Source organism: Pleurodeles waltl, chromosome 3_1 (assembly GCF_031143425.1).
Source record: "Pleurodeles waltl isolate 20211129_DDA chromosome 3_1, aPleWal1.hap1.20221129, whole genome shotgun sequence".
NCBI classification, from domain to species: Eukaryota; Metazoa; Chordata; class Amphibia; order Caudata; family Salamandridae; genus Pleurodeles; species Pleurodeles waltl.
Genome location: NC_090440.1, coordinates 1,247,435,024 through 1,247,723,381, shown reverse-complemented (window position 1 = coordinate 1,247,723,381; position 288,358 = coordinate 1,247,435,024).

Here is a 288,358-nt window from a genome sequence, read left to right as displayed (position 1 = left end):
CTCAGTGGGTTCCACAGGTATGCCCCTCGTTGTAGCAATGTTGTGCAATATAGCACATGTAGCCACGATTTTGCAGGTTGTTTCAGGGCTGTATTGTAGTGCACCACCACTCTTGTGGAAGCATCTGAAGGGGCTCTTCAGTAGTCCGAAGGTCCTCTCCACAACACCCGGTTGTCCTGTGAGCAGCATTAAATCTCCTTTCGGCTGGCATTGCGGGACTCAGGTAGGATGTCAGTATGAAGGACCACATAGCGTAGGCACTGTCTCCTGGAATGACATGTGAGAATAATGAGTACTTGTTATACATTACGTCTTATTTACATCAATGCAACATTGTCAACTATTACATTACCCAGTAGATATCCTTCGCCAAACTCCCCAGCTAGAAGCCTTGTGTAAATTCCACTGTGGCAAAAGATGTAGGAGTCATGTGTGCTACCTGGATATCTGGCCACGCGGACGCGCCTTTACGTTGCCTGGGGCCGCGGGGAGACAGCAACAGCGTCATCAGGGCAGGAGCCCTTTAAATTCCCTGCTTGCGCTCCCGTCTCACGGGACGCGCCTTTACGTTGCCTGGGGCCGCGGGGAGACAGCAACAGCGTCAACAGGGCAGGAGCCCTTTAAATTCCCTGCTCGCGCTCCCGCCTCACGGGACGCGCCTTTACGTTGCCTGGGGCCGCGGGGTGTCAGCAACAGTGTCATCAGGGCAGGAGCCCTTTAAATTCCCCGCTCGCGCTCCCGCCTCGCGGGATGCGTGCGGGCGGTGCCCGGGCAAAGCCCGGGCCAAGGGCGGGCCCGTCCTGTGCCCGTTGGAGACCGGAGGAGGCTGGGCTGGGCCCCCCTCTTTCGTCCGCAGTAAAGAGCTTAGGGCCAGATGTAGCAACCAGTTTGCGACTCGCAAACGGCAAAAATTGCCGTTTGTGAGTCGCAAACCGGAGTTTAATATGCAGAAATGCATTTTGCGAGTTGGGACCGCCTCGAAAAATGCATTTCCGACTCGCAAATAGGAAGGGGTGTTCCCTTCCTATTTGCGACTCGCAGTGGTATGCAATTCCATTTGTGACCGCGTACGCGGTCGCAAATGGAGTCGCAGTTACCATCCACTTGAAGTGGATGGTAACCCACTCGCAAATTGGAAGGGGTCCCCATGGGACCCCTTCCACTTTGTGAATGGACCCCAAAATAGTTTTTTCAGGGCAGGTAGTGGTCCAAGGGACCACTACCTGCCCTGAAAAAATTCCGAAACAAAAGGTTTTGGATTTTTTTTTAAGTGCAGCTCGTTTTCCTTTAAGGAAAACGGGCTACACTTGAAAAAAAAAAACTGCTTTACTAACAAGCAGTCACGGACATGGAGGTCTGCTGACTACAGCAGGCGTCCATGTCAGTGAGTGCACATAGTCGCTATGGGGCCGCAATTTATTAATGAGGTGGGTCTTTGCGACCCCATAGCCGGTACAAGGTGGCCCGAAATCACTTGACGAGATTGATTTATTATTTGAGGAGGTGGAGGCCATACTTAATAGTGAACTAGGTACTCACGAAACCTTGCCCCAGAGGAAGCCTTCGCTCCAACCTAAAAGGATTCAGGAGTTTTTTAACAAGAAGAAGAAGGGCCAAATAGTTGTCTCTGGGGAACCAACCGATGGTGCAGGAAAACTGCCCATTGTTAATGCCACTATTCCCTATATTCAGCAGGCTTTTGTGGCTTTTAGTAGTACCTCCAATTCTTTACACACCCAGGGGTAATCTCATGCAGAGGAAATAGAATGTATTCCCCCACCATTGAGTCCCAAGATAAGGATTGTCCCTAATATACCATGTAGAAATCGCTTTGAGCTCTTGACCGAGGAGGGCGACTTGATCGAGACTCATGATCTCTTTTGGGCCGAGACAGCTATCGAAGCTGCCATCTACCCCCCTATTACTGCTACGTGATCTGAACCATCTGCTAGTAAAGTTAACTTGCCTTTAATTCTTCATAGAGTAGATGAAGTTAGGAATTTAGTATTGCAGTTAACTAAACTCCTACAGAGGAAAATGGTCCAGCAACCGAGATGTAAGTGCCAAAAGTCAGAGGTAGTTGAGGAAGGTGGAATTTTGGCGGCCGAACTAGTTTCATCCAATATTAATGTATGCAAGGGCCCTACCGACTATTCTCAAAGTTCTGGGTTTCATTTGGGTGCAACAGAGGCTAATTTAATTCCCCATACAGCGAACCCTAAAAGTAAATATATAGGGTGCAATAGTTCCATTTCAGGTGGAACTATGGCGGTGAGTGGTGTTGACACTGTCGGTAGTCCCCTTGCCCCATCGAATCGCCATCTTACTACGAGGCATAATATCACTACCAATATTTTAAATAAAATGGACTGCCCTCCTCCTAATATCAATAGATATCTTGTCACTCCTCTGATTAAGGATTCAACCTGCATCATTCCTCCCCAAAGAGCTCATAGCGTCTTAGGCATGCCTCCAACAAGCATAGGCTCTAGGTATGGAGGCAATACTCTTTTCTTAATTAATGTACCAAAGCTGTCATACAGATCTGCTGAGGACCATGAGTCTAGGCTTAATAAGGTTATCCATTGGTTGCGTCATCAACAGGAGTGCCTTTCAGTTATACGCTCGGACATCCTAAAAACCGAAAGATGGAGTCCCTCTGGGACAAACTTTGATGTAATTGCAATTGTGTTTTTGGACAAAACTATGGCAGACCACCTCATTGACTTTGTTGCACGTACGTGCCAGTTCAAGGGGCTAAAAGGAGAAGGCATTATGTTAGTCTCCAAACTAGTTGATTTAAAACAGGCCCCTGTGTCTGGTCATATTGCCCATGCTAATAGGAGAGACTCCAGGGAGAAAGGCGAACTTATGCATCATGGTTCTGTATGACTGTCTTCTGCCCAGGAAGCTCTTAACAAGGACATTTTATAGGAATCTCAAATAAAAAGTTTTGACAAGACCACTGCTAATAAGTTGAACTATAAGGATGTTTCTCCCTCAACCTATGATATTAAAACAGACACTTTTGGTTTATCCTTAATGACTTGAAATCTTGCTGACCTTGCTAGGAAACTGGACGATATTGATTGGGTTACTTACATAAAGTCCCAAGATGTGTGTCTTTTCCAAGAAACATGGGTTGAGGGTCGAATTAGTATAGATGGGTTCCTTTCCTTTAATATCCGTGCACAGCCATCTGAGAAAGCAACAGGTCGAGCAAAAGGGGGACTTTTAATTATTTTAAATTTAAAACTTCAATGTGATTATAAGGTTTTAAAATTTTATTGTCCTGATCTGATGGGTTTACAAATTTCTTTCCAGCAGAACTTTAACATAATTCTTATTAATGTATACGCATGATCAGTCTCAAGTGGATCAGAATCACATATTTTAACTCTACTTACAGATTTTTTGAGACACTATACAAACTAATTCTTATTTAATTATTGCTGGGGATGTAAATTGTACCTTCGAACCCTCTGAGTTTTTTAGCGATTTAACCGTGGAGGAGGCCGAATTATGGGGGATTGCACAACTGAATGGTGATAGCCCTTGCCCACGTTCTCGTGTTGCAGTTCAGCTAGCTTCACTATGTCTAAAATTTGGCCTCAGGGCTTGTAATGGGTGTACTCCTTCAGACTTAAACCTTGCACCAACATTTCAACAAGGTTCTCTGTCTAGTGTTATCGTTTATTTTCTAGTGGATGTGCGACTCTGGCCGCTATTGCGGGATATGAGGGTGGATTCCAGGTGTGAGAGCGATCATTTTCCCTCACAAGTGAGGTATCATTTTTATCAGGAGACTTGGGAGATCGCTGGGTGGAAGGAAATGTGTGGCTCCTCTCAGATTCCAGAACTTTCTGTCACCAAAATGTGAGGAAAACATGTTTTTTTAGCCAAATTTTGAGGTTTGCAAAGGATTCTGGGTAACAGAACCTGGTCAGAGCCCCACAAGTCACCCCATCTTGGATTCCCCTAGGTCTCTAGTTTTTAAAAATGCACAGGTTTGGTAAGTTTCCCTAGGTGCCGGCTGAGCTAGAGGCCAAAACCTACAGGCAGGCACTTTGCAAAAAACACCTCTGTTTTCTTTCAAAAAATGTGATGTGTCCACATTGTGTTTTGTGGCACTTCCTGTTGCGGGCGCTAAGCCTACCCACACAAGTGAGGTATCATTTTTATTGGGAGACTTGGGGGAACGCTGAGTGGAAGGAAATTTGTGGCTCCTCTCAGATTCCAGAACTTTCTGTCACCAAAATGTGAGGAAAACATGTTTTTTTAGCCAAATATTGAGGTTTGCAAAGGATTCTGGGTAACAGAACCTGGTCAGAGCCCCACAAGTCACCCCATCTTGGATTCCCCTAGTTCTCTAGTTTAAAAAAATGCACAGGATTGGTAGGTTTCCCTAGGTACCGGCTGAGCTAGAGGCCAAACTCTAAAGGTAGGCACTTTGCAAAAAACACCTCTGTTTTCTTTCAAAAAATGTGATGTGTCCACGTTGCGTTTTGGGGCATTTCCTGTTGCGGGCGCTAGGCCTACCCACACAAGTGAGGTATCATTTTTATTGGGAGACTTGGGGGAACACTGAGTGGAAGGAAATTTGTGGCTCCTCTCAGATTCCAGAACTTTCTGTCACCAAAATGTGAGGAAAACATGTTTTTTTTGGCCAAATATTGAGGTTTGCAAAGGATTCTGGGTAACAGAACCTGGTCAGAGCCCCACAAGTCACCCCATCTTGGATTCCCCTAGTTCTCTAGTTTTCAAAAATGCACAGGATTGGTAGGTTTCCCTAGGTGCCGGCTGAGCTAGAGGCCAAACTCTAAAGGTAGGCACTTTGCAAAAAACACCTCTGTTTTCTTTCAAAAAATGTGATGTGTCCACGTTGCGTTTTGGGGCATTTCCTGTTGCGGGCGCTAGGCCTACCCACACAAGTGAGGTATCATTTTTATCGGGAGACTTGGGAGATCGCTGGGTGGATGGAAATTTGTGGCTCTTCTCAGATTCCAGAACTTTCTGTCACCAAAATGTGAGGAAAACATGTTTTTTTAGCCAAATATTGAGGTTTGCAAAGGATTCTGGGTAACAGAACCTGGTCAGAGCCCCACAAGTCACCCCATCTTGGATTCCCCTAGTTCTCTAGTTTAAAAAAATGCACAGGATTGGTAGGTTTCCCTAGGTACCGGCTGAGCTAGAGGCCAAACTCTAAAGGTAGGCACTTTGCAAAAAACACCTCTGTTTTCTTTCAAAAAATGTGATGTGTCCACGTTGCGTTTTGGGGCATTTCCTGTTGCGGGCGCTAGGCCTACCCACACAAGTGAGGTATCATTTTTATTGGGAGACTTGGGGGAACGCTGAGTGGAAGGAAATTTGTGGCTCCTCTCAGATTCCAGAACTTTCTGTCACCAAAATGTGAGGAAAACATGTTTTTTTTGGCCAAATATTGAGGTTTGCAAAGGATTCTGGGTAACAGAACCTGGTCAGAGCCCCACAAGTCACCCCATCTTGGATTCCCCTAGTTCTCTAGTTTTCAAAAATGCACAGGATTGGTAGGTTTCCCTAGGTGCCGGCTGAGCTAGAGGCCAAACTCTAAAGGTAGGCACTTTGCAAAAAACACCTCTGTTTTCTTTCAAAAAATGTGATGTGTCCACGTTGCGTTTTGGGGCATTTCCTGTTGCGGGCGCTAGGCCTACCCACACAAGTGAGGTATCATTTTTATCGGGAGACTTGGGAGATCGCTGGGTGGATGGAAATTTGTGGCTCTTCTCAGATTCCAGAACTTTCTGTCACCAAAATGTGAGGAAAACATGTTTTTTTAGCCAAATTTTGAGGTTTGCAAAGGTTTCTTGGTAACAGAACCTGGTCAGAGCCCTACAAGTCACCCCATCTTGGATTCCCCTAGGTCTCTAGTTTAAAACAATGCACAGGTTTGGTAGGTTTCCCTAGGTGCCAGCTGAGCTAGAGGCCAAATCCTACAGGCAGGCACTTTGCAAAAAACACCTCTGTTTTCTTTAAAAAAATGTGATGTGTCCACATTGTGTTTTGTGGCATTTCCTGTCGCGGGCGCTAGGCCTACCCACACAAGTGAGGTATCATTTTTATTGGGAGACTTGGGGGAACGCTTAGTGGAAGGAAATTTGTGGCTCCTCTCAGATTCCAGAACTTTCTGTCACCAAAATGTGAGAAAAACATATTTTTTTAGCCAAATTTTGAGGTTTGCAAAGGTTTCTTGGTAACAGAACCTGGTCAGAGCCCTACAAGTCACCCCATCTTGGATTCCCCTAGGTCTCTAGTTTAAAACAATGCACAGGTTTGGTACGTTTCCCTAGGTGCCAGCTGAGCTAGAGGCCAAATCCTACAGGCAGGCACTTTGCAAAAAACACCTCTGTTTTCTTTAAAAAAATGTGATGTGTCCACATTGTGTTTTGTGGCATTTCCTGTCGCGGGCGCTAGGCCTACCCACACAAGTGAGGTATCCTTTTTTTTGGGAGACTTGGGAGATCGCTGGGTGGATGGAAATTTGTGGCTCCTCTCAGATTCCAGAACTTTCTGTCACCAAAATGTGAGGAAAACATGTTTTTTTAGCCAACTTTTGAGGTTTGCAAAGGATTCTGGGTAACAGAACCTGGTCAGAGCCCCACAAGTCACCCCTTCTTGGATTCCCCTAGTTCTCTAGTTTTCAACAATGTAAGGTTTGGAAGGTTTCCCTAGGTGCCGGCTGAGGTATCGGCCAAAATCTACAGGTAGGCACTTTGTAAAAAACACCTCTGTTTTCTTTAAAAAAATGTGATGTGTCCACATTGTGTTTTGTGGCATTTCCTGTTGCGGGCGCTAGGCCTACCCACACAAGTGAGGTATCATTTTTATCGGAAGACTTGGGAGATCGCTGGGTGGAAGGAAATTTGTGGCTCTTCTCAGATTCCAGAACTTTCTGTCACCAAAATATGAGGAAAACATGTTTTTTTAGCCAAATTTTGAGGTTTGCAAAGGTTTCTTGGTAACTTAACCTGGTCAGAGCCCCACAAGTCACCCCATCTTGGATTCCCCTAGGTCTCTAGTTTAAAACAATGCACAGGTTTGGTAGGTTTCCCTAGGTGCCAGCTGAGCTAGAGGCCAAAACCTACAGGCAGGCACTTTGCAAAAAACACCTCTGTTTTCTGTCAAAAAATGTGATGTGTCCACATTGTGTTTTGTGGCATTTCCTGTCGCGGGCGCTAGGCCTACCCACACAAGTGAGGTATCATTTTTATTGGGAGACTTGGGGGAACGCTGAGTGGAAGGAAATTTGTGGCTCTTCTCAGATTCCAGAACTTTCTGTCACCAAAATATGAGGAAAACATGTTTTTTTAGCCAAATTTTGAGGTTTGCAAAGGTTTCTTGGTAACAGAACCTGGTCAGAGCCCCACAAGTCACCCCATCTTGGATTCCCCTAGGTCTCTAGTTTAAAACAATGCACAGGTTTGGTAGGTTTCCCTAGGTGCCAGCTGAGCTAGAGGCCAAAACCTACAGGCAGGCACTTTGCAAAAAACACCTCTGTTTTCTGTCAAAAAATGTGATGTGTCCACATTGTGTTTTGTGGCATTTCCTGTCGCGGGCGCTAGGCCTACCCACACAAGTGAGGTATCATTTTTATTGGGAGACTTGGGGGAACGCTGAGTGGAAGGAAATTTGTGGCTCCTCTCAGATTCCAGAACTTTCTGTCACCAAAATGTGAGGAAAACATATTTTTTTAGCCAAATTTTGAGGTTTGCAATGGATTCTGGGTAACAGAACCTGGTCAGAGCCCCAAAAGTCACCCCATCTTGGATTCCCCTAGTTCTCTAGTTTTACAAAATGCACAGGTTTGGTAGGTTTCCCTCGGTGCCGGCTGTGCTAGAGGCTAAAAGCTACAGGTAGGCACTTTGCAAAAAACACCTCTGTTTTCTTTCAAAAAATGTGATGTGCCCATGTTGCGTTTTGGGGCATTTCCTGTCACGGGCACTAGGCCTACCCACACAAGTGAGGTATAATTTTAACGGGAGACTTGGGGGAACGGTGGGTGGAAGGAAATTTGTGGCTCCTCTCAGATTTCAGAACTTACTGTCACAAAAATGTGAGGAAAACATGTTTTTTTAGCCAAATTTTGAGGTTTGCATAGGATTCTGGGTAACAGAACCTGGTCAGAGCCCCACAAGTCACCCCATCTTGGATTCCCCTAGGTCTCTAGTTTTAAAAAATGCACAGGATTGTTAGGTTTCCCTAGGGGCCGTCTGAGCTAGAGGCCAAACTCTACAGGTAGGCACTTTGCAAAAAACACCTCTGTTTTCTTTAAAAAAATGTGATGTGTCCATTTTGCGTTTTGGGGCATTTCCTGTCGGGGGCGCTAGGCCTACCCACACAAGTGAGGTATCCTTTTTTTTGGGAGACTTGGGAGATCGCTGGGTGGATGGAAATTTGTGGCTCCTCTCAGATTCCAGAACTTTCTGTCACCAAAATGTGAGGAAAACATGTTTTTTTAGCCAACTTTTGAGGTTTGCAAAGGATTCTGGGTAACAGAACCTGGTCAGAGCCCCACAAGTCACACTTCTTGAATTCCCCTAGTTCTCTAGTTTTCAACAATGCAGAGGTTTGGTAGGTTTCCCTAGGTGCCGGCTGAGGTATCGGCCAAAATCTACAGGTAGGCACTTTGTAAAAAACACCTCTGTTTTCTTTCAAGAAATGTGATGTGTCCACATTGTGTTTTGTGGCATTTCCTGTTGCGGGCGCTAGGCCTACCCACACAAGTGAGGTATCATTTTTATTGGGAGACTTGGGGGAACGCTGAGTGGAAGGAAATTTGTGGCTCCTCTCAGAATACAGAACTTTCTGTCACCAAAATGTGAGGAAAACATATTTTTTTAGCCAAATTTTGAGGTTTGCAAAGGATTCCTGGTAAAAGAACCTGGTCAGAACCCCACAAGTCACCCCATCTTGGATTCCCCTAGGTCTCTAGTTTTGAAAAATGCACAGGTTTGGTAGGTTTCCCTAGGTGCCGGCTGAGGTATTGGCCAAAATCTACAGGTAGGCACTTTGCAAAAAACACCTCTGTTTTCTTTCAAAAAATTTGATGTGTCCACATTGTGTTTTGTGGCATTTCCTGTCACGGGCGCTAGGCCTACCCACACAAATGAGGTATCATTTTTATTGGGAGACTTGGGGGAACGCTGAGTGGAAGGAAATTTGTGGCTCCTCTCAGAATACAGAACTTTCTGTCACCAAAATGTGAGGAAAACATGTTTTTTTAGCCAAATTTTGAGGTTTGCAATGGATTCTGGGTAACAGAACCTGGTCAGAGCCCCACAAGTCACCCCATCTTGGATTGCCCTAGGTCTCTAGTTTTCAAAAATGCACAGGTTTGGTAGGTTTCCCTAGGTGCCGGCTGAGCTAGATGCCAAAACCTACAGGCAGGCACTTTGCAAAAAACACCTCTGTTTTCTTTCAAAAAATGTGATTTGTCCACATTGTGTTTTGTTGCACTTCCTGTCGCAGGCGCTAGGCCGACCCACACAAGTGAGGTATCATTTTTATTGGGAGACTTGGGGGAACGCTGAGTGGAAGGAAATTTGTGGCTCCTCTCAGAATCCAGAACTTTCTGTCACCAAAATGTGAGGAAAACATGTTTTTTTAGCCAAATTTTGAGGTTTACAAAGGATTCTGGGTAACAGAACCTGGTCAGAGCCCCACAAGTCACCCCATCTTGGATTCCCCTAGTTCTCTAGTTTAAAACAATGCACAGGTTTGGTAGGTTTCCCTAGGTGCCAGCTGAGCTAGAGGCCAAAACCTACAGGCAGGAACTTTGCAAAAAACACCTCTGTTTTCTTTCAAAAAATGTGATGTGTCCACATTGTTTTTTGTGGCATTTCCAGTCGCGGGCGCTAGGCCTACCCACACAAGTGAGGTATCATTTTTATGGGGAGACTTGGGGGAACGCTGAGTGGAAGGAAATTTGTGGCTCCTCTCAGATTCCAGAACTTACTGTCACAAAAATGTGAGGAAAACGTGTTTTTTTAGCCAAATTTTGAGGTTTGCAAAGGATTCTGGGTAACAGAACCTGGTCAGAGCCCCACAAGTCACCCCATCTTGGATTCCCCTAGGTCTCTAGTTTTCAAAAATGCACAGGATTGGTAGATTTCCCTAGGTGCCGTCTGAGCTAGAGGCCAAACTCTACAGGTAGACACTTTGCAAAAAACACCTCTGTTTTCTTTCAAAAAATGTGATGTGTCCACGTTGCGTTTTGGGGCATTTCCTGTCGCGGGCGCTAGGCCTACCCACACAAGTGAGGTATCAGTTTTATCGAGAGACTTGGGAGATCGCTGGGTGGATGGAAATTTGTGGCTCCTCTCAGATTCCAGAACTTTCTGTCACCAAAATGTGAGGAAAACATGTTTTTTTAGTCACATTTTGAGGTTTGCAAAGGATTCCTGGTAACAGAACCTGGTCAGAACCCCACAAGTCACCCCATCTTGGATTCCCCTAGGTATCTAGTTTTAAAAAATGCACAGGTTTGGTAGGTTTCCCTAGGTTCCGGCTGAGCTAGAGGCCAAAACCTACAGGCAGGCACTTTGCAAAAAACACCTCTGTTTTCTTTCAAAAAATGTGATGTGTTCACATTGTGTTTTGTGGCATTTCCTGTCGCGGGCGCTAGGGCTACCCACACAAGTGAGGTATCATTTTTATTGGGAGACTTGGGGGAACGCTGAGTGGAAGGAAATTTGTGGCTCCTCTCAGATTCCAGAACTTTCTGTCACCAAAATGTGAGGAAAACATGTTTTTTTAGCCAAATTTTGAGATTTGCAAAGGATTCTGGGTAACAGAACCTGGACAGAGCCCGACAAGTCACCCCTTCTTGGATTCCCCTAGTTCTCTAGTTTTCAACAATGCACAGGGTTGGTAGGTTTCCCTAGGTGCCGGCTGAGGTATCGACCAAAATCTACAGGTAGGCACTTTGCAAAAAACACCTCTGTTTTCTTTCAAAAAATGTGATGTGTCCACATTATGTTTTGTGGCATTTCCTGTCGCGGGCGCTAGGCCTACACACACCCAATGAGGTATCATTTTTATTGGGAGACTTGTGGGAAAGCTGAGTGGAAGGTAATTTGTGGCTCCTCTCAGATTCCAGAACTTTCTGTCACCAAAATGTGAGGAAAACATGTTTTTTTAGCCAAATTTTGAGGTTTGCAAAGGATTCTGGGTAACAGAACCTGGTCAGAGCCCCACAAGTCACCCCATCTTGGATTCCCCTAGTTCTCTATTTTAAAAAAATGCACAGGTTTGGTAGGTTTGCCTAGGTGCCGGCTGAGCTAGAGGCCAAAATCTACAGGTTGGCACTTTGCAAAAAAAAAACCTGTTTTCTTTAAAAAAAATGTGATGTGCCCACGTTGCGTTTTGGGGCATTTCCTGTTGCGGGCACTAGGCCTACCCACACAAGTGAGGTATCATTTTTATTGGGAGACTTGAGGGAACGCTGGGTGGAAGGAAATTTGTGGCTCCTCTCAGATTCCAGAACTTTCTGTCACCAAAATGTGAGGAAAACGTGTTTTTTTTAGCCACATATTGAAGTTTGCAAAGGATTCTGGGTAACAGAACCTGGTCAGAGCCCCACAAGTCACAACATCTTGGATTCCCCTAGGTGTCTAGTTTTCAAAAATGCACAGATTTGGTAGGTTTTGCCTAGGTACCGGTTGAGCTAGAGGCCAAACTCTTCAGGTAGGCACTTTACAAAAAACACCTCTGTTTTCTTTAAAAAAATGTGATGTGTCCACGTTGCATTAAGGGGCATTTCCTGTCGCGGGCGCTAGGCCTACCCACACAAGTGAGGTATCATTTTTATTGGGAGACTTGGGGGAAGGCTGGGTGGAAGGAAATTTGTGGCTCCTCTCAGATTCCAGAACTTTCTGTCACCAAAATGTGAGGAAAACGTGTTTTTTTAGCCAAATTTTGAGGTTTGCAAAGGATTCTGGGTAACAGAACCTGGTCAGAGCCCAACAAGTCACCCCATCTTGGATTCCCCCTGGTCTCTAGTTTTCAAAAATGCACAGGATTGGTAGGTTTCCCTAGGTCCCGGCTGAGCTAGACGCCAAAATCTACAGGTAGGCACTTTGCAACAAACACCTCTGTTTTCTTTAAAAAAATGTGATGTGTCCACGTTGTGTTTTGGGGCATTTCCTCTCGCGGGCGCTAGGCCTACCCACACAAGTGAGGTATCATTTTTATTGGGAGACTTAGGCGAACGCTGGGTGGTAGGAAATTTGTGGCTCCTCTCTGATTCCAGAACTTTCTATCACCAAAATGTGAGGAAAATGTGTGTTTTTAGCCGAATTTTGAGGTTTGCAAAGGTTTCTGGGTAACAGAACCTGGTCAGAGCCCCACAAGTCACCCCATCTTAGATTACCCTAGGTCTCTAGTTTTAAAAAATGCACAGGTTTGGTAGGTTTCCCTAGGTGCCGGCTGAGCTAGAGGCCAAAATCTACAGGTAGGCACTTTGCAAAAAAAAACCTCTGTTTTCATTCAATAAATATGATGTGTCCACGTTGCGTTTTGGGGCGTTTCCTGTCGCGGGCGCTAGGCCTTCCCACACAAGTGAGGTATCATTTTTATCGGGAGACGTGGGGGAACGCTGGGTGGAAGGAAATTTGTGGCTCCTCTCTGATTCCAGAACTTTCTGTCACCATAATGTGAGGATAATGTGTTTTTTTAGGCAAAGTTTGAGGTTTGCAAAGGATTCTGGGTAACAGAACCTGGTCGGAGCCCCACAAGTCACCCCATCTTGGATTCCCCTAGGTCTCTAGTTTTAAAAAATGCACAGGTTTGGTAGGTTTCCCTAGGTGCCGGCTGAGCTAGAGGCCAAAATCTACAGGTAGTCACTTTGCAAAAAACATCTCTGTTTTCTTTAAAAAAATGTGATGTGTTCATGTTGAGTTTTGGGGCATTTCCTGTTGCGGGCACTAGATACCGAGATAGATACTAGATGCTGATACCCACACAAGTGAGGTATAATTTTTATCGGGAGTCTTGGGGGAACGCTGGGTGGAAGGAAATTTGTGGCTCCTCTCTGATTCCAAAACTTTCTGTCACCAAAATGTGAGGATAATGTGTTTTTTTAGCCAAAGTTTGAGGTTTGCAAAGGATTCTGGGTAACAGAACCTGGTCGGAGCCCCACAAGTCACCCCATCTTGGATTCTCCTAGGTCTCTAGTTTTCAAAAATGCACAGGTTTGGTAGGTTTCCCTAGGTGCCGGCTGAGCTAGAGGCCAAAATCTACAGTTAGGCACTTTGCAAAAAACCCCTCTGTTTTCTTTTAAAAAATGTGATGTGTCCACGGTGCGTTTTGGGGCATTTCCTGTTGCGGGCGCTAGGCCTACCCACACAAGTGAGGTATCCTTTTTATCTGGGGTCTTGGGGGAACGATTGGTGGAAGGAAATTTGTGGCTCCTCTCTGATTCCAGAACTTTCTGTCACCAAAATGTGAGGATAATGTGTTTTTTTAGGCAAAGTTTGAGGTTTGCAAAGGATTCTGGGTAACACAACCTGGTCGGAGCCCCACAAGTCACCCCATCTTGGATTCCCCTAGGTCTCTAGTTTTCAAAAATGCACAGGTTTGGTAGGTTTCCCAAGGTGCCGTCTGAGCTAGAGGCCAAAATCTACAGTTAGGCACTTTGCAAAAAACACCTCTGTTTTCTTTTAAAAAATGTGATGTGTCCACGGTGCGTTTTGGGGCATTTCCTGTTGCGGGCGCTAGGCCTACCCACACAAGTGAGGTATCATTTTTATCGGGAGTCTTGGGGGAACGCTGGGTAGAAGGAAATTTGTGGCTTCTCTCTGATTCCAGAACTTTCTGTCACCAAAATGTGAGAAAAAATTGTTTTTTTAGCCAAATTTTGAGCTTTGCAAAGGATTCTGGGTAACAGAACCTGGTCAGACGCCCACAAGTCACCCCATCTTAGATTACCCTAGGTATCTAGTTTTAAAAAATGCACAGGTTTGGTAGGTTTCCCTAGGTGCCGGCTGAGCTAGAGGCCAAAATCTACAGGTAGGCACTTTGCAAAAAACATCTCTGTTTTCTTTAAAAAAATGTGATGTGTCCATGTTGAGTTTTGGGGCATTTCCTGTTGTGGGCACTAGATACCGAGATAGATACTAGATGCTGATACCCACACAAGTGAGGTATCATTTTTATCGGGAGTCTTGGGGGAACGCTGGGTGGAAGGAAATTTGTGTCTTCTCTCTGATTCCAGAACTTTCTGTCACCAAAATGTGAGGCTAATGTGTTTTTTTAGCCAACGTTTGAGGTTTGCAAAGGATTCTGGGTAACAGAACATGGTCGGAGCCCCAAAAGTCACCCCATCTTGGATTCCCCTAGGTCTCTAGTTTTCAAAAATGCACAGGTTTGGTAGATTTCCCTAGGTGCCGGCTGAGCTAGAGGCCAAAATCTACAGTTAGGCACTTTGCAAAAAACACCTCTGTTTTCTTTTAAAAAATTTGATGTGTCCACAGTGCGTTTTGGGGCATCTCCTGTTGCGGGCGCTAGGCCTACCCACACAAATGAGGTATCATTTTTATCGGGAGTCTTGGGGGAATGCTGGGTAGAAGGAAATTTGTGGCTCCTCTCTGATTCCAGAACTTTCTGTCACCAAAATGTGTGAAAAAATTGTTTTTTTTAACCAAATTTTGAGGTTTGCAAAGGATTCTGGGTAACAGAACCTGGTCAGACTCCCACAAGTCACCCCATCTTAGATTACCCTAGGTCTCTAATTTTAAAAAATGCACAGGTTTGGTAGGTTTCCCTAGGTGCCGGCTGAGCTAGAGGCCAAAATCTACAGGTAGGCACTTTGCAAGAAACATCCCTGTTTTCTTTCAAAAAATGTGATGTGTCCATGTTGAGTTTTGGGGCATTTCCTGTTGCGGGCACTAGATACCGAGATAGATACTAGATACTGATACCCACACAAGTGAGGTATCATTTTTATCGGGAGTCTTGGGGGAACGCTGGGTGGAAGGAAATTTGTGGCTTCTCTCTGAGTCCAGAACTTTCTGTCACCAAAATGTGAGGATAATGTGTTTTTTAGCCAAAGTTTGAGGTTTGCAAAGGATTCTGGGTAACAGAACCTGGTCGGAGCTGCAAAAGTCACACCATCTTCGATTCCTCTAGGTCTCAAGTTTTAAAAAATGCACAGGTTTTGTAGGTTTCCCTAGGTGCCGGCTGAGCTAGAGGCCAAAATCTACAGTTAGGCACTTTGCAAAAAACACCTCTGTTTTCTTTTAAAAAATGTGATGTGTCCACGGTGCGTTTTGGGGCATTTCCTGTTGCGGGCGCTAGGCCTACCCACACAAGTGAGGTATCCTTTTTATCGGGGGTCTTGGGGGAACGCTTGGTGGAAGGAAATTTGTGGCTCCTCTCTGATTCCAGAACTTTCTGTCACCAAAATGTGAGGATAATGTGTTTTTTTAGGCAAAGTTTGAGGTTTGCAAAGGATTCTGGGTAACACAACCTGGTCGGAGCCCCACAAGTCACCCCATCTTGGATTCCCCTAGGTCTCTAGTTTTCAAAAATGCACAGGTTTGGTAGGTTTCCCAAGGTGCCGTCTGAGCTAGAGGCCAAAATCTACAGTTAGGCACTTTGCAAAAAACACCTCTGTTTTCTTTTAAAAAATGTGATGTGTCCACGGTGCGTTTTGGGGTATTTCCTGTTGCGGGCGCTAGGCCTACCCACACAAGTGAGGTATCATTTTTATCGGGAGTCTTGGGGGAACGCTGGGTAGAAGGAAATTTGTGGCTTCTCTCTGATTCCAGAACTTTCTGTCACCAAAATGTGAGAAAAAAGTGTTTTTTTAGCCAAATTTTGAGCTTTGCAAAGGATTCTGGGTAACAGAACCTGGTCAGACGCCCACAAGTCACCCCATCTTAGATTACCCTAGGTATCTAGTTTTAAAAAATGCACAGGTTTGGTAGGTTTCCCTAGGTGCCGGCTGAGCTAGAGGCCAAAATCTACAGGTAGGCACTTTGCAAAAAACATCTATGTTTTCTTTAAAAAAATGTGATGTGTCCATGTTGAGTTTTGGGGCATTTCCTGTTGCGGGCACTAGATACCGAGATAGATACTAGATGCTGATACCCACACAAGTGAGGTATCATTTTTATCGGGAGTCTTGGGGGAACGCTGGGTGGAAGGAAATATGTGTCTTCTCTCTGATTCCAGAACTTTCTGTCACCAAAATGTGAGGCTAATGTGTTTTTTTAGCCAACGTTTGAGGTTTGCAAAGGATTCTGGGTAACAGAACATGGTCGGAGCCCCAAAAGTCACCCCATCTTGGATTCCCCTAGGTCTCTAGTTTTCAAAAATGCACATGTTTGGTAGATTTCCCTAGGTGCCGGCTGAGCTAGAGGCCAAAATCTACAGTTAGGCACTTTGCAAAAAACACCTCTGTTTTCTTTTAAAAAATTTGATGTGTCCACAGTGCGTTTTGGGGCATTTCCTGTTGCGGGCGCTAGGCCTACCCACACAAATGAGGTATCATTTTTATCGGGAGTCTTGGGGGAACGCTGGGTAGAAGGAAATTTGTGGCTCCTCTCTGATTCCAGAACTTTCTGTCACCAAAATGTGTGAATTTTTTTTTTTTTTAACCAAATTTTGAGGTTTGCAAAGGATTCTGGGTAACAGAACCTGGTCAGACTCCCACAAGTCACCCCATCTTGGATTCCCCTAGGTCTCTAGTTTTCAAAAATGCACAGGTTTGGTAGGTTTCCCTAGGTGCCGGCTGAGCTAGAGGCCAAAATCTACAGGTAGGCACTATGCAAAAAACACTTCTGTTTTCTTTTAAAACATGTGATGTGTCCACGGTGCGTTTTGGGGGCATTTCCTGTTGCGGGCGCTAGGCCTACCCACACAAGTGAAGTATCATTTTTATCGGGAGTCTTGGGGGAACGCTGAGTGGAAGGAAATTTGTGGCTCCTCTCTGATTCCAGAACTTTCTGTCACCAAAATGTGAGAAAAATGTGTTTTTTTAGCCAAATTTTGAGGTTTGCAATGGATTCTGGGTAACAGAACCTGGTCAGAGCCCCACAAATCACCCCATCTTGGATTCCCCTAGGTCTCTAGTTTTAAAAAATGCACAGGTTTGGTAGGTTTCCCTGAGTGCCGGCTGAGCTAGAGGCCAAAATCTACAGGTAGGCACTTTGCAAAAAACACCTCTGTTTTCTTTAAATAAATGTGATGTGTCCACGTTGCGTTTCGGGGCATTTCCTGTCGCGGGCGCTAGGCCTACCCACACAAGTGAGGTATAATTTTTAACGGAAGACTTGGCGGAACGCTGGGTGGAAGGAAATTCGTGCCTCCTCTCTGATTCCAGAAATTTCTGTCACAAAAATGTGAGGAAAATGTGTTTTTTTAGCCACATTTTGAGGTTTGCAAAGGATTCTGGGTAACAGAACCTGGTCAGAGCCCCATAAGTCACCCCATCTTGGATTCCCCTAGGTCTCTAGTTTTCACAAATGCACAGGTTTGGTAGGTTTCCCTAAGTGCCGGCTGAGCTAGATGCCAAAATCTACAGGTAGGCACTTTGCAAAAAACACCTGTTTTCTTTCAAAAAATGTGTTGTGTCCACATTGCGTTTTGGGGCATTTCCTGATGCGGCAGCTAGTCCTACCCACACAAGTGAGGTATTATTTTTATCGGGAGTCTTGGGGGAACGCTGGGTGGAAGGAAATTTGTGGCTTCTCTCTGATTCCAGAACTTTCTGTCACCAAAATGTGAGGATAATGTGTTTTTTTAGCCAAAGTTTGAGGTTTGCAAAGGATTCTGGGTAACAGAACCTGGTCGGAGCCCTACAAGTCACCCCATCTTGGATTCCCCTAGATCTCTAGTTTTCAAAAATGCACAGGTTTGGTAGGTTTCCCAAGGTGCCGGCTGAGCTAGAGGCCAAAATCTACAGTTAGGCACTTTGCAAAAAACACCTCTGTTTTCTTTTAAAAAATGTGATGTGTCCACGGTGCGTTTTGGGGCATTTCCTGTTGCGGGCGCTAGGCCTACCCACACAAGTGAGGTATCATTTTTATCGGGAGTCTTGGGGGAACGCTGGGTAGAAGGAAATTCGTGGCTCCTCTCTGATTCCAGAACTTTCTGTCACCAAAATGTGAGAAAAAATTGTTTTTCTTAGCCAAATTTTGAGGTTTGCAAAGGATTCTGGGTAACAGAACCTGGTCAGACGCCCACAAGTCACCCCATCTTAGATTACCCTAGGTATCTAGTTTTAAAAAATGCACAGGTTTGGTAGGTTTCCCTAGGTGCCGGCTGAGCTAGAGGCCAAAATCTACAGGTAGGCACTTTGCAAAAAACATCTCTGTTTTCTTTAAAAAAATGTGATGTGTCCATGTTGAGTTTTGGGGCATTTCCTGTTGCGGGCACTAGATACCGAGATAGATACTAGATACTGATACCCACACAAGTGAGGTATAATTTTTATCGGGAGTCTTGGGGGAACGCTGGGTGGAAGGAAATTTGTGTCTTCTCTCTGATTCCAGAACTTTCTGTCACCAAAATGTGAGGATAATGTGTTTTTTTAGCCAAAGTTTGAGGTTTGCAAAGGATTCTGGGTAACAGAACCTGGTCGGAGCCCTACAAGTCACCCCATCTTGGATTCCCCTAGATCTCTAGTTTTAAAAAATGCACAGGTTTGGTAGGTTTCCCAAGGTGCCGGCTGAGCTAGAGGCCAAAATCTACAGTTAGGCACTTTGCAAAAAAAACCTCTGTTTTCTTTTAAAAAATGTGATGTGTCCACGGTGCGTTTTGGGGCATTTCCTGTTGCGGGCGCTAGGCCTACCCACACAAGTGTGGTATCATTTTTATCGGGAGTCTTGGGGGAACGCTGGGTAGAAGGAAATTTGTGGCTCCCCTCTGATTCCAGAACTTTCTGTCACCAAAATGTGAGAAAAAATTGTTTTTTTTAGCCAAATTTTGAGGTTTGCAAAGGATTCTGGGTAACAGAACCTGGTCAGACTCCCACAAGTTACCCCATTTTAGAGTACCCTAGGTCTCTAGTTTTAAAAAATGCACAGGTTTGGTAGGTTTCCCTAGGTGCCGGCTGAGCTAGAGGCCAAAATCTACAGGTAGGCACTTTGCAAAAAACATCTCTGTTTTCTTTCAAAAAATGTGATGTGTCCATGTTTAGTTTTGGGGCATTTCCTGTTGCGGGCACTAGATACCGAGATAGATACTAGATACTGATACCCACACAAGTGAGGTATCATTTTTATCGGGAGTCTTGGGGGAACGCTGGGTGGAAGGAAATTTGTGGCTCCTCTCTGATTCCAGAACTTTCTATCACCAAAATGTGAGGAAAATGTGTGTTTTTAGCCAAATTTTGAGGTTTGCAAAGGTTTCTGGGTAACAGAACCTGGTCAGAGCCCCACAAGTCACCCCATCTTAGATTACCCTAGGTCTCTAGTTTCAAAAAATGCACAGGTTTGGTAGGTTTCCCTAGGTGCCGGCTGAGCTAGAGGCCAAAATCTACAGGTAGGCACTTTGCAAAAAACACCTCTGTTTTCATTCAATAAATATGATGTGTCCACGTTGCGTTTTGGGGCGTTTCCTGTCGCGGGCGCTAGGCCTTCCCACACAAGTGAGGTATCATTTTTATCGGGAGACGTGGGGGAACGCTGCGTGGAAGGAAATTTGTGGCTCCTCTCTGATTCCAGAACTTTCTGTCACCAAAATGTGAGGATAATGTGTTTTTTTAGGCAAAGTTTGAGGTTTGCAAAGGATTCTGGGTAACAGAACCTGGTCGGAGCCCCACAATTCACCCCATCTTGGATTCCCCTAGGTCTCTAGTTTTCAAAAATGCACAGGTTTGGTAGGTTTCCCAAGGTGCCATCTGAGCTAGAGGACAAAATCTACAGTTAGGCACTTTGCAAAAAACACCTCTGTTTTCTTTTAAAAAATGTGATGTGTCCACGGTGCGTTTTGGGGCATTTCCTGTTGCGGGCGCTAGGCCTACCCACACAAGTGAGGTATCATTTTTATCGGGAGTCTTGGGGGAACGCTGGGTAGAAGGAAATTTGTGGCTTCTCTCTGATTCCAGAACTTTCTGTCACAAAAATGTGAGAAAAAATTGGTTTTTTAGCCAAATTTTGAGCTTTGCAAAGGATTCTGGGTAACAGAACCTGGTCAGACGCCCACAAGTCACCCCATCTTAGATTACCCTAGGTATCTAGTTTTAAAAAATGCACAGGTTTGGTAGGTTTCCCTAGGTGCCGGCTGAGCTAGAGGCTAAAATCTACAGGTAGGCACTTTGCAAAAAACATCTCTGTTTTCTTTAAAAAAATGTGATGTGTCCATGTTGAGTTTTGGGGCATTTCCTGTTGTGGGCACTAGATACCGAGATAGATACTAGATGCTGATACCCACACAAGTGAGGTATAATTTTTATCGGGAGTCTTGGGGGAACGCTGGGTGGAAGGAAATTTGTGGCTCCTCCCTGATTCCAAAACTTTCTGTCACCAAAATGTGAGGATAATGTGTTTTTTTAGCCAAAGTTTGAGGTTTGCAAAGGATTCTGGGTAACAGAACCTGGTCGGAGCCCCCACAAGTCACCCCATCTTGGATTCTCCTAGGTCTCTAGTTTTCAAAAATGCACAGGTTTGGTAGGTTTCCCTAGGTGCCGGCTGAGCTGGAGGCCAAAAACTACAGTTAGGCACTTTGCAAAAAACACCTCTGTTTTCTTTTAAAAAATTTGATGTGTCCACGGTGCGTTTTGGGGCATTTCCTGTTGCGGGCGCTAGGCCTACCCACACAAGTGAGGTATCCTTTTTATCGGGGGTCTTGGGGGAACACTTGGTGGAAGGAAATTTGTGGCTCCTCTCTGATTCCAGAACTTTCTCTCACCAAAATGTGAGGATAATGTGTTTTTTTAGGCAAAGTTTTTGGTTTGCAAAGGATTCTGGGTAACACAACCTGGTCGGAGCCCCACAAGTCACCCCATCTTGGATTCCCCTAGGTCTCTAGTTTTCAAAAATGCACAGGTTTCGTAGGTTTCCCAAGGTGCCGTCTGAGCTAGAGGCCAAAATCTACAGTTAGGCACTTTGCAAAAAACACCTCTGTTTTCTTTAAAAAAATGTGATGTGTCCACGTTGCGTTTCGGGGCATTTCCTGTCGCGGGCGCTAGGCCTACCCACACAAGTGAGGTATCATTTTTAACGGAAGACTTGGCGGAACGCTGGGTGGAAGGAAATTCGTGCTTCCTCTCTGATTCCAGAAATTTCTGTCACAAAAATGTGAGGAAAATGTGTTTTTTTAGCCACATTTTGAGGTTTGCAAAGGATTCTGGGTAACAGAACCTGGTCAGAGCCCCATAAGTCACCACATCTTGGATTCCCCTAGGTCTCTAGTTTTCACAAATGCACAGGTTTGGTAGGTTTCCCTAAGTGCCGGCTGAGCTAGAGGCCAAAATCTACAGGTAGGCACTTTGCAAAAAACACCTGTTTTCTTTCAAAAAATGTGATGTGTCCACGTTGCGTTTTGGGGCATTTCCTGACGCGGCCGCTAGTCCTACCCACACAAGTGAGGTATTATTTTTATCGGGAGTCTTGGGGGAACGCTGGGTGGAAGGAAATTTGTGGCTTCTCTCTGATTCCAGAACTTTCTGTCACCAAAATGTAAGGATAATGTGTTTTTTTAGCCAAAGTTTGAGGTTTGCAAAGGATTCTGGGTAACAGAACCTGGTCGGAGCCCTACAAGTCACCCCATCTTGGATTCCCCTAGATCTCTAGTTTTAAAAAATGCACAGGTTTGGTAGGTTTCCCAAGGTGCCGGCTGAGCTAGAGGCCAAAATCTACAGTTAGGCACTTTGCAAAAAACACCTCTGTTTTCTTTTAAAAAATGTGATGTGTCCACGGTGCGTTTTGGGGCATTTCCTGTTGCGGGCGCTAGGCCTACCCACACAAGTGAGGTATCATTTTTATCGGGAGTCTTGGGGGAACGCTGGGTAGAAGGAAATTTGTGGCTCCTCTCTGATTCCAGAACTTTCTGTCACCAAAATGTGAGAAAAAATTGTTTTTTTTTAGCCAAATTTTGAGGTTTGCAAAGGATTCTGGGTAACAGAACCTGGTCAGACGCCCACAAGTCACCCCATCTTAGATTACCCTAGGCATCTAGTTTTAAAAAATGCACAGGTTTGGTAGGTTTCCCTAGGTGCCGGCTGAGCTAGAGGCCAAAACCTAAAGTAGGCACTTTGCAAAAAACATCTCTGTTTTCTTTCAAAAAATGTGATGTGTCCATGTTGAGTTTTGGGGCATTTCCTGTTGCGGGAACTAGATACCGAGATAGATACTAGATACTGATACCCACACAAGTGAGGTATCATTTTTATCGGGAGTCTTGGGGGAACGCTGGGTGGAAGGAAATTTGTGTCTTCTCTCTGACTCCAGAACTTTCTGTCACCAAAATGTGAGGATAATGTGTTTTTTTAGCCAAAGTTTGAGGTTTGCAAAGGATTCTGGGTAACAGAACCTGGTCTGAGCCCCAAAAGTCACCCCATCCTGGATTCCCCTAGGTCTCTAGTTTTCAAAAATGCACAGGTTTGGTAGGTTTCCCTAGGTGCCGGCTGAGCTAGAGGCCAAAATCTACAGTTAGGCACTTTGCAAAAAACACCTCTGTTTTCCTTAAAAAAATGTGATGTGTCCACAGTGCGTTTTGGGGCATTTCCTGTTGCGGGCGCTAGGCCTACCCACACAAGTGTGGTATCATTTTTATCGGAAGTCTTGGGGGAACGCTGGGTAGAAGGAAATTTGTGGCTCCCCTCTGATTCCAGAACTTTCTGTCACCAAAATGTGAGAAAAAATTGTTTTTTTTAGCCAAATTTTGAGGTTTGCAAAGGATTCTGGGTAACAGAACCTGGTCAGACTCCCACAAGTTACCCCATTTTAGAGTACCCTAGGTCTCTAGTTTTAAAAAATGCACAGGTTTGGTAGGTTTCCCTAGGTGCCGGCTGAGCTAGAGGCCAAAATCTACAATTAGGCACTTTGCAAAAAACATCTCTGTTTTCTTTCAAAAAATGTGATGTGTCCATGTTGAGTTTTGGGGCATTTCCTGTTGCGGGCACTAGATACCGAGATAGATACTAGATACTGATACCCACACAAGTGAGGTATCATTTTTATCGGGAGTCTTGGGGGAAAGCTGGGTGGAAGGAAATTTGTGTCTTCTCTCTGATTCCAGAACTTTCTGTTACCAAAATGTGAGGATAATGTGTTTTTTTAGCCAAAGTTTGAGGTTTGCAAAGGATTCTGGGTAACAGAACCTGGTCGGAGCCCCAAAAGTCACCCCATCTTGGATTCCCCTAGGTCTCTAGCTTTAAAAAATGCATAGGTTTGGTAGGTTTCCCTAGGTGCCGGCTGAGCTAGAGGCCAAAATTTACAGGTAGGCACTTTGCAAAAAACACCTCTGTTTTCTTTTAAAACATGTGATGTGTCCACGGTGCGTTTTGGGGCATTTCTTGTTGCTGGCGCTAGGCCTACCCACACAAGTGAGGTATCATTTTTATCGGGAGTCTGGGGGGAACGCTGAGTGGAAGGAAATTTGTGACTCCTCCCTGATTCCAGAACTTTCTGTCACCAAAATGTGAGAAAAATGTGTTTTTTTAGCCAAATTTTGAGGTTTGCAAAGGAGTCTGGGTAACAGAACCTGGTCAGAGCCCCACAAATCACCCCATCTTGGATTCCCCTAGGTCTCTAGTTTCAAAAATGCACAGGTTTGGTAGGTTTCCCTTAGTGCCGGCTGAGCTAGAGGCCAAAATCGACAGGTTGGCACTTTGCAAAAAACACCTCTGTTTTCTTTCAAAAAATGTGATGTGTCCATGTTGAGTTTTGGGGCATTTCCTGTTGCGGGCACTAGATACCGAGATAGATACTAGATACTGATACCCACATAAGTGAGGTATCATTTTTATCGGGAGACTTGGGGGAACGCTGGGTGGAAGGAAATTTGTGGCTTCTCTCTGATTCCAGAACTTTCTGTCACCAAAATGTGAGGATAATGTGTTGTTTTAGCCAAAGTTTGAGGTTTGCAAAGGATTCTGCGTAACAGAACCGGGTCGGAGCCCCAAAAGTCACCCCATCTTGGATTCCCCTAGGTCTCTAGTTTTAAAAAAAGCACAGGTTTGGTAGGTTTCCCTAGGTGCCGGCTGAGCTAGAGGCCAAAATCTACAGGTAGGCACTTTGCAAAACACACTTCTGTTTTCTTTTAAAACATGTGATGTGTCCAGGGTGCGTTTTGGGGCATTTCCTGTTGCGGGCGCTAGGCCTACCCACACAAGTGAGCTATCATTTTTATCGGGAGTCTTGGGGGAACAATGAGTGGAAGGAAATTTGTGGCTCCTCTCTGATTCCAGAACTTTCTGTCACCAAAATGTGAGAAAAATTTGTTTTGTAGCCAAATTTTGAGGTTTGCAAAGGATTCTGTGTAACAGGACCTGGTCAGAGCCCCACAAGTCACCCCATCCTGGATTCCCCTAGGTCTTTAGTTTTCAAAAATGCACAGGTTTGGTAGGTTTCCCTAGGTGCCGGCTGAGCTAGAGGCTAAAATCTACAGGTAGGCACTTTGCAAAAAACACCTCTATTTTCTTTCAAAAAATTTGATGTGTCCATGTTGCATTTTGGAGCAGTTCCTGTCGCGAGTGCTAGGCCTACCCGCACGTGAGGTATCATTTTTATTGGGAGACTTGGGGGAACGCTGGGTGCAAGGAAATTTGTGGCTTCTCTCTGATTCCAGAACTTTCTGTCACCAAAATGTGAGGATAATGTGTTGTTTTAGCCAAAGTTTGAGGTTTGCAAAGGATTCTGCGTAACAGAACCGGGTCGGAGCCCCAAAAGTCACCCCATCTTGGATTCCCCTAGGTCTCTAGTTTTAAAAAATGCACAGGTTTGGTAGGTTTCCCTAGGTGCCGGCTGAGCTAGAGGCCAAAATCTACAGGTAGGCACTTTGCAAAACACACTTCTGTTTTCTTTTAAAACATGTGATGTGTCCAGGGTGCGTTTTGGGGCATTTCCTGTTGCGGGCGCTAGGCCTACCCACACAAGTGAGCTATCATTTTTATCGGGAGTCTTGGGGGAACAATGAGTGGAAGGAAATTTGTGGCTCCTCTCTGATTCCAGAACTTTCTGTCACCAAAATGTGAGAAAAATTTGTTTTTTTAGCCAAATTTTGAGGTTTGCAAAGGATTCTGGGTAACAGAACCTGGTCAGAGCCCCACAAGTCACCCCATCCTGGATTCCCCTAGGTCTTTAGTTTTCAAAAATGCACAGGTTTGGTAGGTTTCCCTAGGTGCCGGCTGAGCTAGAGGCCAAAATCTTCCGGTAGGCACTTTGCAAAAAACATCTCTGTTTTCTTTCAAAAAATGTGATGTGTCCATGTTGAGTTTTGGGGCATTTCCTGTTGCGGGCACTAGATACCGAGATAGATACTAGATACTGATACCCACACAAGTGAGGTATTATTTTTATCGGGAGTCTTGGGGGAACGCTGGGTGGAAGGAAATTTGTGGCTTCTCTCTGATTCCAGAACATTCTGTCACCAAAATGTGAGGATAATGTGTTGTTTTAGCCAAAGTTTGAGGTTTGCAAAGGATTCTGCGTAACAGAACCGGGTCGGAGCCCCACAAGTCACCCCATCTTGGATTCCCCTAGGTCTCTAGTTTTAAAAAATGCACAGGTTTGGTAGGTTTCCCTAGGTGCCGGCTGAGCTAGAGGCCAAAATCTACAGGTAGGCACTTTGCAAAAAACACTTCTGTTTTCTTTTAAAACATGTGATGTGTCCACGGTGCGTTTTGGGGCATTTCCTGTTGCGGGCGGTAGGCCTACCCACACAAGTGAGGTATCATTTTTATCGGGAGTCTTGGGGGAACGCTGAGTGGAAGGAAATTTGTGGCTCCTCTCTGATTCCAGAACTTTCTGTCACCAAAATGTGAGAAAAATGTGTTTTTTTAGCCAAATTTAGAGGTTTGCAAAGGATTCTGGGTAACAGAACCTGTTCAGAGCCCCACAAATCACCCCATCTTGGATTCCCCTAGGTCTCTAGTTTTCAAAAATGCACAGGTTTGGTAGGTTTCCCTTAGTGCCGACTGAGCTAGAGGCCAAAATCTACAGGTAGGCACTTTGCAAAAAACACCTCTGTTTTCTTTAAAAAAATGTGATGTGTCCACGTTGCTTTTCGGGGCATTTCCTGTCGCGGGCGCTAGGCCTACCCACACAAGTGAGGTATCATTTTTATCGGGAGACTTGGCGGAACGCTGGGTGGAAGGAAATTCGTGCCTCCTCTCTGATTCCAGAACTTTCTGTCACAAAAATGTGAGGAAAACGTGTTTTTTTAGCCATATTTTGAGGTTTGCAAAGAATTCTGGTTAACAGAACCTGGTCAGAGCCCCATAAGTCACCCCATCTTGGATTCCCCTAGGTCTCTAGTTTCCACAAATGCACAGGTTTGGTAGGTTTCCCTAAGTGCCGGCTGATCTAGAGGCCAAAATCTACAGGTAGGCACTTTGCAAAAAACACCTGTTTTCTTTAAAAAAATGTGATGTGTCCACGTTGCGTTTTGGGGCATTTCCTGTCACGGCCGCTAGTCCTACCCACACAAGTGAGGTATTATTTTTATCGGGAGAGTTGTGGGAATGCTGGGTGGAAGGAAATTTGTGGCTCATCTCTGATTCCAGAACTTTCTGTCACAAAAATGTGAGGAAAACGTGTTTTTTTAGCCACATTTTGAGGTTTGCAAAGGATTCTGGGTAACAGAACCTGGTCAGAGCCCCACAAGTCACCCCATCTTGGATTCCCCTAGCTCTCTAGTTTTCCGAAATGCACAGGTTTGGTAGGTTTCCCTAGGTGCCGGCTGAGCTGGGTCCAAAATCTACAGATAGGCAATTTGCAAAAAACACCTCCGTTTTCTTTAAAAAAATGTGATGTGTCCATGTTGAGGTTTGGGGCATTTCCTGTTGTGGGCGCTAGGCCTACCCACACAAGTGAGGTATCATTTGCATCGGGAGACTTGGGGGAACGCTGGGTGGAAGGAAATTTGTGGCTCCTCTCTGATTCCACAACTTTCTGTCACCAAAATGTGAGAAATATGTGTTTTTTTAGCCAAATTTTGAGGTTTGCAAAGGATTCTGGGTAACAGAACCTGGTCAGAGCCCCACAAGTCACCCCATACTGGATTCCCCTAGGTCTCTAGTTTTCAAAAATGCACAGGTTTGGTAGGTTTCCCTAGGTGCCGGCTGAGCTAAAGGCTAAAATCTACAGGTAGGCACTTTGCAAAAAACACCTCTGTTTTCTTTCAAAAAATTTGAAGTGTCCATGTTCCGTTTTGGGGCAGTTCCTGTCACGAGTGCTAGGCCTACCCGCACGTGAAGTATCATTTTTATTGGGAGACTAGGGGGATTGCTGGGTGGTAGGAACTTTGTCGCTCCTCTCTGGTTCCAGAACTTTCTATCACCAAAATGTGAGGAAAATGTGTTTTTTTTAGCCAAATTTTGAGGTTTGCAAAGGATTCTGGGTAACAGAACATGGTCAGAGCCCAACAAGTCACCCCATCTTGGATTCCCCTAGGTCTCTAGTTTTCACAAATGCACAGGTTTGGTAGGTTTCCCTAAGTGCCGGCTGAGCTAGAGGCCAAAATCTACAGGTAGGCACTTTACAAAAAACACCTCTATTTTCTTTCAAAAAATGTGATGTGTCCACGTTGCGTTTTGGGGCATTTCCTGTCGCGGCCGCTAGTCCTACCCACACAAGTGAGGTATTATTTTTATCGGGAGACTTGTGGGAATGCTGGGTGGAAGGAAATTTGTGGCTCCTCTCTGATTCCAGAACTTTCTGTCACCAAAATGTGAGAAAAATGTGTTTTTTTTAGCCAAATTTTGAGGTTTGCAAAGGTTTCTGGGTAACAGAACCTGGTCAGAGCCCCACAAGTCACCCCATCTTAGATTACCCTAGGTCTCTAGTTTTAAAAAATGCACAGGTTTGGTAGGTTTCCCTAGGTGCCGGCTGAGCTAGAGGCCAAAATCTACAGGTAGGCACTTTGCAAAAAACATCTCTGTTTTCTTTCAAAATATGTGATGTGTCCATGTTGAGTTTTGGGGCATTTCCTGTTGCGGGCACTAGATACGAGATAGAGACTAGATACTGATACCCACACAAGTGAGGTATCATTTTTATCGGGATTCTTGGGGGAACGCTGGGTGGAAGGAAATTTGTGGCTTCTCTCTGATTCCAGATCTTTGTGTCACCAAAATGTGAGGATAATGTGTTTTTTTAGCCAAAGTTTGAGGTTTGCAAAGGATTCTGGGTAACAGAACCTGGTCGGAGCCCCAAAAGTCAACCCATCTTGGATTCCCCTAGGTCTCTAGTTTTAAAAAATGCACAGGTTTGGTAGGTTTCCCTAGGTGCCGGCTGAGCTAGAGGCCAAAATCTACAGGTAGGCACTTTGCAAAAAACACCTCTGTTTTCATTCAATAAATGTGATGTGTCCACGTTGCGTTTTGGGGCGTTTCCTGTCACGGGCTCTAGGCCTTCCCACACAAGTGAGGTATCATTTTTATCGGGAGACGTGGGGGAACGCTGGGTGGAAGGAAATTTGTGGCTCCTCTCTGATTCCAGAACTTTCTGTCACCAAAATGTGAGGATAATGTGTTTTTTTAGGCAAGGTTTGAGGTTTGCAAAGGATTCTGGGTAACAGAACCTGGTCAGAGCCCCACAAGTCACCCCATCTTGGATTCCCCTAGGTCTCTAGTTTTCAAAAATGCACAGGTTTGGTAGTATTCCAAGGTGCCGGCTGAGCTAGAGGCCAAAATCTACAGTTAGGCACTTTGCAAAAAACACCTCTGTTTTCTTTTAAAAAATGTGATGTGTCCACGGTGCGTTTTGGGGTATTTCCTGTTGCGGGCGCTAGGCCTACCCACACAAGTGAGGTATCATTTTTATCGGGAGACTTGTGGGAATGCTGGGTGGAAGGAAATTTGTGGCTCCTCTCTGATTCCAGAACTTTCTGTCACCAAAATGTGAGAAAAATGTGTTTTTTTTAGCCAAATTTTGAGGTTTGCAAAGGTTTCTGGGTAACAGAACCTGGTCAGAGCCCCACAAGTCACCCCATCTTAGATTACCCTAGGTCTCTAGTTTTAAAAAATGCACAGGTTTGGTAGGTTTCCCTAGGTGCCGGCTGAGCTAGAGGCCAAAATCTACAGGTAGGCACTTTGCAAAAAACATCTCTGTTTTCTTTCAAAATATGTGATGTGTCCATGTTGAGTTTTGGGGCATTTCCTGTTGCGGGCACTAGATACGAGATAGAGACTAGATACTGATACCCACACAAGTGAGGTATCATTTTTATCGGGATTCTTGGGGGAACGCTGGGTGGAAGGAAATTTGTGGCTTCTCTCTGATTCCAGATCTTTGTGTCACCAAAATGTGAGGATAATGTGTTTTTTTAGCCAAAGTTTGAGGTTTGCAAAGGATTCTGGGTAACAGAACCTGGTCGGAGCCCCAAAAGTCACCCCATCTTGGATTCCCCTAGGTCTCTAGTTTTAAAAAATGCACAGGTTTGGTAGGTTTCCCTAGGTGCCGGCTGAGCTAGAGGCCAAAATCTACAGGTAGGCACTTTGCAAAAAACACCTCTGTTTTCATTCAATAAATGTGATGTGTCCACGTTGCGTTTTGGGGCGTTTCCTGTCACGGGATCTAGGCCTTCCCACACAAGTGAGGTATCATTTTTATCGGGAGACGTGGGGGAACGCTGGGTGGAAGGAAATTTGTGGCTCCTCTCTGATTCCAGAACTTTCTGTCACCAAAATGTGAGGATAATGTGTTTTTTTAGGCAAGGTTTGAGGTTTGCAAAGGATTCTGGGTAACAGAACCTGGTCAGAGCCCCACAAGTCACCCCATCTTGGATTCCCCTAGGTCTCTAGTTTTCAAAAATGCACAGGTTTGGTAGGATTCCAAGGTGCCGGCTGAGCTAGAGGCCAAAATCTACAGTTAGGCACTTTGCAAAAAACACCTCTGTTTTCTTTTAAAAAATGTGATGTGTCCACGGTGCGTTTTGGGGTATTTCCTGTTGCGGGCGCTAGGCCTACCCACACAAGTGAGGTATCATTTTTATCGGGAGTCTTGGGGGAACGCTGGGTAGAAGGAAATTTGTGGCTCCTCTCTGATTCCAGAACTTTCTGTCACCAAAATGTGAGAAAAAATTGTTTTTTTTAGCCAAATTTTGAGGTTTACAAAGGATTCTGTGTAACAGAACCTGGTCAGACGCCCACAAGTCACCCCATCTTAGATTACCCTAGGTATCTAGTTTTAAAAAATGCACAGGTTTGGTAGGTTTCCCTAGGTGCCGGCTGAGCTAGAGGCCAAAATCTACAGGTAGGCACTTTGCAAAAAACATCTCTGTTTTCTTTCAAAATATGTGATGTGTCCATGTTGAGTTTTGGGGCATTTCCTGTTGCGGGCACTAGATACGAGATAGAGACTAGATACTGATACCCACACAAGTGAGGTATCATTTTTATCGGGATTCTTGGGGGAACGCTGGGTGGAAGGAAATTTGTGGCTTCTCTCTGATTCCAGATCTTTGTGTCACCAAAATGTGAGGATAATGTGTTTTTTTAGCCAAAGTTTGAGGTTTGCAAAGGATTCTGGGTAACAGAACCTGGTCGGAGCCCCAAAAGTCACCCCATCTTGGATTCCCCTAGGTCTCCAGTTTTCAATAATGCACAGGTTTGGTAGGTTTCCATAGGTGCTGGCTGAGCTAGAGGCCAAAATCTACAGTTAGGCACTTTACAAAAAACACCTCTGTTTTCTTTTGAAAAATGTGATGTGTCCACAGTGCATTTTGGGGCATTTCCTGTTGCGGGCGCTAGGCCTACCCACACAAGTGAGGTATCATTTTTATCGGGAGTCTTGGGGGAATGCTGGGTAGAAGGAAATTTGTGGCTCCTCTCTGATTCCAGAACTTTCTGTCACCAAAATGTGAGAAAAAATTGTTTTTTTAGCCAAATTTTGAGGTTTGCAAAGGATTCTGGGTAACAGAACCTGGTCAGAGCCCCACAAGTCACCCCATACTGGATTCCCCTAGGTCTCTAGTTTTCAAAAATGCACAGGTTTGGTAGGTTTCCCTAGGTGCCGGCTGAGCTAGAGGCTAAAATCTACAGGTAGGCACTTTGTAAAAAACACCTCTGTTTTCTTTCAAAAAATTTGATGTGTCCATGTTGCGTTTTGGGGCAGTTCCTGTCGCGAGTGCTAGGCCTACCCGCACGTGAGGTATCATTTTTATTGGGAGACTAGGAGGAATGCTGGGTGGTATGAAATTTGTGGCTCCTCTCTGGTTCCAGAACTTTCTATCACCAAAATGTGAGGAAAATGTGTTTTTTTTAGCCAAATTTTGAGGTTTGCAAAGGATTCTGGGTAACAGAACATGGTCAGAGCCCCACAAGTCACCCCATCTTGGATTCCCCTAGGTCTCTAGTTTTCAAAAATGCACAGGTTTGGTAGGTTTCCCAATGTGCCGGCTGAGCTAGAGGCCAAAATCTACAGGTAGGCACTTTGCAAAAAACATCTCTGTTTTCTTTCAAAATATGTGATGTGTCCATGTTGAGTTTTGGGGCATTTCCTGTTGCGGGCACTAGATACGAGATAGATACTAGATACTGATACCCACACAAGTGAGGTATCATTTTTATCGGGAGTCTTGGGGGAACGCTGGGTGGAAGGAAATTTGTGGCTTCTCTCTGATTCCAGATATTTCTGTCACCAAAATGTGAGGATAATGTGTTTTTTTAGCCAAAGTTTGAGGTTTGCAAAGGATTCTGGGTAACAGAACCTGGTCGGAGCCCCAAAAGTCACCCCATCTTGGATTCCCCTAGGTCTCTAGTTTTCAATAATGCACAGGTTTGGTAGGTTTCCATAGGTGCTGGCTGAGCTAGAGTCCAAAATCTACAGTTAGGCACTTTACAAAAAACACCTCTGTTTTCTTTTGAAAAATGTGATGTGTCCACAGTGCGTTTTGGGGCATTTCCTGTTGCGGGCGCTAGGCCTACCCACACAAGTGAGGTATCATTTTTATCGGGAGTCTTGGGGGAATGCTGGGTAGAAGGAAATTTGTGGCTCCTCTCTGATTCCAGAACTTTCTGTCACCAAAATGTGAGAAAAAATTGTTTTTTTTAAGCCAAATTTTGAGGTTTGCAAAGGATTCTGGGTAACAGAACCTGGTCAGACGCCCACAAGTCACCCCATCTTAGATTACCCTAGGTCTCTAGTTTAAAGAAATGCACAGGTTTGGTAGGTTTCCCTAGGTGCCGGCTGAGCTTGAGGCCAAAATCTACAGGTAGGCACTTTGCAAAAAACATCTCTGTTTTCTTTCAAAAAATGTGATGTGTCCATGTTGAGTTTTGTGGCATTTCCTGTTGCGGGCACTAGATACCGAGATAGATACTAGATACTGATACCCACACAAGTGAGGTATCATTTTTATCGGGAGTCTTGGGGGAACGCTGGGTGGAAGGAAATTTGTGGCTTCTCTCTGATTCCAGAACTTTCTGTCACCAAAATGTGAGGATAATGTGTTTTTTTAGCCAAAGTTTGAGGTTTGCAAAGGATTCTGGGTAACAGAACCTGGTCGAAGCCCCAAAAGTCACCCCATCTTGGATTCCCCTATGTCTCTAGTTTTAAAAAATGCACAGGTTTGGTAGGTTTCCCTAGGTGCCGGCTGAGCTAGAGGCCAAAATCTACAGGTAGGCACTTTGCATAAAACACTTCTTTTTTCTTTTAAAACATGTGATGTGTCCACTGTGCGTTTTGGGGCATTTCCTGTTGCGGGCGCTAGGCCTACCCACACAAGTGAGGTATCATGTTTATCGGGAGGCTTGGCGGAACGCTGGGTGGAAGGAAATTCGTGCCTCCTCTCTGATTCCAGAACTTTCTGTCACCAAAATGTGAGGATAATGTGTTTTTTTAGCCAAAGTTTGAGGTTTGCAAAGGATTCTGGGTAACAGAACCTGGTCGGAGCCCCACAAGTCACCCCATCTTGGATTCCCCTAGGTCTCTAGTTTAAAAAAATGCACAGGTTTGGTAGGTTTCCCTAGGTGCCGGCTGAACTAGAGCCCAAAATCTACAGTTAGGCACTTTGCAAAAAACACCTCTGTTTTCTTTTTAAAAATGTGATCTGTCCACGGTGCGTTTTGGGGCATTTCCTGTTGCGGGCGCTAGGCCTACCCACACAAGTGGGGTATCATTTTTATCGGGAGACTTGGGGGAACGCTGAGTGGAAGGAAATGTGTGGCTCCTCTCTGATTCCAGAACTTTCTGTCACCAAAATGTGAGAAAAAATTGTTTTTTTTAGCCAAATTTTGAGGTTTGCAAAGGATTCTGGGTAACAGAACCTGGTCAGAGGCCCACAAGTCACCCCATCTTAGATTACCCTAGGTCTATAGTTTTAAAAAATGCACAGGTTTGGTAGGTTTCCCTAGGTGCCGGCTGAGCTTGAGGCCAAAATCTACAGGTAGGCACTTTGCAAAAAACATCTCTGTTTTCTTTCAAAAAATGTGATGTGTCCATGTTGATTTTTTGGGCATTTCCTGTTGCGGGCACTAGATACCGAGATAGATACTAGATACTGATACCCACATAAGTGAGGTATCATTTTTATCGGGAGACTTAGGGGAACGCTGGGTGGAAGGAAATTTGTGGCTTCTCTCTGATTCCAGAACTTTCTGTCACCAAAATGTGAGGATAATGTGTTTTTTTAGCCAAAGTTTGAGGTTTGCAAAGGATTCTGCATAACAGAACCGGGTCGGAGCCCCAAAAGTCACCCCATCTTGGATTCCCCTAGGTCTCTAGTTTTAAAAAATGCACAGGTTTGGTAGGTTTCCCTAGGTGCCGGCTGAGCTAGAGGCCAAAATCTACAGGTATGCACTTTGCAAAAAACACTTCTGTTTTCTTTTAAAACATGTGATGTGTCCAGGGTGCGTTTTGGGGCATTTCCTGTTGCGTGCGCTAGGCCTACCCACACAAGTGAGCTATCATTTTTATCGGGAGTCTTGGGGGAACAAAGAGTGGATGGAAATTTGTGGCTCCTCTCTGATTCCAGATCTTTCTGTCACCAAGATGTGAGAAAAATTTGTTTTTTTAGCCAAATTTTGAGGTTTGCAAAGGATTCTGGGTAACAGAACCTGGTCAGAGCCCCACAAGTCACCCCATCCTGGATTCCCCTAGGTCTCTAGTTTTAAAAAATGCACAGGTTTGGTAGGTTTCCCTAGGTGTCGGCTGAGCTAGAGGCTAATATCTACAGGTAGGCACTTTCCAAAAAACACCTCTGTTTTCTTTCAAAAAATTGGATGTGTCCATGTTGCATTTTGGAGCAGTTCATGTCGCGAGTGCTAGGCCTACCCGCACGTGAGAAATCATTTTTATTGGGAGACTTGGGGAAATGCTGGGTGGTAGGATATTTGTGGCTCCTCTCTGATTCCAGAACTTTCTATCACCAAAATGTGAGGAAAATGTGTGTTTTTAGCAACATTTTGAGGTTTGCAAAGGATTCTGGGTAACAGAACCTGGTCAGAGCCCCACAAATCACCCCATCTTGGATTCCCCTAGGTCTCTAGTTTTCAAAAATGCACAGGTTTGGTAGGTTTCCCTTAGTGCCGGCTAAGCTAGAGGCCAAAATCTACAGGTAGGCACTTTGCAAAAAACACCTCTGTTTTCTTTCAAAAAATGTGATGTGTCCACGTTGCGTTTTGGGGCATTTCCTGTCGCGGCCGCTAGTCCTACCCACACAAGTGAGGTATTATTTTTATCGGGAGACTTGTGGGAATGCTGGGTGGAAGGAAATTTGTGGCTCCTCTCTGTTTCCAGAACTTTCTGTCACCAAAATTTTAGAAAAATGTGTTTTTTTAGCCAAATTTTGAGGTTTGCAAAGGATTCTGGGTAACAGAACCTGGTCAGAGCCCCACAAGTCACCCCATCTTAGATTACCCTAGGTCTCTAGTTTTAAAAAATGCACAGGTTTGGTAGGTTTCCCTAGGTGCCAGCTGAGCTAGAGGCCAAAATCTACAGGTAGGCACTTTGCAAAAAACACCTCTGTTTTCTTTAAAAAAATGTGATGTGTCCACGTTGCGTTTTGGGGCGTTTCCTGTCGTGGACGCTAGGCCTACCCACACAAGTCAAGTATCATTTTTATCGGGAGACGTGGGGGAACGCTGGGTGGAAGGACATTTTTGGCTCCTCTCTGATTCCAGAACTTTCTGTCACCAAAATGTGAGGAAAATGTGTTTTTTTAAGCCAAATTTTGAGGTTTGCAAAGGATTCTGGGTAACAGAACCTGGTCAGAGCCCCACAAGTCACCCCATCTTGGATTCCCCTAGGTCTCTAGTTTTCAAAAATGCACAGGTTTGGTAGGTTTCCCTAGGTGCCGGCTGAGCTAGAGGCCAAAATCTACAGGTAGGCACTTTGCAAAAAACACTTCTGTTTTCTTTTAAAACATGTGATGTGTCCAGGGTGCGTTTTGGGGCATTTCCTGTTGCGGGCGCTAGGCCTACCCACACAAGCGAGCTATCATTTTTATCGGGAGTCTTGGGGGAACAAAGAGTGGATGGAAATTTGTGGCTCCTCACTGATTCCAGAACTTTCTGTCACCAAGATGTGAGAAAAATTTGTTTTTTTAGCCAAATGTTGAGGTTTGCAAAGGATTCTGGGTAACAGAACCTGGTCAGAGCCCCACAAGTCACCCCATCATGGATTCCCCTAGGTCTCTAGTTTTAAAAAATGCACAGGTTTGGTAGGTTTCCCTAGGTGCCGGCTGAGCTAGAGGCTAAAATCTACAGGTAGGCACTTTGCAAAAAACACCTCTGTTTTCTTTCAAAAAATTGGATGTGTCCATGTTGCATTTTGGAGCAGTTCCTGTCGCGAGTGCTAGGCCTACCCGCACGTGAGATATCATTTTTATTGGGAGACTTGGGGGAATGCTGGGTGGTAGGATATTTGTGGCTCCTCTCTGATTCCAGAACTTTCTATCACCAAAATGTGAGGAAAATGTGTGTTTTTAGCAAAATTTTAAGGTTTGCAAAGGATTCTGGGTAACAGAACCTGGTCAGAGCCCCACAAATCACCCCATCTTGGATTCCCCTAGGTCTCTAGTTTTCAAAAATGCACAGGTTTGGTAGGTTTCCCTTAGTGCCGGCTGAGCTAGAGGCCAAAATCTACAGGTAGGCACTTTGCAAAAAACACCTCTGTTTTCTTTCAAAAAATGTGATGTGTCCACGTTGCGTTTTGGGGCATTTCCTGTCGCGGCCGCTAGTCCTACCCACACAAGTGAGGTATTATTTTTACCGGGAGACTTGTGGGAATGCTGGGTGGAAGGAAATTAGTGGCTCCTCTCTGTTTCCAGAACTTTCTGTCACCAAATTTTGAGAAAAATGTGTTTTTTTAGCCAAATTTTGAGGTTTGCAAAGGATTCTGGGTAACAGAACCTGGTCAGAGCCCCACAAGTTACCCCATCTTAGATTACCCTAGGTCTCTAGTTTTAAAAAATGCACAGGTTTGGTAGGTTTCCCTAGGTGCCGGCTGAGCTAGAGGCCAAAATCTACAGGTAGGCACTTTGCAAAAAACACCTCTGTTTTCTTTAAAAAAATGTGATGTGTCCACGTTGCGTTTTGGGGCGTTTCCTGTCGCGGGCGCTAGGCCTACCCACACAAGTGAGGAATCATTTTTATCAGGAGACGTGGGGGAACGCTGGGTGGAAGGGCATTTTTGGCTCCTCTCTGATTCCAGAACTTTCTGTCACCAAAATGTGAGGAAAATGTGTTTTTTTAAGCCAAATTTTGAGGTTTGCAAAGGATTCTGGGTAACAGAACCTGATCGGAGCCCCACAAGTCACCCCATCTTGGATTCCACTAGGTCTCTAGTTTTCAAAAATGCACATGTTTGGTAGGTTTCCCTAGGTGACGGCTGAGCTAGAGGCCAAAATCTACAGTTAGGCACTTTGCAAAAAACACCTCTGTTTTCTTTAAAAAAATGTGATGTGTCCACGGTGTGTTTTGGGGCATTTCCTGTTGGGGGCGCTAGGCCTACCCACACAAGTGAGGTATCATTTTTATCGGGAGTCTTGGGGGAACGCTGGGTGGAAGGAAATTTGTGGCTCCTCTCTGATTCCAGAACTTTATGTCACCAAAATGTGAGAAAAATGTGGTTTTTTTAGCCAGATTTTGAGGTTTGCAAAGGATTCTGGGTAACAGAACCTGGTCAGAGGCCCACAAGTCACCCCATATTAGATTACCCTAGGTCTCTAGTTTTAAAAAATGCACAGGTTTGGTAGGTTTCCCTAGGTGCCGGCTGAGTAGAGGCCAAAATCTACAGGTAGGCACTTTGCAAAAAAATCTCTGTTTTCTTTCAAAAAATGTGATGTGTCCATGTTGAGTTTTGGGGCATTTCCTGTTGCGGGCACTAGATACCGAGATAGATACTAGATACTGATACCCACACAAGTGAGGTATCATTTTTATCGGGAGTCTTGGGGGAACGCTGAGTGGAAGGAAATTTGTGGCTCCTCTCTGATTCCAGAACTTTCTGTCACCAAAATGTGAGAAAAATGTGTTTTTTTAGCCAAATTTTGAGGTTTGCAAAGGATTCTGCGTAACAGAACCTGGTCGGAGCCCCAAAAGTCACCCCATCTTGGATTCCCCTAGGTCTCTAGTTTTAAAAAATGCACAGGTTTGGTAGGTTTCCCTAGGTGCCGGCTGAGCTAGAGGCCAAAATCTACAGGTAGGCACTTTGCAAAAAACACTTCTGTTTTCTTTTAAAACATGTGATGTGTCCAGGGTGCGTTTTGGGGCATTTCCTGTTGCGGGCGCTAGGCCTACCCACACAAGCGAGCTATCATTTTTATCGGGAGTCTTGGGGGAACAAAGAGTGGATGGAAATTTGTGGCTCCTCACTGATTCCAGAACTTTCTGTCACCAAGATGTGAGAATTTTTTTTTTTTTTAGCCAAATTTTGAGGTTTGCAAAGGATTCTGGGTAACAGAACCTGGTCAGAGCCCCACAAGTCACCCCATCATGGATTCCCCTAGGTCTCTAGTTTTAAAAAATGCACAGGTTTGGTAGGTTTCCCTAGGTGCCGGCTGAGCTAGAGGCTAAAATCTACAGGTAGGCACTTTACAAAAAACACCTCTGTTTTCTTTCAAAAAATTGGATGTGTCCATGTTGCATTTTGGAGCAGTTCCTGTCGCGAGTGCTAGGCCTACCCGCACGTGAGATATCATTTTTATTGGGAGACTTGGGGGAATGCTGGGTGGTAGGATATTTGTGGCTCCTCTCTGATTCCAGAACTTTCTATCACCAAAATGTGAGGAAAATGTGTGTTTTTAGCAAAATTTTAAGGTTTGCAAAGGATTCTGGGTAACACAACCTGGTCAGAGCCCCACAAATCACCCCATCTTGGATTCCCCTAGGTCTCTAGTTTTCAAAAATGCACAGGTTTGGTAGGTTTCCCTTAGTGCCGGCTGAGCTAGAGGCCAAAATCTACAGGTAGGCACTTTGCAAAAAACACCTCTGTTTTCTTTCAAAAAATGTGATGTGTCCACGTTGCGTTTTGGGGCATTTCCTGTCGCGGCCGCTAGTCCTACCCACACAAGTGAGGTATTATTTTTACCGGGAGACTTGTGGGAATGCTGGGTGGAAGGAAATTAGTGGCTCCTCTCTGTTTCCAGAACTTTCTGTCACCAAAATTTGAGAAAAATGTGTTTTTTTAGCCAAATTTTGAGGTTTGCAAAGGATTCTGGGTAACAGAACCTGGTCAGAGCCCCACAAGTTACCCCATCTTAGATTACCCTAGGTCTCTAGTTTTAAAAAATGCACAGGTTTGGTAGGTTTCCCTAGGTGCCGGCTGAGCTAGAGGCCAAAATCTACAGGTAGGCACTTTGCAAAAAACACCTCTGTTTTCTTTAAAAAAATGTGATGTGTCCACGTTGCGTTTTGGGGCGTTTCCTGTCGCGGGCGCTAGGCCTACCCACACAAGTGAGGTATCATTTTTATCAGGAGACGTGGGGGAACGCTGGGTGGAAGGACATTTTTGGCTCCTCTCTGATTCCAGAACTTTCTGTCACCAAAATGTGAGGAAAATGTGTTTTTTTAAGCCAAATTTTGAGGTTTGCAAAGGATTCTGGGTAACAGAACCTGGTCAGAGCCCCACAAGTCACCCCATGTTCGATTCCCCTAGGTCTCTAGTTTTCAGAAATGCACAGGTTTGGTAGGTTCCTCTATGTGCCGGCTGAGTTAGAGGCCAAAATCTACAGGTAGGCACTTTGCAAAAAACACCTGTTTTCTTTCAAAAAATGTGATGAGTCCACGTTGCGTTTTGGGGCATTTCCTGTTGCGGGTGCTATGCCTACCCACTCAGGTGAGGTATCATTTTTATCGGGAGACTTGGGGGAACGCTGGGTGGAAGGAAATTTGTGTGGCTCCTCTCAGATTCCAGAACTTTCTGTCACCAAAATGTGAGGAAAACGTGTTTTTTTAGCCTTATTTTGAGGTTTGCAAAGGATTCTTGGTAACAGAACCTGGTCAGAGCCCCACAAGTCACCCCATCTTGGATTCCCCTAGGTCTCTAGTTTTCAGAAATGCACAGGTTTGGTAGATTCCCCTAGGTGCCGGCTGAGCTAGAGGCCAAAATCTACAGGTAGGCACTTTGCAAAAAACACCTCTGTTTTCTTTAAAAAAAATTGATGTGTCTACGTTGCGTTTTGGTGCATTTCCTGTCGCGGGTGCTAGGCCTACCCACACAAGTGAGGTATCATTTTTATCGGGAGACTTGGGGGAAGGCTGGGTGGAAGGACATTTGTGGCTCCTCTCAGATTCCAGAGCTTTCTGTCACCAAAATGTGAGGAAAACATGTTTTTTTAGCCAAATTTTGAGGTTTGCAAAGGATTCTGGGTAACAGAACCTGATCGGAGCCCCACAAGTCGCCCCATCTTGGATTCCACTAGGTCTCTAGTTTTCAAAAATGCACATGTTTGGTAGGTTTCCCTAGGTGACGGCTGAGCTAGAGGCCAAAATCTACAGTTAGGCACTTTGCAAAAAACACCTCTGTTTTCTTTAAAAAAATGTGATGTGTCCACGGTGTGTTTTGGGGCATTTCCTGTTGGGGGCGCTAGGCCTACCCACACAAGTGAGGTATCATTTTTATCGGGAGTCTTGGGGGAACGCTGGGTGGAAGGAAATTTGTGGCTCCTCTCTGATTCCAGAACTTTCTGTCACCAAAATGTGAGAAAAATGTGTTTTTTTTAGCCAGATTTTGAGGTTTGCAAAGGATTCTGGGTAACAGAACCTGGTCAGAGGCCCACAAGTCACCCCATATTAGATTACCCTAGGTCTCTAGTTTTAAAAAATGCACAGGTTTGGTAGGTTTCCCTAGGTGCCGGCTGAGTAGAGGCCAAAATCTACAGGTAGGCACTTTGCAAAAAAATCTCTGTTTTCTTTCAAAAAATGTGATGTGTCCATGTTGAGTTTTGGGGCATTTCCTGTTGCGGGCACTAGATACCGAGATAGATACTAGATACTGATACCCACACAAGTGAGGTATCATTTTTATCGGGAGACTTGGGGGAACGCTGGGTGGAAGGAAATTTGTGGCTTCTCTCTGATTCCAGAACCTTCTGTCACCAAAATGTGAGGATAATGTGTTTTTTTAGCCAAAGTTTGAGGTTTGCAAAGGATTCTGGGTAACAGAACCTGGTCAGAGAACAACAAGTCACCCCATCTTGGATTCCCCTAGGTCTCTAGTTTTCAAAAATGCACAGGTTTGGTAGGTTTCCCTAGGTGCCGGCTGAGCTAGAGGCCAAAATCTACAGGTAGACACTTTGCAAAAAACACCTCTGTTTTCTTTCAAAAAATTTGATGTGTCCATGTTGCATTTTGGAGCAGTTCCTGTCGCGAGGGCTAGGCCTACCCGCACGTGAGATATCATTTGTATTGGGAGACTTGGGGGAATGCTGAGTGGTAGGAAATTTGTGGCTCCTCTCTGATTCCAGAACTTTCTATCACCAAAATGTGAGGAAAATGTGTGTTTTTAGCCAAATTTTGAGGTTTGCAAAGGATTCTGGGCAACAGAACCTGGTCAGAGCCCCACAAATCACCCCATCTTGGATTCCCCTAGGTCTCTAGTTTTCAAAAATGCCCAGGTTTGGTAGGTTTCCCTTAGTGCCGGCTGAGCTAGAGGCCAAAATCTACAGGTATGCACTTTGCAAAAAACACCTCTGTTTTCTTTCAAAAAATTTGATGTTTCCACGTTGCGTTTTGCGGCATTTCCTGTCGCGGCCGCTAGTCCTACCCACACAAGTGAGGTATTATTTTTATCAGGAGACTTGTGGGAATGCTGGGTGGAAGGAAATGTGTGGCTCCTCTCTGTTTCCAGAACTTTCTGTCACCAAAATTTTAGAAAAATTTGTTTTTTTAGCCAAATTTTGAGGTTTGCAAAGGATTCTGGGTAACAGAACCTGGTCAGAGGCCCACAAGTCACCCCATCTTAGATTACCCTAGGTCTCTAGTTTTAAAAAATGCACAGGTTTGGCAGGTTTCCCTAGGTGCCGGCTGAGCTAGAGGCCAAAATCTACAGGTAGGCACTTTGCAAAAAACACCTCTGTTTTCTTTAAAAAAATGTGATGTGTCCACGTTGTGTTTTGGGGCGTTTTCTGTCGCGGGCGCTAGGCCTACCCACACAAGTGAGGTATAATTTTTATCGGGAGACGTGGGGGAACGCTGTGTGGAAGGAAATTTGTGGCTCCTCACTGATTCCAGAACTTTCTGTCACCAAGATGTGAGAAAAATTTGTTTTTTTAGCCAAATTTTGAGGTTTGCAAAGGATTCTGGGTAACAGAACCTGGTCAGAGCCCCACAAGTCACCCCATCATGGATTCCCCTAGGTCTCTAGTTTTAAAAAATGCACAGGTTTGATAGGTTTCCCTAGGTGCCGGCTGAGCTAGAGGCTAAAATCTACAGGTAGGCACTTTGCAAAAAACACCTCTGTTTTCTTTCAAAAAATTGGATGTGTCCATGTTGCATTTTGGAGCAGTTCCTGTCGCGAGTGCTAGGCCTACCCGCACGTGAGATATCATTTTTATTGGGAGACTTGGGGGAATGCTGGGTGGTAGGATATTTGTGGCTCCTCTCTGATTCCAGAACTTTCTATCACCAAAATGTGAGGAAAATGTGTGTTTTTAGCAATATTTTAAGGTTTGCAAAGGATTCTGGGTAACAGAACCTGGTCAGAGCCCCACAAATCACCCCATCTTGGATTCCCCTAGGTCTCTAGTTTTCAAAAATGCACAGGTTTGGTAGGTTTCCCTTAGTGCCGGCTGAGCTAGATGCCAAAATCTACAGGTAGGCACTTTGCAAAAAACACCTCTGTTTTCTTTCAAAAAATGTGATGTGTCCACGTTGCGTTTTGGGGCATTTCCTGTCGCGGCCGCTAGTCCTACCCACACAAGTGAGGTATTATTTTTACCGGGAGACTTGTGGGAATGCTGGGTGGAAGGAAATTAGTGGCTCCTCTCTGTTTCCAGAACTTTCTGTCACCAAAATTTGAGAAAAATATGTTTTTTTAGCCAAATTTTGAGGTTTGCAAAGGATTCTGGGTAACAGAACCTGGTCAGAGCCCCACAAGTTACCCCATCTTAGATTACCCTAGGTCTCTAGTTTTAAAAAATGCACAGGTTTGGTAGGTTTCCCTAGGTGCCGGCTGAGCTAGAGGCCAAAATCTACAGGTAGGCACTTTGCAAAAAACACCTCTGTTTTCTTTAAAAAAATGTGATGTGTCCACGTTGCGTTTTGGGGCGTTTCCTGTCGCGGGCGCTAGGCCTACCCACACAAGTGAGGTATCATTTTTATCAGGAGACGTGGGGGAACGCTGGGTGGAAGGACATTTTTGGCTCCTCTCTGATTCCAGAACTTTCTGTCACCAAAATGTGAGGAAAATGTGTTTTTTTAAGCCAAATTTTGAGGTTTGCAAAGGATTCTGGGTAACAGAACCTGGTCAGAGCCCCACAAGTCACCCCATGTTCGATTCCCCTAGGTCTCTAGTTTTCAGAAATGCACAGGTTTGGTAGGTTCCTCTAGGTGCCGGCTGAGTTAGAGGCCAAAATCTACAGGTAGGCACTTTGCAAAAAACACCTGTTTTCTTTAAAAAAATTTGATGTGTCCACGTTGTGTTTTGGGGCGTTTTCTGTCGCGGGCGCTAGGCCTACCCACACAAGTGAGGTATAATTTTTATCGGGAGACGTGGGGGAACGCTGTGTGGAAGGAAATTTGTGGCTCCTCACTGATTCCAGAACTTTCTGTCACCAAGATGTGAGAAAAATTTGTTTTTTTAGCCAAATTTTGAGGTTTGCAAAGGATTCTGGGTAACAGAACCTGGTCAGAGCCCCACAAGTCACCCCATCATGGATTCCCCTAGGTCTCTAGTTTTAAAAAATGCACAGGTTTGATAGGTTTCCCTAGGTGCCGGCTGAGCTAGAGGCTAAAATCTACAGGTAGGCACTTTGCAAAAAACACCTCTGTTTTCTTTCAAAAAATTGGATGTGTCCATGTTGCATTTTGGAGCAGTTCCTGTCGCGAGTGCTAGGCCTACCCGCACGTGAGATATCATTTTTATTGGGAGACTTGGGGGAATGCTGGGTGGTAGGATATTTGTGGCTCCTCTCTGATTCCAGAACTTTCTATCACCAAAATGTGAGGAAAATGTGTGTTTTTAGCAATATTTTAAGGTTTGCAAAGGATTCTGGGTAACAGAACCTGGTCAGAGCCCCACAAATCACCCCATCTTGGATTCCCCTAGGTCTCTAGTTTTCAAAAATGCACAGGTTTGGTAGGTTTCCCTTAGTGCCGGCTGAGCTAGATGCCAAAATCTACAGGTAGGCACTTTGCAAAAAACACCTCTGTTTTCTTTCAAAAAATGTGATGTGTCCACGTTGCGTTTTGGGGCATTTCCTGTCGCGGCCGCTAGTCCTACCCACACAAGTGAGGTATTATTTTTACCGGGAGACTTGTGGGAATGCTGGGTGGAAGGAAATTAGTGGCTCCTCTCTGTTTCCAGAACTTTCTGTCACCAAAATTTGAGAAAAATATGTTTTTTTAGCCAAATTTTGAGGTTTGCAAAGGATTCTGGGTAACAGAACCTGGTCAGAGCCCCACAAGTTACCCCATCTTAGATTACCCTAGGTCTCTAGTTTTAAAAAATGCACAGGTTTGGTAGGTTTCCCTAGGTGCCGGCTGAGCTAGAGGCCAAAATCTACAGGTAGGCACTTTGCAAAAAACACCTCTGTTTTCTTTAAAAAAATGTGATGTGTCCACGTTGCGTTTTGGGGCGTTTCCTGTCGCGGGCGCTAGGCCTACCCACACAAGTGAGGTATCATTTTTATCAGGAGACGTGGGGGAACGCTGGGTGGAAGGACATTTTTGGCTCCTCTCTGATTCCAGAACTTTCTGTCACCAAAATGTGAGGAAAATGTGTTTTTTTAAGCCAAATTTTGAGGTTTGCAAAGGATTCTGGGTAACAGAACCTGGTCAGAGCCCCACAAGTCACCCCATGTTCGATTCCCCTAGGTCTCTAGTTTTCAGAAATGCACAGGTTTGGTAGGTTCCTCTAGGTGCCGGCTGAGTTAGAGGCCAAAATCTACAGGTAGGCACTTTGCAAAAAACACCTGTTTTCTTTAAAAAAATGTGATGTGTCCACGTTGTGTTTTGGGGCGTTTTCTGTCGCGGGCGCTAGGCCTACCCACACAAGTGAGGTATAATTTTTATCGGGAGACGTGGGGGAACGCTGTGTGGAAGGAAATTTGTGGCTCCTCACTGATTCCAGAACTTTCTGTCACCAAGATGTGAGAAAAATTTGTTTTTTTAGCCAAATTTTGAGGTTTGCAAAGGATTCTGGGTAACAGAACCTGGTCAGAGCCCCACAAGTCACCCCATCATGGATTCCCCTAGGTCTCTAGTTTTAAAAAATGCACAGGTTTGATAGGTTTCCCTAGGTGCCGGCTGAGCTAGAGGCTAAAATCTACAGGTAGGCACTTTGCAAAAAACACCTCTGTTTTCTTTCAAAAAATTGGATGTGTCCATGTTGCATTTTGGAGCAGTTCCTGTCGCGAGTGCTAGGCCTACCCGCACGTGAGATATCATTTTTATTGGGAGACTTGGGGGAATGCTGGGTGGTAGGATATTTGTGGCTCCTCTCTGATTCCAGAACTTTCTATCACCAAAATGTGAGGAAAATGTGTGTTTTTAGCAATATTTTAAGGTTTGCAAAGGATTCTGGGTAACAGAACCTGGTCAGAGCCCCACAAATCACCCCATCTTGGATTCCCCTAGGTCTCTAGTTTTCAAAAATGCACAGGTTTGGTAGGTTTCCCTTAGTGCCGGCTGAGCTAGATGCCAAAATCTACAGGTAGGCACTTTGCAAAAAACACCTCTGTTTTCTTTCAAAAAATGTGATGTGTCCACGTTGCGTTTTGGGGCATTTCCTGTCGCGGCCGCTAGTCCTACCCACACAAGTGAGGTATTATTTTTACCGGGAGACTTGTGGGAATGCTGGGTGGAAGGAAATTAGTGGCTCCTCTCTGTTTCCAGAACTTTCTGTCACCAAAATTTGAGAAAAATATGTTTTTTTAGCCAAATTTTGAGGTTTGCAAAGGATTCTGGGTAACAGAACCTGGTCAGAGCCCCACAAGTTACCCCATCTTAGATTACCCTAGGTCTCTAGTTTTAAAAAATGCACAGGTTTGGTAGGTTTCCCTAGGTGCCGGCTGAGCTAGAGGCCAAAATCTACAGGTAGGCACTTTGCAAAAAACACCTCTGTTTTCTTTAAAAAAATGTGATGTGTCCACGTTGCGTTTTGGGGCGTTTCCTGTCGCGGGCGCTAGGCCTACCCACACAAGTGAGGTATCATTTTTATCAGGAGACGTGGGGGAACGCTGGGTGGAAGGACATTTTTGGCTCCTCTCTGATTCCAGAACTTTCTGTCACCAAAATGTGAGGAAAATGTGTTTTTTTAAGCCAAATTTTGAGGTTTGCAAAGGATTCTGGGTAACAGAACCTGGTCAGAGCCCCACAAGTCACCCCATGTTCGATTCCCCTAGGTCTCTAGTTTTCAGAAATGCACAGGTTTGGTAGGTTCCTCTAGGTGCCGGCTGAGTTAGAGGCCAAAATCTACAGGTAGGCACTTTGCAAAAAACACCTGTTTTCTTTCAAAAAATGTGATGAGTCCACGTTGCGTTTTGGGGCATTTCCTGTTGCGGGCGCTATGCCTACCCACACAGGTGAGGTATCATTTTTATCGGGAGACTTGGGGGAACGCTGGGTGGAAGGAAATTTGTGTGGCTCCTCTCAGATTCCAGAACTTTCTGTCACCAAAATGTGAGGAAAACGTGTTTTTTTAGCCATATTTTGAGGTTTGCAAAGGATTCTTGGTAACAGAACCTGGTCAGAGCCCCACAAGTCACCCCATATTGGATTCCCCTAGGTCTCTAGTTTTCAGAAATGCACAGGTTTGGTAGATTCCCCTAGGTGCCGGCTGAGCTAGAGGCCAAAATCTACAGGTAGGCACTTTGCAAAAAACACCTCTGTTTTCTTTAAAAAAAATTGATGTGTCTACGTTGCGTTTTGGTGCATTTCCTGTCGCGGGTGCTAGGCCTACCCACACAAGTGAGGTATCATTTTTATCGGGAGACTTGGGGGAAGGCTGGGTGGAAGGACATTTGTGGCTCCTCTCAGATTCCAGAGCTTTCTGTCACCAAAATGAGAGGAAAACATGTTTTTTTAGCCAAATTTTGAGGTCTGCAAAGGATTCTGGGTAACAGAACCTGATCGGAGCCCCACAAGTCACCCCATCTTGGATTCCACTAGGTCTCTAGTTTTCAAAAATGCACATGTTTGGTAGGTTTCCCTAGGTGACGACTGAGCTAGAGGCCAAAATCTACAGTTAGGCACTTTGCAAAAAACACCTCTGTTTTCTTTAAAAAAATGTGATGTGTCCACGGTGTGTTTTGGGGCATTTCCTGTTGGGGGCGCTAGGCGTACCCACACAAGTGAGGTATCATTTTTATCGGGAGTCTTGGGGGAACGCTGGGTGGAAGGAAATTTGTGGCTCCTCTCTGATTCCAGAACTTTCTGTCACCAAAATGTGAGAAAAATGTGGTTTTTTTAGCCAGATTTTGAGGTTTGCAAAGGATTCTGGGTAACAGAACCTGGTCAGAGGCCCACAAGTCACCCCATATTAGATTACCCTAGGTCTCTAGTTTTAAAAAATGCACAGGTTTGGTAGGTTTCCCTAGGTGCCGGCTGAGTAGAGGCCAAAATCTACAGGTAGGCAGTATGCAAAAAAATCTCTTTTTTCTTTCAAAAAATGTGATGTGTCCATGTTGAGTTTTGGGGCATTTCCTGTTGCGGGCACTAGATACCGAGATAGATACTAGATACTGATACCCACACAAGTGAGGTATCATTTTTATCGGGAGACTTGGGGGAACGCTGGGTGGAAGGAAATTTGTGGCTTCTCTCTGATTCCAGAACCTTCTGTCACCAAAATGTGAGGATAATGTGTTTTTTTAGCCAAAGTTTGAGGTTTGCAAAGGATTCTGGGTAACAGAACCTGGTCAGAGAACAACAAGTCACCCCATCTTGGATTCCCCTAGGTCTCTAGTTTTCAAAAATGCACAGGTTTGGTAGGTTTCCCTAGGTGCCGGCTGAGCTAGAGGCCAAAATCTACAGGTAGACACTTTGCAAAAAACACCTCTGTTTTCTTTAAAAAAATTTGATGTGTCCATGTTGCATTTTGGAGCAGTTCCTGTCGCGAGGGCTAGGCCTACCCGCACGTGAGATATCATTTGTATTGGGAGACTTGGGGGAATGCTGAGTGGTAGGAAATTTGTGGCTCCTCTCTGATTCCAGAACTTTCTATCACCAAAATGTGAGGAAAATGTGTGTTTTTAGCCAAATTTTGAGGTTTGCAAAGGATTCTGGGTAACAGAACCTGGTCAGAGCCCCACAAATCACCCCATCTTGGATTCCCCTAGGTCTCTAGTTTTCAAAAATGCCCAGGTTTGGTAGGTTTCCCTTAGTGCCGGCTGAGCTAGAGGCCAAAATCTACAGGTATGCACTTAGCAAAAAACACCTCTGTTTTCTTTCCAAAAATTTGATGTTTCCACGTTGCGTTTTGCGGCATTTCCTGTCGCGGCCGCTAGTCCTACCCACACAAGTGAGGTATTATTTTTATCAGGAGACTTGTGGGAATGCTGGGTGGAAGGAAATGTGTGGCTCCTCTCTGTTTCCAGAACTTTCTGTCACCAAAATTTTAGAAAAATTTGTTTTTTTAGCCAAATTGTGAGGTTTGCAAAGGATTCTGGGTAACAGAACCTGGTCAGAGGCCCACAAGTCACCCCATCTTAGATTACCCTAGGTCTCTAGTATTAAAAAATGCACAGGTTTGGCAGGTTTCCCTAGGTGCCGGCTGAGCTAGAGGCCAAAATCTACAGGTAGGCACTTTGCAAAAAACACCTCTGTTTTCTTTAAAAAAATGTGATGTGTCCACGTTGTGTTTTGGGGCGTTTCCTGTCGCGGGCGCTAGGCCTACCCACACAAGTGAGGTATCATTTTTATCGGGAGACGTGGGGGAACGCTGGGTGGAAGGAAATGTGTGTGGCTCCTCTCAGATTCCAGAACTTTCTGTCACCAAAATGTGAGGAAAACGTGTTTTTTTAGCCAAATTTTGAGGTTTGCAGAGGATTCTTGGTAACAGAACCTGGTCAGAGCCCCACAAGTCACCCCATCTTGGATTCCCCTAGGTCTCTTGTTTTCAGAAATGCACAGGTTTGGTAGATTCCCTTAGGTGCCGGCTGAGCTAGAGGCCAAAATCTACAGGTAGGCACTTTGCAAAAAACACCTCTGTTTTCTTTAAAAAAATGTGATGTGTCTACGTTGCGTTTTGGTGCATTTCCTGTCGCGGGTGCTAAGCCTACCCACACAAGTGAGGTATCATTTTTATCGGGAGACTTGGGGGAAGGCTGGGTGGAAAGACATTTGTGGCTCCTCTCAGATTCCAGAGCTTTCTGTCACCAAAATGTGAGGAAAACATGTTTTTTTAGCCAAATTTTGAGGTTTGCAAAGGATTCTGGGTAACAGAACCTGATCGGAGCCCCACAAGTCACCCCATCTTGGATTCCACTAGGTCTCTAGTTTTTAAAAATGCACAGGTTTGGTAGGTTTCCCTAGGTGACGGCTGAGCTAGAGGCCAAAATCTACAGTTAGGCACTTTGCAAAAAACACCTCTGTTTTCTTTAAAAAAATGTGATGTGTCCACGGTGCGTTTTGGGGCATTTCCTGTTGCGGGCGCTAGGCCTACCCACACAAGTGAGGTATCATTTTTATCGGGAGTCTTGGGGGAATGCTGGGTGGAAGGAAATTTGTGACTCCTCTCTGATTCCAGAACTTTCTGTCACCAAAATGTGAGAAAAATGTGGTTTTTTTAGCCAGATTTTGAGGTTTGCAAAGGATTCTGGGTAACAGAACCTGGTCAGAGGCCCACAAGTCACCCCATCTTAGATTACCCTAGGTCTCTAGTTTTAAAAAATGCACAGGTTTGGTAGGTTTCCCTAGGTGCCGGCTGAGCTAGAGGCCAAAATCTACAGGTAGGCACTTTGCAAAAAAAATCTCTGTTTTCTTTCAAAAAATGTGATGTGTCCATGTTGAGTTTTGGGGCATTTCCTGTTGCGGGCACTAGATCCCGAGATAGATACTAGATACTGATACCCACACAAGTGAGGTATCATTTTTATCAGGAGACTTGGGGGAACGCTGGGTGGAAGGAAATTTGTGGCTTCTCTCTGATTCCAGAACCTTCTGTCACCAAAATGTGAGGATAATGTGTTTTTTTAGCCAAAGTTTGAGGTTTGCAAAGGATTCTGGGTAACAGAACCTGGTCTGAGCCCCACAAGTCACCCCATCTTGGATTCCCCTAGGTCTCTAGTTTTCAAAAATGCACAGGTTTGGTAGGTTTCCCTAGGTGCCGGCTGAGCTAGAGGCCAACATCTACTGGTAGGCACTTTGCAAAAAACACCTCTGTTTTCTTTCAAAAAATTTGATGTGTCCATGTTGCATTTTGGAGCAGTTCCTGTCGCGAGGGCTAGGCCTACCCGCACGTGAGATATCATTTGTATTGGGAGACTTGGGGGAATGCTGTGGGGTAGGAAATTTGTAGCTCCTCTCTGATTCCAGAACTTTCTATCACCAAAATGTGAGGAAAATGTGTGTTTTTAGCCAAATTTTGAGGTTTGCAAAGGATTCTGGGTAACAGAACCTGGTCAGAGCCCCACAAATCACCCCATCTTGGATTCCCCTAGGTTGCTAGTTTTCAAAAATGCCCAGGTTTGGTAGGTTTCCCTTAGTGCCAACTGAGCTAGAGGCCAAAATCTACAGGTATGCACTTTGCAAAAAACACCTCTGTTTTCTTTAAAAAAATATGATGTTTCCACGTTGTGTTTTGGGGCATTTCCTGTCGCGGCCGCTAGTCCTACCCACACAAGTGAGGTATTATTTTTATCAGGAGACTTGTGGGAATGCTGGGTGGAAGGAAATTTGTGGCTCCTCTCTGTTTCCAGAACTTTCTGTCACCAAAATTTGAGAAAAAAATTTTTTTTAGCCAAATTTTGAGGTTTGCAAAGGATTCTGGGTAACAGAACCTGGTCAGAGCCCCACAAGTCACCCCATCTTAAATTACCCTAGGTCTCTAGTTTTAAAAAATGCACAGGTTTGGTAGGTTTCCCTAGGTGCCGGCTGAGCTAGAGGCCAAAATCTACAGGTAGGCACTTTGCAAAAAACACCTCTGTTTTCTTTAAAAAAATGTGATGTGTCCACATTGCGTTTTGAGGCGTTTCCTGTCGCGGGCGCTAGGCCTACCCACACAAGTGAGGTATCATTTTTATCGGGAGACATGGGGGAACGCTGGGTGGAAGGACATTTTTGGCTCCTCTCTGATTCCAGAACTTTCTGTCACCAAAATGTGAGGAAAATGTGTTTTTTTAATCCAAATTTTGAGGTTTGCAAAGGATTCTGGGTAACAGAACCTGGTCAGAGCCCCACAAGTCACCCCATCTTCGATTCCCCTAGGTCTCTAGTTTTCAGAAATGCACAGGTTTGGTAGATTCCCCTAGGTGCCGGCTGAGCTAGAGGCCAAAATCTACAGGTAGGCACTTTGCAAAAAACACCTCTGTTTTCTTTAAAAAAATGTGATGTGTCTACGTTGCGTTTTGGTGCATTTCCTGTCGCGGGTGCTAGGCCTACCCACACAAGTGAGGTATCATTTTTATCAGGAGACTTGGGGGAAGGCTGGGTGGAAAGACATTTGTGGCTCCTCTCAGATTCCAGAGCTTTCTGTCACCAAAATGTGAGGAAAACATGGTTTTTTAGCCAAATCTTGAGGTTTGCAAAGGATTCTGGGTAACAGAACCTGATCGGAGCCCCACAAGTCACCCCATCTTGGATACCCCTAGGTCTCTAGTTTTCAAAAATGCACAGGTTTGGTAGGTTTCCATAGGTGACGGCTGAGCTAGAGGCCAAAATCTACAGTTAGGCACTTTGCAAAAAACACCTCTGTTTTCTTTAAAAAAATGTGATGTGTCCACGGTACGTTTTGGGGCATTTCCTGTTGCGGGCGCTAGGCCTACCCACACAAGTCAGGTATCATTTTTATCTGGAGTCTTGGGGGAACGCTGGGTGGAAGGAAATTTGTGACTCCTCTCTGATTCCAGAACTTTCTGTCACCAAAATGTGAGAAAAATGTGTTTTTTTTAGCCAGATTTTGAGGTTTGCAAAGGATTCTGGGTAACAGAACCTGGTCAGAGGCCCACAAGTCACCCCATCTTAGATTACCCTAGGTCTCTTGTTTTCAAAAATGCACAGGTTTGGTAGGTTTCCCTAGGTGCCGGCTGAGCTAGAGGCCAAAATCTACAGGTAGGCACTTTGCAAAAAACACTTCTGTTTTCTTTTAAAACATATGATGTGTCCAGGGTGCGTTTTGGGGCATTTCCTGTTGTGGGCGCTAGGCCTACCCACACAAGTGAGCTATCATTTTTATCGGGAGTCTTGGGGGAACAAAGAGTGGATGGAAATTTGTGGCTCCTCTCTGATTCCAGAACTTTCTGTCACCAAGATGTGAGAAAAATTTGTTTTTTTAGCCAAATTTTGAGTTTTGCAAAGGATTCTGGGTAACAGAACCTGGTCAGAGCCCCACAAGTCACCCCATCCTGGATTCCCCTAGGTCTCTAGTTTTAAAAAATGCACAGGTTTGGTAGGTTTCCCTAGGTGCCGGCTGAGCTAGAGGCTATAATCTACAGGTAGGCACTTTGGAAAAAACACCTCTGTTTTCTTTCAAAAAATTGGATGTGTCCATGTTGCATTTTGGAGCAGTTCCTGACGCGAGTGCTAGGCCTACCCGCACGTGAGATATCATTTTTATTGGGAGACTTGGGGGAATGCTGGGTGGTAGGATATTTGTGGCTCCTCTCTGATTCCAGAACTTTCTATCACCAAAATGTGAGGAAAATGTGTGTTTTTAGCAAAATTTTGAGGTTTGCAAAGGATTCTGGGTAACAGAACCTGGTCACAGCCCCACAAATCACCCCATCTTGGATTCCTCTAGGTGTCTAGTTTTCAAAAATGCACAGGTTTGGTAGGTTTCCCTTAGTGCCGGCTGAGCTAGAGGCCAAAATCTACAGGTAGGCACTTTGCAAAAAAACACAACTGTTTTCTTTCAAAAAATGTGATGTGTCCACGTTGCGTTTTGGGGCATTTCCTGTCGCGGCCGCTAGTCCTACCCACACAAGTGAGGTATTATTTTTATCGGGACACTTGTGGGAATGCTGGGTGGAAGGAAATTTGTGGCTCCTCTCTGTTTCCAGAACTTTCTGTCACCAAAATTTTAGAAAAAAGTGTTTTTTTAGCCAAATTTTGAGGTTTGCAAAGGATTCTGGGTAACAGAACCTGGTCAGAGCCCCACAAGTCACCCCATCTTAGATTACCCTAGGTCTCTAGTTTTCAAAAATGCCCAGGTTTGGTAGGTTTCCCTTAGTGCCGGCTGAGCTAGAGGCCAAAATCTACAGGTATGCACTTTGCAAAAAACACCTCTGTTTTCTTTCAAAAAATGTGATGTTTCCACGTTGCGTTTTGGGGCATTTCCTGTCGCGGCCGCTAGTCCTACCCACACAAGTGAGGTATTATTTTTATCAGGAGACTTGTGGGAATGCTGGGTGGAAGGAAATTTGTGGCTCCTCTCTGTTTCCATAACTTTCTGTCACCAAAATTTGAGAAAAATTTGTTTTTTTAGCCAAATTTTGAGGTTTGCAAAGGATTCTGGGTAACAGAACCTGGTCAGAGCCCCACAAGTCACCCCATCTTAGATTACCCTAGGTCTCTAGTTTTAAAAAATGCACAGGTTTGGTAGGTTTCCCTAGGTGCCGGCTGAGCTAGAGGCCAAAATCTACAGGTAGGCACTTTGCAAAAAACACCTCTGTTTTCTTTAAAAAAATGTGATGTGTCCACGTTGCGTTTTGGGGCGTTTCCTGTCGCGGGCGCTAGGCCTACCCACACAAATGAGGTATCATTTTTATCGGGAGTCTTGGGGGAACGCTGGGCGGAAGGAAATTTGTGGCTCCTCTCTGACTCCAGAACTTTCTGTCACCAAAATGTGCGAAAAATGTGTTTTTTTAGCCAAATTTTGAGGTTTGCAAAGGATTCTGGGTAACAGAACCTGATCAGAGGCCCACAAGTCACCCCATCTTAGATTACCCTAGGTCTCTAGTTTTAAAAAATGCACAGGTTTGGTACGTTTCCCTAGGTGCCGGCTGAGCTAGAGGCCAAAATCTACAGGTAGGCACTTTGCAAAAAAAATCTCTGTTTTCTTTAAAAAAATGTGATGTGTCCATGTTGAGTTTTGGGGCATTTCCTGTTGCGGGCACTAGATACCGAGATAGATACTAGATACTGATACCCACACAAGTGAGGTATCATTTTTATCGGGAGACTTGGGGGAACGCTGGGCGGAAGGACATTTGTGGCTTCTCTCTGATTCCAGAACTTTCTGTCACCAAAATGTGAGGATAATGTGTTTTTTTAGCCAAAGTTTGAGGTTTGCAAAGGATTCTGGGTAACAGAACCTGGTCAGAGCCCCACAAGTCACCCCATCTTGGATTCCCCTAGGTCTCTAGTTTTCAAAAATGCACAGGTTTGGTAGGTTTCCCTAGGTGCCGGCTGAGCTAGAGGCCAAAATCTACAGGTAGGCACTTTGCAAAAAACACTTCTGTTTTCTTTTAAAACATGTGATGTGTCCACGGTGCATTTTGGGGCATTTCCTGTTGCGGGCGCTAGGCCTACCCACACAAGTGAGGTATCATTTTTATCGGGAGTCTTGGGGGAATGCTGAGTGGAAGGAAATTTGTGGCTCCTCTCTGATTCCAGTACTTTCTGTCACCAAAATGTGAGAAATATGTGCTTTTTTAGCCAAATTATGAGGTTTGCAAAGGATTCTGGGTAACAGAACCTGGTCAGAGCCCCACAAGTCACCCCATACTGGATTCCCCTAGGTCTCTAGTTTTCATAAATGCACAGATTTGGTAGGTTTCCCTAGGTGCCTGCTGAGCTAGAGGCTAAAATCTACAGGTAGGCACTTTGCAAAAAACACCTCTGTTTTCTTTCAAAAAATTTGATGTGTCCATGTTGCATTTTGGAGCAGTTCCTGTCGCGATTGCTAGGCCTACCCGTACGTGAGGTATCATTTTTATTGGGAGACTTGGGGGAATGCTGGGTGGTAGGAAATTTGTGGCTCCTCTCTGATTCCAGAACTTTCTATCACCAAAATGTGAGGAAAATATGTGTTTTTAGCCAAATGTTGAGGTTTGCAAAGGATTCTGGGTAACAGAACCTGGTCAGAGCCCCACAAATCACCACATCTTGGATTCCCCTAGGTCTCTAGTTTTCAAAAATGCACAGGTTTGGTAGGTTTCCCTAGGTGCTGGCTGAGCTAGAGGCCAAAATCTACAGGTAGGCACTTTGCAAAAAACACCTCTGTTTTCTTTCAAAAAATTTGATGTGTCCATGTTGCATTTTGGAGCAGTTCCTGTCGCGAGGGCTAGGCCTACCCGCACGTGAGATATCATTTGTATTGGGAGACTTGGGGGAATGCTGAGTGGTAGGAAATTTGTGGCTCCTCTCTGATTCCAGAACTTTCTATCACCAAAATGTGAGGAAAATGTGTGTTTTTAGCCAAATTTTGAGGTTTGCAAAGGATTCTGGGTAACAGAACCTGGTCAGAGCCCCACAAATCACTTCATCTTGGATTCCCCTAGGTCTCTAGTTTTCAAAAATGCTCAGGTTTGGTAGGTTTCCCTTAGTGCCGGCTGAGCTAGAGGCCAAAATCTACAGGTAGGCACTTTGCAAAAAACACCTCTGTTTTCTTTAAAAAAATGTGATGTGTCCACGTTGCGTTTTGGGGCGTTTCCTGTCGCGGGCGCTAGGCCTACCAACACAAGTGAGGTATCATTTTTATCGGGAGACGTGGGGGAACGCTGGGTGGAAGGACATTTTTGGCTCCTCTCTGATTCCAGAACTTTCTGTCACAAAAATGTGAGGAAAATGTGTTTTTTTAAGCCAAATTTTGAGGTTTGCAAAGGATTCTGGGTAACAGAACCTGGTCAGAGACCCACAAGTCACCCCATCTTCGATTCCCCTAGGTCTCTAGTTTTCAGAAATGCACAGGTTTGGTAGATTCGCCTGGGTGCCGGCTGAGCTAGAGGCCAAAATCTACAGGTAGGCACTTTGCAAAAAACACCTCTGTTTTCTTTAAAAAAATGTGATGTGTCTACGTTGCGTTTTGGTGCATTTCCTGTCGCAGGTGCTAGGCCTACCCACACAAGTGAGGTATCATTTTTATCGGGAGACTTGGGGGAAGGCTGGGTGGAAAGACATTTGTGGCTCCTCTCAGATTCCAGAGCTTTCTGTCACCAAAATGTGAGGAAAACATGTTTTTTTAACCAAATTTTGAGGTTTGCAAAGGATTCTGGGTAACAGAACCTGATCGGAGCCCCACAAGTCACCCCATCTTGGATTCCCCTAGGTCTCTAGTTTTCAAAAATGCACAGGTTTGGTAGGTTTCCCTAGGTGACGGCTGAGCTAGAGGCCAAAATCTACAGTTAGGCACTTTGCAAAAAACACCTCTGTTTTCTTTAAAAAAATGTGATGTGTCCACAGTGCGTTTTGGGGCATTTCCTGTTGCGGGCGCTAGGCCTACCCACACAAGTGAGGTATCATTTTTATCGGGAGACTTGTGGGAACGCTGGGTGGAAGGAAATTTGTGGCTTCTCTCTGATTCCAGAACCTTCTGTCACCAAAATGTGAGGATAATGTGTTTTTTTAGCCAAAGTTTGAGGTTTGCAAAGGATTCTGGGTAACAGAACCTGGTCAAAGCCCCACAAGTCACCCCATCTTGGATTCCCCTTGGTCTCTAGTTTTAAAAAATGCACAGGTTTGGTAGGTTTCCCTAGGTGCCGGCTGAGCTAGAGGCCAAAATCTACAGGTAGGCACTTTGCAAAAAACACCTCTGTTTTCTTTAAAAAAATTTGATGTGTCCATGTTGCATTTTGGAGCAGTTCCTGTCGCGAGGGCTAGGCCTACCCGCACGTGAGATATCATTTGTATTGGGAGACTTGGGGGAATGCTGAGTGGTAGGAAATTTGTGGCTCCTCTCTGATTCCAGAACTTTCTATCACCAAAATGTGAGGAAAATGTGTGTTTTTAGCCAAATTGTGAGGTTTGCAAAGGATTCTGGGTAACAGAACCTGGTCAGAGCCCCACAAATCACCCCATCTTGGATTCCCCTAGGTCTCTAGTTTTCAAAAATGCCCAGGTTTGGTAGGTTTCCCTTAGTGCCGGCTGAGCTAGAGGCCAAAATCTACAGGTAGGCACTTTGCAAAAAACACCTCTGTTTTCTTTCAAAAAATGTGATGTTTCCACGTTGCGCTTTGGGGCATTTCCTGTCGCGGCCGCTAGTCCTACCCACACAAGTGAGGTATTATTTTTATCAGGAGACTTGTGGGAATGCTGGGTGGAAGGAAATTTGTGGCTCCTCTCTGTTTCCAGAACTTTCTGTGACCAAAATTTGAGAAAAATTTGATTTTTTAGCCAAATTTTGAGGTTTGCAAAGGATTCTGGGTAACAGAACCTGGTCAGAGCCCCACAAGTCACCCCATCTTAGATTACCCTAGGTCTCTAGTTTTAAAAAATGCACAGGTTTGGTAGGTTTCCCTAGGTGCCGGCTGAGCTAGAGGCCAAAATCTACAGGTAGGCACTTTGCAAAAAACACCTCTGTTTTCTTTAAAAAAATGTGATGTGTCCACGTTGCGTTTTGGGGCGTTTCCTGTCACGGGCGCTAGGACTACCCACACAAGTGAGGTATCATTTTTATCGGGAGACGTGGGGGAACGCAGGGTGGAAGGACATTTTTGGCTCCTCTCTGATTCCAGAACTTTCTGTCACCAAAATGTGAGGAAAATGTGTTTTTTTAAGCCAAATTTTGAGGTTTGCAAAGGATTCTGGGTAACAGAACCTGGTCAGAGCCCCACAAGTCACCCCATCTTCGATTCCCCTAGGTCTCTAGTTTTCAGAAATGCACAGGTTTGGTAGATTCCCCTGGGTGCCGGCTGAGCTAGAGGCCAAAATCTACAGGTAGGCACTTTGCAAAAAACACCTCTGTTTTCTTTAAAAAAATGTGATGTGTCTAGTTTGTGTTTTGGTGCATTTCCTGTCGCGGGTGCTCGGCCTACCCACACAAGTGAGGTATCATTTTTATCGGGAGACTTGGGGGAAGGCTGGGTGGAAGAACATTTGTGGCTCCTCTCAGATTCCAGAGCTTTCTGTCACCAAAATGTGAGGAAATGTGTTTTTTTAGCCAAATTTTGATGTTTGCAAAGGATTCTTGGTAACAGAACCTGTTCAGAGCCCCACAAGTCACCCCATCTTGGATTCCCCTAGGTCTCTAGTTTTCAGAAATGCACAGGTTTGGTAGATTCCCGTAGGTGCCGGCTGAGCTAGAGGCCAAAATCTACAGGTAGGCACTTTGCAAAAAACACCTCTGTTTTCTTTAAAACAATTTGATGTGTCTACGTTGCGTTTTGGTGCATTTCCTGTCACGGGTGCTAGGCCTACCCACACAAGTGAGGTATCATTTTTATCGGGAGACTTGGGGGAAGGCTGGGTGGAAGGACATTGGTGGCTCCTCTCAGATTCCAGAGCTTTCTGTCACCAAAATTTGAGGAAAACATGTTTTTTTACCCAAATTTTGAGGTTTGCAAAGGATTCTGGGTAACAAAACCTGATCGGAGCCCCACAAGTCACCCCATCTTGGATTCCCCTAGGTCTCTAGTTTTCAAAAATGCACAGGTTTGGTAGGTTTCCGTAGGGGACGGCTGAGCTAGAGGCCAAAATCTACAGTTAGGCACTTGGCAAAAAACACCTCTGTTTTCTTTTAAAAAATGTGATGTGTCCACGGTGCGTTTTGGGGCATTTCCTGTTGCGGGCGCTAGGCCTACCCACACAAGTGAGGTATCATTTTTATCAGGAGTCTTGGGGGAACGCTGGGCGGAAGGAAATTTGTGGCTCCTCTCTGATTCCAGAACTTTCTGTCACCAAAATGTGAGAAAAATGTGTTTTTTTAGCCAAATTTTGAGGTTTGCAAAGGATTCTGGGTAACAGAACCTGATCAGAGGCCCACAAGTCACCCCATCTTATATTACCCTAGGTCTCTAGTTTTAAAAAATGCACAGGTTTGGTAGGTTTCCCTAGGTGCCGGCTGAGCTAGAGGCCAAAATCTACAGGTAGGCACTTTGCAAAAAAAATCTCTGTTTTCTTTCAAAAAATGTGATGTGTCCATGTTGAGTTTTGGGGCATTTCCTGTTGCGGGCACTAGATACCGAGATAGATACTAGATACTGATACCCACACAAGTGAGGTATCATTTTTATCGGGAGACTTGGGGGAACGCTGGGCGGAAGGAAATTTGTGGCTCCTCTCTGATTCCAGAACTTTCTGTCACCAAAATGTGAGGATAATGTGTTTTTTTAGCCAAAGTTTGAAGTTTGCAAAGGATTCTGGTAACAGAACCTGGTCAGAGCCCCACAAGTCACCCCATCTTGGATTCCCCTAGGTCTCTAGTTTTCAAAAATGCACAGGTTTGGTAGGTTTCCCTAGGTGCCGGCTGAGCTAGAGGCCAAAATCTACAGGTAGGCACTTTGCAAAAAACACTTCTGTTTTCTTTTAAAACATGTGATGTGTCCACGGTGCGTTTTGGGGCATTTCCTGTTGCGGACGCTAGGCCTACCCACACAAGTGAGGTATCCTTTTTATCGGGATTCTTGGTGGAATGCTGAGTGGAAGGAAATTTGTGGCTCCTCTCTGATTCCAGAACTTTCTGTCACCAAAATGTGAGAAATATGTGTTTTTTTAGCCAAATTATGAGGTTTGCAAAGGATTCTGGGTAACAGAACCTGGTCAGAGCCCCACAAGTCACCCCATACTGGATTCCCCTAGGTCTCTAGTTTTCAAAAATGCACAGGTTTGGTAGGTTTCCCTAGGTGCCGGCTGAGCTAGAGGCTAAAATCTACAGGTAGGCACTTGGCAAAAAACACCTCTGTTTTCTTTTAAAAAATGTGATGTGTCCACGGTGCGTTTTGGGGCATTTCCTGTTGCGGGCGCTAGGCCTACCCACACAAGTGAGGTATCATTTTTATCGGGAGTCTTGGGGGAACGCTGGGCGGAAGGAAATTTGTGGCTCCTCTCTGATTCCAGAACTTTCTGTCACCAAAATGTGAGAAAAATGTGTTTTTTTAGCCAAATTTTGAGGTTTGCAAAGGATTCTGGGTAACAGAACCTGATCAGAGGCCCACAAGTCACCCCATCTTAGATTACCCTGGGTCTCTAGTTTTAAAAAATGCACAGGTTTGGTAGGTTTCCCTAGGTGCCGGCTGAGCTAGAGGCCAAAATCTACAGGTAGGCACTTTGCAAAAAAAATCTCTGTTTTCTTTCAAAAAATGTGATGTGTCCATGTTGAGTTTTGGGGCATTTCCTGTTGCGGGCACTAGATACCGAGATAGATACTAGATACTGATACCCACACAAGTGAGGTATCATTTTTATCGGGAGACTTGGGGGAACGCTGGGCGGAAGGAAATTTGTGGCTCCTCTCTGATTCCAGAACTTTCTGTCACCAAAATGTGAGGATAATGTGTTTTTTTAGCCAAAGTTTGAAGTTTGCAAAGGATTCTGGTAACAGAACCTGGTCAGAGCCCCACAAGTCACCCCATCTTGGATTCCCCTAGGTCTCTAGTTTTCAAAAATGCACAGGTTTGGTAGGTTTCCCTAGGTGCCGGCTGAGCTAGAGGCCAAAATCTACAGGTAGGCACTTTGCAAAAAACACTTCTGTTTTCTTTTAAAACATGTGATGTGTCCACGGTGCGTTTTGGGGCATTTCCTGTTGCGGACGCTAGGCCTACCCACACAAGTGAGGTATCCTTTTTATCGGGAGTCTTGGTGGAATGCTGAGTGGAAGGAAATTTGTGGCTCCTCTCTGATTCCAGAACTTTCTGTCACCAAAATGTGAGAAATATGTGTTTTTTTAGCCAAATTATGAGGTTTGCAAAGGATTCTGGGTAACAGAACCTGGTCAGAGCCCCACAAGTCACCCCATACTGGATTCCCCTAGGTCTCTAGTTTTCAAAAATGCACAGGTTTGGTAGGTTTCCCAGGTGCCGGCTGAGCTAGAGGCTAAAATCTACAGGTAGGCACTTGGCAAAAAACACCTCTGTTTTCTTTTAAAAAATGTGATGTGTCCACGGTGCGTTTTGGGGCATTTCCTGTTGCGGGCGCTAGGCCTACCCACACAAGTGAGGTATCATTTTTATCGGGAGTCTTGGGGGAACGCTGGGCGGAAGGAAATTTGTGGCTCCTCTCTGATTCCAGAACCTTCTGTCTCCAAAATGTGAGAAAAATGTGTTTTTTTAGCCAAATTTTGAGGTTTGCAAAGGATTCTGGGTAACAGAACCTGATCAGAGGCCCACAAGTCACCCCATCTTAGATTACCCTGGGTCTCTAGTTTTAAAAAATGCACAGGTTTGGTAGGTTTCCCTAGGTGCCGGCTGAGCTAGAGGCCAAAATCTACAGGTAGGCACTTTGCAAAAAAAATCTCTGTTTTCTTTCAAAAAATGTGATGTGTCCATGTTGAGTTTTGGGGCATTTCCTGTTGCGGGCACTAGATACCGAGATAGATACTAGATACTGATACCCACACAAGTGAGGTATCATTTTTATCGGGAGACTTGGGGGAACGCTGGGCGGAAGGAAATTTGTGGCTCCTCTCTGATTCCAGAACTTTCTGTCACCAAAATGTGAGGATAATGTGTTTTTTTAGCCAAAGTTTGAAGTTTGCAAAGGATTCTGGTAACAGAACCTGGTCAGAGCCCCACAAGTCACCCCATCTTGGATTCCCCTAGGTCTCTAGTTTTCAAAAATGCAAAGGTTTGGTAGGTTTCCCTAGGTGCCGGCTGAGCTAGAGGCCAAAATCTACAGGTAGGCACTTTGCAAAAAACACTTCTGTTTTCTTTTAAAACATGTGATGTGTCCACGGTACGTTTTGGGGCATTTCCTGTTGCGGGCGCTAGGCCTACCCACACAAGTCAGGTATCATTTTTATCGGGAGTCTTGGGGGAACGCTGGGTGGAAGGAAATTTGTGACTCCTCTCTGATTCCAGAACTTTCTGTCACCAAAATGTGAGAAAAATGTGTTTTTTTTAGCCAGATTTTGAGGTTTGCAAAGGATTCTGGGTAACAGAACCTGGTCAGAGGCCCACAAGTCACCCCATCTTAGATTACCCTAGGTCTCTTGTTTTCAAAAATGCACAGGTTTGGTAGGTTTCCCTAGGTGCCGGCTGAGCTAGAGGCCAAAATCTACAGGTAGGCACTTTGCAAAAAACACTTCTGTTTTCTTTTAAAACATATGATGTGTCCAGGGTGCGTTTTGGGGCATTTCCTGTTGTGGGCGCTAGGCCTACCCACACAAGTGAGCTATCATTTTTATCGGGAGTCTTGGGGGAACAAAGAGTGGATGGAAATTTGTGGCTCCTCTCTGATTCCAGAACTTTCTGTCACCAAGATGTGAGAAAAATTTGTTTTTTTAGCCAAATTTTGAGTTTTGCAAAGGATTCTGGGTAACAGAACCTGGTCAGAGCCCCACAAGTCACCCCATCCTGGATTCCCCTAGGTCTCTAGTTTTAAAAAATGCACAGGTTTGGTAGGTTTCCCTAGGTGCCGGCTGAGCTAGAGGCTATAATCTACAGGTAGGCACTTTGGAAAAAACACCTCTGTTTTCTTTCAAAAAATTGGATGTGTCCATGTTGCATTTTGGAGCAGTTCCTGACGCGAGTGCTAGGCCTACCCGCACGTGAGATATCATTTTTATTGGGAGACTTGGGGGAATGCTGGGTGGTAGGATATTTGTGGCTCCTCTCTGATTCCAGAACTTTCTATCACCAAAATGTGAGGAAAATGTGTGTTTTTAGCAAAATTTTGAGGTTTGCAAAGGATTCTGGGTAACAGAACCTGGTCACAGCCCCACAAATCACCCCATCTTGGATTCCCCTAGGTGTCTAGTTTTCAAAAATGCACAGGTTTGGTAGGTTTCCCTTAGTGCCGGCTGAGCTAGAGGCCAAAATCTACAGGTAGGCACTTTGCAAAAAAACACAACTGTTTTCTTTCAAAAAATGTGATGTGTCCACGTTGCGTTTTGGGGCATTTCCTGTCGCGGCCGCTAGTCCTACCCACACAAGTGAGGTATTATTTTTATCGGGACACTTGTGGGAATGCTGGGTGGAAGGAAATTTGTGGCTCCTCTCTGTTTCCAGAACTTTCTGTCACCAAAATTTTAGAAAAAAGTGTTTTTTTAGCCAAATTTTGAGGTTTGCAAAGGATTCTGGGTAACAGAACCTGGTCAGAGCCCCACAAGTCACCCCATCTTAGATTACCCTAGGTCTCTAGTTTTCAAAAATGCCCAGGTTTGGTAGGTTTCCCTTAGTGCCGGCTGAGCTAGAGGCCAAAATCTACAGGTATGCACTTTGCAAAAAACACCTCTGTTTTCTTTCAAAAAATGTGATGTTTCCACGTTGCGTTTTGGGGCATTTCCTGTCGCGGCCGCTAGTCCTACCCACACAAGTGAGGTATTATTTTTATCAGGAGACTTGTGGGAATGCTGGGTGGAAGGAAATTTGTGGCTCCTCTCTGTTTCCATAACTTTCTGTCACCAAAATTTGAGAAAAATTTGTTTTTTTAGCCAAATTTTGAGGTTTGCAAAGGATTCTGGGTAACAGAACCTGGTCAGAGCCCCACAAGTCACCCCATCTTAGATTACCCTAGGTCTCTAGTTTTAAAAAATGCACAGGTTTGGTAGGTTTCCCTAGGTGCCGGCTGAGCTAGAGGCCAAAATCTACAGGTAGGCACTTTGCAAAAAACACCTCTGTTTTCTTTAAAAAAATGTGATGTGTCCACGTTGCGTTTTGGGGCGTTTCCTGTCGCGGGCGCTAGGCCTACCCACACAAATGAGGTATCATTTTTATCGGGAGTCTTGGGGGAACGCTGGGCGGAAGGAAATTTGTGGCTCCTCTCTGATTCCAGAACTTTCTGTCACCAAAATGTGAGAAAAATGTGTTTTTTTAGCCAAATTTTGAGGTTTGCAAAGGATTCTGGGTAACAGAACCTGATCAGAGGCCCACAAGTCACCCCATCTTAGATTACCCTAGGTCTCTAGTTTTAAAAAATGCACAGGTTTGGTACGTTTCCCTAGGTGCCGGCTGAGCTAGAGGCCAAAATCTACAGGTAGGCTCTTTGCAAAAAAAATCTCTGTTTTCTTTAAAAAAATGTGATGTGTCCATGTTGAGTTTTGGGGCATTTCCTGTTGCGGGCACTAGATACCGAGATAGATACTAGATACTGATACCCACACAAGTGAGGTATCATTTTTATCGGGAGACTTGGGGGAACGCTGGGCGGAAGGACATTTGTGGCTTCTCTCTGATTCCAGAACTTTCTGTCACCAAAATGTGAGGATAATGTGTTTTTTTAGCCAAAGTTTGAGGTTTGCAAAGGATTCTGGGTAACAGAACCTGGTCAGAGCCCCACAAGTCACCCCATCTTGGATTCCCCTAGGTCTCTAGTTTTCAAAAATGCACAGGTTTGGTAGGTTTCCCTAGGTGCCGGCTGAGCTAGAGGCCAAAATCTACAGGTAGGCACTTTGCAAAAAACACTTCTGTTTTCTTTTAAAACATGTGATGTGTCCACGGTGCATTTTGGGGCATTTCCTGTTGCGGGCGCTAGGCCTACCCACACAAGTGAGGTATCATTTTTATCGGGAGTCTTGGGGGAATGCTGAGTGGAAGGAAATTTGTGGCTCCTCTCTGATTCCAGAACTTTCTGTCACCAAAATGTGAGAAATATGTGCTTTTTTAGCCAAATTATGAGGTTTGCAAAGGACTCTGGGTAACAGAACCTGGTCAGAGCCCCACAAGTCACCCCATACTGGATTCCCCTAGGTCTCTAGTTTTCATAAATGCACAGGTTTGGTAGGTTTCCCTAGGTGCCTGCTGAGCTAGAGGCTAAAATCTACAGGTAGGCACTTTGCAAAAAACACCTCTGTTTTCTTTCAAAAAATTTGATGTGTCCATGTTGCATTTTGGAGCAGTTCCTGTCGCGATTGCTAGGCCTACCCGTACGTGAGGTATCATTTTTATTGGGAGACTTGGGGGAATGCTGGGTGGTAGGAAATTTGTGGCTCCTCTCTGATTCCAGAACTTTCTATCACCAAAATGTGAGGAAAATATGTGTTTTTAGCCAAATGTTGAGGTTTGCAAAGGATTCTGGGTAACAGAACCTGGTCAGAGCCCCACAAATCACCACATCTTGGATTCCCCTAGGTCTCTAGTTTTCAAAAATGCACAGGTTTGGTAGGTTTCCCTAGGTGCTGGCTGAGCTAGAGGCCAAAATCTACAGGTAGGCACTTTGCAAAAAACACCTCTGTTTTCTTTCAAAAAATTTGATGTGTCCATGTTGCATTTTGGAGCAGTTCCTGTCGGGAGGGCTAGGCCTACCCGCACGTGAGATATCATTTGTATTGGGAGACTTGGGGGAATGCTGAGTGGTAGGAAATTTGTGGCTCCTCTCTGATTCCAGAGCTTTCTGTCACCAAAATGTGGGGAAAACATGTTTTTTTAGCCAAATTTTGAGGTTTGCAAAGGATTCTTTGTAACAGAACCTGATCGGAGCCCCACAAGTCACCCCATCTTGGATTCCCCTAGGTCTCTAGTTTTCAAAAATGCACAGGTTTGGTAGGTTTCCCTAGGTGACGGCTGTGCTAGAGGCCAAAATCTACAGTTAGGCACTTTGCAAAAAACACCTCTGTTTTCTTTAAAAAAATGTGATGTGTCCACAGTGCGTTTTGGGGCATTTCCTGTTGCGGGCGCTAGGCCTACCCACACAAGTGAGGTATCATTTTTATCGGGAGACTTGTGGGAACGCTGGGTGGAAGGAAATTTGTGGCTTCTCTCTGATTCCAGAACCTTCTGTCACCAAAATGTGAGGATAATGTGTTTTTTTAGCCAAAGTTTGAGGTTTGGAAAGGATTCTGGGTAACAGAACCTGGTCAAAGCCCCACAAGTCACCCCATCTTGGATTCCCCTTGGTCTCTAGTTTTAAAAAATGCACAGGTTTGGTAGGTTTCCCTAGGTGCCGGCTGAGCTAGAGGCCAAAATCTACAGGTAGGCACTTTGCAAAAAACACCTCTGTTTTCTTTAAAAAAATTTGATGTGTCCATGTTGCATTTTGGAGCAGTTCCTGTCGCGAGGGCTAGGCCTACCCGCACGTGAGATATCATTTGTATTGGGAGACTTGGGGGAATGCTGAGTGGTAGGAAATTTGTGGCTCCTCTCTGATTCCAGAACTTTCTATCACCAAAATGTGAGGAAAATGTGTGTTTTTAGCCAAATTGTGAGGTTTGCAAAGGATTCTGGGTAACAGAACCTGGTCAGAGCCCCACAAATCACCCCATCTTGGATTCCCCTAGGTCTCTAGTTTTCAAAAATGCCCAGGTTTGGTAGGTTTCCCTTAGTGCCGGCTGAGCTAGAGGCCAAAATCTACAGGTAGGCACTTTGCAAAAAACACCTCTGTTTTCTTTCAAAAAATGTGATGTTTCCACGTTGCGCTTTGGGGCATTTCCTGTCGCGGCCGCTAGTCCTACCCACACAAGTGAGGTATTATTTTTATCAGGAGACTTGTGGGAATGCTGGGTGGAAGGAAATTTGTGGCTCCTCTCTGTTTCCAGAACTTTCTGTGACCAAAATTTGAGAAAAATTTGATTTTTTAGCCAAATTTTGAGGTTTGCAAAGGATTCTGGGTAACAGAACCTGGTCAGAGCCCCACAAGTCACCCCATCTTAGATTACCCTAGGTCTCTAGTTTTAAAAAATGCACAGGTTTGGTAGGTTTCCCTAGGTGCCGGCTGAGCTAGAGGCCAAAATCTACAGGTAGGCACTTTGCAAAAAACACCTCTGTTTTCTTTAAAAAAATGTGATGTGTCCACGTTGCGTTTTGGGGCGTTTCCTGTCGCGGGCGCTAGGACTACCCACACAAGTGAGGTATCATTTTTATCGGGAGACGTGGGGGAACGCAGGGTGGAAGGACATTTTTGGCTCCTCTCTGATTCCAGAACTTTCTGTCACCAAAATGTGAGGAAAATGTGTTTTTTTAAGCCAAATTTTGAGGTTTGCAAAGGATTCTGGGTAACAGAACCTGGTCAGAGCCCCACAAGTCACCCCATCTTCGATTCCCCTAGGTCTCTAGTTTTCAGAAATGCACAGGTTTGGTAGATTCCCCTGGGTGCCGGCTGAGCTAGAGGCCAAAATCTACAGGTAGGCACTTTGCAAAAAACACCTCTGTTTTCTTTAAAAAAATGTGATGTGTCTAGTTTGCGTTTTGGTGCATTTCCTGTCGCGGGTGCTCGGCCTACCCACACAAGTGAGGTATCATTTTTATCGGGAGACTTGGGGGAAGGCTGGGTGGAAGAACATTTGTGGCTCCTCTCAGATTCCAGAGCTTTCTGTCACCAAAATGTGAGGAAACGTGTTTTTTTAGCCAAATTTTGATGTTTGCAAAGGATTCTTGGTAACAGAACCTGTTCAGAGCCCCACAAGTCACCCCATCTTGGATTCCCCTAGGTCTCTAGTTTTCAGAAATGCACAGGTTTAGTAGATTCCCGTAGGTGCCGGCTGAGCTAGAGGCCAAAATCTACAGGTAGGCACTTTGCAAAAAACACCTCTGTTTTCTTTAAAACAATTTGATGTGTCTACGTTGCGTTTTGGTGCATTTCCTGTCACGGGTGCTAGGCCTACCCACACAAGTGAGGTATCATTTTTATCGGGAGACTTGGGGGAAGGCTGGGTGGAAGGACATTGGTGGCTCCTCTCAGATTCCAGAGCTTTCTGTCACCAAAATTTGAGGAAAACATGTTTTTTTACCCAAATTTTGAGGTTTGCAAAGGATTCTGGGTAACAGAACCTGATCGGAGCCCCACAAGTCACCCCATCTTGGATTCCCCTAGGTCTCTAGTTTTCAAAAATGCACAGGTTTGGTAGGTTTCCGTAGGTGACGGCTGAGCTAGAGGCCAAAATCTACAGTTAGGCACTTGGCAAAAAACACCTCTGTTTTCTTTTAAAAAATGTGATGTGTCCACGGTGCGTTTTGGGGCATTTCCTGTTGCGGGCGCTAGGCCTACCCACACAAGTGAGGTATCATTTTTATCGGGAGTCTTGGGGGAACGCTGGGCGGAAGGAAATTTGTGGCTCCTCTCTGATTCCAGAACTTTCTGTCACCAAAATGTGAGAAAAATGTGTTTTTTTAGCCAAATTTTGAGGTTTGCAAAGGATTCTGGGTAACAGAACCTGATCAGAGGCCCACAAGTCACCCCATCTTAGATTACCCTAGGTCTCTAGTTTTAAAAAATGCACAGGTTTGGTAGGTTTCCCTAGGTGCCGGCTGAGCTAGAGGCCAAAATCTACAAGTAGGCACTTTGCAAAAAAAATCTGTTTTCTTTCAAAAAATGTGATGTGTCCATGTTGAGTTTTGGGGCATTTCCTGTTGCGGGCACTAGATACCGAGATAGATACTAGATACTGATACCCACACAAGTGAGGTATCATTTTTATCGGGAGACTTGGGGGAACGCTGGGCGGAAGGAAATTTGTGGCTCCTCTCTGATTCCAGAACTTTCTGTCACCAAAATGTGAGGATAATGTGTTTTTTTAGCCAAAGTTTGAAGTTTGCAAAGGATTCTGGTAACAGAACCTGGTCAGAGCCCCACAAGTCACCCCATCTTGGATTCCCCTAGGTCTCTAGTTTTCAAAAATGCACAGGTTTGGTAGGTTTCCCTAGGTGCCGGCTGAGCTAGAGGCCAAAATCTACAGGTAGGCACTTTGCAAAAAACACTTCTGTTTTCTTTTAAAACATGTGATGTGTCCACGGTGCGTTTTGGGGCATTTCCTGTTGCGGACGCTAGGCCTACCCACACAAGTGAGGTATCCTTTTTATCGGGAGTCTTGGTGGAATGCTGAGTGGAAGGAAATTTGTGGCTCCTCTCTGATTCCAGAACTTTCTGTCACCAAAATGTGAGAAATATGTGTTTTTTTAGCCAAATTATGAGGTTTGCAAAGGATTCTGGGTAACAGAACCTGGTCAGAGCCCCACAAGTCACCCCATACTGGATTCCCCTAGGTCTCTAGTTTTCAAAAATGCACAGGTTTGGTAGGTTTCCCTAGGTGCCGGCTGAGCTAGAGGCTAAAATCTACAGGTAGGCACTTGGCAAAAAACACCTCTGTTTTCTTTTAAAAAATGTGATGTGTCCACGGTGCGTTTTGGGGCATTTCCTGTTGCGGGCGCTAGGCCTACCCACACAAGTGAGGTATCATTTTTATCGGGAGTCTTGGGGGAACGCTGGGCGGAAGGAAATTTGTGGCTCCTCTCTGATTCCAGAACTTTCTGTCACCAAAATGTGAGAAAAATGTGTTTTTTTAGCCAAATTTTGAGGTTTGCAAAGGATTCTGGGTAACAGAACCTGATCAGAGGCCCACAAGTCACCCCATCTTAGATTACCCTGGGTCTCTAGTTTTAAAAAATGCACAGGTTTGGTAGGTTTCCCTAGGTGCCGGCTGAGCTAGAGGCCAAAATCTACAGGTAGGCACTTTGCAAAAAAAATCTCTGTTTTCTTTCAAAAAATGTGATGTGTCCATGTTGAGTTTTGGGGCATTTCCTGTTGCGGGCACTAGATACCGAGATAGATACTAGATACTGATACCCACACAAGTGAGGTATCATTTTTATCGGGAGACTTGGGGGAACGCTGGGCGGAAGGAAATTTGTGGCTCCTCTCTGATTCCAGAACTTTCTGTCACCAAAATGTGAGGATAATGTGTTTTTTTAGCCAAAGTTTGAAGTTTGCAAAGGATTCTGGTAACAGTACCTGGTCAGAGCCCCACAAGTCACCCCATCTTGGATTCCCCTAGGTCTCTAGTTTTCAAAAATGCACAGGTTTGGTAGGTTTCCCTAGGTGCCGGCTGAGCTAGAGGCCAAAATCTACAGGTAGGCACTTTGCAAAAAACACTTCTGTTTTCTTTTAAAACATGTGATGTGTCCACGGTGCGTTTTGGGGCATTTCCTGTTGCGGACGCTAGGCCTACCCACACAAGTGAGGTATCCTTTTTATCGGGAGTCTTGGTGGAATGCTGAGTGTAAGGAAATTTGTGGCTCCTCTCTGATTCCAGAACTTTCTGTCACCAAAATGTGAGAAATATGTGTTTTTTTAGCCAAATTATGAGGTTTGCAAAGGATTCTGGGTAACAGAACCTGGTCAGAGCCCCACAAGTCACCCCATACTGGATTCCCCTAGATCTCTAGTTTTCAAAAATGCACAGGTTTGGTAGGTTTCCCTAGGTGCCGGCTGAGCTAGAGGCTAAAATCTACAGGTAGGCACTTGGCAAAAAACACCTCTGTTTTCTTTTAAAAAATGTGATGTGTCCACGGTGCGTTTTGGGGCATTTCCTGTTGCGGGCGCTAGGCCTACCCACACAAGTGAGGTATCATTTTTATCGGGAGTCTTGGGGGAACGCTGGGCGGAAGGAAATTTGTGGCTCCTCTCTGATTCCAGAACTTTCTGTCACCAAAATGTGAGAAAAATGTGTTTTTTTAGCCAAATTTTGAGGTTTGCAAAGGATTCTGGGTAACAGAACCTGATCAGAGGCCCACAAGTCACCCCATCTTAGATTACCCTGGGTCTCTAGTTTTAAAAAATGCACAGGTTTGGTAGGTTTCCCTAGGTGCCGGCTGAGCTAGAGGCCAAAATCTACAGGTAGGCACTTTGCAAAAAAAATCTCTGTTTTCTTTCAAAAAATGTGATGTGTCCATGTTGAGTTTTGGGGCATTTCCTGTTGCGGGCACTAGATACCGAGATAGATACTAGATACTGATACCCACACAAGTGAGGTATCATTTTTATCGGGAGACTTGGGGGAACGCTGGGCGGAAGGAAATTTGTGGCTCCTCTCTGATTCCAGAACTTTCTGTCACCAAAATGTGAGGATAATGTGTTTTTTTAGCCAAAGTTTGAAGTTTGCAAAGGATTCTGGTAACAGAACCTGGTCAGAGCCCCACAAGTCACCCCATCTTGGATTCCCCTAGGTCTCTAGTTTTCAAAAATGCACAGGTTTGGTAGGTTTCCCTAGGTGCCGGCTGAGCTAGAGGCCAAAATCTACAGGTAGGCACTTTGCAAAAAACACTTCTGTTTTCTTTTAAAACATGTGATGTGTCCACGGTACGTTTTGGGGCATTTCCTGTTGCGGGCGCTAGGCCTACCCACACAAGTGAGGTATCATTTTTATCGGGAGTCTTGGGGGAACGCTGGGTGGAAGGAAATTTGTGACTCCTCTCTGATTCCAGAACTTTCTGTCACCAAAATGTGAGAAAAATGTGTTTTTTTTAGCCAGATTTTGAGGTTTGCAAAGGATTCTGGGTAACAGAACCTGGTCAGAGGCCCACAAGTCACCCCATCTTAGATTACCCTAGGTCTCTTGTTTTCAAAAATGCACAGGTTTGGTAGGTTTCCCTAGGTGCCGGCTGAGCTAGAGGCCAAAATCTACAGGTAGGCACTTTGCAAAAAACACTTCTGTTTTCTTTTAAAACATATGATGTGTCCAGGGTGCGTTTTGGGGCATTTCCTGTTGTGGGCGCTAGGCCTACCCACACAAGTGAGCTATCATTTTTATCGGGAGTCTTGGGGGAACAAAGAGTGGATGGAAATTTGTGGCTCCTCTCTGATTCCAGAACTTTCTGTCACCAAGATGTGAGAAAAATTTGTTTTTTTAGCCAAATTTTGATGTTTGCAAAGGATTCTTGGTAACAGAACCTGTTCAGAGCCCCACAAGTCACCCCATCTTGGATTCCCCTAGGTCTCTAGTTTTCAGAAATGCACAGGTTTAGTAGATTCCCGTAGGTGCCGGCTGAGCTAGAGGCCAAAATCTACAGGTAGGCACTTTGCAAAAAACACCTCTGTTTTCTTTAAAACAATTTGATGTGTCTACGTTGCGTTTTGGTGCATTTCCTGTCACGGGTGCTAGGCCTACCCACACAAGTGAGGTATCATTTTTATCGGGAGACTTGGGGGAAGGCTGGGTGGAAGGACATTGGTGGCTCCTCTCAGATTCCAGAGCTTTCTGTCACCAAAATTTGAGGAAAACATGTTTTTTTACCCAAATTTTGAGGTTTGCAAAGGATTCTGGGTAACAGAACCTGATCGGAGCCCCACAAGTCACCCCATCTTGGATTCCCCTAGGTCTCTAGTTTTCAAAAATGCACAGGTTTGGTAGGTTTCCGTAGGTGACGGCTGAGCTAGAGGCCAAAATCTACAGTTAGGCACTTGGCAAAAAACACCTCTGTTTTCTTTTAAAAAATGTGATGTGTCCACGGTGCGTTTTGGGGCATTTCCTGTTGCGGGCGCTAGGCCTACCCACACAAGTGAGGTATCATTTTTATCGGGAGTCTTGGGGGAACGCTGGGCGGAAGGAAATTTGTGGCTCCTCTCTGATTCCAGAACTTTCTGTCACCAAAATGTGAGAAAAATGTGTTTTTTTAGCCAAATTTTGAGGTTTGCAAAGGATTCTGGGTAACAGAACCTGATCAGAGGCCCACAAGTCACCCCATCTTAGATTACCCTAGGTCTCTAGTTTTAAAAAATGCACAGGTTTGGTAGGTTTCCCTAGGTGCCGGCTGAGCTAGAGGCCAAAATCTACAGGTAGGCACTTTGCAAAAAAAATCTGTTTTCTTTCAAAAAATGTGATGTGTCCATGTTGAGTTTTGGGGCATTTCCTGTTGCGGGCACTAGATACCGAGATAGATACTAGATACTGATACCCACACAAGTGAGGTATCATTTTTATCGGGAGACTTGGGGGAACGCTGGGCGGAAGGAAATTTGTGGCTCCTCTCTGATTCCAGAACTTTCTGTCACCAAAATGTGAGGATAATGTGTTTTTTTAGCCAAAGTTTGAAGTTTGCAAAGGATTCTGGTAACAGAACCTGGTCAGAGCCCCACAAGTCACCCCATCTTGGATTCCCCTAGGTCTCTAGTTTTCAAAAATGCACAGGTTTGGTAGGTTTCCCTAGGTGCCGGCTGAGCTAGAGGCCAAAATCTACAGGTAGGCACTTTGCAAAAAACACTTCTGTTTTCTTTTAAAACATGTGATGTGTCCACGGTGCGTTTTGGGGCATTTCCTGTTGCGGACGCTAGGCCTACCCACACAAGTGAGGTATCCTTTTTATCGGGAGTCTTGGTGGAATGCTGAGTGGAAGGAAATTTGTGGCTCCTCTCTGATTCCAGAACTTTCTGTCACCAAAATGTGAGAAATATGTGTTTTTTTAGCCAAATTATGAGGTTTGCAAAGGATTCTGGGTAACAGAACCTGGTCAGAGCCCCACAAGTCACCCCATACTGGATTCCCCTAGGTCTCTAGTTTTCAAAAATGCACAGGTTTGGTAGGTTTCCCTAGGTGCCGGCTGAGCTAGAGGCTAAAATCTACAGGTAGGCACTTGGCAAAAAACACCTCTGTTTTCTTTTAAAAAATGTGATGTGTCCACGGTGCGTTTTGGGGCATTTCCTGTTGCGGGCGCTAGGCCTACCCACACAAGTGAGGTATCATTTTTATCGGGAGTCTTGGGGGAACGCTGGGCGGAAGGAAATTTGTGGCTCCTCTCTGATTCCAGAACTTTCTGTCACCAAAATGTGAGAAAAATGTGTTTTTTTAGCCAAATTTTGAGGTTTGCAAAGGATTCTGGGTAACAGAACCTGATCAGAGGCCCACAAGTCACCCCATCTTAGATTACCCTGGGTCTCTAGTTTTAAAAAATGCACAGGTTTGGTAGGTTTCCCTAGGTGCCGGCTGAGCTAGAGGCCAAAATCTACAGGTAGGCACTTTGCAAAAAAAATCTCTGTTTTCTTTCAAAAAATGTGATGTGTCCATGTTGAGTTTTGGGGCATTTCCTGTTGCGGGCACTAGATACCGAGATAGATACTAGATACTGATACCCACACAAGTGAGGTATCATTTTTATCGGGAGACTTGGGGGAACGCTGGGCGGAAGGAAATTTGTGGCTCCTCTCTGATTCCAGAACTTTCTGTCACCAAAATGTGAGGATAATGTGTTTTTTTAGCCAAAGTTTGAAGTTTGCAAAGGATTCTGGTAACAGAACCTGGTCAGAGCCCCACAAGTCACCCCATCTTGGATTCCCCTAGGTCTCTAGTTTTCAAAAATGCACAGGTTTGGTAGGTTTCCCTAGGTGCCGGCTGAGCTAGAGGCCAAAATCTACAGGTAGGCACTTTGCAAAAAACACTTCTGTTTTCTTTTAAAACATGTGATGTGTCCACGGTGCGTTTTGGGGCATTTCAAGTTGCGGACGCTAGGCCTACCCACACAAGTGAGGTATCCTTTTTATCGGGAGTCTTGGTGGAATGCTGAGTGGAAGGAAATTTGTGGCTCCTCTCTGATTCCAGAACTTTCTGTCACCAAAATGTGAGAAATATGTGTTTTTTTAGCCAAATTATGAGGTTTGCAAAGGATTCTGGGTAACAGAACCTGGTCAGAGCCCCACAAGTCACCCCATACTGGATTCCCCTAGGTCTCTAGTTTTCAAAAATGCACAGGTTTGGTAGGTTTCCCTAGGTGCCGGCTGAGCTAGAGGCTAAAATCTACAGGTAGGCACTTGGCAAAAAACACCTCTGTTTTCTTTTAAAAAATGTGATGTGTCCACGGTGCGTTTTGGGGCACTTCCTGTTGCGGGCGCTAGGCCTACCCACACAAGTGAGGTATCATTTTTATCGGGAGTCTTGGGGGAACGCTGGGCGGAAGGAAATTTGTGGCTCCTCTCTGATTCCAGAACTTTCTGTCACCAAAATGTGAGAAAAATGTGTTTTTTTAGCCAAATTTTGAGGTTTGCAAAGGATTCTGGGTAACAGAACCTGATCAGAGGCCCACAAGTCACCCCATCTTAGATTACCCTGGGTCTCTAGTTTTAAAAAATGCACAGGTTTGGTAGGTTTCCCTAGGTGCCGGCTGAGCTAGAGGCCAAAATCTACAGGTAGGCACTTTGCAAAAAAAATCTCTGTTTTCTTTCAAAAAATGTGATGTGTCCATGTTGAGTTTTGGGGCATTTCCTGTTGCGGGCACTAGATACCGAGATAGATACTAGATACTGATACCCACACAAGTGAGGTATCATTTTTATCGGGAGACTTGGGGGAACGCTGGGCGGAAGGAAATTTGTGGCTCCTCTCTGATTCCAGAACTTTCTGTCACCAAAATGTGAGGATAATGTGTTTTTTTAGCCAAAGTTTGAAGTTTGCAAAGGATTCTGGTAACAGAACCTGGTCAGAGCCCCACAAGTCACCCCATCTTGGATTCCCCTAGGTCTCTAGTTTTCAAAAATGCACAGGTTTGGTAGGTTTCCCTAGGTGCCGGCTGAGCTAGAAGCCAAAATCTACAGGTAGGCACTTTGCAAAAAACACTTCTGTTTTCTTTTAAAACATGTGATGTGTCCACGGTACGTTTTGGGGCATTTCCTGTTGCGGGCGCTAGGCCTACCCACACAAGTGAGGTATCATTTTTATCGGGAGTCTTGGGGGAACGCTGGGTGGAAGGAAATTTGTGACTCCTCTCTGATTCCAGAACTTTCTGTCACCAAAATGTGAGAAAAATGAGTTTTTTTTAGCCAGATTTTGAGGTTTGCAAAGGATTCTGGGTAACAGAACCTGGTCAGAGGCCCACAAGTCACCCCATCTTAGATTACCCTAGGTCTCTTGTTTTAAAAAATGCACAGGTTTGGTAGGTTTCCCTAGGTGCCGGCTGAGCTAGAGGCCAAAATCTACAGGTAGGCACTTTGCAAAAAACACTTCTGTTTTCTTTTAAAACATATGATGTGTCCAGGGTGCGTTTTGGGGCATTTCCTGTTGTGGGCGCTAGGCCTACCCACACAAGTGAGCTATCATTTTTATCGGGAGTCTTGGGGGAACAAAGAGTGGATGGAAATTTGTGGCTCCTCTCTGATTCCAGAACTTTCTGTCACCAAGATGTGAGAAAAATTTGTTTTTTTAGCCAAATTTTGAGTTTTGCAAAGGATTCTGGGTAACAGAACCTGGTCAGAGCCCCACAAGTCACCCCATCCTGGATTCCCCTAGGTCTCTAGTTTTAAAAAATGCACAGGTTTGGTAGGTTTTCCTAGGTGCCGGCTGAGCTAGAGGCTATAATCTACAGGTAGGCACTTTGGAAAAAACACCTCTGTTTTCTTTCAAAAAATTGGATGTGTCCATGTTGCATTTTGGAGCAGTTCCTGACGCGAGTGCTAGGCCTACCCGCACGTGAGATATCATTTTTATTGGGAGACTTGGGGGAATGCTGGGTGGTAGGATATTTGTGGCTCCTCTCTGATTCCAGAACTTTCTATCACCAAAATGTGAGGAAAATGTGTGTTTTTAGCAAAATTTTGAGGTTTGCAAAGGATTCTGGGTAACAGAACCTGGTCACAGCCCCACAAATCACCCCATCTTGGATTCCCCTAGGTGTCTAGTTTTCAAAAATGCACAGGTTTGGTAGGTTTCCCTTAGTGCCGGCTGAGCTAGAGGCCAAAATCTACAGGTAGGCACTTTGCAAAAAAACACAACTGTTTTCTTTCAAAAAATGTGATGTGTCCACGTTGCGTTTTGGGGCATTTCCTGTCGCGGCCGCTAGTCCTACCCACACAAGTGAGGTATTATTTTTATCGGGACACTTGTGGGAATGCTGGGTGGAAGGAAATTTGTGGCTCCTCTCTGTTTCCAGAACTTTCTGTCACCAAAATTTTAGAAAAAAGTGTTTTTTTAGCCAAATTTTGAGGTTTGCAAAGGATTCTGGGTAACAGAACCTGGTCAGAGCCCCACAAGTCACCCCATCTTAGATTACCCTAGGTCTCTAGTTTTCAAAAATGCCCAGGTTTGGTAGGTTTCCCTTAGTGCCGGCTGAGCTAGAGGCCAAAATCTACAGGTATGCACTTTGCAAAAAACACCTCTGTTTTCTTTCAAAAAATGTGATGTTTCCACGTTGCGTTTTGGGGCATTTCCTGTCGCGGCCGCTAGTCCTACCCACACAAGTGAGGTATTATTTTTATCAGGAGACTTGTGGGAATGCTGGGTGGAAGGAAATTTGTGGCTCCTCTCTGTTTCCATAACTTTCTGTCACCAAAATTTGAGAAAAATTTGTTTTTTTAGCCAAATTTTGAGGTTTGCAAAGGATTCTGGGTAACAGAACCTGGTCAGAGCCCCACAAGTCACCCCATCTTAGATTACCCTAGGTCTCTAGTTTAAAAAAATGCACAGGTTTGGTAGGTTTCCCTAGGTGCCGGCTGAGCTAGAGGCCAAAATCTACAGGTAGGCACTTTGCAAAAAACACCTCTGTTTTCTTTAAAAAAATGTGATGTGTCCACGTTGCGTTTTGGGGCGTTTCCTGTCGCGGGCGCTAGGCCTACCCACACAAATGAGGTATCATTTTTATCGGGAGTCTTGGGGGAACGCTGGGCGGATGGAAATTTGTGGCTCCTCTCTGATTCCAGAACTTTCTGTCACCAAAATGTGAGAAAAATGTGTTTTTTTAGCCAAATTTTGAGGTTTGCAAAGGATTCTGGGTAACAGAACCTGATCAGAGGCCCACAAGTCACCCCATCTTAGATTACCCTAGGTCTCTAGTTTTAAAAAATGCACAGGTTTGGTACGTTTCCCTAGGTGCCGGCTGAGCTAGAGGCCAAAATCTACAGGTAGGCACTTTGCAAAAAAAATCTCTGTTTTCTTTAAAAAAATGTGATGTGTCCATGTTGAGTTTTGGGGCATTTCCTGTTGCGGGCACTAGATACCGAGATAGATACTAGATACTGATACCCACACAAGTGAGGTATCATTTTTATCGGGAGACTTGGGGGAACGCTGGGCGGAAGGACATTTGTGGCTTCTCTCTGATTCCAGAACTTTCTGTCACCAAAATGTGAGGATAATGTGTTTTTTTAGCCAAAGTTTGAGGTTTGCAAAGGATTCTGGGTAACAGAACCTGGTCAGAGCCCCACAAGTCACCCCATCTTGGATTCCCCTAGGTCTCTAGTTTTCAAAAATGCACAGGTTTGGTAGGTTTCCCTAGGTGCCGGCTGAGCTAGAGGCCAAAATCTACAGGTAGGCACTTTGCAAAAAACACTTCTGTTTTCTTTTAAAACATGTGATGTGTCCACGGTGCATTTTGGGGCATTTCCTGTTGCGGGCGCTAGGCCTACCCACACAAGTGAGGTATCATTTTTATCGGGAGTCTTGGGGGAATGCTGAGTGGAAGGAAATTTGTGGCTCCTCTCTGATTCCAGAACTTTCTGTCACCAAAATGTGAGAAATATGTGCTTTTTTAGCCAAATTATGAGGTTTGCAAAGGATTCTGGGTAACAGAACCTGGTCAGAGCCCCACAAGTCACCCCATACTGGATTCCCCTAGGTCTCTAGTTTTCATAAATGCACAGGTTTGGTAGGTTTCCCTAGGTGCCTGCTGAGCTAGAGGCTAAAATCTACAGGTAGGCACTTTGCAAAAAACACCTCTGTTTTCTTTCAAAAAATTTGATGTGTCCATGTTGCATTTTGGAGCAGTTCCTGTCGCGATTGCTAGGCCTACCCGTACGTGAGGTATCATTTTTATTGGGAGACTTGGGGGAATGCTGGGTGGTAGGAAATTTGTGGCTCCTCTCTGATTCCAGAACTTTCTATCACCAAAATGTGAGGAAAATATGTGTCTTTAGCCAAATGTTGAGGTTTGCAAAGGATTCTGGGTAACAGAACCTGGTCAGAGCCCCACAAATCACCACATCTTGGATTCCCCTAGGTCTCTAGTTTTCAAAAATGCACAGGTTTGGTAGGTTTCCCTAGGTGCTGGCTGAGCTAGAGGCCAAAATCTACAGGTAGGCACTTTGCAAAAAACACCTCTGTTTTCTTTCAAAAAATTTGATGTGTCCATGTTGCATTTTGGAGCAGTTCCTGTCGCGAGGGCTAGGCCTACCCGCACGTGAGATATCATTTGTATTGGGAGACTTGGGGGAATGCTGAGTGGTAGGAAATTTGTGGCTCCTCTCTGATTCCAGAACTTTCTATCACCAAAATGTGAGGAAAATGTGTGTTTTTAGCCAAATTTTGAGGTTTGCAAAGGATTCTGGGTAACAGAACCTGGTCAGAGCCCCACAAATCACTCCATCTTGGATTCCCCTAGGTCTCTAGTTTTCAAAAATGCCCAGGTTTGGTAGGTTTCCCTTAGTGCCGGCTGAGCTAGAGGCCAAAATCTACAGGTAGGCACTTTGCAAAAAACACCTCTGTTTTCTTTAAAAAAATGTGATGTGTCCACGTTGCGTTTTGGGGCGTTTCCTGTCGCGGGCGCTAGGCCTACCAACACAAGTGAGGTATCATTTTTATCGGGAGACGTGGGGGAACGCTGGGTGGAAGGACATTTTTGGCTCCTCTCTGATTCCAGAACTTTCTGTCACCAAAATGTGAGGAAAATGTGTTTTTTTAAGCCAAATTTTGAGGTTTGCAAAGGATTCTGGGTAACAGAACCTGGTCAGAGACCCACAAGTTACCCCATCTTCGATTCCCCTAGGTCTCTAGTTTTCAGAAATGCACAGGTTTGGTAGATTCGCCTGGGTGCCGGCTGAGCTAGAGGCCAAAATCTACAGGTAGGCACTTTGCAAAAAACACCTCTGTTTTCTTTAAAAAAATGTGATGTGTCTACGTTGCGTTTTGGTGCATTTCCTGTCGCGGGTGCTAGGCCTACCCACACAAGTGAGGTATCATTTTTATCGGGAGACTTGGGGGAAGGCTGGGTGGAAAGACATTTGTGGCTCCTCTCAGATTCCAGAGCTTTCTGTCACCAAAATGTGAGGAAAACATGTTTTTTTAGCCAAATTTTGAGGTTTGCAAAGGATTCTGGGTAACAGAACCTGATCGGAGCCCCACAAGTCACCCCATCTTGGATTCCCCTAGGTCTCTAGTTTTCAAAAATGCACAGGTTTGGTAGGTTTCCCTAGGTGACGGCTGAGCTAGAGGCCAAAATCTACAGTTAGGCACTTTGCAAAAAACACCTCTGTTTTCTTTAAAAAAATGTGATGTGTCCACAGTGCGTTTTGGGGCATTTCCTGTTGCGGGCGCTAGGCCTACCCACACAAGTGAGGTATCATTTTTATCGGGAGACTTGCGGGAACGCTGGGTGGAAGGAAATTTGTGGCTTCTCTCTGATTCCAGAATCTTCTGTCACCAAAATGTGAGGATAATGTGTTTTTTTAGCCAAAGTTTGAGGTTTGCAAAGGATTCTGGGTAACAGAACCTGGTCAAAGCCCCACAAGTCACCCCATCTTGGATTCCCCTTGGTCTCTAGTTTTAAAAAATGCACAGGTTTGGTAGGTTTCCCTAGGTGCCGGCTGAGCTAGAGGCCAAAATCTACAGGTAGGCAATTTGCAAAAAACACCTCTGTTTTCTTTAAAAAAATTTGATGTGTCCATGTTGCATTTTGGAGCAGTTCCTGTCGCGAGGGCTAGGCCTACCCGCACGTGAGATATCATTTGTATTGGGAGACTTGGGGGAATGCTGAGTGGTAGGAAATTTGTGGCTCCTCTCTGATTCCAGAACTTTCTATCACCAAAATGTGAGGAAAATGTGTGTTTTTAGCCAAATTGTGAGGTTTGCAAAGGATTCTGGGTAACAGAACCTGGTCAGAGCCCCACAAATCACCCCATCTTGGATTCCCCTAGGTCTCTAGTTTTCAAAAATGCCCAGGTTTGGTAGGTTTCCCTTAGTGCCGGCTGAGCTAGAGGCCAAAATCTACAGGTAGGCACTTTGCAAAAAACACCTCTGTTTTCTTTCAAAAAATGTGATGTTTCCACGTTGCGCTTTGGGGCATTTCCTGTCGCGGCCGCTAGTCCTACCCACACAAGTGAGGTATTATTTTTATCAGGAGACTTGTGGGAATGCTGGGTGGAAGGAAATTTGTGGCTCCTCTCTGTTTCCAGAACTTTCTGTGACCAAAATTTGAGAAAAATTTGATTTTTTAGCCAAATTTTGAGGTTTGCAAAGGATTCTGGGTAACAGAACCTGGTCAGAGCCCCACAAGTCACCCCATCTTAGATTACCCTAGGTCTCTAGTTTTAAAAAATGCACAGGTTTGGTAGGTTTCCCTAGGTGCCAGCTGAGCTAGAGGCCAAAATCTACAGGTAGGCACTTTGCAAAAAACACCTCTGTTTTCTTTAAAAAAATGTGATGTGTCCACATTGCGTTTTGGGGCGTTTCCTGTCGCGGGCGCTAGGACTACCCACACAAGTGAGGTATCATTGTTATCGGGAGACGTGGGGGAACGCAGGGTGGAAGGACATTTTTGGCTCCTCTCTGATTCCAGAACTTTCTGTCACCAAAATGTGAGGAAAATGTGTTTTTTTAAGCCAAATTTTGAGGTTTGCAAAGGATTCTGGGTAACAGAACCTGGTCAGAGCCCCACAAGTCACCCCATCTTCGATTCCCCTAGGTCTCTAGTTTTCAGAAATGCACAGGTTTGGTAGATTCCCCTGGGTGCCGGCTGAGCTAGAGGCCAAAATCTACAGGTAGGCACTTTGCAAAAAACACCTCTGTTTTCTTTAAAAAAATGTGATGTGTCTAGTTTGCGTTTTGGTGCATTTCCTGTCGCGGGTGCTCGGCCTACCCACACAAGTGAGGTATCATTTTTATCGGGAGACTTGGGGGAAGGCTGGGTGGAAGAACATTTGTGGCTCCTCTCAGATTCCAGAGCTTTCTGTCACCAAAATGTGAGGAAAACGTGTTTTTTTAGCCAAATTTTGATGTTTGCAAAGGATTCTTGGTAACAGAACCTGTTCAGAGCCCCACAAGTCACCCCATCTTGGATTCCCCTAGGTCTCTAGTTTTCAGAAATGCACAGGTTTGGTAGATTCCCGTAGGTGCCGGCTGAGCTAGAGGCCAAAATCTACAGGTAGGCACTTTGCAAAAAACACCTCTGTTTTCTTTAAAACAATTTGATGTGTCTACGTTGCGTTTTGGTGCATTTCCTGTCACGGGTGCTAGGCCTACCCACACAAGTGAGGTATCATTTTTATCGGGAGACTTGGGGGAAGGCTGGGTGGAAGGACATTGGTGGCTCCTCTCAGATTCCAGAGCTTTCTGTCACCAAAATTTGAGGAAAACATGTTTTTTTACCCAAATTTTGAGGTTTGCAAAGGATTCTGGGTAACAGAACCTGATCGGAGCCCCACAAGTCACCCCATCTTGGATTCCCCTAGGTCTCTAGTTTTCAAAAATGCACAGGTTTGGTAGGTTTCCGTAGGTGACGGCTGAGCTAGAGGCCAAAATCTACAGTTAGGCACTTGGCAAAAAACACCTCTGTTTTCTTTTAAAAAATGTGATGTGTCCACTGTGCGTTTTGGGGCATTTCCTGTTGCGGGCGCTAGGCCTACCCACACAAGTGAGGTATCATTTTTATCGGGAGTCTTGGGGGAACGCTGGGCGGAAGGAAATTTGTGGCTCCTCTCTGATTCCAGAACTTTCTGTCACCAAAATGTGAGAAAAATGTGTTTTTTTAGCCAAATTTTGAGGTTTGCAAAGGATTCTGGGTAACAGAACCTGATCAGAGGCCCACAAGTCACCCCATCTTAGATTACCCTAGGTCTCTAGTTTTAAAAAATGCACAGGTTTGGTAGGTTTCCCTAGGTGCCGGCTGAGCTAGAGGCCAAAATCTACAGGTAGGCACTTTGCAAAAAAAATCTCTGTTTTCTTTCAAAAAATGTGATGTGTCCATGTTGAGTTTTGGGGCATTTCCTGTTGCGGGCACTAGATACCGAGATAGATACTAGATACTGATACCCACACAAGTGAGGTATCATTTTTATCGGGAGACTTGGGGGAACGCTGGGCGGAAGGAAATTTGTGGCTCCTCTCTGATTCCAGAACTTTCTGTCACCAAAATGTGAGGATAATGTGTTTTTTTAGCCAAAGTTTGAAGTTTGCAAAGGATTCTGGTAACAGAACCTGGTCAGAGCCCCACAAGTCACCCCATCTTGGATTCCCCTAGGTCTCTAGTTTTCAAAAATGCACAGGTTTGGTAGGTTTCCCTAGGTGCCGGCTGAGCTAGAGGCCAAAATCTACAGGTAGGCACTTTGCAAAAAACACTTCTGTTTTCTTTTAAAACATGTGATGTGTCCACGGTGCGTTTTGGGGCATTTCGTGTTGCGGACGCTAGGCCTACCCACACAAGTGAGGTATCCTTTTTATCGGGAGTCTTGGTGGAATGCTGAGTGGAAGGAAATTTGTGGCTCCTCTCTGATTCCAGAACTTTCTGTCACCAAAATGTGAGAAATATGTGTTTTTTTAGCCAAATTATGAGGTTTGCAAAGGATTCTGGGTAACAGAACCTGGTCAGAGCCCCACAAATCACCCCATACTGGATTCCCCTAGGTCTCTAGTTTTCAAAAATGCACAGGTTTGGTAGGTTTCCCTAGGTGCCGGCTGAGCTAGAGGCTAAAATCTACAGGTAGGCACTTGGCAAAAAACACCTCTGTTTTCTTTTAAAAAATGTGATGTGTCCACGGTGCGTTTTGGGGCATTTCCTGTTGCGGGCGCTAGGCCTACCCACACAAGTGAGGTATCATTTTTATCGGGAGTCTTGGGGGAACGCTGGGCGGAAGGAAATTTGTGACTCCTCTCTGATTCCAGAACTTTCTGTCACCAAAATGTGAGAAAAATGTGTTTTTTTAGCCAAATTTTGAGGTTTGCAAAGGATTCTGGGTAACAGAACCTGATCAGAGGCCCACAAGTCACCCCATCTTAGATTACCCTGGGTCTCTAGTTTTAAAAAATGCACAGGTTTGGTAGGTTTCCCTAGGTGCCGGCTGAGCTAGAGGCCAAAATCTACAGGTAGGCACTTTGCAAAAAAAATCTCTGTTTTCTTTCAAAAAATGTGATGTGTCCATGTTGAGTTTTGGGGCATTTCCTGTTGCGGGCACTAGATACCGAGATAGATACTAGATACTGATACCCACACAAGTGAGGTATCATTTTTATCGGGAGACTTGGGGGAACGCTGGGCGGAAGGAAATTTGTGGCTCCTCTCTGATTCCAGAACTTTCTGTCACCAAAATGTGAGGATAATGTGTTTTTTTAGCCAAAGTTTGAAGTTTGCAAAGGATTCTGGTAACAGAACCTGGTCAGAGCCCCACAAGTCACCCCATCTTGGATTCCCCTAGGTCTCTAGTTTTCAAAAATGCACAGGTTTGGTAGGTTTCCCTAGGTGCCGGCTGAGCTAGAGGCCAAAATCTACAGGTAGGCACTTTGCAAAAAACACTTCTGTTTTCTTTTAAAACATGTGATTTGTCCACGGTGCGTTTTGGGGCATTTCCTGTTGCGGACGCTAGGCCTACCCACACAAGTGAGGTATCCTTTTTATCGGGAGTCTTGGTGGAATGCTGAGTGGAAGGAAATTTGTGGCTCCTCTCTGATTCCAGAACTTTCTGTGACCAAAATGTGAGAAATATGTGTTTTTTTAGCCAAATTATGAGGTTTGCAAAGGATTCTGGGTAACAGAACCTGGTCAGAGCCCCACAAGTCACCCCATACTGGATTCCCCTAGGTCTCTAGTTTTCAAAAATGCACAGGTTTGGTAGGTTTCCCTAGGTGCCGGCTGAGCTAGAGGCTAAAATCTACAGGTAGGCACTTTGCAAAAAACGCCTGTTTTCTTTCAAAAAATTTGATGTGTCCATGTTGCATTTTGGAGCAGTTCCTGTCGCGAGTGCTAGGCCTACCAGTACGTGAGGTATCATTTTTATTGGGAGACTTGGGGGAATGCTGGGTGGTAGGAAATTTGTGGCTCCTCTCTGATTCCAGAACTTTCTATCACCAAAATGTGAGGAAAATATGTGTTTTTAGCCCAATTTTGAGGTTTGCAAAGGATTCTGGGTAACAGAACCTGGTCAGAGGCCCACAAGTCACCCCATCTTAGATTACCCTAGGTCTCTAGTTTTAAAAAATGCACAGGTTTGGTAGGTTTCCCTAGGTGCCGGCTGAGCTAGAGGCCAAAATCTACAGGTAGGCACTTTGCAAAACACACCTGTTTTCTTTCAAAAAATTTGATGTGTCCATGTTGCATTTTGGAGCAGTTCCTGTCGCGAGTGCTAGGCCTACCCGTACGTGAGGTATCATTTTTATTGGGAGACTTGGGGGAATGCTGGGTGGTAGGAAATTTGTGGCTCCTCTCTGATTCCAGAACTTTCTATCACCAAAATGTGAGGAAAATATGTGTTTTTAGCCAAATTTTGAGGTTTGCAAAGGATTCTGGGTAACAGAACCTGGTCAGAGCCCCACAAATCACCACATCTTGGATTCCCCTAGGTCTCTAGTTTTAAAAAATGCACAGGTTTGGTAGGTTTCCCTAGGTGCTGGCTGAGCTACAGGCCAAAATCTACAAGTAGGCACTTTGCAAAAAACACCTCTGTTTTCTTTAAAAAAATTTGATGTGTCCATGTTGCATTTTGGAGCAGTTCCTGTCATGAGGGCTAGGCCTACCCGCACGTGAGATATCATTTGTATTGGGAGACTTGGGGGAATGCTGAGTGGTAGGAAATTTGTGGCTCCTCTCTGATTCCAGAACTTTCTATCACCAAAATGTGAGGAAAATGTGTGTTTTTAGACAATTTTTGAGGTTTGCAAAGGATTCTGGGTAACAGAACCTGGTCAGAGCCCCACAAATCACTCCATCTTGGATTCCCCTAGGTCTCTAGTTTTCAAAAATGCCCAGGTTTGGTAGGTTTCCCTTAGTGCCGGCTGAGCTAGAGGCCAAAATCTACAGGTAGGCACTTTGCAAAAAACACCTCTGTTTTCTTTAAAAAAATGTGATGTGTACACGTTGTGTTTTGGGGCGTTTCCTGTCGCGGGCGCTAGGCCTACCCACACAAGTGAGGTATCATTTTTATCGGGAGACGTGGGGGAACGCTGGGTGGAAGGACATTTTTGGCTCCTCTCTGATTCCAGAACTTTCTGTCACCAAAATGTGAGGAAAATGTGTTTTTTTAAGCCAAATTTTGAGGTTTGCAAATGATTCTGGGTAACAGAACCTGGTCAGAGCCCCACAAGTCACCCCATCTTCGATTCCCCTAGGTCTCTAGTTTTCAGAAATGCACAGGTTTGGTAGATTCCCCTAGGTGCCGGCTGAGCTAGAGGCCAAAATCTACAGGTAGGCACTTTGCAAAAAACACCTCTGTTTTCTTTAAAAAAATGTGATGTGTCTAGTTTGCGTTTTGGTGCATTTCCTGTCGCGGGTGCTCGGCCTACCCACACAAGTGAGGTATCATTTTTATCGGGAGACTTGGGGGAAGGCTGGGTGGAAAGACATTTGTGGCTCCTCTCAGATTCCAGAGCTTTCTGTCACCAAAATGTGAGGAAAACATGTTTTTTTAGCCAAATTTTGAGGTTTGCAAAGGATTCTGGGTAACAGAACCTGATCGGAGCCCCACAAGTCACCCCATCTTGGATTCCCCTAGGTCTCTAGTTTTCAAAAATGCACAGGTTTGGTAGGTTTCCCTAGGTGACGGCTGAGCTAGAGGCCAAAATCTACAGTTAGACACTTTGCAAAAAACACCTCTGTTTTCTTTAAAAAAATGTGATGTGTCCACAGTGCGTTTTGGGGCATTTCCTGTTGCGGGCGCTAGGCCTACCCACACAAGTGAGGTATCATTTTTATCGGGAGTCTTGGGGGAACGCTGGGTGAAAGGAAATTTGTGACTCCTCTCTGATTCCAGAACTTTCTGTCACCAAAATGTGAGAAAAATGTGGTTTTTTTAGCCAGATTTTGAGGTTTGCAAAGGATTCTGGGTAACAGAACCTGGTCAGAGGCCCACAAGTCACCCCATCTTAGATTACCCTAGGTCTCTAGTTTTAAAAAATGCACAGGTTTGGTAGGTTTCCCTAGGTGCCGGCTGAGCTAGAGGCCAAAATCTACAGGTAGGCACTTTGCAAAAAAAATCTCTGTTTTCTTTAAAAAAATGTGATGTGTCCATGTTGAGTTTTGGGGCATTTCCTGTTGCGGGCACTATATACCGAGATAGATACTAGATACTGATACCCACACAAGTGAGGTATCATTTTTATCGGGAGACTTGTGGGAACGCTGGGTGGAAGGAAATTTGTGGCTTCTCTCTGATTCCAGAACCTTCTGTCACCAAAATGTGAGGATAATGTGTTTTTTTAGCCAAAGTTTGAGGTTTGCAAAGGATTCTGGGTAACAGAACCTGGTCAAAGCCCCACAAGTCACCCCATCTTGGATTCCCCTTGGTCTCTAGTTTTCAAAAATGCACAGGTTTGGTAGGTTTCCCTAGGTGCCGGCTGAGCTAGAGGCCAAAATCTACAGGTAGGCACTTTGCAAAAAACACCTCTGTTTTCTTTCAAAAAATTTGATGTGTCCATGTAGCATTTTGGAGCAGTTCCTGTCGCGAGGGCTAGGCCTACCCGCACGTGAGATATCATTTGTATTGGGAGACTTGGGGGAATGCTGAGTGGTAGGAAATTTGTGGCTCCTCTCTGATTCCAGAACTTTCTATCACCAAAATGTGAGGAAAATGTGTGTTTTTAGCCAAATTTTGAGGTTTGCAAAGGATTCTGGGTAACAGAACCTGGTCAGAGCCCCACAAATCACCCCATCTTGGATTCCCCTAGGTATCTAGTTTTCAAAAATGCCCAGGTTTGGTAGGTTTCCCCTAGTGCCGGCTGAGCTAGAGGCCAAAATCTACAGGTAGGCACTTTGCAAAAAACACCTCTGTTTTCTTTAAAAAAATGTGATGTTTCCACGTTGCGTTTTGGGGCATTTCCTGTCGCGGCCGCTAGTCCTACCCACACAAGTGAGGTATTATTTTTATCAGGAGACTTGTGGGAATGCTGGGTGGAAGGAAATTTGTGGCTCCTCTCTGTTTCCAGAACTTTCTGTCACCAAAATTTGAGAAAAAATTGTTTTTTTAGCCAAATTTTGAGGTTTGCAAAGGATTCTGGGTAACAGAACCTGGTCAGAGCCCCACAAGTCACCCCATCTTAGATTACCCTAGGTCTCTAGTTTTAGAAAATGCACAGGTTTGGTAGGTTTCCCTAGGTGCCGGCTGAGCTAGAGGCCAAAATCTACAGGTAGGCACTTTGCAAAAAACACCTCTGTTTTCTTTAAAAAAATGTGATGTGTCCACGTTGCGTTTTGGGGCGTTTCCTGTCGCGGGCGCTAGGACTACCCACACAAGTGAGGTATCATTTTTATCGGGAGACGTGGGGGAACGCAGGGTGGAAGGACATTTTTGGCTCCTCTCTGATTCCAGAACTTTCTGTCACCAAAATGTGAGGAAAATGTGTTTTTTTAAGCCAAATTTTGAGGTTTGCAAAGGATTCTGGGTAACAGAACCTGGTCAGAGCCCCACAAGTCACCCCATCTTCGATTCCCCTAGGTCTCTAGTTTTCAGAAATGCACAGGTTTGGTAGATTCCCCTGGGTGCCGGCTGAGCTAGAGGCCAAAATCTACAGGTAGGCACTTTGCAAAAAACACCTCTGTTTTCTTTAAAAAAATGTGATGTGTCTACGTTGCGTTTTGGTGCATTTCCTGTCGCGGGTGCTAGGCCTACCCACACAAGTGAGGTATCATTTTTATCAGGAGACTTGGGGGAAGGCTGGGTGGAAGAACATTTGTGGCTCCTCTCAGATTCCAGAGCTTTCTGCCACCAAAATGTGAGGAAAACGTGTTTTATTAGCCAAATTTTGAGGTTTGCAAAGGATTCTTGGTAACAGAACCTGTTCAGAGCCCCTCAAGTCACCCCATCTTGGATTCCCCTAGGTCTCTAGTTTTCAGAAATTCACAGGTTTGGTAGATTCCCGTAGGTGCCGGCTGAGCTAGAGGCCAAAATCTACAGGTAGGCACTTTGCAAAAAACACCTCTGTTTTCTTTAAAAAAATGTGATGTGTCTACGTTGCGTTTTGGGGCATTTCCTGTTGCGGGCGCTAGGCCTACCCACACAGGTGAGGTATCATTTTTATCGGGAGACGTGGGGGAACACTGGGTGGAAGGAAATTTGTGTGGCTCCTCTCAGATTCCAGAACTTTCTGTCACCAAAATGTGAGGAAAAAGTTTTTTTTTAGCCAAATTTTGAGGTTTGCAAAGGATTCTTGGTAACAGAACCTGGTCAGAGCCCCACAAGTCACCCCATCTTGGATTCCCCTAGGTCTCTAGTTTTAAGAAATGCACAGGTTTGGTAGATTCCCCTAGGTGCCGGCTGAGCTAGAGGCCAAAATCTACAGGTAGGCACTTTGCAAAAAACACCTCTGTTTTCTTTAAAAAAAATTGATGTGTCTACGTTGCGTTTTGGTGCATTTCCTGTCACGGGTGCTAGGCCTACCCACACAAGTGAGGTATCATTTTTATAGGGAGACTTGGGGGAAGGCTGGGTGGAAGAACATTGGTGGCTCCTCTCAGATTCCAGAGCTTTCTGTCACCAAAATTTGAGGAAAACATGTTTTTTTAGCCAAATTTTGAGGTTTGCAAAGGATTCTGGGTAACAGAACCTGATCGGAGCCCCACAAGTCACCCCATCTTGGATTCCCCTAGGTCTCTAGTTTTCAAAAATGCACAGGTTTGGTAGGTTTCCCTAGGTGACGGCTGAGCTAGAGGCCAAAATCTACAGTTAGGCACTTGGCAAAAAACACTTCTGTTTTCTTTTAAAAAATGTGATGTGTCCGCGGTGCGTTTTGGGGCATTTCCTGTTGCGGGCGCTAGGCCTACCCACACAAGTGAGGTGTCATTTTTATCGGGAGTCTTGGGGGAACGCTGGGCGGAAGGAAATTTGTGGCTCCTCTCTGATTCCAGAACTTTCTGTCACCAAAATGTAAGAAAAATGTGTTTTATTAGCCAAATTTTGAGGTTTGCAAAGGATTCTGGGTAACAGAACCTGATCAGAGGCCCACAAGTCACCCCATCTTAGATTACCCTAGGTCTCTAGTTTTAAAAAATGCACAGGTTTGGTAGGTTTCCCTAGGTGCCGGCTGAGCTAGAGGCCAAAATCTACAGGTAGGCACTTTGCAAAAAAAATCTTTGTTTTCTTTCAAAAAATGTGATGTGTCCATGTTGAGTTTTGTGGCATTTCCTGTTGCGGGCACTAGATACCGAGATAGATACTAGATACTGATACCCACACAAGTGAGGTATCATTTTTATCGGGAGACTTGGGGGAACGCTGGGCGGAAGGAAATTTGTGGCTTCTCTCTGATTCCAGAACTTTCTGTCACCAAAATGTGAGGATAATGTGTTTTTTTAGCCAAAGTTTGAGGTTTGCAAAGGATTCTGGGTAACAGAACCTGGTCAGAGCCCCACAAGTCACCCCATCTTGGATTCCCCTAGGTCTCTAGTTTTCAAAAATGCACAGGTTTGGTAGGTTTCCCTAGGTGCCGGCTGAGCTAGAGGCCAAAATCTACAGGTAGGCACTTTGCAAAAAACACTTCTGTTTTCTTTTAAAACATGTGATGTGTCCACGGTGCGTTTTGGGGCATTTCCTGTTGCGGGCGCTAGGCCTACCCACACAAGTGAGGTATCATTTTTATCGGGAGTCTTGGGGGAATGCTGAGTGGAAGGAAATTTGTGGCTCCTCTCTGATTCCAGAACTTTCTGTCACCAAAATGTGAGAAATATGTGTTTTTTTAGCCAAATTTTGAGGTTTGCAAAGGATTCTTGGTAACAGAACCTGGTCAGAGCCCCACAAGTCACCCCATCTTGGATTCCCCTAGGTCTCTAGTTTTAAGAAATGCACAGGTTTGGTAGATTCCCCTAGGTGCCGGCTGAGCTAGAGGCCAAAATCTAAAGGTAGGCACTTTGCAAAAAACACCTCTGTTTTCTTTAAAAAAAATTGATGTGTCTACGTTGCGTTTTGCTGCATTTCCTGTCACGGGTGCTAGGCCTACCCACACAAGTGAGGTATCATTTTTATCGGGAGACTTGGGGGAAGGCTGGGTGGAAGGACATTGGTGGCTCCTCTCAGATTCCAGAGCTTTCTGTCACCAAAATTTGAGGAAAACATGTTTTTTTAGCCAAATTTTGAGGTTTGCAAAGGATTCTGGGTAACAGAACCTGATCGGAGCCCCACTAGTCACGCCATCTTGGATTCCCCTAGGTCTCTAGTTTTAAAAAATGCACAGGTTTGGTAGGTTTCCCTAGGTGACGGCTGAGCTAGAGGCCAAAATCTACAGTTAGGCACTTGGCAAAAAACACCTCTGTTTTCTTTTAAAAAATGTGATGTGTCCACGGTGCGTTTTGGGGCATTTCCTGTTGCAGGCGCTAGGCCTACCCACACAAGGGAGGTATCATTTTTATCGGGAGTCTTGGGGGAACGCTGGGCGGAAGGAAATTTGTGGCTCCTCTCTGATTCCAGAACTTTCTGTCACCAAAATGTGAGAAAAATGTGTTTTTTTAGCCAAATTTTGAGGTTTGCAAAGGATTCTGGGTAACAGAACCTGATCAGAGGCCCACAAGTCACCCCACCTTAGATTATCCTAGGTCTCTAGTTTTAAAAAATGCACAGGTTTGGTAGGTTTCCCTAGGTGCCGGCTGAGCTAGAGGCCAAAATCTACAGGTAGGCACTTTGCAAATAAAATCTCTGTTTTCTTTCAAAAAATGTGATGTGTCCATGTTGAGTTTTGGGGCATTTCCTGTTGCGGGCACTAGATACCGAGATAGATACTAGATACTGATACCCACACAAGTGAGGTATCATTTTTATCGGGAGACTTGGGGGAACGCTGGGCGGAAGGAAATTTGTGGCTCCTCTCTGATTCCAGAACTTTCTGTCACCAAAATGTGAGAAATATGTGTTTTTTTAGCCAAATTTTGAGGTTTGCAAAGGATTCTTGGTAACAGAACCTGGTCAGAGCCCCACAAGTCACCCCATCTTGGATTCCCCTAGGTCTCTAGTTTTAAGAAATGCACAGGTTTGGTAGATTCCCCTAGGTGCCGGCTGAGCTAGAGGCCAAAATCTAAAGGTAGGCACTTTGCAAAAAACACCTCTGTTTTTCTTTAAAAAAAATTGATGTGTCTACGTTGCGTTTTGCTGCATTTCCTGTCACGGGTGCTAGGCCTACCCACACAAGTGAGGTATCATTTTTATCGGGAGACTTGGGGGAAGGCTGGGTGGAAGGACATTGGTGGCTCCTCTCAGATTCCAGAGCTTTCTGTCACCAAAATTTGAGGAAAACATGTTTTTTTAGCCAAATTTTGAGGTTTGCAAAGGATTCTGGGTAACAGAACCTGATCGGAGCCCCACAAGTCACGCCATCTTGGATTCCCCTAGGTCTCTAGTTTTCAAAAATGCACAGGTTTGGTAGGTTTCCCTAGGTGACGGCTGAGCTAGAGGCCAAAATCTACAGTTAGGCACTTGGCAAAAAACACCTCTGTTTTCTTTTAAAAAATGTGATGTGTCCACGGTGCGTTTTGGGGCATTTCCTGTTGCGGGCGCTAGGCCTACCCACACAAGTGAGGTATCATTTTTATCGGGAGTCTTGGGGGAACGCTGGGCGGAAGGAAATTTGTGGCTCCTCTCTGATTCCAGAACTTTCTGTCACCAAAATGTGAGAAAAATGTGTTTTTTTAGCCAAATTTTGAGGTTTGCAAAGGATTCTGGGTAACAGAACCTGATCAGAGGCCCACAAGTCACCCCACCTTAGATTATCCTAGGTCTCTAGTTTTAAAAAATGCACAGGTTTGGTAGGTTTCCCTAGGTGCCGGCTGAGCTAGAGGCCAAAATCTACAGGTAGGCACTTTGCAAAAAAAATCTCTGTTTTCTTTCAAAAAATGTGATGTGTCCATGTTGAGTTTTGGGGCATTTCTTGTTGCGGGCACTAGATACCGAGATAGATACTAGATACTGATACCCACACAAGTGAGGTATCATTTTTATCGGGAGACTTGGGGGAACGCTGGGCGGAAGGAAATTTGTGGCTTCTCTCTGATTCCAGAACTTTCTGTCACCAAAATGTGAGGATAATGTGTTTTTTTAGCCAAAGTTTGAGGTTTGCAAAGGATTCTGGGTAACAGAACCTGGTCAGAGCCCCACAAGTCACCCCATCTTGGATTCCCCTAGGTCTCTAGTTTTCAAAAATGCACAGGTTTGGTAGGTTTCCCTAGGTGCCGGCTGAGCTAGAGGCCAAAATCTACAGGTAGGCACTTTGCAAAAAACACTTCTGTTTTCTTTTAAAACATGTGATGTGTCCACAGTGCGTTTTGGGGCTTTTCCTGTTGCGGGCGCTAGGCCTACCCACACAAGTGAGGTATCATTTTTATCGGGAGTCTTGGGGGAATGCTGAGTGGAAGGAAATTTGTGGCTCCTCTCTGATTCCAGAACTTTCTGTCACCAAAATGAGAGAAATATGTGTTTTTTTAGCCAAATTATGAGGTTTGCAAAGGATTCTGGGTAACAGAACCTGGTCAGAGCCCCACAAGTCACCCCATACTGGATTCCCCTAGGTCTCTAGTTTTCAAAAATGCACAGGTTTGGTAGGTTTCCCTAGGTGCCGGCTGAGCTAGAGGCTAAAATCTACAGGTAGGCACTTTGCAAGAAACACCTCTGTTTTCTTTCAAAAAATTTGATGTGTCCATGTTGCATTTTGGAGCAGTTCCTGTCGCGAGTGCTAGGCCTACCCGTACGTGAGGTATCATTTTTATTGGGAGACTTGGGGGAATGCTGGGTGGTAGGACATTGGTGGCTCCTCTCAGATTCCAGAGCTTTCTGTCACCAAAATTTGAGGAAAACATGTTTTTTTAGCCAAATTTTGAGGTTTGCAAAGGATTCTGGGTAACAGAACCTAATCGGAGCCCCACAAGTCACCCCATCTTGGATTCCCCTAGGTCTCTAGTTTTCAAAAATGCACAGGTTTGGTAGGTTTCCCTAGGTGACGGCTGAGCTAGAGGCCAAAATCTACAGTTAGGCACTTGGCAAAAAACACCTCTGTTTTCTTTTAAAAAATGTGATGTGTCCACGGTGCGTTTTGGGGCATTTCCTGTTGCGGGCGCTAGGCCTACCCACACAAGTGAGGTATCATTTTTATCGGGAGTCTTGGGGGAACGCTGGGCGGAAGGAAATTTCTGGCTCCTCTCTGATTCCAGAACTTTCTATCACCAAAATGTGAGAAAAATGTGTTTTTTTAGCCAAATTTTGAGGTTTGCAAAGGATTCTGGGTAACAGAACCTGATCAGAGGCCCACAAGTCACCCCATCTTAGATTACCCTAGGTCTCTAGTTTTAAAAAATGCACAGGTTTGGTAGGTTTCCCTAGGTGCCGGCTGAGCTAGAGGCCAAAATCTACAGGTAGGCACTTTGCAAAAAAAATCTTTGTTTTCTTTCAAAAAATGTGATGTGTCCATGTTGAGTTTTGGGGCATTTCCTGTTGCGGGCACTAGATACCGAGATAGATACTAGATACTGATACCCACACAAGTGAGGTATCATTTTTATCGGGAGACTTGGGGGAACGCTGGGCGGAAGGAAATTTGTGGCTTCTCTCTGATTCCAGAACTTTCTGTCACCAAAATGTGAGGATAATGTGTTTTTTTAGCCAAAGTTTGAGGTTTCCAAAGGATTCTGGGTAACAGAACCTGGTCAGAGCCCCACAAGTCACCCCATCTTGGATTCCCCTAGGTCTCTAGTTTTCAAAAATGCACAGGTTTGGTAGGTTTCCCTAGGTGCCGGCTGAGCTAGAGGCCAAAATCTACAGGTAGGCACTTTGCAAAAAACACTTCTGTTTTCTTTTAAAACATGTGATGTGTCCACGGTGCGTTTTGGGGCATTTCCTGTTGCGGGCGCTAGGCCTACCCACACAAGTGAGGTATCATTTTTATCGGGAGTCTTGGGGGAATGCTGAGTGGATGGAAATTTGTGGCTCCTCTCTGATTCCAGAACTTTCTGTCACCAAAATGTGAGAAATATGTGTTTTTTTAGCCAAATTTTGAGGTTTGCAAAGGATTCTTGGTAACAGAACCTGGTCAGAGCCCCACAAGTCACCCCATCTTGGATTCCCCTAGGTCTCTAGTTTTAAGAAATGCACAGGTTTGGTAGATTCCCCTAGGTGCCGGCTGAGCTAGAGGCTAAAATCTACAGGTAGGCACTTTGCAAGAAACACCTCTGTTTTCTTTCAAAAAATTTGATGTGTCCATGTTGCATTTTGGAGCAGTTCCTGTCGCGAGTGCTAGGCCTACCCGTACGTGAGGTATCATTTTTATTGGGAGACTTGGGGGAATGCTGGGTGGTAGGACATTGGTGGCTCCTCTCAGATTCCAGAGCTTTCTGTCACCAAAATTTGAGGAAAACATGTTTTTTTAGCCAAATTTTGAGGTTTGCAAAGGATTCTGGGTAACAGAACCTGATCGGAGCCCCACAAGTCACCCCATCTTGGATTCCCCTAGGTCTCTAGTTTTCAAAAATGCACAGGTTTGGTAGGTTTCCCTAGGTGACGGCTGAGCTAGAGGCCAAAATCTACAGTTAGGCACTTGGCAAAAAACACCTCTGTTTTCTTTTAAAAAATGTGATGTGTCCACGGTGCGTTTTGGGGCATTTCCTGTTGCGGGCGCTAGGCCTACCCACACAAGTGAGGTATCATTTTTATCGGGAGTCTTGGGGGAACGCTGGGCGGAAGGAAATTTCTGGCTCCTCTCTGATTCCAGAACTTTCTATCACCAAAATGTGAGAAAACTGTGTTTTTTTAGCCAAATTTTGAGGTTTGCAAAGGATTCTGGGTAACAGAACCTGATCAGAGGCCCACAAGTCACCCCATCTTAGATTACCCTAGGTCTCTAGTTTTAAAAAATGCACAGGTTTGGTAGGTTTCCCTAGGTGCCGGCTGAGCTAGAGGCCAAAATCTACAGGTAGGCACTTTGCAAAAAAAATCTTTGTTTTCTTTCAAAAAATGTGATGTGTCCATGTTGAGTTTTGGGGCATTTCCTGTTGCGGGCACTAGATACCGAGATAGATACTAGATACTGATACCCACACAAGTGAGGTATCATTTTTATCGGGAGACTTGGGGGAACGCTGGGCGGAAGGAAATTTGTGGCTTCTCTCTGATTCCAGAACTTTCTGTCACCAAAATGTGAGGATAATGTGTTTTTTTAGCCAAAGTTTGAGGTTTGCAAAGGATTCTGGGTAACAGAACCTGGTCAGAGCCCCACAAGTCACCCCATCTTGGATTCCCCTAGGTCTCTAGTTTTCAAAAATGCACAGGTTTGGTAGGTTTCCCTAGGTGCCGGCTGAGCTAGAGGCCAAAATCTACAGGTAGGCACTTTGCAAAAAACACTTCTGTTTTCTTTTAAAACATGTGATGTGTCCACGGTGCATTTTGGGGCATTTCCTGTTGCGGGCGCTAGGCCTACCCACACAAGTGAGGTATCATTTTTATCGGGAGTCTTGGGGGAATGCTGAGTGGATGGAAATTTGTGGCTCCTCTCTGATTCCAGAACTTTCTGTCACCAAAATGTGAGAAATATGTGTTTTTTTAGCCAAATTTTGAGGTTTGCAAAGGATTCTTGGTAACAGAACCTGGTCAGAGCCCCACAAGTCACCCCATCTTGGATTCCCCTAGGTCTCTAGTTTTAAGAAATGCACAGGTTTGGTAGATTCCCCTAGGTGCCGGCTGAGCTAGAGGCCAAAATCTAAAGGTAGGCACTTTGCAAAAAACACCTCTGTTTTCTTTAAAAAAAATTGATGTGTCTACGTTGCGTTTTGCTGCATTTCCTGTCACGGGTGCTAGGCCTACCCACACAAGTGAGGTATCATTTTTATCGGGAGACTTGGGGGAAGGCTGGGTGGAAGCACATTGGTGGCTCCTCTCAGATTCCAGAGCTTTCTGTCACCAAAATTTGAGGAAAACATGTTTTTTTAGCCAAATTTTGAGGTTTGCAAAGGATTCTGGGTAACAGAATCTGATCGGAGCCCCACAAGTCACCCCATCTTGGATTCCCCTAGGTCTCTAGTTTTCAAAAATGCACAGGTTTGGTAGGTTTCCCTAGGTGACGGCTGAGCTAGAGGCCAAAATCTACAGTTAGGCACTTGGCAAAAAACACCTCTGTTTTCTTTTAAAAAATGTGATGTGTCCACGGTGCGTTTTGGGGCATTTCCTGTTGCGGGCGCTAGGCCTACCCACACAAGTGAGGTATCATTTTTATCGGGAGTCTTGGGGGAACGCTGGGCGGAAGGAAATTTGTGGCTCCTCTCTGATTCCAGAACTTTCTGTCACCAAAATGTGAGAAAAATGTGTTTTTTTAGCCAAATTTTGAGGTTTGCAAAGGATTCTGGGTAACAGAACCTGATCAGAGGCCCACAAGTTACCCCATCTTAGATTATCCTAGGTCTCTAGTTTTAAAAAATGCACAGGTTTGGTAGGTTTCCCTAGGTGCCGGCTGAGCTAGAGGCCAAAATCTACAGGTAGGCACTTTGCAAAAAAAATCTCTGTTTTCTTTCAAAAAATGTGATGTGTCCATGTTGAGTTTTGGGGCATTTCCTGTTGCGGGTACTAGATACCGAGATAGATACTAGATACTGATACCCACACAAGTGAGGTATCATTTTTATCGGGAGACTTGGGGGAACGCTGGGCGGAAGGATATTTGTGGCTTCTCTCTGATTCCAGAACTTTCTGTCACCAAAATGTGAGGATAATGTGTTTTTTTAGCCAAAGTTTGAGGTTTGCAAAGGATTCTGGGTAACAGAACCTGGTCAGAGCCCCACAAGTCACCCCATCTTGGATTCCCCTAGGTCTCTAGTTTTCAAAAATGCACAGGTTTGGTAGGTTTCCCTAGGTGCCGGCTGAGCTAGAGGCCAAAATCTACAGGTAGGCACTTTGCAAAAAACACTTCTGTTTTCTTTTAAAACATGTGATGTGTCCACGGTGCGTTTTGGGGCTTTTCCTGTTGCGGGCGCTAGGCCTACCCACACAAGTGAGGTATTATTTTTATCGGGAGTCTTGGGGGAATGCTGAGTGGAAGGAAATTTGTGGCTCCTCTCTGATTCCAGAACTTTCTGTCACCAAAATGTGAGAAATATGTGTTTTTTTAGCCAAATTATGAGGTTTGCAAAGGATTCTGGGTAACAGAACCTGGTCAGAGCCCCACAGGTCACCCCATACTGGATTCCCCTAGGTCTCTAGTTTTCAAAAATGCACAGGTTTGGTAGGTTTCCCTAGGTGCCGGCTGAGCTAGAGGCTAAAATCTACAGGTAGGCACTTTGCAAGAAACACCTCTGTTTTCTTTCAAAAAATTTGATGTGTCCATGTTGCATTTTGGAGCAGTTCCTGTCGCGAGTGCTAGGCCTACCCGTACGTGAGGTATCATTTTTATTGGGAGACTTGGGGGAATGCTGGGTGGTAGGAAATTTGTGGCTCCTCTCTGATTCCAGAACTTTCTATCACCAAAATGTGAGGAAAATATGTGTTTTTAGCCAAATTTTGAGGTTTGCAAAGGATTCTGGGTAACAGAACCTGGTCAGAGCCCCACAAATCACCACATCTTGGATTCCCCTAGGTCTCTAGTTTTCAAAAATGCACAGGTTTGGTAGGTTTCCCTAGGTGCTGGCTGAGCTAGAGGCCAAAATCTACAGGTAAGCACTTTGCAAAAAAAACCTCTGTTTTCTTTCAAAAAATTTGATGTGTCCATGTTGCATTTTGGAGCAGTTCCTGTCGCGAGGGCTAGGCCTACCCGCACGTGAGATATCATTTGTATTGGGAGACTTGGGGGAATGCTGAGTGGTAGGAAATTTGTGGCTCCTCTCTGATTCCAGAACTTTCTATCACCAAAATGTGAGGAAAATGTGTGTTTTTAGCCAAATTTTGAGGTTTGCAAAGGATTCTGGGTAACAGAACCTGGTCAGAGCCCCACAAATCACTCCATCTTGGATTCCCCTAGGTCTCTAGTTTTCAAAAATGCACAGGTTTGGTAGGTTTCCCTTAGTGCCGGCTGAGCTAGAGGCCAAAATCTACAGGTAGGCACTTTGCAAAAAACACCTCTGTTTTCTTTAAAAAAATGTGATGTGTCCACGTTGCGTTTTGGGGCGTTTCCTGTCGCGGGCGCTAGGCCTACCCACACAAGTGAGGTATCATTTTTATCGGGAGACGTGGGGGAATGCTGGGTGGAAGGACATTTTTGGCTCCTCTCTGATTCCAGAACTTTCTGTCACCAAAATGTGAGGAAAATGTGTTTTTTTAAGCCAAATTTTGAGGTTTACAAAGGATTCTGGGTAACAGAACCTGGTCAGAGCCCCACAAGTCACCCCATCTTAGATTACCCTAGGTCTCTAGTTTTCAAAAATGCACAGGTTTGGTAGGTTTCCCTAGGTGACGGCTGAGCTAGAGGCCAAAATCTACAGTTAGGCACTTTGCAAAAAACACCTCTGTTTTCTTTAAAAAAATGTGATGTGTCCACGGTGCATTTTGGGGCATTTCCTGTTGCGGGCGCTAGGAGTACCCACACAAGTGAGGTATCATTTTTATCGGGAGTCTTGGGGGAACGCTGGGTGGAAGGAAATTTGTGACTCCTCTCTGATTCCAGAACTTTCTGTCACCAAAATGTGAGAAAAATGTGGTTTTTTTAGCCAGATTTTGAGGTTTGCAAAGGATTCTGGGTAACAGAACCTGGTCAGAGGCCCACAAGTCACCCCATCTTAGATTACCCTAGGTCTCTAGTTTTAAAAAATGCACAGGTTTGGTAGGTTTCCCTAGGTGCCGGCTGAGCTAGAGGCCAAAATCTACAGGTAGGCACTTTGCAAAAAAAATCTCTGTTTTCTTTCAAAAAATGTGATGTGTCCATGTTGAGTTTTGGGGCATTTCCTGTTGCGGGCACTAGATACCGAGATAGTTCCTAGATACTGATACCCACACAAGTGAGGTATCATTTTTATCGGGAGACTTGTGGGAACGCTGGGTGGAAGGAAATTTGTGGCTTCTCTCTGATTCCAGAACCTTCTGTCACCAAAATGTGAGGATAATGTGTTTTTTTAGCCAAATTTTGAGGTTTGCAAAGGATTCTGGGTAACAGAACCTGGTCAGAGCCCCACAAATCACCACATCTTGGATTCCCCTAGGTCTCTAGTTTTCAAAAATGCACAGGTTTGGTAGGTTTCCCTAGGTGCTGGCTGAGCTAGAGGCCAAAATCTACAGGTAGGCACTTTGCAAAAAAAACCTCTGTTTTCTTTCAAAAAATTTGATGTGTCCATGTTGCATTTTGGAGCAGTTCCTGTCGCGAGGGCTAGGTCTACCCGCACGTGAGATATCATTTGTTTTGGGAGACTTGGGGGAATGCTGAGTGGTAGGAAATTTGTGGCTCCTCTCTGATTCCAGAACTTTCTATCACCAAAATGTGAGGAAAATGTGTCTTTTTAGCCAAATTTTGAGGTTTGCAAAGGATTCTGGGTAACAGAACCTGGTCAGAGCCCCACAAATCACTCCATCTTGGATTCCCCTAGGTCTCTAGTTTTCAAAAATGCCCAGGTTTGGTAGGTTTCCCTTAGTGCCGGCTGAGCTAGAGGCCAAAATCTACAGGTAGGCACTTTGGAAAAAACACCTCTGTTTTCTTTAAAAAAATGTGATGTGTCCATGTTGCGTTTTGGGGCGTTTCCTGTCGCGGGCGCTAGGCCTACCCACAAAAGTGAGGTATCATTTTTATCGGGAGACGTGGGGGAACGCTGGGTGGAAGGACATTTTTGGCTCCTCTCTGATTCCAGAACTTTCTGTCACCAAAATGTGAGGAAAATGTGTTTTTTTAAGCCAAATTTTGAGGTTTACAAAGGATTCTGGGTAACAGAACCTGGTCAGAGCCCCACAAGTCACCCCATCTTCGATTCCCCTAGGTCTCTAGTTTTCAGAAATGCACAGGTTTGGTAGATTCCCCTAGGTGCCGGCTGAGCTAGAGGCCAAAATCTACAGGTAGGCACTTTGCAAAAAACACCTCTGTTTTCTTTAAAAAAATGTGATGTGTCTACGTTGCGTTTTGGTGCATTTCCTGTCGCGGGTGCTAGGCCTACCCACACAAATGAGGTATCATTTTTATCGGGAGACTTGGGGGAAGGCTGGGTGGAAAGACATTTGTGGCTCCTCTCAGATTCCAGAGCTTTCTGTCACCAAAATGTGAGGAAAACATGTTTTTTTAGCCAAATTTTGAGGTTTGCAAAGGATTCTGGGTAACAGAACCTGATCGGAGCCCCACAAGTCACCCCATCTTGGATTCCCCTAGGTCTCTAGTTTTCAAAAATGCACAGGTTTGGTAGGTTTCCCTAGGTGACGGCTGAGCTAGAGGCCAAAATCTACAGTTAGGCACTTTGCAAAAAACACCTCTGTTTTCTTTAAAAAAATGTGATGTGTCCACGGTGCATTTTGGGGCATTTCCTGTTGCGGGCGCTAGGACTACCCACACAAGTGAGGTATCATTTTTATCGGGAGTCTTGGGGGAACGCTGGGTGGAAGGAAATTTGTGACTCCTCTCTGATTCCAGAACTTTCTGTCACCACAATGTGAGAAAAATTTGGTTTTTTTAGCCAGATTTTGAGGTTTGCAAAGGATTCTGGGTAACAGAACCTGGTCAGAGGCCCACAAGTCACCCCATCTTAGATTACCCTAGGTCTCTAGTTTTAAAAAATGCACAGGTTTGGTAGGTTTCCCTAGGTGCCGGCTGAGCTAGAGGCCAAAATCTACAGGTAGGCACTTTGCAAAAAAAATCTCTGTTTTCTTTCAAAAAATGTGATGTGTCCATGTTGAGTTTTGGGGCATTTCCTGTTGCGGGCACTAGATACCGAGATAGATACTAGATACTGATACCCACACAAGTGAGGTATCATTTTTATCGGGAGACTTGTGGGAACGCTGGGTGGAAGGAAATTTGTGGCTTCTCTCTGATTCCAGAACCTTCTGTCACCAAAATGTGAGGATAATGTGTTTTTTTAGCCAAAGTTTGAGGTTTGCAAAGGATTCTGGGTAACAGAACCTGGTCAAAGCCCCACAAGTCACCCCATCTTGGATTCCCCTTGGTCTCTAGTTTTCAAAAATGCACAGGTTTGGTAGGTTTCCCTAGGTGCCGGCTGAGCTAGAGGCCAAAATCTACAGGTAGGCATTTTGCAAAAAACACCTCTGTTTTCTTTCAAAAAATTTGATGTGTCCATGTTGGTTTTTGGAGCAGTTCCTGTCGCGAGGGCTAGGCCTACCCGCACGTGAGATATCATTTGTATTGGGAGACTTGGGGGAATGCTGAGTGGTAGGAAATTTGTGGCTCCTCTCTGATTCCAGAACTATCTATCACCAAAATGTGAGGAAAATTTGTGTTTTTAGCCAAATTTTGAGGTTTGCAAAGGATTCTGGGTAACAGAACCTGGTCAGAGCCCCACAAATCACCCCATCTTGGATTCCCCTAGGTCTCTAGTTTTTAAAAATGCCCAGGTTTGGTAGGTTTCCCTTAGTGCCGGCTGAGCTAGAGGCCAAAATCTACAGGTAGGCACTTTGCAAAAAACACCTCTGTTTTCTTTCAAAAAATGTGATGTTTCCACGTTGCGTTTTGGGGCATTTCCTGTCGCGGCCGCTAGTCCTACCCACACAAGTGAGGTATTATTTTTATCAGGAGACTTGTGGGAATGCTGGGTGGAAGGAAATTTGTGGCTCCTCTCTGTTTCCAGAACTTTCTGTCACCAAAATTTGAGAAAATTTTGATTTTTTAGCCAAATTTTGAGGTTTGCAAAGGATTCTGGCTAACAGAACCTGGTCAGAGCCCCACAAGTCACCCCATCTTAGATTACCCTAGGTCTCTAGTTTTAAAAAATGCACAGGTTTGGTAGGTTTCCCTAGGTGCCGGCTGAGCTAGAGGCCAAAATCTACAGGTAGGCACTTTGCAAAAAAAATCTCTGTTTTCTTTCAAAAAATGTGATGTGTCCATGTTGAGTTTTGGGGCATTTCCTGTTGCGGGCACTAGATACCGAGATAGATACTAGATACTGATACCCACACAAGTGAGGTATCATTTTTATAGGGAGACTTGGGGGAACGCTGGGCGGAAGGAAATTTGTGGCTTCTCTCTGATTCCAGAACTTTCTGTCACCAAAATGTGAGGATAATGTGTTTTTTTAGCCAAAGTTTGAGGTTTGCAAAGGATTCTGGGTAACAGAACCTGGTCAGAGCTCCACAAGTCACCCCATCTTGGATTCCCCTAGGTCTCTAGTTTTCAAAAATGCACAGGTTTGGTAGGTTTCCCTAGGTGCCGGCTGAGCTAGAGGCTAAAATCTACAGGTAGGCACTTTGCAAAAAACACCTCTGTTTTCTTTCAAAAGATTTGATGTGTCCATGGTGCATTTTGGGGCATTTCCTGTTGCGGGCGCTAGGCCTACCCACACAAGTGAGGTATCATTTTTATCGGGAGTCTTGGGGGAACGCTGGGTGGAAGGAAATTTGTGACTCCTCTCTGATTCCAGAACTTTCTGTCACCAAAATGTGAGAAAAATGTGTTTTTTTTAGCCAGATTTTGAGGTTTGCAAAGGATTCTGGGTAACAGAACCTGATCAGAGGCCCACAAGTCACTCCATCTTAGATTACCCTAGGTCTCTAGTTTTAAAAAATGCACAGGTTTGGTAGGTTTCCCTAGGTGCCGGCTGAGCTAGAGGCCAAAATCTACAGGTAGGCACTTTGCAAAAAAAATCTCTGTTTTCTTTAAAAAAATGTGATGTGTCCATGTTGAGTTTTGGGGCATTTCCTGTTGCGGGCACTAGATACCGAGATAGATACTAGATACTGATACCCACACAAGTGAGGTATCATTTTTATCGGGAGACTTGTGGGAACGCTGGGTGGAAGGAAATTTGTGGCTTCTCTCTGATTCCAGAACCTTCTGTCACCAAAATGTGAGGATAATGTGTTTTTTTAGCCAAAGTTTGAGGTTTGCAAAGGATTCTGGGTAACAGAACCTGGTCAGAGCCCCACAAATCACCACATCTTGGATTCCCCTAGGTCTCTAGTTTTCAAAAATGCACAGGTTTGGTAGGTTTCCCTAGGTGCTGGCTGAGCTAGAGGCCAAAATCTACAGGTAAGCACTTTGCAAAAAAAACCTCTGTTTTCTTTCAAAAAATTTGATGTGTCCATGTTGCATTTTGGAGCAGTTCCTGTCGCGAGGGCTAGGCCTACCCGCACGTGAGATATCATTTGTATTGGGAGACTTGGGGGAATGCTGAGTGGTAGGAAATTTGTGGCTCCTCTCTGATTCCAGAACTTTCTATCACCAAAATGTGAGGAAAATGTGTGTTTTTAGCCAAATTTTGAGGTTTGCAAAGGATTCTGGGTAACAGAACCTGGTCAGAGCCCCACAAATCACTCCATCTTGGATTCCCCTAGGTCTCTAGTTTTCAAAAATGCACAGGTTTGGTAGGTTTCCCTTAGTGCCGGCTGAGCTAGAGGCCAAAATCTACAGGTAGGCACTTTGCAAAAAACACCTCTGTTTTCTTTAAAAAAATGTGATGTGTCCACGTTGCGTTTTGGGGCGTTTCCTGTCGCGGGCGCTAGGCCTACCCACACAAGTGAGGTATCATTTTTATCGGGAGACGTGGGGGAATGCTGGGTGGAAGGACATTTTTGGCTCCTCTCTGATTCCAGAACTTTCTGTCACCAAAATGTGAGGAAAATGTGTTTTTTTAAGCCAAATTTTGAGGTTTACAAAGGATTCTGGGTAACAGAACCTGGTCAGAGCCCCACAAGTCACCCCATCTTAGATTACCCTAGGTCTCTAGTTTTCAAAAATGCACAGGTTTGGTAGGTTTCCCTAGGTGACGGCTGAGCTAGAGGCCAAAATCTACAGTTAGGCACTTTGCAAAAAACACCTCTGTTTTCTTTAAAAAAATGTGATGTGTCCACGGTGCATTTTGGGGCATTTCCTGTTGCGGGCGCTAGGAGTACCCACACAAGTGAGGTATCATTTTTATCGGGAGTCTTGGGGGAACGCTGGGTGGAAGGAAATTTGTGACTCCTCTCTGATTCCAGAACTTTCTGTCACCAAAATGTGAGAAAAATGTGGTTTTTTTAGCCAGATTTTGAGGTTTGCAAAGGATTCTGGGTAACAGAACCTGGTCAGAGGCCCACAAGTCACCCCATCTTAGATTACCCTAGGTCTCTAGTTTTAAAAAATGCACAGGTTTGGTAGGTTTCCCTAGGTGCCGGCTGAGCTAGAGGCCAAAATCTACAGGTAGGCACTTTGCAAAAAAAATCTCTGTTTTCTTTCAAAAAATGTGATGTGTCCATGTTGAGTTTTGGGGCATTTCCTGTTGCGGGCACTAGATACCGAGATAGTTCCTAGATACTGATACCCACACAAGTGAGGTATCATTTTTATCGGGAGACTTGTGGGAACGCTGGGTGGAAGGAAATTTGTGGCTTCTCTCTGATTCCAGAACCTTCTGTCACCAAAATGTGAGGATAATGTGTTTTTTTAGCCAAATTTTGAGGTTTGCAAAGGATTCTGGGTAACAGAACCTGGTCAGAGCCCCACAAATCACCACATCTTGGATTCCCCTAGGTCTCTAGTTTTCAAAAATGCACAGGTTTGGTAGGTTTCCCTAGGTGCTGGCTGAGCTAGAGGCCAAAATCTACAGGTAGGCACTTTGCAAAAAAAACCTCTGTTTTCTTTCAAAAAATTTGATGTGTCCATGTTGCATTTTGGAGCAGTTCCTGTCGCGAGGGCTAGGTCTACCCGCACGTGAGATATCATTTGTTTTGGGAGACTTGGGGGAATGCTGAGTGGTAGGAAATTTGTGGCTCCTCTCTGATTCCAGAACTTTCTATCACCAAAATGTGAGGAAAATGTGTCTTTTTAGCCAAATTTTGAGGTTTGCAAAGGATTCTGGGTAACAGAACCTGGTCAGAGCCCCACAAATCACTCCATCTTGGATTCCCCTAGGTCTCTAGTTTTCAAAAATGCCCAGGTTTGGTAGGTTTCCCTTAGTGCCGGCTGAGCTAGAGGCCAAAATCTACAGGTAGGCACTTTGGAAAAAACACCTCTGTTTTCTTTAAAAAAATGTGATGTGTCCATGTTGCGTTTTGGGGCGTTTCCTGTCGCGGGCGCTAGGCCTACCCACAAAAGTGAGGTATCATTTTTATCGGGAGACGTGGGGGAACGCTGGGTGGAAGGACATTTTTGGCTCCTCTCTGATTCCAGAACTTTCTGTCACCAAAATGTGAGGAAAATGTGTTTTTTTAAGCCAAATTTTGAGGTTTACAAAGGATTCTGGGTAACAGAACCTGGTCAGAGCCCCACAAGTCACCCCATCTTCGATTCCCCTAGGTCTCTAGTTTTCAGAAATGCACAGGTTTGGTAGATTCCCCTAGGTGCCGGCTGAGCTAGAGGCCAAAATCTACAGGTAGGCACTTTGCAAAAAACACCTCTGTTTTCTTTAAAAAAATGTGATGTGTCTACGTTGCGTTTTGGTGCATTTCCTGTCGCGGGTGCTAGGCCTACCCACACAAATGAGGTATCATTTTTATCGGGAGACTTGGGGGAAGGCTGGGTGGAAAGACATTTGTGGCTCCTCTCAGATTCCAGAGCTTTCTGTCACCAAAATGTGAGGAAAACATGTTTTTTTAGCCAAATTTTGAGGTTTGCAAAGGATTCTGGGTAACAGAACCTGATCGGAGCCCCACAAGTCACCCCATCTTGGATTCCCCTAGGTCTCTAGTTTTCAAAAATGCACAGGTTTGGTAGGTTTCCCTAGGTGACGGCTGAGCTAGAGGCCAAAATCTACAGTTAGGCACTTTGCAAAAAACACCTCTGTTTTCTTTAAAAAAATGTGATGTGTCCACGGTGCATTTTGGGGCATTTCCTGTTGCGGGCGCTAGGACTACCCACACAAGTGAGGTATCATTTTTATCGGGAGTCTTGGGGGAACGCTGGGTGGAAGGAAATTTGTGACTCCTCTCTGATTCCAGAACTTTCTGTCACCACAATGTGAGAAAAATTTGGTTTTTTTAGCCAGATTTTGAGGTTTGCAAAGGATTCTGGGTAACAGAACCTGGTCAGAGGCCCACAAGTCACCCCATCTTAGATTACCCTAGGTCTCTAGTTTTAAAAAATGCACAGGTTTGGTAGGTTTCCCTAGGTGCCGGCTGAGCTAGAGGCCAAAATCTACAGGTAGGCACTTTGCAAAAAAAATCTCTGTTTTCTTTCAAAAAATGTGATGTGTCCATGTTGAGTTTTGGGGCATTTCCTGTTGCGGGCACTAGATACCGAGATAGATACTAGATACTGATACCCACACAAGTGAGGTATCATTTTTATCGGGAGACTTGTGGGAACGCTGGGTGGAAGGAAATTTGTGGCTTCTCTCTGATTCCAGAACCTTCTGTCACCAAAATGTGAGGATAATGTGTTTTTTTAGCCAAAGTTTGAGGTTTGCAAAGGATTCTGGGTAACAGAACCTGGTCAAAGCCCCACAAGTCACCCCATCTTGGATTCCCCTTGGTCTCTAGTTTTCAAAAATGCACAGGTTTGGTAGGTTTCCCTAGGTGCCGGCTGAGCTAGAGGCCAAAATCTACAGGTAGGCATTTTGCAAAAAACACCTCTGTTTTCTTTCAAAAAATTTGATGTGTCCATGTTGGTTTTTGGAGCAGTTCCTGTCGCGAGGGCTAGGCCTACCCGCACGTGAGATATCATTTGTATTGGGAGACTTGGGGGAATGCTGAGTGGTAGGAAATTTGTGGCTCCTCTCTGATTCCAGAACTATCTATCACCAAAATGTGAGGAAAATTTGTGTTTTTAGCCAAATTTTGAGGTTTGCAAAGGATTCTGGGTAACAGAACCTGGTCAGAGCCCCACAAATCACCCCATCTTGGATTCCCCTAGGTCTCTAGTTTTTAAAAATGCCCAGGTTTGGTAGGTTTCCCTTAGTGCCGGCTGAGCTAGAGGCCAAAATCTACAGGTAGGCACTTTGCAAAAAACACCTCTGTTTTCTTTCAAAAAATGTGATGTTTCCACGTTGCGTTTTGGGGCATTTCCTGTCGCGGCCGCTAGTCCTACCCACACAAGTGAGGTATTATTTTTATCAGGAGACTTGTGGGAATGCTGGGTGGAAGGAAATTTGTGGCTCCTCTCTGTTTCCAGAACTTTCTGTCACCAAAATTTGAGAAAATTTTGATTTTTTAGCCAAATTTTGAGGTTTGCAAAGGATTCTGGCTAACAGAACCTGGTCAGAGCCCCACAAGTCACCCCATCTTAGATTACCCTAGGTCTCTAGTTTTAAAAAATGCACAGGTTTGGTAGGTTTCCCTAGGTGCCGGCTGAGCTAGAGGCCAAAATCTACAGGTAGGCACTTTGCAAAAAAAATCTCTGTTTTCTTTCAAAAAATGTGATGTGTCCATGTTGAGTTTTGGGGCATTTCCTGTTGCGGGCACTAGATACCGAGATAGATACTAGATACTGATACCCACACAAGTGAGGTATCATTTTTATAGGGAGACTTGGGGGAACGCTGGGCGGAAGGAAATTTGTGGCTTCTCTCTGATTCCAGAACTTTCTGTCACCAAAATGTGAGGATAATGTGTTTTTTTAGCCAAAGTTTGAGGTTTGCAAAGGATTCTGGGTAACAGAACCTGGTCAGAGCTCCACAAGTCACCCCATCTTGGATTCCCCTAGGTCTCTAGTTTTCAAAAATGCACAGGTTTGGTAGGTTTCCCTAGGTGCCGGCTGAGCTAGAGGCTAAAATCTACAGGTAGGCACTTTGCAAAAAACACCTCTGTTTTCTTTCAAAAGATTTGATGTGTCCATGGTGCATTTTGGGGCATTTCCTGTTGCGGGCGCTAGGCCTACCCACACAAGTGAGGTATCATTTTTATCGGGAGTCTTGGGGGAACGCTGGGTGGAAGGAAATTTGTGACTCCTCTCTGATTCCAGAACTTTCTGTCACCAAAATGTGAGAAAAATGTGTTTTTTTTAGCCAGATTTTGAGGTTTGCAAAGGATTCTGGGTAACAGAACCTGATCAGAGGCCCACAAGTCACTCCATCTTAGATTACCCTAGGTCTCTAGTTTTAAAAAATGCACAGGTTTGGTAGGTTTCCCTAGGTGCCGGCTGAGCTAGAGGCCAAAATCTACAGGTAGGCACTTTGCAAAAAAAATCTCTGTTTTCTTTAAAAAAATGTGATGTGTCCATGTTGAGTTTTGGGGCATTTCCTGTTGCGGGCACTAGATACCGAGATAGATACTAGATACTGATACCCACACAAGTGAGGTATCATTTTTATCGGGAGACTTGTGGGAACGCTGGGTGGAAGGAAATTTGTGGCTTCTCTCTGATTCCAGAACCTTCTGTCACCAAAATGTGAGGATAATGTGTTTTTTTAGCCAAAGTTTGAGGTTTGCAAAGGATTCTGGGTAACAGAACCTGGTCAGAGCCCCACAAATCACCACATCTTGGATTCCCCTAGGTCTCTAGTTTTCAAAAATGCACAGGTTTGGTAGGTTTCCCTAGGTGCTGGCTGAGCTAGAGGCCAAAATCTACAGGTAAGCACTTTGCAAAAAAAACCTCTGTTTTCTTTCAAAAAATTTGATGTGTCCATGTTGCATTTTGGAGCAGTTCCTGTCGCGAGGGCTAGGCCTACCCGCACGTGAGATATCATTTGTATTGGGAGACTTGGGGGAATGCTGAGTGGTAGGAAATTTGTGGCTCCTCTCTGATTCCAGAACTTTCTATCACCAAAATGTGAGGAAAATGTGTGTTTTTAGCCAAATTTTGAGGTTTGCAAAGGATTCTGGGTAACAGAACCTGGTCAGAGCCCCACAAATCACTCCATCTTGGATTCCCCTAGGTCTCTAGTTTTCAAAAATGCACAGGTTTGGTAGGTTTCCCTTAGTGCCGGCTGAGCTAGAGGCCAAAATCTACAGGTAGGCACTTTGCAAAAAACACCTCTGTTTTCTTTAAAAAAATGTGATGTGTCCACGTTGCGTTTTGGGGCGTTTCCTGTCGCGGGCGCTAGGCCTACCCACACAAGTGAGGTATCATTTTTATCGGGAGACGTGGGGGAATGCTGGGTGGAAGGACATTTTTGGCTCCTCTCTGATTCCAGAACTTTCTGTCACCAAAATGTGAGGAAAATGTGTTTTTTTAAGCCAAATTTTGAGGTTTACAAAGGATTCTGGGTAACAGAACCTGGTCAGAGCCCCACAAGTCACCCCATCTTAGATTACCCTAGGTCTCTAGTTTTCAAAAATGCACAGGTTTGGTAGGTTTCCCTAGGTGACGGCTGAGCTAGAGGCCAAAATCTACAGTTAGGCACTTTGCAAAAAACACCTCTGTTTTCTTTAAAAAAATGTGATGTGTCCACGGTGCATTTTGGGGCATTTCCTGTTGCGGGCGCTAGGAGTACCCACACAAGTGAGGTATCATTTTTATCGGGAGTCTTGGGGGAACGCTGGGTGGAAGGAAATTTGTGACTCCTCTCTGATTCCAGAACTTTCTGTCACCAAAATGTGAGAAAAATGTGGTTTTTTTAGCCAGATTTTGAGGTTTGCAAAGGATTCTGGGTAACAGAACCTGGTCAGAGGCCCACAAGTCACCCCATCTTAGATTACCCTAGGTCTCTAGTTTTAAAAAATGCACAGGTTTGGTAGGTTTCCCTAGGTGCCGGCTGAGCTAGAGGCCAAAATCTACAGGTAGGCACTTTGCAAAAAAAATCTCTGTTTTCTTTCAAAAAATGTGATGTGTCCATGTTGAGTTTTGGGGCATTTCCTGTTGCGGGCACTAGATACCGAGATAGTTCCTAGATACTGATACCCACACAAGTGAGGTATCATTTTTATCGGGAGACTTGTGGGAACGCTGGGTGGAAGGAAATTTGTGGCTTCTCTCTGATTCCAGAACCTTCTGTCACCAAAATGTGAGGATAATGTGTTTTTTTAGCCAAATTTTGAGGTTTGCAAAGGATTCTGGGTAACAGAACCTGGTCAGAGCCCCACAAATCACCACATCTTGGATTCCCCTAGGTCTCTAGTTTTCAAAAATGCACAGGTTTGGTAGGTTTCCCTAGGTGCTGGCTGAGCTAGAGGCCAAAATCTACAGGTAGGCACTTTGCAAAAAAAACCTCTGTTTTCTTTCAAAAAATTTGATGTGTCCATGTTGCATTTTGGAGCAGTTCCTGTCGCGAGGGCTAGGTCTACCCGCACGTGAGATATCATTTGTTTTGGGAGACTTGGGGGAATGCTGAGTGGTAGGAAATTTGTGGCTCCTCTCTGATTCCAGAACTTTCTATCACCAAAATGTGAGGAAAATGTGTCTTTTTAGCCAAATTTTGAGGTTTGCAAAGGATTCTGGGTAACAGAACCTGGTCAGAGCCCCACAAATCACTCCATCTTGGATTCCCCTAGGTCTCTAGTTTTCAAAAATGCCCAGGTTTGGTAGGTTTCCCTTAGTGCCGGCTGAGCTAGAGGCCAAAATCTACAGGTAGGCACTTTGGAAAAAACACCTCTGTTTTCTTTAAAAAAATGTGATGTGTCCATGTTGCGTTTTGGGGCGTTTCCTGTCGCGGGCGCTAGGCCTACCCACAAAAGTGAGGTATCATTTTTATCGGGAGACGTGGGGGAACGCTGGGTGGAAGGACATTTTTGGCTCCTCTCTGATTCCAGAACTTTCTGTCACCAAAATGTGAGGAAAATGTGTTTTTTTAAGCCAAATTTTGAGGTTTACAAAGGATTCTGGGTAACAGAACCTGGTCAGAGCCCCACAAGTCACCCCATCTTCGATTCCCCTAGGTCTCTAGTTTTCAGAAATGCACAGGTTTGGTAGATTCCCCTAGGTGCCGGCTGAGCTAGAGGCCAAAATCTACAGGTAGGCACTTTGCAAAAAACACCTCTGTTTTCTTTAAAAAAATGTGATGTGTCTACGTTGCGTTTTGGTGCATTTCCTGTCGCGGGTGCTAGGCCTACCCACACAAATGAGGTATCATTTTTATCGGGAGACTTGGGGGAAGGCTGGGTGGAAAGACATTTGTGGCTCCTCTCAGATTCCAGAGCTTTCTGTCACCAAAATGTGAGGAAAACATGTTTTTTTAGCCAAATTTTGAGGTTTGCAAAGGATTCTGGGTAACAGAACCTGATCGGAGCCCCACAAGTCACCCCATCTTGGATTCCCCTAGGTCTCTAGTTTTCAAAAATGCACAGGTTTGGTAGGTTTCCCTAGGTGACGGCTGAGCTAGAGGCCAAAATCTACAGTTAGGCACTTTGCAAAAAACACCTCTGTTTTCTTTAAAAAAATGTGATGTGTCCACGGTGCATTTTGGGGCATTTCCTGTTGCGGGCGCTAGGACTACCCACACAAGTGAGGTATCATTTTTATCGGGAGTCTTGGGGGAACGCTGGGTGGAAGGAAATTTGTGACTCCTCTCTGATTCCAGAACTTTCTGTCACCACAATGTGAGAAAAATTTGGTTTTTTTAGCCAGATTTTGAGGTTTGCAAAGGATTCTGGGTAACAGAACCTGGTCAGAGGCCCACAAGTCACCCCATCTTAGATTACCCTAGGTCTCTAGTTTTAAAAAATGCACAGGTTTGGTAGGTTTCCCTAGGTGCCGGCTGAGCTAGAGGCCAAAATCTACAGGTAGGCACTTTGCAAAAAAAATCTCTGTTTTCTTTCAAAAAATGTGATGTGTCCATGTTGAGTTTTGGGGCATTTCCTGTTGCGGGCACTAGATACCGAGATAGATACTAGATACTGATACCCACACAAGTGAGGTATCATTTTTATCGGGAGACTTGTGGGAACGCTGGGTGGAAGGAAATTTGTGGCTTCTCTCTGATTCCAGAACCTTCTGTCACCAAAATGTGAGGATAATGTGTTTTTTTAGCCAAAGTTTGAGGTTTGCAAAGGATTCTGGGTAACAGAACCTGGTCAAAGCCCCACAAGTCACCCCATCTTGGATTCCCCTTGGTCTCTAGTTTTCAAAAATGCACAGGTTTGGTAGGTTTCCCTAGGTGCCGGCTGAGCTAGAGGCCAAAATCTACAGGTAGGCATTTTGCAAAAAACACCTCTGTTTTCTTTCAAAAAATTTGATGTGTCCATGTTGGTTTTTGGAGCAGTTCCTGTCGCGAGGGCTAGGCCTACCCGCACGTGAGATATCATTTGTATTGGGAGACTTGGGGGAATGCTGAGTGGTAGGAAATTTGTGGCTCCTCTCTGATTCCAGAACTATCTATCACCAAAATGTGAGGAAAATTTGTGTTTTTAGCCAAATTTTGAGGTTTGCAAAGGATTCTGGGTAACAGAACCTGGTCAGAGCCCCACAAATCACCCCATCTTGGATTCCCCTAGGTCTCTAGTTTTTAAAAATGCCCAGGTTTGGTAGGTTTCCCTTAGTGCCGGCTGAGCTAGAGGCCAAAATCTACAGGTAGGCACTTTGCAAAAAACACCTCTGTTTTCTTTCAAAAAATGTGATGTTTCCACGTTGCGTTTTGGGGCATTTCCTGTCGCGGCCGCTAGTCCTACCCACACAAGTGAGGTATTATTTTTATCAGGAGACTTGTGGGAATGCTGGGTGGAAGGAAATTTGTGGCTCCTCTCTGTTTCCAGAACTTTCTGTCACCAAAATTTGAGAAAATTTTGATTTTTTAGCCAAATTTTGAGGTTTGCAAAGGATTCTGGCTAACAGAACCTGGTCAGAGCCCCACAAGTCACCCCATCTTAGATTACCCTAGGTCTCTAGTTTTAAAAAATGCACAGGTTTGGTAGGTTTCCCTAGGTGCCGGCTGAGCTAGAGGCCAAAATCTACAGGTAGGCACTTTGCAAAAAAAATCTCTGTTTTCTTTCAAAAAATGTGATGTGTCCATGTTGAGTTTTGGGGCATTTCCTGTTGCGGGCACTAGATACCGAGATAGATACTAGATACTGATACCCACACAAGTGAGGTATCATTTTTATAGGGAGACTTGGGGGAACGCTGGGCGGAAGGAAATTTGTGGCTTCTCTCTGATTCCAGAACTTTCTGTCACCAAAATGTGAGGATAATGTGTTTTTTTAGCCAAAGTTTGAGGTTTGCAAAGGATTCTGGGTAACAGAACCTGGTCAGAGCTCCACAAGTCACCCCATCTTGGATTCCCCTAGGTCTCTAGTTTTCAAAAATGCACAGGTTTGGTAGGTTTCCCTAGGTGCCGGCTGAGCTAGAGGCTAAAATCTACAGGTAGGCACTTTGCAAAAAACACCTCTGTTTTCTTTCAAAAGATTTGATGTGTCCATGGTGCATTTTGGGGCATTTCCTGTTGCGGGCGCTAGGCCTACCCACACAAGTGAGGTATCATTTTTATCGGGAGTCTTGGGGGAACGCTGGGTGGAAGGAAATTTGTGACTCCTCTCTGATTCCAGAACTTTCTGTCACCAAAATGTGAGAAAAATGTGTTTTTTTTAGCCAGATTTTGAGGTTTGCAAAGGATTCTGGGTAACAGAACCTGATCAGAGGCCCACAAGTCACTCCATCTTAGATTACCCTAGGTCTCTAGTTTTAAAAAATGCACAGGTTTGGTAGGTTTCCCTAGGTGCCGGCTGAGCTAGAGGCCAAAATCTACAGGTAGGCACTTTGCAAAAAAAATCTCTGTTTTCTTTAAAAAAATGTGATGTGTCCATGTTGAGTTTTGGGGCATTTCCTGTTGCGGGCACTAGATACCGAGATAGATACTAGATACTGATACCCACACAAGTGAGGTATCATTTTTATCGGGAGACTTGTGGGAACGCTGGGTGGAAGGAAATTTGTGGCTTCTCTCTGATTCCAGAACCTTCTGTCACCAAAATGTGAGGATAATGTGTTTTTTTAGCCAAAGTTTGAGGTTTGCAAAGGATTCTGGGTAACAGAACCTGGTCAAAGCCCCACAAGTCACCCCATCTTGGATTCCCCTTGGTCTCTAGTTTTCAAAAATGCACAGGTTTGGTAGGTTTCCCTAGGTGCCGGCTGAGCTAGAGGCCAAAATCTACAGGTAGGCACTTTGCAAAAAACACCTCTGTTTTCTTTAAAAAAATTTGATGTGTCCATGTTGCATTTTGGAGCAGTTCCTGTCGCGAGGGCTAGGCCTACCCGCACGTGAGATATCATTTGTATTGGGAGACTTGGGGGAATGCTGAGTGGTAGGAAATTTGTGGCTCCTCTCTGATTCCAGAACTTTCTATCACCAAAATGTGAGGAAAATGTGTGTTTTTAGCCAAATTTTGAGGTTTGCAAAGGATTCTGGGTAACAGAACCTGGTCAGAGCCCCACAAATCACCCCATCTTGGATTCCCCTAGGTCTCTAGTTTTTAAAAATGGCCAGGTTTGGTAGGTTTCCCTTAGTGCCGGCTGAGCTAGAGGCCAAAATCTACAGGTAGGCACTTTGCAAAAAACACCTCTGTTTTCTTTCAAAAAATGTGATGTTTCCACGTTGCGTTTTGGGGCATGTCCTGTCGCGGCCGCTAGTCCTACCCACACAAGTGAGGTATTATTTTTATCAGGAGACTTGTGGGAATGCTGGGTGGAAGGAAATTTGTGGCTCCTCTCTGTTTCCAGAACTTTCTGTCACCAAAATTTGAGAAAAATTTGATTTTTTAGCCAAATTTTGAGGTTTGCAAAGGATTCTGGGTAACAGAACCTGGTCAGAGCCCCACAAGTCACCCCATCTTAGATTACCCTAGGTCTCTAGTTTTAAAAAATGCACAGGTTTGGTAGGTTTCCCTAGGTGCCGGCTGAGCTAGAGGCCAAAATCTAAAGGTAGGCACTTTGCAAAAAACACCTCTGTTTTCTTTAAAAAAATGTGATGTGTCCACGTTGCGTTTTGGGGCGTTTCCTGTCGCGGGCGCTAGGACTTCCCACACAAGTGAGGTATCATTTTTATCGGGAGACGTGGGGGAACGCAGGGTGGAAGGACATTTTTGGCTCCTCTCTGATTCCAGAACTTTCTGTCACCAAAATGTGAGGAAAATGTGTTTTTTTAAGCCAAATTTTGAGGTTTGCAAAGGATTCTGGGTAACAGAACCTGGTCAGTGCCCCACAAGTCACCCCATCTTCGATTCCCCTAGGTCTCTAGTTTTCAGAAATGCACAGGTTTGGTAGATTCCCCTGGGTGCCGGCTGAGCTAGAGGCCAAAATCTACAGGTAGGCACTTTGCAAAAAACACCTCTGTTTTCTTTAAAAAAATGTGATGTGTCTACGTTGCGTTTTGGTGCATTTCCTGTCGCGGGTGCTAGGCCTACCCACACAAGTGAGGCATCATTTTTATCGGGAGACTTGGGGGAAGGCTGGGTGGAAGAACATTTGTGGCTCCTCTCAGATTCCAGAGCTTTCTGTCACCAAAATGTGAGGAAAACGTGTTTTTTTAGCCAAATTTTGAGGTTTGCAAAGGATTCTTGGTAACAGAACCTGTTCAGAGCCCCACAAGTCACCCCATCTTGGATTCCCCTATGTCTCTAGTTTTCAGAAATGCACAGGTTTGGTAGATTCCCGTAGGTGCCGGCTGAGCTAGAGGCCAAAATCTACAGGTAGGCACTTTGCAAAAAACACCTCTGTTTTCTTTAAAAAAATGTGACGTGTCTACGTTGCATTTTGGGGCATTCCCTGTTGCGGGCGCTAAGCCTACCCACACAGGTGAGGTATCATTTTTATCGGGAGACGTGGGGGAACACTGGGTGGAAGGAAATTTGTGTGGCTCCTCTCAGATTCCAGAACTTTCTGTCACCAAAATGTGAGGAAAACGTGTTTTTTTAGCCAAATTTTGAGGTTTGCAAAGGATTCTTGGTAACAGAACCTGGTCAGAGCCCCACAAGTCACCCCATCTTGGATTCCCCTAGGTCTCTAGTTTTAAGAAATGCACAGGTTTGGTAGATTCCCCTAGGTGCCGGCTGAGCTAGAGGCCAAAATCTAAAGGTAGGCACTTTGCAAAAAACACCTCTGTTTTCTTTAAAGAAATTTGATGTGTCTACGTTGCGTTTTGGTGCATTTCCTGTCACGGGTGCTAGGCCTACCCACACAAGTGAGGTATCATTTTTATCGGGAGACTTGGGGGAAGGCTGGGTGGAAGGACATTGGTGGCTCCTCTCAGATTCCAGAGCTTTCTGTCACCAAAATTTGAGGAAAACATGTTTTTTTAGCCAAATTTTGAGGTTTGCAAAGGATTCTGGGTAACAGAACCTGATCGGAGCCCCACAAGTCACACCATCTTGGATTCCCCTAGGTCTCTAGTTTTCAAAAATGCACAGGTTTGGTAGGTTTCCCTAGGTGACGGCTGAGCTAGAGGCCAAAATCTACAGTTAGGCACTTGGCAAAAAACGCCTCTGTTTTGTTTTAAAAAATGTGATGTGTCCACGGTGCGTTTTGGGGCATTTCCTGTTGCGGGCGCTAGGCCTACCCACACAAGTGAGGTATCATTTTTATCGGGAGTCTTGGGGGAACGCTGGGCGGAAGGAAATTTGTGGCTCCTCTCTGATTCCAGAACTTTCTGTCACCAAAATGTGAGAAAAATGTGTTTTTTTAGTCAAATTTTGAGGTTTGCAAAGGATTCTGGGTAACAGAACCTGATCAGAGGCCCACAAGTCACCCCATCTTAGATTACCCTAGGTCTCTAGTTTTAAAAAATGCACAGGTTTGGTAGGTTTCCCTAGGTGCCGGCTGAGCTAGAGGCCAAAATCTACAGGTAGGCACTTTGCAAAAAAAATCTCTGTTTTCTTTCAAAAAATGTGATGTGTCCATGTTGAGTTTTGGGGCATTTCCTGTTGCGGGCACAAGATACCGAGATAGATACTAGATACTGATACCCACACAAGTGAGGTATCATTTTTATCGGGAGACTTGGGGGAACGGTGCGCGGAAGGAAATTTGTGGCTTCTCTCTGATTCCAGAACTTTCTGTCACCAAAATGTGAGGATAATGTGTTTTTTTAGCCAAAGTTTGAGGTTTGCAAAGGATTCTGGGTAACAGAACCTGGTCAGAGCCCCACAAGTCACCCCATCTTGGATTCCCCTAGGTCTCTAGTTTTCAAAAATGCACAGGTTTGGTAGGTTTCCAGAGGTGCCGGCTGAGCTAGAGGCCAAAATCTACAGGTAGGCACTTTGCAAAAAACACTTCTGTATTCTTTTAAAACATGTGATGTGTCCACGGTGCGTTTTGGGGCATTTCCTGTTGCGGGCGCTAGGCCTACCCACACAAGTGAGGTATCATTTTTATCAGGAGTCTTGGGGGAATGCTGAGTGGAAGGAAATTTGTGGCTCCTCTCTGATTCCAGAACTTTCTGTCACCAAAATGTGAGAAATATGTGTTTTTTTAGCCAAATTATGAGGTTTGCAAAGGATTCTGGGTAACAGAACCTGGTCAGAGCCCCACAAGTCACCCCATACTGGATTCCCCTAGGTCTCTAGTTTTCAAAAATGCACAGGTTTGGTAGGTTTCCGTAGGTGCCGGCTGAGCTAGAGGCTAAAATCTACAGGTAGGCACTTTGCAAAAAACACCTCTGTTTTCTTTCAAAAAATTTGATGTGTCCATGTTGCATTTTGGAACAGTTCCTGTCGCGAGTGCTAGGCCTACCCGTACGTGAGGTATCATTTTTATTGGGAGACTGGGGGGAATGCTGGGTGGTAGGAAATTTGTGGCTCCTCTCTGATTCCAGAACTTTCTATCACCAAAATGTGAGGAAAATATGTGTTTTTAGCCAAATTTTGAGGTTTGCAAAGGATTCTGGGTAACAGAACCTGGTCAGAGCCCCACAAATCACCACATCTTGGATTCCCCTAGGTCTCTAGTTTTCAAAAATGCACAGGTTTGGTAGGTTTCCCTAGGTGCTGGCTGAGCTAGAGGCCAAAATCTACAGGTAGGCACTTTGCAAAAAACACCTCTGTTTTCTTTCAAAAAATTTGATGTGTCCATGTTGCATTTTGGAGCAGTTCCTGTCGCGAGGGCTAGGCCTACCCGCACGTGAGATATCATTTGTATTGGGAGACTTGGGGGAATGCTGAGTGGTAGGAAATTTGTGGCTCCTCTCTGATTCCAGAACTTTCTATCACCAAAATGTGAGGAAAATGTGTGTTTTTAGCCAAATTTTCAGGTTTGCAAAGGATTCTGGGTAACAGAACCTGGTCAGAGCCCCACAAATCACTCCATCTTGGATTCCCCTAGGTCTCTAGTTTTTAAAAATGCCCAGGTTTGATAGGTTTCCCTTAGTGCCGGCTGAGCTAGAGGCCAAAATCTACAGGTAGGCACTTTGCAAAAAACACCTCTGTTTTCTTTAAAATAATGTGATGTGTCCACGTTGCGTTTTGGGGCGTTTCCTGTCGCGGGCGCTAGGCCTACCCACACAAGTGAGGTATCATTTTTATCGGGTGACGTGGGGGAACGCTGCGTGGAAGGACATTTTTGGCTCCTCTCTGATTCCAGAACTTTCTGTCACCAAAATGTGAGGAAAATGTGTTTTTTTAAGCCAAATTTTGAGGTTTACAAACGATTCTGGGTAACAGAACCTGGTCAGAGCCCCACAAGTCACCCCATCTTCCATTCCCCTAGGTCTCTAGTTTTAAGAAATGCACAGGTTTGGTAGATTCCCCTAGGTGCCGGCTGAGCTAGAGGCCAAAATCTAAAGGTAGGCACTTTGCAAAAAACACCTCTGTTTTCTTTAAAAAAATTTGATGTGTCTACGTTGCGTTTTGGTGCATTTCCTGTCACGGGTGCTAGGCCTACCCACACAGGTGAGGTATCATTTTTATCGGGAGACTTGGCGGAAGGCTGGGTGGAAGGACATTGGTGGCTCCTCTCAGATTCCAGAGCTTTCTGTCACCAAAATTTGAGGAAAACATGTTTTTTTAGCCAAATTTTGAGGTTTGCAAAGGATTCTGGTTAACAGAACCTGATCGGAGCCCCACAAGTCACCCCATCTTGGATTCCCCTAGGTCTCTAGTTTTCAAAAATGCCAAGGTTTGGTAGGTTTCCCTAGGTGACGGCTGAGCTAGAGGCCAAAATCTACAGTTAGGCACTTGGCAAAAAACACCTCTGTTTTCTTTTTAAAAATGTGATGTGTCCACGGTGCGTTTTGGGGCATTTCCTGTTGCGGGCGCTAGGCCTACCCACACAAGTGAGGTATCATTTTTTCGGGAGTCTTGGGGGAACGCTGGGCGGAAGGAAATTTGTGGCTCCTCTCTGATTCCAGAACTTTCTGTCACCAAAATGTGAGAAAAATGTGTTTTTTTAGCCAAATTTTGAGGTTTGCAAAGGATTCTGGGTAACAGAACCTGATCAGAGGCCCACAAGTCACCCCATCTTAGATTACCCTAGGTCTCTAGTTTTAAAAAATGCACAGGTTTGGTAGGTTTCCCTAGGTGCCGGCTGAGCTAGAGGCCAAAATCTACAGGTAGACACTTTGCAAAAAAAATCTCTGTTTTCTTTCAAAAAATGTGATGTGTCCATGTTGAGTTTTGGGGCATTTCCTGTTGTGGGCATTAGATACCGTGATAGATACTAGATACTGATACCCACACAAGTGAGGTATCATTTTTATCGGGAGACTTGGGGGAACGCTGGGCGGAAGGAAATTTGTGGCTTCTCTCTGATTCCAGAACTTTCTGTCACCAAAATGTGAGGATAATGTGTTTTTTTAGCCAAAGTTTGAGGTTTGCAAAGGATTCTGGGTAACAGAACCTGGTCAGAGCCCCACAAGTCACCCCATCTTGGACTCCCCCAGGTCTCTAGTTTTCAAAAATGCACAGGTTTGGTAGGTTTCCCTAGTCGCCGGCTGAGCTAGAGGCCAAAATCTACAGGTAGGCACTTTGCAAAAAACACTTCTGTTTTCTTTTAAAACATGTGATGTGTCCACGGTGCGTTTTGGGGCATTTCCTGTTGCGGGCGCTAGGCCTACCCACACAAGTGAGGTATCATTTTTACCGGGAGTCTTGGGGGAATGCTGAGTGGAATGACATTTGTGGCTCCTCTCTGATTCCAGAACTTTCTGTCACCAAAATGTGAGAAATATGTGTTTTTTTAGCCAAATTATGAGGTTTGCAAAGGATTCTGGGTAACAGAACCTGGTCAGAGCCCCACAAGTCACCCCATACTGGATTTCCCTAGGTCTCTAGTTTTCAAAAATGCACAGGTTTGGTAGGTTTCCCTAGGTGCCGGCTGAGCTAGAGGCCAAAATCTACAGGTAGGCACTTTGCAAAAAAAATCTCTGTTTTCTTTCAAAAAATGTGATGTGTCCATGTTGAGTTTTGGGGCATTTCCTGTTGCGGGCACTAGATACCGAGATAGATACTAGATACTGATACCCACACAAGGGAGGTATCATTTTTATCGGGAGACTTGGGGGAACGCTGGGCGGAAGGAAATTTGTGGCTTCTCTCTGATTCCAGAACTTTCTGTCACCAAAATGTGAGGATAATGTGTTTTTTTAGCCAAAGTTTGAGGTTTGCAAAGGATTCTGGGTAACAGAACCTGGTCAGAGCCCCACAAGTCACCCCATCTTGGAATCCCCTAGGTCTCTAGTTTTCAAAAATGCACAGGTTTGGGAGGTTTCCCTAGGTGCCGGCTGAGCTAGAGGCCAAAATCTACAGGTAGGCACTTTGCAAAAAACACTTCTGTTTTCTTTTAAAACATGTGATGTGTCCACGGTGCGTTTTGGGGCATTTCCTGTTGCGGGCGCTAGGCCTACCCACACAAGTGAGGTATCATTTTTATCGGGAGTCTTGGGGGAATGCTGAGTGGAAGGAAATTTGTGGCTCCTCTCTGATTCCAGAACTTTCTGTCACCAAAATGTGAGAAATATGTGTTTTTTTAGCCAAATTATGAGGTTTGCAAAGGATTCTGGGTAACAGAACCTGGTCAGAGCCCCACAAGTCACCCCATACTGGATTCCCCTAGGTCTCTAGTTTTAAAAAATGCACAGGTTTGGTAGGTTTCCCTAGGTGCTGGCTGAGCTAGAGGCTAAAATCTACAGGTAGGCACTTTGCAAAAAACACCTCTGTTTTCTTTCAAAAAATTTGATGTGTCCATGTTGCATTTTGGAGCAGTTCCTGTCGCGAGTGCTAGGCCTACCCGTACGTGAGGTATCATTTTTATTGGGAGACTTGGGGGAATGCTGGGTGGTAGGAAATTTGTGGCTCCTCTCTGATTCCAGAACTTTCTATCACCAAAATGTGAGGAAAATATGTGTTTTTAGCCAAATTTTGAGGTTTGCAAAGGATTCTGGGTAACAGAACCTGGTCAGAGCCCCACAAATCACCACATCTTGGATTCCCCTAGGTCTCTAGTTTTCAAAAATGCACAGGTTTGGTAGGTTTCCCTAGGTGCTGGCTGAGCTAGAGGCCAAAATCTACAGGTAGGCACTTTGCAAAAAACACTTCTGTTTTCTTTCAAAAAATTTGATGTGTCCATGTTGCATTTTGGAGCAGTTCCTGTCGCGAGGGCTAGGCCTACCCGCACGTGAGATATCATTTGTATTGGGAGACTTGGGGGAATGCTGAGTGGTAGGAAATTTGTGGCTCCTCTCTGATTCCAGAACTTTCTATCACCAAAATGTGAGGAAAATGTGTGTTTTTAGCAAAATTTTGAGGTTTGCAAAGGATTCTGGGTAACAGAACCTGGTCAGAGCCCCACAAATCACTCCATCTTGGATTCCCCTAGGTCTCTAGTTTTCAAAAATGCTCAGGTTTGATAGGTTTCCCTTAGTGCCGGCTGAGCTAGAGGCCAAAATCTACAGGTAGGCATTTTGCAAAAAACACCTCTGTTTTCTTTAAAAAAATGTGATGTGTCCACGTTGCGTTTTGGGGCGTTTCCTGTCGCGGGCGCTAGGCCTACCCACACAAGTGAGGTATCATTTTTATCGGGAGACGTGGGGGAACGCTGGGTGGAAGGACATTTTTGGCTCCTCTCTGATTCCAGAACTTTCTGTCACCAAAATGTGAGGAAAATGTGATTTTTTAAGCCAAATTTTGAGGTTTGCAAAGGATTCTGGGTAACCGAACCTGGTCAGAGCCCCACAAGTCACCCCATCTTCGATTCCCCTAGGTCTCTAGTTTTCAGAAATGCACAGGTTTGGTAGATTCCCCTAGGTGCCGGCTGAGCTAGAGGCCAAAATCTACAGGTAGGCACTTTGCAAAAAACACCTCTGTTTTCTTTAAAAAAATGTGATGTGTCTACGTTGCGTTTTGGTGCATTTCCTGTCGCGGGTGCTAGGCCTACCCACACAAGTGAGGTATCATTTTTATCGGGAGACTTGGGGGAAGGCTGGGTGGAAGAACATTTGTGGCTCCTCTCAGATTCCAGAGCTTTCTGTCACCAAAATGTGAGGAAAACGTGTTTTTTTAGCCAAATTTTGAGGTTTGCAAAGGATTCTTGGTAACAGAACCTGTTCAGAGCCCCACAAGTCACCCCATCTTGGATTCCCCTAGGTCTCTAGTTTTCAGAAATGCACAGGTTTGGTAGATTCCCGTAGGTGCCGGCTGAGCTAGAGGCCAAAATCTAAAGGTAGGCACTTTGCAAAAAACACCTCTGTTTTCTTTAAAAAAATGTGATGTGTCTACGTTGCGTTGTGGGGCATTTCCTGTTGCGGGCGCTAGGCCTACCCACACAAGTGAGGTATCATTTTTATCGGGAGTCTTGGGGGAATGCTGAGTGGAAGGACATTTGTGGCTCCTCTCTGATTCCAGAACTTTCTGTCACCAAAATGTGAGAAATATGTGTTTTTTTAGCCAAATTATGAGGTTTGCAAAGGATTCTGGGTAACAGAACCTGGTCAGAGCCCCACAAGTCACCCCATACTGGATTCCCCTAGGTCTCTAGTTTTCAAAAATGCACAGGTTTGGTAGGTTTCCCTAGGTGCCGGCTGAGCTAGAGGCCAAAATCTACAGGTAGGCACTTTGCAAAAAAAATCTCTGTTTTCTTTCAAAAAATGTGATGTGTCCATGTTGAGTTTTGGGGCATTTCCTGTTGCGGGCACTAGATACCGAGATAGATACTAGATACTGATACCCACACAAGGGAGGTATCATTTTTATCGGGAGACTTGGGGGAACGCTGGGCGGAAGGAAATGTGTGGCTTCTCTCTGATTCCAGAACTTTCTGTCACCAAAATGTGAGGATAATGTGTTTTTTTAGCCAAAGTTTGAGGTTTGCAAAGGATTCTGGGTAACAGAACCTGGTCAGAGCCCCACAAGTCACCCCATCTTGGAATCCCCTAGGTCTCTAGTTTTCAAAAATGCACAGGTTTGGTAGGTTTCCCTAGGTGCCGGCTGAGCTAGAGGCCAAAATCTACAGGTAGGCACTTTGCAAAAAACACTTCTGTTTTCTTTTTAAACATGTGATGTGTCCACGGTGCGTTTTGGGGCATTTCCTGTTGCGGGCGCTAGGCCTACCCACACAAGTGAGGTATCATTTTTATCGGGAGTCTTGGGGGAATGCTGAGTGGAAGGAAATTTGTGGCTCCTCTCTGATTCCAGAACTTTCTGTCACCAAAATGTGAGAAATATGTGTTTTTTTAGCCAAATTATGAGGTTTGCAAAGGATTCTGGGTAACAGAACCTGGTCAGAGCCCCACAAGTCACCCCATACTGGATTCCCCTAGGTCTCTAGTTTTCAAAAATGCACAGGTTTGGTAGGTTTCCCTAGGTGCCGGCTGAGCTAGAGGCTAAAATCTACAGGTAGGCACTTTGCAAAAAACACCTCTGTTTTCTTTCAAAAAATTTGATGTGTCCATGTTGCATTTTGGAGCAGTTCCTGTCGCGAGTGCTAGGCCTACCCGTACGTGAGGTATCATTTTTATTGGTAGACTTGGGGGAATACTGGGTGGTAGGAAATTTGTGGCTCCTCTCTGATTCCAGAACTTTCTATCACCAAAATGTGAGGAAAATATGTGTTTTTAGCCAAATTTTGAGGTTTGCAAAGGATTCTGGGTAACAGAACCTGGTCAGAGCCCCACAAATCACTCCATCTTGGATTCCCCTAGGTCTCTAGTTTTCAAAAATGCCCAGGTTTGATAGGTTTCCCTTAGTGCCGGCTGAGCTAGAGGCCAAAATCTACAGGTAGGCATTTTGCAAAAAACACCTCTGTTTTCTTTAAAAAAATGTGATGTGTCCACGTTGCGTTTTGGGGCGTTTCCTGTCGCGGGCGCTAGGCCTACCAACACAAGTGAGGTATCATTTTTATCGGGAGACGTGGGGGAACGCTGGGTGGAAGGACATTTTTGGCTCCTCTCTGATTCCAGAACTTTCTGTCACCAAAATGTGAGGAAAACGTGTTTTTTTAGCCAAATTTTGAGGTTTGCAAAGGATTCTTGGTAACAGAACCTGGTCAGAGCCCCACAAGTCACCCCATCTTGGATTCCACTAGGTCTCTAGTTTTAAGAAATGCACAGGTTTGGTAGATTCCCCTAGGTGCCGGCTGAGCTAGAGGCCAAAATCTAAAGGTAGGCACTTTGCAAAAAACACCTCTGTTTTCTTTAAAAAAATGTGATGTGTCTACGTTGCGTTTTGGTGCATTTCCTGTCACGGGTGCTAGGCCTACCCACACAAGTGAGGTATCATTTTTATCGGGAGACTTGGGGGAAGGCTGGGTGGAAAGACATTTGTGGCTCCTCTCAGATTCCAGTGCTTTCTGTCACCAAAATGTGAGGAAAACATGTTTTTTTAGCCAAATTTTGAGGTTTGCAAAGGATTCTGGGTAACAGAACCTGATCGGAGCCCCACAAGTCACCCCATCTTAGATTACCCTAGGTCTCTAGTTTTAAAAAATGCACAGGTTTGGTAGGTTTCCCTAGGTGCCGGCTGAGCTAGAGGCCAAAATCTACAGGTAGGCACTTTGCAAAAAAAATCTCTGTTTTCTTTCAAAAAATGTGATGTGTCCATGTTGAGTTTTGGGGCATTTCCTGTTGCGGGCATTAGATACCGAGATAGATACTAGATACTGATACCCACACAAGTGAGGTATCATTTTTATCGGGAGACTTGGGGGAACGCTGGGCGGAAGGAAATTTGTGGCTTCTCTCTGATTCCAGAACTTTCTGTCACCAAAATGTGAGGATAATGTGTTTTTTTAGCCAAAGTTTGAGGTTTGCAAAGGATTCTGGGTAACAGAACCTGGTCAGAGCCCACAAGTCACCCCATCTTGGACTCCCCCAGGTCTCTAGTTTTCAAAAATGCACAGGTTTGGTAGGTTTCCCTAGGCGCTGGCTGAGCTAGAGGCCAAAATCTACAGGTAGGCACTTTTCAAAAAACACTTCTGTTTTCTTTTAAAACATGTGATGTTTCCACGGTGCGTTTTGGGGCATTTCCTGTTGCGGGCGCTAGGCCTACCCACACAAGTGAGGTATCATTTTTATCGGGAGTCTTGGGGGATTGCTGAGTGGAAGGAAATTTGTGGCTCCTCTCTGATTCCAGAACTTTCTGTCACCAAAATGTGAGAAATATGTGTTTTTTTAGCCAAATTATGAGGTTTGCAAAGGATTCTGGGTAACAGAACCTGGTCAGAGCCCCACAAGTCACCCCATACTGGATTCCCCTAGGTCTCTAGTTTTCAAAAATGCACAGGTTTGGTAGGTTTCCCTAGGTGCCGGCTGAGCTAGAGGCTAAAATCTACAGGTAGGCACTTTGCAAAAAACACCTCTGTTTTCTTTCAAAAAATTTGATGTGTCCATGTTGCATTTTGGAGCAGTTCCTGTCGCGAGTGCTAGGCCTACCCGTACGTGAGGTATCATTTTTATTGGTAGACTTGGGGGAATACTGGGTGGTAGGAAATTTGTGGCTCCTCTCTGATTCCAGAACTTTCTATCACCAAAATGTGAGGAAAATATGTGTTTTTAGCCAAATTTTGAGGTTTGCAAAGGATTCTGGGTAACAGAACCTGGTCAGAGCCCCACAAATCACTCCATCTTGGATTCCCCTAGGTCTCTAGTTTTCAAAAATGCCCAGGTTTGATAGGTTTCCCTTAGTGCCGGCTGAGCTAGAGGCCAAAATCTACAGGTAGGCATTTTGCAAAAAACACCTCTGTTTTCTTTAAAAAAATGTGATGTGTCCACGTTGCGTTTTGGGGCGTTTCCTGTCGCGGGCGCTAGGCCTACCAACACAAGTGAGGTATCATTTTTATCGGGAGACGTGGGGGAACGCTGGGTGGAAGGACATTTTTGGCTCCTCTCTGATTCCAGAACTTTCTGTCACCAAAATGTGAGGAAAACGTGTTTTTTTAGCCAAATTTTGAGGTTTGCAAAGGATTCTTGGTAACAGAACCTGGTCAGAGCCCCACAAGTCACCCCATCTTGGATTCCACTAGGTCTCTAGTTTTAAGAAATGCACAGGTTTGGTAGATTCCCCTAGGTGCCGGCTGAGCTAGAGGCCAAAATCTAAAGGTAGGCACTTTGCAAAAAACACCTCTGTTTTCTTTAAAAAAATGTGATGTGTCTACGTTGCGTTTTGGTGCATTTCCTGTCACGGGTGCTAGGCCTACCCACACAAGTGAGGTATCATTTTTATCGGGAGACTTGGGGGAAGGCTGGGTGGAAAGACATTTGTGGCTCCTCTCAGATTCCAGTGCTTTCTGTCACCAAAATGTGAGGAAAACATGTTTTTTTAGCCAAATTTTGAGGTTTGCAAAGGATTCTGGGTAACAGAACCTGATCGGAGCCCCACAAGTCACCCCATCTTGGATTCCCCTAGGTCTCTAGTTTTCAAAAATGCACAGGTTTGGTAGGTTTCCCTAGGTGACGGCTGAGCTAGAGGCCAAAATCTACAGTTAGGCACTTGGCAAAAAACACCTCTGTTTTCTTTTTAAAAATGTGATGTGTCCACGGTGCGTTTTGGGGCATTTCCTGTTGCGGGCGCTAGGCCTACCCACACAAGTGAGGTATCATTTTTATCGGGAGTCTTGGGGGAATGCTGGGCGGAAGGAAATTTGTGGCTCCTCTCTGATTCCAGAACTTTCTGTCACCAAAATGTGAGAAAAATGTGTTTTTTTAGCCAAATTTTGAGGTTTGCAAAGGATTCTGGGTAACAGAACCTGATCAGAGGCCCACAAGTCACCCCATCTTAGATTACCCTAGGTCTCTAGTTTTAAAAAATGCACAGGTTTGGTAGGTTTCCCTAGGTGCCGGCTGAGCTAGAGGCCAAAATCTACAGGTAGGCACTTTGCAAAAAAAATCTCTGTTTTCTTTCAAAAAATGTGATGTGTCCATGTTGAGTTTTGGGGCATTTCCTGTTGCGGGCATTAGATACCGAGATAGATACTAGATACTGATACCCACACAAGTGAGGTATCATTTTTATCGGGAGACTTGGGGGAACGCTGGGCGGAAGGAAATTTGTGGCTTCTCTCTGATTCCAGAACTTTCTGTCACCAAAATGTGAGGATAATGTGTTTTTTTAGCCAAAGTTTGAGGTTTGCAAAGGATTCTGGGTAACAGAACCTGGTCAGAGCCCACAAGTCACCCCATCTTGGACTCCCCCAGGTCTCTAGTTTTCAAAAATGCACAGGTTTGGTAGGTTTCCCTAGGCGCTGGCTGAGCTAGAGGCCAAAATCTACAGGTAGGCACTTTTCAAAAAACACTTCTGTTTTCTTTTAAAACATGTGATGTTTCCACGGTGCGTTTTGGGGCATTTCCTGTTGCGGGCGCTAGGCCTACCCACACAAGTGAGGTATCATTTTTATCGGGAGTCTTGGGGGATTGCTGAGTGGAAGGAAATTTGTGGCTCCTCTCTGATTCCAGAACTTTCTGTCACCAAAATGTGAGAAATATGTGTTTTTTTAGCCAAATTATGAGGTTTGCAAAGGATTCTGGGTAACAGAACCTGGTCAGAGCCCCACAAGTCACCCCATACTGGATTCCCCTAGGTCTCTAGTTTTCAAAAATGCACAGGTTTGGTAGGTTTCCCTAGGTGCCGGCTGAGCTAGAGGCTAAAATCTACAGGTAGGCACTTTGCAAAAAACACCTCTGTTTTCTTTCAAAAAATTTGATGTGTCCATGTTGCATTTTGGAGCAGTTCCTGTCGCAAGTGCTAGGCCTACCCGTACGTGAGGTATCATTTTTATTGGGAGACTTGGGGGAATGCTGGGTGGTAGGAAATGTGTGGCTCTTCTCTGATTCCAGAACTTTCTGTCACCAAAATGTGAGGAAAATATGTGTTTTTAGCCAAATTTTGAGGTTTGCAAAGGATTCTGGGTAACAGAACCTGGTCAGAGCCCCACAAACCACCACATCTTGGATTCCCCTAGGTCTCTAGTTTTCAAAAATGCACAGGTTTGGTAGGTTTCCCTAGGTGCTGGCTGAGCTAGAGGCCAAAATCTACAGGTAGGCACTTTGCAAAAAACACCTCTGTTTTCTTTCAAAAAATTTGATGTGTCCATGTTGCATTTTGGAGCAGTTCCTGTCGCGAGGGCTAGGCCTACCCGCACGTGAGATATCATTTGTATTGGGAGACTTGGGGGAATGCTGAGTGGTAGGAAATTTGTGGCTCCTCTCTGATTCCAGAACTTTCTATCACCAAAATGAGAGGAAAATGTGTGTTTTTAGCAAAGGTTTGAGGTTTGCAAAGGATTCTGGGTAACAGAACCTGGTCAGAGCCCCACAAATCACTCCATCTTGGATTCCCCTAGGTCTCTAGTTTTCAAAAATGCCCAGGTTTGGTAGTTTCCCTTAGTGCCGGCTGAGCTAGAGGCCAAAATCTACAGGTAGGCACTTTGCAAAAAACACCTCTGTTTTCTTTAAAAAAATGTGATGTGTCCACGTTGCGTTTTGGGGCGTTTCCTGTCGCGGGCGCTAGGCCTACCCACACAAGTGAGGTATCATTTTTATCGGGAGACGTGGGGGAACGCTGGGTGGAAGGACATTTTTGGCTCTTCTCTGATTCCAGAACTTTCTGTCACCAAAATGTGAGGAAAATGTGTTTTTTTAAGCCAAATTTTGAGGTTTGCAAAGGATTGTGGGTAACAGAACCTAGTCAGAGCCCCACAAGTCACCCCATCTTCGATTCCCCTAGTCTCTAGTTTTCAGAAATGCACAGGTTTGGTAGATTCCCCTAGGTGCCGGCTGAGCTAGAGGCCAAAATCTACAGGTAGGCACTTTGCAAAAAACACCTCTGTTTTCTTTAAAAAAATGTGATGTGTCTACGTTGCGTTTTGGTGCATTTCCTGTCGCGGGTGCTAGGCCTACCCACACAAGTGAGGTATCATTTTTATCGGGAGACTTGGGGGAAGGCTGGGTGGAAAGACATTTGTGGCTCCTCTCAGATTCCAGAGCTTTCTGTCACCAAAATGTGAGGAAAACATGTTTTTTTAGCCAAATTTTGAGGTTTGCAAAGGATTCTGGGTAACAGAACCTGATCGGAGCCCCATAAGTCACCCCATCTTGGATTCCCCTAGGTCTCTAGTTTTCAAAAATGCACAGGTTTGGTAGATTCCCCTAGGTGACGGCTGAGCTAGAGGCCAAAATCTACAGTTAGGCACTTTGCAAAAAACACCTCTGTTTTCTTTAAAAAAATGTGATGTGTCCACGGTGCGTTTTGGGGCATTTCCTGTTGCGGGCGCTAGGCCTACCCACACAAGTGAGGTATCATTTTTATCGGGAGTCTTGGGGGAACGCTGGGTGGAAGGAAATTTGTGACTCTTCTCTGATTCCAGAACTTTCTGTCACCAAAATGTGAGAAAAATGTGGTTTTTTTAGCCAGATTTTGAGGTTTGCAAAGGATTCTGGGTAACAGAACCGGGTCAGAGGCCCACAAGTCACCCCATCTTAGATTACCCTAGGTCTCTAGTTTTAAAAAATGCACAGGTTTGGTAGGTTTCCCTAGGTGCCGGCTGAGCTAGAGGCCAAAATCTACAGGTAGGCACTTTGCAAAAAAAATCTCTGTTTTCTTTCAAAAAATGTGATGTGTCCATGTTGAGTTTTGGGGCATTTCCTGTTGCGGGCACTAGATACCGAGATAGATACTAGATACTAATACCCACACAAGTGAGGTATCATTTTTATCGGGAGACTTGTGGGAACGCTGGGTGGAAGGAAATTTGTGGCTCCTCTCTGATTCCAGAACCTTCTGTCACCAATATGTGAGGATAATGTGTTTTTTTTAGCCAAAGTTTGAGGTTTGCAAAGGATTCTGGGTAACAGAACCTGGTCAAAGCCCCACAAGTCACCCCATCTTGGATTCCCCTTGGTCTCTAGTTTTCAAAAATGCACAGGTTTGGTAGGTTTCCCTAGGTGCCGGCTGAGCTAGAGGCCAAAATCTACAGGTAGGCACTTTGCAAAAAACACCTCTGTTTTCTTTCAAAAAATTTGATGTGTCCATGTTGCATTTTGGAGTAGTTCCTGTCGCGAGGGCTAGGCCTACCAGCACGTGAGATATCATTTGTATTGGGAGACTTGGGGGAATGCTGAGTGGTAGGAAATTTGTGGCTCCTCTCTGATTCCAGAACTTTCTATCACCAAAATGTGAGGAAAATGTGTGTTTTTAGCCAAATTTTGAGGTTTGCAAAGGATTCTGGGTAACAGAACCTGGTCAGAGCCCCACAAATCACCCCATCTTGGATTCCCCTAGGTCTCTAGTTTTCAAAAATGCCCAGGTTTGGTAGGTTTCCCTTAGTGCCGGCTGAGCTAGAGGCCAAAATCTACAGGTAGGCACTTTGCAAAAAACACCTCTGTTTTCTTTAAAAAAATGTGATGTTTCCACGTTGCGTTTTGGGGCATTTCCTGTCGCGGCCGCTAGTCCTACCCACACAAGTGAGGTATTATTTTTATCAGGAGACTTGTGGGAATGCTGGGTGGAAGGAAATTTGTGGCTCCTCTCTGTTTCCAGAACTTTCTGTCACCAAAATTTGAGAAAAATTTGATTTTTTAGCCAAATTTTGAGGTTTGCAAAGGATTCTGGGTAACAGAACCTGGTCAGAGCCCCACAAGTCACCCATTCTTAGATTACCCTAGGTCTCTAGTTTTAGAAAATGCACAGGTTTGGTAGGTTTCCCTAGGTGCCGGCTGAGCTAGAGGCCAAAATCTACAGGTAGGCACTTTGCAAAAAACACCTCTGTTTTCTTTAAAAAAATGTGATGTGTCCACGTTGCGTTTTGGGGCGTTTCTTGTCGCGGGCGCTAGGACTACCCACACAAGTGAGGTATCATTTTTATCGGGAGACGTGGGGGAACGCAGGGTGGAAGGACATTTTTGGCTCCTCTCTGATTCCAGAACTTTCTGTCACCAAAATGTGAGGAAAATGTGTTTTTTTAAGCCAAATTTTGAGGTTTGCAAAGGATTCTGGGTAACAGAACCTGGTCAGAGCCCCACAAGTCACCCCATCTTCGATTCCCCTAGGTCTCTAGTTTTCAGAAATGCACAGGTTTGGTAGATTCCCCTGGGTGCCGGCTGAGCTAGAGGCCAAAATCTACAGGTAGGCACTTTGCAAAAAACACCTCTGTTTTCTTTAAAAAAATGTGATGTGTCTACGTTGCGTTTTGGTGCATTTCCTGTTGCGGGTGCTAGGCCTACCCACACAAGTGAGGTATCATTTGTATCGGGAGACTTGGGGGAAGGCTGGGTGGAAGAACATTTGTGGCTCCTCTCAGATTCCAGAGCTTTCTGTCACCAAAATGTGAGGAAAACGTGTTTTTTTAGCCAAATTTTGAGGTTTGCAAAGGATTCTTGGTAACAGAACCTGTTCAGAGCCCCACAAGTCACCCCATCTTGGATTCCCCTAGGTCTCTAGTTTTCAGAAATGCACAGGTTTGGTAGATTCCCATAGGTGCCGGCTGAGCTAGAGGCCAAAATCTACAGGTAGGCACTTTGCAAAAAACACCTCTGTTTTCTTTAAAAAAATGTGATGTGTCTACGTTGCGTTTTGGGGTATTTCCTGTTGCGGGCGCTAGGCCTACCCACACAGGTGAGGTATCATTTTTATCGGGAGACGTGGGGGAACACTGGGTGGAAGGAAATTTGTGTGGCTCCTCTCAGATTCCAGAACTTTCTGTCACCAAAATGTGAGGAAAACGTGTTTTTTTAGCCAAATTTTGAGGTTTGCAAAGGATTCTTGGTAACAGAACCTGGTCAGAGCCCCACAAGTCACCCCATCTTGGATTCCCCTAGGTCTCTAGTTTTAAGAAATGCACAGGTTTGGTAGATTCCCCTAGGTGCCGGCTGAGCTAGAGGCCAAAATCTAAAGGTAGGCACTTTGCAAAAAACACCTCTGTTTTCTTTAAAAAAATTTGATGTGTCTACGTTGCGTTTTGGTGCATTTCCTGTCACGGGTGCTAGGCCTACCCACACAAGTGAGGTATCATTTTTATCGGGAGACTTGGGGGAAGGCTGGTTGGAAGGACATTGGTGGCTCCTCTCAGATTCCAGAGCTTTCTGTCACCAAAATTTGAGGAAAACATGTTTTTTTAGCCAAATTTTGAGGTTTGCAAAGGATTCTGGGTAACAGAACCTGATCGGAGCCCCACAAGTCACCCCATCTTGGATTCCCCTAGGTCTCTAGTTTTCAAAAATGCACAGGTTTGGTAGGTTTCCCTAGGTGACGGCTGAGCTAGAGGCCAAAATCTACAGTTAGGCACTTGGCAAAAAACACCTCTGTTTTCTTTTTAAAAATGTGATGTGTCCACGGTGCGTTTTGGGGCATTTCCTGTTGCGGGCGCTAGGCCTACCCACACAAGTGAGGTATCATTTTTATCGGGAGTCTTGGGGGAACGCTGGGCGGAAGGAAATTTGTGGCTCCTCTCTGATTCCTGAACTTTCTGTCACCAAAATGTGAGAAAAATGTGTTTTTTTAGCCAAATTTTGAGGTTTGCAAAGGATTCTGGGTAACAGAACCTGATCAGAGGTCCACAAGTCACCCCATCTTAGATTACCCTAGGTCTCTAGTTTTAAAAAATTCACAGGTTTGGTAGATTCCCGTAGGTGCCGGCTGAGCTAGAGGCCAAAATCTAAAGGTAGGCACTTTGCAAAAAACACCTCTGTTTTCTTTAAAAAAATGTGATGTGTCTACGTTGCGTTGTGGGGCATTTCCTGTTGCGGGCGCTAGGCCTACCCACACAAGTGAGGTATCATTTTTATCGGGAGTCTTGGGGGAATGCTGAGTGGAAGGACATTTGTGGCTCCTCTCTGATTCCAGAACTTTCTGTCACCAAAATGTGAGAAATATGTGTTTTTTTAGCCAAATTATGAGGTTTGCAAAGGATTCTGGGTAACAGAACCTGGTCAGAGCCCCACAAGTCACCCCATACTGGATTCCCCTAGGTCTCTAGTTTTCAAAAATGCACAGGTTTGGTAGGTTTCCCTAGGTGCCGGCTGAGCTAGAGGCCAAAATCTACAGGTAGGCACTTTGCAAAAAAAATCTCTGTTTTCTTTCAAAAAATGTGATGTGTCCATGTTGAGTTTTGGGGCATTTCCTGTTGCGGGCACTAGATACCGAGATAGATACTAGATACTGATACCCACACAAGGGAGGTATCATTTTTATCGGGAGACTTGGGGGAACGCTGGGCGGAAGGAAATGTGTGGCTTCTCTCTGATTCCAGAACTTTCTGTCACCAAAATGTGAGGATAATGTGTTTTTTTAGCCAAAGTTTGAGGTTTGCAAAGGATTCTGGGTAACAGAACCTGGTCAGAGCCCCACAAGTCACCCCATCTTGGAATCCCCTAGGTCTCTAGTTTTCAAAAATGCACAGGTTTGGTAGGTTTCCCTAGGTGCCGGCTGAGCTAGAGGCCAAAATCTACAGGTAGGCACTTTGCAAAAAACACTTCTGTTTTCTTTTTAAACATGTGATGTGTCCACGGTGCGTTTTGGGGCATTTCCTGTTGCGGGCGCTAGGCCTACCCACACAAGTGAGGTATCATTTTTATCGGGAGTCTTGGGGGAATGCTGAGTGGAAGGAAATTTGTGGCTCCTCTCTGATTCCAGAACTTTCTGTCACCAAAATGTGAGAAATATGTGTTTTTTTAGCCAAATTATGAGGTTTGCAAAGGATTCTGGGTAACAGAACCTGGTCAGAGCCCCACAAGTCACCCCATACTGGATTCCCCTAGGTCTCTAGTTTTCAAAAATGCACAGGTTTGGTAGGTTTCCCTAGGTGCCGGCTGAGCTAGAGGCTAAAATCTACAGGTAGGCACTTTGCAAAAAACACCTCTGTTTTCTTTCAAAAAATTTGATGTGTCCATGTTGCATTTTGGAGCAGTTCCTGTCGCGAGTGCTAGGCCTACCCGTACGTGAGGTATCATTTTTATTGGTAGACTTGGGGGAATACTGGGTGGTAGGAAATTTGTGGCTCCTCTCTGATTCCAGAACTTTCTATCACCAAAATGTGAGGAAAATATGTGTTTTTAGCCAAATTTTGAGGTTTGCAAAGGATTCTGGGTAACAGAACCTGGTCAGAGCCCCACAAATCACTCCATCTTGGATTCCCCTAGGTCTCTAGTTTTCAAAAATGCCCAGGTTTGATAGGTTTCCCTTAGTGCCGGCTGAGCTAGAGGCCAAAATCTACAGGTAGGCATTTTGCAAAAAACACCTCTGTTTTCTTTAAAAAAATGTGATGTGTCCACGTTGCGTTTTGGGGCGTTTCCTGTCGCGGGCGCTAGGCCTACCAACACAAGTGAGGTATCATTTTTATCGGGAGACGTGGGGGAACGCTGGGTGGAAGGACATTTTTGGCTCCTCTCTGATTCCAGAACTTTCTGTCACCAAAATGTGAGGAAAATGTGATTTTTTAAGCCAAATTTTGAGGTTTGCAAAGGATTCTGGGTAACCGAACCTGGTCAGAGCCCCACAAGTCACCCCATCTTCGATTCCCCTAGGTCTCTAGTTTTCAGAAATGCACAGGTTTGGTAGATTCCCCTAGGTGCCGGCTGAGCTAGAGGCCAAAATCTACAGGTAGGCACTTTGCAAAAAACACCTCTGTTTTCTTTAAAAAAATGTTATGTGTCTACGTTGCGTTTTGGTGCATTTCCTGTCGCGGGTGCTAGGCCTACCCACACAAGTGAGGTATCATTTTTATCGGGAGACTTGGGGGAAGGCTGGGTGGAAGAACATTTGTGGCTCCTCTCAGATTCCAGAGCTTTCTGTCACCAAAATGTGAGGAAAACGTGTTTTTTTAGCCAAATTTTGAGGTTTGCAAAGGATTCTTGGTAACAGAACCTGTTCAGAGCCCCACAAGTCACCCCATCTTGAATTCCCCTAGGTCTCTAGTTTTCAGAAATGCACAGGTTTGGTAGATTCCCGTAGGTGCCGGCTGAGCTAGAGGCCAAAATCTAAAGGTAGGCACTTTGCAAAAAACACCTCTGTTTTCTTTAAAAAAATGTGATGTGTCTACGTTGCGTTGTGGGGCATTTCCTGTTGCGGGCGCTAGGCCTACCCACACAGGTGAGGTATCATTTTTATCGTGAGACGTGGGGGAACACTGGGTGGAAGGAAATTTGTGTGGCTCCTCTCAGATTCCAGAACTTTCTGTCACCAAAATGTGAGGAAAACGTGTTTTTTTAGCCAAATTTTGAGGTTTGCAAAGGATTCTTGGTAACAGAACCTGGTCAGAGCCCCACAAGTCACCCCATCTTGGATTCCACTAGGTCTCTAGTTTTAAGAAATGCACAGGTTTGGTAGATTCCCCTAGGTGCCGGCTGAGCTAGAGGCCAAAATCTAAAGGTAGGCACTTTGCAAAAAACACCTCTGTTTTCTTTAAAAAAATGTGATGTGTCTACGTTGCGTTTTGGAGCATTTCCTGTCACGGGTGCTAGGCCTACCCACACAAGTGAGGTATCATTTTTATCGGGAGACTTGGGGGAAGGCTGGGTGGAAAGACATTTGTGGCTCCTCTCAGATTCCAGTGCTTTCTGTCACCAAAATGTGAGGAAAACATATTTTTTTAGCCAAATTTTGAGGTTTGCAAAGGATTCTGGGTAACAGAACCTGATCGGAGCCCCACAAGTCACCCCATCTTGGATTCCCCTAGGTCTCTAGTTTTCAAAAATGCACAGGTTTGGTAGGTTTCCCTAGGTGACGGCTGAGCTAGAGGCCAAAATCTACAGTTAGGCACTTGGCAAAAAACACCTCTGTTTTCTTTTTAAAAATGTGATGTGTCCACGGTGCGTTTTGGGGCATTTCCTGTTGCGGGCGCTAGGCCTACCCACACAAGTGAGGTATCATTTTTATCGGGAGTCTTGGGGGAATGCTGGGCGGAAGGAAATTTGTGGCTCCTCTCTGATTCCAGAACTTTCTGTCACCAAAATGTGAGAAAAATGTGTTTTTTTAGCCAAATTTTGAGGTTTGCAAAGGATTCTGGGTAACAGAACCTGATCAGAGGCCCACAAGTCACCCCATCTTAGATTACCCTAGGTCTCTAGTTTTAAAAAATGCACAGGTTTGGTAGGTTTCCCTAGGTGCCGGCTGAGCTAGAGGCCAAAATCTACAGGTAGGCACTTTGCAAAAAAAATCTCTGTTTTCTTTCAAAAAATGTGATGTGTCCATGTTGAGTTTTGGGGCATTTCCTGTTGCGGGCATTAGATACCGAGATAGATACTAGATACTGATACCCACACAAGTGAGGTATCATTTTTATCGGGAGACTTGGGGGAACGCTGGGCGGAAGGAAATTTGTGGCTTCTCTCTGATTCCAGAACTTTCTGTCACCAAAATGTGAGGATAATGTGTTTTTTTAGCCAAAGTTTGAGGTTTGCAAAGGATTCTGGGTAACAGAACCTGGTCAGAGCCCACAAGTCACCCCATCTTGGACTCCCCCAGGTCTCTAGTTTTCAAAAATGCACAGGTTTGGTAGGTTTCCCTAGGCGCTGGCTGAGCTAGAGGCCAAAATCTAAAGGTAGGCACTTTGCAAAAAACACCTCTGTTTTCTTTAAAAAAATGTGATGTGTCTACGTTGCGTTGTGGGGCATTTCCTGTTGCGGGCGCTAGGCCTACCCACACAGGTGAGGTATCATTTTTATCGTGAGACGTGGGGGAACACTGGGTGGAAGGAAATTTGTGTGGCTCCTCTCAGATTCCAGAACTTTCTGTCACCAAAATGTGAGGAAAACGTGTTTTTTTAGCCAAATTTTGAGGTTTGCAAAGGATTCTTGGTAACAGAACCTGGTCAGAGCCCCACAAGTCACCCCATCTTGGATTCCACTAGGTCTCTAGTTTTAAGAAATGCACAGGTTTGGTAGATTCCCCTAGGTGCCGGCTGAGCTAGAGGCCAAAATCTAAAGGTAGGCACTTTGCAAAAAACACCTCTGTTTTCTTTAAAAAAATGTGATGTGTCTACGTTGCGTTTTGGTGCATTTCCTGTCACGGGTGCTAGGCCTACCCACACAAGTGAGGTATCATTTTTATCGGGAGACTTGGGGGAAGGCTGGGTGGAAAGACATTTGTGGCTCCTCTCAGATTCCAGTGCTTTCTGTCACCAAAATGTGAGGAAAACATGTTTTTTTAGCCAAATTTTGAGGTTTGCAAAGGATTCTGGGTAACAGAACCTGATCGGAGCCCCACAAGTCACCCCATCTTGGATTCCCCTAGGTCTCTAGTTTTCAAAAATGCACAGGTTTGGTAGGTTTCCCTAGGTGACGGCTGAGCTAGAGGCCAAAATCTACAGTTAGGCACTTGGCAAAAAACACCTCTGTTTTCTTTTTAAAAATGTGATGTGTCCACGGTGCGTTTTGGGGCATTTCCTGTTGCGGGCGCTAGGCCTACCCACACAAGTGAGGTATCATTTTTATCGGGAGTCTTGGGGGAATGCTGGGCGGAAGGAAATTTGTGGCTCCTCTCTGATTCCAGAACTTTCTGTCACCAAAATGTGAGAAAAATGTGTTTTTTTAGCCAAATTTTGAGGTTTGCAAAGGATTCTGGGTAACAGAACCTGATCAGAGGCCCACAAGTCACCCCATCTTAGATTACCCTAGGTCTCTAGTTTTAAAAAATGCACAGGTTTGGTAGGTTTCCCTAGGTGCCGGCTGAGCTAGAGGCCAAAATCTACAGGTAGGCACTTTGCAAAAAAAATCTCTGTTTTCTTTCAAAAAATGTGATGTGTCCATGTTGAGTTTTGGGGCATTTCCTGTTGCGGGCATTAGATACCGAGATAGATACTAGATACTGATACCCACACAAGTGAGGTATCATTTTTATCGGGAGACTTGGGGGAACGCTGGGCGGAAGGAAATTTGTGGCTTCTCTCTGATTCCAGAACTTTCTGTCACCAAAATGTGAGGATAATGTGTTTTTTTAGCCAAAGTTTGAGGTTTGCAAAGGATTCTGGGTAACAGAACCTGGTCAGAGCCCACAAGTCACCCCATCTTGGACTCCCCCAGGTCTCTAGTTTTCAAAAATGCACAGGTTTGGTAGGTTTCCCTAGGCGCTGGCTGAGCTAGAGGCCAAAATCTACAGGTAGGCACTTTTCAAAAAACACTTCTGTTTTCTTTTAAAACATGTGATGTTTCCACGGTGCGTTTTGGGGCATTTCCTGTTGCGGGCGCTAGGCCTACCCACACAAGTGAGGTATCATTTTTATCGGGAGTCTTGGGGGATTGCTGAGTGGAAGGAAATTTGTGGCTCCTCTCTGATTCCAGAACTTTCTGTCACCAAAATGTGAGAAATATGTGTTTTTTTAGCCAAATTATGAGGTTTGCAAAGGATTCTGGGTAACAGAACCTGGTCAGAGCCCCACAAGTCACCCCATACTGGATTCCCCTAGGTCTCTAGTTTTCAAAAATGCACAGGTTTGGTAGGTTTCCCTAGGTGCCGGCTGAGCTAGAGGCTAAAATCTACAGGTAGGCACTTTGCAAAAAACACCTCTGTTTTCTTTCAAAAAATTTGATGTGTCCATGTTGCATTTTGGAGCAGTTCCTGTCGCAAGTGCTAGGCCTACCCGTACGTGAGGTATCATTTTTATTGGGAGACTTGGGGGAATGCTGGGTGGTAGGAAATGTGTGGCTCTTCTCTGATTCCAGAACTTTCTATCACCAAAATGTGAGGAAAATATGTGTTTTTAGCCAAATTTTGAGGTTTGCAAAGGATTCTGGGTAACAGAACCTGGTCAGAGCCCCACAAACCACCACATCTTGGATTCCCCTAGGTCTCTAGTTTTCAAAAATGCACAGGTTTGGTAGGTTTCCCTAGGTGCTGGCTGAGCTAGAGGCCAAAATCTACAGGTAGGCACTTTGCAAAAAACACCTCTGTTTTCTTTCAAAAAATTTGATGTGTCCATGTTGCATTTTGGAGCAGTTCCTGTCGCGAGGGCTAGGCCTACCCGCACGTGAGATATCATTTGTATTGGGAGACTTGGGGGAATGCTGAGTGGTAGGAAATTTGTGGCTCCTCTCTGATTCCAGAACTTTCTATCACCAAAATGAGAGGAAAATGTGTGTTTTTAGCAAAAGTTTGAGGTTTGCAAAGGATTCTGGGTAACAGAACCTGGTCAGAGCCCCACAAATCACTCCATCTTGGATTCCCCTAGGTCTCTAGTTTTCAAAAATGCCCAGGTTTGGTAGTTTCCCTTAGTGCCGGCTGAGCTAGAGGCCAAAATCTACAGGTAGGCACTTTGCAAAAAACACCTCTGTTTTCTTTAAAAAAATGTGATGTGTCCACGTTGCGTTTTGGGGCGTTTCCTGTCGCGGGCGCTAGGCCTACCCACACAAGTGAGGTATCATTTTTATCGGGAGACGTGGGGGAACGCTGGGTGGAAGGACATTTTTGGCTCTTCTCTGATTCCAGAACTTTCTGTCACCAAAATGTGAGGAAAATGTGTTTTTTTAAGCCAAATTTTGAGGTTTGCAAAGGATTGTGGGTAACAGAACCTAGTCAGAGCCCCACAAGTCACCCCATCTTCGATTCCCCTAGTCTCTAGTTTTCAGAAATGCACAGGTTTGGTAGATTCCCCTAGGTGCCGGCTGAGCTAGAGGCCAAAATCTACAGGTAGGCACTTTGCAAAAAACACCTCTGTTTTCTTTAAAAAAATGTGATGTGTCTACGTTGCGTTTTGGTGCATTTCCTGTCGCGGGTGCTAGGCCTACCCACACAAGTGAGGTATCATTTTTATCGGGAGACTTGGGGGAAGGCTGGGTGGAAAGACATTTGTGGCTCCTCTCAGATTCCAGAGCTTTCTGTCACCAAAATGTGAGGAAAACATGTTTTTTTAGCCAAATTTTGAGGTTTGCAAAGGATTCTGGGTAACAGAACCTGATCGGAGCCCCATAAGTCACCCCATCTTGGATTCCCCTAGGTCTCTAGTTTTCAAAAATGCACAGGTTTGGTAGATTCCCCTAGGTGACGGCTGAGCTAGAGGCCAAAATCTACAGTTAGGCACTTTGCAAAAAACACCTCTGTTTTCTTTAAAAAAATGTGATGTGTCCACGGTGCGTTTTGGGGCATTTCCTGTTGCGGGCGCTAGGCCTACCCACACAAGTGAGGTATCATTTTTATCGGGAGTCTTGGGGGAACGCTGGGTGGAAGGAAATTTGTGACTCTTCTCTGATTCCAGAACTTTCTGTCACCAAAATGTGAGAAAAATGTGGTTTTTTTAGCCAGATTTTGAGGTTTGCAAAGGATTCTGGGTAACAGAACCGGGTCAGAGGCCCACAAGTCACCCCATCTTAGATTACCCTAGGTCTCTAGTTTTAAAAAATGCACAGGTTTGGTAGGTTTCCCTAGGTGCCGGCTGAGCTAGAGGCCAAAATCTACAGGTAGGCACTTTGCAAAAAAAATCTCTGTTTTCTTTCAAAAAATGTGATGTGTCCATGTTGAGTTTTGGGGCATTTCCTGTTGCGGGCACTAGATACCGAGATAGATACTAGATACTAATACCCACACAAGTGAGGTATCATTTTTATCGGGAGACTTGTGGGAACGCTGGGTGGAAGGAAATTTGTGGCTCCTCTCTGATTCCAGAACCTTCTGTCACCAATATGTGAGGATAATGTGTTTTTTTTAGCCAAAGTTTGAGGTTTGCAAAGGATTCTGGGTAACAGAACCTGGTCAAAGCCCCACAAGTCACCCCATCTTGGATTCCCCTTGGTCTCTAGTTTTCAAAAATGCACAGGTTTGGTAGGTTTCCCTAGGTGCCGGCTGAGCTAGAGGCCAAAATCTACAGGTAGGCACTTTGCAAAAAACACCTCTGTTTTCTTTCAAAAAATTTGATGTGTCCATGTTGCATTTTGGAGTAGTTCCTGTCGCGAGGGCTAGGCCTACCAGCACGTGAGATATCATTTGTATTGGGAGACTTGGGGGAATGCTGAGTGGTAGGAAATTTGTGGCTCCTCTCTGATTCCAGAACTTTCTATCACCAAAATGTGAGGAAAATGTGTGTTTTTAGCCAAATTTTGAGGTTTGCAAAGGATTCTGGGTAACAGAACCTGGTCAGAGCCCCACAAATCACCCCATCTTGGATTCCCCTAGGTCTCTAGTTTTCAAAAATGCCCAGGTTTGGTAGGTTTCCCTTAGTGCCGGCTGAGCTAGAGGCCAAAATCTACAGGTAGGCACTTTGCAAAAAACACCTCTGTTTTCTTTAAAAAAATGTGATGTTTCCACGTTGCGTTTTGGGGCATTTCCTGTCGCGGCCGCTAGTCCTACCCACACAAGTGAGGTATTATTTTTATCAGGAGACTTGTGGGAATGCTGGGTGGAAGGAAATTTGTGGCTCCTCTCTGTTTCCAGAACTTTCTGTCACCAAAATTTGAGAAAAATTTGATTTTTTAGCCAAATTTTGAGGTTTGCAAAGGATTCTGGGTAACAGAACCTGGTCAGAGCCCCACAAGTCACCCATTCTTAGATTACCCTAGGTCTCTAGTTTTAGAAAATGCACAGGTTTGGTAGGTTTCCCTAGGTGCCGGCTGAGCTAGAGGCCAAAATCTACAGGTAGGCACTTTGCAAAAAACACCTCTGTTTTCTTTAAAAAAATGTGATGTGTCCACGTTGCGTTTTGGGGCGTTTCTTGTCGCGGGCGCTAGGACTACCCACACAAGTGAGGTATCATTTTTATCGGGAGACGTGGGGGAACGCAGGGTGGAAGGACATTTTTGGCTCCTCTCTGATTCCAGAACTTTCTGTCACCAAAATGTGAGGAAAATGTGTTTTTTTAAGCCAAATTTTGAGGTTTGCAAAGGATTCTGGGTAACAGAACCTGGTCAGAGCCCCACAAGTCACCCCATCTTCGATTCCCCTAGGTCTCTAGTTTTCAGAAATGCACAGGTTTGGTAGATTCCCCTGGGTGCCGGCTGAGCTAGAGGCCAAAATCTACAGGTAGGCACTTTGCAAAAAACACCTCTGTTTTCTTTAAAAAAATGTGATGTGTCTACGTTGCGTTTTGGTGCATTTCCTGTTGCGGGTGCTAGGCCTACCCACACAAGTGAGGTATCATTTGTATCGGGAGACTTGGGGGAAGGCTGGGTGGAAGAACATTTGTGGCTCCTCTCAGATTCCAGAGCTTTCTGTCACCAAAATGTGAGGAAAACGTGTTTTTTTAGCCAAATTTTGAGGTTTGCAAAGGATTCTTGGTAACAGAACCTGTTCAGAGCCCCACAAGTCACCCCATCTTGGATTCCCCTAGGTCTCTAGTTTTCAGAAATGCACAGGTTTGGTAGATTCCCATAGGTGCCGGCTGAGCTAGAGGCCAAAATCTACAGGTAGGCACTTTGCAAAAAACACCTCTGTTTTCTTTAAAAAAATGTGATGTGTCTACGTTGCGTTTTGGGGTATTTCCTGTTGCGGGCGCTAGGCCTACCCACACAGGTGAGGTATCATTTTTATCGGGAGACGTGGGGGAACACTGGGTGGAAGGAAATTTGTGTGGCTCCTCTCAGATTCCAGAACTTTCTGTCACCAAAATGTGAGGAAAACGTGTTTTTTTAGCCAAATTTTGAGGTTTGCAAAGGATTCTTGGTAACAGAACCTGGTCAGAGCCCCACAAGTCACCCCATCTTGGATTCCCCTAGGTCTCTAGTTTTAAGAAATGCACAGGTTTGGTAGATTCCCCTAGGTGCCGGCTGAGCTAGAGGCCAAAATCTAAAGGTAGGCACTTTGCAAAAAACACCTCTGTTTTCTTTAAAAAAATTTGATGTGTCTACGTTGCGTTTTGGTGCATTTCCTGTCACGGGTGCTAGGCCTACCCACACAAGTGAGGTATCATTTTTATCGGGAGACTTGGGGGAAGGCTGGTTGGAAGGACATTGGTGGCTCCTCTCAGATTCCAGAGCTTTCTGTCACCAAAATTTGAGGAAAACATGTTTTTTTAGCCAAATTTTGAGGTTTGCAAAGGATTCTGGGTAACAGAACCTGATCGGAGCCCCACAAGTCACCCCATCTTGGATTCCCCTAGGTCTCTAGTTTTCAAAAATGCACAGGTTTGGTAGGTTTCCCTAGGTGACGGCTGAGCTAGAGGCCAAAATCTACAGTTAGGCACTTGGCAAAAAACACCTCTGTTTTCTTTTTAAAAATGTGATGTGTCCACGGTGCGTTTTGGGGCATTTCCTGTTGCGGGCGCTAGGCCTACCCACACAAGTGAGGTATCATTTTTATCGGGAGTCTTGGGGGAACGCTGGGCGGAAGGAAATTTGTGGCTCCTCTCTGATTCCTGAACTTTCTGTCACCAAAATGTGAGAAAAATGTGTTTTTTTAGCCAAATTTTGAGGTTTGCAAAGGATTCTGGGTAACAGAACCTGATCAGAGGTCCACAAGTCACCCCATCTTAGATTACCCTAGGTCTCTAGTTTTAAAAAATGCACAGGTTTGGTAGGTTTCCCTAGGTGCCGGCTGAGCTAGAGGCCAAAATCTACAGGTAGGCACTTTGCAAAAAAAATCTCTGTTTTCTTTCAAAAAATGTGATGTGTCCATGTTGAGTTTTGGGGCATTTCCTGTTGCGGGCATTAGATACCGAGATAGATACTAGATACTGATACCCACACAAGTGAGGTATCATTTTTATCGGGAGACTTGGGGGAACGCTGGGCGGAAGGAAATTTGTGGCTTCTCTCTGATTCCAGAACTTTCTGTCACCAAAATGTGAGGATAATGTGTTTTTTTAGCCAAAGTTTGCAAAGGATTCTGGGTAACAGAACCTGGTCAGAGCCCCACAAGTCACCCCATCTTGGATTCCCCTAGGTCTCTAGTTTTCAAAAATGCCCAGGTTTGGTAGGTTTCCCTTAGTGCCGGCTGAGCTAGAGGCCAAAATCTACAGGTAGGCACTTTGCAAAAAACACCTCTGTTTTCTTTCAAAAAATGTGATGTTTCCACATTGCGTTTTGGGGCATTTCCTGTCGCGGCCGCTAGTCCTACCCACACAAGTGAGGTATTATTTTTATCAGGAGACTTGTGGGAATGCTGGGTGGAAGGAAATTTGTGGCTCCTCTCTGTTTCCAGAACTTTCTGTCACCACAATTTGAGAAAAATTTGATTTTTTAGCCAAATTTTGAGGTTTGCAAAGGATTCTGGGTAACAGAACCTGGTCAGAGCCCCACAAGTCACCCATTCTTAGATTACCCTAGGTCTCTAGTTTTAGAAAATGCACAGGTTTGGTAGGTTTCCCTAGGTGCCGGCTGAGCTAGAGGCCAAAATCTACAGGTAGGCACTTTGCAAAAAACACCTCTGTTTTCTTTAAAAAAATGTGATGTGTCCACGTTCCGTTTTGGGGCGTTTCTTGTCGCGGGCGCTAGGACTACCCACACAAGTGAGGTATCATTTTTATCGGGAGACGTGGGGGAACGCAGGGTGGAAGGACATTTTTGGCTCCTCTCTGATTCCAGAACTTTCTGTCACCAAAATGTGAGGAAAATGTGTTTTTTTAAGCCAAATTTTGAGGTTTGCAAAGGATTCTGGGTAACAGAACCTGGTCAGAGCCCCACAAGTCACCCCATCTTCGATTCCCCTAGGTCTCTAGTTTTCAGAAATGCACACGTTTGGTAGATTCCCCTGGGTGCCGGCTGAGCTAGAGGCCAAAATCTACAGGTAGGCACTTTGCAAAAAACACCTCTGTTTTCTTTAAAAAAATGTGATGTGTCTACGTTGCGTTTTGGTGCATTTCCTGTTGCGGGTGCTAGGCCTACCCACACAAGTGAGGTATCATTTGTATCGGGAGACTTGGGGGAAGGCTGGGTGGAAGAACATTTGTGGCTCCTCTCAGATTCCAGAGCTTTCTGTCACCAAAATGTGAGGAAAACGTGTTTTTTTAGCCAAATTTTGAGGTTTGCAAAGGATTCTTGGTAACAGAACCTGTTCAGAGCCCCACAAGTCACCCCATCTTGGATTCCCCTAGGTCTCTAGTTTTCAGAAATGCACAGGTTTGGTAGATTCCCGTAGGTGCCGGCTGAGCTAGAGGCCAAAATCTACAGGTAGGCACTTTGCAAAAAACACCTCTGTTTTCTTTAAAAAAATGTGATGTGTCTACGTTGCGTTTTGGGGTATTTCCTGTTGCGGGCGCTAGGCCTACCCACACAGGTGAGGTATCATTTTTATCGGGAGACGTGGGGGAACACTGGGTGGAAGGAAATTTGTGTGGCTCCTCTCAGATTCCAGAACTTTCTGTCACCAAAATGTGAGGAAAACGTGTTTTTTTAGCCAAATTTTGAGGTTTGCAAAGGATTCTTGGTAACAGAACCTGGTCAGAGCCCCACAAGTCACCCCATCTTGGATTCCCCTAGGTCTCTAGTTTTAAGAAATGCACAGGTTTGGTAGATTCCCCTAGGTGCCGGCTGAGCTAGAGGCCAAAATCTAAAGGTAGGCACTTTGCAAAAAACACCTCTGTTTTCTTTAAAAAAATTTGATGTGTCTACGTTGCGTTTTGGTGCATTTCCTGTCACGGGTGCTAGGCCTACCCACACAAGTGAGGTATCATTTTTATCGGGAGACTTGGGGGAAGGCTGGTTGGAAGGACATTGGTGGCTCCTCTCAGATTCCAGAGCTTTCTGTCACCAAAATTTGAGGAAAACATGTTTTTTTAGCCAAATTTTGAGGTTTGCAAAGGATTCTGGGTAACAGAACCTGATCGGAGCCCCACAAGTCACCCCATCTTGGATTCCCCTAGGTCTCTAGTTTTCAAAAATGCACAGGTTTGGTAGGTTTCCCTAGGTGACGGCTGAGCTAGAGGCCAAAATCTACAGTTAGGCACTTGGCAAAAAACACCTCTGTTTTCTTTTTAAAAATGTGATGTGTCCACGGTGCGTTTTGGGGCATTTCCTGTTGCGGGCGCTAGGCCTACCCACACAAGTGAGGTATCATTTTTATCGGGAGTCTTGGGGGAACGCTGGGCGGAAGGAAATTTGTGGCTCCTCTCTGATTCCTGAACTTTCTGTCACCAAAATGTGAGAAAAATGTGTTTTTTTAGCCAAATTTTGAGGTTTGCAAAGGATTCTGGGTAACAGAACCTGATCAGAGGTCCACAAGTCACCCCATCTTAGATTACCCTAGGTCTCTAGTTTAAAAAAATGCACAGGTTTGGTAGGTTTCCCTAGGTGCCGGCTGAGCTAGAGGCCAAAATCTACAGGTAGGCACTTTGCAAAAAAAATCTCTGTTTTCTTTCAAAAAATGTGATGTGTCCATGTTGAGTTTTGGGGCATTTCCTGTTGCGGGCATTAGATACCGAGATAGATACTAGATACTGATACCCACACAAGTGAGGTATCATTTTTATCGGGAGACTTGGGGGAACGCTGGGCGGAAGGAAATTTGTGGCTTCTCTCTGATTCCAGAACTTTCTGTCACCAAAATGTGAGGATAATGTGTTTTTTTAGCCAAAGTTTGCAAAGGATTCTGGGTAAGAGAACCTGGTCAGAGCCCCACAAGTCACCCCATCTTGGACTCCCCCAGGTCTCTAGTTTTCAAAAATGCACAGGTTTGGTAGGTTTCCCTAGGTGCCGGCTGAGCTAGAGGCCAAAATCTACAGGTAGGCACTTTGCAAACAACACTTCTGTTTTCTTTTAAAACATGTGATGTGTCCACGGTGCGTTTTGGGGCATTTCCTGTTGCGGGCGCTAGGCCTACCCACACAAGTGAGGTATCATTTTTATCGGGAGTCTTGGGGGAATGCTGAGTGGAAGGAAATGTGTGGCTCCTCTCTGATTCCAGAACTTTCTGTCACCAAAATGTGAGAAATATGTGTTTTTTTAGCCAAATTATGAGGTTTGCAAAGGATTCTGGGTAACAGAACCTGGTCAGAGCCCCACAAGTCACCCCATACTGGATTCCCCTAGGTCTCTAGTTTTAAAAAATGCACAGGTTTGGTAGGTTTCCCTAGGTGCCGGCTGAGCTAGAGGCTAAAATCTACAGGTAGGCACTTTGCAAAAAACACCTCTGTTTTCTTTCAAAAAATGTGATGTGTCCATGTTGCATTTTGGAGCAGTTCCTGTCGCGAGTGCTAGGCCTACCCGTACGTGAGGTATCATTTTTATTGGGAGACTTGGGGGAATGCTGGGTGGTAGGAAATTTGTGGCTCCTCTCTGATTCCAGAACTTTCTATCACCAAAATGTGAGGAAAATATGTGTTTTTAGCCAAATTTTGAGGTTTGCAAAGGATTCTGGGTAACAGAACCTGGTCAGAGCCCCACAAATCACCACATCTTGGATTCCCCTAGGTCTCTAGTTTTCAAAAATGCACAGGTTTGGTAGGTTTCCCTAGGTGCTGGCTGAGCTAGAGGCCAAAATCTACAGGTAGGCACTTTGCAAAAAACACCTCTGTTTTCATTCAAAAAATTTGATGTGTCCATGTTGCATTTTGGAGCAGTTCCTGTCGCGAGGGCTAGGCCTACCCGCACGTGAGATATCATTTGTATTGGGAGACTTGGGGGAATGCTGAGTGGTAGGAAATTTGTGGCTCCTCTCTGATTCCAGAACTTTCTATCACCAAAATGTGAGGAAAATGTGTGTTTTTAGCAAAATTTTGAGGTTTGCAAAGGATTCTGGGTAACAGAACCTGGTCAGAGCCCCACAAATCACTCCATCTTGGATTCCCCTAGGTCTCTAGTTTTCAAAAATGCCCAGGTTTGGTAGTTTCCCTTAGTGCCGGCTGAGCTAGAGGCCAAAATCTACAGGTAGGCACTTTGCAAAAAACACCTCTGTTTTCTTTAAAAAAATGTGATGTGTCCACGTTGCGTTTTGGGGCGTTTCCTGTCGCGGGCGCTAGGCCTACCCACACAAGTGAGGTATCATTTTTATCGGGAGACGTGGGGGAACGCTGGGTGGAAGGACATTTTTGGCTCTTCTCTGATTCCAGAACTTTCTGTCACCAAAATGTGAGGAAAATGTGTTTTTTTAAGCCAAATTTTGAGGTTTGCAAAGGATTCTGGGTAACAGAACCTAGTCAGAGCCCCACAAGTCACCCCATCTTCGATTCCCCTAGGTCTCTAGTTTTCAGAAATGCACAGGTTTGGTAGATTCCCCTAGGTGCCGGCTGAGCTAGAGGCCAAAATCTACAGGTAGGCACTTTGCAAAAAACACCTCTGTTTTCTTTAAAAAAATGTGATGTGTCTACGTTGCGTTTTGGTGCATTTCCTGTCGCGGGTGCTAGGCCTACCCACACAAGTGAGGTATCATTTTTATCGGGAGACTTGGGGGAAGGCTGGGTTGAAAGACATTTGTGGCTCCTCTCAGATTCCAGTGCTTTCTGTCACCAAAATGTGAGGAAAACATGTTTTTTTAGCCAAATTTTGAGGTTTGCAAAGGATTCTGGGTAACAGAACCTGATCGGAGCCCCACAAGTCACCCCATCTTGGATTCCCCTAGGTCTCTAGTTTTCAAAAATGCACAGGTTTGGTAGGTTTCCCTAGGTGACGGCTGAGCTAGAGGCCAAAATCTACAGTTAGGCACTTGGCAAAAAACACCTCTGTTTTCTTTTTAAAAATGTGATGTGTCCACGGTGCGTTTTGGGGCATTTCCTGTTGCGGGCGCTAGGCCTACCCACACAAGTGAGGTATCATTTTTATCGGGAGTCTTGGGGGAATGCTGGGCGGAAGGAAATTTGTGGCTCCTCTCTGATTCCAGAACTTTCTGTCACCAAAATGTGAGAAAAATGTGTTTTTTTAGCCAAATTTTGAGGTTTGCAAAGGATTCTGGGTAACAGAACCTGATCAGAGGCCCACAAGTCACCCCATCTTAGATTACCCTAGGTCTCTAGTTTTAAAAAATGCACAGGTTTGGTAGGTTTCCCTAGGTGCCGGCTGAGCTAGAGGCCAAAATCTACAGGTAGGCACTTTGCAAAAAAAATCTCTGTTTTCTTTCAAAAAATGTGATGTGTCCATGTTGAGTTTTGGGGCATTTCCTGTTGCGGGCATTAGATACCGAGATAGATACTAGATACTGATACCCACACAAGTGAGGTATCATTTTTATCGGGAGACTTGGGGGAACGCTGGGCGGAAGGAAATTTGTGGCTTCTCTCTGATTCCAGAACTTTCTGTCACCAAAATGTGAGGATAATGTGTTTTTTTAGCCAAATTTTGAGGTTTGCAAAGGATTCTGGGTAACAGAACCTGGTCAGAGCCCCACAAATCACTCCATCTTGGATTCCCCTAGGTCTCTAGTTTTCAAAAATGCCCAGGTTTGGTAGTTTCCCTTAGTGCCGGCTGAGCTAGAGGCCAAAATCTACAGGTAGGCACTTTGCAAAAAACACCTCTGTTTTCTTTAAAAAAATGTGATGTGTCCACGTTGCGTTTTGGGGCGTTTCCTGTCGCGGGCGCTAGGCCTACCCACACAAGTGAGGTATCATTTTTATCGGGAGACGTGGGGGAACGCTGGGTGGAAGGACATTTTTGGCTCTTCTCTGATTCCAGAACTTTCTGTCACCAAAATGTGAGGAAAATGTGTTTTTTTAAGCCAAATTTTGAGGTTTGCAAAGGATTCTGGGTAACAGAACCTAGTCAGAGCCCCACAAGTCACCCCATCTTCGATTCCCCTAGGTCTCTAGTTTTCAGAAATGCACAGGTTTGGTAGATTCCCCTAGGTGCCGGCTGAGCTAGAGGCCAAAATCTACAGGTAGGCACTTTGCAAAAAACACCTCTGTTTTCTTTAAAAAAATGTGATGTGTCTACGTTGCGTTTTGGTGCATTTCCTGTTGCGGGTGCTAGGCCTACCCACACAAGTGAGGTATCATTTTTATCGGGAGACTTGGGGGAAGGCTGGGTTGAAAGACATTTGTGGCTCCTCTCAGATTCCAGTGCTTTCTGTCACCAAAATGTGAGGAAAACATGTTTTTTTAGCCAAATTTTGAGGTTTGCAAAGGATTCTGGGTAACAGAACCTAGTCAGAGCCCCACAAGTCACCCCATCTTCGATTCCCCTAGGTCTCTAGTTTTCAGAAATGCACAGGTTTGGTAGATTCCCCTAGGTGCCGGCTGAGCTAGAGGCCAAAATCTACAGGTAGGCACTTTGCAAAAAACACCTCTGTTTTCTTTAAAAAAATGTGATGTGTCTACGTTGCGTTTTGGTGCATTTCCTGTCGCGGGTGCTAGGCCTACCCACACAAGTGAGGTATCATTTTTATCGGGAGACTTGGGGGAAGGCTGGGTTGAAAGACATTTGTGGCTCCTCTCAGATTCCAGTGCTTTCTGTCACCAAAATGTGAGGAAAACATGTTTTTTTAGCCAAATTTTGAGGTTTGCAAAGGATTCTGGGTAACAGAACCTGATCGGAGCCCCACAAGTCACCCCATCTTGGATTCCCCTAGGTCTCTAGTTTTCAAAAATGCACAGGTTTGGTAGGTTTCCCTAGGTGACGGCTGAGCTAGAGGCCAAAATCTACAGTTAGGCACTTGGCAAAAAACACCTCTGTTTTCTTTTTAAAAATGTGATGTGTCCACGGTGCGTTTTGGGGCATTTCCTGTTGCGGGCGCTAGGCCTACCCACACAAGTGAGGTATCATTTTTATCGGGAGTCTTGGGGGAATGCTGGGCGGAAGGAAATTTGTGGCTCCTCTCTGATTCCAGAACTTTCTGTCACCAAAATGTGAGAAAAATGTGTTTTTTTAGCCAAATTTTGAGGTTTGCAAAGGATTCTGGGTAACAGAACCTGATCAGAGGCCCACAAGTCACCCCATCTTAGATTACCCTAGGTCTCTAGTTTTAAAAAATGCACAGGTTTGGTAGGTTTCCCTAGGTGCCGGCTGAGCTAGAGGCCAAAATCTACAGGTAGGCACTTTGCAAAAAAAATCTCTGTTTTCTTTCAAAAAATGTGATGTGTCCATGTTGAGTTTTGGGGCATTTCCTGTTGCGGGCATTAGATACCGAGATAGATACTAGATACTGATACCCACACAAGTGAGGTATCATTTTTATCGGGAGACTTGGGGGAACGCTGGGCGGAAGGAAATTTGTGGCTTCTCTCTGATTCCAGAACTTTCTGTCACCAAAATGTGAGGATAATGTGTTTTTTTAGCCAAAGTTTGAGGTTTGCAAAGGATTCTGGGTAACAGAACCTGGTCAGAGCCCACAAGTCACCCCATCTTGGACTCCCCCAGGTCTCTAGTTTTCAAAAATGCACAGGTTTGGTAGGTTTCCCTAGGTGCCGGCTGAGCTAGAGGCCAAAATCTACAGGTAGGCACTTTGCAAAAAACACTTCTGTTTTCTTTTAAAACATGTGATGTTTTCACCGTGCGTTTTGGGGCATTTCCTGTTGCGGGCGCTAGGCCTACCCACACAAGTGAGGTATCATTTTTATCGGGAGTCTTGGGGGAATGCTGAGTGGAAGGAAATTTGTGGCTCCTCTCTGATTCCAGAACTTTCTGTCACCAAAATGTGAGAAATATGTGTTTTTTTAGCCAAATTATGAGGTTTGCAAAGGATTCTGGGTAACAGAACCTGGTCAGAGCTTCACAAGTCACCCCATACTGGATTCCCCTAGGTCTCTAGTTTTAAAAAATGCACAGGTTTGGTAGGTTTCCCTAGGTGCCGGCTGAGCTAGAGGCTAAAATCTACAGGTAGGCACTTTGCAAAAAACACCTCTGTTTTCTTTCAAAAAATTTGATGTGTCCATGTTGCATTTTGGAGCAGTTCCTGTCGCAAGTGCTAGGCCTACCCGTACGTGAGGTATCATTTTTATTGGGAGACTTGGGGGAATGCTGGGTGGTAGGAAATGTGTGGCTCCTCTCTGATTCCAGAACTTTCTGTCACCAAAATGTGAGGAAAATATGTGTTTTTAGCCAAATTTTGAGGTTTGCAAAGGATTCTGGGTAACAGAACCTGGTCAGAGCCCCACAAACCACCACATCTTGGATTCCCCTAGGTCTCTAGTTTTCAAAAATGCACAGGTTTGGTAGGTTTCCCTAGGTGCTGGCTGAGCTAGAGGCCAAAATCTACAGGTAGGCACTTTGCAAAAAACACCTCTGTTTTCTTTCAAAAAATTTGATGTGTCCATGTTGCATTTTGGAGCAGTTCCTGTCGCGAGGGCTAGGCCTACCCGCACGTGAGATATCATTTGTATTGGGAGACTTGGGGGAATGCTGAGTGGTAGGAAATTTGTGGCTCCTCTCTGATTCCAGAACTTTCTATCACCAAAATGTGAGGAAAATGTGTGTTTTTAGCAAAAGTTTGAGGTTTGCAAAGGATTCTGGGAAACAGAACCTGGTCAGAGCCCCACAAATCACTCCATCTTGGATTCCCCTAGGTCTCTAGTTTTCAAAAATGCCCAGGTTTGGTAGTTTCCCTTAGTGCCGGCTGAGCTAGAGGCCAAAATCTACAGGTAGGCACTTTGCAAAAAACACCTCTGTTTTCTTTAAAAAAATGTGATGTGTCCACGTTGCGTTTTGGGGCGTTTCCTGTCGCGGGCGCTAGGCCTACCCACACAAGTGAGGTATCATTTTTATCGGGAGACGTGGGGGAACGCTGGGTGGAAGGACATTTTTGGCTCTTCTCTGATTCCAGAACTTTCTGTCACCAAAATGTGAGGAAAATGTGTTTTTTTAAGCCAAATTTTGAGGTTTGCAAAGGATTGTGGGTAACAGAACCTAGTCAGAGCCCCACAAGTCACCCCATCTTCGATTCCCCTAGGTCTCTAGTTTTCAGAAATGCACAGGTTTGGTAGATTCCCCTAGGTGCCGGCTGAGCTAGAGGCCAAAATCTACAGGTAGGCACTTTGCAAAAAACACCTCTGTTTTCTTTTAAAAAATGTGATGTGTCTACGTTGCGTTTTGGTGCATTTCCTGTCGCGGGTGCTAGGCCTACCCACACAAGTGAGGTATCATTTTTATCGGGAGACTTGGGGGAAGGCTGGGTGGAAAGACATTTGTGGCTCCTCTCAGATTCCAGAGCTTTCTGTCACCAAAATGTGAGGAAAACATGTTTTTTTAGCCAAATTTTGAGGTTTGCAAAGGATTCTGGGTAACAGAACCTGATCGTAGCCCCATAAGTCACCCCATCTTGGATTCCCCTAGGTCTCTAGTTTTCAAAAATGCACAGGTTTGGTAGGTTTCCCTAGGTGACGGCTGAGCTAGAGGCCAAAATCTACAGTTAGGCACTTTGCAAAAAACACCTCTGTTTTCTTTAAAAAAATGTGATGTGTCCACGGTGCGTTTTGGGGCATTTCCTGTTGCGGGCGCTAGGCCTACCCACACAAGTGAGGTATCATTTTTATCGGGAGTCTTGGGGGAACGCTGGGTGGAAGGAAATTTGTGACTCTTCTCTGATTCCAGAACTTTCTGTCACCAAAATGTGAGAAAAATGTGGTTTTTTTAGCCAGATTTTGAGGTTTGCAAAGGATTCTGGGTAACAGAACCGGGTCAGAGGCCCACAAGTCACCCCATCTTAGATTACCCTAGGTCTCTAGTTTTAAAAAATGCACAGGTTTGGTAGGTTTCCCTAGTGCCGGCTGAGCTAGAGGCCAAAATCTACAGGTAGGCACTTTGCAAAAAAAATCTCTGTTTTCTTTCAAAAAATGTGGTGTGTCCATGTTGAGTTTTGGGGCATTTCCTGTTGCGGGCACTAGATACCGAGATAGATACTAGATACTAATACCCACACAAGTGAGGTATCATTTTTATCGGGAGACTTGTGGGAACGCTGGGTGGAAGGAAATTTGTGGCTCCTCTCTGATTCCAGAACTTTCTGTCACCAAAATGTGAGAAATATGTGTTTTTTTAGCCAAATTATGAGGTTTGCAAAGGATTCTGGGTAACAGAACCTGGTCAGAGCTTCACAAGTCACCCCATACTGGATTCCCCTAGGTCTCTAGTTTTAAAAAATGCACAGGTTTGGTAGGTTTCCCTAGGTGCCGGCTGAGCTAGAGGCTAAAATCTACAGGTAGGCACTTTGCAAAAAACACCTCTGTTTTCTTTCAAAAAATTTGATGTGTCCATGTTGCATTTTGGAGCAGTTCCTGTCGCAAGTGCTAGGCCTACCCGTACGTGAGGTATCATTTTTATTGGGAGACTTGGGGGAATGCTGGGTGGTAGGAAATGTGTGGCTCCTCTCTGATTCCAGAACTTTCTGTCACCAAAATGTGAGGAAAATATGTGTTTTTAGCCAAATTTTGAGGTTTGCAAAGGATTCTGGGTAACAGAACCTGGTCAGAGCCCCACAAACCACCACATCTTGGATTCCCCTAGGTCTCTAGTTTTCAAAAATGCACAGGTTTGGTAGGTTTCCCTAGGTGCTGGCTGAGCTAGAGGCCAAAATCTACAGGTAGGCACTTTGCAAAAAACACCTCTGTTTTCTTTCAAAAAATTTGATGTGTCCATGTTGCATTTTGGAGCAGTTCCTGTCGCGAGGGCTAGGCCTACCCGCACGTGAGATATCATTTGTATTGGGAGACTTGGGGGAATGCTGAGTGGTAGGAAATTTGTGGCTCCTCTCTGATTCCAGAACTTTCTATCACCAAAATGTGAGGAAAATGTGTGTTTTTAGCAAAAGTTTGAGGTTTGCAAAGGATTCTGGGAAACAGAACCTGGTCAGAGCCCCACAAATCACTCCATCTTGGATTCCCCTAGGTCTCTAGTTTTCAAAAATGCCCAGGTTTGGTAGTTTCCCTTAGTGCCGGCTGAGCTAGAGGCCAAAATCTACAGGTAGGCACTTTGCAAAAAACACCTCTGTTTTCTTTAAAAAAATGTGATGTGTCCACGTTGCGTTTTGGGGCGTTTCCTGTCGCGGGCGCTAGGCCTACCCACACAAGTGAGGTATCATTTTTATCGGGAGACGTGGGGGAACGCTGGGTGGAAGGACATTTTTGGCTCTTCTCTGATTCCAGAACTTTCTGTCACCAAAATGTGAGGAAAATGTGTTTTTTTAAGCCAAATTTTGAGGTTTGCAAAGGATTGTGGGTAACAGAACCTAGTCAGAGCCCCACAAGTCACCCCATCTTCGATTCCCCTAGGTCTCTAGTTTTCAGAAATGCACAGGTTTGGTAGATTCCCCTAGGTGCCGGCTGAGCTAGAGGCCAAAATCTACAGGTAGGCACTTTGCAAAAAACACCTCTGTTTTCTTTTAAAAAATGTGATGTGTCTACGTTGCGTTTTGGTGCATTTCCTGTCGCGGGTGCTAGGCCTACCCACACAAGTGAGGTATCATTTTTATCGGGAGACTTGGGGGAAGGCTGGGTGGAAAGACATTTGTGGCTCCTCTCAGATTCCAGAGCTTTCTGTCACCAAAATGTGAGGAAAACATGTTTTTTTAGCCAAATTTTGAGGTTTGCAAAGGATTCTGGGTAACAGAACCTGATCGTAGCCCCATAAGTCACCCCATCTTGGATTCCCCTAGGTCTCTAGTTTTCAAAAATGCACAGGTTTGGTAGGTTTCCCTAGGTGACGGCTGAGCTAGAGGCCAAAATCTACAGTTAGGCACTTTGCAAAAAACACCTCTGTTTTCTTTAAAAAAATGTGATGTGTCCACGGTGCGTTTTGGGGCATTTCCTGTTGCGGGCGCTAGGCCTACCCACACAAGTGAGGTATCATTTTTATCGGGAGTCTTGGGGGAACGCTGGGTGGAAGGAAATTTGTGACTCTTCTCTGATTCCAGAACTTTCTGTCACCAAAATGTGAGAAAAATGTGGTTTTTTTAGCCAGATTTTGAGGTTTGCAAAGGATTCTGGGTAACAGAACCGGGTCAGAGGCCCACAAGTCACCCCATCTTAGATTACCCTAGGTCTCTAGTTTTAAAAAATGCACAGGTTTGGTAGGTTTCCCTAGTGCCGGCTGAGCTAGAGGCCAAAATCTACAGGTAGGCACTTTGCAAAAAAAATCTCTGTTTTCTTTCAAAAAATGTGGTGTGTCCATGTTGAGTTTTGGGGCATTTCCTGTTGCGGGCACTAGATACCGAGATAGATACTAGATACTAATACCCACACAAGTGAGGTATCATTTTTATCGGGAGACTTGTGGGAACGCTGGGTGGAAGGAAATTTGTGGCTCCTCTCTGATTCCAGAACCTTCTGTCACCAATATGTGAGGATAATGTGTTTTTTTAGCCAAAGTTTGAGGTTTGCAAAGGATTCTGGGTAACAGAACCTGGTCAAAGCCCCACAAGTCACCCCATCTTGGATTCCCCTTGGTCTCTAGTTTTCAAAAATGCACAGGTTTGGTAGGTTTCCCTAGGTGCCGGCTGAGCTAGAGGCCAAAATCTACAGGTAGGCACTTTGCAAAAAACACCTCTGTTTTCTTTCAAAAAATTTGATGTGTCCATGTTGCATTTTGGAGTAGTTCCTGTCGCGAGGGCTAGGCCTACCCGCACGTGAGATATCATTTGTATTGGGAGACTTGGGGGAATGCTGAGTGGTAGGAAATTTGTGGCTCCTCTCTGATTCCAGAACTTTCTATCACCAAAATGTGAGGAAAATGTGTGTTTTTAGCCAAATTTTGAGGTTTGCAAAGGATTCTGGGTAACAGAACCTGGTCAGAGCCCCACAAATCACCCCATCTTGGATTCCCCTAGGTCTCTAGTTTTCAAAAATGCCCAGGTTTGGTAGGTTTCCCTTAGTGCCGGCTGAGCTAGAGGCCAAAATCTACAGGTAGGCACTTTGCAAAAAACACCTCTGTTTTCTTTCAAAAAATGTGATGTTTCCACGTTGCGTTTTGGGGCATTTCCTGTCGCGGCCGCTAGTCCTACCCACACAAGTGAGGTATTATTTTTATCAGGAGACTTGTGGGAATGCTGGGTGGAAGGAAATTTGTGGCTCCTCTCTGTTTCCAGAACTTTCTGTCACCAAAATTTGAGAAAAATTTGATTTTTTAGCCAAATTTTGAGGTTTGCAAAGGATTCTGGGTAACAGAACCTGGTCAGAGCCCCACAAGTCACCCATTCTTAGATTACCCTAGGTCTCTAGTTTTAGAAAATGCACAGGTTTGGTAGGTTTCCCTAGGTGCCGGCTGAGCTAGAGGCCAAAATCTACAGGTAGGCACTTTGCAAAAAACACCTCTGTTTTCTTTAAAAAAATGTGATGTGTCCACGCTGCGTTTTGGGGCGTTTCTTGTCGCGGGCGCTAGGACTACCCACACAAGTGAGGTATCATTTTTATCGGGAGACGTGGGGGAACGCAGGGTGGAAGGACATTTTTGGCTCCTCTCTGATTCCAGAACTTTCTGTCACCAAAATGTGAGGAAAATGTGTTTTTTTAAGCCAAATTTTGAGGTTTGCAAAGGATTCTGGGTAACAGAACCTGGTCAGAGCCCCACAAGTCACCCCATCTTCGATTCCCCTAGGTCTCTAGTTTTCAGAAATGCACAGGTTTGGTAGATTCCCCTGGGTGCCGGCTGAGCTAGAGGCCAAAATCTACAGGTAGGCACTTTGCAAAAAACACCTCTGTTTTCTTTAAAAAAATGTGATGGGTCTACGTTGCGTTTTGGTGCATTTCCTGTTGCGGGTGCTAGGCCTACCCACACAAGTGAGGTATCATTTGTATCGGGAGACTTGGGGGAAGGCTGGGTGGAAGAACATTTGTGTCTCCTCTCAGATTCCAGAGCTTTCTGTCACCAAAATGTGAGGAAAACGTGTTTTTTTAGCCAAATTTTGAGGTTTGCAAAGGATTCTTGGTAACAGAACCTGTTCAGAGCCCCACAAGTCACCCCATCTTGGATTCCCCTAGGTCTCTAGTTTTCAGAAAGGCACAGGTTTGGTAGATTCCCGTAGGTGCCGGCTGAGCTAGAGGCCAAAATCTACAGGTAGGCACTTTGCAAAAAACACCTCTGTTTTCTTTAAAAAAATGTGATGTGTCTACGTTGCGTTTTGGGGTATTTCCTGTTGCGGGCGCTAGGCCTACCCACACAGGTGAGGTATCATTTTTATCGGGAGACGTGGGGGAACACTGGGTGGAAGGAAATTTGTGTGGCTCCTCTCAGATTCCAGAACTTTCTGTCACCAAAATGTGAGGAAAACGTGTTTTTTTAGCCAAATTTTGAGGTTTGCAAAGGATTCTTGGTAACAGAACCTGGTCAGAGCCCCACAAGTCACCCCATCTTGGATTCCCCTAGGTCTCTAGTTTTAAGAAATGCACAGGTTTGGTAGATTCCCCTAGGTGCCGGCTGAGCTAGAGGCCAAAATCTAAAGGTAGGCACTTTGCAAAAAACACCTCTGTTTTCTTTAAAAAAATTTGATGTGTCTACGTTGCGTTTTGGTGCATTTCCTGTCACGGGTGCTAGGCCTACCCACACAAGTGAGGTATCATTTTTATCGGGAGACTTGGGGGAAGGCTGGTTGGAAGGACATTGGTGGCTCCTCTCAGATTCCAGAGCTTTCTGTCACCAAAATTTGAGGAAAACATGTTTTTTTAGCCAAATTTTGAGGTTTGCAAAGGATTCTGGGTAACAGAACCTGATCGGAGCCCCACAAGTCACCCCATCTTGGATTCCCCTAGGTCTCTAGTTTTCAAAAATGCACAGGTTTGGTAGGTTTCCCTAGGTGACGGCTGAGCTAGAGGCCAAAATCTACAGTTAGGCACTTGGCAAAAAACACCTCTGTTTTCTTTTAAAAAATGTGATGTGTCCTCGGTGCGTTTTGGGGCATTTCCTGTTGCAGGCGCTTGGCCTACCCACACAAGTGAGGTATCATTTTTATCGGGAGTCTTGGGGGAACGCGGGGCGGAAGGAAATTTGTGGCTCCTCTCTGATTCCAGAACTTTCTGTCACCAAAATGTGAGAAAAATGTGTTTTTTTTGCCAAATTTTGAGGTTTGCAAAGGATTCTGGGTAACAGAACCTGATCAGAGGACCACAAGTCACCCCATCTTAGATTACCCTAGCTCTATAGTTTTAAAAAATGCACAGGTTTGGTAGGTTTCCCCAGGTGCCGGCTGAGCTAGAGGCCAAAATCTACAGGTAGGCACTTTGAAAAAAAAATCTCTGTTTTCTTTCAAAAAATGTGATGTGTCCATGTTGAGGTTTGGGGCATTTCCTGTTGCGGGCGCTAGGCCTACCCACACAAGTGAGGTATCATTTTTATCGGGAGACTTGAGGGAACGCTGGGTGGAAGGAAATTTGTGGCTCCTCTCTGATTCCAGAACTTTCTGTCACCAAAATGTGAGGATAATGTGTTTTTTTAGCCAAAGTTTGAGGTTTGCAAAGGATTCTGGGTAACAGAACCTGGTCAGAGCCCCACAAGTCACCCCATCTTGGATTCCCCTAGGTCTCTAGTTTTCAATAATGCACAGGTTTGGTAGGTTTCCCTAGGTGCCGGCTGAGCTAGAGGCTAAAATCTACAGGTAGGCACTTTGCAAAAAACACCTCTGTTTTCTTTCAAAAAATTTGATGTGTCCATGTTGCATTTTGGAGCAGTTCCTGTCGCGGATGCTAGGCCTACCCGCACGTGAGGTATCATTTTTATTGGGAGACGTGGGGGAATGCTGGGTGGTAGGAAATTTGTGGCTCCTCTCTGATTCTAGAACTTTCTGTCACCAAAATGTGAGGAAAACATGTTTTTTTAGCCAAATTTTGAGGTTTGCAAAGGATTCTGGGTAACAGAACCTGGTCAGAGGCCCACAAGTCACCCCATCTTAGATTACCCTAGGTCTCTAGTTTTAAAAATGCACAGGTTTGGTAGGTTTCCCTAAGTGCCGGCTGAGCTAGAGGCCAAAATCTACAGGTAGGCACTTTGCAAAAAACATCTCTGTTTTCTTTAAAAAAATGTGATGTGTCCATGTTGAGTTTTGGGGCATTTCCTGTCGCGGGCGCTAGGCCTACCCACACAAGTGAAGTATCATTTTTATCGGGAGTCTTGGAGAAACGCTGGGTGGAAGGAAATTTGTGCCTCCTCTCTGATTCCAGAATTTTCTGTCACCAAAATGTGAGGAAAATGTGTTTTTTTAGACTAATTTTGAGGTTTGCAAAGGATTCTGGGTAACAGAACCTGGTCAGTGCCCCACAAGTCACCCCATCTTGGATTCCCCAAGTCTCTAGTTTAAAAAAATGCACAGGTTTGGTAGCTTTCCCTAGGTGCCGGCTGAGGTAGAGGCCAAAGTCTACAGGTAGGCACTTTGCAAAAAACACCTCTGTTTTCTTTAAAAAAAATGTGATGTGTCCACGTTGCGTTTTGGGGCATTTCCTGTCGCGGGCGCTAGGCCTACCCACACAAGTAAAGTATCATTTTTATCCGGAGACTTGGGGGAAGGCTGGGTGGAAGGAAATTTGTGGCTCCTCTCAGATTCCAGAACTTTCTGTCACCAAAATGTGAGGAAAATGTGTTTTTTTGGCCAAATTTTGAGGTTTGCAAAGGATTCTGGGTAACAGAACCTGGTCGGAGCCCCACAAGTCACACCATCTTCGATTCCCCTAGGTCTCTAGTTTTAAAAAATTCACAGGTTTTGTAGGTTTCCCTAGGTGCCGGCTGAGCTAGAGGCTAAATCTACAGGTAGGCACTTTGCAAAAAACACCTCTGTTTTCTTTCAAAAAATTTGATGTGTCCACGTTGCGTTTTGGGGCAGTTCCTGTCGCGGGCGGTAGGCCTACCCAGACAAGTGAGGTATCATTTTTATCGGGAGACTTGGGGGAAGGCTGGATGGAAGGAAATTTGTGGCTCCTCTCTGATTCCAGAACTTTCTGTCACCAAAATGTGAGAAAAATGTGTTTTTTTTAGCCAAATTTTGAGGATTGCAAAGGATTCTGGGTAACAGAACCTGGTCAGAGGCCCACAAGTCACCCCATCTTAGATTCCCCTATGTCTCTAGTTTTCAAAAATGCACAGGTTTGGTAGGTTTCCCTAGGTGCCGGCTGAGCTAGAGGCTAAAATCTACAGGTAGGCACTTTGCAAAAAACAACTCTGTTTTCTTTCAAAAAATTTGATGTGTCCATGTTGCATTTTGGAGCAGTTCCTGTCGCGGGTGCTAAGCCTACCCGAACGTGAGATATAATTTTTATTGGGAGACTTGGGGGAACGCTGGGTGGTAGGAAATTTGTAGCTCCTCTCTGATTCCAGAACTTTCTGTCACCAAAATGTGAGGAAAACGTGTTTTTTTAGCCACATTTTGAGGTTTGCAAAGGATTCTGGGTAACAGAACCTGGTCAGAGGCCCACAAGTCAACCCATCTTAGATTACCCTAGGTCTCTAGTTTTAAAAAATGCACAGGTTTGGCAGGTTTCCCTAAGTGCCGGCTGAGCTAGAGGCCAAAATCTACGGGTAGGCACTTTGCAAAAAACATCTCTGTTTTCTTTCAAAAAATGTGATGTGTCCATGTTGAGTTTTGAGGCATTTCCTGTTGCGTGCGCTATGCCTACCCACACAAGTGAGGTATCATTTTTATCGGGAGACTTGGCGGAACGCTGGGTGGAAGGAAATTTGTGCCTCCTCTCTGATTCCAGAATTTTCTGTCACCAAAATGTGAGGAAAACATGTTTTTTTAGCCAAATTTTGAGGTTTGCAAAGGATTCTGGGTAACTGAACCTGGTCAGAGCCCCATAAGTCACCCCATCTTGGATTCCCCTACGTCTCTAGTTTTCACAAATGCACAGGTTTGGTAGATTTCCCTAAGTGCCGGCTGAGGTAGAGGCCAAAATCTACAGTTAGGCACTTTGCAAAAAACATCTCTGATTTCTTTTAAAAAATGTGATGTGTCCACGGTGCGTTTTGGGGCATTTCCTGTTGCGGGCGCTAGGCCTACCCACACAAGTGAGGTATCATTTTTATCGGGAGTCTTGGGGGAACGCTGGGTGGAAGGAAATTTGTGGCTCCTCTCTGATACCAGAACTTTCTGTCACCAAAATGTGAGAAAAATTTGTTTTTTTTAGCCAAATTTTGAGGTTTGCAAAGGATTTTGGGTAACAGAACCTGGTCAGAGCCCCACAAATCACCCCATCTTAGACTACCCTAGGTCTCTAGTTTTAAAAAAAACAGAGGTTTGGTAGGTTTCCCTAGGTGCCGGCTGAGCTAGAGGCCAAAATCTACAGGTAGGCACTTTGCAAAAAACATCTCTGTTTTCTTTCAAAAAATGTGATGTGTCCATGTTGAGTTTTGGGGCATTTCCTGTAGCGGGCGCTAGGCCTACCCACACAAGTGAGGTATCATTTTTATCGGGAGACTTGGGGGAACACTGGGTGGAAGGAAATTTGTGGCTCCTCTCTGATTCTAGAACTTTCTGTCACCAAAATGTGAGGATTATGTGTTTTTTTAGCCAAGGGTTTGAGGTTTGCAAAGGATTCTGGGTAACAGAACCTGGTCGGAGCCCCACAAGTCACCCCATCTTGGATTCCCCTAAGTCTCTAGTTTTCTAAAATGCACAGGTTTGGTAGGTTTCCCTAGGTGCCGGCTGAGCTAGAGGCCAAAATCTACAGTTAGGCACTTGGCAAAAAACACCTCTGTTTTCTTTTAAAAAATGTGATGTGTCCAGGGTGCGTTTTGGGGCATTTCCTGTCGCGGGCGCTATTCCTACCCACACAAGTAAATTATCATTTTTATCCGGAGACTTGGGGGAAGGCTGGGTGGAAGGAAATTTGTGGCTCCTTTCAGATTCCAGAACTTTCTGTCACCAAAATGTGAGGAAAATGTTTTGTTTAGCCAAATTTTGAGGTTTTCAAAGGATTCTGGGTAACAGAACCTGGTCAGAGCCCCACAAGTCACCCCATCTTGGATTCCCCTACGTCTCTAGTTTTCAGAAATGCACAGGTTTGGTAGGTTCCCCTAGGTGCCGGCTGAGCTAGAGGCCAAAATCTACAGGTAGGCACTTTGCAAAAAAAACCTCTGTTTTCTTTTTAAAAAATGTGATGTGTCCACGTTGCGTTTTGGGGCATTTCCTGTTGCGGGCGCTAGGCCTATCCACACAGGTGAGGTATCATTTTTATCGGGAGACTTGGGGGAACGCTGGGTGGAAGGAAATTAGTGGCTCCTGTCAGATTCCAGAACTTTCTGTCACCAAAAAGTGAGGAAAATGTGTTTTTTTAGCCAAATTTTGAGGTTTGCAAAGGATTCTGGGTAACGGAACCTGGTCAGAGCCCCACAAGTCACCCCATCTTGGATTCCCCTAGGTCTCTAGTTTTAAAAAATGCACAGGTTTGGTAGGTTTCCCTAGGTGCCGGCTGAGCTAGAGGCTAAAATCTACAGGTAGGCACTTTGCAAAAAACACCTCTGTTTTCTTTAAAAAAATTTGATGTGTCCATGTTGCATTTTGGAGCAGTTCCTGTCGCGGGTGCTAGGCCTACCCTCACGTGAGGTATCATTTTTATTGGGAGACTTGGGGGAATGCTGGGTGGTAGGAAATTTGTGGCTCCTCTCTGATTCTAGAACTTTCTGTTACCAAAATGTGAGGAAAACGTGTTTTTTTAGCCAAATTTTGAGGTTTGCAAAGGATTCTGGGTAACAGAACCTGGTCAGAGGCCCACAAGTCACCCCATCTTAGATTACCCTAGGTCTCTAGTTTTAAAAAATGCACAGGTTTGGTAGGTTTCCCTAACTGCCGGCTGAGCTAGAGGCCAAATCTACAGGTAGGCACTTTGCAAAAAACACCTCTGTTTTCTTTAAAAAAATGTGATGTGTCCATGTTGAGTTTTGGGGCATTTCCTGTCGCGGGCGCTAGGCCTACCCACACAAGTGAGGTATCATTTTTATAGGGAGACTTGGCGGAACGCTGGGTGGAAGGAAATTTGGGCCTCCTCTCTGATTCCAGAATTTTCTGTCACCAAAATGTGAGGAAAACGTGTTTTTTTAGCCAAATTTTGAGGTTTGCAAAGGATTCTGGGTAACAGAACCTGGTCAGAGCCCCACAAGTCACCCCATCTTGGATTCCCCAAGTCTCTAGTTTAAAAAAATGCACAGGTTTGGTAGCTTTCCCTGGGTGCCGGCTGAGGTAGAGGCCAAAATCTACAGGTAGGCACTTTGCAAAAAACACCTCTGTTTTCATTAAAAAAAATGTGATGTGTCCACGTTGCGTTTTGGGGCATTTCCTGTCGCGGGCGCTAGGCCTACCCACACAAGTAAAGTATCATTTTTATCCGGAGACTTGGGGGAAGGCTGGGTGGAAGGAAATTTGTGGCTCCTCTCAGATTCCAGAACTTTCTGTCACCAAAATGTGAGGAAAATGTGTATTTTTAGCCAAATATTGAGGTTTGCAAAGGATTCTGGGTAACAGAACCTGGTCAGAGCCCCACAAGTCACCCCATCTTGGATTCCCCTAGGTCTCTAGTTTTCAAAAATGCACAGGTTTGGAAGGTTTCCCTAGGTGCCGGCTGAGCTAGAGGCTAAAATCTACAGGTAGGCACTTTGCAAAAAACACCTATGTTTTCTTTAAAAAAAATGTATGTGTCCATGTTGCATTTTGGAGCAGTTCCTGTTGCGGGTGCTAGGCCTACCCGCACGTGAAGTATTATTTTTATTGGGAGACTTGGGGGAACGCTGGGTTGTAGGAAATTTGTGGCTCCTCTCTGATTCTAGAACTTTCTGTCACCAAAATGTGAGGAAAACGTGTTTTTTTAGCCACATTTTGAGGTTTGCAAAGGATTCTGGGTAACAGAACCTGGTCAGAGCCACAAGTCACCCCATCTTAGATTACCCTAGGTCTCTAGTTTTAAAAAATGCACAGGTTTGGTAGGTTTCCCTAAGTGCCGGCTGAGGTAGAGGCCAAAATCTACAGGTAGGCACTTTGCAAAAAACATCTGTTTTCTTTAAAAAAAATGTGATGTGTCCACGTTGCATTTTGGGGCATTGCCTGTCGTGGGCGCTAGGCCTACCCACACAAGTAAAGTATCATTTTTATCCGGAGACTTGGGGAAGGCTGGGTGGAAGGAAATTTGTGGCTCCTTTCAGATTCCAGAACTTTCTGTCACCAAAATGTGAGGAAAATGTGTTTTTTTAGCCAGATTTTGAGGTTTGCAATGGATTCTGGGTAACAGAACCTAGTCAGAGCCCCACAAGTCACCCCATCTTGGATTCCCCTAGGTCTCTAGTTTTCAGAAATGCACAGGTTTGGTAGGTTCCCCTAGGTGCCAGCTGAGCTAGAGGCCAAAATCTACAGGAAGGCACTTTGCAAAAAACACCTCTGTTTTCTTTAAAAAAATGTGCTGTGTCCATGTTGAGTTTTGGGGCATTTCCTGTCGCGGGCGCTAGGCCTACCCACACAAGTGAGGTATAATTTTTATCGGGAGACTTGGCGAAACGCTGGGTGGAAGGAAATTTGAGCCTCCTCTTTCATTCCAGAATTTTCTGTCACCAAAATGTGAGGAAAACGTGTTTTTTTAGCCAAATTTTGAGGTTTGCAAGGATTCTGGGTAACTGAACCTGGTAAGAGCCCCATAAGTCACCCCATCTTGGATTCCCCTACGTCTCTAGTTTTCACAAATGCACAGGTTTGGTAGGTTTCCCTAAGTTCCGGCTGAGCTAGAGGCCAAAATCTACAGGTAGGCACTTTGCAAAAAACACCTCTGTTTTCCTTTAAAAAATGTGATGTGTCCACGTTGCGTTTTGGGGCATTTCCTGTCGCGGCCGCTAGTCCTACCCAAACAACTGAGGTGTTATTTTTATCGGGAGACTTGTGGGAATGCTGGGTGGAAGGAAATTTGTGGCTCATGTCTGATTCCAGAACTTTCTGTCACCAAAATGTGAGAAAAATGTGTTTTTTTAGCCAAATTTTGAGGTTTGCAAAGGATTCTGGGTAACAGACCCTGGTCAGAGCCCCACAAGTCACCCCATCTTAGATTACACTAGGTCTCTAGTTTTAAAAAATGCACAGGTTTGGTAGGTTTCCCTAAGTGCCGGCTGAGCTAGAGGCCAAAATCTATAGTTAGGCACTTTGCAAAAAACATCTCTGTTTTCTTTTAAAAAATGTGATGTGTCCACGGTGCGTTTTGGGGCATTTCCTGTTGCGGGCGCTAGGCCTACCCACACAAAGGAGGTATCATTTTTATCGGGAGTCTGGGGGGAACGCTGGGTGGAAGGAAATTTGTGGCTCCTCTCTTATTCCAGAACTTTCTGTCACCAAAATGTGAGAAAAATGTGTTTTTTTAGCCAAATTTTGAGGTTTGTAAAGGATTCTGGGTAACAGAACCTGGTCAGAGCCCCACAAGTCACCCCATCTTAGACTACCCTACGTCTCTAGTTTTAAAAAATGCACAGGTTTGGTAGGTTTCCCTAGGTGCCGGCTGAGCTAGAGGCCAAAATCTACAGGTAGGCACTTTGCAAAAAACATCTCTGTTTTCTTTCAAAAAATGTGATGTGTCCATGTTGAGTTTTGAGGCATTTCCTGTAGCGGGCGCTAGGCCTACCCACACAAGTGAGGTATCATTTTTATCGGGAGACTTGGGGGAACACTGGGTGGAAAGAAATTTGTGGCTCCTCTCAGATTCCAGAACTTTCTGTCACCAAAATGTGATGAAACTGTGTTTTTTTAGCCAAATTTTGAGGTTTGCAAAGGATTCTGGGTAACAGAACCTGGTCAGAGCCCCACAAGTAACCCCATCTTGGATTCCCCTAGGTCTCTAGTTTTCAAAAATGCACAGGTTTTGTAGGTTTCCCTAGGTGCCGGCTGAGCTAGAGGCTAAAATCTACAGGTAGGCACTTTGCAAAAAACACCTCTGTTTTCTTTCAAAAAATTTGATGTGTCCATGTTGCATTTTGGAGCAGTTCCTGTCGCGGGTGCTAGGCCTACCCGCACGTGAGGTATCATTTTTATTGGGAGACTTGGGGGAATGCTGGGTGGTAGGAAATTTGTGGCTCCTCTCTGATTCTAGAACTTTCTGTCACCAAAATGTGTGGAAAACGTGTTTTTTTAGCCAAATTTTGAGGTTTGCAAAGGATTCTGGGTAACAGAACCTGGTCAGAGGCCCACAAGTCACCCCATCTTAGATTACCCTAGGTCTCTAGTTTAAAAAAATGCACAGGTTTGGTAGGTTTCCCTAAGTGCCGGCTGAGCTAGAGGCCAAAATCTACAGGTAGGCACTTTGCAAAAAACATCTCTGTTTTCTTTCAAAAAATGTGATGTGTCCATGTTGAGTTTTGGGGCATTTCCTGTCGCGGGCGCTAGGCCTACCCACACAAGTGAGGTATCATTTTTATAGGGAGACTTGGCGGAACGCTGGGTGGAAGGAAATTTGTGCCTCCTCTCTGATTCCAGAATTTTCTGTCACCAAAATGTGAGGAAAATGTGATTTTTTAGCCAAATTTTGAGGTTTGCAAAGGATTCTGGGTAACAGAACCTGGTCAGAGCCCCACAAGTCACCCCATCTTGGATTCCCCTAGGTCTCTAGTTTTCAAAAATGCACAGGTTTGGTAGGTTTCCCTAGGTGCTGGATGAGCTAGAGGCTAAAATCTACAGGTAGGCACTTTGCAAAAAACACCTCTGTTTTCTTTAAAAAAAATTGATGTGTCCATGTTGCATTTTGGAGCAGTCCCTGTCGCGGGTGCTAGGCCTACCCGCACGTGAAGTATCATTTTTATTGGAGACTTGGGGGAACGCTGGATTGTAGGAAATTTGTGGCTCCTTTCTGATTCTAGAACTTTCTGTCACCAAAATGTGAGGAAAACGTGTTTTTTTAGCCACATTTTGAGGTTTGCAAAGGATTCTGGGTAACAGAACCTGGTCAGAGGCCCACAAGTCACCCCATCTTAGATTACCCTAGGTCTCTAGTTTTAAAAAATGCACAGGTTTGGTAGGTTTCCCTATGTGCCGGCTGAGCTAGAGACCAAAATCTACAGGTAGGCACTTTGCAAAAAACATCTCTGTTTTCTTTCAAAAAATGTGATGTGTCCATGTTGAGTTTTGGGGCATTTACTGTCGCCGGCGCTAGGCCTACCCACACAAGTGAGGTATCATTTTTATAGGGAGACTTGGCGGAACGCTGGGTGGAAGGAAATTTGTGCTTCCTCTCTGATTCCAGAATTTTCTGTCACCAAAATGTGAGGAAAAAGTGTTTTTTTAGCCAAATTTTGAGGTTTGCAAATGATTCTTGGCAACAGAACCTGGTCAGAGCCCCACAAGTCACCCCGTCTTGGATTCCCCTAGGTCTCTAGTTTTCAGAAATGCACCGGTTTGGTAGATTCCCCTAGGTGCCGGCTGAGCTAGAGGCCAAAATCTACAGGTAGGCACTTTGCAAAAAACATCTCTGTTTTCTTTCAAAAAATGTGATGTGTCCATGTTGAGTTTTGGGGAATTTCCTGTTGCGGGCACTAGGCCTACCCACACAAGTGAGGTATCATTTTTATCGGGAGACTTGGGGGAACGCTGGGTGGAAGGAAATGTGTGGCTTCTCTCTGATTCCAGAACTTTCTGTCACCAAAATGTGAGGATAATGTGTTTTTTTAGCCAATGTTTGAGGTTTGCAAAGGATTCTGGGTAACAGAACCTGGTCGGAGCCCCAAAAGTCACCCCATCTTGGATTCCCCTAGGTCTCTAGTTTTAAAAAATGCACAGGTTTGGTAGGTTTCCCTAGGTGCCGGCTGAGCTACAGGCCAAATTCTACAGGTAGGCACTTTGCAAAAAACACCTCTGTTTTCGTTTAAAACATGTGATGGGTCCACGGTGCGTTTTTGAGCATTTCCTGTTGCGGGCGCTAGGCCTACCCCAAGTGAGGTATCATTTTTATCGGGAGTCTTGGGGGAACGCTGGGTGGAAAGAAATTTGTGGCTCCTCTCTGATTCCAGAACTTTTTGTCACCAAAATGTGAGAAAAATGGGTTTTTTTAGCCAAATTTTGAGGTTTGCAAAGGATTCTGGGTAACAGAACCTGGTCGGAGACCCAAAAGTCACCCCATCCTGGATTCCCCTATGGCTCTAGTTTTAAAAAATGCACAGGTTTGGTAGGTTTCCCTAGATGCCGGCTGAGCTAGAGGCTTAAGTCTACAGGTAGGCACTTTGCAAAAAACACCTATGTTTTCTTTCAAAAAATTTGATGTGTCCATGTTGCATTTTGGAGCAGTTCCTGTCGCGGGTGCTAGGCCTACCCGCACGTGAGGTATCATTTTTATTGGGAGACTTGGGGGAACGCTGGGTGGTAGGAAATTTGTGGCTCCTCTCTGATTCCAGAACTTTCTGTCACCAAAATGTGAGGAAAACGTGTTTTTTTAGCCAGATTTTGAGGTTTGCAAAGGATTCTGGGTTACAGAACCTGGTCAGAGTCCCACAAGTCACCCCATCTTAGATTACCCTAGGTCTCTAGTTTTAAAAAATGCACAGGTTTGGTAGGTTTCACTAAGTGCCGGCTGAGCTAGAGGCCAAAATCTACAGGTAGGCACTTTGCAAAAAACATCTCTGTTTTCTTTCCAAAAATTTGATGTGTCCATGTTGAGTTTTGGGGCATTTCCTGTCGCGGGCGCTAGTCCTACCCACACAAGTGAGGTATTATTTTTATCGGGAGACTTGGCGGAACGCTGTGTGGAAGGAAATTTGTGCCTCCTCTCTGATTCCAGAATTTTCTGTCACCAAAATGTGAGGAAAACTTGTTTTTTTAGCCAAATTTTGAGGTTTGCAAAGGATTCTGGGTAACAGAACCTGGTCAGAGCCCCATAAGTCATCCCATCTTGGATTCCCCTAGGTCTCTAGTTTTCACATATGCACAGGTTTGGTAGGTTTCCCTAAGTGCCGGCTGAGCTAGAGGCCAAAATCTACAGGTAGGCACTTTGCAATAAACACCTCTGTTTTCTTTAAAAAAATGGGATGTGTCCATGTTGAGTTTTGGGGCATTTCCTGTCGCGGCCGCTAGTCCTACCCAAACAAGTGAGGTATTATTTTTATCGGGAGACTTGTGGGAATGCTGGGTGGAAGGAAATTTGTGGCTCCTCTCTGATTCCAGAACTTTCTGTCACCAAAATATGAGGAAAAAGTGTGTTTTTTGCCAAATTTTGAGGTTTGCAAAGGATTCTGGGTAACAGAACCTGGTCAGAGGCCTACAAGTCACCCCAACTTAGATTACCCTAGGTCTCTAGTTTTAAAAAAAGCACAGGTTTGGTAGGTTTCCCTAAGTGCCGGCTGAGCTAGAGGCCAAAATCTACAGGTAGGCACTTTGCAAAAAACATCTCTGTTTTCTTTAAAAAAATGTGATGTGTCCATGTTGAGTTTTGGGGCATTTCCTGTCGCGGGCGCTAGTCCTACCCAAACAAGTGAGGTATCATTTTTAACGGAAGACTTGGCGGAACGCTGGGTGGAAGGAAATTTGTGCCTCCTCTCTGATTCCAGAATTTTCTGTCACCAAAATGTGAGGAAAACGTGTTTTTTTAGCCAAATTGTGAGGTTTGCAAAGGATTCTGGGTAACAGAACCTGGTCAGAGCCCCACAAGTCACCCCATCTTGGATTCCCCAAGTCTCTAGTTTTCAAAAATGCACAGGTTTGGTAGCTTTCCCTAGGTGCAGGCTGAGGTAGAGGCCAAAATCTACAGGTAGGCACTTTGCAAAAAACACCTCTGTTTTCTTTAAAAAAAATGTGATGTGTCCACGTTGCGTTTTGGGGCATTTCATGTCGCGGGCGCTAGGCCTACCCACACAAGTAAAGTATCATTTTTATCCGGAGACTTGGGGGAAGGCTGGGTGGAAGGAAATTTGTGCCTCCTCTCAGATTCCAGAACATTCTGTCACCAAAATGTGAGGAAAATGTGTTTTTTTAGCCAAATTTTGAGGATTGCAAAGGATTCTGGGTAACAGAACCTGGTCAGAGCCCCACAAGTCACCCCATCTTGGATTCCCCTAGGTCTCTAGTTTTCAAAAATGCACAGGTTTGGAAGGTTTCCCTAGGTGCCGGCTGAGCTAGAGGGTAAAATCTACAGGTAGGCCCTTTGCAAAAAACACCTCTGTTTTCTTTAAAAAAAATTGATGTGTCCATGTTGCATTTTGGAGCAGTTCCTGTTGCGGGTGCTAGGCCTACTCGCACGTGAAGTATCATTTTTATTGGGAGACTTGGGGGAACGCTGGGTTGTAGGAAATTTGTGGCTCCTCTCTGATTCTAGTACTTTCTGTCACCAAAATGTGAGGAAAACGTGTTTTTTTAGCCAAATTTTGAGGTTTGCAAATGATTCTTGGCAACAGAACCTGGTCAGAGCCCCACAAGTCACCCCATCTTGGATACCCCTAGGTCTCTAGTTTTCAGAAATGCACCAGTTTGGTAGTTTCCCCTAGGTGCCGGCTGAGCTAGAGGCCAAAATCTACAGGTAGGCACTTTGCAAAAAACATCTCTGTTTTCTTTCAAAAAATGTGATGTGTCCATGTTGAGTTTTGGGGAATTTCCTGTTGCGGGCACTAGGCCTACCCACACAAGTGAGGTATCATTTTTATCGGGAGACTTGGGGGAACGCTGGGTGGAAGGAAATGTGTGGCTTCTCTCTGATTCCAGAACTTTCTGTCACCAAAATGTGAGGATAATGTGTTTTTTTAGCCAAAGTTTGAGGTTTGCAAAGGATTCTGGGTAACAGAACCTGGTCGGAGCCCCAAAAGTCACCCCATCTTGGATTCCCCTAGGTCTCTAGTTTTAAAAAATGCACAGGTTTGGTAGGTTTCCCTAGGTGCCGGCTGAGCTAGAGGCCAAATTCTACAGGTAGGCACTTTGCAAAAAACACCTCTGTTTTCGTTTAAAACATGTGATGGGTCCACGGTGCGTTTTTGAGCATTTCCTGTTGCGGGCGCTAGGCCTACCCCAAGTGAGGTATCATTTTTATCGGGAGTCTTGGGGGAACGCTGGGTGGAAAGAAATTTGTGGCTCCTCTCTGATTCCAGAACTTTCTGTCACCAAAATGTGAGAAAAATTTGTTTTTTTAGCCAAATTTTGAGGTTTGCAAAGGATTCTGGGTAACAGAACCTGGTCGGAGACCCAAAAGTCACACCATCCTGGATTCCCCTATGGCTCTAGTTTTCAAAAATGCACAGGTTTGGTAGGTTTCCCTAGGTGCCGGCTGAGCTAGAGGCTTAAGTCTACAGGAAGGCACTTTGCAAAAAACACCTATGTTTTCTTTCAAAAAATTTGATGTGTCCATGTTGCATTTTGGAGCAGTTCCTGTCGCGGGTGCTAGGCCTACCCGCACGTGAGGTATCATTTTTATTGGGAGACTTGGGGGAACGCTGGGTGGTAGGAAATTTGTGGCTCCTCTCTGATTCCAGAACTTTCTGTCACCAAAATGTGAGGAAAACGTGTTTTTTTAGCCAAATTTTGAGGTTTGCAAAGGATTCTGGGTTACAGAACCTGGTCAGAGTCCCACAAGTCACCCCATCTTAGATTACCCTAGGTCTCTAGTTTTAAAAAATGCACAGGTTTGGTAGGTTTCACTAAGTGCCGGCTGAGCTAGAGGCCAAAATCTACAGGTAGGCACTTTGCAAAAAACATCTCTGTTTTCTTTCAAAAAATTTGATGTGTCCATGTTGAGTTTTGGGGCATTTCCTGTCGCGGCCGCTAGTCCTACCCAAACAAGTGAGGTATTATTTATATCGGGAGACTTGTGGGAATGCTGGGTGGAAGGAAATTTGTGGCTCCTCTCTGATTCCAGAACTTTCTGTCACCAAAATATGAGGAAAAAGTGTGTTTTTTGCCAAATTTTGAGGTTTGCAAAGGATTCTGGGTAACAGAACCTGGTCAGAGGCCCACAAGTCACCCCATCTTAGATTACCCTAGGTCTCTAGTTTTAAAAAAAGCTCAGGTTTGGTAGGTTTCCCTAAGTGCTGGCTGAGCTAGAGGCCAAAATCTACAGGTAGGCACTTTGCAAAAAACATCTCTGTTTTCTTTAAAAAAATGTGATGTGTCCATGTTGAGTTTTGGGGCATTTCCTGTCGCGGGCGCTAGTCCTACCCAAACAAGTGATGTATCATTTTTAACGGAAGACTTGGCGGAACGCTGGGTGGAAGGAAATTTGTGCCTCCTCTCTGATTCCAGAATTTTCTGTCACCAAAATGTGAGGAAAACGTGTTTTTTTAGCCAAATTGTGAGGTTTGCAAAGGATTCTGGGTAACAGAACCTGGCCAGAGCCCCATAAGTCACCCCATCTTGGATTCCCCTAGGTCTCTAGTTTTCACAAATGCACAGGTTTGGTAGGTTTCCCTAAGTGGCGGCTGAGCTAGAGGCCAAAATCTACAGGTAGGCACTTTGCAAAAAACACCTCTGTTTTCTTTAAAAAAAATGTGATGTGTCCATGTTGAGTTTTGGGGCATTTCCTGTCGCGGGCGCTAGGCCTACCCACACAAGTGAGGTATCATTTTTATAGGGATACTTAGCGGAACGCTGGGTGGAAGGAAATTTGTGCCTCCTCTCTGATTCCAGAATTTTCTGTCACCAAAATGTGAGGAAAACGTGTTTTTTTAGCCAAATTTTGAGGTTTGCAAAGGAGTCTGGGTAACAGAACCTGGTCAGAGCCCCACAAGTCACCCCATCTTGGATTCCCCAAGTCTCTAGTTTAAAAAAATGCACAGGTTTGGTAGCTTTCCCTAGGTGCAGGCTGAGGTAGAGGCCAAAATCTACAGGTAGGCACTTTGCAAAAAACACCTCTGTTTTCTTTAAAAAAAATGTGATGTGTCCACGTTGCGTTTTGGGGCATTTCCTGTCGCGGGCGCTAGGCCTACCCACACAAGTAAAGTATCATTTTTATCCGGAGACTTGGGGGAAGGCTCAGTGGAAGGAAATTTGTGCCTCCTCTCAGATTCCAGAACATTCTGTCACCAAAATGTGAGGAAAATGTGTTTTTTTAACCAAATTTTTAGGTTTGCAAAGGATTCTGGGTTACAGAACCTGGTCAGAGTCCCACAAGTCACCCCATCTTAGATTACCCTAGGTCTCTAGTTTTAAAAAATGCACAGGTTTGGTAGGTTTCACTAAGTGCCGGCTGAGCTAGAGGCCAAAATCTACAGGTAGGCACTTTGCAAAAAACATCTCTGTTTTCTTTCAAAAAATGTGATGTGTCCATGTTGAGTTTTGGGGCATTTCCTGTCGCGGGCGCTAGGCCTACCCTCACAAGTGAGGTATTATTTTTATCGGGAGACGTGGCGGAACCCTGTGTGGAAGGAAATTTGTGCCTCCTCTCTGATTCCAGAATTTTCTGTCACCAAAATGTGAGGAAAACTTGTTTTTTTAGCCAAATTTTGAGGTTTGCAAAGGATTCTGGGTAACAGAACCTGGTCAGAGCCCCATAAGTCATCCCATCTTGGATTCCCCTAGGTCTCTAGTTTTCACATATGCACAGGTTTGGTAGGTTTCCCTAAGTGCCGGCTGAGCTAGAGGCCAAAATCTACAGGTAGGCACTTTGCAAAAAACACCTCTGTTTTCTTTAAAAAAATGGGATGTGTCCATGTTGAGTTTTGGGGCATTTCCTGTCGCGGCCGCTAGTCCTACCCAAACAAGTGAGGTATTATTTTTATCGGGAGACTTGTGGGAATGCTGGGTGGAAGGAAATTTGTGGCTCCTCTCTGATTCCAGAACTTTCTGTCACCAAAATGTGAGGAAAACGTGTTCTTTTAGCCAAATTTTGAGGTTTGCAAAGGATTCTGGGTAACAGAAGCTGGTCAGAGCCCCACAAGTCACCCCATCTTGGATTCCCCAAGTCTCTAGTTTAAAAAAATGCACAGGTTTGGTAGCTTTCCCTAGGTGCCGGCTGAGGTAGAGGCCAAAATCTACAGGTAGGCACTTTGCAAAAAACACCTCTGTTTTCTTTAAAAAAAATGTGATGTGTCCACGTTGCGTTTTGGGGCATTTCCTGTCGCGGGCACTAGGCCTACCCACACAAGTAAAGTATCATTTTTATCCGGAGACTTGGGGGAAGGCTGGGTGGAAGGAAATTTGTGCCTCCTCTCAGATTCCAGAACATTCTGTCACCAAAATGTGAGGAAAATGTGTTTTTTTTAGCCAAATTTTGAGGATTGCAAAGGATTCTGGGTAACAGAACCTGGTCAGAGCCCCACAAGTCACCCCATCTTGGATTCCCCTAGGTCTCTAGTTTTCAAAAATGCACAGGTTTGGAAGGTTTCCCTAGGTGCCGGCTGAGCTAGAGGGTAAAATCTACAGGTAGGCCCTTTGCAAAAAACACCTCTGTTTTCTTTAAAAAAAATTGATGTGTCCATGTTGCATTTTGGAGCAGTTCCTGTTGCGGGTGCTAGGCCTACTCGCACGTGAAGTATCATTTTTATTGGGAGACTTGGGGGAATGCTGGGTTGTAGGAAATTTGTGGCTCCTCTCTGATTCTAGTACTTTCTGTCACCAAAATGTGAGGAAAACGTGTTTTTTTAGCCAAATTTTGAGGTTTGCAAATGATTATTGGCAACAGAACCTGGTCAGAGCCCCACAAGTCACCCCATCTTGGATTCCCCTAGGTCTCTAGTTTTCAGAAATGCACCAGTTTGGTAGATTCCCCTAGGTGCCGGCTGAGCTAGAGGCCAAAATCTACAGGTAGGCACTTTGCAAAAAACACCTCTGTTTTCTTTAAAAAAATGGGATGTGTCCATGTTGAGTTTTGGGGCATTTCCTGTCGCGGCCGCTAGTCCTACCCAAACAAGTGAGGTATTATTTTTATCGGGAGACTTGTGGGAATGCTGGGTGGAAGGAAATTTGTGGCTCCTCTCTGATTCCAGAACTTTCTGTCACCAAAATGTGAGGAAAACGTGTTTTTTTAGCCAAATTTTGAGGTTTGCAAAGGATTCTGGGTAACAGAACCTGGTCAGAGCCCCACAAGTCACCCCATCTTGGATTCCCCAAGTCTCTAGTTTAAAAAAATGCACAGGTTTGGTAGCTTTCCCTAGGTGCCGGCTGAGGTAGAGGCCAAAATCTACAGGTAGGCACTTTGCAAAAAACACCTCTGTTTTCTTTAAAAAAAATGTGATGTGTCCACGTTGCGTTTTGGGGCATTTCCTGTCGCGGGCGCTAGGCCTACCCACACAAGTAAAGTATCATTTTTATCCTGAGACTTGGGGGAAGGCTGGGTGGAAGGAAATTTGTGCCTCCTCTCAGATTCCAGAACATTCTGTCACCAAAATGTGAGGAAAATGTGTTTTTTTAGCCAAATTTTGAGGATTGCAAAGGATTCTGGGTAACAGAACCTGGTCAGAGCCCCACAAGTCACCCCATCTTGGATTCCCCTAGGTCTCTAGTTTTCAAAAATGCACAGGTTTGGACGGTTTCCCTAGGTGCCGGCTGAGCTAGAGGGTAAAATCTACAGGTAGGCCCTTTGCAAAAAACACCTCTGTTTGCTTTAAAAAAAATTGATGTGTCCATGTTGCATTTTGGAGCAGTTCCTGTTGCGGGTGCTAGGCCTACCCGCACGTGAAGTATCATTTTTATTGGGAGACTTGGGGGAACGCTGGGTTGTAGGAAATTTGTGGCTCCTCTCTGATTCTAGTACTTTCTGTCACCAAAATGTGAGGAAAACGTGTTTTTTTAGCCACATTTTGAGGTTTGCAAAGGATTCTGGGTAACAGAACCTGGTCAGAGCCACACAAGTCACCCCATCTTAGATTACCCTAGGTCTCTCGTTTTAAAAAATGCACAGGTTTGGTAGGTTTCCCTAAGTGCCGGCTGAGGTAGAGGCCAAAATCTACAGGTAGGCACTTTGCAAAAAACATCTCTGTTTTCTTTAAAAAAAATGTGATGTGTCCACGTTGCGTTTTGGGGCATTTCCTGTCGCGGGCGCTAGGCCTACCCACACAAGTAAAGTATCATTTTTATCCGGAGACTTGGGGAAGGCTGGGTGGAAGGAAATTTGTGGCTCCTTTCAGATTCCAGAACTTTCTGTCACCAAAATGTGAGGAAAATGTGTTTTTTTAGCCAGATTTTGAGGTTTGCAAAGGATTCTGGGTAACAGAACCTAGTCAGAGCCCCACAAGTCACCCCATCTTGGATTCCCCTAGGTCTCTAGTTTTCAGAAATGCACAGCTTTGGTAGGTTCCCCTAGGTGCCGGCTGAGCTAGAGGCCAAAATCTACAGGTAGGCACTTTGCAAAAAACACCTCTGTTTTCTTTAAAAAAATGTGCTGTGTCCATGTTGAGTTTTGGGGCATTTCCTGTCGCGGGCGCTAGGCCTACCCACACAAGTGAGGTATAATTTTTATCGGGAGACTTGGCGGCACGCTGGGTGGAAGGAAATTTGAGCCTCCTCTCTCATTCCAGAATTTTCTGTCACCAAAATGTGAGGAAAACTTGTTTTTTTAGCCAAATTTTGAGGTTTGCAAAGGATTCTGGGTTACTGAACCTGGTCAGAGCCCCATAAGTCACCCCATCTTTGATTCCCCTAGGTCTCTAGTTTTCACAAATGCACAGGTTTGGTAGGTTTCCCTAAGTGCCGGCTGAGCTAGAGGCCAAAATCTACAGGTAGGCACTTTGCAAAAAACACCTCTGTTTTCCTTCAAAAAATGTGATGTGTCCACGTTGCGTTTTGGGGCATTTCCTGTCGCGGCCGCTAGTCCTACCCAAACAAGTGAGGTGTTATTTTTATCGGGAGACTTGTGGGAATGCTGGGTGGAAGGAAATTTGTGGCTCATGTCTGATTCCAGAACTTTCTGTCACCAAAATGTGAGAAAAATGTGTTTTTTTAGCCAAATTTTGAGGTTTGCAAAGGATTCAGGGTAACAGACCCTGGTCAGAGCCCCACAAGTCACCCCATCTTAGATTACCCTAGGTCTCTAGTTTAAAAAAATGCACAGGTTTGGTAGGTTTCCCTAGGTGCCGGTTGAGCTAGAGGCCAAAATCTACAGGTAGGCACTTTATAAAAAACATCTCTGTTTTCTTTCAAAAAATGTGATGTGTCCATGTTGAGTTTTGGGGCATTTCCTGTCGCGGGCGCTAGGCCTACCCACACAAGTGAGGTATCATTTTTATCGGGAGACTTGGCGGAACGCTGGGTGGAAGGAAATTTGTGCCTCCTCTCTGATTCCAGAATTTTCTGTCACCAAAATGTGAGGAAAACGTGTTTTTTTAGCCAAGTTTTGAGGTTTGCAAAGGATTCTGGGTAACAGAACCTGGTCAGAGCCGCACAAGTCACCCCATCTTGGATTCCCCAAGTCTCTAGTTTAAAAAAATAGACAGGTTTGGTAGCTTTCCCTAGGTGCAGGCTGAGGTAGAGGCCAAAATCTACAGGTAGGCACTTTGCAAAAAACACCTCTGTTTTCTTTAAAAAAAAAAGTGATGTGTCCACGTAGGGTTTTGGGGCATTTCCTGTCGCGGGCGCTAGGCCTACCCACACAAGTAAAGTATCATTTTTATCCGGAGACTTGGGGGAAGGCTGGGTGGAAGGAAATTTGTGGCTCCTCTCAGATTCCAGAACTTTCTGTCACCAAAATGTGAGGAAAATGTGATTTTTTACCCAAATTTTGAGGTTTGCAAAGGATTCTAAGTAACAGAACCTGGTCAGAGCCCCACAAGTCACCCCATCTTGGATTCCCCTAGGTCTCTAGTTTTCAACAATGCACAGGTTTGGTAGGTTTCCCTAGGTGCTGGATGAGCAAGACGCTAAAATCTACAGGTAGGCACTTTGCAAAAAACACCTCTGTTTTCTTTAAAAAAAATTGATGTGTCCATGTTGCATTTTGGAGCAGTCCCTGTCGCGGGTGCTAGGCCTACCCGCACGTGAAGTATCATTTTTATTGGGAGACTTGGGGGAACGCTGGGTTGTAGGAAATTTGTGGCTCCTTTCTGATTCTAGAACTTTCTGTCACCTAAATGTGAGGAAAACGTGTTTTTTAAGCCACATTTTGAGGTTTGCAAAGGATTCTGGGTAACAGAACCTGGTCAGAGGCCCACAAGTCACCCCATCTTAGATTACCCATGGTCTCTAGTTTTAAAAAATGCACAGGTTTGGTAGGTTTCCCTACGTGCCGGCTGAGCTAGAGGCCAAAATCTACAGGTAGGCACTTTGCAAAAAACATCTCTGTTTTCTTTAAAAAAATGTGATGTGTCCATGTTGAGTTTTGGGGCATTTCCTGTTGCGGGCGCTAGGCCTACCCACACAAGTGAGGTATCATTTTTATAGGGAGACTTGGCGGAACGCTGGGTGGAAGGAAATTTGTGCTTCCTCTATGATTCCAGAATTTTCTGTCACCAAAATGTGAGGAAACGTGTTTTTTTAGCCAAATTTTGAGGTTTGCAAATGATTCTTGGCAACAGAACCTGGTCAGAGCCCCACAAGTCACCCCATCTTGGATTCCCCTAGGTCTCTAGTTTTCAGAAATGCACAGGTTTGGTAGATTCCCCTAGGTGCCGGCTGAGCTAGAGGCCAAAATCTACAGGTAGGCACTTTGCAAAAAACATCTCTGTTTTCTTTAAAAAAATGTGATGTGTCCATGTTTAGTTTTGGGGAATTTCCTGTTGCGGGCACTAGGCCTACCCACACAAGTGAGGTATCATTTTTATCGGGAGACTTGGGGGAACGCTGGGTGGAAGGAAATGTGTGGCTTCTCTCTGATTCCAGAACTTTCTGTTACCAAAATATGAGGATAATGTGTTTTTTTCGCCAAAGTTTGAGGTTTGCAAAGGATTCTGGGTAACAGAACCTGGTCGGAGCCCCAAAAGTCACCCCATCTTGGATTCTCCTAGGTCTCTAGTTTTAAAAAATGCACAGGTTTGGTAGGTTTCCCTAGGAGCCGGCTGAGCTACAGGCCAAATTCTACAGGTAGGCACTTTGCAAAAAACACCTCTGTTTTCGTTTAAAACATGTGATGTGTCCACTGTGCGTTTTTGAGCATTTCCTGTTGCGGGCACTAGGCCTACCCCAAGTGAGGTATCATTTTTATCGGGAGTCTTGGGGGAACGCTGGGTGGTAGGAAATTTGTGGCTCCTCTCTGATTCCAGAACTTTCTGTCACCAAAATGTGAGGAAAACGTGTTTTTTTAGCCAAATTATGAGGTTTGCAAAGGATTCTGGGATACAGAACCTGGTCAGAGTCCCACAAGTCACCCCATCTTAGATCACCCTAGGTCTCTAGTTTTAAAAAATGCACAGGTTTGGTAGGTTTCACTAAGTGCCGGCTTTGCTAGAGGCCAAAATCTACAGGTAGGCACTTTGCAAAAAACATCTCTGTTTTCTTTAAAAAAAATGTGATGTGTCCATGTTGAGTTTTGGGGCATCTCCTGTCGCGGGCGCTAGGCCTACCCACACAAGTGATGTATTATTTTTATCGGGAGACTTGGCGGAACGCTGTGTGGAAGGAAATTTGTGCCTCCTCTCTGATTCCAGAATTTTCTGTCACCAAAATGTGAGGAAATCTTGTTTTTTTAGCCTAATTGTGAGGTTTGCAAAGGATTCTGGGTAACAGAACCTGGTCAGAGCCCCATAAGTCATCCCATCTTGGATTCCCCTAGGTCTCTAGTTTTCACAAATGCACAGGTTTGGTAGGTTTCCCTAAGTGCCGGCTGAGCTAGAGGCCAAAATCTACAGGTAGGCACTTTGCAAAAAACACCTCTGTTTTCTTTTAAAAAATGTGATGTGTCCATGTTGAGTTTTGGGGCATTTCCTGTCGCGGCCGCTAGTCCTACCCAAACAAGTGAGGTATTATTTTTATCGGGAGACTTGTGGGAATGCTGGGTGGAAGGAAATTTGTGGCTCCTCTCTGATTCCAGAACTTTCTGTCACCAAAATGAGAGGAAAACATGTTTTTTTTAGTCAAATTTTGAGGTTTGCAAAGGATTCTGGGTAACAGAACCTGGTCAGAGCCCCACAAGTCACCCCATCTTGGATTCCCCTAGGTCTCTAGTTTTCAGAAATGCACAGGTTTGGTAGGTTTCCCTAGGTGCCGGCTGAGCTAGAGGCCAAAATCTACAGATAGGCACTTTGCAAAAAACACCTCTGTTTTCTTTAAAAAAATGTGATGTGTCCATGTTGAGTTTTGGGGCATTTCCTGTAGCAGGTGCTAGGCCTACCCGCACAAGTGAGGTATAATTTTTATCGGGAGACTTGGGGGAACACTGGGTGGAAAGACATTTGTGGCTCCTCTCTGATTCCAGAACTTTCTGCCACAGAAATGTGAGGAACATGTGTTTTTTTAGCCAAATTATGAGGTTTGCAAAGGATTCTGGGTAACAGAACCTGGTCAGAGCCCCAAAAGTCACCCCATCCTGGATTCCCCTATGGCACTAGTTTTAAAAAATGCACAGGTTTGGTAGGTTTCCCTAGGTGCCGGCTGAGCTAGAGGCTAAAATCTACAGGTAGGCACTTTGCAAAAAACACGTCTGTTTTCTTTCAAAAAATTTGATGTGTCCATGTTGCATTTTGAAGCAGTTCCTGTCGCGGGTGCTAGGCCTATCCGCACATGAGGTATCATTTTTATTGGGAGACTTGGGGGAACGCTGGGTGGTAGGAAATTTGTGGCTCCTCTCTGATTCCAGAACTTTCTGTCACCAAAATATGAGGAAAAAGTTTTTTTTTGCCAAATTTTGAGGTTTGCAAAGGATTCTGGGTAACAGAACCTGGTCAGAGGCCCACAAGTCACCCCATCTTAGATTACCCTAGGTCTCTAGTTTTAAAAAATGCACAGGTTTGGTAGGTTTCCCTAAGTGCCGGCTGAGCTAGAGTCCAAAATCTACAGGTAGGCACTTTGCAAAAAACACCTCTGTTTTCCTTCAAAAAATGTGATGTGTCCACGTTGCGTTTTGGGGCATTTCCTGTCGCGGCCGCTAGTCCTACCCAAACAAGTGAGGTGTTATTTTTATCGGGAGACTTGTGGGAATGCTGGGTGGAAGGAAATTTGTGGCTCATGTCTGATTCCAGAACTTTCTGTCACCAAAATGTGAGAAAAATGTGTTTTTTTAGCCAAATTTTGAGGTTTGCAAAGGATTCAGGGTAACAGACCCTGGTCAGAGCCCCACAAGTCACCCCATCTTAGATTACCCTATGTCTCTAGTTTAAAAAAATGCACAGGTTTGGTAGGTTTCCCTACGTCCGGCTGAGCTAGAGGCCAAAATCTACAGTTAGGCACTTTGCAAAAAACATCTCTGTTTTCTTTTAAAAAATGTGATGTGTCCACTTTGCGTTTTGGGGCATTTCCTGTTGTGGGCGCTAGGCCTACCCACACAAGTGAGGTATCATTTTTATCGGGAGTCTTGGGTGAACGCTGGGTGGAAGGAAATTTGTGGCTCCTCTCTGATTCCAGAACTTTCTGTCACCAAAATGTGAGAAAAATGTGTTTTTTTTAGCCAAGTTTTGAGGTTTGTAAAGGATTCTGGGTGACAGAACCTGGTCAGAGCCCCACAAGTCACGCCATCTTGGATTCCCCTAGGTCTCTAGTTTTCAAAAATACACAGGTTTGGTAGGTTTCCCTAGGTGCCGGTTGAGCTAGAGGCCAAAATCTACAGGTAGGCACTTTATAAAAAACATCTCTGTTTTCTTTCAAAAAATGTGATGTGTCCATGTTGAGTTTTGGGGCATTTCCTGTCGCGGGCGCTAGGCCTACCCACACAAGTGAGGTATCATTTTTATCGGGAGACTTGGCGGAACGCTGGGTGGAAGGAAATTTGTGCCTCCTCTCTGATTCCAGAATTTTCTGTCACCAAAATGTGAGGAAAACGTGTTTTTTAGCCAAGTTTTGAGGTTTGCAAAGGATTCTGGGTAACAGAACCTGGTCAGAGCCCCACAAGTCACCCCATCTTGGATTCCCCAAGTCTCTAGTTTAAAAAAATAGACAGGTTTGGTAGCTTTCCCTAGGTGCAGGCTGAGGTAGAGGCCAAAATCTACAGGTAGGCACTTTGCAAGAAACACCTCTGTTTTCTTTAAAAAAAATGTGATGTGTCCACGTAGCGTTTTGGGGCATTTCCTGTCGCGGGCGCTAGGCCTACCCACACAAGTAAAGTATCATTTTTATCCGGAGACTTGGGGGAAGGCTGGGTGGAAGGAAATTTGTGGCTCCTCTCAGATTCCAGAACTTTCTGTCACCAAAATGTGAGGAAAATGTGATTTTTTAGCCAAATTTTGAGGTTTGCAAAGGATTCTAAGTAACAGAACCTGGTCAGAGCCCCACAAGTCACCCCATCTTGGATTCCCCTAGGTCTCTAGTTTTCAAAAATGCACAGGTTTGGTAGGTTTCCCTAGGTGCTGGATGAGCAAGAGGCTAAAATCTACAGGTAGGCACTTTGCAAAAAACACCTCTGTTTTCTTTAAAAAAATTTGATGTGTCCATGTTGCATTTTGGAGCAGTCCCTGTCGCGGGTGCTAGGCCTACCCGCACGTGAAGTATCATTTTTATTGGGAGACTTGGGGGAACGCTGGGTTGTAGGAAATTTGTGGCTCCTTTCTGATTCTAGAACTTTCTGTCACCAAAATGTGAGGAAAACGTGTTTTTGTAGCCACATTTTGAGGTTTGCAAAGGATTCTGGGTAACAGAACCTGGTCAGAGGCCCACAAGTCACCCCATCTTAGATTACCCATGGTCTCTAGTTTTAAAAAATGCACAGGTTTGGTAGGTTTCCCTACGTGCCGGCTGAGCTAGAGGCCAAAATCTACAGGTAGGCACTTTGCAAAAAACATCTCTGTTTTCTTTCAAAAAATGTGATGTGTCCATGTTGAGTTTTGGGGCATTTCCTGTTGCGGGCGCTAGGCCTACCCACACAAGTGAGGTATCATTTTTATAGGGAGACTTGGCGGAACGCTGGGTGGAAGGAAATTTGTGCTTCCTCTATGATTCCAGAATTTTCTGTCACCAAAATGTGAGGAAACGTGTTTTTTTAGCCAAATTTTGAGGTTTGCAAATGATTCTTGGCAACAGAACCTGGTCAGAGCCCCACAAGTCACCCCATCTTGGATTCCCCTAGGTCTCTAGTTTTCAGAAATGCACAGGTTTGGTAGATTCCCCTAGGTGCCGGCTGAGCTAGAGGCCAAAATCTACAGGTAGGCACTTTGCAAAAAACATCTCTGTTTTCTTTCAAAAAATGTGATGTGTCCATGTTGAGTTTTGGGGAATTTCCTGTTGCGGGCACTAGGCCTATCCACACAAGTGAGGTATCATTTTTATCGGGAGACTTGGGGGAACGCTGGGTGGAAGGAAATGTGTGGCTTCTCTCTGATTCCAGAACTTTCTGTCACCAAAATATGAGGATAATGTGTTTTTTTAGCCAAAGTTTGAGGTTTGCAAAGGATTCTGGGTAACAGAACCTGGTCGGAGCCCCAAAAGTCACCACATCTTGGATTCCCCTAGGTCTCTAGTTTTAAAAAATGCACAGGATTGGTAGGTTTCCCTAGGTGCCGGCTGAGCTACAGGCCACATTCTACAGGTAGGCACTTTGCAAAAAACACCTCTGTTTTCGTTTAAAACATGTGATAAGTCCACTGTGCGTTTTTGAGCATTTCCTGTTGCGGGCGCTAGGCCTACCCCAAGTGAAGTATCATTTTTATCGGGAGTCTTGGGGGAACGCTGGGTGGTAGGAAATTTGTGGCTCCTCTCTGATTCCAGAACTTTCTGTCACCAAAATGTGAGAAAAACGTGTTTTTTTAGCCAAATTTTGAGGTTTGCAAAGGATTCTGGGTTACAGAACCTGATCAGAGTCCCACAAGTCACCCCATCTTAGATCACCCTAGGTCTCTAGTTTTAAAAAATGCACAGGTTTGGTAGGTTTCACTAAGTGCCGGCTTTGCTAGAGGCCAAAATCTACAGGTAGGCACTTTGCAAAAAACATCTCTGTTTTCTTTAAAAAAAATGTGATGTGTCCATGTTGAGTTTTGGGGCATCTCCTGTCGCGGGCGCTAGGCCTACCCACACAAGTGATGTATTATTTTTATCGGGAGACTTGGCGGAACGGTGTATGGAAGGAAATTTGTGCCTCCTCTCTGATTCCAGAATTTTCTGTCACCAAAATGTGAGGAAAACTTGTTTTTTTAGCCTAATTGTGAGGTTTGCAAAGGATTCTGGGTAACAGAACCTGGTCAGAGCCCCATAAGTCATCCCATCTTGGATTCCCCTAGGTCTCTAGTTTTCACAAATGCACAGGTTTGGTAGGTTTCCCTAAGTGCCGGCTGAGCTAGAGGACAAAATCTACAGGTAGGCACTTTGCAAAAAACACCTCTGTTTTCTTTAAAAAAATGTGATGTGTCCATGTTGAGTTTTGGGGCATTTCCTGTCGCGGCCGCCAGTCCTACCCAAACAAGTGAGGTATTATTTTTATCGGGAGACTTGTGGGAATGCTGGGTGGAAGGAAATTTGTGGCTCCTCTCTGATTCCAGAACTTTCTGTCACCAAAATGAGAGGAAAACATGTTTTTTTTAGTCAAATTTTGAGGTTTGCCAAGGATTCTGGGTAACAGAACCTGGTCAGAGCCCCACAAGTCACCCCATCTTGGATTCCCCTAGGTCTCTAGTTTTCAGAAATGCACAGGTTTGGTAGGTTTCCCTAGGTGCCGGCTGAGCTAGAGGCCAAAATCTACAGATAGGCACTTTGCAAAAAACACCTCTGTTTTCTTTAAAAAAATGTGATGTGTCCATGTTGAGTTTTGGGGCATTTCCTGTAGCAGGTGCTAGGCCTACCCACACAAGTGAGGTATAATTTTTATCGGGAGACTTGGGGGAACACTGGGTGGAAAGACATTTGTGGCTCCTCTCTGATTCCAGAACTTTCTGCCACAGAAATGTGAGGAACATGTGTTTTTTTAGCCAAATTATGAGGTTTGCAAAGGATTCTGGGTAACAGAACCTGGTCGGAGCCCCAAAAGTCACCCCATCCTGGATTCCCCTATGGCACTAGTTTTAAAAAATGCACAGGTTTGGTAGGTTTCCCTAGGTGCCGGCTGAGCTAGAGGCTAAAACCTACAGGTAGGCACTTTGCAAAAAACACCTCTGTTTTCTTTCAAAAAATTTGATGTGTCCATGTTGCATTTTGAAGCAGTTCCTGTCGCGGGTGCTAGGCCTATCCGCACATGAGGTATCATTTTTATTGGGAGACTTGGGGGAACGCTGGGTGGTAGGAAATTTGTGGCTCCTCTCTGATTCCAGAACTTTCTGTCACCAAAATATGAGGAAAAAGTTTTTTTTTTGCCAAATTTTGAGGTTTGCAAAGGATTCTGGGTAACAGAACCTGGTCAGAGGCCCACAAGTCACCCCATCTTAGATTACCCTAGGTCTCTAGTTTTAAAAAATGCACAGGTTTGGTAGGTTTCCCTAAGTGCCGGCTGAGCTAGAGTCCAAAATCTACAGGTAGGCACTTTGAAAAAATCACCTCTGTTTTCCTTCAAAAAATGTGATGTGTCCACGTTGCGTTTTGGGGCATTTCCTGTCGCGGCCGCTAGTCCTACCCAAACAAGTGAGGTGTTATTTTTATCGGGAGACTTGTGGGAATGCTGGGTGGAAGGAAATTTGTGGCTCATGTCTGATTCCAGAACTTTCGGTCACCAAAATGTGAGAAAAATATGTTTTTTTAGCCAAATTTTGAGGTTTGCAAAGGATTCAGGGTAACAGACCCTGGTCAGAGCCCCACAAGTCACCCCATCTTAGATTACCCTAGGTCTCTAGTTTTAAAAAATGCACAGGTTTGGTAGGTTTCCCTACGTCCGGCTGAGCTAGAGGCCAAAATCTACAGTTAGGCACTTTGCAAAAAACATCTCTGTTTTCTTTCAAAAAATGTGATGTGTCCATGTTGAGTTTTGGGGCATTTCCTGTTGCGGGCGCTAGGCCTACCCACACAAGTGAGGTATCATTTTTATAGGGAGACTTGGCGGAACGCTGGGTGGAAGGAAATTTGTGCTTCCTCTATGATTCCAGAATTTTCTGTCACCAAAATGTGAGGAAACGTGTTTTTTTAGCCAAATTTTGAGGTTTGCAAATGATTCTTGGCAACAGAACCTGGTCAGAGCCCCACAAGTCACCCCATCTTGGATTCCCCTAGGTCTCTAGTTTTCAGAAATGCACAGGTTTGGTAGATTCCCCTAGGTGCCGGCTGAGCTAGAGGCCAAAATCTACAGGTAGGCACTTTGCAAAAAACATCTCGGTTTTCTTTCAAAAAATGTGATGTGTCCATGTTGAGTTTTTGGGAATTTCCTGTTGCGGGCACTAGGCCTATCCACACAAGTGAGGTATCATTTTTATCGGGAGACTTGGCGGAACGCTGGGTGGAAGGAAATTTGTGCCTCCTCTCTGATTCCAGAATTTTCTGTCACCAAAATGTGAGGAAAACATGTTTTTTTAGCCAAATTTTGAGGTTTGCAAAGGATTCTGGGTAACTGAACCTGGTCAGAGCCCCATAAGTCACCCCATCTTGGATTCCCCTACGTCTCTAGTTTTCACAAATGCACAGGTTTGGTACGTTTCCCTAGGTGCCGGCTGAGCTACAGGCCAAATTCTACAGGTAGGCACTTTGCAAAAAACACCTCTGTTTTCGTTTAAAACATGTGATGTGTCCACTGTGCGTTTTTGAGCATTTCCTGTTGCGGGCGCTAGGCCTACCCCAAGTGAGGTATCATTTTTATCGGGAGTCTTGGGGGAACGCTGGGTGGTAGGAAATTTGTGGCTCCTCTCTGATTCCAGAACTTTCTGTCACCAAAATGTGAGAAAAACGTGTTTTTTTAGCCAAATTTTGAGGTTTGCAAAGGATTCTGGGTTACAGAACCTGGTCAGAGTCCCACAAGTCACCCCATCTTAGATCACCCTAGGTCTCTAGTTTTAAAAAATGCACAGGTTTGGTAGGTTTCACTAAGTGCCGGCTTTGCTAGAGGCCAAAATCTACAGGTAGGCACTTTGCAAAAAACATCTCTGTTTTCTTAAAAAAAAATGTGATGTGTCCATGTTGAGTTTTGGGGATCTCCTGTCGCGGGCGCTAGGCCTACCCACACAAGTGATGTATTATTTTTATCGGGAGACTTGGCGGAACGCTGTGTGGAAGGAAATTTGTGCCTCCTCTCTGATTCCAGAATTTTCTGTCAACAAAATGTGAGGAAAACTTGTTTTTTTAGCCTAATTGTGAGGTTTGCAAAGGATTCTGGGTAACAGAACCTGGTCAGAGCCCCATAAGTCATCCCATCTTGGATTCCCCTAGGTCTCTAGTTTTCACAAATGCACAGGTTTGGTAGGTTTCCCTAAGTGCCGGCTGAGCTAGAGGCCAAAATCTACAGGTAGGCACTTTGCAAAAAACACCTCTGTTTTCTTTAAAAAAATGTGATGTGTCCATGTTGAGTTTTGGGGCATTTCCTGTCGCGGCCGCTAGTCCTACCCAAACAAGTGAGGTATCATTTTTATCGGGAGACTTGGGGGAACGCTGGGTGGAAGGAAATGTGTGGCTTCTCTCTGATTCCAGAACTTTCTGTCACCAAAATATGAGGATAATGTGTTTTTTTAGCCAAAGTTTGAGGTTTGCAAAGGATTCTGGGTAACAGAACCTGGTCGGAGCCCCAAAAGTCACCCCATCTTGGATTCCCCTAGGTCTCTAGTTTTAAAAAATGCACAGGTTTGGTAGGTTTCCCTAGGTGCCGGCTGAGCTACAGGCCAAATTCTACAGGTAGGCACTTTGCAAAAAACACCTCTGTTTTCGTTTAAAACATGTGATGTGTCCACTGTGCGTTTTTGAGCATTTCCTGTTGCGGGCGCTAGGCCTACCCCAAGTGAGGTATCATTTTTATCGGGAGTCTTGGGGGAACGCTGGGTGGTAGGAAATTTGTGGCTCCTCTCTGATTCCAGAACTTTCTGTCACCAAAATGTGAGAAAAACGTGTTTTTTTAGCCAAATTTTGAGGTTTGCAAAGGATTCTGGGTTACAGAACCTGGTCAGAGTCCCACAAGTCACCCCATCTTAGATCACCCTAGGTCTCTAGTTTTAAAAAATGCACAGGTTTGGTAGGTTTCACTAAGTGCCGGCTTTGCTAGAGGCCAAAATCTACAGGTAGGCACTTTGCAAAAAACATCTCTGTTTTCTTTAAAAAAAATGTGATGTGTCCATGTTGAGTTTTGGGGATCTCCTGTCGCGGGCGCTAGGCCTACCCACACAAGTGATGTATTATTTTTATCGGGAGACTTGGCGGAACGCTGTGTGGAAGGAAATTTGTGCCTCCTCTCTGATTCCAGAATTTTCTGTGAACAAAATGTGAGGAAAACTTGTTTTTTTAGCCTAATTGTGAGGTTTGCAAAGGATTCTGGGTAACAGAACCTGGTCAGAGCCCCATAAGTCATCCCATCTTGGATTCCCCTAGGTCTCTAGTTTTCACAAATGCACAGGTTTGGTAGGTTTCCCTAAGTGCCGGCTGAGCTAGAGGCCAAAATCTACAGGTAGGCACTTTGCAAAAAACACCTCTGTTTTCTTTAAAAAAATGTGATGTGTCCATGTTGAGTTTTGGGGCATTTCCTGTCGCGGCCGCTAGTCCTACCCAAACAAGTGAGGTATTATTTTTATCGGGAGACTTGTGGGAATGCTGGGTGGAAGGAAATTTGTGGCTCCTCTCTGATTCCAGAACTTTCTGTCACCAAAATGAGAGGAAAACATGTTTTTTTTAGTCAAATTTTGAGGTTTGCAAAGGATTCTGGGTAACAGAACCTGGTCAGAGCCCCACAAGTCACCCCATCTTGGATTCCCCTAGGTCTCTAGTTTTCAGAAATGCACAGGTTTGGTAGGTTTCCCTAGGTATCGGCTGAGCTAGAGGCCAAAATCTACAGATAGGCACTTTGCAAAAAACACCTCTGTTTTCTTTAAAAAAATGTGATGTGTCCATGTTGAGTTTTGGGGCATTTCCTGTAGCAGGTGCTAGGCCTACCCACACAAGTGAGGTATAATTTTTATCGGGAGACTTGGGGGAACACTGGGTGGAAAGACATTTGTGGCTCCTCTCTGATTCCAGAACTTTCTGCCACAGAAATGTGAGGAACATGTGTTTTTTTAGCCAAATTATGAGGTTTGCAAAGGATTCTGGGTAACAGAACCTGGTCGGAGCCCCAAAAGTCACCCCATCCTGGATTCCCCTATGGCACTAGTTTTAAAAAATGCACAGGTTTGGTAGGTTTCCCTAGGTGCCGGCTGAGCTAGAGGCTAAAATCTACAGGTAGGCTCTTTGCAAAAAACACCTCTGTTTTCTTTCAAAAAATTTGATGTGTCCATGTTGATTTTTGGAGCAGTTCCTGTCGCGGGTGCTAGGCCTATCCGCACATGAGGTATCATTTTTATTGGGAGACTTGGGGGAACGCTGGGTGGTAGGAAATTTGTGGCTCCTCTCTGTTTCCAGAACTTTCTGTCACCAAAATATGAGGAAAAAGTGTTTTTTTTTGCCAAATTTTGAGGTTTGCAAAGGATTCTGGGTAACAGAACCTGGTCAGAGGCCCACAAGTCACCCCATCTTAGATTACCCTAGGTCTCTAGTTTAAAAAAATGCACAGGTTTGGTAGGTTTCCCTAAGTGCCGGCTGAGCTAGAGGACAAAATCTACAGGTAGGCACTTTGCAAAAAACATCTCTGTTTTCTTTCAAAAAATGTGATGTGTCCATGTTGAGTTTTGGGGCATTTCCTGTGGCGGGCGCTAGTCCTACCCAAACAAGTGAGGTATCATTTTTAACGGGAGACTTGGCGGAACGCTGGGTGGAAGGAAATTTGTGCCTCCTCTCTGATTCCAGAATTTTCTGTCACCAAAATGTGAGGAAAACGTGTTTTTTAGCCAAATTTTGAGGTTTGCAAAGGATTCTGGGTAACAGAACCTGGTCAGAGCCCCATAAGTCACCCCATCTTGGATTCCCCTAGGTCTCTAGTTTTCACAAATGTACAGGTTTGGTAGGTTTCCCTAAGTGCCGGCTGAGCTAGAGGCCAAAATCTACAGGTAGGCACTTTGCAACAAACACCTCTGTTTTCTTTAAAAAAATGTGATGTGTCCAAGTTGAGTTTTGGGGTATTTCCTGTCGCGGCCGCTAGTCCTACCCAAACAAGTGAGGTATCATTTTTATCGGGAGATTTGTGGGAATGCTGGGTGGAAGGAAATTTGTGGCTCCTCTCTGATTCCAGAACTTTCTGTCACCAAAATGTGAGAAAAATGTGTTTTTTTTAGCCAAATTTTGAGGTTTGCAAAGGATTCTGGGTAACAGAACCTGGTCAGAGCCCCACAAGTCACCCCATCTTAGATTACCATAGGTCTCTAGTTTTAAAAAATGCACAGGTTTTGTAGGTTTCCCTAGGTGCCGGCTGAGATAGAGGCTAAATCTACAGGTAGGCACTTTGCAAAAAACACCTCCGTTTTCTTTAAAAAAAATTTGATGTGTCCACGTTGCGTTTTGGGGCATTTCCTGTCGCGGGCGCTAGGCCTGCCCACACAAGTAAAGTATCATTTTTATCCGGAGACTTGGGGGAAGGCTGGGTGGAAGGAAATTTGTGGCTCCTCTCAGATTCCAGAACATTCTGTCACCAAAATGTGAGGAAAATTTGTTTTTTTAGCCAAATTTTGAGGTTTGCAAAGGATTCTGGGTAACAGAACCTGGTCAGAGGCCCACAAGTCACCCCATCTTAGATTACCCTAGGTCTCTAGTTTTAAAAAATGCACAGGTTTGGTAGGTTTCCCTAAGTGCCGGCTGAGCTAGAGGCCAAAATCTACAGGTAGGCACTTTGCAAAAAACATCTCTGTTTTCTTTAAAAAAATGTGATGTGTCCATGTTGAGTTTTGGGGCATTTCCTGTCACCGGCGCTAGGCCTACTCACACAAGTGAGGTATCATTTTTATCGGGAGACTTGGCGGAAAGCTGGGTGGAAGGAAATTTGTGCCTCCTCTCTGATTCCAGAATTTTCTGTCACCAAAATGTGAGGAAAACGTGTTTTTATAGCCAAATTTTGAGGATTGCAAAGGATTCTGGGTAACAGAACCTGGTCGGAGTCCCAAAAGTCACACCATCTTCGATTCCCCAGGTCTCTAGTTTTAAAAAATGCACAGGTTTTGTAGGTTTCCATAGGTGCCGGCTGAGCTAGATGCTAAATCTACAGGTAGGCACTTTGCAAAAAACACTTCTGTTTTCTTTTAAAACATGTGATGTGTCCACGGTGCTTTTTGGGGCATTTCCTGTTGCGGGCGCTAGGCCTACCCACACAAGTGAGGTATCATTTTTATCGGGAGTCTTGGGGGAACGCTGAGTGGAAGGAAATTTGTGGCTTCTCTCTGATTCCAGAACTTTCTATCACCAAAATGTGAGGAAAATGTGTGTTTTTAGCCAAATTTTGAGGTTTGCAAAGGATTCTGGGTAACAGAACCTGGTCAGAGCCCCACAAATCACCCCATCTTGGATTCCCCTAGGTCTCTAGTTTTCAAAAATGCACAGGTTTGGTAGGTTTCCCTTAGTGCCGACTGAGCTAGAGGCCAAAATCTACAGGTAGGCACTTTGCAAAAAACATCTCTGTTTTCTTTAAAAAAATGTGATGTGTCCATGTTGAGTTTTGGGGAATTTCCTGGTGCAGGCACTAGGCCTACCCGCACAAGTGAGGTATCATTTTTATCGCGAGACTTGGGGGTACGCTGGGTGGAAGGAAATTTGTGGCTTCTCTCTGATTCCAGAACTTTATGTCCCCAAAATGTGAGGATAATGTGTTTTTTTAGCCAAAGTTTGAGGTTTGCAAAGGATTCTGGGTAACAGAACTTGGTCGGAGCCCCAAAGTCACCCCATCTTGGATTCCCCTAGGTCTCTAGTTTTCAAAAATGCACGGGTTTGGTAGGTTTCCCTAGGTGCCGGCTGAGCTAGAGGCCAAATTCGACAGGTAGGCACTTTGCAAAAAACACCTCTGTTTTCTTTTAAAACATGTGATGTGTCCACAGTGCGTTTTGGGGCATTTCCTGTTGCGGGCGCTAGGCCTACCCACACAAGTGAGGTATCATTTTTATTGGGAGTCTTGGGGGAACGCTGGGTGGAAAGAAATTTGTGGCTCCTCTCTGATTCCAGAACTTTCTGTCACCAAAATGTGAGAAAAATGTGTTTTTTAGCCAAATTTTGAGGTTTGCAAAGGATTCTGGGTAACAGAACCTGGTCAGAGCCCCAGAAGTCACCCCATCCTGGATTCCCCTATGTCTCTAGTTTTCAAAAATGCACAGGTTTGGTAGGTTTCCCTAGGTGTCGGCTCAGCTAGAGGCTAAAGTCTACAGGTAGGCACTTTGCAAAAAACACCTCTGTTTTCTTTCAAAAAATTTGATGTGTCCATGTTGCATTTTGGAGCAGTTCCTCTCGTGGGTGCTAGGCCTACCCGCACGTGAGGTATCATTTTTATTGGGAGACTTGGGGGAACGCTGGGTGGAAGGACATTTGTGGCTCCTCTCTGATTCCAGAACTTTCTGTCACCAAAATGTGAGGAAAACTTGTTTTTTTAGCCAAATTTTGAGGTTTGCAAAGGATTCTGGGTAACAGAACCTGGTCAGAGGCCCACAAGTCACCCCATCTTAGATTACCCTAGGTCTCTAGTTTGAAAAAAATGCACAGGTTTGGTAGGTTTCCCTAAGTGCCGGCTGAGCTAGAGGCCAAAATCTACAGGTAGGCACTTTGCAAAAAACATCTCTGTTTTCTTTCAAAAAATGTGATGTGTCCATGTTGAGTTTTGGGGCATTTCCTGTCGCCGGCGCTAGGCCTACTCACACAAGTGAGGTATCATTTTTATCGGGAGACTTGGCGGAACGCTGGGTGGAAGGAAATTTGTGCCTCCTCTCTGATTCCAGAATTTTCTGTCACCAAAATGTGAGGAAAACGTGTTTATATAGCCAAATTTTGACGTTTGCAAAGGATTCTGGGTAACAGAACCTGGTCGGAGTCCCACAAGTCACACCATCTTCGATTCCCCTAGGTCTCTAGTTTTAAAAAATGCACAGGTTTTGTAGGTTTCCATAGGTGCCGGCTGAGCTAGAGGCTAAATCTACAGGTAGGCACTTTGCAAAAAACACTTCTGTTTTCTTTTAAAACATGTGATGTGTCCATGTTGCTTTTTGGGGCGTTTCCTGTTGCGGGCGCTAGGCCTATCCACACAAGTGAGGTATCATTTTTATCGGGAGTCTTGGGGGAACGCTGAGTGGAAGGAAATTTGTGGCTTCTCTCTGATTCCAGAACTTTCTATCACCAAAATGTGAGGAAAATGTGTGTTTTAGCCAAATTTTGAGGTTTGCAAAGGATTCTGGGTAACAGAACCTGGTCAGAGCCCCACAAATCACCCCATCTTGGATTCCCCTAGGTCTCTAGTTTTCAAAAATGCACAGGTTTGGTAAGTTTCACTAAGTGCCGACTGAGCTAGAGGCCAAAATCTACAGGTAGGCACTTTGCAAAAAACATCTCTGTTTTCTTTCAAAAAATGTGATGTGTCCATGTTGAGTTTTGGGGCATTTCCTGTCGCCGGCTCTAGGCCTATTCACACAAGTGAGGTATCATTTTTATCGGTAGACTTGGCGGAACGCTGGGTGGAAGGAAATTTGTGCCTCCTCTCTGATTCCAGAATTTTCTGTCACCAAAATGTGAGGAAAACTTGTTTTTATATCCAAATTTTGAGGTTTGCAAAGGATTCTGGGTAACAGAACCTGGTCGGAACCCCAAAGTCACCCCATCTTGGATTCCCCTAGGTCTCTAGTTTTCACAAATGCACAGGTTTGGTAGGTTTCCCAAAGTGCCGGCTGAGCTAGAGGCCAAAATCTACAGGTAGGCACTTTGCAAAAAACACCTCTGTTTTCTTTAAAAAAATGTGATGTGTCCATGTTGCGTATTGGGGCATTTCCTGTCGCGGCCGCTAGTCCTACCCAAACAAGTGAGGTATTATTTTTATCGGGAGACTTGTGGGAATGCTGGGTGGAAGGACATTTGTGGCTCCTCTCTGATTCCAGAACTTTCTGTCACCAAAATGTGAGAAAAATGTGTTTTTTTAACCAAATTTTGAGGTTTGCAAAGGATTCTGGGAAACCGAACCAGGTCAGAGCCCCACAAGTCACCCCATCCTGGATTCCCCTAGGTCTCTAGTTTTCAAAAATGCACAGGTTTGGTAGGTTTCCCTAGGTGCCGCCTGAGCTAGAGGCTAAAATCTACAGGTAGGCACTTTGCAAAAAACACCTCTGTTTTCTTTCAAAAAATTTGATGTGTCCATGTTGCATTTTGGAGCAGTTCCTGTCGCGAGTGCTAGGCCTACCCGCACGTGAGGTATCATTTTTATTGGGAGACCTGGGGGAATGCTGGGTGGTAGGAAATTTGTGGCTCCTCTCTGATTCCAGAACTTTCTATCACCAAAATGTGAGGAAAATGTGTGTTTTTAGCCAAATCTTGAGGTTTGCAAAGGATTCTGGGTAACAGAACTTGGTCAGAGCCCCACAAATCACCCCATCTTGGATTCCCCTAGGTCTCTAGTTTTCAAAAATGCACAGGTTTGGTAGGTTTCCCTTAGTGCCGGCTGAGCTAGAGGCCAAAATCTACAGGTGGGCACTTTGCAAAGAACAACTCTGTTTTCTTTCAAAAAATGTGATGTGTCCACGTTGCGTTTTGGGGCATGTCCTGTTGCGGGTGCTAGGCCTACCCACACAAGTGAGGTATAATTTTTATCGGGAGACTTGGGTGAAGGCTGGGTGGAAGGACATTTGTTGCTGCTCTCAGATTCCAGAACTTTCTGTCACCAAAATGTGAGGAAAACATGTTTTTTTAGCCAGATTTTGAGGTTTGCAAAGGATTCTGGGTAACAGAACCTGGTCAGAGCCCCACAAGTCACCCCATCTTGGATTCCCCTAGGTCTCTAGTTTTCAAAAATGCACAGGTTTGGTAGGTTTCCCTAGGTGCCGCCTGAGCTAGAGGCTAAAATCTACAGGGAGGCACTTTGCAAAAAACACCTCTGTTTTCTTTCAAAAAATTTGATGTGTCCATGTTGCATTTTGGAGCAGTTCCTGTCGCGAGTGCTAGGCCTACCCGCACGTGAGGTATCATTTTTATCAGGAGATTTGGCGGAACGCTGGGTGGAAGGAAATTTGTGGCTCCTCTCTGATTCCAGAACTTTCTGTCACCAAAATGTGAGGAAAACGTGTTTTTTTAGCCAAATTTTGAGGTTTGCAAAGGATTCTGGGTAACAGAACCTGGTCAGAGCCCCATAAGTCACCCCATCTTGGATTCCCCTAGGTCTCTAGTTTTCACAAATGCACAGGTTTAGTAGGTTCCCCTAGGTGCCGGCTGAACTAGAGGCCAAAATCTACAGGTAGGCACTTTGCAAAAAACACCTCTGTTATCTTTAAAAAAATGTGATGTGGCCACGTTGCGTTTTGGTGCATTTCCTGTCGCGGGTGCTAGGCCTACCCACACAAGTGAGGTATCATTTTTATCGGGAGACTTGGGTGAAGGCTGGGTGGAAGGACATTTGTTGCTGCTCTCAGATTCCAGAACTTTCTGTCACCAAAATGTGAGGAAAACATATTTTTTTAGCTTGATTTTGAGGTTTGCAAAGGATTCTGGGTAACAGAACCTGGTCAGAGCCCCACAAGTCACCCCATCTTGGATTCCCCTAGGTCCCTAGTTTTCAGAAATGCACAGGTTTGGTAGGTTTCCCTAGGTGGCGGTTGAGCTAGAGGCCAAACTCTACAGGTAGGCACTTTGCAAAAAACACCTCTGTTTTCTTTAAAAAAATGTGATGTGTCCACGTTGCGTTTTGGGGCATTTTCTGTCGCAGGGGCTAGGCCTACCCACACAAGTGAGGTATTATTTTTATTGGGAGACTTTGGGAAGGCTGGGTGGAAGGAAATTTGTGGCTCCTTTCAGATTCCAGAACTTTCTGTCACCAAAATATGAGGAAAATGTGTTTTTTTACCCACATTTTGAGGTTTGCAGAGGATTCTGTGTAACAGAACATGGTCAGAGCCCCACAAGTCACCCCATCTTTGATTCCCCTAGGTCTCTAGTTTTCAGAAATGCACAGGTTTGGTAGGTTTCCCTAGGTGCCGGTTAAGCTAGAGGCCAAACTCTACAGGTAGGCAATTTGCAAAAAACACCTCTGTTTTCTTTAAAAAAATGTGATGAGTCCACGTTGTGTTTTGGGGCATTTCCTGTCGCGGCCGCTAGTCCTACCCACACAAGTGAGGTATTATTTTTATCGGGAGACATGTGGGAATGCTGGGTGGAAGGAAATTTGTGGCTCCTCTCTGATTCCAGAACTTTCTGTCACCAAAATGTGAGGAAAAATGTGTTTTTTTTAGCCACATTTTGAGGTTTGCAAAGGATTCTGGGTAAGAGAACCTGGTCAGAGCCACACAAGTCACCCAATCTTAGATTACCCTAGGTCACTAGTTTTAAAAAATGCACAGATTTGGTAGGTTTCCCTAGGTGCCGGCTGAGCTAGAGGCCAAAATCTACAGGTAGGCACTTTGCAAAAAACACCTCTGTTTTCTTTCAAAAAATGTGATGTGTCCACGTTGCGTTTTGGGGCCTTTCCTGTCGCGGGCGCTAGGCCTACCCACACAAGTGAGGTATCATTTTTATCGGGAGACTTGGGTGAAGGCTGGGTGGAAGGACATTTGTTGCTGCTCTCAGATTCCAGAACTTTCTGTCACCAAAATGTGAGGAAAATGTGTTTTTTTAGCCAGATTTTGAGGTTTGCAAAGGATTCTGGGTAACAGAACCTGGTCGGAGTCCCACAAGTCACACCATCTTCGATTCCCCTAGGTCTCTAGTTTTAAAAAATGCACATGTTTTGTAGGTTTCCATAGGTGCCGGCTGAGCTAGAGGCTAAATCTACAGGTAGGCACTTTGCAAAAAACACTTCTGTTTTCTTTTAAAACATGTGATGTGTCCACGGTGCTTTTTGGGGCATTTCCTGTTGCGGGCGCTAGGCCTACCCACACAAGTGAGGTATCATTTTTATCGGGAGTCTTGGGGGAACGCTGAGTGGAAGGAAATTTGTGGCTTCTCTCTGATTCCAGAACTTTCTATCACCAAAATGTGAGGAAAATGTGTGTTTTTAGCCAAATTTTGAGGTTTGCAAAGGATTCTGGGTAACAGAACCTGGTCAGAGCCCCACAAATCACCCCATCTTGGATTCCCCTAGGTCTCTAGTTTTCACAAATGCACAGGTTTAGTAGGTTCCCCTAGGTGCCGGCTGAACTAGAGGCCAAAATCTACGGGTAGGCACTTTGCAAAAAACACCTCTGTTTTCTTTAAAAAAATGTGATGTGGCTACATTGCGTTTTGGTGCATTTCCTGTCGCGGGTGCTAGGCCTACCCACACAAGTGAGGTATCATTTTTATCGGGAGACTTGGGTGAAGGCTGGGTGGAAGGACATTTGTTGCTGCTCTCAGATTCCAGAACTTTCTGTCACCAAAATGTGAGGAAAACATGTTTTTTTAGCCAGATTTTGAGGTTTGCAAAGGATTCTGGGTAACAGAACCTGGTCAGAGCCCCACAAGTCACCCCATCTTGGATTCCCCTAGGTCTCTAGTTTTCAGAAATGCACAGGTTTGGTAGGTTTCCCTAGGTTGCGGTTGAGCTAGAGGCCAAACTCTACAGGTAGGCACTTTGCAAAAAACACCTCTGTTTTCTTTAAAAAAATGTGATGTGTCCACGTTGCATTTTGGGGCATTTCCTGTCACAGGCGCTAGGCCTACCCACACAAGTGAGGTATTATTTTTATCGGGAGACTTTGGGAAGGCTGGGTGGAAGGAAATTTGTGGCTCCTTTCAGATTCCAGAACTTTCTGTCACCAAAATATGAGGAAAATGTGTTTTTTTAGCCACATTTTGAGGTTTGCAGAGGATTCTGGGTAACAGAACATGGTCAGAGCCCCACAAGTCACCCCATCTTGGATTCCCCTAGGTCTCTAGTTTTCAGAAATGCACAGGTTTGGTAGGTTTCCCTGGGTGCCGGTTGAGCTAGAGGCCAAACTCTACAGGTAGGCAACTTGCAATAAACACCTCTGTTTTCTTTAAAAAAATGTGATGAGTCCACGTTGTGTTTTGGGGCATTTCCTGTCACGGCCGCTAGTCCTATCCACACAAGTGAGGTATTATTTTTATCGGGAGACATGTGGGAATGCTGGGTGGAAGGAAATTTGTGCCTCCTCTCTGATTCCAGAACTTTCTGTCACCAAAATGTGAGGAAAAATGTGGTTTTTTTAGCCATATTTTGAGGTTTGCAAAGGATTCTGGGTAACAGAACCTGGTCAGAGCCACACAAGTCACCCAATCTTAGATTACCCTAGGTCACTAGTTTTAAAAAATGCACAGATTTGGTAGGTTTCCCTAGGTGCCGGCTGAGCTAGAGGCCAAAATCTACAGGTAGGCACTTTGCAAAAAACACCTCTGTTTTCTTTCAAAAAATGTGATGTGTCCACGTTGCGTTTTGGGGCCTTTCCTGTCGCGGGCTCTAGGCCTACCCACACAAGTGAGGTATCATTTTTATCGGGAGACTTGGGGGAACGCTGGGTGGAAGGACATTTTTGGCTCCTCTCTGATTCCAGAACTTTCTGTCACCAAAATGTGAGGAAAATGTGTTTTTTTAGCCAAATTTTGAGGTTTGCAAAGGATTCTGGGTAACAGAACCTGGTCGGAGTCCCACAAGTCACACCATCTTCGATTCCCCTAGGTCTCTAGTTTTAAAAAATGCACAGGTTTTGTAGGTTTCCATAGGTGCCGGCTGAGCTAGAGGCTAAATCTACAGGTAGGCACTTTGCAAAAAACACTTCTGTTTTCTTTTAAAACATGTGATGTGTCCACGGTGCTTTTTGAGGCATTTCCTGTTGCGGGCGCTAGGCCTACCCACACAAGTGAGGTATCATTTTTATCGGGAGTCTTGGGGGAACGCTGAGTGGAAGGAAATTTGTGGCTTCTCTCTGATTCCAGAACTTTCTATCACCAAAATATGAGGAAAATGTGTGTTTTTAGCCAAATTTTGAGGTTTGCAAAGGATTCTGGGTAACAAAACCTGGTCAGAGCCCCACAAATCACCCCATCTTGGATTCCCCTAGGTCTCTAGTTTTCAAAAATGCACAGGTTTGGTAGGTTTCCCTTAGTGCCGGCTGAGCTAGATGCCAAAATCTACAGGTAGGCACTTTGCAAATAACAACTCTGTTTTCTTTTAAAAAATGTGATGTGTCCACGTTGCGTTTTGGGGCATGTCCTGTTGCGGGTGCTAGGCCTACCCACACAAGTGAGGTATAATTTTTATCGGGAGACTTGGGTGAAGGCTGGGTGGAAGGACATTTGTTGCTGCTCTCAGATTCCAGAACTTTCTGTCACCAAAATGTGAGGAAAACATGTTTTTTTAGCCAGATTTTGAGGTTTGCAAAGGATTCTGGGTAACAGAACCTGGTCAGAGCCCCACAAGTCACCCCATCTTGGATTCCCCTAGGTCTCTAGTTTTCAAAAATGCACAGGTTTAGTAGGTTTCCCCAGGTGCCGCCTGAGCTAGAGGCTAAAATCTACAGGGAGGCACTTTGCAAAAAACACCTCTGTTTTCTTTCAAAAAATTTGATGTGTCCATGTTGCATTTTGGAGCAGTTCCTGTCGCGAGTGCTAGGCCTACCCGCACGTGAGGTATCATTTTTATCAGGAGATTTGGCGGAACGCTGGGTGGAAGGAAATTTGTGGCTCCTCTCTGATTCCAGAACTTTCTGTCACCAAAATGTGAGGAAAACGTGTTTTTTTAGCCAAATTTTGAGGTTTGCAAAGGATTCTGTTTAACAGAACCTGGTCAGAGCCCCATAAGTCACCCCATCTTGGATTCCCCTAGGTCTCTAGTTTTCACAAATGCACAGGTTTAGTAGGTTCCCCTAGGTGCCGGCTGAACTAGAGGCCAAAATCTACAGGTAGGCTCTTTGCAAAAAACACCTCTGTTTTCTTTAAAAAAATGTGATGTGGCTACGTTGCGTTTTGGTGCATTTCCTGTCGCGGGTGCTAGGCCTACCCACACAAGTGAGGTATCATTTTTATCGGGAGACTTGGGTGAAGGCTGGGTGGAAGGACATTTGTTACTGCTCTCAGATTCCAGAACTTTCTGTCACCAAAATGTGAGGAAAACATATTTTTTTAGCCAGATTTTGAGGTTTGCAAAGGATTCTGGGTAACAGAACCTGGTCAGAGCCCCACAAGTCACCCCATCTTGGATTCCCCTAGGTCCCTAGTTTTCAGAAATGCACAGGTTTGGTAGGTTTCCCTAGGAGGCGGTTGAGCTAGAGGCCAAACTCTACAGGTAGGCACTTTGCAAAAAACACCTCTGTTTTCTTTAAAAAAATGTGATGTGTCCACGTTGCGTTTTGGGGCATTTTCTGTCGCAGGCGCTAGGCCTACCCACACAAGTGAGGTATTATTTTTATTGGGAGACTTTGGGAAGGCTGGGTGGAAAGAAATTTGTGGCTCCTTTCAGATTCCAGAACTTTCTGTCACCAAAATATGAGGAAAATGTGTTTTTTTAGCCACATTTTGAGGTTTGCAGAGGATTCTGGGTAACAGAACATGGTCAGAGCCCCACAAGTCACCCCATCTTTGATTCCCCTAGGACTCTAGTTTTCAGAAATGCACAGGTTTGGTAGGTTTCCCTAGGTGCCGGTTAAGCTAGAGGCCAAACTCTACAGGTAGGCAATTTGCAAAAAACACCTCTGTTTTCTTTAAAAAAATGTGATGAGTCCACGTTGTGTTTTGGGGCATTTCCTGTCGCGGCCGCTAGTCCTACCCACACAAGTGAGGTATTATTTTTATCGGGAGACATGTGGGAATGCTGGGTGGAAGGAAATTTGTGGCTCCTCTCTGATTCCAGAACTTTCTGTAACCAAAATGTGAGGAAAAATGTGTTTTTTTTAGCCACATTTTGAGGTTTGCAAAGGATTCTGGGTAAGAGAACCTGGTCAGAGCCACACAAGTCACCCAATCTTAGATTACCCTAGGTCACTAGTTTTAAAAAATGCACAGATTTGGTAGGTTTCCCTAGGTGCCGGCTGAGCTAGAGGCCAAAATCTACAGGTAGGCACTTTGCAAAAAACACCTCTGTTTTCTTTCAAAAAATGTGATGTGTCCACGTTGCGTTTTGGGGCCTTTCCTGTCGCGGGCGCTAGGCCTACCCACACAAGTGAGGTATCATTTTTATCGGGAGACTTGGGGGAACGCTGGGTGGAAGGACATTTTTGGCTCCTCTCTGATTCCAGAACTTTCTGTCACCAAAATGTGAGGAAAATGTGTTTTTTTAGCCAAATTTTGAGGTTTGCAAAGGATTCTGGGTAACAGAACCTGGTCGGAGTCCCACAAGTCACACCATCTTCGATTCCCCTAGGTCTCTAGTTTTAAAAAATGCACAGGTTTTGTAGGTTTCCATAGGTGCCGGCTGAGCTAGAGGCTAAATCTACAGGTAGGCACTTTGCAAAAAACACTTCTGTTTTCTTTTAAAACATGTGATGTGTCCACGGTGCTTTTTGGGGCATTTCCTGTTGCGGGCGCTAGGCCTACCCACACAAGTGAGGTATCATTTTTATCGGGAGTCTTGGGGGAACGCTGAGTGGAAGGAAATTTGTGGCTTCTCTCTGATTCCAGAACTTTCTATCACCAAAATGTGAGGAAAATGAGTGTTTTTAGCCAAATTTTGAGGTTTGCAAAGGATTCTGGGTAACAAAACCTGGTCAGAGCCCCACAAATCACCCCATCTTGGATTCCCCTAGGTCTCTAGTTTTCAAAAATGCACAGGTTTGGTAGGTTTCCCTTAGTGCCGGCTGAGCTAGAGGCCAAAATCTACAGGTAGGCACTTTGCAAAAAACATCTCTGTTTTCTTTCAAAAAATGTGATGTGTCCATGTTGAGTTTTGGGGAATTTCCTGGTGCAGGCACTAGGCCTACCCACACAAGTGAGGTATCATTTTTTATCGCGAGACTTGGGGGTACACTGGGTGGAAGGAAATTTGTGGCTTCTCTCTGATTCCAGAACTTTATGTCCCCAAAACGTGAGGATAATGTGTTTTTTTAGCCAAAGTTTGAGGTTTGCAAAGGATTCTGGGTAACAGAACTTGGTCGGAGCCCCAAAGTTACCCCATCTTGGATTCCCCTAGGTCTCTAGTTTTCAAAAATGCACAGGTTTGGTAGGTTTCCCTAAGTGCCGGCTGAGCTAGAGGCCAAAATCTACAAGAAGGCACTTTGCAAAAAACACCTCTGTTTTCTATTAAAACATGTGATGTGTCCACAGTGCGTTTTGGGGCATTTCCTGTTGCGGGCGCTAGGCCTACCCACACAAGTGAGGTATCATTTTTATCGGGAGTCTTGGGGGAACGCTGAGTGGAAGGAAATTTGTGGCTTCTCTCTGATTCCAGAACTTTCTATCACCAAAATGTGAGGAAAATGTGTGTTTTTAGCCAAATTTTGAGGTTTGCAAAGGATTCTGGGTAACAGAACCTGGTCAGAACCCCACAAATCACCCCATCTTGGATTCCCCTAGGTCTCTAGTTTTCACAAATGCACAGGTTTAGTAGGTTCCCCTAGGTGCCGGCTGAACTAGAGGCCAAAATCTACGGGTAGGCACTTTGCAAAAAACACCTCTGTTTTCTTTAAAAAAATGTGATGTGGCTACATTGCGTTTTGGTGCATTTCCTGTCGCGGGTGCTAGGCCTACCCACACAAGTGAGGTATCATTTTTATCGGGAGACTTGGGTGAAGGCTGGGTGGAAGGACATTTGTTGCTGCTCTCAGATTCCAGAACTTTCTGTCACCAAAATGTGAGGAAAACATGTTTTTTTAGCCAGATTTTGAGGTTTGCAAAGGATTCTGGGTAACAGAACCTGGTCAGAGCCCCACAAGTCACCCCATCTTGGATTCCCCTAGGTCTCTAGTTTTCAGAAATGCACAGGTTTGGTAGGTTTCCCTAGGTTGCGGTTGAGCTAGAGGCCAAACTCTACAGGTAGGCACTTTGCAAAAAACACCTCTGTTTTCTTAAAAAAATGTGATGTGTCCACGTTGCATTTTGGGGCATTTCCTGTCACAGGCGCTAGGCCTACCCACACAAGTGAGGTATTATTTTTATCGGGAGACTTTGGGAAGGCTGGGTGGAAGGAAATTTGTGGCTCCTTTCAGATTCCAGAACTTTCTGTCACCAAAATATGAGGAAAATGTGTTTTTTTAGCCACATTTTGAGGTTTGCAGAGGATTCTGGGTAACAGAACATGGTCAGAGCCCCACAAGTCACCCCATCTTGGATTCCCCTAGGTCTCTAGTTTTCAGAAATGCACAGGTTTGGTAGGTTTCCCTGGGTGCCGGTTGAGCTAGAGGCCAAACTCTACAGGTAGGCAACTTGCAATAAACACCTCTGTTTTCTTTAAAAAAATGTGATGAGTCCACGTTGTGTTTTGGGGCATTTCCTGTCACGGCCGCTAGTCCTATCCACACAAGTGAGGTATTATTTTTATCGGGAGACATGTGGGAATGCTGGGTGGAAGGAAATTTGTGCCTCCTCTCTGATTCCAGAACTTTCTGTCACCAAAATGTGAGGAAAAATGTGGTTTTTTTAGCCATATTTTGAGGTTTGCAAAGGATTCTGGGTAACAGAACCTGGTCAGAGCCACACAAGTCACCCAATCTTAGATTACCCTAGGTCACTAGTTTTAAAAAATGCACAGATTTGGTAGGTTTCCCTAGGTGCCGGCTGAGCTAGAGGCCAAAATCTACAGGTAGGCACTTTGCAAAAAACACCTCTGTTTTCTTTCAAAAAATGTGATGTGTCCACGTTGCGTTTTGGGGCCTTTCCTGTCGCGGGCTCTAGGCCTACCCACACAAGTGAGGTATCATTTTTATCGGGAGACTTGGGGGAACGCTGGGTGGAAGGACATTTTTGGCTCCTCTCTGATTCCAGAACTTTCTGTCACCAAAATGTGAGGAAAATGTGTTTTTTTAGCCAAATTTTGAGGTTTGCAAAGGATTCTGGGTAACAGAACCTGGTCGGAGTCCCACAAGTCACACCATCTTCGATTCCCCTAGGTCTCTAGTTTTAAAAAATGCACAGGTTTTGTAGGTTTCCATAGGTGCCGGCTGAGCTAGAGGCTAAATCTACAGGTAGGCACTTTGCAAAAAACACTTCTGTTTTCTTTTAAAACATGTGATGTGTCCACGGTGCTTTTTGGGGCATTTCCTGTTGCGGGCGCTAGGCCTACCCACACAAGTGAGGTATCATTTTTATCGTGAGTCTTGGGGGAACGCTGAGTGGAAGGAAATTTGTGGCTTCTCTCTGATTCCAGAACTTTCTATCACCAAAATTTGAGGAAAATGTGTGTTTTTAGCCAAATTTTGAGGTTTGCAAAGGATTCTGGGTAACAAAACCTGGTCAGAGCCCCACAAATCACCCCATCTTGGATTCCCCTAGGTCTCTAGTTTTCAAAAATGTACAGGTTTGGTAGGTTTCCCTTAGTGCCGGCTGAGCTAGAGGCCAAAATCTACAGGTAGGCACTTTGCAAAAAACATCTCTGTTTTCTTTCAAAAAATGTGATGTGTCCATGTTGAGTTTTGGGGAATTTCCTGGTGCGGGCACTAGGCCTACCCACACAAGTGAGGTATCATTTTTTATCGCGAGACTTGGGGGTACGCTGGGTGGAAGGAAATTTGTGGCTTCTCTCTGATTCCAGAACTTTATGTCCCCAAAACGTGAGGATAATGTGTTTTTTTAGCCAAAGTTTGAGGTTTGCAAAGGATTCTGGGTAACAGAACTTGGTCGGAGCCCCAAAGTCACCCCATCTTGGATTCCCCTAGGTCTCTAGTTTTCAAAAATGCACAGGTTTGGTAGGTTTCCCTAAGTGCCGGCTGAGCTAGAGGCCAAAATCTACAGGTAGGCACTTTGCAAAAAACACCTCTGTTTTCTTTTAAAACATGTGATGTGTCCACAGTGCGTTTTGGGGCATTTCCTGTTGCGGGCGCTAGGCCTACCCACACAAGTGAGGTATCATTTTTATCGGGAGTCTTGGGGGAACGCTGGGTGGAAGGAAATTTGTGGCTCCTCTCTGATTCCAGAACTTTCTGTCACCAAAATGTGAGAAAAATGTGTTTTTTTTAGCCAAGTTTTGAGGTTTGTAAAGGATTCTGGGTAACAGAACCTGGTCAGAGCCCCACAAGTCACGCCATCTTGGATTCCCCTAGGTCTCTAGTTTTCAAAAATAAACAGGTTTGGTAGTTTTCCCTAGGTGCCGGTTGAGCTAGAGGCCAAAATCTACAGGTAGGCACTTTATAAAAAACATCTCTGTTTTCTTTCAAAAAATGTGATGTGTCCATGTTGAGTTTTGGGGCATTTCCTGTCGCGGGCGCTAGGCCTACCCACACAAGTGAGGTATCATTTTTATCGGGAGACTTGGCGGAACGCTGGGTGGAAGGAAATTTGTGCCTCCTCTCTGATTCCAGAACTTTCTGTCACCAAAATGTGAGGATAATGTGTTTTTTTAGCCAAAGTTTGAGGTTTGCAAAGGATTCTGGGTAACAGAACCTGGTCGGAGTCCCACAAGTCACACCATCTTCGATTCCCCTAGGTCTCTAGTTTTAAAAAATGCACAGGTTTTGTAGGTTTCCATAGGTGCCGGCTGAGCTAGAGGCTAAATCTACAGGTAGGCACTTTGCAAAAAACACTTCTGTTTTCTTTTAAAACATGTGATGTGTCCACGGTGCTTTTTGGGGCATTTCCTGTTGCGGGCGCTAGGCCTACCCACACAAGTGAGGTATCATTTTTATCGGGAGTCTTGGGGGAACGCTGAGTGGAAGGAAATTTGTGGCTTCTCTCTGATTCCAGAACTTTCTATCACCAAAATGTGAGGAAAATGTGTGTTTTTAGCCAAATTTTGAGGTTTGCAAAGGATTCTGGGTAACAGAACCTGGTCAGAGCCCCACAAATCACCCCATCTTGGATTCCCCTAGGTCTCTAGTTTTCACAAATGCACAGGTTTAGTAGGTTCCCCTAGGTGCCGGCTGAACTAGAGGCCAAAATCTACGGGTAGGCACTTTGCAAAAAACACCTCTGTTTTCTTTAAAAAAATGTGATGTGGCTACATTGCGTTTTGGTGCATTTCCTGTCGCGGGCGCTAGGCCTACCCACACAAGTGAGGTATCATTTTTATCGGGAGTCTTGGGGGAACGCTGGGTGGAAAGAAATTTGTGGCTCCTCTCTGATTCCAGAACTTTCTGTCACCAAAATGTGAGAAAAATGTGTTTTTTTAGCCAAATTTTGAGGTTTGCAAAGGATTCTGGGTAACAGAACCTGGCCAGAGCCCCACAAGTCACCCCATCCTGGATTCCCCTATGTCTCTAGTTTTAAAAAATGCACAGGTTTGGTAGGTTTCCCTAGGTGTCGGCTCAGCTAGAGGCTAAAGTCTACAGGTAGGCACTTTGCAAAAAACACCTCTGTTTTCTTTCAAAAAATTTGATGTGTCCATGTTGCATTTTGGAGCAGTTCCTCTCGCGGGTGCTAGGCCTACCCGCACGTGAGGTATCATTTTTATTGGGAGACTTGGGGGAACGCTGGGTGGAAGGACATTTGTGGCTCCTCTCTGATTCCAGAACTTTCTGTCACCAAAATGTGAGGAAAACTTGTTTTTTTAGCCAAATTTTGAGGTTTGCAAAGGATTCTGGGTAACAGAACCTGGTCAGAGGCCCACAAGTCACCCCATCTTAGATTACCCTAGGTCTCTAGTTTTAAAAAATGCACAGGTTTGGTAGGTTTCCCTAAGTGCCGGCTGAGCTAGAGGCCAAAATCTACAGGTAGGCACTTTGCAAAAAACATCTCTGTTTTCTTTCAAAAAATGTGATGTGTCCATGTTGAGTTTTGGGGAATTTCCTGGTGCGGGCACTAGGCCTACCCACACAAGTGAGGTATCATTTTTTATCGCGAGACTTGGGGGTACGCTGGGTGGAAGGAAATTTGTGGCTTCTCTCTGATTCCAGAACTTTATGTCCCCAAAACGTGAGGATAATGTGTTTTTTTAGCCAAAGTTTGAGGTTTGCAAAGGATTCTGGGTAACAGAACTTGGTCGGAGCCCCAAAGTCACCCCATCTTGGATTCCCCTAGGTCTCTAGTTTTCAAAAATGCACAGGTTTGGTAGGTTTCCCTAAGTGCCGGCTGAGCTAGAGGCCAAAATCTACAGGTAGGCACTTTGCAAAAAACACCTCTGTTTTCTTTTAAAACATGTGATGTGTCCACAGTGCGTTTTGGGGCATTTCCTGTTGCGGGCGCTAGGCCTACCCACACAAGTGAGGTATCATTTTTATCGGGAGTCTTGGGGGAACGCTGGGTGGAAGGAAATTTGTGGCTCCTCTCTGATTCCAGAACTTTCTGTCACCAAAATGTGAGAAAAATGTGTTTTTTTTAGCCAAGTTTAGAGGTTTGTAAAGGATTCTGGGTAACAGAACCTGGTCAGAGCCCCACAAGTCACGCCATCTTGGATTCCCCTAGGTCTCTAGTTTTCAAAAATACACAGGTTTGGTAGTTTTCCCTAGGTGCCGGTTGAGCTAGAGGCCAAAATCTACAGGTAGGCACTTTATAAAAAACATCTCTGTTTTCTTTCAAAAAATGTGATGTGTCCATGTTGAGTTTTGGGGCATTTCCTGTCGCGGGCGCTAGGCCTACCCACACAAGTGAGGTATCATTTTTATCGGGAGACTTGGCGGAACGCTGGGTGGAAGGAAATTTGTGCCTCCTCTCTGATTCCAGAACTTTCTGTCACCAAAATGTGAGGATAATGTGTTTTTTTAGCCAAAGTTTGAGGTTTGCAAAGGATTCTGGGTAACAGAACCTGGTCGGAGTCCCACAAGTCACACCATCTTCGATTCCCCTAGGTCTCTAGTTTTAAAAAATGCACAGGTTTTGTAGGTTTCCATAGGTGCCGGCTGAGCTAGAGGCTAAATCTACAGGTAGGCACTTTGCAAAAAACACTTCTGATTTCTTTTAAAACATGTGATGTGTCCACGGTGCTTTTTGGGGCATTTCCTGTTGCGGGCTCTAGGCCTACCCACACAAGTGAGGTATCATTTTTATCGGGAGTCTTGGGGGAACGCTGAGTGGAAGGAAATTTGTGGCTTCTCTCTGATTCCAGAACTTTATGTCCCCAAAACGTGAGGATAATGTGTTTTTTTAGCCAAAGTTTGAGGTTAGCAAAGGATTCTGGGTAACAGAACTTGGTCGGAGCCCCAAAGTCACCCCATCTTGGATTCCCCTAGGTCTCTAGTTTTCAAAAATGCACAGGTTTGGTAGGTTTCCCTAAGTGCCGGCTGAGCTAGAGGCCAAAATCTACAGGTAGGCACTTTGCAAAAAACACCTCTGTTTTCTTTTAAAACATGTGATGTGTCCACAGTGCGTTTTGGGGCATTTCCTGTTGCGGGCGCTAGGCCTACCCACACAAGTGAGGTATCATTTTTATCGGGAGTCTTGGGGGAACGCTGGGTGGAAAGAAATTTGTGGCTCCTCTCTGATTCCAGAACTTTCTGTCACCAAAATGTGAGAAAAATGTGTTTTTTTAGCCAAATTTTGAGGTTTGCAAAGGATTCTGGGTAACAGAACCTGGCCAGAGCCCCACAAGTCACCCCATCCTGGATTCCCCTATGTCTCTAGTTTAAAAAAATGCACAGGTTTGGTAGGTTTCCCTAGGTGTCGGCTCAGCTAGAGGCTAAAGTCTACAGGTAGGCACTTTGCAAAAAACACCTCTGTTTTCTTTAAAAAAAATTGATGTGTCCATGTTGCATTTTGGAGCAGTTCCTCTCGCGGGTGCTAGGCCTACCCGCATGTGAGGTATCATTTTTATTGGGAGACTTGGGGGAACGCTGGGTGGAAGGACATTTGTGGCTCCTCTCTGATTCCAGAACTTTCTGTCACCAAAATGTGAGGAAAACTTGTTTTTTTAGCCAAATTTTGAGGTTTGCAAAGGATTCTGGGTAACAGAACCTGGTCAGAGGCCCACAAGTCACCCCATCTTAGATTACCCTAGGTCTCTAGTTTTAAAAAATGCACAGGTTTGGTAGGTTTCCCTAAGTGCCGGCTGAGCTAGAGGCCAAAATCTACAGGTAGGCACTTTGCAAAAAACATCTCTGTTTTCTTTCAAAAAATGTGATGTGTCCATGTTGAGTTTTGGGGCATTTCCTGTCGCCGGCGCTAGGCCTACTCACACAAGTGAGGTATCAGTTTTATCGGGAGACTTGGCGGAACGCTAGGTGGAAGGAAATTTGTGCCTCCTCTCTGATTCCAGAATTTTCTGTCACCAAAATGTGAGGAAAACGTGTTTTTATAGCCAAATTTTGAGGTTTGCAAAGGATTCTGGGTAACAGAACCTGGTCGGAGTCCCACAAGTCACACCATCTTCGATTCCCCTAGGTCTCTAGTTTTCAAAAATGCACAGGTTCGGTAAGTTTCCCTAAGTGCCGGCTGAGCTAGAGGCCAAAATCTACAGGTAGGCACTTTGCAAAAAACATCTCTGTTTTCTTTCAAAAAATGTGATGTGTCCATGTTGAGTTTTGGGGCATTTCCTGTCGCGGGCGCTAGGCCTACCCAAACAAGTGAGGTATCATTTTTATCGGGAGACTTGGCGGAACGCTGGGTGGAAGGAAATTTGTGCCTCCTCTCTGATTCCAGAATTTTCTGTCACCAAAATGTGAGGAAAACGTGTTTTTTTAGCCAAATTTTGAGGTTTGCAAAGGATTCTGGGTAACAGAACCTGGTCAGAGCCCCATAAGTCACCCCATCTTCGATTCCCCTAGGTCTCTAGTTTTCACAAATGCACAGGTTTGGTAGGTTTCCCTAAGTGCCGGCTGAGCTAGAGGCCAAAATCTACAGGTAGGCACTTTGCAAAAAACACCTCTGTTTTCTTTAAAAAAATGTGATGTGTCCAAGTTGAGTTTTGGGGTATTTCCTGTCGCGGCCGCTAGTCCTACCCAAACAAGTGAGGTATCATTTTTATCGGGAGATTTGTGGGAATGCTGGGTGGAAGGAAATTTGTGGCTCCTCTCTGATTCCAGAACTTTCTGTCACCAAAATGTGAGAAAAATGTGGTTTTTTTAGCCAAAGTTTGAGGTTTGCAAAGGATTCTGGGCAACAGAACCTGGTCAGAGGCCCACAAGTCACCCCATCTTAGATTACCCTAGGTCTCTAGTTTTAAAAAATGCACAGGTTTGGTAGGTTTCCCTAGGTGCAGGCTGAGCTAGAGGCCAAAATCTTCAGGTAGGCACTTAGCAAAGAACACCTCTGTTTTCTTTCAAAAAATTTGATGTGTCCACTTTGCGTTTGGGGGCCTTTCCTGTTGCGGGCGCTAGGCCTACCCACACAAGTGAGGTATCATTTTTATCGGGAGACTTGGGGGAACGCTGGGTGGAAGGCCATTTTTGGCTTCTCTCTGATTCCAGAACTTTCTGTCACCAAAATGTGAGGAAAATGTGTTTTTTTAGCCAAATTTTGAGGTTTGCAAAGGATTCTGGGTAACAGAACCTGGTCAGAGCCCCACAAGTCACCCCATCTTTGATTCCCCTAGGTCTCTAGTTTTAAAAAATGCACAGGATTTGTAGGTTTCCCTAGGTGCCGGCTGAGATAGAGGCTAAATCTACAGGTAGGCACTTTGCAAAAAACACCTCTGTTTTCTTTAAAAAAAATTTGATGTGTCCACGTTGCGTTTTGGGGCATTTCCTGTCGCGGGCGCTAGGCCTGCCCACACAAGTAAAGTATCATTTTTATCCGGAGACTTGGGGGAAGGCTGGGTGGAAGGAAATTTGTGGCTCCTCTCAGATTCCAGAACATTCTGTCACCAAAATGTGAGGAAAATGTGTTTTTTTAGCCAAATTTTGAGGTTTGCAAAGGATTCTGGGTAACAGAACCTGGTCAGAGGCCCACAAGTCACCCCATCTTAGATTACCCTAGGTCTCTAGTTTTAAAAAATGCACAGGTTTGGTAGGTTTCCCTAAGTGCCGGCTGAGCTAGAGGCCAAAATCTACAGGTAGGCACTTTGCAAAAAACATCTCTGTTTTCTTTAAAAAAATGTGATGTGTCCATGTTGAGTTTTGGGGCATTTCCTGTCACCGGCGCTAGGCCTACTCACACAAGTGAGGTATCATTTTTATCGGGAGACTTGGCGGAAAGCTGGGTGGAAGGAAATTTGTGCCTCCTCTCTGATTCCAGAATTTTCTGTTACCAAAATGTGAGGAAAACGTGTTTTTATAGCCAAATTTTGAGGTTTGCAAAGGATTCTGGGTAACAGAACCTGGTCGGAGTCCCACAAGTCACACCATCTTCGATTCCCCTAGGTCTCTAGTTTTAAAAAATGCACAGGTTTTGTAGGTTTCCATAGGTGCCGGCTGAGCTAGAGGCTAAATCTACAGGTAGGCACTTTGCAAAAAACACTTCTGTTTTCTTTTAAAACATGTGATGTGTCCACTGTGCTTTTTGGGGCATTTCCTGTTACGGGCGCTAGGCCTACCCACACAAGTGAGGTATCATTTTTATCGGGAGTCTTGGGGGAACGCTGAGTGGAAGGAAATTTGTGGCTTCTCTCTGATTCCAGAACTTTCTATCACCAAAATGTGAGGAAAATGTGTGTTTTTAGCCAAATTTTGAGGTTTTTAAAGGATTCTGGGTAACAGAACCTGGTCAGAGCCCCACAAATCACCCCATCTTGGATTCCCCTAGGTATCTAGTTTTCAAAGATGCACAGGTTTGGTAGGTTTCCCTTAGTGCCGGCTGAGCTAGAGGCCAAAATCTACAGGTAGGCACTTTGCAAAAAACATCTCTGTTTTCTTTCAAAAAATGTGATGTGTCCATGTTGAGTTTTGGGGAATTTCCTGGTGCGGGCACTAGGCATACCCGCACAAGTGAGGTATCATTTTTATCGCGAGACTTGGGGGTACGCTGGGTGGAAGGAAATTTGTGGCTTCTCTCTGATTCCAGAACTTTATGTCCCCAAAATGTGAGGATAATGTGTTTTTTTAGCCAAAGTTTGAGGTTTGCAAAGGATTCTGGGTAACAGAACTTGGTCGGAGCCCCAAAGTCACCCCATCTTGGATTCCCCTAGGTCTCTAGTTTTCAAAAATGCACGGGTTTGGTAGGTTTCCCTAGGTGCCGGCTGAGCTAGAGGCCAAATTCGACAGGTAGGCACTTTGCAAAAAACACCTCTGTTTTCTTTTAAAACATGTGATGTGTCCACAGTGCGTTTTGGGGCATTTCCTGTTGCGGGCGCTAGGCCTACCCACACAAGTGAGGTATCATTTTTATCGGGAGTCTTGGGGGAACGCTGGGTGGAAAGAAATTTGTGGCTCCTCTCTGATTCCAGAACTTTCTGTCACCAAAATGTGAGAAAAATGTGTTTTTTTAGCCAAATTTTGAGGTTTGCAAAGGATTCTGGGTAACAGAACCTGGTCAGAGCCCCACAAGTCACCCCATCCTGGATTCCCCTATGTCTCTAGTTTTCAAAAATGCACAGGTTTGGTAGGTTTCCCTAGGTGTCGGCTCAGCTAGAGGCTAAAGTCTACAGGTAGGCACTTTGCAAAAAACACCTATGTTTTCTTTAAAAAAATTTGATGTGTCCATGTTGCATTTTGGAGCAGTTCCTCTCACGGGTGCTAGGCCTACCCGCACGTGAGGTATCATTTTTATTGGGAGACTTGGGGGAACGCTGGGTGGAAGGACATTTGTGGCTCCTCTCTGATTCCAGAACTTTCTGTCACCAAAATGTGAGGAAAACTTGTTTTTTTAGCCAAATTTTGAGGTTTGCAAAGGATTCTGGGTAACAGAACCTGGTCAGAGGCCCACAAGTCACCCCATCTTAGATTACCCTAGGTCACTAGTTTTAAAAAATGCACAGGTTTGGTAGGTTTCCCTAAGTGCCGGCTGAGCTAGAGGCCAAAATCTACAGGTAGGCACTTTGCAAAAAACATCTCTGTTTTCTTTCAAAAAATGTGATGTGTCCATGTTGAGTTTTGGGGCATTTCCTGTCGCCGGCGCTAGGCCTATTCACACAAGTGAGGTATCATTTTTATCGGGAGACTTGGCGGAACGCTGGGTGGAAGGAAATTTGTGCCTCCTCTCTGATTCCAGAATTTTCTGTCACCAAAATGTGAGGAAAACGTGTTTTTATAGCCAAATTTTGACGTTTGCAAAGGATTCTGGGTAACAGAACCTGGTCGGAGTCCCACAAGTCACACCATCTTCGATTCCCCTAGGTCTCTAGTTTTAAAAAATGCACAGGTTTTGTAGGTTTCCATAGGTGCCGGCTGAGCTAGAGGCTAAATCTACAGGTAGGCACTTTGCAAAAAACACTTCTGTTTTCTTTTAAAACATGTGATGTGTCCATGGTGCTTTTTGGGGCATTTCCTGTTGCGGGCGCTAGGCCTACCCACACAAGTGAGGTATCATTTTTATCGGGAGTCTTGGGGGAACGCTGAGTGGAAGGAAATTTGTGGCTTCTCTCTGATTCCAGAACTTTCTATCACCAAAATGTGAGGAAAATGTGTGTTTTTAGCCAAATTTTGAGGTTTGCAAAGGATTCTGGGTAACAGAACCTGGTCAGAGCCCCACAAATCACCCCATCTTGGATTCCCCTAGGTCTCTAGTTTTCAAAAATGCACAGGTTTGGTAAGTTTCCCTAAGTGCCGGCTGAGCTAGAGGCCAAAATCTACAGGTAGGCACTTTGCAAAAAACATCTCTGTTTTCTTTCAAAAAATGTGATGTGTCCATGTTGAGTTTTGGGGCATTTCCTGTCGCCGGCTCTAGGCCTATTCACACAAGTGAGGTATCATTTTTATCGGTAGACTTGGCGGAACGCTGGGTGGAAGGAAATTTGTGCCTCCTCTCTGATTCCAGAATTTTCTGTCACCAAAATGTGAGGAAAACTTGTTTTTATAGCCAAATTTTGAGGTTTGCAAAGGATTCTGGGTAACAGAACCTGGTCGGAGCCCCAAAGTCACCCCATCTTGGATTCCCCTAGGTCTCTAGTTTTCACAAATGCACATGTTTGGTAGGTTTCCCTAAGTGCCGGCTGAGCTAGAGGCCAAAATCTACAGGTAGGCACTTTGCAAAAAACACCTCTGTTTTCTTTCAAAAAATGTGATGTGTCCATGTTGCGTTTTGGGGCATTTCCTGTCGCGGCCGCTAGTCCTACCCAAACAAGTGAGGTATTATTTTTATCGGGAGACTTGTGGGAATGCTGGGTGGAAGGACATTTGTGGCTCCTCTCTGATTCCAGAACTTTCTGTCACCAAAATGTGAGAAAAATGTGTTTTTTTAACCAAATTTTGAGGTTTGCAAAGGATTCTGGGAAACAGAACCAGGTCAGAGCCCCACAAGTCACCCCATCCTGGATTCCCCTAGGTCTCTAGTTTTCAAAAATGCACAGGTTTGGTAGGTTTCCCTAGGTGCCGCCTGAGCTAGAGGCTAAAATCTACAGGTAGGCACTTTGCAAAAAACACCTCTGTTTTCTTTCAAAAAATTTGATGTGTCCATGTTGCATTTTGGAGCAGTTCCTGTCGCGAGTGCTAGGCCTACCCGCACGTGAGGTATCATTTTTATTGGGAGACCTGGGGGAATGCTGGGTGGTAGGAAATTTGTGGCTCCTCTCTGATTCCAGAACTTTCTATCACCAAAATGTGAGGAAAATGTGTGTTTTTAGCCAAATCTTGAGGTTTGCAAAGGATTCTCGGTAACAGAACCTGGTCAGAGCCCCACAAATCACCCCATCTTGGATTCCCCTAGGTCTCTAGTTTTCAAAAATGCACAGGTTTGGTAGGTTTCCCTTAGTGCCGGCTGAGCTAGAGGCCAAAATCTACAGGTAGGCACTTTGCAAAAAACAACTCTGTTTTCTTTCAAAAAATTTGATGTGTCCATGTTGCATTTTGGAGCAGTTCCTGTCGCGAGTGCTAGGCCTACCCGCACGTGAGGTATCATTTTTATTGGGAGACCTGGGGGAATGCTGGGTGGTAGGAAATTTGTGGCTCCTCTCTGATTCCAGAACTTTCTATCACCAAAATGTGAGGAAAATGTGTGTTTTTAGCCAAATCTTGAGGTTTGCAAAGGATTCTGGGTAACAGAACCTGGTCAGAGCCCCACAAATCAACCCATCTTGGATTCCCCTAGGTCTCTAGTTTTCAAAAATGCACAGGTTTGGTAGGTTTCCCTAGGTGCCGCCTGAGCTAGAGGCTAAAATCTACAGGTAGGCACTTTGCAAAAAACACCTCTGTTTTCTTTCAAAAAATTTGATGTGTCCATGTTGCATTTTGGAGCAGTTCCTGTCGCGAGTGCTAGGCCTACCCGCACGTGAGGTATCATTTTTATTGGGAGACCTGGGGGAATGCTGGGTGGTAGGAAATTTGTGGCTCCTCTCTGATTCCAGAACTTTCTATCACCAAAATGTGAGGAAAATGTGTGTTTTTAGCCAAATTTTGAGGTTTGCAAAGGATTCTGGGTAACAGAACCTGGTCAGAGCCCCACAAATCACCCCATCTTGGATTCCCCTAGGTCTCTAGTTTTCAAAAATGCACAGGTTTGGTAGGTTTCCCTAGGTGCCGCCTGAGCTAGAGGCTAAAATCTACAGGTAGGCACTTTGCAGAAAACACCTCTGTTTTCTTTCAAACAATTTGATGTGTCCATGTTGCATTTTGGAGCAGTTCCTGTCGCGAGTGCTAGGCCTACCCGCACATGAGGTATCATTTTTATTGGGAGACCTGGGGGAATGCTGGGTGGTAGGAAATTTGTGGCTCCTCTCTGATTCCAGAACTTTCTATCACCAAAATGTGAGGAAAATGTGTGTTTTTAGCCAAATCTTGAGGTTTGCAAAGGATTCTGGGTAACAGAACCTGGTCAGAGCCCCACAAATCACCCCATCTTGGATTCCCCTAGGTCTCTAGTTTTCAAAAATGCACAGGTTTGGTAGGTTTCCCTAGGTGCCGCCTGAGCTAGAGGCTAAAATCTACAGGTAGGCACTTTGCAAAAAACACCTCTGTTTTCTTTCAAAAAATTTGATGTGTCCATGTTGCATTTTGGAGCAGTTCCTGTCGCGAGTGCTAGGCCTACCCGCACGTGAGGTATCATTTTTATTGGGAGACCTGGGGGAATGCTGGGTGGTAGGAAATTTGTGGCTCCTCTCTGATTCCAGAACTTTCTATCACCAAAATGTGAGGAAAATGTGTGTTTTTAGCCAAATTTTGAGGTTTGCAAAGGATTCTGGGTAACAGAACCTGGTCAGAGCCCCACAAATCACCCCATCTTGGATTCCCCTAGGTCTCTAGTTTTCAAAAATGCACAGGTTTGGTAGGTTTCCCTAGGTGCCGCCTGAGCTAGAGGCTAAAATCTACAGGTAGGCACTTTGCAAAAAACACCTCTGTTTTCTTTCAAAAAATTTGATGTGTCCATGTTGCATTTTGGAGCAGTTCCTGTCGCGAGTGCTAGGCCTACCCGCACATGAGGTATCATTTTTATTGGGAGACCTGGGGGAATGCTGGGTGGTAGGAAATTTGTGGCTCCTCTCTGATTCCAGAACTTTCTATCACCAAAATGTGAGGAAAATGTGTGTTTTTAGCCAAATCTTGAGGTTTGCAAAGGATTCTGGGTAACAGAACCTGGTCAGAGCCCCACAGATCACCCCATCTTGGATTCCCCTAGGTCTCTAGTTTTCAAAAATGCACAGGTTTGGTAGGTTTCCCTTAGTGCCGGCTGAGCTAGAGGCCAAAATCTACAGGTAGGCACTTTGCAAAAAACAACTCTGTTTTCTTTCAAAAAATTTGATGTGTCCATGTTGCATTTTGGAGCAGTTCCTGTCGCGAGTGCTAGGCCTACCCGCACGTGAGGTATCATTTTTATTGGGAGACCTGGGGGAATGCTGGGTGGTAGGAAATTTGTGGCTCCTCTCTGATTCCAGAACTTTCTATCACCAAAATGTGAGGAAAATGTGTGTTTTTAGCCAAATCTTGAGGTTTGCAAAGGATTCTGGGTAACAGAACCTGGTCAGAGCCCCACAAATCATCCCATCTTGGATTCCCCTAGGTCTCTAGTTTTTAAAAATGCACAGGTTTGGTAGGTTTCCCTTAGTGCCGGCTGAGCTAGAGGCCAAAATCTACAGGTAGGCACTTTGCAAAAAACAACTCTGTTTTCTTTAAAAAAATGTGATGTGTCCACGTTGCGTTTTGGGGCATGTCCTGTTGCGGGTGCTAGGCCTACCCACACAAGTGAGGTATCATTTTTATTGGGAGACTTGGGTGAAGGCTGGGTGGAAGGACATTTGTTGCTGCTCTCAGATTCCAGAACTTTCTGTCACCAAAATGTGAGGAAAACATGTTTTTTTAGCCAGATTTTGAGGTTTGCAAAGGATTCTGGGTAACAGAACCTGGTCAGAGCCCCACAAGTCACCCCATCTTGGATTCCCCTAGGTCTCTAGTTTTCAAAAAGGCACAGGTTTGGTAGGTTTCCCTATGTGCCGCCTGAGCTAGAGGCTAAAATCTACAGGTAGGCACTTTGCAAAAAACACCTCTGTTTTCTTTCAAAAAATTTGATGTGTCCATGTTGCATTTTGGAGCAGTTCCTGTCGCGAGTGCTAGGCCTACCCGCACATGAGGTATCATTTTTATCAGTAGACTTGGCGGAATGCTGGGTGGTAGGAAATTTGTGGCTCCTCTCTGATTCCAGAACTTTCTATCACCAAAATGTGAGGAAAATGTGTGTTTTTAGCCAAATCTTGAGGTTTGCAAAGGATTCTGGGTAACAGAACCTGGTCAGAGCCCCACAAATCACCCCATCTTGGATTCCCCTAGGTCTCTAGTTTTCAAAAATGCACAGGTTTGGTAGGTTTCCCTTAGTGCCGGCTGAGCTAGAGGCCAAAATCTACAGGTAGGCACTTTGCAAAAAACAACTCTGTTTTCTTTCAAAAAATTTGATGTGTCCATGTTGCATTTTGGAGCAGTTCCTGTCGCGAGTGCTAGGCCTACCCGCACGTGAGGTATCATTTTTATTGGGAGACCTGGGGGAATGCTGGGTGGTAGGAAATTTGTGGCTCCTCTCTGATTCCAGAACTTTCTATCACCAAAATGTGAGGAAAATGTGTGTTTTTAGCCAAATCTTGAGGTTTGCAAAGGATTCTGGGTAACAGAACCTGGTCAGAGCCCCACAAATCAACCCATCTTGGATTCCCCTAGGTCTCTAGTTTTCAAAAATGCACAGGTTTGGTAGGTTTCCCTTAGTGCCGGCTGAGCTAGAGGCCAAAATCTACAGGTAGGCACTTTGCAAAAAACACCTCTGTTTTCTTTCAAAAAATTTGATGTGTCCATGTTGCATTTTGGAGCAGTTCCTGTCGCGAGTGCTAGGCCTACCCGCACGTGAGGTATCATTTTTATTGGGAGACCTGGGGGAATGCTGGGTGGTAGGAAATTTGTGGCTCCTCTCTGATTCCAGAACTTTCTATCACCAAAATGTGAGGAAAATGTGTGTTTTTAGCCAAATCTTGAGGTTTGCAAAGGATTCTGGGTAACAGAACCTGGTCAGAGCCCCACAAATCAACCCATCTTGGATTCCCCTAGGTCTCTAGTTTTCAAAAATGCACAGGTTTGGTAGGTTTCCCTAGGTGCCGCCTGAGCTAGAGGCTAAAATCTACAGGTAGGCACTTTGCAAAAAACACCTCTGTTTTCTTTCAAAAAATTTGATGTGTCCATGTTGCATTTTGGAGCAGTTCCTGTCGCGAGTGCTAGGCCTACCCGCACATGAGGTATCATTTTTATTGGGAGACCTGGGGGAATGCTGGGTGGTAGGAAATTTGTGGCTCCTCTCTGATTCCAGAACTTTCTATCACCAAAATGTGAGGAAAATGTGTGTTTTTAGCCAAATCTTGAGGTTTGCAAAGGATTCTGGGTAACAGAACCTGGTCAGAGCCCCACAGATCACCCCATCTTGGATTCCCCTAGGTCTCTAGTTTTCAAAAATGCACAGGTTTGGTAGGTTTCCCTTAGTGCCGGCTGAGCTAGAGGCCAAAATCTACAGGTAGGCACTTTGCAAAAAACAACTCTGTTTTCTTTCAAAAAATTTGATGTGTCCATGTTGCATTTTGGAGCAGTTCCTGTCGCGAGTGCTAGGCCTACCCGCACGTGAGGTATCATTTTTATTGGGAGACCTGGGGGAATGCTGGGTGGTAGGAAATTTGTGGCTCCTCTCTGATTCCAGAACTTTCTATCACCAAAATGTGAGGAAAATGTGTGTTTTTAGCCAAATCTTGAGGTTTGCAAAGGATTCTGGGTAACAGAACCTGGTCAGAGCCCCACAAATCATCCCATCTTGGATTCCCCTAGGTCTCTAGTTTTTAAAAATGCACAGGTTTGGTAGGTTTCCCTTAGTGCCGGCTGAGCTAGAGGCCAAAATCTACAGGTAGGCACTTTGCAAAAAACAACTCTGTTTTCTTTAAAAAAATGTGATGTGTCCACGTTGCGTTTTGGGGCATGTCCTGTTGCGGGTGCTAGGCCTACCCACACAAGTGAGGTATCATTTTTATTGGGAGACTTGGGTGAAGGCTGGGTGGAAGGACATTTGTTGCTGCTCTCAGATTCCAGAACTTTCTGTCACCAAAATGTGAGGAAAACATGTTTTTTTAGCCAGATTTTGAGGTTTGCAAAGGATTCTGGGTAACAGAACCTGGTCAGAGCCCCACAAGTCACCCCATCTTGGATTCCCCTAGGTCTCTAGTTTTCAAAAAGGCACAGGTTTGGTAGGTTTCCCTATGTGCCGCCTGAGCTAGAGGCTAAAATCTACAGGTAGGCACTTTGCAAAAAACACCTCTGTTTTCTTTCAAAAAATTTGATGTGTCCATGTTGCATTTTGGAGCAGTTCCTGTCGCGAGTGCTAGGCCTACCCGCACGTGAGGTATCATTTTTATCAGTAGACTTGGCGGAACGCTGGGTGGAAGGAAATTTGTGGCTCCTCTCTGATTCCAGAACTTTCTGTCACCAAAATGTGAGGAAAACGTGTTTTTTTAGCCAAATTTTGAGGTTTGCAAAGGATTCTGGGTAACAGAACCTGGTCAGAGCCCCATAAGTCACCCCATCTTGGATTCCCCTGGGTCTCTAGTTTTCACAAATGCACAGGTTTAGTAGGTTCCCCTAGGTGCCGGCTGAACTAGAGGCCAAAATCTACAGGTAGGCACTTTGCAAAAAACACCTCTGTTTTCTTTAAAAAAATGTGATGTGGCTACGTTGCGTTTTGGTGCATTTCCTGTCGCGTGTGCTAGGCCTACCCACACAAGTGAGGTATCATATTTATCGGGAGACTTGGGTGAAGGCTGGGTGGAAGGACATTTGTTGCTGCTCTCAGATTCCAGAACTTTCTGTCACCAAAATGTGAGGAAAACATGTTTTTTTAGCCAGATTTTGAGGTTTGCAAAGGATTCTGGGTAACAGAACCTGGTCAGAGCCCCACAAGTCACCCCATCTTGGATTCCCCTAGGTCTCTAGTTTTCAGAAATGCACAGGTTTGGTAGGTTTCCCTAGGTGGCGGTTGAGCTAGAGGCCAAACTCTACAGGTAGGCACTTTGCAAAAAACACCTCTGTTTTCTTTAAAAAAATGTGATGTGTCCACGTTGCGTTTTGGGGCATTTCCTGTCGTAGGCGCTAGGCCTACCCACACAAGTGAGGTATTATTTTTATCGGGAGACTTTGGGAAGGCTGGGTGGAAGGAAATTTGTGGCTCCTTTCAGAATCCAGAACTTTCTGTCACCAAAATATGAGGAAAATTTGTTTTTTTAGCCAGATTTTGAGGTATGCAAAGGATTCTGGGTAACAGAACCTGGTCAGAGCCCCACAAGTCACCCCATCTTGGATTCCCCTAGGTCTCTAGTTTTCAGAAATGCACAGGTTTGGTAGGTTTCCCTGGGTGCCGGTTGAGCTAGAGGCCAAACTCTACAGGTAGGCAATTTGCAAAAAACACCTCTGTTTTCTTTAAAAAAATGTGATGAGTCCACGTTGTGTTTTGGGGCATTTCCTGTCACGGCCGCTAGTCCTACCCACACAAGTGAGGTATTATTTTTATCGGGAGACATGTGAGAATGCTGGGTGGAAGGAAATTTGTGGCTCCTCTCTGATTCCAGAACTTTCTGTCACCAAAATGTGAGGAAAAATGAGTTTTTTTTAGCCACATTTTGAGGTTTGTAAAGGATTCTGGGTAAGAGAACCTGGTCAGAGCCACACAAGTCACCCAATCTTAGATTACCCTAGGTCACTAGTTTTAAAAAATGCACAGATTTGGTAGGTTTCCCTAGGTGCCGGCTGAGCTAGAGGCCAAAATCTACAGGTAGGCACTTTGCAAAAAACACCTCTGTTTTCTTTAAAAAAATGTGATGTGTCCACGTTGCGTTTTGGGGCCTTTCCTGTCGCGGGCTCTAGGCCTACCCACACAAGTGAGGTATCATTTTTATCGGGAGACTTGGGGGAACGCTGGGTGGAAGGACATTTTTGGCTCCTCTCTGATTCCAGAACTTTCTGTCACCAAAATGTGAGGAAAATGTGTTTTTTTAGCCAAATTTTGAGGTTTGCAAAGGATTCTGGGTAACAGAACCTGGTCGGAGTCCCACAAGTCACACCATCTTCGATTCCCCTAGGTCTCTAGTTTTAAAAAATGCACAGGTTTTGTAGGTTTCCATAGGTGCCGGCTGAGCTAGAGGCTAAATCTACAGGTAGGCACTTTGCAAAAAACACTTCTGTTTTCTTTTAAAACATGTGATGTGTCCACGGTGCTTTTTGGGGCCTTTCCTGTTGCGGGCGCTAGGCCTACCCACACAAGTGAGGTATCATTTTTATCGGGAGTCTTGGGGGAACGCTGAGTGGAAGGAAATTTGTGGCTTCTCTCTGATTCCAGAACTTTCTATCACCAAAATGTGAGGAAAATGTGTGTTTTTAGCCAAATTTTGAGGTTTGCAAAGGATTCTGGGTAACAAAACCTGGTCAGAGCCCCACAAATCACCCCATCTTGGATTCCCCTAGGTCTCTACTTTTCAAAAATGCACAGGTTTGGTAGGTTTCCCTTAGTGCCGGCTGAGCTAGAGGCCAAAATCTACAGGTAGGCACTTTGCAAAAAACATCTCTGTTTTCTTTCAAAAAATGTGATGTGTCCATGTTGAGTTTTGGGGAATTTCCTGGTGCGGGCACTAGGCCTACCCACACAAGTGAGGTATCATTTTATCGCAAGACTTGGGGGTACGCTGGGTGGAAGGAAATTTGTGGCTTCTCTCTGATTCCAGAACTTTATGTCCCCAAAACTCTACCAAGCACGGGACTTGTTCCATCATATGTTGGAACGGTTACGATGCCATGATTACCGGCAGCATCTGATGTCCATACAAGAAGAGGGGTGGAGGGGAAGCACGTTTAAGGCCTGTATGAGATAACTGACGCCTTTAAAACCTTCTATACATCCCTTTATAGCCAACCTGTGGAGGCGCTGCCGCAATTCTTAGACCACCATTTTGGGTCCCGCCTGTTGGTTACACTGCAGCCAGAGGATTGGGATTCTCTATGGGGACAGCTCACTCTAGAGGAGGTGAAACTCGCTATAACAGAGTTACTCGCGGGCAAGGCACCAGGTTCCGATGGACTCCCTCTGGAGTTCTGCAAGACTTATGTAAATCTGCTGGCTCCTGTTTTAGTTGATCTACACTCCGAGGCTTATGATACGGGGGCCTTGCCTGAGACTCTGCGGGAGGCACTGGTGGTTCCCCTGCCTAAGACCAGGTCACGAGAAGCGTAAGTGACCAATTTTAGGCCCTTATCTATGTTGAACTGCGACTTCAAAATCCTTAGTAAACCCCTAGATAATAGACTCCTGCCCCATGTTCCTCGCCTCATTCATGCGGACCAGAACGGTTTTATACCTGAATGCAATACCTCACTGAACTTGAGAAGGCTCTTTACACTTCTACACCTACCATATGGGGAGCGACCCCCCGGGGCTGTAATGTTATCAGTGGACCTCCAGAAAGCATTTGACTCAATACAGTGGGATTTCCTGAGGGCAGTGATGGTTAATGGTGTTGGACGAGAACTGTATACAATGGGTTGAGCTCTTGTATGATCTCCCATTGGTGAGGGTGCGGGTGGGTGGGGTGATGTTGGCTTCTTATCCAATATTTCAGGGCACCTCTTTCACCTCTATTGTTTGCGCTGGCCATTGAGCTTCTGGAGGCGCAATTTCAGATGGAGGGGAGCGGTCGGGGATGCCGTGGGGGCACAGACGAACACATTATTTCACTCTACGCGGAAGACCTGCTGATTTATCTACGAGATGGTGTTTCCATGATCCCTTGGGCTCTCAATCTACTTGAGCCATTTGGTAACTCGTCTGGTGTCCGGGTAAACAGGAGGAAGACTTGGGGGTCATTACAACATTGGTGGTAAAAGCTGCTTACCGCCAACACACCGCCACGGCCACGGAATTCCGCCACAGCTATTATAACCCACAGCTCTGAATCTGCCAAAATTTAGACACCCACACAAGTCCGCCACACCAAAGGTCAGTGATAAACTGGCAATAACAAAACCGACACCGTCACGCCAACAGGAATACGCCCACACTATCACAACCCACGAATCCACGCAGCGGTCTTTCAACCACGGTATTCCATTGGCGGTACACACCGCTGTGCTCAAAATACACACACATACAAAACACTACCACATTGGACAATTCCAAATACACACACCTGATACACATACACACACCACTCCCACATACTCAATACAATATAAAACACCCACCCACATCACCCACAAACCCCTACAACCACAATTGAGACTGAAGGCCAGAGAGAGACACCACCATCTACAAACTAGCATCCACAGGCACTCAACACCGTCACTCACACAACATCCACGCACAAAACACCACACACCCCTAAACATCTCCCCACACATCACAACACACACCACCCCACACATCACCCACACCACCCCATGGCACCGCAAAGACACCCCAGGTTTTCTGACGAGGAGCTCAGGATCATGGTGGAGGAAATCATCCGGGTAGAGCCACAGCTATTCAGATCACAGATGCAGCACGCCACCACTAAGAAGATGGAGCTATTGCGCAGAATCGTGGACAGGGTCAACGCAATGGGACAGCACCCAAGAACACGGGATGACATCAGGACCTTCCCTACGGGGAAAGGTACGTTTTGTGGTCTCAAGACACCAGATTGCAGTTCAGAGGACTGGCGGCGGACCCCCACCTCCTCCCCCAGAACTAACAACATGGGAGGAGCAGGTCTTGGCTATACTGCATCCTGAGGGACTCGCAGGAGTAGATGGAGGTAAGTCAAATCTTTATTACTTCATCCCCAACCCTACCTGAATGCTATCACATACCCCCACCCTCTCCCTCACCCCCATCACTCCAACTCCTCACAGATGTCCCACTATCACAAACTACACATCCCAACACCAAGCCCTGCATGCAACACCAAAGTGTGGACACCCATCACCAATGCCTGTCCACTGCACATACCCAAACACCCCCCTAAACAATTATCACACAAGGTCCCACACAAGAATGCAAGCACTGGGGTACAGGGTCACCCACCCACTGCACACCATGGCACACACAGATGCAATAATCATGACTTTACACTCCTGCAGGACCCCTACCCAACGTCACCAGACAGGAGGGTGCAGACATGTCCACTCCACCCACAGAAGAGGCCCACGGTGATGACAGCAGCTCTGTCCAACTGGTTCAAGATGACCAGCCCGACCCATCTGGGACCTTGGGACAGTCGGTTCCCCTCACACAGTCACAGGCCACTACAGAGCTTCCCCCCTCTGGAAACACCAGCACAGCACCCACCCAGCGGGCCCATACCTCTGTCCCCAGGACACATCAAGCAGCAGTGTGTCCACCACTACACGGAACCCAGACTAACCCACCACCCCAACAACACCAGTGACCTGGGAGCAGTGGTAGTGGGCACACGGTTCAGGGGACAGAGGCCCAGGAACACAGGGGAACTGGAGGGCTGCTGTACAACAGGGGGAGGACAGGCCCAGGGAACCCACTCTCACGAGGCCCTCTCCGACATCATAGGAGCCTACCATCATTCCCAGGAGATGATGGCAACGGTACTGGCCAAGTTTAAGGAGACACAGCTGCTGCAGGAGGAACAGTATTTGGGGTTCAGGAAGGAAATCAAATCTATCAATACCACCCTGGGCACCATTGTAGGGGTGCTGAAGGAACTCGTCAACGCCAGGAGGGACACTGTGGCACAACAAGGGGCCCCTGACACTAGATTGGACGATGAACTGCCCACCACCTCCGCCGTGCTAGTGGACAGGAGGCACCACCACAGGACCATGACACCAGCACCCCATCACCTGCAGATGGAGAACCACCCCGCAAACAGTCCCTGAGATCCAGGACAAAGACAGAGAACAATGCCAAGACCCCCGCCAAGAAATGAGACCACACTGATTGTCATCCTTCTGTCCCACTTTGTCACCCTGTCCATCCTTAAACTGCCCCAGCTCCACTTCCTATGCCCCTTTGGACAATGCACCTGTGAGACTAATAGACTGGACTCTGCCATGGACATTCCTCCACCATCACCCCTGACCATTTTACAACACCCTCCAATATTTAACACTTAAATAAACACCCTTAAAGCACAAAACAATCTGGAGTCAGTCTGTGCTTTCGTAAATGTGTATTTGCAATAACTGTGGAAAAATGCTATATCCAATGTATTGTCAACATACCCATGTCACACAGCTCTAGTCCATGCGGAAACAAAGCAGATGTCACACAGTGGGACCCACATCTGTGAAATTGAAAGGGAAAGTGACAACTCAGGGTCCATACACTGGTTGAAAGTGACAGACAAATGAGAGGTAGAACAATTATATCAGATGTAGCAGGCAGTGATGTCTTCTTACCTGTGTCTCACTGGAAGTATTGATGAATCACCGTGTTTCTGTTGTCTATGTCCTCTTCTTCTGCTTCCTCGTCTTCACTGTCCGCAGGCTCCACAGCTGCCACAACACCTCCATTTGGACCATCCTCCTGCAGAAAAGGCACCTGTTGTCGCAAAGCCAAGTTGTGAAGCATACAGAAGGCCACGATGATCTGGCACACCTTCTTTGGTGAGTAGAATAGGGAACCACCTGTCATATGGAGGCACCGGACCTGGCCTTCAGGAGGTCGAAGGTTCTTTCTATAATCCTCCTAGTTCGCCCATGTGCCTCATTGTAGCGTTCCTCTGCACTTGTCCTGGGATTCCTCACTGGGGTCAATCGTCATGACAGGTTGGGCTAACCAGAGTCACCTGCAAATGTCGAGGGACAACTGTTAGACACACACTAACCCGCAGGGGCGTCCCCAGACACCTAGTCACACTGTATAGGGTCCATGTCCTCACCTAATAGCCACACACTGTGCCTTTGGAGTTGCCCCATCACATAAGGGATGCTGCTATTCCTCAAAATGTAAGCGTCATGCACTGAGCCAGGAAACTTGGCATTCACATGGCAGATGTAGTGGTCGGTCAAGCACACTATCTGCACATTCATCGAATGGTAACTCTTGTGGTTTCTGTACACCTGTTCACTCCTGCGGGGGAGGACCAAGGCCACATGTGTCGCATCAATGGCACTTATGATGTTGAGGATATGTCCCAGGGCATAGAAGTCACCTTTCACTGTAGGCAAATCCTCCACCTGAGGGAAAACGATGTAGCTCTGCATGTATTTCAGCAGGGCAGACAACACTCTGGACAACACGTTGGAGAGTATAGGCTGTGACATCCCTGATGCTATGGCCACTGTAGTTTGAAAAGACCCACTTGCCAGGAAATGGAGTACTGACAGGACCTGCACTAGAGGGGGGATTCCTGTGGGATGGCGAATAGCTGACATCAGGTCTGTCTCCAACTGGGCACAGAGTTCCAGGATTGTGGCACAATCAAGTCTGTAGGTGACAATTACATGTCGCTCCTCCATTGTCGACAGGTCCACCAGCGGTCTGTACACCGGAGGATGCCGCCATCTCCTCCCCTGCCCCAGCGGACATGCTCTATGGAGGAGAACAGCAAGCAGAGAGTCAACCAACACTGAGGTACGTAAACACAACTTTATTCCACAATTTTTTAAAACCGCTATGTGCCTGTATTAGTGTGTATGCAAGGCCTAGATATGTGTGACACAGTTAAAATTAATGCCATGTGGCCCCCTGAAATGGCGTCTGCCTGACCTGTAATGTGGGACAAGGGGATATGAGGTAACTGCACTGGTGTTGTACAACGGTCGAAGACCCCGGCGCAATCCTGCATCGGTTAACATTGGACCCTATGGGTCCCAGGAGCCAATGACAATGTACGCCGGCGGCGACTGTACGCACGGCCGCAGTCGTCACTGCCATTTTCTCTCTGTTCACCCACTTGATAACTCATCTTCGACAGGAGAGGACCTACACTGCAAGTGCTGCTCTGACCTCAGTCTGGAATACACAATGGCTCATGTGTCTGGGGAAAGGGCCCCTGCCTTCTGCACGGATGAGTTGGAGAAACTAGTGGATGGGGTCCTACCCCAGTACACGCTACTCTACGGTCCTCCAGACAAACAGGTAAGTATACTGTGAGCATGCCGAATGGGCAATGCCTGTGTGGAGTGGTGTGGATGGGAGATAGGGGGGGGAGAATGAGGCGTGCATGAAACGACGGTGAGTGCATGTGTGTCATGGCAAGGGTAGGGATGCGGGCCAATGACTGTGACGGTGCGGACGGTTATATCTTCTCCTTTTCCCCTGTACTAATCCTGTAGGTTAGCGCCCACCAGAAGAAGGATATTTGGTGTGCCGTAGCCAAGGAAGTCAGGACCCTGGGGTTCCACCACAGACGGAGCACCCACTGCCGTAAAAGATGGGAGAACATTCGCCACTGGAGCAAGAAGACGGCGGAGGCCCAGCTGGGGATGGACTCCCAACGTGGGAGGGGTGCCCGTCGCACCATGACCCCCCTGATGTTCCGGATCCTGGCGGTGGTGTATCTGGAGTTGGATGGGCGCTTGAGGGCATCACAGCAGCGACAAGGGGGTGAGTACACTCTCATTCAGCTGATTCAGCGTGCATTGGAGGTGTCTGGGTGGGGGAGGTTGGCTGTGGGTTCCCCTAGGCCAGGGCGAGTTTAGTAGGCAAGGTCCCTTCGTAAGGCAGGCCATGTGGCACCGACCCCACCTGTTTTCAGAGCCAGATACACCTAGTCAGGCTCCTGTGACTTCCATGAGTGCAGCAATCTGGCATTGGCCTTGTACCCCATGTCCCTGTGATTAATTAGGGAACACAAAGTGCATGGCGTAGTGCAGGGGGCTTCTGTGTCTGTAGTATCTGCCAATGGTAGTGGTATTGCATGCACTCAACATGTCTTTCTTCTGTCTCCCCCCCCTTTTTTGTGGTCTCCCTGTTCTTGTGTGTATTAGCATCATCAGGCGGAGGAGCAGTGGCACCCGAGCAGGAGGGAGCTGCATCCCACATGGCCCTGGAGGGTGACACAACGGAGTCAGAAGCCACCAGTCGGACGGAGGGCGAGGGGAGCTCCACGGCGGCTACAGGAGCTGAGACCAGCAACACAGACTCCTCCTCTGATGGAAGCTCCCTTGCGGTGGCGAGCCCCTCTGTGCCCACCGCATCTACAGGTACAGCCGCCACCCCCCCTACCAGTACCGCCCTCCCAGCAGCCCCTCAGTGTGTGCCCCGTGGCCGCTCACCCAGGAGGTTGGGCATCTCCTTCGCCCCAGGCACCTCAGCCCCTGCCCCAGTCAGCCCTGCTGCCCTCAGTGAGGAGGTCATTGACCTCTTCAGGTCATTCACTGTTGGGCAGTCTACCATTTTGAATACCATCCAGGGTGTAGAGAGACAGTTGCAACAGACCAATGCTGACCTGGAGGGCATTCATTCAGGTCAGGCAGCCCAACATCGAGCTTCTCAGACTCTGGCCTCAGCACTGATGGCAGCCATTGTCCCTGTGTCCAGCCTCCCCCCTCTAACTTCCTCCATCCAGACCCAAACACCTGTACCTCAGCCTATCCCAAGCACACAATCACACCAGCATGCACACAACTCAACACACAAGGGAAGCTAAGGCAAATATAAGCACCACACATCCCACAGGCACTCACACAAGCGTCATACCCATGCACACATACCAACATCCACTGCCTCCACTGTGTCCCCCTCCTCCTCGTCTCCCTCCCTGTCTCACCTCAACTCACACCTGCATGCACTACATCTTCAGCCACTACATCCATCACCAGCACACCCATCACCACACCCCGCTCACTTGCACTCACCAACCCCCACTACCATTCACACATCCCCTGTGTCCTCTCCCAGTGAGTCTGTGAGCCCACCTCCCAAGTTACACAAACGCAGCCACACACCCACCCAACAGCCATCCACCTCACGACAGCCTCCAACCCATACACCTTCACCCAAAGTCAGCAAACGTACACTCCCTACAACCACTACCTCTTCCTCCACTCCCAAACCGCCTCCATCTACCTGTCCCAGTGTGTCCAAAAAATGTTTCCTGTCCAACCTTGACTTCTTCCCCTCACCTACCCCACCCCTTCAGACCCTAGGGCCCGCCTTTCCATGTCCCAACCCAGCACCTCAGCCACAACATCAGGGGGAACAGTGGTGCCAGCAGTAACCGGCTTCTGGAGTGCGCCAAGCAGCAGGGCAGCCAGTGTGCCAAGGAGCCTGACCATAGAAAGTCCCCCACCTCAAAAGCATAAAAAGTTGGCCACTGCCCGGCAGGAGAGAGGCAAAACTTCTACCACCAAAGCCTCTTCCAGGAGTACAGTTGGGAGTGGGAAGACAGCTGCGCCACCATCCAAGGTGGGGAAGGGGCACAGAAAAACCGGCAAGTCACCAAAAACCTGCACGGCGGACAAGACCGCAACAAGCACCACTTCACAGGACACCGCCGCCACCAGCAGTGCTCCCAAGGACACCGCCGTCACCAGCACCGCTGCCAAGGACACCGCCGCCACAAGCATCGCTTCACAGGACACCGCCACCACCAGCACCGCTACCAAGGACACCGCCGCCACAAGCACCGCTTTACAGGACACCGCCGCCACTAGCACCGCAGGCCAATGAGCGCCAAAAGCTCTGACGCTACTGAGGCCGCCACCAGCAGGATGAAGCACAAAGCCCCCTCCAGAACCAGTGGAGAAAGGCATCCATTACCTCAGTCCTGGCAGGATGAGGCACTCTGGGCACAAAGCCCTCTCCAGAACCAGTGGAGAAAGTCATCCACTACCTCAGTCCTTGGCAGGATGAAGCACTCTGGGCACAAGCCCCCTCCAGAACCAGTGGAGTATCACATCCACTACCTCAGTCCTTGGCAGGATGAAGCACTCTGGGCACAAAGCCCCCTCCAGAACCAGTGGAGACTGTTATCCACTTGAGAGACTGTGGCTTTGTACTCCCCAGGATAAAGCAGTGGGCAAACCACCCACTGAAAAGACTTGAGAGACTGTGGCTTTGCACTCCCCAGGATAAAGCAGTGGGCAAACCACCCACTGAAAAGACTTGAGAGACTGTGGCTTTGCACTCCCCTGGATAAAGCAGTGGGCAAACCACCCACTGAAAAGACTTGAGAGACTGTGGCTTTGCACTCCCCAGGATTAAGCAGTGGGCATGGAGTCCCCTCGTGGATCTGGTGCCGTGCACTCATCTGGCTGAGATGCCCCCCCTTCCCTTCCCCCTGAGGTGCCTGTTGTATTTCTATCTGATGCCCCAGCAGTGTTCTCTCCGTTTTGATCAGGTATCTTGTGTGGGCCTTGCCCATGCATTTTGGGCCCAGTGGTCCATGGACTTTAATGGTGGAATACCTTGGACTTGTATTCTTGGTGTATATATGTATTTATAGTGTACATATATATTTTTGATTACTGTATTTTAATAGATTACAAACGTTCAACTCATTTCCTTTTGTCCTTGCATTCTTCCAGGGGTGGTTGGGGGTTGTAAATGTAATGTATCAACATGTACTTGTGCGTGTGTTGTAGTGGGTGAGGGTGGGGGTGGGGGTGTTGCGTGTTGCATGTGTGTGTCACTCTTTTTTCCCTCCCCTGTGTCGTAGGTGGAAGTACTCACCGTGGTCTTCACTGCCGTCTTTGATGTTCCTGGTAGAGGAGCAGGAAGACAAAGGCTGGGAGAATCTGGGGTTCCGGTTCCATGGCGTTGTGGTTCCTCGTGGGGTGTGTAGAGGTGAGCGTTTTCCCTTCATTGGGTTCCGCCTGTCTGTTGGCGGTTACCGCTGCGGTGTTTGTTTGTACCGCCGTGGCGGTCGAAGTGTTAAAGTGACTGTCCATGTTGACCGTTTCCGCCACGGTCGTGATTCTATATTTTTTTACCGCCGGCCTGTTGGCGGTTTTACCGCCGCTTTAACACCGACCGCCAGGGTTGTAATGACCCCCATAGTTTTTCCACTGACTGAGGGCGCGGAGCATCCTTCCTCCTGTCTAGTGGATATTCCCTGGGCTCCTTGTACCCTTAAATACTTGTGCATACAGGTCTTTCGCGACCTGCGTGACCTCCGTGATGGTAATCTTGGTGCTGCGTTCAGATCCCTACGATCTTTTGTGGCATTTTGGCACTCCCTAAAGCTTTCAATGATGGCCTGCGTGGCGTTGTCTAAAATGATTATGTTACTGCGCCTGCTGTATTACTTTGCCAACCTCCCAGTGACTATACCGGCGGCCTGGTTTAGGGACCTGAACATGCTCCTTCGGGAACTTGTGTGGGATGGGGGTCACCAGAGGACGTCCCTCTCCACCCTCAGCCGGCCCACTTTAGAGGGCCGGGCTGGCTATACCAGACTTTAGGCTGCATCATTTGTTGTATCAACTCCAGTGGGTGGCTAGATGGTTGGCGGGGAGGCAGTGGCTGGACCTTACCGCATCTAGTGGAGTGACTCATCCGGATCGCCTCTTGGCCGGCTTGCTTGGTGCTGGAGGTGTCATGCCTAAACAGATTGTTTTATTGCAGCTGGCTCTCTCCTGCTGGAGACGATGTCTGAAGCGTACAGGTACGAAGGTGGCCTATTCACCTGGGATGCCACTGCGTGGTGTTCCATTGGGGACGCGGGCACACCTTGACACGGGGGTAGCTGGAGACCTGTAGCCGGGAGGGAGTGCAGACTTTGGGGGATCTCTTCAGGGAGTGATTCCTGTGCCCCTTTCCTGAGCTTGTGGAGGAAGGTGAGGTCCTAATGGGGCAACGTTTGATGTATAGGATGCTGTTTTTTGCTGTGCTTAGACTATGAACTACTGAGAATGCAGAACCAGAAACACATACTATACTGCACCTTTTATTGACAGCAGGAGAAGATGCACACTTGATTATCAGACTGTATGCATTTAGCAGCACACTTAAAATTAGGAATTTGAAGCTTGTTTTTTTGCAGGAGGGTGCTAATTCCTGCACAAAAACTAATTAGAATTATACATCACAATCCTGCCCTTTCACTCAATGCAGCAAGGTTGATTGCTGCTCTGTGTGGAACCTTACAAAATGATGCCCTAGAGTTATCTTTTGTAGTGTAAAATCATGGAAGAACCCTTCAGCATGCAATGAGTGCTTTATTTGTACCTGAATGTCCAAGTGGTGGGTGCCAGATATTATTTTAGGGACTGGAACTTATTTTTCATCAGCAGAGTTTGACCCATATTTAAGAGAAGAAAAGGTGAAAAAGGGAGAAAGGAGAAATTAAAAGTTACGACAACAATAACAAAGAATGGGAGCACAATATGAAATAACCTGGAAAATTGAGAAGAGGAAGGAAATGCTTGTAGGATGGTGGATGAAAGAGGTCTGGGGTGTCATGTATCCTTGGTGCTTAGTACCCACTGCCTTCCGCCTCCCATGCAGGAGGGCTCATAAGCAGTAGTTTGGATCTATTAACTTATTCTAATTGTTTTTATTTTTTCAGTAATCACTACATGCAAACGGAACACTCATGAATGAATCTGGTTTACAGATTTTTTGAGGTTCTACATTCTAAGGCTCATATTCCTTGTGCTCTTTCAACCAGTCACATCTGCATGTTACACCTTTAACCCTATCATGCCTAACATTTCAGGGCCATTAAGCCTCCCTTTTCGTTCTCTACTTAATAATTGGTATTTGAGAAAAAAGTGGCGAACTCGACCCAGCGCTGAACACATGCGACTCTTTGCACAATGTAACAATGAATCCTTTTCCTTTAATGGCAGTCATACGTCTTTCTTATTCCAGCATCGTATTATATACGAGGCTTTCAGACTGCATGCTGGTCTTGCTTGATAGAGGAAGGTCCGTATGATTGTAAACGAAATGGTAAATAATTTATGTTGCAGAAAATAGCATTTCATTTTCAGGGAAATTGGTTTTGAGCGTTTTAAAGAATATGTTTTAGAGGCAAACTCTGTAGTTAGGCAGCAAAAGAACAGTTTTGCAGACCCAGATTTAAACACAAACATAAGATTTGCAGACAGCCATCTCCGCTTCAGAAGATTAGTCAAAGCTACCTCTGCCCCACTTGACGACTATATTCATAGCTCCAGAATGTACCATAACAATATACTCAGACATCACAAACTATACTTTCTAGGATATGGAAAAGAAGGATCATACAAAGACACCTCATTGTAATCTGAACTATGTCTCCTGTTATGAGCAGAAGTATTTATATTAGAGAAAATTATATATTACACCAATGTCAAAATTGCTGCTTCTATGTAAATATTGGTGCACATATAGAGGATTAAGCCTGCTTCTAAAAACTACAGTATATGGCATGTGTACACGTATTTAAACATAAGTTAATTAAAACCATAAAAATGTACTGCATAATAAATGTGGACAGCAGACCATCTAAAACTGACCACTTCAATGGACATGTCATTCTATATAGAGAGAGGTTCAATCAAGCAAACAGAAATCTACCAAGTATACATATAATTTACATTTTGGTATTTAAAAAAACTTCTGTCCTTCCCATCCCTTCTCATTCTAACTCATCCCAAACCTTCTGACTACTATGAACTCCTAAACATCCTTCTCAATTTTTCACCTCTACTTTTTTAAACTATGCCACCTAACAAGCATACATGGCCATTTCTTACAAAGCAACTCACCACTGCCCTTGTCAAATCCACTCCCATCATTTTCTGTAAAAATCTACTAAATACAAAACAATCAAGAGCACAATCCTAACACAACTAACATGCAGGAAAGAAAAAACCAAAATAAATCAAAACAAAACGTACAGTTTTACCAACCTACTAATTACTCATCTTGGGTTCCGGAGAAACATGCTATTCACTCCAAAAAGTGTTTAAATGCTTCATCCAGATTAACAATGTGCAACACTAGTGCACTTTACTTAATCTAAACCTAATTTAAGCGGTTTATTTCTATAGAACTTGTGCACTTTAAAATGTATAGTAGCCATGATAATGACACGTGTCAATCATGGTTACCAAAATTATTTCTGTTTCTACTGTTCAAGACAGATAGCTGCAGCTAAACTTCAGTACTGACATATGATTTGTTTTTCACAGGCCTACATTGATATAGTTCTGGTCTGACAAGTGTGTACATAGTCCCACTAATGGCAGCCAAGGATCCAATATAATGATTATATGTACATGTAATTACCCATTACAGTAACAGAAGGGCCACCTCACCAGGATGATACGTCCTGTAGAATCTGAGCTGTTTCAGCAATAATACCTGCCTTTAGATAGGCAAATTCACTCCTGAATATCGAGATTGACTTTATAGCACTCAGGATGTCAATGATGCTATTTAGGATTTTGGCTAATCCCCTTCAGATCCTGGGTACTACAATTCAGATGCAGACCTAACACTAGCATACGGACTGGCATTTCTAACATTACTCGGGTTTTAGGTAGCATTATCTCAATTGGTCTGGGTGCCAAACAGGATATTAGTTAGAGTACAAAAACACATTCAGCACCTCGATTATGCTACATTTCAAGAGTAGCATTTTCACTGATTTGATCACAATGTACATAAAACGGGATCTGACTTTTGGAGCAAGGGGCTCACAGGCTCCCAGTGACTCCAGGGGACTTCATGTCCCATCCCTCCTTGTGCCAGGAGGCACAGATGTAGAGTCGTAGTTGGAGGGGGTGTGGCCATTGACATTGCACTACAAAGTGCACCATGCTGTCCTGCTGCATGGGACGCATGCAGACTGTGCCCGGGTAAATCCCGGGCCAAGGACAGGCCCGTCTTGCGCCTGTTAATGCCCTGAGGAGGCTGCGCTGGGTCACCCCTCTGACATCGGCAGAACAAAAGGTAAGCCCATTGCGGAGAGATATTCCTTTTGCTCTTAATTCCATGGGATGCCTTGGTTAAGTCTTGCCCCTGCCTGTTGAGCGTGAGAAACAGGGAAGTGGAAAATATTCTTTGGGACTAAAAACAGCACACAATAAATGAAACAATCTAGTCAGTTCCACCTAAAAGTCTTTTAGCGTATTGGTCACTTAAAATGGGGAAGTGTAGCACATCAAATAGTCTGGATAACACCAGCATTAACACCAAATGGGATGGTTTTCTACAATGTGCGGTGGGTGTAATAAAAAAATCAAACTGGGGAGAGACGACTATCTCTCCTCTTATCCCACCCCAAGTTGTTGCAACTGGCTCCTCCTAATGTGTGATCTGCAATAAACACCGACATTCCAAGTATATTAGTGGTTTCAGTTGCTAACAACTCTCCTTTGGCCATTTCAAACCCGGTGTTTCGTGTGCCCTTAAAGTGCCTAATTGAAATCGCCTCACCAGCTCGAAACGACTCCAGAGGAAATGGAAAACGAGTGGAATGTGTTACAAATCTCAATGCCCAGGAACATTAGCTAAACATCTGCAGGAGGATGTAGATGACTGAACCAAGAGTAATAATAAGAATTTCCTAAATAATTTTTATGTGAGACTGGTGGATGAACTAGAAGTGAAACTAAGGCCAATAAATGAATGGTTAACAGCAATAGAAGCTGCTCTTGGAATGCTAGGCTACCTATTATGCCCCTAGCAACCCCCATGATTACCCCTTCAATTGCTTCACAAGCTATGTCTTGCAATACAGCTGCAGATATCCTGCCAAAGGATAGGGGTGTCAAGTGCATCAAAAATGAGCCCTGGAATAGGGGCAAGGTTCAGCATTCCACACCTCTTGGAAGTGATATACAGGGGGACAGCCAGCTGCATCTACAGGAGACCAGTGGTCAAGTGGGCCAAGAAGGTATGAGAAACAGAGATGGTGGGAGTATTGGTTCTAAATGTCTAGGGAATTGAGTAAATCCAGCAGCACAGTACAGCGGTGGGGTTGTGTGTCGGAACAACGCAGGTCTTTAGCGCTCTTGCCTTAAGAACACAGCCCAAACCACAAATGCGTCTCTGCAATGCATTCTTTTACCACGCAAGTCATTACAATGACTTGCCTTGGGGAAAGCGCTGGACTTTGGAATAGTATCGTTTACTATTCCAACTCCAGTCAGCGCCATCAGTCCAACAACACTTTCCCTAAGGCAAGTTGTTGTAATGACTTGAGTTGGTAAAGGAATGTGTGGTGTAAAGACGCATTTGAGGTTCATGCTGCATTGTAAAGGCACAACGTGACTCGAGCCGTGTTGTTAAGGCCGTTTCCCAAGTGGTGGGGATATCTTATGTGTCAGGTCTACCAATGAACAATATTGAATCTTTCATCTAATTGAAGAAGGTCATCCGCTGGTTGCATTGGCATGCTAATTTCCTGTCCCCAATGGTTTCTCTTATACTTATAGTGCGGTGTGTTGGATGGAAAAGTCCATTGCCTAAGCAATTCCTTGGTGATTGTGTGATTGTTAACTTCACTTCTGCTCCCCTTGTCCACCGATGATTCTTCAGTTACTATGCTGGTGGCAGTATACAATCTGATATGGCCCTTAACCCGCAAAGCTTTTTTTTACCAACCTTTGCATAGTGAAACTGTCTCTACATTTGCTCAAGTAAAGAGGAGGGTTTATCCTAGAAATGAAAACAGAGTGATCCCCACTTGGGACCTATCTTTGCAGAACGAATACCACTCCCCCTTGACCGAGATTGACTGACTCTATAGGGGTGGCCTTTTGAATATCTCAATCCCCTTACTCATGGTTAGTATACTAAGCAACATAGTCAAACAACGTTTGTACGTGTTACTCATGTTCCACCCAGTAAATGTTTGAAAGCCCTATTGTTAGAGCCACTAGCTAAATACGCATTTAGCTCTGATTCTACAACAGCTGCCCCTAGTTTTCTGGAAGCATGTGATCTAGATGTGTCAGGAGAATTACCACCACTGTTGTCGCCAGGCGGAAAGCAACCCTTCTCCAATAAATTACTAGATATACGTTTTGTGACCCCCACAGAAAATCTGGTGGGCATTCTAAGCTGGAATATTGTGGGGATTAATTCTAAATTGGACAATCCAACATGGGGACATTTCCAAGAAACTTGGGCCATAGCTCTGATATATAGAAGTAGTTACACAAGCTTTTGGATCCCAGCCAGTGGATCAATAGCAGGATGGCCATCAGGTGGTTTGCTCCTATGAGTAATTGTGTCACTTTCCGACACTGTAACCAAACTTAAACTAGGATCTAGACATATGCAATGGCTAGTTTCTCATCTAGATAAGGGTGTTTCAGTTGTGTTAGTTGGTATATAACAGAAGTGCAGGGAACTTCTTTGAGTCACCATCACTGCTAGCACTGGTCAAGATCCTTGCAAGCTTTCTGGGTTCCCACTATATGATTATCATGGGTGATATCAATCTTAGTTACAAGCCTGACACTACAGCACAGGATCAATTGTGGGGTATCCCAGAGCTGAAAACTCCTCCAAGGAAATCTAAATCTAGGGAAGTTCTCCAGGTATTGGATATCACTTTAGCTCATGGGTTGTGAGCATGTAATGGTAGCTTGCTCTCAGATGTAATACCCATCCCCACATTCAGGTGTGGGCATCCTGTAAGCCACATTGACTATATTCTTTTGGACATTATGCTGTGGAAGCATATGGTTGACATGGTGGTACCTTTACAAAATGAAAGTAACCATGAACTCCCTAGTACTTCTTGTCAACAAGTTGCTAACACTCGCCCCCTCCACATTCTGGGAAATACGACAAGCAATTGAACATCAGTAATAATTGCAAAAAGTTTAAATGCGAGGCTGCAGACGGTCAAACTTGAAGTTATGTCTAATTTGCATTAGATTTTTGCCACGCATATGGAGGTCATGTACAACAATTGGGGTGACTGCAGAATGGACATCCCTGGACATATTAAACTTCTTAATAGACTGAGGGAATTTTTTATGTCTAGGCCCGATAATATAGGCAGACAAAATGCTACCAGTGGGTGGTTTAACAATCTCTGCAGGAAGGCCGAAACATTCTACTTCGAGCTATTAAAAGCGGGAACTGTAGAGAGATCAGGGCATTTACAATTGCATATAGGTGGGAAATAAAACAGGCAAAAACAGTTTAGGAAAGCAGGCTTTGGGAAGATCAGCTTGAAGCTTCTCTGACTAATGATCAGAGAAGCTTCTGACAGTTGATTAGCAGTGGTAGTGGGAACTCTCAAGCTCCTGCTGGGTCTTCAATACTCCTGTGTAAATGGGTTGCCAATTATAGGAATCTTTATTCATGCACCCTATTGATCAGTCCTTAGATGCAGCCGTTCTCATTCATACTGTGGACTCACCCTGTACTCCACTAGAGTTCTCTCTTAAAGAGACTTCTTCAGTTGTTAATCCCCTTAAAACAGAGAAGGCCCCAGGTCTGAACAAAATCCCAGGTGACATTTACAAATTTGACAATATGATCTGGGTCCCGTTCATCAATACTATTACTAAGACAATCATCGCTGGCGCTTCAATACCAGATACGCGGAAGGGGGCTGAGCTTGTCCCTATTATCAAAAAGGGAAACTCAAGTGATCCTTCTAACTTCCACTCTATCAGCCTTCTGGATAATCTCCATCAGGATTTCTGTAAGCAAATATCGGACCATCTAGTAAAGTGGATTGATGATGATAATGTAAATTCTAACCTTCAAGCAGAGTTTAGACCTCTGACCAGCTCCATGAACCTAGTCTTTTGCTTTGTGCAGATTACATGGAAAACTGTTGATCTAGGAGGCGGGGATCTTTTTGTGGCTTTGTAGGTCTCAGTGCTGTCTTTGACTTCGTCCCAACAGTAAAGTTGTGGGTTGCCCTTCGGGCAAATGGGGGTTCTGCGCAATCTGTTAAGTATTATAGTACACCTCTATACTAGGCTTCATTTTGGCACTAAGGGTGAATCAACTGACCCAGTATATGTCAGTAAGGGTGTTCGCCAGGGATGGTTCCTAGCACCTACACTGTTTCTCTTGTATATTAATAATTGTGTTGATTATCTAACTAACTGTGCCAACAACTCCCCTCACTTGCTGTGCATAATATCCCATGCCTTTTCTATGCAGACAATACCCTTCTGCTAGCAAAAACTAGGGTAGTCCTCTAAAACCTGGTAGATAGTTTCTGTTAATGCTGCAAAGATTTTGGCCCAAAAGTTAATGTTGCCATAACAAGCTGATGGTATACACCAAGAGGACGAAGCTGAATGGAACATTCTTTTGAACTATGAGGTATTCGAAAGGCTTTCTAAATTTGATTGCTTAGGAGTCAGATTAGTAGACTCTGGGTCCTGGTTACTCCAGATTATGAAAAGTTTTCATGCTGTAAGTCACAGAGCAGGGGCCATCATTAGGATGGCAAAACAGGCCCAGTGGTTTAGTGTTGCTCCTGCAATAGAAATATAAAAAATGCAGGCCCTAGAGGGCATAACTCTGGGGCTACAGCAAATTGCATACTTTGGGCACTAAAGGGAAATATTTCTTCAAAATTATCACAGGGTTGGGTAAGGGGACATCCTCCCCCCCCCCCCACTTGTCCTTGACATGAGATCTTGGAATTCATCCTGTCAGAGAGCTTGCAGTTTAAAACCACTGCTTTACTGGTTCTGTATGTGGACTACTAATGAACTCCAAAGATACAGATCTGGTCTTAGAGACGTGATGCTGCTCCAGTCACCTGCTCTGAAAAATGAATGGCTAAGGAACAGGAAAAACACTTGGATTGAGTTGGGCCTAAAGACATTTTGGGAGGTCCTTGTCTCTATCTCGATTAATGCAGCTTTGATGGTCAAACACAGGTATTGGAAGAAGGTAGGTTTCCACACTGAACTCGCGAGCTATGGAGGAACTCTCTCTAGTTGTTCTTTTAATGTAAACATCTGAACCTAAAGCTGAGAAGTTTCTTGACTACATTCGTTCAGTGCGAGCTCATACCTTGCTCCTCCAGTCAGTCAACACAAGCTTTATTCGATCAACAGAGCATCAAAGCAATACAACAATAGATATCATCAAAAATAAGATAGTACAATTCCATCCTAAAACCAGTATCTAACAATAATGGAAACCCAATTGCCCTGTCTGTAAATCCCATTAAAAATCATTGTTTGCATAAAAATAACGTATGCACCATGCTGCCACTAAAAACTTGCTAACAGCATAAATTAAAACATTGAAGCAATGGCTTTTTAAAAGCCTCAAGGCTATAACACATTTCCTTATCTTCATTTCTCGGCAAATTTTGTGGATCCATTTAGGCCTGGGAGATGAATATACAGGGCAAAAGAACATAAAATGTTTGACTGTTTCTGGGGTAATACCTCACGCGGGGCAAATACCAGATGTGGCATTTGGTCCCCATCTACTCATCAAGGTCTTCAATGGCAATGTCCCCAAACTAAATCTAGCATATAGGGGGTGATTCTAAGTCTGGCGGGCGGCGGAGGCCGCCCGCCAGACTTCCCCCCTCCAGAATACCGCACCGCGGTCGGAAGACCGCTGCTGCTATTCTGTGTTTTACACTGGGCTGGCGGGCGACCGCCAAAAGGCCGCCCGCCAGCCCAGTGTAAAACTACCTTCCCACGAGGACGCCGGCTCAGAATTGAGCCGGCGGAGTGGGAAGGTGCGACGGGTGCAGTTGCACCCGTCGCGAATTTCAGTGTCTGCAAAGCAGACACTGAAATTCTTTTTGGGGCCCTCTTACGGGGGCCCCGCGACACCCCATACCGCCATCCTGTTCCTGGTGGGAGAACCGGCAGGAACAGGATGGCGGTATGGGGTGTCAGAATCCTCCATGGCGGCGCAGCTTGCTGCGCCGCCATGGAGGATTCATTTGGGCAGCGGAAAACCGGCGGGAGACCGCCGGTTTTCCACTTCTGACCGCGGCCGAACCGCCGCGGTCAGAATGCCCAGCAGGGCACCGCCAGCCTGTTGGCGGTGCCCCCGTCATTTTAGCCCTGGCGGTCTTGGACCTCCAGGGTTAGAATGACCCCCATAGTCCTTTGCCTAGTAAGTTGGGTATTATATCTAAGTATGATTCAAAATGTGGGTACCATTTGAAGATTGGTTAAACGGCCATGGGATTTACGGCTAATATAGTTGTTTCGTATATAGGACCAATAGATACACTTCAATACTTTTGCATGAGATTTCTCAAGTTTGTGGGGATTCTCCCAGAAGTCTCCTAAGGCCAAGGTACAGAGTCAGCTAGATACATGCTTAACCCCTGGAATAGAAATAGAATTTGGACATTTTAACAGTTCTAGAAGTGAGATGTTATATACGACCAATTCAGGAACAGTCCATAGCCTTACCCAGTGTAACAAAGGTCAAAATAATTAAGTCAGCTATCCGTTTTAATCCCAGGTCTAGAAACAATGGGATCAGTGGGGTGCTGGGAGGGCACGCGCATAGAGCCCTCACAAAACTGTTCTCACTGGTTGTTATCCTGTTACTGTTGGAAAAGCCCCATATCTCCGCACCATAGACAGCAGCTCCCTGTGCCCTGGCCTCATAGATCTTGATTGCCGGAGATACAGCTTTGGCCATCGTACTCCTATAAAAGCGCAGTATGGACGCTGCACTATGTTGCAGGAGTCCAGCACTTTTACTAACCTGTTCTTCCCAATGTAATGTATCTGTGAGCCTCATATCCAAATAATCGATGGAGCTAACCTTGTCCAAAAGATCGGCATCTAAGCTAATAGTGCATTTCTTCCATGGGCCAGAGCGAAATACCATCAATTTTGTTTTCTTAAAATTCAACTCCAAACCATAATTTCCGACAAAATAGATTAAATCTATCAACAAGAATTTGTAGACCCATAGGGGTCTTTGAAATGAGTAGTGAGCCATCTGCAAAGAGAAAAATAGGGATTTTCTGGTCATCTAAAGTGGGAGCATCATTCTGGCATGCCATTAATACCTGCACCACCTCATTAATAAAAAGGGGAAACAGAAGCGTTGCTAGCCCGCAACCCTGGCGGACGCCACTATTTATGGGGAATTTATCGGTCAACTTGCCTTTGTTGCCCAATCTCACTTGCGCATATTTGTCTTCATGCATTTGTTTCAATAATTGAATTATGCTAGCTGGAGTCCCTATTCTATATAATACTTCCCACAACTTCTCTCTTGGGACCAAATCGAAAGCAGATCGCAACTCAACAAAGACAACATATAAGTGTTGCTTTGCCAGAACTACATATTTCCATTATAACACGGCCAACCTAAAAGCATGGTCCACCGTGCTAATTCTAGGTCGGAACCCCGCCTAAAGGGGAGAGAGAATCTGATGTTCCATGACCCAACTCATTATGCTACCTAAAAGTTGTTTGGCAGCGATTTTTTGCAGATTATCTATGAGACTAATCAGTCTGTAATTTGTTGGGAGATTTGCATTACCCTTTTTGTAGATGGGAATGATTTCAGCACCCTTCCATGTAGTGGGAATCTGTCCTCCTTCGGTAATTTTGTTTGAGAGTATATTAATGTACCAGGTCCATATAGCTGGCTCTGATCTATAAAGATCACCTGGAATCGTGCCTGGTCCTGGAGCTTTGCCAGGTTTTCAGGAGTGAATTGCATCGGCAGTTTCTTGTAGAGAAAAACAAATGTGGTCCTCTGAGTCATATAAGCTCCCATCTATGGGGGTGTTGACAAAGTTCGCGTCTAACAAGGAGGGGGGTCTTGTCCCACATCGTAAGTGTCAGGGGCAACAGGCGTATCAATGTTATCATAGAGGCAAGAGAAGTGCTCCACCCAACATTCGGGTTGGATGTGGTTCCTTAAACTAATCCTGTCCCCTTCCTCTCATTTGGTCAACAGTTCCCAGAACAATGAATTGTTATTGGATTTCGTGGCATCCAACAACTCCTGCCAAATAGAATCTTCCCAAGATTTCTTTTCTCGTAAAGGAATCTCCTTGTAAGTACGTCTAGCTTGTTGAATTTCCCCCAGCCATTCGTAATGGCTTTTTTTAACCCATACTTGGCCCTGGAACACAATTCATCAGATCATCTGTTGTTTGCCGGAACCCCACCTCGCGATCTTGCCCCTGTCTTTTTATAAAAAATACTTTGCAATTTTACAGTCATGGTTTCATGTATGCAAAGAAGTGGAATGTCCGTAGAATCATGGTCTTCATAAACTATCAAATTATCTATAAACGTTTGATAAATCTCATGTAACAGATAGGGGTTCGACATCACCTTTGGCCACCCGACTTTCGTGTATGAGTTATTCAAGGTAGGAGAGGGAACCGTTGTAAATTGTGTGTTCGAGGTTCTTACAAATGCATCCCCAGAAAGGGAGAGTAACAAGGGGTAGTGATCACTCTCGCATCTCAAGTCCACCTTCATGTCTCTCAACAAGGGCCATAGTCGCACATCCACTAGGAAATAATCAATCACACTTGTCATTGAACCTCGTTTGAATGTGGGTGCAAGGTTTAGATCAGAAGGCGTGCGAGCATTACAGGCCCTAAGGCCATACGTTAAACATAGGGAGGTCAACTGGACAGCCATTCGAGAACGTGGACAAGGGAGATCGCTATTCAATTGTGCAATCCCCCATAATTCGTCCTCCTCCACTGTTAGGCCACTAAGCAGCACAGAAGGTTCGAAAGTACAATTTACATCCCCCGCTATGATTAGATAAAATTTTGTTTGTAAGGTATCTAGAAAATCAGATAGCAAGGTTAAGGTCTGAGAATCTGATCCTCGAGAAACAGATCGGGCATAAACATTAATAAAAATTACATTAAAACTCTGTTGGAAGGAAATTTGCAAGCCCATCAAATCAACACAATCAAATTTTAAAATCTTATAATCACATTGCAATTTTGTGTTTAAAAGAATTAAAAGTCCCCTTTTGCACAACCTGTCGACTTTGCTCCTCCAATTTAGGTATGGAATTTGCCAATTGCTGCTTTCACAGCCTGCAGGGCTTCTTTCACTGACAGGTCTAGAATTTGTAAATGTTGCCCTTTTTCTGATGAAACAAAGGAACACCTGTTTTTCTTTTTTCCTAAGTATGCTGCACGAAAGCGCAGGTGGATTGTTCCTCTGTGTGGAAATTTGACAATTACAGATCTGGTTAACACTTTAAGGATCTGTAAGAGCAACTCCTTCTCTGTGGTAGTGGTGGTGGTCTGAAAGTTCCTCTTTCAGTATTGTCAATTAGACAGCTTTTCAACTGTAGTGACCTGGGCCCCATAGGTCTATATTATTATGTATATACTGTTTTAACTATTGTTATATAGGATTTTAATTATTTTCATTTTTTTACCATATATTTTTAACTATTAACTTCTATTTTATGTGATACTGTGTGATTTTACTATTTGATGGTGAACCTATGTTATGCTGATTTATTGATTACTGTTTTTTATGATGATGAAATAATATGTTTTGATCTGTCAATAAACATGAAATTGAGCAGTGTTTTCAAGGGCCAAATCTATACAGTTTAAAATCTCAGCACTGTCAAACTGAATCTCAGTGATGTTGTTCCTATCATGTGTAATGTGTTAGCTAGAACTATTTAGAGCAGTGGACTGTAACCTGTGTACTGCTGACCCTGGAGGTCAGGATCAGTGGCTGCAACACCAATTCAGTGAGTCTGTTACTGTTTGTAAAATTAAATAACAATAGCTGATTAATATAGTGCATATGCACAAAAAGTAAAGGGAAAAGTGAACGCTTTAAAATGCTTAGTAAAATGTGAAGAAATTGGGAATTGGAAACTACAGTTCACTGGGTATCCATATCATGTTTCTTGGGAGCAGGATAAGTACAGCACACAGAATCTAATAACCGACAATTGGTAGCCTAATTTGAAGCAGCAGTAGTATGCACATACAGGAAGAGAATACACACTAAGGATCTAATTTACGAGGTCCCAACACACACTGCACCACAAGAGCATAATTTTTTTTGATGCTCCGGTGACGTTGTGTGCCAGCCCATATTTAAAAGGCCACACAAAGTCACTTTGCATCGCTTTTTCATGGCCTTGTATATATGGACCACTTTCAACCACAACACTACATGAAGGTGGAGTTCCATGGGTGTTGCTTGTAGTGTTCTGGAAATGTGTCAGATTCCTTCACCACCTCCGGGGCAGCATAAGAGTGATGCAACAGGGAATAATATCTTTATTTCTCCCTATTTTTCCTCTTTCTATGTGTGTTGCAGAAGAGGAAAACACCTCTTGGGATTGTTTTTGTGCAGTAAGGTGCCCCTTCCTGCACAAAAACCATCAACCTCACAATGCAGGCACCCTTGCACCATGGTGCGAGGATGCCTGCATTGGCGCATGGCAGCAACTGGTGCGCCAGGGCAGGGGGAGAGGACAAAAGTGCACTGTATCTTATAGATACTGCATATTTCTGCCCTTTCCAGGTACTGCTGTGATGCCCTGCACCATGTAAATGAGGCTCGAAAGAGCACAAAGGCAAAGTGATAGGCTAGAGTTTAGCATAGCCCTTCATCTTTTAAAGTTAAATCTACATCTTGAATATCTACAAACTTTCCCTTAACATTAAATTTAAATTATCTCATATGATTTTGTTGATGAGTTAAAAAAATACATAATTTGTGTACTTGTTTCTGTACTTTTGTATATTAAGTTGAAGTTCTAATGGTGAAATATACTTAGGCAGGGATCCATGTCTTTCAGTAATAATTTAGTGGAGGTCCACCGATGACAACATTTTAAGAACTGCTGATTTAAATTAGTTGTAGGTGCACAAAACACCTTACAGCAATTTAGAAGGGTACAGCAGGAAGAGAGAAGGCATGTCAATACTGCCCAGCATGGACAGCTAATTTGACGAGAGAGCTAATGAACCAGGAGCGGAAAACGTAGAAGGATATAAGAAAGTACACAGTAGGCTCACTAACTTGTGGCCTGTTGTGCAAAAGTGATTTGTGGTTTCAAGGCAAGTGATAAGAAAAATCACAGGCTTTGCAACAGAAAAACTCAAGTTACTGTGTAGAAGAGATACTCTGAGCCTCATTGACAAGGACTGTGGCACAGGGCGGTGGAGCAAGTACCTTGTCACCCCACCCTCATCCACCAGGAAAGGGCAGAAATGTGCCATATCTACAAGATACAGCACATTTCTGTCCTACCCCCCTGCGCTGGCACACAAATTGCTGCCACACACCAACACAGGTACCCTTGCACCATGGTGCAAAGGTGTCTTCGTTGTGGGGATAATTGTTTTGATAACAAGAAGTGTTATCCTCTTTCTATGTGTGAGGCAGAATGCAGCACACATAGAAAGAGGAAAAATGGGGAGAAATAACAATATTTCTCCCCATTGTGTCACTCTTACGCCACCCCTGAGGTGGTGTAGGAATCTGATGCATTCCAAGAATTGTAAATCTGGGAATGCATCTGATTCCTTTGGTTTCCATGGATGTTGCATGGGAACACCCTAAGTAACAACCATGGTATGTCCCTTTCATACAGTGTTATGTGTGAAAGGGGTGCATATTTCCAAGTCCATGAAAAGCCACACCAGGATTTGTGTGGCCTTGTAAATATTGAATGGCACACTGCGCCACCAAAACATAAAACAGATGATGCTCCAGGTGTCGCATTGTGCCGCTGAGGCCTCGTGAAAGAGTGTTGCAAATAGGTTCTGCCCATTTAGTAGACACAGATTTTTTGCTTTGTGGTCACCTGATTTTGGACCTTTACTGTGGATGATGCTCCCTACCTGAGTCTCACTCAGTAATGTCATGGTAAATTGGACTGCACCCATTTACCACCAATGTCCACCTATTAAGATAATGCCACTGTGATGCAGCTAGGTCAAGGGGCACTGGGGTAGTTGCAGGTGAATATGTGTGTACACATGTGTACATGTGGGTTCAAGCTTCACATGAGAGACTACTGTTGTGTGCAGCCTAGTAGCTGCACCCAGGTAGCCTTCCTGTGGTAGGTTAAAGCAGCACATTTGACCTGTCAACATGCCCTTTTTGACAGGCCTTCCCCTTCCTTTTAAGTATTAATAAGTCAATAAGTAACCAATAAATAGGCATTATTGCCTATAAAGTGAGGGTGCAGATATTTAGGAGTAGGACATCTAGGAATTAATGTTAAATAGGTCCTTACAGTGAAATATCCCCAAAAGCAATTTTCAATGTAACAAAACTGTCTGCTGCCATAGGGGATCATTATACTACATTGTTACATTTAGTAAATGCTAAATCTGGATTGCTAGCAGCTAGGAAAACTGGGAAATGTTGTTAGAGCCAGACAGTGCACAAAAGGGTCTTGGTGTAGAGAAGAGTGGGTCTTCCTGACATGATGGCTGGGAAGGAGCTGGGTCCAGCCCTTATTACACTTTTAAAGGTTTTTCATCACACACAAAGAGACCTGACATAATCCTTTTGTTTCGCTAACCAGGCCAGAACCAAACCTAGCAAAATGGGAAGGTTAGGCAAAGGGAAAATCTTCCACCCAGAAGCTGGACTGAGCATAAAAGTGGCATCCCAGAACAAGAAGGACAGCAAGACCGTAGACCCAGACTGAGACAGTAATAACACCAAGCTGGACGGGCAAGCCCCTTGGTGCCCTAATTGACTGAGGACTGTCTCTAAAGCTTACCCCAGGCCTAGTGGGTCTCTCCAAGAGTCAGTGATGCTGTCCCCTTGCACACCCTAAAGACCAGTTGGGAGAAGATGTAGACTCCGCTGCCTCTCAGATGCCGGGTATAGCAGGAGAAAGCTGGTGCCGGGAGCCAGTAAAATCAGCTCCCTGCAGAGTGCAATTATTTTAAGGCCAGGAACCTTTCTATAAATATAAATGCTACTGGTGGCTAGGTTTTACCACAAGGAGTAAATTGAGCCCAAGCTATAGAAATCGGGCTGCAGATGGCTGGAGATATCCACATTTAAAGATGTTGACCTTTTACCTCACGTTTGCAAGAGGAGCATGTGGGGATTTGCCACATACTTAATAATGTATGCCTGGGGTGGGCCAGTTCCTAGCACTAGAGTAATTTAATTAGTTTCCCCTTGGGAGTGAATATGCATGGGGCCTGGTCCCCAGACATCTATTAGGCCCAGGGACCCCATCCCCTGGGTCAGTATATTTTAAAGAGGGCCAGAGCTTCATCCCCAGGCCCAGAAGACAAATCCTGTGTCCCATGACTTATCCACTGGGACCCAGAAGAAGGGTGCTGCTCCCCGCTGCAGGAGCACAAAGGAGGTGTTCCCTCACAGTGGAAGCAGCAGAAGAGATGCTCTTGGCTCGCACTCAGCATGGAACTGTGTGCCAGGAGCTGCCCGAGATAGAAGGGTCAGTGGGGTGCCTCTCGTTGACCTCACCACAAAAGCCGGGCTTGAGGGTGTCCTGGGTGAAAAAAGGAACCCCTGTGTAAAAAAGAAAAAAAAGAAGAAAAGAACTCCTGGTGTGAGGCTGCATGCAGAATGAGAAAGTGGCAAAGGCTGATCACCTTCCAGAAATAAGAACGGGAATGCTGATGCTCTTTCCCAAAATGAGTTTTCCCCCAAACTCCCCGAAACTTCAAGTGATACCCCTCTGATAATTACAGCTGATAAGGTAACAGGACTCTCAACTTCAGAGGATTTTCTAATACAGTCAAAGCAAGATCAAAACACTGAAGAAGCCAAGGAAGTAATGAAACAACAGCAAAGTATACAAAAGGACGGGCTCAGTTATATCCAAGAGAGGTTATGCCTCCCAACAACGGACTTACAAGAACAGGCGTTACACTGGTGTCATACAAATCTCTTGGCTAGAAACCCATAGGAGAAGAAAATGATACGTCTCTTTAGACAATACTTCTGGAGGCCCACTTCAGTGAATGATGACAAGGTATTCATCAACACCTGCACCATCTGCAATAAAGGGAAAAGTTCACACTTAGCTCCTGGTGGCGTGTACAGTCATTACCTGTATCACCACAAATCTGGCACACAGTATCTTTAGACTCTAATGTCGAGGTGGCTCATACATCGAGGGCTACAAGATCATACTGGTTAGTGTACAGGCACATTTTACCCCATTGAAAGTTTTACAGTCCACCCAAAAATTGACTAACATTTTCGTTCAAGTAGTGGTACACTTACAAGGTCAGCCCACAGTTTTAATCTCAGGTCATGGATTCCAATTCATCCAATTTTTGTGGAGATTGAGATTAAATTATCTTCAAGTCACCATCCTTAAACTGACAGGCAAACAGTAAGGGTAAACCAGTGTTTGGAGAAATGTTTGTGCTGCCAAGTGCTACAGGATGGATCCTCCTGGGGAGGCACATTATGCAACGCAGAGTTTGCATATACCAACCCTACCAATGAATCCTCAGTATATATGCAGATGTTTTCTGTGCCATTGGAGTCTACCCAAGAATGCTCAACCTAGAAACAAAGACTTTGACCTCAGTACCAGTGTTACATGATTTTCAGGAACATTGAGCTCACATTCATAAAACAGCATAAACCAACTTGACACAAGTAAAACTGAAGTACATAAATGATGCCGACAAACACAGACACCCAGTTGAGCAATATCACACAGGAGACCTGATTTGGTTGTCTACTAAGTACCTTTTTCTTAGGGACAAAACACATTCCACCCTAAATTCATTGACCATTTTCCAAATGTTAAAGTCATTAACCCAGTGGCAATCGAAGTAAATTTAACAACCACTCTACCAGTACACCCAATATTTTATATTTCAATTGACTATCAGCCCACATAAACTGATTCAAATAGATGGCCATCCAGAATATGAAGGAAGAGCAATACTAGATTCAAAGAAGGGTCAGGGAAAGCTTGTACTGCTCAGTATACTGGAAGGGGTATGAGGCCAGAAAATGCACACTTACAAAGACAATTTCACATACAACACCCTGACAAATCAAACCCTGTGTGGAGGTCCCTGGGAGGGGTGTACTGTCATGACTCCATCCATAGACATCAAGGATACACAAAACCACAGAGGAGAGTACAGGGTCTCGAACAAACATCAACACCTCACCCTTGGGGACAACCCCAGTGAAACACTCATTGGGAAGGATGCAAGAAACAGTGAAGCTTGAGGCCTTTTTAGTTGGTGGCTGTAGTCTTGGCCAGTGACAGCATACAGATGGGTAGAGGGATTTCTGAGACTCAATGCTAATTTATATTCCCAGATGCATGTACATAGTATCTGGGAGAGGAGCTGTGTTTGCTCTTTTGTAAGTGACACTTGGTCACATGTGAGCTGCTCCCCCGACAAGAAAAGGCCACACATGTTTTTTTCAGGTGTCTATTATTTAGGATTTACCTTTGGGTGTGGATCAAAGTGTTCCTGCCTCTCTCATCTCCTCAACTCCAGTAGCCTCAATGCTCTGGATCCAGCAGTTCCAGCGGCATCAACTTCTCAAGCTGCAGCCCTTGGCTATCCAGAAATATGAAAAACAGAAATCCATTCTTCAAATAACCTGGTAATGCAAGCGAGCTGCCCATAAACAAACTTACCTGTCTTGGGAGGGTTCTCACTTACATTTCTTCCTCAGTACTTGATTTAGACCTGCCTTAATTGCCTATGGTGGCAGGCTCCTCTGAGTTTTACAAAGACAAAAAAATAAGTAAATGTTTAAAAACTTGCAGGAACTATTCAAAGGGATAGTTGACTCTAATTTTAAGTTAAGCATTGTGTGCTCACAGTGCCATCATTGACTAGTAGGAAATAGTCCGAACCTTGAAGTTGATTAACCTAGAATCTACTGTAGTGGTGAGGTTTTAAGGAATGCCAAGTATTCCTGCCTTCTGATCCTCATCCCACTGACTCTTTGTCCCATACAAGTTATTTAATAGGGAAGGGAAGGGAAACAACTCAATAAAGTGAATTAGCTTCTCTCCTTCCAGGGCTTCCCGCTCATCCACAATCCTCTATTCACTGACAAGTGGGAAAGAGGTAATAGAGCGGTAAGATCAGTCATTACTAGATTCAGATGTAAAGGTAGTTTGATAAGGGTGAATACCAAACACATGAATATTCTAATACTCTTGCTTGAACCCTTACAGCTCATTGGGCACTTTCACCATCTGACCTGTAGCTTCAACTGATACTGTGGACAGCACATACAAAGAGATCAGACTTGTAGAAGACAACAGAGGGGTAGTCTATGTTTCTCCTCCAGAATCCCAATCTGCTTTCCCCCTAGTTGTTGGCAGTATCCCAAGTCACCTTTTGGTGTTGGGTCAAATTAATCCAGGGTCAGGAATGTTTGGTTTCTTCTGGGCCAGGTCCATCATAATGGCTACAAATAATGGTAAAGCATTAAACTGTTAACAGTCAAAATATTTTTGAACAGAAACAGAAGAAGAGAGGTGAAGTTAGAATTCAAGGCACCAGACTCTATAACTATCGTCCTCCATGAGATCATACAACATAAAGGTTAGTGCTCAGCAGCCTCACAGCATTTGTTGTGATGGAGCATTAAGAAATCCAATATGCTTGCCTTATTTTTTGATGTGTTGTCCTCTCAATAACGCCCACAGGCCTGTTTATTTAAAGTGATACCCTCACTACTAGCTATGTTCTATCTGATTTAATTGGAAGATTACTCTGATTTTGGGGGTTATGGTCCTTTAGGGTCCCTTGTGATTTCAGAATGCCACTATCTGCCTGATGTATATATTTGTAAATAATGTGCAGAATTAAGTAATGTGTGCATAATACATGTACTTTTCTTTTTTTTTTTAAAGACACTGACTGGACAATCATTTAGTGGCTGTGATTATGTGCTATCTCCTCTGAGTAGGCTCTGGACTGCTCTCCTTCTCTATCCTGAGAGAGACAAGATCTACAAGGGGGTGCTTGATTCCCAGTAAGGGTAAATTATGGACCTATTACAAGTGCTGGTCTCGCATCCTGCACAGTTAATAACCCAATTTCTTACACCCTGCAGTTAATTTTTTTTTTGTCTCGCAAAGAACGCTGTAAGGTAGAGCCAGCATGCATCCAGGGGACCACTGCATGTTCCTCCTATGTTCACTTGCAGCATGCCATTTCTTTTTTTCCAAATGCATCCTGTAATGCTTTAGAGTATGGGTACTACACTCAGAAATTGTCAGCATTTTGTGTCACAAAAGCACAGATGGAGGTCTCATGTTACTCTTAGGCATCCATTACTGCATTCACAGGCATTCGTTAGGATTCTCAAAATAAAAGCCTGACTCATTGATGTTAATGAGCCCGGATTCTGTGAATTATACTGAAACATCACTTTGAGTTAGGTTGGATATGTACATGATTTCCAGCGCACAAATATCAAGTCGCAAAGCAGCAGCTTTGCACAAACAAGCCTTACTTTTTACCCAAACTAATAATTAATAAATCACCCCTAAATCTGGCTGCAGAGCTATACTTTATGTCAGGTGAAGGGACATAAAGCATGCACTTTCTTGACATACTGCATTAACTGGAAATCAGAAGGAGCTCTGCTCGAAATGGAAACCAGAAACCTAAGTCAGATTGTATCACAATATAGGAGGTGGACTGAATATAACTAATACTAGTCATTTCACTGCCCAATATTAAGGCCAATGAGTTTACGTGTAGCACAGGGGTATTCTGCTGCCACTACATTCTTAAAGAATAGACTTTTTCAGAATCATATCCTCATTTAACAGTTTCTACTGCACACCTCATTCAGTGCAGACTGTACGTGTGTAATCTCTGATTTGTTTTACTGAACCTCATGTGATGTGTTTGGATGTCATCTTCAGAGATCAGATAGATGTTAAAAAGGTACAAAACTAGCAAACTATCAGATATCACAGCCCTGGAATTGCTGAACAAGTTGTTTGATGTTAGTTTGAGCACAAGTTAGTTTGAGCACAAGGGCCCTCATTCTGACCCTGGCGGTGTCTCACCGCCAGGGCAGAGGGCAGAGGAAGCACCGCCAACAGGCTGGCGGTGCTTCCGGGGCATTCTGACCGCGGCGGTAAAGCCGCGGTCAGAAAAGGGGAACCGGCGGTTTCCCGCCGGTTTTCCCCTGCCCCAGGGAATCCTCCATGGCGGTGCTGCATGCAGCGCCGCCATGGGGATTCCGACCCCCTTCCCGCCAGCCTGGTTCTGGCGGTTTTCACCGCCAGAACCAGGCTGGCGGGAACGGGTGTCGTGGGGCCCCTGGGGGCCCCTGAAGTGCCCATGCCACTGGCATGGGCACTGCAGGGGCCCCCTAACAGGGCCCCAACAAGATTTTCAGTGTCTGCATAGCAGACACTGAAAATCGCGACGGGTGCAACTGCACCCGTCGCACCCCAGCAAATCCGCCGGCTCCATTCGGAGCCGGCTTCATCTTTGCTGGGGCTTTCCCGCTGGGCCGGCGGGCGATCTTTTGAAGAAAGAATGACCCCCAAGATGTTAATTTGAGTATTGTGTCTCTGGCTACAGGTCCAACGGAATGCTAGAACTCGAGTAAGCATGCACTGCATAACACTAGCATACTTGAACAAACAGGAAATTAATAACTCCCAGTAGTGTCAGAAGTAATGTGAGTTTCTTTGAAGAGGGTGGAGAAGGGTGTTGAAAGGGAAAGATATTGCTGAAAGCTTCAAAAATATGACCTGTTGTTATGTTTTCATGACTGACATCTAGGGGCGGAGCAGCCATGTTTTAGGGCAAACTGCCACCCTCCGGGTGGTGAAAACCCACTAGACACCAGGGATAGTGAATATACAATGGATTGTATTTGGTTGGGGAAGGACCCCTTGAGCAACGTTCACGCCCAAATATACCGGCTCAGGTTTTGGCCATTTTCCACCCTCTCATGGGTGGATCAGCCAATTTGTAGGCTAATCTGCTCTCTGGGGGATGGGAAGACACCAGACATCAGGGATCAGGGATCATGAACATACCATGGATTCTGTTTAGGATGGAGCAGCTCCTTGGGCAAGGGTCACTCCCCAGTATACTACCCCATGTTTTGGATGTTCCCCACTCCCACCAGGATCGTTCAGCTGTTTTTTATGCCCATCTGCCCCAGGGTGATAGAAACCCACTAGATACCTGGGATTTTCAAGAAGAAAATGTTTATGGCTACCAACCCCTTTGACAAGGGTCGCTCCCCTTTATGGAGACATTTTATTTTGTAGATCAGCCTTTTTTGATTCTGACCTGCCCCCTCACAGCAGGCTTCATTGTGTAAAAGTGATGTATTTCTCATCATTGGCATTTGAGACCTTAATGTTTTTTTTTCTTTTTGTTTTAGTGCAAAGACTTTGATTTTCTTTATGCCACATCCTGCTTTTGGTTTTCACATTGGTAGATCTGCATTTTGTATAGTTGCATATGTTTGAAACATTTTTTGTAATGTTTACTTCAAATGTGCATCACTGCCCTTGTTTACTGTTTTGTTTACTGTTGTAGTAATTTTTGTATGATTTGGTTATATTTTATTGTCTTTCAAATTAACATAAGGATTTGTGCAAGACATATAGGGGGTCATTACGACCCTGGCGGACGGCGGAGAAGCGGCAGTAAGACCGCCAACAGGCTGGCGGTCAAATTTGTGCAATTATGACCATGGCGGTGACCGCCATAGTCATCCGCCGCTTCTCCGTTCTGCCCGCCAGGGCGGAGACGACCGGTGGGCTGAAGACCTGGGTCTCCAGCCCGGTGGGCGTCACTATACCGCCAGTGGTATTTGGACCTGGCTGACCACCATGGATTTCATGCGGTTTGGAACTGCTGAAATCCATGGCGGTAAGCACTATCAGTGCCAGGGAATTCCTTCCCTGGCACTGATAGGGGTCTCCCCCACCCCCAACCCCACCCCGACTCCCTCCCCTACACCCCCCACCACCCCTGCTACCCCCCAAAGGTGGCAGGACCCCCCTCCCCACCCTGGCACCACCAACACACATACACGCACACACACCGACATACATGCCAACAGCCACACACACAGTCAGACACGCACACCCACATTCAAACATACACGCACACATCCATACAGACATACCTACAGACATAGACGCACTCATTCCCAAACACACAACACCCCCGCAAGCATACACGCACTCACACACCCCCTCTACATACACACACGCACACCCCCATGCATGCACACAACACACAACGCCCCCCCACCCCCTCCCCTAATGGACGATCGACTTACCTGGTCCTTCGATCCTCTAGGAGGGGACGGGATCCATGGGGGATGCTCCGCCGACACCACACCGTCAAAAGAACACCGCCACGCCGAATCACAGGACGTGATTCGGGGGGCGGTGTTCTGTTGACGTGGCGGTGGAGGTGGAGCAACCTCCACTTCCCCGCCGACCGCCAGTATGGCTGTTGGCAGCTCTCCGTCCGAAAAAGGACGGAGAGCTGCCAACAGTCATAATACGCCGAGCGGAAAACCGCTACCACTGGCAGTCTTCAGCACGGCGGTCCCTCGGCGGTCTTAACAAAAGACCGCCGAGGTCAAAATGACCCCCATAATGTGTTGTCTTGGGTGTAATTTCTTCATTATTTTTCATTTCTAGAGGGATTTCTTCGGTGCTTGCTGTGTCTGTGCAGAGTATGAGCAGTCAATCCTGTCGGACCTGCAGGCCCATCGCTAAGCTGACTGCTGCACTGCTCAGGCCATATGCACTTCTATTGCCACACCAAGTGACGAACATCCTGCAAGTGCATTGCATGGGAAGAATACATTCAGGTATGATTAGAGTGCAAAGGACTTCTTGCGAGACAAGAGCTTTCATGAGATTTGTAAATGTTTGGCGCAGCCACTAATGAATGCCTTACATACTTCTAGAAGCTGCATGCTGTCCGAGATGCTCACCGAGAAGGCAGCTAGTCCCATTTCCTGCTTCAAATTGCTTTCTGCAGTCCTGCACCAGCCACCTTCGTATCTGTGAACAAAAAGAAAACAAAACTGGATTAAAACTACAGAAAAAGAGGACTTACCTTGGTGGTAATGCTCCACGGTCCACGAGCAGTACAACTATTTAGATTCACCTTGCACTTGAACATGATACCTGTAAAGAAAGGAAAGAGTGAATTAAGCAATTGTCAAACACTTATGCATACTAATTAAGATGTAGGTTTAGGTGTGCATTATCCACGATTGCTAACAGTGATTTGAATATAGTTGTGCATTAACCACAATTGCAAGCATTGATGTATCTTTAGTCGTACATTAACCTTTATTGCTAACAGTGGTGAAATGATATTGTGAGACTAACATTGTGTTTCTGGGAATGTTTACCGTTGTGATTTATCGTGCAATGTGAATGAACTGAACACATGTTGTTATTGCATTGTGGGGGTGAATAAGGTTTAATCCTGCATTGTCTGAGAACAATTATTTATCTCTTGAGCTGGATAACAGGTCACAAAATTAACTTGCAAATTTCTGGGTGATGAGTATCACTATAAAGAGGCTAGTAGGCATGGTACTAATGAGGGGGTGCATCAGGGTCAGGCAACATTTTGGATCCTAACTGTAGTCTTTCCATGTTAGGCAATGCCAGAACTGTTTTTAACACTCAGAGGAAGCGAGATCAACAAAAGCAGGAGAAGGGGGGTCAATGCAGGTATGTGCTGAGGTTTGGGAAGAGAACAACAAATGGGAGTGCCAGTAAAGATTTAACACATTCCCTTGTGCTTCCAGATTTTTACATGTCCTAGGAGGGTAACCACCATGCCCAGAATCTGCAAATCCTAGATCATGTTCGAGTCATCTATTGCTCTCTCTCTGCGTCCCATTCTCTTTTCCCCTAGGATACCCTCATAAACTTAGCGGACAGGGATTTGGTGTTAAGGGTAGCTGGGAACCAGTGACTCAATGCTCCATCATGTCCCCTTGTGATCAAACAGGTTAGTGCTTGACACATCCTCATTCTAGAGAAGTCTGTGGCAAGAAAGAAGGATCTAGGTATCTTTTTGTAGCAGAAAGCTCATTGTGTGGTTTGAAGTGCTAGTTTCTTTCTACATCATTATATTTCAATAGTTACATTTACTTTTTGATACAGACACAATTGAGTTAGAATTTGATGCAGTTGTTTATAGTTGTAAGTTTTTTGTGACAGTTTTCATTAGTAAGCATTATGGCTGCTCACAGGCTGAGCGCCCAGCAGGTTGTTGGTTTGCTTTTTGAATCTACCTCCAAACATGGCTGTCAAAATGACTCTGCATCTGAAGTAGAGGACCATGTGCCAGATTTTGACAGTAAATACTCTGTCTGAGTGGAATCATCTGTTGAGGAATCCATTACTAGCAGCGATGAAGTGCTTCATTTAAAGCAGGACATTGATATGTCTGTATCACAACACGAGTCAGCTGAATTGCAGCCAGGGGCTTGAAGAATATCCATTTGGGCGTGCTGAAAGCTAGGTTGCCCCAAATATGGTGCAGTCTGTTTTACCTGCCTTTAGCGGTATTTCAGGGTGTAGAGTTGATACAGAGATTTTTTTTTGTCTAGCAACTTCTTCTAGCTCTTTATTAATGGTGTGTTTTAGATGATATTGTAGAGCAGACTAATTTGTATGCAGAACAGTGTTTGAGGGCTGAGAGTGCCACACTTAAGATCCGCTCTAGAGCTACCCGGTGGACTCCTACAAATCTCCATGAGATGAAGCTGTTATGGGTTTAAAATTTTTGATAGAATTGCCAAGTAAGCCGTCATTGGCTTTTTATTGCTCTACTAGTCCTTTGATGTCAACTGCCATTTTTCCAGCAATGAGTCAGGATATGTATTTGCTTCTGCTGCGGATGCTGCATTGTGTGGCTAATGCTACAGCATTGCCACAAGATCACCCTGATTGTGTCCGCCTCTTCAGGTTTTGGCTTGTCCTTGACACCTTAGTTGATCATTTCCTAGAGGTCTATGTTCACAGTAAAGACATAGATGTGGGTGAGTCTCTGGTCCTGTTTCAGGGCAGTTTGGTTTTTCAACAGTAAAAACCTATCAAGAGAGATTGTTATGTATTAAGCTGTATATGTTGTCTGAAACTCCCACTGGATATGTGAGTAATTTCAGGATGTAAACTGGTAAGGATTATTCAGTTGACTCTCTGGATGTCCTTCCACTTTTATTTTTATTTTTATTTATTTTTTTCTCCCCAAACAAACACTATTTGTTATGTATGATTGTTATCTCTGTTATTTTAAATGGCCTAGATTTGTAGACCGAATGAACTCAAATAAATAAATAGAGTCAATCAAAAAAAAGTGCAGGAACTTGCCAGAGCACTTTTTCCCGATTTATACGTGGACATTATCTAGACAGGTAGTCAATTACTTAAAGAATTGTTCAGAGTGAGCACTGTGGCATGTGGCACAATCCTCTCTAACCACAAAGGTCACCCTAAAAAGCTTGTGTGTGAGTAATTTCAGAGGAGACAGAGCAGTGCCTTGCAAAGTAATGAACTTCTGGCATTGAAATTTTCAGACAGACAAGATGTCCATGTGCTCACAACTATTCATGATGAAAGTACTGCAACTGTGACTTTTTGGAATCAGGTAGAAGAAGTGCACAAATCAGTTTGTAGCCTAGCATTTGGCTTGTGGTGTCTGTCAATGAGCATTTGGCTGGTGGTGTGTGATGATGGTTCAATGGAAATGTGTGTGTAGTAGCGGTTGACTGGCGGTGTGTGTGTGTGTGTATAATGATGGCTGATTTGTCGTACATGTTGTAACTTGTTGCTTGTGCGTTTCTGAATTGGTTGATATCTGGGTGATTGGTGGTGTGATTGGTATGTCAGCCCTGTGGGCGTAAAAGTTTAGGACCCTCGAATGGCACCATTTATTGATGTGAGTGTTGTAATGTATTAAACCTGCAGCTGGTGGCGTGAATGTTTTTCATGATGCATGAAAGGTATGTGAATGGACTTTAAACCGGTGGGTGAATTGTGGCGGCTTTACAGCTCACGAGCCGTGAGTGACAGTATGCCGAAACAGTGGTTTCTGTGCTTTCATTTTTGTGAAAACATTTGTTGATAAAATTTACATTTTGAACCTTTACCAACTTTCACTGCCAGGGTGTACATTGTCTCTAGGAGAAACCTGTAACTCCAGATAGATAGCCAGGTGTGGGCTAAACATTGCAGACCAAACATTGTGTTCTTACCCAGAAGCCATTAAAATGTTGTTCGAATGAGAATGTACCTTAAAAAACAAAACTCAAGAGGCGCCTGGCAAAACAGAACGGCTGTGTTCAATTAAACATTACAGCTGGAATCAGCAGTTACAGAACTGAGGTATAAAGAATGAAGCAGATTATTATACATTACTCTGAGTACAATAAAACTACAAAAACATTTCTTTCTTGGTGAAAAATCAAACAGTTGTCATGGAGTCATAAATGTAGTTTCCAGAGAGCAAATTCAGGTGGACCTCGCCCTGGCATGGACCTTGCATGGACACTATGGGCCAGCAAGTAAGTGTCCAGATATCAAGCCTGAGGAGCGCATGGTCACTGTATGTGCTGCATGTGCTGTGTCCTGATTGGTTAAGTGTCCCTAATTACATGTGGCATCTAATTTTATGGTGTTTTGGGAATGCACACATCTTTCTGGCAATGTGTGTTTTATTGGGCCCAATCTCCAGTGACCACTGTGAATTTGCTGTGACTACCTGTGGGATCCTGTTTGTTCGTTTGACTGCCAGTGGAAACCCCACCTGTGACCTGTCAGTTATTAACCTCAGGTTTAGGTCTCTGAGCCTACCTGACCACAAACCTACATGCAGTGGTTGACGGAGATTCAGGACAGTAGAATTCCAATAATGATGATGCAACCTTGTTCATGGATTTAAATGTATTGCTGTGTGCATCAACATTGATTAATCCAATATTAACAACAAACCTCAAACGTTGGCTAAAAGCACACATTTTCTTCAAATTTCCTAACACCCAGCATTCCCACATGTCTTCTGATAAAAAGGGTACTTCACCTGTGTGAGTGAGCCCAGCACCTGCAACAGGAGTGGGCAAAAAATGTGCCGGGGCAACATCAACAAAAGATGTATCTACCTGTTTTTTGGGCCCAGGCTTGGCTGCAACCGAGCTAAACCTACCAAATTCAGACATTTATGAAAACTAGACAGGCAGAAATAACCAGGGTGGTTCACCCATTGTGGATCGCACAATGGTTTCTTGCCTACAATACCCTGTAAAATTCAGACAAAGAAATGCAAGAAAAATGTGTTATTACAGATTAAATCTGAGGTTTTAGTGCTTTTTAGGTCAGAAACCTTTTGTGAACCAGTCAAAGCACATTACCTTGGACTCCGCTGGGTGTCTAGTTATCAGAAATACCTGGGTTTGACAGGTTTCACTTGGTGGGCGCTGAGCCCAGGCTCAAATACTGAAGCTACTCCAATTGCAGCTACCACAGTTCATTTTTTGACAGCAACTATTGATGTTTCCTCATTGTGTTTTGAACCTCTTCCTGTATTAAGAGGTAGGAAATGTGTGGCTCCTCACAGATTCCAGAGCTTCCATCATACAAAATGTGAGAAAAAGGTGTTCCTTTAGTCGAAGTTTAAGGTTTTCAGTGACTGCTGGATAAGAAATCCTAGTGAGAACCATGCAAGTCTCTTAACCGTGGAATCCCCCAGGGTGTCTAGTTTTTCAAAATTATGCAGATTTGCTAGCTCAAAACCCACAGCTACTCACATTGGAAAAAGTGAACAGTTATCAGTTAAAAAATGTGTTGTGTCTATGTTGTGTTTTAATCTCCTTCCTGTCACAAGCACTAGGCCTACCCACACAAGTGAGGTGCCTTTTTTATCAGACATTGGGGAATGATAGGTGGCAGGATAATTGTGGCTCCCAGGAAGATTCGAGAACATTCTTTCACAGGCATTTAGGGAAAATATTTGTTTTTAGTCAAAGTTCAAGGTATGGCCTTTTAGGTATTGAAACCTTGTGTACCATGCAAGTGACCCCTCCCTCAATTCTCCTAGGTATCTAGTTTAAAAAAATGCTTTCTAGGTTTCATAGTTGTCGAGTAAGCTAGGGCCCAAAATCCACAGCTACACACTTTAAAAAAAAGGGGTCAGAGCTCAGTGGAAACTGTGATGTGTTCATGTTGCATTTTAGGCACATACCTTTATTGGGCCCTAAGCCTACCTACACAAGTGACATACTATGTTTATTGAGAGACATTGAAACATTGACTAGTAGAACATTAGTTATTACCATCAGCGACCATTGTGATGTTGCTGTGACTATCTGTGGGATCCTGTTTGTGTTAGCCTTGGGCCACTTTTTTACTGTCTTGTCGGCATTTATCTGATAGCTGATACCTTACCAAAAGTATTAATTATATCCAAAACGGCTGGTAAAGCCGTATGTAAATCCGATGTGCAAACTAACAAATCATCTGCATGAAGGGAGGCTTTTTGCTCCCACTCTCTGTATACAAAGGAAGGGATTTTCTGGTCCTGTCTAATTCTTCTTGCAAGAGGTTCAATATATAAGTTGAACAATAGTGGTGAAAGTGGGCATCCATGTCTCCTACCCCTAAATATTTGGATCGGAGGGGTCAAACTTCCATTTACCAGAACCCTAGCCGCAGGTTTCGAATAAATTAAACGCATCACTCGACAAAATGTATCCCCAAAACTGTATTCTTTTAAAATATTGAAAAGAAAGACCCAATTCACCCTATCAAATGCCTTTGCAGCATCTAACATTATTGCAGCTAAAGGGAGACTTGATGAAGTGGCAATATCAATTGTCCCTATTAGACTCCTGTCAATTCGTGTAAATACCTCCCCTTCATAAATCCTTTCTGGTCCTTATGTATGAGACCACCCACCACTTTGTTTAATCACTCTGCCAGCACCTTAACAAAAACTTTATAATCAGCATTCAATAAAGAAATTGGTCTGTATGACTCACACCTAACTGGACTTTTGCCTGGCTTCAAAACCACTGTGATTATAGCGCTGTTCCATGATTCTGGTAGTGCCTCCCCATATCTTATATCTCCTCGAACAAAGCCAGCATTATCGGGACGAAAGCATCCCCCAACATTTTATATAATTCAATTGGAATGCCATCAGGGCCCTCAGCTTTCCCCCCCTTGCATGACATAATTGCTGACTTAATCTCTTCCATCATAAATTTCTGATTCATAATTTCCTTCTATGTGTCTGAAGTTTTAGGAAGCATATCTGCCTCCAACCAACTTTGAACCTCTTCATTTGTTACCATATCATCCTCTTTGTATAGACCAGAAAAAAAGGATGGAAAAACCTCCCTAATATCATGGGAACTGGACTGCCTCTGACCCTTTTGATCAAGGATCTCTCGATTTCATTTCTTGTCCTATCCGTCTTGACTTTCCAGGCCAACAGTTTGCTGGGATCCCCAAATTTGAACAAATAATAGTTTAACCCCTCCTTTACTTATGCTAACATAGCCTTGAGCATACAGCCCAAGTCTGTAGTACCTAAAGAAGAGCCCAAAATCCTGACATTCTTAAATTGAAACACCCAACCATACACTACCAAATCCAGTAATGCTAATCTGCCTTTTTCCCTTTTCCTCCGCAGCTTTTTCCAAGAAATCCTCACTCCCTTCCGTGCCCAGATAAATTAATTTATTTCTTGCTGAAATTAGCCAATCAAAACTTTATCAAACAGCAAAGGAATTGTGTTGTATAAGAAAGTAACTTTAGGTAAAATGATCATTTTAACTAAATTAATTCTACCCAAAATTGATAAAGATAAATACATCCAATTTTTCATACGCTTACAGCACTCCCTCATTACCAAGCTGAAATTTGCCTCTGCTATTTGCTCAATATCTTGGAGTATCTTAATACCAAGATACTGCATATTGTTTTTACTTGTCCAATTCCCCATACTATGATTCCATGCCATTATTACTGTCTTGTCGGCATTTATCTGATAGCCGATACCTTACCAAAAGTATTAATTATATCCAAAACGTCTGGTAAAGCCGTATGTAAATCCGATGTGCAAACTACCAAATCATCTGCATGAAGGGAGGCTTTTTTCTCCCACTCCCCGTATACAAAGGAAGAGATTTTCTGCTCCTGTCTAATTCTTCTTGCAACAGGTTCAATATATAAATTTAACAAAAGTGGCGAAAGTGGGCATCCCTGTCTCGTACCCCTAAATATTTGGATCAGAGGGGTCAAACTTCCATTTACCAGAACCCTAGCCGCAGGTTTCAAATAAATTAAACGCATCGCTCGACAAAATTTATCCCCAAAACTGTATTCTTTTAAAATATTGAAAAGAAAGACCCAATTCACCCTATCAAATGCCTTTGCAGCATCTAACATTATTGCAGCTAAAGGGAGACTAAATGAAGTGGAAATATCAATTGTCCCTATTAGACTCCTGTCAATTTGTGTAAATACCTCCCCTTCATAAATCCTTTCTGGTCCTTATGTATGAGACCACCCACCACTTTGTATAATCACTCTGCCAGCACCTTAACAAAAACTTTATAATCAGCATTCAATAAAGAAATTGGTCTGTATGACTCACACCTAACTGGACTTTTGCCTGGCTTCAAAACCACCGTGATTATAGCGCTGTTCCATGATTCTGGTAGTACCTCCCCCATATTGTATATGTCCTCGAACAAAGCCAACATTATCGGGACAAAAGCGTCCCCCAACATTTTATATAATTCAATTGGAATGCCATCAGGGCCCTCAGCTTTCCCCCCCTTGCATGACATAATTGCTGACTTAATCTCTTCCATCATAAATTTCTGATTCATCATTTCCTTCTCTGTGTCTCAACTTTTAGGACACAGCATCTCTACGCGATCACACTCATTCAATTTCCTTTCCAACACCTTCATTTCCAACCTATACTTCTTATCCCTTAGAACAGTGAGACTCGTAATTTTGCCTCTTAGAAAGGCTATAAACGTATCCCAACCGTGCTTATTGAAGCAGAACCGATGTTAAACTTAAAAAATTCCTCTATCTCTATAAACAATTGAGACTTCACCTCATCCTCCAATAATAATGCTCGATCTAATGTCCACCTTCTCATCTCTCTTTTGTTGTTAAGATTGAGTGTTATAACGATGGCAGAGTGATCTGACAAATGTGCAGCCTTATATTCTAAATTATCAACCATATCTTCCAATCTGATCTAACAAAAAATAATCTATTCTAGATGCATACCCATACTTCTTATTCTTATAGGAGAAGACCCGTTGCGTACTAGCTCTTACTCTCCAGATATCCCGCAGGCCCGATTCTCTCATCCTGGATTTTAAAAAAAACTCTGTGATTTTAACATGACTGCGGACCTAGAACTTTGTAACCTATCTAAGTCATTATCTAATAAAAGATTAAAATCCCCCCCCATAATTATCAGGTCAGGAAAATCGAGGAGATGCAGAAACATTCCTTTCATTGGTTCTAAATCATCAGAGTTTGGACCATAAAAACCAACCACCGTTAACACCACATCTCGGAACTGAAGTCTAATTATAACCTAATGACCCATACTATCCACAGCAGTTTTTAACACAACCGCATTAAGTTGCTGTTTGATGATTATGGCCACCCCCCTAATATTAGTAATATTCTCCGTGAAAACCGCCTGTCTGACCCACCGCTGAGAATTAAATAACTTAGAACTTTCAGGTTCCGTCAAATGAGTCTCCTGCAAAATATAAATATGTGCTGGATAGTCCTTCAAATATTGCAAAATTCTATTTCTCCTACCGTGTTGCCTCACACATCTCCATTATGCTGGCCTGATTTGCCTCAGACACAGAGAAACCTCTATTGATCTCCCCAGCCAGTTTCACAATCATCTCTTCTGTGGGAGAGAGACAAACAGCCCCCCCTTTCCTCCGTCCTTGACATCTGCAGAACCCCCAGCCGAGCATTATCATTTCCCATTAACACTTGGGAAGGCTCATCAGTCCGATCCTCTTGTAGATTACGATCCACCACCGCGGCCGAACACTGATCTTTTTCCCCTCCGCCATTTTCGCCTGCCATTGCCACACTCCCTGCAATCGGGACCACCTCCATCCTCTTACTCACAGAGGGCTGTGCCCCTTCCTCTAGGCCCATAAGACTTGCACTGTCATCTGAAGCCACTAAAGGGAGAATTTTAAAGTAGGACCGCAACAAGGGGGTTATTTTGGGCCTTGTGCTGACTGGAGGGTCTGTCTTCCCCCTTTTAACAAACAGCTTTCCCTGATGGAAGTTCTCTAAAGATGTCTCCTTTAGACAATCACTGCTCACAGCCCCATACCCACCAGTCTTACCCCCATGGCTCACCTCATGTAAAGGACCAATTCTTTCCAGGCTGCTGGGCTTCTCCTGTCCAAGCCTCTTCCTACCTCCACCTCTCCCCTCTCCCCTTCACCAAGTGAGCTGCCTCATCTAAAACAACCTGGCTTCCCTTGGTTTCACAAGATAGAGGCACTCCGTGTGCCTCCTCGTGGATTACCAGCTGAGTCAGCAGATTGCTTGTGCTGACTCTGCCGCTTCTCCTGCTGCCACCTCTGAATCTCCCTCACAGAGGGAAACGCGCCACATCAAGGCACGTCTTTCGCAGCTCCATAGCTGCAAGACTCCAGAGCACCGCACCGGCGGCACCACTTGGATAATGCTGTATACCGGTAAGCCGGCACATGTGCCCGCCTCTCCTTGCCCCTCGATCCAGTTCCCCTCAAGCGGACGCTCTGTGGCCTCTTCAGTGCCGGACGTCATGTTCCCCCCACTCCCATGTGAAATCTATCTTGTCTACTTAACATTTTGTGATATTCAATGATGACAAAGGCCTGCAAAGTGTGTGCAGAATTAGAAAAACTGCAGATAAACCAATGTACCTGGCTGAAAGCTTCTAACACAAGGCTTACTCAAAGGAGACACATGACGCAACTTGCATTGTTTCAAACATCCACCAACAGCCAGACATCCGGATGTCCACAAATATCTGAGGCCATGAGCCTGCATTCGATTGGACAGGGGTTGTAAAGAAATTGTTTCATTGACTCCTTGGAAAGTCCTAACCATTTGAGTAAGGTGAAGGTCACACATGTGGTCTTCTTGTATCAAGCTGCTGTAATGAAATGTTATTAAACTGTGATTGGTTAGGTGCTTAATGCTTGCGTAAGACTTGTATCTTCTGATCAACATCATGTCATGTATTTGTCCACAGCAATGAAGAAATCACCTTTTTCTGTATCATGATTGGATTCTGTATTTTCACGCCTTTGTGGTTTTCAGGTATATAGGAACTGGTGAAGGTTCCTCTTATTGGATGTTTTGTAAGACTCATGGTCCCATGAGTCACATATAAAGCTGCCTATGAAATTTGACATTTGTCTGTGTTTATTTAATTCAGCTTCTACATTTGGTGAAGAATGCGGACCTCGGCTTGGGGACCAGTCTGGACACTGTGCTTGGCTCCTTGCTTCCCCTTTCTGCCTTCGCTCTGATTCAGTGGACCTACGATGCAATGCCTTTGACATGACCACTCTGCCCTCCTTGTCTATATGTTGTGACATTCCTGTTGTTTGCATATCTCCTTTTCTCCTCAGGGAATAATCGTAAATACAGTATCCCCAATGCATCCGCCCTGACAGTTTCCTGATCTTACCATTTTGTTTCTTCAACATTTTTTTCATGACTGTATATCTGACTGAAAGAGGGTTCAACACAGTCTGCAAAGCCTATGTGTTTTTACCAATGGTGGATTCCAAAGGCTCTTTCACACTGACTCAGCCGCACCTCCTTGCATCTTTTTGAGAGTCTAGCAGAACACAAGAGAGTTCATGAAATAAACTTATTCTAACTTTTCTGTCCCATTTATTTCAGTGGCAAGGACTCTGCGGGAACCAGCACCTATAGCCCCTTTTGTCTCTGAAGACACTTTCTTTTGTGTGTATGCTTTATGGTAAACTAATATCACCTTGTATCCAAAATGTTGGTTTGATTGAGCATGTTCCTTGCTTTTTACTAATAGAGGGCTGAATGTGCTGAATGCATATGACATGTAAGTGAATGTGATTCCCTTATGTCATCTATGGGTATGAGCTCTAAGAACTAATCCCACAGAAATCCTGCAGCATCTGTTGTCTAGTATGAGTGAAATTGTCTTAACCCTGTAGGGACAGCTATTGAATCTTCAACAGTGGAGGGTGAGGCGCCTCTCCCGGGTCTCCTTGACCATGCAATATTCACCTCCTCCACAAGAGACCATGGACTTTGCTCAATGGTTTTGTGGGCAAGGCGCAAAGCTGTTCACACAATGGCAGGAGTATTTTTAAAAAAAACAGACACATATAGTTGGAAAATATAGAAAGAATTCAGAAACTATGTGGCTTAACAATTTCCAAACTAGAGGCCAGCAGGTTAAAAGAGGAAGGGGTGGGTCAGAGATAGGGCAAGAAGTTGATCTGGATGCAAATGAACAGCACCTCAGCTCACACTAGGAGCCCCTTGCTTCAATTACAACCTGTCCATTCATTGGTAAAACACCTGACCCCGCCTACACCCCCTGGTGACCTGCTGTAAGTGGTCATGACCACAGCATGACCAGTATGCCCAGAAATCCCCCAACACCTCTAATATCCTAGATAACTTGTTACAACTACTTGAGGGACTTTTAGATCAAAAGGGTGAGAAGGAGAAGTTACTATTGTGTAAATTGTTTTCAAACTTAGATAAGAAGGACGTAAGAACAATGATGGATGAGCATAATTGGTAATTCGATGAAGTGATTAGAGCTTATGAGTTGAACTTAGTGCCATAAGTTGTGAGAATAGAAACAGGCGCTGAACCCATTGAGCAGCTTTTCACCCAATATGCAATGAACGGTGTTGAAGTAACCCAAGAAGAAGACACCATTTCCATTGACTATCTCACTGTGGATCTGCTGAGGGAGTTTCATGATCTAGTTCATTTGGCCTGTGGTTTACTGATGGAGGGTCAGGAACTATTGGAGAGAATGTCTGGTACCAAAATACAGTCTGAACAGACTACAGTCTGCATCATTGGTGCGAACATCTCCACCCTATGGTTCTACTGTCTTCCTGCACAATGATGGTTTGCTGGAAAGACCAACTGTAAAAAATCCCCCACTATTGTGAAAAGTGTGATGGCCACAATATACGAAATGTAAAATGAATTGTGATATTAACAGAATTGAAGGATACAAATACTTACATATTACACATGTCACAGAACCTCAACTTCCCTTTAAAGGCTCACCAAAGACTCTAGGCTTTGCTGTATACATAGATATATTGATGATTACAATAATTGTGCAAAATTATTTTTCCTTCCATGTTTTCCTAGGTTTCAGAATACTGACGTGGAAATGTGTTTTCCTGTCTATGTCTGGCTGTGTTTGATTTTTGTTGTTTTCATTGTTTATGGGAGTTTTTGGGGCATAGCTCAATATATCAAGTACAGTGACAGGGATTGCCTCCATGTGTAATAAATGGCAACTATATACTTTTTATGCTGGCCTTGAGTATTGAAAATACTTATATTCAAATGCTCTTTTTCTTTCTCTCTCTCTCTCACTACCTATTCACTATTTTCTTGTTCTCTAGAATGCCTTAATGAGTAAATGACACTGAATATACTTGCATGTGTAATTGGCAGCAGCTGCCTTGCATTGCTTGCACTATATTGTTTCCTCCTGCTGAATTTTGAGGTAGGGGCAAAGGAGTAAATGTAACGATGTATGACACTTATGATAATAGGCACAGAGCTCAAGGATTATATATAATTTGAAAAATGATTAAATAAGATAGAGTTGTTCCTACCTCAAGATTTGCAAATGTGTCAATACAGTAAAGCTATTATTCATCTACTTCTGATGGTCAGGGTGTCAAATGTGGATTCTCGCTTATCCCTCCTGTTTTTTGTTCTTGCACTATGCAAGAGTACAGTCACATGATGACTACAGACCCTGCTCATAGAGCCAAGACTGGTACGTGTCCCAGGCCCCACCCATATTTTTCCTAAGGTAACATCTGAATGTCACAAAATCTTGCTTGTACCAGACTGGTGAAGTAGTATCCAACAGTAGTAATTACTGCTGAGCCATAGCACCTCTAACTTTGATACAACCATCCAGTATGTTGAAGAACATTGATGGGATACAATCCTGTGTTCAAACAATACTTGCTATATACACGTGTCACATTAGTTTTCTTCTGACTTTGAGGTTACCATTTGTTAAGCGAATTTGTTTGTGTGAATATGTAACTGTTACAGAGTGTTCTTGTTTATTTATTCTTTGGATGCTCATTTCCTTTTAAGGTGGTTCCAGTGTATGTGATTAGCAAAGCTAATTACAAACTTTTGTTATTTAATTATTAAATGCCTTGGTGATTCCATGACGAATGACCTTGACTACGGGAACCTTAACACAATGTTTAATTTAATTATCAGTGGATTTCAAATCTTATTTTGGAAGGAATGTGTTAAGAACACACTATAAGAAGAGGGTTTAAGTGCATTGGTTAGGCACCAATTATGTAATTATAGTTGGCTATTCACATTAATGGTAATTCGTTTTCTAAATGCTATCGCTTCCTATTCTTTTTCAAGTATAATTAGGGATATTTATGTTGCAAATGTTGTCAAGCAGGCACCAGAGGAAGAGGAAATGTTTATCTCTGTGCACAAATTATGTCATGTTTCAATATACCTTGTACTGCCAAAGTGATGCTGTTGTGGACTAAGTGAACAATCCCCCCGCATACACCTAGACTGGATTCCGATTTCAAAATTATTTAGATGCACATGCCCCTGGCACCACTTCAGACTTACCAAGTTACAGGTTCCCAAACTAGTACAAATATGGTTTGCAATGGTAAACATTGTGACCTTAATAAGTTATATGTTATTGTTTCATATTTTTAGAGGTTGTATCAAATATATAAGTACAACAAGATATCCTTCTCACACAAGCAATTTATCTTTATATCATAGAGCAGCGGTTATTAACCTTGGGACCACAAGCCCCTGCGGGACCACTACACCTACTCTGTGTACGTAAGAATCTTTAGAAAATTAAGTGATATTAGCAGATAAAAAATATGAATGCATAAGGCCAATTCTGAATACTCTGGAACCATAAAGGGATTTGAAATTGAAGATTAAAAATTACATTAATATGCATTGCTTGATTTATAGGGGCAGCGCAAGTACAGCAAATAGAATCTAGTATGAACAATGGATGGATGGTCTCAATTGAAGCAATTATGTGCTAGCTAAAAATGGAAAAAGCATTGAGAGCAAAAAAAGCAACAGACTGTCACTTAGGGGGTCATTACAACCCTGGAGGACGGTGTTAAAGCGGCGGTAATACCGCAAACAGGCCGGCGAAAAAAAAAGGGAATTATGACCGTGGCGGAAACCGCCAACATAGACAGCCACTTTAACACTCCGACCGCCACGGCGGTACAGACAAGCAGCGCGGCGGTCACCGCCAACAGACAGGCGGAAGACAAAGTACCGTCCACAGTATTACAACAGGCCAATCCGCCACCTTTTCCAGGGCGGATTCACCGTGGATAAAAACATGGCGGAAACAGCTTTTTCAATGGGAAAACGCTCACCTGAACAAACTCCACGAGGAAGGAGGGCACCATTGAGCCGGAACTCCAAATACTCCCTGCGCTTGTCTTCCTGCTCCTCTACGAACATCAGCAACAGCGTCGCCGAAGACAACAGTGAGTACTGCACCTACGACATAGGGGAGGGGGGAGGCAAAAGTCACGGACACACACATTCAACACCCCCACCCCCAACCCAACCCTCATCCACTACAACACACACACCAATGCATTTTCGAACATCACAGTAACAACCCCCAACCCAACCGGAAGAATGCTAAGACAAAAGGAAATGAGTTCAACCATTGTAATGCATCAAAAAACAGTTAGCTCATATATACATCAATAAATACACATTCCAAATATATACATCACGATTAGTAGTACAGGTATGCACATTTCAATGTCCGTGGACCACTGGGCCCCAAATGCATGGGCGAGGCCCACACACGATACCTGTCCTGGAATGGAGAGAACACTGCAGGGGCATCAGATAGAAATACAACAGGCACCTCAGGGGGAAGGGAAGGGGGGGCACCTCAGCCGGATGACTGCACCACGCCAGATCCACGACGGGCCCCATGCCCATTGATGTATCCTGGGGAGTGCAAAGGCACAGTCTCTTAAGTCTCTACAGTGGGTGGTTTGCCCACTGCTTTATCCTGGGGAGTGCAAAGCCACAGTCTCACAAGTCTCTACAGTGGGTGGGTTACCCACTGCTGTATCCTGGGGAGTGCAAAGCCACAGTTTCTCAAGTCTCTACAGTGGGTGGTTTGCCCACTGCTGTATCCTGGGGAGTGCAAAGCCACAGTCTCTCAAGTCTCTACAGTGGGTGGTTTGCCCACTACTGTATCCTGGGGAGTGCAAAGCCACAGTCTCTCAAGTCTCTACTGTGGGTGTTTTGCCCACTGCTGTATCCTGGGGAGTGCAAAGCCACAGTCTCTCAAGTGGATAACAGCCTCCACTGGTTCTGGAGGGGGATTGGTGCCCAGAGTGCTTCATCCTGCCAAGGATAGATGGAGTGGATGCAGGTCTCCACTGGTTCTGGAGGGGGACTGGTGCCCAGAGTGCTTCATCCTGTGCAGGACAGACGGAGTGGATGCATGTCTCCACTGGTTCTGGAGGGAGACTGGTGCCCAGAGTGCATCACTCACCCCGTGATGGTCCCTGTTGCGTCACTGCCCCTGCCGCTCATGGACTAGCGGTGCTTGAGTTGGCAGTGCTTGCCCTGTTCAGCGGTGCTTGCCATGGCGGTCTTTGCCCTGTTCAGTGGTGCTTGCCATGGCGGTCTTTGCCCTGTTCAGCGGTGCTTGCCTTTGCTGTCTCTGACCTGTTCAGCGGTGCTTGCCATGGCGGTCTTTGCCCTGTTCAGCGGTGCTTGACTTTGCTGTCTCTGACCTGTGCTGCGGTGTGTGCCATGGGGGTCCCTCATTGCCCAGCGGGGCTGTGGCTGCCAGGGCCCTCCTGGGCACTGACTCTGGCGTTGGTCTCCTGACCAGTGACGATAGTGCTGCCCTCCTGGGCACTGACTCTGGCGGTGGTCTCCTGACCAGTGACGATAGTGCTGCCCTCCTGGGCACTGACTCTGGCGGTGGTCTCCTGACCAGTGACGATGGGGCTGGCAGTGTCGTCTTGGGCAGCGGGGAGGATGGCGGCCTTCTCTGCCGTGCTGCTCTTCCCAGACTTTGGAGACTTCTTCTGCTCCTTCACCACCTTGGGAGGAGTCACAGCTGACTCAACACTCCCCCGGGACCCTTGTGGGCGGATTTGCCGGCAAGTGTCTTCCCCCTCTCCCGTCGGGCACTGTCCAACTTCTGGTGCTTCACAGGGGGTGGACTGGCAGTGCTTTGGCTCCGTGTCACACTGGCTGCCCTGGTACCGGTGCACTCTACATACCTCGAACAGGCACCACTGGTACCGGAATCTTTTTGGCTGAGGTACTACTACGGGACCTATGAATCGGAGGGGGGGGTGATGGGACAGAGGTCAAGGTTACTCAGGAAAATTTTCTGACGAACACTGGGACGGGTAGCTGGAGGGGGTCTGGGAGTAGAGGAAGAGGAGGTGGTTGTAGGAGGTGTAACTTTTGGTGATTTGGGTGCAGGCTCATGTTCTGGAGGCTGTCGTGAGGTGGATGGATGTTGGGTGTGTGTGTGCCCACGTTTGTGTACTTTGGGAGGGGGCGTCACAGACACACTGGGCGAGGACATAGGGGACGTGTAAATGGTAGTGGGGATGGTGAGTGCAGGTGAGCGGGGTGTGGTGCTGGGTGTTCTGGTGTGAGTCCTAGTGGCTGTTGTGCTAGTGCATGCAGGTGAGAGTGTAGACGAGACTGGGAGGGAGATGATGAGGAGGGGGACACAGTGGAGGCAGTGAATGTTGCTGTGTCTGTATGTGGGTGATGCTTGTGTGAGTGCCTGTGGGATGTGTGGTGCCTATGTTTGCCTGAGCTGCCCTTGTGTGGTGAGGTGTGTGCAGGCTGGTCTGATGGAGTGCCTGGGATAGGCTGGGGTACAGGGGATTGGGTCTGGGTGGATGAAGTTGGAGGGGGGAGGCTAGACACAGGGACAATGGCTGCCATCAGTGCTGAGGCCAGAGATTGCAGGGTTCGATGATCGGCAGCCTGACCAGAATGAATGCCCTCCAGGAATGCATTAGTGTGTTGCAACTCCCTTTCTACACCCTGGATGGCATTCACAATGGTAGACTGCCCAACAGTGAGTGACCTGCGGAGGTCAATGGCCTCCTCACTGAGGGCAGCAGGGGTGAAAGGGGCAGGAGCTGAGGTGCCTGGGGCGAAGGTGATGCCCACCCTCCTGGATGAGCGGGCACTGGGCGAAGGCTGAGGGGCTGCTGGGAGGGTGGTGCTGGTAGGGGGGGTGGCGGCTGTACTTGTAGAAGTGGGGGGCACAGATGGTGCCGCCACCACAAGGGAGCTCCCATCGGAGGAGGAGTCCGTGTTGCTGTTCGCTGATCTGCTGACCGCCGTGGTGATCCCCTCGCCCTCCGTCCCACTGGTGCATTTGGAGTCCGTGGTGTGGCCCTCCATGGCCATGTGGGACGCAGCCCCCTCGTGCTCCGGTGCCCCTGTACCTACGCCTGATGATGCTGATGCACAAAAGAAGAGGGAGAGCACAAAAAGGGGTGGGGAAACAGAAGAAAGACAGGTTGAGTGCATGGCTTACAGCTACCATTGGTGGACAATACAGACACAGCAGCCCCCTGCACTACGCTGTGCTCGTGGCCTCTACAGATGCTGTTCCTGGGATATGGCCTACTTGCTATGAGTGTCATCTGCCCACGTAGATAACACAGGGGCATGTATACCTGTTTTTGGCACTCTACAGATGTGTGTTGGAGTGGCACATTGCCTGCATTACGGAGGGGCCTACCCTACGGAACTCGCCCTGGCCTGGGGAAACCCACAGCCCTCCTCCCCCACCCAGACCCCTCCACTGCGCACAAAGTCATGGAATTGTGAGTGTACTCACCCCCTTGTGTCTGCTGTGATGCCCTCATGCACCCATCAAACTCAGGGTAGGCCACCGCCAGGATCTGGAACATCAGGGGGGTCATGGTGCGACGGGCACCCCTCCCACGTTGGGAGGCCATCTCCAGCTGAGCCTCCGCTGTCTTCTTGCTCCAGCGGCGAATGTCCTCCCATCTCTTACGGCAGTGGGTGCTCCGTCTCTGGTGGACCCCCAGGGTCCGGACGTCCTTGGCGATGGCACACCAAATATCCTTCTTCTGGTGGGCGCTGACCTACATGAAATGTACAGGGGAAGAAGAGAAGTCATTAACAACTGCACCGTCGAAGTGAGTGGCCCACATCCCTACCCTTGCCATGTGGCACATGCATTCACAGTCCTTCATGCTCGCATTACTCTGCCCCCTTCCTACTTACATCCAGCCCTCTCCAACCTGGCATAGCCCATACAACTTGCATCCTATGTACTCCCGTAGTAGCGTGTACTGGGGAGGACCCCGTCCACGAGCTTCTCTAACTCCTGTGCAGTGAAGGCAGGGGCCCTTTCCCCCTACGCACGTGCCATTGTCTCTTCCAGACTGAGGTCACAGCAGCACTTGCAGTGTAGGTCCTCTCCTGTCGAAGATCAGGTATCGAGTGATTGAACAGATAGAAAATGGCAGTCACGTCCACGGCTGTGACGTCCGCGGCTGTGCGTATCATCACCGCCGGCGCACTTCGTCATTAGCTCCTGGGACCCATAGGGTCCAAGGTTAACCAATGCAGCATTGCGCTGCGGTCTTCAACAGCCTACCGCGACGGTGTACAACGCCAGCGCAGTTACCTCACATCCCATTCTCCCAGTTTAGAGGTCAGGCATCTGCCATTTCAGGGACCTACATGGCTTCATTTACAACTGTGTCACACATACCTAGGCCTGGACTCAACACACATACAGGAAGATTTTTGTATTTTGTGTTGTGTTCTGTGTAGCTGTGGGTACATACCTCAGAATTGGTTGACTCTGTGGTCGCTGTTGTCTTTCCTAGGCACCGTCAGCTGGGACATGTGAGGAGATGGTGGAATCCTCCGGTGTACCGACCTCTGGTGGACCTGTTGACAATGGAGGAGCGACATTTAATCATCACCTACAGGTTTGACTGTGCCACAATCCAGGAACTGTGTACCCAGTTGGAGCCAGATCTGATGTCACCAATCCGCCATCCCACAGGTATTCCCCCTCAAGTGCAGGTGCTGTCAGTACTCCATTTCCTAGCAAGTGGGTCATTTCAGACAACAGTGGCCATGGCACCAGGGATGTCCCAGCCTATGTTTTCTAACGTATTGTCCAGAGTGTTGTCTGCCCTGCTGAAACACGTGAGGAGCTACATCATTTTCCCTCAGGTGGAGGATTTGGCTACAGTGAAAGGTGACTTCTATGCCCTTGAACACATCCCCAACATCATAGGTGCCATTGATGGGACCCATGTGGCTTTGGTCCCCCACCCACAGGAGTGAACAGGTGTACAGGAACCGGAAGAGTTATCATTCCATGAATGTACAGATGGTATGTTTGGCAGACCAGTACATCTCGCAGGTAAATGCTATGTTCCCTGACTCAGTACATGACGCCTACATCCTGGGGAATAGCAGCATCCCTTATGTGATGGGTCAACTCCAGAGGCACCGTGTGTGGCTATTAGGGGACTCTGGTTACCCCAACCTGTCATGGCTATTGACACCAGTGAGGAATCCCAGGACCAGGGCAGAGGAACGCTACAATGAGGCCCATGGGTGGACTAGGAGGGTGATTGAACGGACCTTCGGCCTCCTGAAGGCCAGGTTCAGGTGCCGCCATATGACAGGTGGTTCCCTATTCTACTCACCAAGGAAGGTGTGCCAGATCATCATCGCCTGCTCTATGCTTCACAATCTTGCTTTGCGACGCCAGGTGCCTTTTCTGCAGGAGGATGGTCCAGATGACGGTGTTGTGCCAGCTGTGGAGCCTGTGGACAGTGATGAGGAGGAAGCAGAGGAAGAAGACATTGATAATAGGGACTCTGTCATACAGCAATATTTTCAGTGACACACAGGTGAGATTTTTTTTTTTACTATTACATTTACTTTCACACTTCTACCTCTATCCTGTCTGTCAATTTGAAGCATTATTTGCAAACTGAGTGGTACATTTCCATTACGTTTTCACAGGTGTGGTTACCAACGTATGTCATCTGCTTGCATCCTTCATGGACTTGTGATGTGTGACATAGGTATGTTGACATTACATTTTCAAACGATTTGGCCATTGTCATAGTTAATACAAATTTTCATAATCACAGACTGACTCCATATTGTTTTGTGGTTCAAGTGTGTTTATTGAAGTGCTAATTATTGGAGGGGGTGGCAAAATGGTGATGGGTGATGGTGGAGGAATGTCCATGGCAGAGTCCAGTCTATTAGTCTCACAGGTGCACTGCCCATATGGGCGTAGGAAGTGGAGCTGGAACAGTTCCAATCTGGACATGGTAACAAAGTGGGACAGTGGGATGACAAACAGGGTGGTCTCATTTCCTGGAGGGGGTCTTGCCATCTTGCTCTGTCCTGTTCCTGGATCTCAGGGACCGCTTGCGGGGTGGTTCTCCGTCTGCAGGGGGTGGGGTGCTGGTGTGGTGGTCCTGTGGTGGGGCGTCCTGTCCACTAGCGCCGGCGGAGGTGGTGGGCAGTTCATCGTCCAGGCTAGTGTCCTACGATGGTGCCCAGGGCGGAGCTGATGGTTCTGAGCTCCTCCCTGAACCCCAAATACTGTTCCTCCTGCATGTTCTGGGTCTCCTGAAACTTGGCCAGGACGGTCGCCATCGTCTCCTGGGAGTGGTGATATGCTCCCATGATGGAGGAGAGGGCCTCGTGGAGAGTGGGTTCCCTAGGCCTGTCCACCCCCTGTCGCACAGCAGCCCTCCCAGTTCCCCTGTGCTCCTGTGCCTCCGTCCCCTGGACCGTGTGCCCACTACCACTGCCCCCAGGTCCCTGTTGTTGTTGGGGTGGTGGGTTATCCTGGGTTCCCTGTAGTGGTGGAGATACAGCTGATTGACGTGTCCTGGGTACGGAGGTATGGGCCCGCTGGGTGGGTGCTGTGCTGGTGTTAGCAGAGGGTGGAAGGTCAGTGTTGGGCTGTGCCTGTGCGAGGGGAACCGACTGTCCCGAGGCCCATGATGGTCCGGGCTGGTCATCTGGATCCAGTTGGCCAGAGCTGCTGTCATCACTGTAGGCCTCTTCTGTGGGTGGGGTAGAGATTTCTGGACCCTCCTGTCTGGTGACGTTAGGTAGTGGTCCTGCAGGGGTATAAAAGCATGCTTATTGCATATGTGTGTCTCATGGTGTGCAATGGGTGGGTGAGCGTGTACCCCAGTGCTAGCATTCCTGTGTGTGGGCTTGTGTGATGATGGTTAGGGGGTGTTATGGGTATGTGCATTGGGCATGCTTTAGTGATGGGTGTCCATGCTTTGTTGTTGCATGCAGGGCTTGGTGTTGGGAGGGGTGGTTTGTGTAATTAGTACATTAGTGAGGAGTTTGAGTGATAGGGGAGGGGGTGAGGGTGGGGGTGTGTGATAGCATGCAGGTAGGGTGGGGGATATGATAGTTAAGATTTGACTTACCAGTGTCCATTCCTCCACCGACTCCTCCGAGGCCCTCTGGATGCATAATGGTCAAGACTTGCTCCTCCCATGTTGTTAGTTGTGGGGGAGGAGGTGGGGGTCCGCCGCCAGTCCGCTGTTCTGCGATGTTGTACCTGGAGACCATGGAACGCACCTTCCCCCGTAGGTCGTTCCACCTCTTCCTGATGTCCTCCCGATTTCTTGGGTGCTGTCCCACTGCGTTGACCCTGTCGACTATTCTTTGCCATAGCTCCATCTTCCTAGCTATAGAGGTGTGCTGCACCTGTGAGCCAAATAGCTGTGGCTCTACCCGGACGATTTCCTCCACCATGACCGTGAGCTCCTCCTCCGAAAACCCGGGGTGTCTTTGGCGTGCCATGGGGTGGTGTAGGTGATGTGTGGGGTGGTGTATGTGGTGATGAGTGTGGTGATGTGTAGTGGTGTGTGGTGTTTTGTGCGTGGATGTTGTGTGCGTAATGGTGTTGTGTGCCTCTGTGTGGTGGGGTTGTCTATTGCTGTGCTCTCTCTGTCGCCTTCGTCTCTAATTTTTGGTAGTAGGGGTTTGGGGGTGATGTGGGTGTGTGTTTAATATTGTGTTGGGTGTGTGGGAGTGATGTTTGTATGTGTATCAGGTGTGTGTCTTTTGAATTGTCCAATGTGGCGGTGTTTTGGAGATGTGTGTGTATTTTGAGCGCAGCTGTGTGTACCGCCAATGGAATACCGCGGTTGAAAGACCGCTGCGTGGATTCGTGGGTCGTAATAGCATGGGCGTGTTTCTGTTGGCGTGACGGTGGAGGATTTTTTTTCGCCAGTTTATCACTGACCTTTGGTGTGGCGGACTTGTGTGGGTGTCTGAATTTCGGCGGATTCCGAGATGTAGGTCATTATAGCTGTGGCGGTTTTCCGCGGCGGTGTATTGGCGGTCTTCTGCACGGCGGTAAGCGGCTTTTACCGCCAATGTTGTAATGACCCTCTTAATTTTCTAAAACTAATGTCAAATTTTGAAAAGATCCAACCTTGCCATGAAAATTTCAACTGTTAAATATTTTTTATTTGTGAATCAAAAAACATATTTTAGAATTTGTATACCTATGTGATGTATGGTTGTTTATGATTTTTTATGTATTGTTTGCATTTTCAGATTGTATGCATTTCTTAAACCACTACCAGTAGTGATTGAGTGAGGGCCGACAGAAGTCAGGTCCTAAAGTGACAGTGCACATGTGCAAATGTTTACTTTCATTAGTGATGTATAAACACTCAGACGCTTTTCCCTTGCTTGAAATGTTCACTATTTCAGCATTTGTTGTAAATGCTACTTATATTCTCTCCTCATTTTCTGATCACATAAAATATGTTCAACAGATGCTAATGCAGCACCACATAATCAGTGAACCCCTCATGCAGAGCAATCAATTTTCACAACCCTTCAACTTCCAAAGCCAACAGTTGGTATTTTTGTAGTTCATTGTACAAAGTCAAGTATGTAAGTAATAGGAAGCTTCAGAACCATAATATTTTGATATTTCACAAGGCCTGACCCTGAATATTGTTTTCTGATGTGAAAATAATGGATGTAAAACAGAGGAAAATAATTTAGTCTTCTAACCCATCAAACTTGCAATCATTAGGCCTGGATAAAATTTAAATTACTCCAGATTTGCCACTCCTGCAGCTCCTGGTGGGACTCCAAGTCCCAGGAGCCTTTGCCATCGACCAGGGGGGGTCCGGACTTCAGACGAGGGTGCTTCAAAGCGCGCCGCGTAGCCCCCTCCATCTGTTTGCCACTCCTGCAGCTCCTGTTGGGACTCCTAGTCCCAGAAGCCTTTGCCATCAACCGGGGGAGCGGACTTCAGACGCGGGCCTTCAAACCACGCCGCATAGCCCCTAACCATTTGGTTGCCGCTCCTGCAGCTCCTGGATGGGACACCAAGTCCCAGTAGCCTTTGCCATCGACCCGGGGGGGCCGGACTTCAGACGTGAGCGCTTCAAAGCATGCCGTTTAGCCCCGCGGTGTGGGATGCGCAAGGGCCGTGTCTGGACAAAGCCCAGGCCAAGGGCAGGCCCGTCCTCGCCCGTCTGAGACCGAGTGAGGCCAGGCTGGGCCCATACCTCCTGACTTTAATGTAGGAACCCACTGAGACTCTGCTGGGGATTCACATTATCGCAAATTTTAGGTCCCACAATGGTAAAGCGCAAGGCGAAAGGAAGCCCAAATGTGGCCTCGGTGCAACCTAAACTCCCGAGACTTCACAAACCATTGAAGGCTTCAAATAATTGCGTAACCAATGAGATTGATAACTTGAATCTATAATTAAACAAAAAGAAATGAAGTTTCCACAGAAAAGGCCCAAATCTGGCCCCCTTGACCCCTTCTTCCTTCCAAGTTGTTCGTCCAAGGGGAATTGTAGTTCCAAGGAAGTTATCTCGCTTGCATCTGGATCCCAGCTTGATGGCCCAGGTGCTATACTAACTGAACGGACTTTAGTTCACCTGGTATCAGACGATACTACACCAGACACTGCGATCGTCTATAATATTCCATGCCCAAACTGTTTCCTCCCCTTGGCCTCTCAATCAAGTGACTCTGGGAACCCGCTTTTGAATTTCCAAGCTTCGGGCTGTTTATCCTCTGTGGTTTCCTCCCAAAAGGAGTTGATCTCCGTTGTGCTGGGTCTGCAAGAAGAGGTTTAGGGACCTAAAAAAAAGCATTAGCAGAAGTATTATCCTTCCTTCGTGTTATTAGCCCGTTGGGAGCTTTAGTATCTGCACAAAATAAATCTCGGACAAGTACTACTGCCCCTTCACCCTTGCTCCACAATTTTACTATGAATATAGCTGGTCCTAGCGATTGACCTTGGCCTCTACACGATACAAGTGAAGCCCTGTTCAAGCACCACAAGTTTTTGCATCCCAGTGCACCATCTAGCGTACCTCCAAGGATAAGCCGGTGTCCCAAATTGAAGTGGGACTCCACAGCAACTCATCAACCTTGTTTGGTCCGACCACGACCAGCTTTTTATATATGTGCAAGGTACCCACTTTATCCCCGAACTTGCGTGAAGATTATGTATCTCTGAAAAACAAGGTTGTGTATTGGCTAAGACATACTAGACAATTTTGTTCTATTATTTATTCTGATATAATTTCGGTCAAACGTTACACTGACCAGCTAGGCCAGTGAGACTTTGTCAGATTAAACCTAGCCAGTCCAAGTCTGGTAAAGGGATTGTTATCCATGGAAGCCCGTTTCCCCATGCAAAATGGCTGAAGTATTTGCCTTCAAAACACCTGCCCTGAGCCTATGCCTATGCAGAATGTAACCCCTTTATGTGCTAGTAATAGGCCCTCCAAGGTGGGTGTCGATTCATTTGAAAAGCCTAAAACCAAAAGCTGTGTACCTATAGAAAGGTTCTCATCTGTTGAAACACAAACTAGGAAATATGATTTTATAGAGCATCGATCTTGCCCAGACCCCCCAGAGGGTTTATCTGACATTGATTGACTATGTTTTAGGACAAGCCCAAAAGATAGAAGCTTACCGCGCCCTAAATCCACTGCAGTCACAGCTAATGGTTTGGCTTACAGATCCCCTTTTACAGAGAATTCCAGCATTGTCCCTTGAAGATATTATATCTAAAACATCATTCTCCCAGCCCCAAGACGGGGTGAGCTTACCTGATGTCCCCAGGAAAATCCTATGGTCCATAAGTTACTGACCTTAACATTTTTTACATGGAATGTGGCAGGGATTAGAAACAAAATAGTTGATGCCGACTGGGGGCTGTTTATAGATAAATTTAGTATATGTCTCTTTCAAGAAACCTAGGCTACCACAGATATACATAGACATGGGTTTACTTCTTTTTGCCAGGCAGCCAGGTGGTCCCCTGCATGAAGAGCAGCAGGAGGGCTTATTACATGGCTAAGAATATCGGATGTGGGTGAAGCTAGAGAACTTTATGTGGACTCACCAGATATATTAGCTCTGTCTATTGCTTTTTGTCAATGTATATAATAGACCTGGCCACCATAACCAACCATCTAAAACTATACAGATTTTGAACGCTTTTTTGTCAGACTACAACACGACTCACTGTATTATTATTGCCAGGGATTTTAATGTTATTCTGGAACCCAATTCTGCATTCACAGAAGCTACTGAGATAGAGGATAGTACATGGAATATTCCCCCACATGTAGCCCAGAGAAAACATCCAAAACCCAATGCCAGGGCTTTGCAAATCATCAACCTTATGCTAACTTATGGTCTTCGTCCAGGAAATGGCAGTTTTCCATCCAACACCCCAGCCAATTCTACATATTTTAGAGGGTCCTATAGCAGTATACTTGACCTCATACTTATTGATATGAGGCTGTGGTATATTGTTTTAGACCTCAATGTGGGTGACCAACAAAATAGTGACCAAGCCCCTCTATTTTGCAACTTTTGATAGCCAACTTCTTTTGGGAAATTCTGTTCGACCATCTCATGTAGTTTCTCTCCCTTTAGAAATATCTTCCAATAAACGTATCTTGAAATGGGACTCTTTTAGAGGCTCATCTAAACTATGGGGGAAATTTGCAAATTAATTTCAAGTTATCAACTGCCCATCATTTCTTCTTTGAACTCCCCAAACAAAGTGTTGGATTTGCATGGGGACTTATTTGCGGCGGTAAGCATGCTATTCATTAAATACGGTGGTGGGAACAAACGATTGGGAAAAGAGTTGAACTGAAGGTGGTTTGGTAAGCCATGTAAGGATGCTAAGAGTAAACTCTTACGAGCTATCAAATCGAAAGACAGAACCAAGATAATGCATGCTAAGCGAGAATACTTATCTGTTATTAAGTCCAGGAAACACTTATGGGAGGAAACATCTTGGCAGAAATTATTGATGGCGGCTAGGGATAAAGACTTTTTTCGCTTTTGGTCTTTGATAGCTATAAATATGCGTGGTGACAACTTAAGACCTGATTGTCATATCCCTTCTGAGGTTTGAACTGCTCATTTTACTGAATTATACAGCCGCAATTCTACTACCACTTGTGCCCTTGAAAATGATCTCATTGAGGAATTGCCTCCTATATCCAGGCTTATTCCATTTTCCCTTAAGGAAACTGAGATGGCTCTTAAGACCCAAAAACCAGGCAAAGCCCCCGGACTGGATGGTATACCGGTGGACCTTTTTAAATCTGATTCCGTCTGTTGGGGTCCCTACATAAATAGGGTGTCCAATGCTGTTTTAGAAAGTGGCAACTGCCCTAAAACCTGGAAGGGAGCAATTATTGTCCCTATTCATAAAAGTAGGGGGCTGCCGGGCAATTATAAGCCCATTAGTTTGTTGGGCAACCTACAACAAATATTCTGCCATCAGTTACTGGGTAGATTACATGACTGGATGAATGCCAACCAGGTATTGAGTCATTTACAGGCTGGCTTTCCACAGAAAATCAGCAAGGTTGACCAGGCTGTTCGTTTCCTCACGATCAAATGGAGGGTAGTGGATGTGGAGGCTAGGAAACTCTTTGGCGCCTTTGTCGACCTTAAGTCTGCCTTCGATTTGGTCCCACGTAGGAAACTGTGGGAAGTCTTGAACAAAGTTGGAGTGCCGGGCCCCTTATTAAATCTGATCAAGGAGTTACATTCAGGGAGCTATGCTAGAATTAGATGGGGGGCACAAGGAGAACTAACAGAAGAGATTCCAATAAGTAGAGGAGTTAGACAGGGATGTGTGTTGGCCCCTACCTTATTCCTACTATTTATCAATGCTTGCATCCCCTATCTAATGGATTGTGACAGTGATGCCCCAAGATTGTGGGAGAAAGGGTACTGTGTTTGCTCTTTGCGGATGATACTTTGTTATTATTGCAAACCGCCTCTGGCCTAGCTAAATTCCTACATAAGTTCACATGTTTTTGTAAAGACTATGGTTTGGAAATCAATTCATCCAAAACCAAGTATATGGTGTTTGGTGACCCTAAACAAAAGGCTAGAAAAAAAATATATCTGGAAAGAGAGGCCTTAGAAAGAGTTCTTGATTTTGACTATTTGGGTTTTAGGTTGGAGAACTCTCAGAAATGGAAGGCACACTTAGCTAAGTCAGTTGTGAGTAAAAAACAGAAACCGGGATGCATTTTGAGATATGTTGCTAAATCCTCTAGTTTTACAATCACTCCTCCACTAGAAATTTATAAAGCCCAGGCCAGGGGTGGAGCATTATATGGCGCAGAGCTATGGGGTTATTGCATTCTAAACTATCTGGAGAAAGTTGAAAACTCCTTTTTAAAAATGCTACTAAAAATCCCTGCAAGCTCTCCAACCTTACCCATTTGGTTGGATTTAAACCTTTATCCTATTTCATACATTGCCGCCTTACAACCGTTGACCTATTGGCTCAGGCTATGGTCCTCGGATAAATATGGCCCATATAGAGCTGGGCTTAGTACTTTAGTTAGTGCGTGCGCAAGCCCTGAAAAGGGTTAGTTGGTGCAAATATGTGAAAGAATCCTTCTTTGGCCTTGGATTGAGCAGTTGTTGATTGGATCCTACACAACTCCCAAAAAATGCTGTCCAGCTTGTGAAGGATGCGTATTGGTTAAAAGTCCAACTGGAAAAATTAGCAGAGGTTCCTGTGCCATAGATTGTATTTATTTCATTGATGTTTTTATGTATTTGATTATGTTTTTTCTTTTTAAACGTAATTTATGTATCCCAAATGAGGGTGGAGGTGCTTGATGTACTGTTTTATGTCACCATTTTTATTCACTTATTTTAAGATTTTTTTAATATGATGTATTATGTTCTTATCTGCTTTGATGGTATTATTTTGCCGAATAAAGCTACTACTAGTACTACTACTTCTAAATTACTCCAGGGTATTTTGCATAATTTTGAGAATACCACCTAACGCATGTTACACAAAATTCCCAAAATCATGTCTTGATGCCACTTCATGCAACTATACTCCGTCCTTTTTCACAATATACTGTGGATACAAGGGAACACAGGAAAGAGAGTGAATGCGGTTTGTATTGCTTTTGTTTTTTTGCTCACATTTTAACTTAGCACAAAATGCATTCTCAAGTAAAAAATTAAAAACTCAGGTGCTGAACCATAGTCAGATAGAAACATTACACTAGGACTATCATGCCAGAGGTATCGTTGGTTTGCAGAACAAATCATCCTTAGTCACAGCAGTATCGGGACAGCAAAAAGAAATGGCCTTCAGCATCGCTGTTTATCTCTCAGTCCCAAACATGCTGCCAAATGAATAGCTGACTTGCTTTTTCTTATCAAAAACACAGGTATACTGGTTAATCCATGTCAGAAACACACTGATAGGCTTTCTATTTACTGCTGTAGCATGAATTAGGAATAACCAAGGGTGTTTGAATGGTAAAAGCTTTATAAGTATGTTAGAAGTGTTCCTTCTGTTTTCCCTGATCATGGTATGTTTCACTATATCCATTTTGCATTCTGTCTGGTTGCTATTAATATTTTAAGCACTAGAGTTGGATTTTACAATAGATATTTTAAAATGTGCATCTTGTCTACCAGTACAATTTTGAGTGTGTGATTAATCTATGAAGGATAATTTAAGGACCATTGTGTCCTTTAACTCTTAGTTTGGGGGTGATCAGTACCAGAAAACAACTCAAGGGTTGTTTTGTTTAGTGGGTTTCATATGGGTTGCAGTCCAACTTTGTCTCTAATTTTATTGGTGCATTGACTATGGTCCTAATTTAGATCTCTGCAGATGAAATACTCTATCACAAAAGTGATAGATATCCCATCAGCCATATTACATTCTCCATAGGAGATTACAATATGGCAGCCAGGATATCGATAATGTTTTCAACAAAGTATTCCCATCCGCCAAGATTTAAATCAGGCCCTAAGTCTTTCTGCCAGTCATTTAAACATCCGACTCAGGCAACACTGGGTGGGGAGCTGGATCGTATCAATAATTTTTGTGTATAGTAAAACTAGCTGCACAGTACTTGCCATGCTGCCATGCTTAAGTCGCATTAGTACAAAAGCCCTCATACCACACCCATTTTGGCTAATGTACCCAAAGCAAGCTCTTAAAATTAAACCAAAAACCTGGTCACTATCAAGCATAGCAAACCATTCTGCTGATTCATTGATAAAAAAGTCAAGCAACAATGCTGTGGTAACCCCAGCCTAGTTAGAGTGCATTATTTTATAGTGCAATTACCATTCATTTATCTTGCCAGACAAAGCTTTACACTTACGTCGTTATTTGTACAATGATATATTAATTAACTTTTTTCTTTGCATGAATTATAAACGAATGCAATTTGCTTAGCAATACAGCCCACTGCCTTTTATAGTATCTACAAATAGTCGATACCAACCCATCTGGAAAAATATACAAAAAGGAACCCCCTCAAACTATATTTAGGTTCAGGAAAGGAGTACACG